Here is a 288,358-nt window from a genome sequence, read left to right as displayed (position 1 = left end):
GTTGGTACTTCTGGATTATTTAGTAATGTATAACTCAACTTTTTAAATTTCTTGTCTTCATTTATACCCTGGGCTTTTTCTGAGCAGGAACACACAGGAATGCAGTTCTGGCTGGCTTGGTATCAGGGGGTTTGGCCTAATATGCAAATGAGTCCCTGCTGTGCTTTTTCTACAAAAAAAGCTGTTTATACCCCACCTTTCTCCCTAATGGAAATTCAAAGCAGTATGTTTTCTCCTCTGCTCCATTTTATCATCCCAACAACCCTATGAGAAGATGTGCAAGTGGCCTGAAACTCAACCAGGGTTGGCAACCTCCAGGAGGGGCTTGGAGATCTCCTGCTTTTACAACTGATCTCCAGCTGTTAGAGATCAGCTCCCTGGAGAAAATGGCTGCATTGGAGGGTGGACTCTGTGGCTTTGTACAATGCTGAGGCCCTTCTTCCCAAACATCGCTCTCTCTTGGATCCACCTCCAAAGCAGGCCCATAGCTAACCAGGGGCCCATGGGGCCTGGCCCCCTTACAGGTTTTGGGAACCCCTCCCCATGGTCACCCCCTTCTATGTGATTTAAATTGTGCCACTGCCCCTCCCATGCCATTTAAAGGACCCGCCAATCAGCTGATCAGCAGACTTTTTAAAATCATGTGGAGGGATAGCCCCCAGCCTCTCCACCTTTCTGCACTAAGTCTGACACTCTAACCACGACACCTCACTGATTCTCAACTAGGCTTTTGTGAGTTGTGTGTTTGTGGGTGCCTACAGAAATAGGCATCCTAATTTCTCCAGATTCACTGCAAAATCAGCCTGGTCCACGTTCCTGAGTCCAAAACCCAAATTGCTGCTGCACATAATTTTTTCTACCCTAATAAACAAGCATGTATTTTCACAATCATCTTTCAGGAATACAGAAATATCATTGTGACATATTGTAACAGTGTGGCCGCACAGCTGTTCATGAAATACTTTCACACACAGGAGAAAATCTTAGCGTTTGAACAATGAAAGGGGAGAAAGTCCGGGTTTTGTTTGTTTGGTAGTTTTTCTAGATTTGTGAAGGCTATTTTACTGCAATTTTGCCTGTCAAAATCTGTGTAATTTACTTAATCAGTAGCGCGTGAGCCAGAAAAACCCAAAGGTGGGGAGGGAGGAGAGGAACAATCTAGGCCTGGCTCCTGTGCAGATATGAACAAGTAACTTATTGAAAGAAAACCAGATATTTTGTTTTCTGTCTCCTCTCAATATTTTCTGTGCATGAAGCAGAGCCAAGACAGACCTTTTGGAATTACATGGTAGAAAACAGAGTTGTAACTGAGAAATAGCTGTGGTTTGTAGCATCTGGAATACTTTTTGGTTTTCTGGAAGTAAATGTAATAATCACTTGTGAACACAGCTCATTTGGATAATGAGTAAATATCAAATACAGAAGAAGAAATTCATGGAAGCGATCATGAGTAAAATGACGTAAAATTATCAATACGATGTAAAAGAGTAGCATGCGGGAGTCCTAAATTCAAATAACGCACCCTTGTCATTAAACTCACTGGGTTATTGGGATATTTGGTTAATATACCAGACTTTTGCCCAGTGATGGAAGCATGACACTGAATGCAGTAAATAACTCTCCCAAGAAGTATATTGCAAAAAAGGTAAACTTACATTTATTTAAGGAGATCAGTTCACATTCAGGTTGCAGCTGAAAGGAGAGAGAGAAGCCTAATCTAAATAATATTTTTCCTGTCACAAATGGCTTGCTAATCCAGCATCACGTGTATGGGAGTATGAGTGCATTGTTTCTACAGGAGAGACCTGCACAGACATGTGTCTCCATGGATGGCCATGTGAAGTGAGGGGACAAAGAGAGGAGGGGTTAGAAAACAACTCCCAAGGTAAGACAAAGAGAGGCATCCCATTCAAGGAGATACCTGTACACACTTAGAGTGATGTAGCTTCCGCAAATGTCCAGACATGCTGAGTCTGATGTGGGTGACCTTGGGCCAGTCATCTTCTCTCAGTCTAATTTACTTAATAAGGTCCCTGCAAGAATAAAATTAGCAAGTAGGGTTCAATTCTGGTTTGGGGAAATCCTGGATATTTGGGGATGGGGCCTGGGGAGGGAGCTTAGTGGGCATGTGATGCCATAGAGCTTGTCCTCTTGCTGAACTGATCTCTTTAACATGGGAGGTCAGTTGTAATTCCAGGAGAGCTCCAGGTCCTACCTTGAGGCTGGTATCCCTATGAGTGTACCCTGCTTTGAGCTCCTTGGAAGAGATAAGTAGAAGCAGCTTTTGGACACCTGTTAATTCCTCATATCCAGTATAAGGTTTCAGTTTACACTGCAAAATTTATAGGGGCTAACAGAGCTTTCAAAAATGTAGGAAAGTACAGATACCCCCCAAAAGTTAAAATCAATGCTCTCTCTAAACTGTGGGGTTTTGTGAGCAAAATTCTACTTTGTGAGCTACTGGCATTAAAGTTGTGAGTGAGTGATTTGGCTACTGCATAAATTAACTTGCTCTGGGGCCATCCTGCCTAAGCTAAGACAAAAAACTGTGAGCTAGCTTACACTAACTCAGCTTAGAGGGAACACTGGTTAAAATGGCTTCTTTCTGGTTGACATTGGGATCATTTGCCTGACTGCAGCTGTTTAACTGAATCCAAAAATAGGCAAAGCAGTCATAAGTGTACCGGTCTACAGCGATTACTTCATAAGGCATCCAGTAACTGATGCAGAATGAAAATCTTTCAGCTGAAATATTACTATGGAAACAGAATTGCCTAGTATGACATATTTGTCACAGGAAAGGAGTTAAAGGGCAGCACATGATTAAAATTATGATTATGAAATGCATAAGAGGACAGAAATTGGCAAATCAAATATGGGATAGCCAGTAAAGGTGACCTACATCCTAGTTAAGCTAGAATGGATAGATATAAAAGTAGTGAACTGAAGGTAACTGCTTAATGAGTTGACATTCCAGACTTAAAAATCCAAGTCACACTCACCTATGGAGCTGGGGGTGAGTGTGCTTTTGATAGGAACAAACCAGCTTGAAGGTAACCAGCGAAGAACAAACAAGACGAATGGTGCAATCCTAAACACAGTTAAATCCTTCTGTTTAACTCAAGGGGCTTTAGGATGGTATAATTGCTTAGTTTGGTGCTGTTAATGGCTGGCTGATACAGATGCTTGGGGAAATCTGGGCATGTCTGCCCATGTGATTTTGCATGAGAGCCAAGCTTGACTCGACATGTCTGCCCATGTGATTTTGCATTTGTGTATATTATATGTTGTTTTGTACTATCTCTCCACTCTGAGAGTCAAGCTTGAATTTCCCATTTGTATTTTAGTAGAGTCCAGTATCACCATTTGTATTTGGTGTTCTACATTCTCTTCTACCACTCTGTTAATTAGAATTACTCATCTGTTAAGTGCTCAGATCACAGGTAGATATCTCAGTAATGATACATAAATGTTCAGTTTATATCAGGGATTATATACTTATAAGTAGGTATGCTTTAAATTGAGACTTTAATCTTCCCCCACTGGCCATAAAAATGATTAGTTCTGATTTGCAGGTAACAACATTGGCTTAAATGATGTAACTGTCTGGAAATCATGATGATTCTGCTGAGAAAATTCCTTTCCAGCACCCTTGGAAAAACTGAAGCTAGTTATGTGAGCGTGATAGTTTATTTACTTCATTTATACACCTTTCAAAATAAGAACATACTTAAGAGAAGCCATGTTGAACCAGGCCAATGGCCCATCTGGTCCAACACTCTGTGCCACACTGTGGCCAAAAACCAGGTGCCATCAGGAGGTTCACCAGTGGAGCCAGAATTTCAGAAGCCCTCCCATTGCTGCCCTCCAAGCACCTAGAATATAGAGCATCATTGCCCCAAACATCATGTTCCATCTATACCTCGTAGCTAATAGCCACTGATGGACTTCTGCTCCATGTTTATCTAATCCCCTCTTGAAGCTGTTTGTGCTTGTAGCCATCACCACTTCCTATGGCAGTGAATTCTATATGTTAATTACTTTTGGGGTGAGTATTTTTCATTGTTCTCTTCGGTCAGGGTAAGAGTGTGTGGCTGGCTCAAGGTCTCTCAGCAAGCTTCCTTGGAAGAGTTGGGATTCAGTACTGAGTCTCTTAGATCCTAGTATGACATTCTAACCACTACACTGGTGATGTAATAATTTTTTAAAAAAATTAAAAACCTTTATAAGCCAACAAGTAAAAATATAATACAAACAAAATACAATATAAAAAAGACATATAAATAAAATCTATAAGTAAACAAGGTACATAGCAATCCACATCAATACAATAGAAAATCAGTCTATTTCTTAGGTAACTGACATTTGACTGAGTTGTTTGAATGTGGTCAAAAAAGCAAACTATTTTTCAATCAATTTTTTTTAATAGGAATCTCTTTTTGCAAAATTTGACAAGCCAACTTATTAGAAACAGTGATATCCCACACTTTAGCAGATCATTGCTCCATGGAGATTTATGTGTTTTCCAGTTTTGAGCTATATTTTGCAGCTAATAATAATAGAGAAATTAATTCTCCTTTCTGAGGAATATCATGTGCTTACCAAACATTTAATAGAACTGATTCAGGAGTTGAAGGAATTTTTAACTGTGTGATTTCTTCTGTTAATAAAACCTTTTCTCAGAAAGTCAAGATTAAAGGGCAACTCCTTCAGCAGTGTATAAATGTTCCAGCACTATTACATCCCTTCCAAGAGAATGAAGTTGCTTTATAACCAGAATGTAACAGTTTTAATGGAATAATATACCACCTGGAATAAAGCTTAACATTTTGTAACTTTAATATTAAGTGCAGGGGTACTAAATAGCGGTGATGACCAAATTTTAACCAATGATTATTGGTGAGAGCTAGGATGCAGTCTTTATTCTAAGCTTTCTGTTGTGAGATTTCTTTCTCCCAGATCTAACAGCAACAACAATTCTGAACGTATTTGTTGTATGAATTCACAGTGATTCAAGAAGAAAATCATTTGTCACTAGAAGACATTCCAAGGGTTGCTACTGAGACAGCAACTGTGATATTCAATATGAAACAGAATTACTGCTCTAGCCATTGTCTCCCCAGAGCAATCTATAAATCTTAGGAGGGCTAATGGTAGAATATTCAAGATTTGCTTGTTTTAAGTCATCCTTTCTCCAACAGTCAAAAGCAGACAATTGCCTTACATGGCTCACCAGCTCCTCCCAAATTTCTTCCCCCGTCTCTCTAAAAAGACACACACAGCAAATAGGAATCAAACTTATCAACAAGGAGTTGTCTGATGACCATTAGCCACAATGGCTTCATTGAATATATGGAGTCAGGGTACTGGACCACCTCTGCCCATATTAACCAGTCCACCAGTTATGACCATCCCTTTAGAAGCCTTGCTCTCTGTCTCTGCCTGCAGAGGTGAGGTGGTTGGTGATCCGGCAGGGCTTTCTCAGTGGTGGCAACTTGCCTTCAGAATACCCTGCTCTGTAAAGCCCATCTGGCACCTACCTTACTTTCCACTAGGCACCAAGCAAAAACTGTTTTCATGTAGTCTTTTAGGGAAATTTTTTTGTATCTTTTAGCCAATTTCTGGTCCACTTCAGACCCAAGAGCAGTTTTATCTATATAATTGTAGGCTGTGTATCTGTAGTACCCCGATGGCAGGGGACTGCTGTACTCAAGAGTCTATGAGGAGGTACTTGACACCACAAGTCCAGTCATTGTTTCTTTAAGCAGTGCTTTTGTCATAGCAACTCCCCTGAAGGTGTGGTCCCACTCACCCACCTCAGGATTACACTATTCCACCAGCCACACCACTCCCATCTTGCTTCAGTTTTCTTCTTCTCCTGCCACCCTGATCCCATTTCTCCTTCTTTCCTTTTTATATACCCAGCTTCACATCTGGTCCTTCAATTAAGCCTTGCCCTCCTTCTCTTATCCCTGCCTTGCCTCACGACATCCAGGCCTAGAGAGCCGCTGCAAAGTCTGCCCCATTGCCAAGGCTACTGCAGCTCTCTGCCCTTGTCCTCACCCTATTCCACCAAGGTGAGTGCTTAGTCCAAGGGACGGCCTTTCAGAAAGTTTGTTTCTGGGTAACCTGCTACACTGTTAATACTTTGAATGTTGTTACATGGGTTTGTGCTTATGCTAAATTCTGATAAGGAATACATGAGATAACAGTTTTGCATTAATATTTCAAATACATTTCAAACCTGGACACCCTTCCCAAGTTGTACATATGTTGTGCCACACTATTCAGATATTTCCAGCTGAAGTAGTTTATCTGGGTCAATTTCATTACAGTCACTGGCCAGAGTTTGGGTCTGGCAAAACAGAGACTACTATGACTACTACATCCACTGACCAAGGAGCTAATATTCTGAATGGAATTCTTGCCTGTTTCAAAATCAGAATGTATATGTGTCCCAAAGTACCTTGGTGAACATATGAAGCTGCCTTATACTGAATCAGATCCTCGGTCCATCAAAGTCAGTACTGTCTTCTCAGACTGGCAGCGGCTCTCCAGGGTCTCAAGCTGAGGTTTTTCACACCTATTTTGCCTGGATCCTTTTTTGGAGATGCCAGGGATTGAACCTGGGACCTTCTGCTTCCCAAGCAGATGCTCTACCACTGAGCCACCGTCCCTCCCCCATGGTGAATGAATAAAAGAGCCTCACTAATACTTCACTCCAGAGATATTTTTAACATATGTCTAATTCTTAGGGGACAAAATAGAAACTTTACCACAAAGTAAATTGTTTATCATTATCAGCCAAAAGATATAACATGAAAATCATGTGAACGGTGAGGTAAAGTTTCAATTACAGCTGTACCACAAGGCCAGTCTCTGGAGACAGCTAATACCCTCACAATGACCTGACAATTCTGCAAGAAAAAAAAAGTTGAAAAAAATTAGAATGTTAGAAAAATAAAGTAACTTGGCAAAACAGGAAAAAGAGAGCTTCCATTATGCAGAATTGTCATTGGAACTATTTTTTCTTCTTTCTCAGGCCCACAGTATTCAAAAGATGGGTGTGGTAAATTCTGATGGACCTTTTTTGATTCAGTTAGCCACAATTGGATAAGGCAGGGGAATTTTACTTATCTTTCAGCCAGAGGTTGTAGTCTGACTATTTTTGTTTATTTTCTGTCTCTGACTGCATTAGATCATTTTTGTTGTGAAATCCCTTTGATAGCAACCACTTACCTTTACAGATGGGAGTTGAATTTGGGAATAAAATGTTGTTCTACTAGAAATGTTATGGGAGGGTTTTCCCAGTGTTAAGACTAGGAAATGTTCCCCAAAATTGGCTCAACAACTTCCATTAATGTTGAACTTTCCAATGTTGACTGATATAAGGAATAGGATTCTTTCAGGACCTCTAGATGGTACTCTTTAACAAATTTCCAAGTTACTGAATTATTGCAACCTTTTTTTACAATTCCAAGATCAGCTGTAAAAAGGAAGAATGGCATTCACACTATGGGATAGAGCACCTGCGCCGATCCCCGAATCGGTACCTAAAAAGCCCGAGATTTTTTCACGCTCGGCACCAACGGGCATGCGCAGGCATCCCAGTGCACATGCTCGCCGGCGCCAGCATGAGGATCCCGCCAGTTCCTTCCTGACCGCTGGAAGCCCCTACTGGAGGGAGACCGTCAGCAGTGGGGAAGGAGGGCAGGTAGTGTGAATGCACAGATGACCACTTGAAGATCTACAGTTACAGGTAAGCAGCCTGTCTATCTTCTTCGTGGTCTCTGTGCTTCACACTCATGGGAGATTAGCAAGCAAGACATACCTGGAGTCGGGAAGACGGTCAACCAGAAGAAACAGCTTGCAGCACGGCAGCTCCCAGACGAGTTGAGCATGCACGTCCAGCGCGTAGTGCTTCATAAAGGCATGCGGAGAGGACCAGGTGGCAGCCTTGCAAACATCCATCAGGGAAACACCTTTCAGGAATGCCACCGACATTGCCATCGCTCTTGTAGAGTGTCCGCGAATAGACCCAGGTAACGGCTTCTTAGCCAACAAATAACACAGTTCAATAGCCTCAGTGAGCCATTTCGAAAGCCGCTGAGATGAGATCCTGGAACCTAATTTAGGAGCAGCATAAGAAACAAAAAGCTGCTGGTCCTTACGAAAACTCTTGGAGTGACTTAAATAAAACAATAAAGCACGCTTCACATCTAGAGCATGCAACCTATGTTCCTTATCCGAGGAAGGTGTAGGATGAAAAGTGGGCAACCAAACTTCTAAGTTGAGGTGGAACTGAGAAACCATCTTGGGGAGAAAAGAAATATTAGGAGCTAACGACACCCCAGCCTCCTGAAAAACTAGATATGGGTAGTCACAACGCATAGCCGTGAGCTCCCCTGCACGGCGTGCTGATGTGATGGCTACCAAAAAAGCAGTCTTCCAAGATAGAAGCTGTAAGGAACATGTGGCCATCGGCTCAAAAGGACATCGAGTCAGCCTGTCCAACACTAAAGTCAAATCCCACAACTGTGGGGGTGATCTTGATGGAGGATGAAGCCTAAGCAAACCCTTCAAAAACCTCTTAGAATGAGGGTGCGCAAAAAACAGAGAGCCCCTCAACTGGTTCATGGAACACAGAAATTGCTGCCAAATAAACCCTGATGGAAGAAAAAACAAGGCCAGCATCCACCAGAGATAACAAAAACTCAAAAATCACTGACAATCCCACCCTTTGGGGTGAAACTGAGGGATCAACTAAGAACTGCAGAAACCTCCGCCACTTCCTATCATAGGAAGCGTGGGTAGAAAGTTTCCTGCTGTTCAAGAAAACATGTTGGACTCTGCTAGAGAACCCACAGGGTCGATGAACCATGCTGTCAGCTTCAGGTGGGGCACGTTGTGATGGAGTACATGACAGTCCTGAGCTGACAGAAGGTCTGGTTCCGCCGGAAACTGATAGAAGATCCCCCTCGCCAGTTGGAGCAGGATCGGGAACCAGTTCTGGCGAGGCCAACAGGGAGTCACCAGGATACAGCATGGTCTCTCTCTTGCGATCTTGTTGACCACCCTCGTCAGTAGTGGCAGAGGTGGGAACAGATAAAGGAACCGACCTTCCCACGGGAACAGCAGACCGCCTCCCAACGACTCTGGATCTGAGCCCCCTCTAGAGCAAAACAGAGGACACTTCCGGTTTTCAGCTGTGGCAAAGACATCCACCTGAGGATACCCCCAGAGCGGAAACACGGGTTGAAGGAAGCACCACTGTAACTCCCATTCATGTGGGGAAGCCGCACCCCTGCTGAGGGAGTCTGCTTGGAAGTTGAGGACCCCTGGGAGATGCGCTGCCTTCACAAAGATGTCGTGGTCCAGGCACTCTGACCACAGATCCATCACCAGCGCACAAAGCCTTCGAGAGACTGTCCCTCCCTTTCTGTTGATGTAACACAGGGCAGTGGTATTGTCTGTTAGCAGAGCAACAATCTTCCCTGCCACCATGGGGCAGAAAGATGGAAGAGCAAACAGAATTTCCAGCAGTTCCAAGTAATTTATGTGGCAGTGAGTCAATTTCAAAGGCCAAGGACCCACACACACACAGATCGTCCATGTGGGCCCCCCAACCCCATAAAGACGCATCTGTTGTGATAGTTACAGTTGGTGCAGGTAGATGGAAGGGAGCTCCCTGACAAATGTTGTCCTTTGACTTCCACCACTGCAGTGTTTGAAGTGTCACAGGTGGAATTACAAACCTCTTTCGAGGTGAGTCCCTTAACGGGCAAAACTGATGAAGAAACCAAAGCTGTAGGCCTCTCATCCTCAGCTTCGCAAAGAACAGCACGCTTGTAGTCACTGCGCCATGCCCCACTTTTGACTCTGCAGAAGTTCGACAAGGTTGATAATGTCCATCGCTCTCTGCTGAGGCAGAAACGCATGATGAAGGTTCATATCCAGCAAAGCCCCTATGAACTGAACTGTCCTTGATGGAGAAAGGTGTGATTTCTCCAAATTGACCTGCAGACCTGAGGTGTCGAGAAGACGAAGAGTGATGGCAATGTGGGATGACAAACTCTCTTTTGACTCCACCACAAGGAGCCAGTCGTCGATGTATGGAAAGACGACTATCCCTTGAAGCCAGAGATGGGCAGCCACAACGCTCATCATCTTCATGAACACCCGAGGTGCAGTGGACAGACCGAACTGAAGAGCCTTGAACTGGAAGTGCTGAGAACCTACTGCAAACCGAAGGAAACGTCTGAACGCAGGATTGATGCTGACGTGGAAGTATGCATCTTTGAGGTCCCGCGTTGCCATCCAATCCCCTTGGTTGATGAGGGGCAGAATCGTTTGCAAAGTGGACATTCTGAACTTCTGGTACAAAATAAATTTGTTCAGATTCCGAAGATCCATGATTGGTCTTAGACCCCCGTCCCGCTTGGGAACCAGGAAGTAAAAGTAGAAGCCTCCCGACCTGGCCTCCATCGGGACCCTCTCTATGGCCTCACCCATCGGTACCGACGGGCCCAATGCCATCTTTTGAGGACGAAGTGCTGACTCAACCAAAGCTGCCAAAAGCCTCACCGCTCGATTCTTATGAGTTTGCTTGGAGAAACTCAGACAGTGTGTGCAAGAATCGACGCGATGTCCCTCGCCCAGACAGAGGAGACAGAGGGAATGGCCATCAGGGGGAGGGGGGCAATCTTCTTCCCACAGGAGCGGCACCTCTTAAAAAAACCCCAACATCTTTCCGTAGTCGCCCAGGAAAAAACCCCACCCAGGAAAGTCTCTGAGGGAGAAAACACAGGGGAAAAACCGAGCACCGAAGGGCAAGTCCAACAAACTTTTTTTTTAAAAAAACAACACTAAACTAACTTACTAACTACACTAAGAAAATAACAAACAGGTTATATACAGCAGGAAAAAAACAATCTAAGATTACTTTACCGACTGGGGACACAAAAGGAGATCCTCTCAGCGCAGCGGTCAGAAAGGAACTGGTGGGATCCTCGCGCTGGTGCCAGCGAGCATGCGTGTTGGTGCCGAGCGCGAAAAAATCCCGGGCTTTTTAGGTACTGATTCAGGGATCAGCGCAGGCGCTCTATCCCATGAGTGTGAAGCACAGAGACCACGAAGAAGATCTGGGGCTTTTCTTAACTTTGTAGAAAGACCCGACTTGTCTGTTAATGGCTCTAACCTCTGGCCTTAAGTATCCACAGATGGGGCTGTGTTAAGAATTACAAACATTGAAATTTCTTCTAAAGAAGATGTCTGAACCCCAGTTAAAGTATATAACTTAAATTGGATTGTGCTACAAACCAAAAATCTGCAAAAAAGTTTCAGGTGAGCAAGGAATGAAATCCTTCTAATGCAATTTATTTTATTTCAACCATTATGGTGTAGAGTGGTAGACTAGGAGCTGGGAAACCTGGATTCAAATCCCATTCAATCATGACACTTGCTGGTTTAATGTGGCTATAGCACTCAACCTGACCTGCCTGACAGGGTTTTTGTGAAGATAAAATGCAGGAAAGGAGAACTCTTTAAGCCACTCTGGGACCCAAGGGGGAGAAAGATGTAATAGAAATGATGTAAACTGATATACTCAGGATATATTTTTTTAAAACCCCAATAAATAAATTGCTGTAAGGACATCTGGCACTCTTCCCAAAATGGTTGGTGCAGTCAAATGTATCAACTTTCCAGTGTCCCTGGATGTATGGAGCTGAAGATCATACAATTGTGCGCCAAGCTAAAATAATTTTCTTCCACTTGCACCCTGCCAATGTCATTAAGGTTGCTGCATTCAAGCCACTGGATATTCAGTACAACTGTTATGTAGAATCCAAGTATTGATCCAATGAAAAATCAGCAATGCACATAAATCTAGAAGATCAGAAATAGATATATTTTTCTTGGGGGTGGGGGAAGTATGAAATACAGAGGAGAAAATGACAACTTAGTTCTTCAATGCTTGTCTTTCGATGCAACTATATTTCTCATAGATGTCCAGTTTGTAGCAATGTGTACTTCGAAATAAAATTTTCCACTTGCTCTCCTTGTAGCACTTTCAAAGCTCTCCAATAAATACTGCCACAGTTCTCAGGTTTGCCTTGGGAACTCAGCTCTTCTCTGATGTAGGCCAACCACAGATCTTCAAAGGGAAAAAGAAAGTGTGGTAATAAATGTGGTAATAAATGTTAAAGGAGATGCCCTTATGTGCAAAAAACCTAATAGGGTACAGTTCTGTGCAAAGTTCTAAATTGCACTAGGGAGCGCTAGTGCACAAACTTCTAGCTGGTAATGCAGGGATTTTTACTTCAGCCCACAAGTGAGCTTTTTTTTGCTCTTCCATCCATTGGAAACAATGGCGGATGGGAGTACCTCTTTCTGGGGCTCACAGAATTGGACCCCCTGGTCCAACCTTTTGGAAACTTTTTTTAGGAGAGGCACCAGCAGTTATGCTGCAAATCTGGTGCCTCTACCTAAAAAAAAAGGCTCCCAGAGCCCCGGATACCCCCCAATAGATTCTCATTTACAGACTATGTGCCCATTGACTATAATGGTCCCCATAGGCTATAATGACGCTAGGAAAAAATAAAAAAAAATTTGCACGCCCTTATTATACTTTTCAGTATGATTTGAAAGCTGCCTTGAGTCACAGGGGAAAGTGGGATATAACTATTTGAATAAATAAGTAATTTGGGCACTTTGACAACATTTAAGCAACTTCCTGTTTGTTTGGTTAGGCAGGGTTCTGACAGTGATTGTTCCACCTCTGTTATACCTGACTTGTAATGCTAGTTGTCATATTTCACACACACACACACAACAGTCCTCAAGTGCTGGTATGTTTTTTAAGGCTCAGTGCAGAGCAAAGGGGCAAGGCCAGGTCTACCATTATAGTGGAAATGGGCAGGTAGACCCCTGGAGGCCTCCATAGAGAATAGCATTTTCTGTAATGAAATTTGACTTGATTCTGGTTTCTCTTCTAATGTTTAAAAAAGAAAATGACAACAGAACACCACTGGTGGTCATCTGCAGCTCACAATTCAAGCTAGTTCAGGGCATTATTAATGACCTGGATAGTGACACTTCCCTCACACAGGCACTGGGGGACTGACCTTTTCTTGCTTACAGACAACCTGCTAACCTAAAATAACTTCTTACTTGCAATGATAATCTATTTAACAATAACATGGACTCTGATACCAAGGCCTGCGACAAACCAAGATGCCAATTTTGCTGTCATATAGATCCTAGCAACACCATCAGTGGATCCAGCAACATCAGCCAAACCATCTCAGGTTCATACTCCTGCTCATCCTCTAATGTGATTTATGCCATCACGTGTCAGCAATGCCCTTCCACCCTCTATACTGGACAAACAGGCCAGTCCCTTTGGTAAAGAATTAATGGACATAAGTCTGACATTCGAAACCACAACATTAAAAAATCATTTTAGCCTTCCAGGACATTAAGTTGTTGAGCTAAAAGTCACAGTTATCTTACAAAGAAACTGCAAAGGGAGATTAGAAAGAGAGACTGCTGAATTGCAACTGTTAATGAAGCTTAAGACAATGCATCCACCTGGACCAAACTGAGACCTAGGTTTCCTGTCTCATTACCAATGCTGGTTTCTAGATAACAAGTTTTATTACATTTAACAGGGAAAATTAGGAAATTGGGGGAGGATCAGGGATAGGATACAGAAAATAAAAGAATAGATTACAGTTATTACTACATCAAGAAAAACAAAAGAAAAAATATAATTCATTATACCTGCAAATACTCAAAATTAATACATAGATATTACCTTTAAAATCTACAAATATTTTATGATTTTTTGATTTAACTGTAAAATCTTCCTGTTTTACCAACTATTTAGTGGCAGATTCTTATCTATCATATCTGTGATCATACAAAACCAAATCTATGTATCTTTAATCTTCATAAAGCAACAGAAGGAAGAAAAAAAAGAAGAGAAAGAAAGGTTCAAATTCTGGTCTTCAGTACTAGCTTATTAACCAAGAGGTTTCAATATGTAGCAACAGCAGCTGCATCTCTATCTAATTTACAAAGGAATCTCAAGGCTAAACAAAAATAAAACAAGCTTCTCATTAACCATGAAAGGCTTTTGCATTACATGGGTACAGTTATGATACTCATGTCTTATTAGCAACTGCTGGTTTCTCCATGCCTACTCCCTCTCTGCATATCACATCTAATCCAATCACATCTGCTACTGTCATTTGGCATCTGAAATCACTCCACTTTCCAATATATAGGACAGATGGATTCACATTCTAGCTATACCTGAAGAAGGGACCAGCGACTCACGAAAGCTCATCCCCTATCACAAATTTTGTTAGTCTTTAAGGTGCTACCTGGAAGACTCCACTCTTCCTCTTCTACTCCTGATTCCTGTATGCTTCTCCAACAAATATGTTACCCTAAATCATACTTTCTTCATCATCAACTCCCTGCCAAAATGCTTTCATTATATTTATAGTGAAAAACAAGAGGCAACATTCATTTTTTTTTAATTCCTTAAAGTTAAGAGGAAACTAGTCATTCTGCATTGGTCTTTCCTTGTTAGAAGAAACAAACACAAACAGCAGACTGACACAATGTCTTGACTGAAACATGGACAGTTATCCTTCAGAAAGATGAAAGAAGCTGCTCTCCTCCCCTCCTTTCCTGAAGGGAGTTTGTTGCTGTTAACTATCTCACATCCCTCCGTCAGGATCTCTCATTTTGAGATCCTAAACTAACCAAACACTATCACCAAATCTCACTTATTTGCGAGGGGGATCAGAGCACAAATTTATAATGTGCTCCTCATAATACTGAATTGTATTGTAATGTATGTTGAAACAGCATCAACAGAAGGATGCAGTGGTCAGCAGTGTGCAGCCTTTGGGCTAAATTCACAAACCAATAGCTACCAGCACACTAACAATTGAGAAATACCTTGTCCTTCCACTTTTGCACACTGATTCATGTACCTAGATAAGAGATGGCTGCCACAGTCTCACAGCCAACCCCACATTAGGCCTCAGGCTTAAGTAGGGATGCTGCGTAATCACACAAGACAATTTCATCTGACAGTTTGCTTGATGGATTGCCTACCAATCTACCTGGCTAACCTCTGTTCCATATACAATAATGCATTTTTAAAACGTGGTTGGGCCAACACAAAGCAGGCCCTCAAAGAACTTCACAACAGAATGTCTAAGCATTTTAAACTTAGTATCTCTAGCCAAGATTCAGAGAAGGGGGGAGAAGGGAGGTCAACTACTGATTAAACCCCACTGGGGAAAAAAGGCTTACCAGGTTCCATGGCACCAAACTCTCCCAAAGCACGTTCATAATATTCTCGGATATTGACCATTTTACAAGATTCCTTCAAAAAGGAAAAAAAGGGCAAGAAAAACTTAGGATTCAGCTACTGAATGCCGAGTGCCAGGTAACTACACTTGCCCTATGCCTCAAGGATAATACCTGCTGCAACATATATAAGCAACATCTAAAAAAAGCATGATCCCCTTCTCCCCTCCCCCCCTTTAAGGACTATTGGTTATCTAATGCAAATCTAGGCAAGTGTATGGTTAGAAGATTTGTATCTTGCCTCTCCAGAATCTGGTGGAGGCAGCTAACATTAACCTCCCACACACACTATTTTACATCAAAACATCTAACAATTAAAATGGCACTAATAGAAAACTTTAAAGCAGCAGTATAGAGACAGGCAATAAACCAAGCAGAACAAAAGTGAGGAGAAAACAGCAAAGGGATAAAACTCAATTGAAAGCCTGGGGTTATATCTGGACATTGGCTGGGTATTACATTATCGATGCAATGCAGCAATAATACAACTGGAATGGCATGCCTGCACAGGAGAATCTAGTTGCAAATAACTGCTATAGAGCATGAGTAGTGCAAAAACTAATGTCTGGATACAACCCAAATGGGAAAAAAAGGATTTCTGGCTTAGTGGCTAAAGAACAGTAAGACAGGCAGCCAGGTGAGTGTCAAGATGGTCTACTCTCTAGTTGCTGTCTCTTTCACTTCTGTGCACAGAAGCCCCCAGGAGTAATGCAGGAGATGAGGACCTTAACAGCAAGCTGGACTTATACAATGACAGAATCCCACTGACTTAATGGTCTTAGGTGGGTGTCATTTAGCTGACAATTGTACCATCAATCAATGAAGACCTTGTTAGGTCTAGTGACAGCCCTATGTCACTTCTGTCCACAGAATCAGCTACATAAGGGCAAAATACAGAGAAAAGGCCAAGATCTTACCAATAAGTAATGAGGAGTTTCCAGCCTGCAGCCACATCAGTCTTCTGTCTCCATCTTCCTTCCCCCATCTTGAAGCCCTCCAAGCCTCTAAAACCCTTCTGTGCTTTCTCCCTTGCCAATTTCCTCTCCCAGTTTCCATATCTGCTATCTTCATAATGCCCAGTGGAGTTCCCCCACATCTACCCAACTCTCTACAAAGTCTGCATGTGCCTCTAATGATATTAACACACAACCTAAAATAAGTCAGCCCTGAGATAGGCTTAAACACTTACTTGCTCCTTTTCTATCTGAATCATCTTCTTGAAGAACTCGAGTGAAAACGGCCGGCTTTCATGCAAGCTAAAACAGAAAGCAGGCATGTGAATTAATGTAGCTTAATGATGAAGCATTTGTGTGCATGTGTTATTAATTCTGTTTCAGTGTGTGTGTTATTAATTCAGGTGTTTGTTCCAAAAATGAAGTTCACTCACCTGGTAAACACTTTTCTGGCTTTTTTATAGCCACCTGTCCTATAGGCCCATTCAAGGTACTTTTCTTTCATCGTTACAGAGTCGGCTGGGAGCGTGGCAAGTAAGGATTTCTGCCAAGGTAAATGCAAACTTTTATTCTGAAAAATCAGTCATGGCTTTTATTACACAAATGTGCTAAGTCTGTAACAAATAAGTTATCTACACAGAGAATACAACTTTTAAAAAATGTCCTCCAATGACATCTTGCTATCACCTTTTTCTAAAACAGGGACCTGACAAGTAGATGGACATTTTTCTACCTGGTACAAGAAGGGAAAAGGTTCTTGGACTTTTTGTCCTGCTCTTACTCCTCTGCAAAAGTATTGTGTCACACTGTATGCTACCTTCTACCTGGAGAGAGCAGGATGGAGAGAGGAGGTGGAGTCAGGCTTGCTGAAGTCATGGACAAGCCCATGATGCACTCTCCTCTTACACTGATTAGAAACATTCATTTGGCCTGCATGCACGAAAGGGTGCTCCAGAGTTCAAGATAAGGAGCACATACAAAATAAGGAAGAAGCAGGAGATAAACAGAATGCGTATTTAAATCTAAGGCTCCAAGGAACCTAAGTTCACTCCCACAAAACCTTCGACCAGACCCTGCAGTGCAGTTACAGTTCATCTGCTACTGTCACCACCCACAAGGGAAACTACCATGAAGGAGGGATGGGAAGAAATCCAAAAACACACTAAAAATAGAGCAGCATAAATGTACTAATGAATCTCCCAACTCACACACAACCAGTTACAAAAATACATATAAGAGCTGGGTTTTATGCCCTGCTGTTCTCTACCCTAAGGAGTCTCAACGTGCCTCACAATTGTCTTCCTTTCCTCTCCCCATAACAGGCACTTTGTGAGGCAGGTGGGGCTGAGAGAGTTCTGAGAGAACTGTGACTGTTCCAAGATCACCCCAGCAGGGTTCACATGGAGAAGTGGGGAATCAAATCTGTTTCTTCAGATTAAAGTCTGCTGCTCTTAACCACTACACCATGCTGACTCTCAACACAAAAATATATAAAACCATTAAGTGATAAACAACACATCACAAATTACAAAACCAGAATCTTTATCCTTTGTAAGGATACAGGATATTGTTGCTGCTAAATCACTAAGAACTAAACAGGAGACGAGTCAACTTGCCTTTGTTTCAAAGGCTTATTTAAAGCAAATTTGGACACACCATCTTCATACCATCCGCAATAATAATTTCTACAGTTAATATTCCATTTGTACCATATAAGCAGGAGTCCTCATTTCATTTATGTGCTTATTTCAAAATTGAACACTCAAAATCGTAAATGAAACGGGCCGGCCAGCCTCCCACTTAGTTCTCAGCAATTCAGCATTATCAAGGCACGCAGAGGGTATTCACTGTATTTGCAAAGGATAAACATGATTCTCTAGTACAAGCTACATGCATTAAGTTTTATCTTAACTATCTACCAGTACTTTGAGGATTGTACTTGTGAATCAATACATATGTAGCTGAAGACTCTGTCTATTAATATCATTGAGGGGGTGGAGATTGCTGTGCCTCGTTATCCCCCACACCTTTATCTCCTTCTCTTGCACATGCCTTTTGCTGTGACCTGAAAACCTTCCCCTGTGTTTCTTCCTTCTCTTCCTTAAGCCCTCCCCCTTCCAAATTCAAAATCTTCAGCAAGAAAATTTCCCTCTATTATCAGCTCTGTTTGTCTACAGGTCAGACAACACACATCCTCTATATTGCACCATCTAGCTCGGGATCATGCTTTCATCTATTTCCTAAATTGCTAAACCCAGCAATATGATTTTTTTTTGCCATTCAATATTTTTAATATATGATTTCTATGCACAATATTCCAAAGGAATATCCATGTTAGCCTGTCGCAGTGAAAACTTGTGGCATCTTAAAGAACAAGTTTTATTCCAGCACAAGGTTTTGTGGACTAGAGTTTAACGTAAGAGAGAACATAAGAGAAGCCATGTTGGATCAGGCCAATGGCCCATCCAGTCCAACACTCTGTGTCACACAGTGGCCAAATAAAAACCCCAAGTGCCATCAGGAGGTTCACAAGTGGGGCTAGAAGCCCTTCCATCCCCCCCCCCCCAAGTTTACTTATTCAGTGCACTTGGCTCTCATTCACAAAACCTTATGCTGGAATAAAAATGTGCTGTTCTTTATGGAGCCACAAAGCTCTTGCTGATGCACAATACCTGATAGAGAGCTTCAGTTTCAGCCTTGCTATTCACTGTCTCATTCCATTCAACCCATAAAATCCATATTGGCAAACTGTCCTGTGGAGGAGGAAAACCAACAAAAGACATAAGAAGTTGGAGGAGGGGGGAGAATTGAATTAAGAACCAAACGTTTAAAGAAGATAGAATATGAAGGCCTAATAGCTTTGCATCTAAACTTAAAACATAAATATTACCAAACAGACAAAACCCCCCATGTATTTATTACACATTAGATTTAAAAACAAATGTAGGCCTAAATAATAGCCTCAAATCAGAATGAAATTATACAATTATTTCAAACATAGACCATTTTTTTGCCCTGACCAAACATGTTTCAGCTAATTGGCCTTCTTCAGTGGTCAAACAATGGGTGTGTTCACACTACATAAATAATGTGTTTTGCAACTGGATTACTGCTATTCTTACACAGTGGAAATCCAATTGCAAAATGCATTTAGTGTAGTGTGAATGCAGCCAATGTTGTTACATAATGGCCCCACACATTACAATAATAGCACAGTTATTTCTTAAACTTAGACCAAGTTAAAATTGTGTTATAAACAATAGAACCATAGAATCACAGAGCTTGAAGGGGGCATACAGGCCATCTAGTCCAAACCCCTGCTCAATGCAGGATCAGCCTAGCACATCCCTGCCAAGTGTTTGTCCGGCTGCTGCTTAAAGACTGCCAGTGAGGGGGAGCTCACCACCTCCCTAGGTAGCTGATTCCATCATTGAACAACTCTTACTGTAAAAAAGTTTTTCCTAATATCCAGCTGGTATCTTCCTGCCCTTAATTTAAATTCATTGTTGCGAGTCCTATCCTCTGCTGCCAACAGGAACACCTCCCTGTCCTCCTGTAAGTGACAGCCCTTCAAATACTTTAATCTTGCCCCCTTCAATCCCCTTTTCTCCAGATTGAACATTCCCAAGTCCCTCAGCGTTTCTTCATAGGGCTTGGCCTCCTATGACTTAAAGTAGAGATATGTCTCCTGCGACTTAAGACAGAGATACAATTCAAAGGCCTCGTTTTAAATAACCTGCTGCCCTGGTCAGGTACACATGTCTTGGATGGAAATTCAGTTATGTACCTTCCTCTCCTGGTCCAAATTTTTTTTAGATGCAGTCTGCAGCCAATAGTAATGTAATTGTGTGGGGAGGAAAACCAAACACAGACACACAGGAGACCAAAAAGGGGAGGGAGAGCAGGCGCAAGTGGCTGGCTGCATCCTGCACAACTGCCAAGTGGTCTGCACAGTCTGAGTGCACAGAGGAAGTGTCTGTGCACATGTCTCCTTCCCTACAATCAACAAGCCAATGCCACTAATCAAGGAGATGCAACCAAATAAATCAAAACCACTCTGTGAAAAATATTATTACAAAATGTAATTCATACAAGGGAAAAAAGTGCATTTCAGCAACCTCATCATTTTATATACCACATGTGCATATTTATGCACACATATACAACAATGTGCAAGTAGTCCAGATCATAAATAAGTCCAAAAAGAGCAGAGTAAAGCCCATTTTGGATGGCCAGGTCCTTCCTCCAGGGAGTGTCTTACAAAACTTGTGGTATATGTGTAGAAAATATTCACTATGTTCAAATACTTCACAAATTCATGCACAAAATTGGAACGCTGCTGTTTCCATCTGGCAGCAAGTTATTACACATATACTGCAAGTTTTGTAAGACACTCCCTGGAGGAAGGACCTGGCCATCCGAAACCGGCTTTACTCTACTAGTGGTCCACTGGAGCTCTTTTTGGACTTATTGATGATCTGGACTACTTGCACACTGTTGTATATATGTGCATAATACACACATGCAGTATGTAAAATGATGAGGTTGCTGAAATGCATTTTCCTTGTATGAATTACATTTTGTAACCATTTTTTAGAGTGGTTTTTATTTATTTGGTAGCAACTTCATTCCTCTGTGTAGCCTATTGTGAATCTTCAACTAATACCTGCAGGCACTACCTCAGCACATTTGCATGGTACAGATGACGCAGCAATTATGTGGAGGGCAGGGACAGTGCACGGCCTCTCTTCCCACATTATCAAGTCTACAGATTGTTGTAGGTCACAACATACACATATACGCCATGAACAGTACTGGAGTCTTCTGAATTACCATATGCAAAGCAACTATGGGCCAACTGCGTGGCTGATTTTCAAGCTAACGGGAAGCCCAGAGCAGGGCTGAAGAATAGGCTATAATGGACAATTAATGAGCCTCCCTGCTCTTGAAGGGAGTCAAGCAAGTCCGGGAACCCTTTGTCCCACCGAATATACAAATCTTGTAAGAAACAGCAGGAATCTGGAGGGACTCCAAGCCTACACAACTCCAAGCAAGGAACAGTGTTACTATCATACCTGTGGATTAGCATCTCACTCCTTAAGGATTAAGAGCAGGAGTGGAAGGCGCATAATGGCAGTAGCATTGAAATGTGTCCCCACAATCAACTGCTACTAACCTTAGGCATGGCAAATTTTAAAAGCTGCCCTCCAAGCTTTCGCCCCCTACATGCACACTGAGGTTTCTGACCAACACCTGTTCGAATGCCTCAGTTTCAAGAGGCCAGTCACTCACCTTATCTTTAACTGCCCGAAAAGATTCCTGGAAACAAGAGGCCAGACCATCACTGTTCAGCTTGATCAGCAGCTGCAGTCTCATCTCCCACATTTCTACCAACTGACTGAATCGCTTGGTGGCCACTGCCGCCACTTCTTCGGCCTTCTCTTGGAGGTCAAACTCCAATAAGAGCTGAAGCTGAAGAGGAGTAATTTGAAGATCAGCATTTAGAAGCAGACTTTCAAGGTCCAGCTCTGGCCTTCCTGTTTGATGTGAGGTAGTAGCTTTTGAAGCTGCATAACACAAGGCAGCCCCCTCAAAACTAGCAGTATCCTTACCCATTGTTTATACAATGAAGCTGGCAGCAACTGTGACTCATGAGCTTGACTGAAGACACCTAACATCCTTTCCAGCCTCTACAATGACAGAGAGAAGAAATGTAATTTTTACTTCTGTGTAAACCAGATGCCATGAAAACAAAATGGAACTCTTGAGAACTAAAAAAAGACAGACAATCTCTCAGTGGCAGAGGAAAACTCCTGTAAATCACCAGTGTGCCTTTAAAAGGGGGACTGTACCTACAAGAGCACTATAAATTGCAGAATTTAACTCGTATTTTAAAGTTCAGGTCATCCATCCAGTTCCTGCAAGGTCCCAAGCATGTTCTAGATTTCAGGATTTTAGAGCAAACCCCTCATAGGGATGGAACTGACAAAAGGTTCTAGGCACTTCCACAGAAGATGCTCAAGGCAGTTTTAAAAGTCTACTGGCATCACCATTTTGAACCACACTAAAGCTGTTCACAAATGCTTGCAAATCCTGTTTGTAAAAATACCTGCCCATCGCTATGCATTAAGAGCCTTGATTTATTTATTTATTATTTATTTAATTCTATTTATATCCCTCCCTACCCACTGAGGCGGGCTCAGGGCAGCTTACAACATGAAATTCTAACAATAAGGTTAATAAATATTAAAATACATTAAATAATTTACAGCAGTTAAAACAAGAAAACGATCTAACAGTGTGCTATCCTACAACCTTCCTTTGCAGTTTTTAGGTACCAGTCAGTTATATGCCAACCGGAAGAGGACTGTCTTACAGGCCCTGCGGAACTGCCCAAGGTTCCGCAGGGCCCTCACCTCTTCCGGTAGCTGGTTCCACCAGCAGGGGGCTGTAATCGAAAAGGCCCTATCCCTGGTTGACTTCAGACGGGCCTCCTTTGGCCCAGGGATTACTAGCAGATTTTGAGAACCAGATCTAAGCACTCTCTGGGGAACATGTGGGGAGAGACGGTCCCTAAGGTAGGCAGATCCTAGGCCATATAGGGCTTTAAAGGTGATAACCAGCACCTTGTACCAAACCCGGTATATTATTGGCAGCCAGTGCAGTCCCCGGAGCCCTGGCTGAATGTGCTCCCACCTGGGGAGCCCTAATAACAGCCAGGCGGCATTCTGCACTAGCTGCAACTTCCAGGTTCAGCACAGGGGCAGCCCCATGTAGAGGGCATTACAGTAGTCCAACCTTGAGGTGACCGTTGCATGGATTACTGTTGCCAGATCGTCATGTTCCAGGAAAGGGGCCAACTGCCTTGCCCGCCTGAGATGAAAGAATGCGGACTTAGCAGTGGCTGCTATTTGGGCCTCCATTGCCAGGGCAGGTTCCAATAGTACCCCCAAGCTCTTGACCCTGTGTGCCATTGTCAGTGGCACACCGTCAAAGGCTGGTAGGGAAATTTCCCTTCCCGGACCACGTCGACCCAAGCAAAGGACCTCTGTCTTCGCTGGGTTTAGTTTCAATCTACTCAGCCTGAGCCATCTAGCCATGGCTTGTAACGCCAGGTCCAGATTTTCTGGGACAGTCAGGCCAGCCGTCCATGAGTAGATAGAGCTGGGTGTCATCAGCATATTGGTGACAACCCAACCCATACCTCCGGGCAATCTGGGCAAGGGGGCGCATGTAGATGTTGAACAACATCGGGGAAAGCACCGCCGCCTGAGGCACCCCGCAATCAAGCATGTGCCTCCGGGGCAGTTCACCCCCAATCGCCACCCTTTGTTCTCGACCATCGAGGAAAGAGGAAAGCCATTGTAAGGCCAGCCCCTGAATCCCCGCGTCGGCGAGACAGCAAGTCAGCAACCGATGGTCGACCGTATCAAACGCCGCTGATAGGTCTAACAGCATCAGTACCGCCGAGCTGCCTCGGTCCAGATGCCGCTGAAGGTCATCCACCAGAGCAACCAGCACTGTCTCCGTCCTGTGGCCCGGGCGAAAGCCAGACTGATGGGGGTCGAGATGGAAGTATCCTCCAGAAAACTCTGTAACTGCAACGCCACTGCCCTTTCAATAATTTTACCCCAAAAGGGTAAATTTGAGACCGGACGATAGTGTGCCAATTCTGCCGGATCTAGCGTTGATTTTTTCAGGAGAGGTGCTGGAAAATGCCCTTCCATCAGGGATCTATTCATGATATCCCGTACAGGATATCTGAGCTCCCTCTGGCAAGCTTTAATAAGCCAGGAGGGGCAAGGGTCCAGATCACAAGTTGTAGGGCGTGCAGACAAGAGGATCCTGTCAACTTCCTCCAGGCTGAGAATATTGAAACAGTCCAGAACACGATCCGAAGACAGGCACGGGGCCTCGGGTTCGCATACTGTCTCCAATGTGGCGGGGAGGTCATGGCGGAGCGACGCGATCTTATCTGCAAAGAAATTTGCAAAAGCCTCACAGCCGATCTCCAATTCCTTAGAATTTGGTCTGCCTTGTGGCAGCGTTGTAAGAGTCCAAATTGTATTGAACAATTGTGCCGGGGGCAGAGTTGCAGACGCAATCTTAGCCACAAAGTATGTTTTCTTTGTGGCTTTGACTGCCATCTCATAGGACTTCATAAACTCTCTATAAGATGTTCTAGTCGCTTCGTCTCGAGTACACCGCCATTGCCTCTCTAGTCATCTGAGTCCTCGCTTTAAATGCCGCAACTCCTGGTTATACCAAGGTGCCGGCTTTGGATGAGGGCACAGAGGACGCCTAGGTGCAATCTTGTTGATGGCTCTGGAGAGTCTGTCATTCCAAGACTCCACCAGGTCATCCAAGGAATCGCCAGGAGGCCAGGGATCCCGTAGAGCCATCTGGAACCGTTCCGGATCCATCTGGCTCCGCGGGCGAGCTAAAATACGCTTGCCGCCTAAATGGGCTTGGGGTGGGACATCCACACAAGCCTTGAGAGCATAGTGGTCCGACCATGGCACTGCTTCAGCAGTAATATCCTCCACTAAAACTCCCGCCACGAAGACAAAGTCTAACATGTGCCCCGCCTGGTGAGTGGGCGTTGTAACAATTTGGAAGAGTCCTAGAGTCGCCATGGATGACCTGACTGGAGGTCCATCACCTGACTGGAGGTCACGTCATCGGCATGGGCATTGAAGTCACCCAGGATCAAAAGCCTTAGGTACTCCAATGCCCAGCCTGTTGCGGCCTCCATCAGGGATGGTAAGGCGCCAGCCGGTGCGTTAGGCGGTCGGTACACCAGCCAGATCGCCAACCCCTCCCCAACGTCCCACGCCAGACCGGCACATTCAATGCTCTTGATTTCTAGGGCCGGGAGAGCCCAGAAGGAGTAAGCCTCTCGTATTAATAGAGCCACCCCTCCCCTCGCCCGCTAGTTCATGACTGGTGAAAAACCGAGTATCCTGGGGGGGGGGCACCTGAGAGACAGCTACAGTCTCCCCATTGCGCACCCAGGTCTCGGTCACGCATGCCAGGTCCATATCCTGCTCAAGCAGGAACTCCCGAAGGGTAGAGGTCTTATTATTTATGGACCTGGCATTGCATAACACCAGTGACGGAGGTAAGTAATTTAACCTGGCCCCACTACCTGCCACCGTCAGGATGAGACACAGGCTGGAAGGGGGTCAAGCACTGTCATGACTCAACCTCCTTCCCTTATAATTCTGCCTGTTCCCACCGTCATACCTTCCCCTCCCCAGGAGTACTGGAATCCCCAGGCCAGTCATCTCCTGCCGGTGTCCACCAGAACTTCAGAATGGTGAAATAGCCGAACCTACTCCCTCCTCAGCCCTCCCTTCTCTAGCCAATCTATCAATTCCCAATTTAAGCTGACCTGCCAATAGTATCTAATAGTTATTTAATTGAAAAACCCCACCCCAAGCCTACCCATTACGTAATTCATTTGCTAAAAATAATTGACTCCATTGGCTCCTTAATTATAAAACCCTCCCAATCAATTACTCTTCCCCAATTAATTTGCCACAAATAGAGTTTCCTCAACTTAGCCAATTAATGAAACAGTAATCTAATTTAAATAACCAATAAATTATCATCAGCAATCCAATTCTGTTAATATTGGCAGTTAAGATCAACTAGAGTTAAAAGGAGTTAAAAGGGGTTTAAAAGAACTAAATAAAGCGCTGCAGTATTTAAAGTGTCGGTGTCCGTAAAGTGCAAATGTTCTTATTCTTGGGGCGATAACCGCAAAGTGCAAGTGTTCTTGTTCCAGGGGCGTGGTCATACCCAGGGGTACAATAATGCTGTCGTGGTGTCTGGCGAGCCTGAAGCAACCCACCACACAACCTAGGGGACCCAGGGGGTGCCAGCCTCCCTATGCCCCTCCAGTCACGCAGCCGAGCCTCTCAGGGACCCAGAAAATCACTGGCATCATACATTAGCCTGCAGATGTCTCAGCCCTGCCAGGCGATCTTCCGGCCACACCCCACTGCTCGCCGCTGATCTTTTCCGGCCTGTTCCGGCTCCCCAGTTCTTAGTCCACAGTGCGGTTGTCCCCAGCGTATCCAGCTCACCCCACCAATCACAGCAACGCGGGGGGGGGGGAGGGAGGGATAGGAGCCGTCGTCCCATCGGTAGCCCCAAGCTACCCCAGGTACTTCACCCCGTTAATATTGGCAGTTAAGATCAACTAGAGTTAAAGGATGTCATATCGTGCTGCTTTTCATCAGTGACTGTCAAAGGAAGCAGCCGTTTTACAAGTCCAGCTAGGGCATTATGAGCCAATCTGATCTTCCAAAATAACTTTTTAAAAAATGAAGTAACTGGAATGATGAAGGGCAGACTAAAGATGTGCACTAATAGGATTATAAATTTTTACAAGAATGGAGAATCATCCATCAAAATAATCTGATTGAAAGAATCGTGAAGATATGGTGCAAAGGACCCTCTTCTGTTTGCAGTGGAGCTCACCAGTAGAAATTGATAGAAGCTTAGCTGTAAAACATAACATTAAAGGCAGCAAGTGCTTTCAGGCTTGCAAGGTGCATTTTTGCCTTAACTGAGGAGTTTCCAACAACATTTCTCCAAAAGTAGTTTAGAGAAGCCAGTAACAGAATAACATATTTATTATTCTAAAGGTAAGAAATTTACCTTCTGCCTTAATTCTTCACAATTGGTCTTCCGGTTCAATCTCTCCAAGCAAAAAGTGATGTAACATTTCCACATGTCCTCTGGGAGAGTTAAAGAAATAAAAATTGACAGTTACGATCTTCAGTGAGAGTAACAATGAGAATAGTAACCACCCGCCCTTCCAAGGTCAGCAAAAGAAGATCCCAAGTATTAACTAATCTACATGAAATCAACCCTCTTTTTAAAAACAAGACACAGTTTCAGAGGGTAGTCATGTTGGTCTGCAGTAGAACAGCCAGATTTGAATCCAGTAGCACTTTAGAGAGACCAACAAGATTTTGAGGGGTATAACCTTTCAAGAGTCAAATTTCCCTTCATCAGGTACAAAGTTGGAATGGAGATCTCTGAGTTTTTAGATCCCAGCCAGAAGGCGGGAGAGGAAGAAGAAATTCAGGATGCAAAGGTACAATGCTCATTGTAATCAATTTGATTAGAGAAGAAGGGAAATGGCAGGGGCACAGAAAATTAGCATCTGTAGTGAGATAAAAAATCTTATGTCCAAGGCTTTTTTTTTCTGGAAAAAGAAGTGCTGGAAGGGAAATGGAGGAGAAACACACAGGTGCCCCTCATTAATTTCTCTGCTTTGGTGGAGAGGGTGGGATGTAAAAAGAATAATTAAATTAAATTAATTAACTTTTAAACATTTTTTGTGAATTTTGTTTCCACAGAGAGGTTCCGGAACTCCGTTCCACTGAGTTCTCCCAAGAAAAAAGTCCTGCTTATGTCCAGTCTTCCACAACATTTCATTGCTGACCCAAAAGTTGCAGTCCTCAAACAAAGAAGCTCCAAGGGGAGATTTGAGATTGCTGAATTTGAATTCATCCACAAGTTCAGAACAATGGTTCCCTAGGGCTGAATAGGGACATAAGCTGCTGCCCAGTAATGCGTTTATTTCTTGCTGCTATAGTAAGTTATTTCATTAGATGCCCACTGCCATTGCTTGCATTGTTTGTATGTTGTCGCTGCTGGTTTTATTGAATGCAATTATATAATAAAACTACCAATATAACAGTTTTATTTGCCAGGAAAACACATGGCTAAGGCAATATATAAGTAATAAAATAAATAGGACTAACAAATAACAAAGGCACCATCATCTACTACCACCTACCAACCCATAGCCCATTTCCCACAGAGGAGATGTGGCAGGGTTACATCACCTGACTGATTAAAATATTTATACCCTACCCTGTCCCCATAGCTCAAGGTGGCTTACAATTCCAAATTTATGAAGTACAATAAAACCTCAGTTCATCCCACAATGTGTGCAGCTTACTCTTCATTCAAAAGTCTGAGCAAATAACTTCTACTGATGGTGCTCCTCCCCCCACTTCCTCAGGAAGCCCATTCTACAGGATGAACATTCCTGCTCAAAAAGGAATGGGCTCTAGTCCATGCCAGGCAGAGGGAAACCACCAAAAGGTAGCAGTCTATAAAACAGGGAAAGCCAGCTGTTCAAAGGCAGGGGGGGGGGACCCATGTCATGAAGGGCTTTAAAAGTCATAACCAGCACCTTGAATTGAACTCAGAAACTGATATCCAGGCTGCTGTTTTATAATATGAGAGATGCATTCCTGTCAGCTAGCTCCCAACAACAATTGAGCTGCTGTATTCTAAACTAGCTGCCATTTCTGGGCTGCCTTCAAGGACAGCCCAATATAGACTCCATTACAGTAATCAACCACAAAGTTATGAAAGGGGGACTGTACCAAAAAGCTGATACAAAAGCGTGTCATAGAATGCTTCCTAACAAACACAAAAACCTATCCCTATATGCTTGGATGATGACTATGCTAAAACCTTTCCCTTTTAATCATTCAATTATGTGAGCCCTTCCCCACAGTCTCAAGTGGTCCTGTCGAAACACAGGCATGCCACCTCACCTGGTGTTTGCAAGAACTAGACTTTGGTACAGAACAAGCCTCCATTTTCCCCTTGAGACCACTGGCTGAAATGAACATTATTCTCAGTATTGTTTTTGCAAGAGAGAGAATTGCTACTTATTACCATGTGGATGTCAGATAACAGACGTAAGATGATGAGAGGGAGAAAGTCAAAACCAATGCCAGTAGAAAATGCTGCCCTTTAATCAAGCCCACTGCTTTGTAAAGAGCTCCAGCAACTTGATGACTGCATGCACCTCCAAAACCTCTATTCTAAAAGAACAGCATGAATCAACACTTAATACATCTCTGTGCAATTTCTCACCTGTGGGAAGGGACGTCACTGCCTCCTCGAACACCCTGCAGCATCGTTCTTCTTTGCGGGCCACTTCAAGTGCCTTTGACTGTTTAGATGGATGTTCTTTCGACGGCAGGGAGACCAGCTCCAGCTCCCGCCGCGCCATGTAATCCCACATAAGAGGATCGTTAGTGTACTCTGCCTGCAATCTTAAAAACCGAAAACGTGATGTCATGCCTTTATCTGCACCTTCTCTCACTATGAGGCTCTGGAGTGAAGAGTTAGTTTGTTAAAACAACAAACAAAGCAATTGTAAGCACAGATGCTTTTTTTTGCTCATTCTGACATTCTGCTGATGCTGTCTGGAGGGGGCGGGATTAAAGGAGCTGTCAAAATGCAGTGGTCTGCCAGACAACCCTTTTGTAGGAAAAGTAACAGAAGGTTCATATTCTACAGGTTCAGGGTGCTACAGAGGAGACTTAAAAAACTAGGGTGTTTACTCTATGCAATGTGTCTTTAGGCCACTGGATCTCATTGCAAATAGAATAATATTAAAGGGGCGGGGGGGAGAGAAGAAAGCTATCTTTTCTGAACAATAGCTCCAAACACAGAATTTTTTCAAAAACCACAAGCCATGGCATTGCAGGGGGAGGTCCAAGGAAGACAACTAAAAGTAACCAGCCTATGCCTAAATAGGAGCAGTGCACCTAATCTTGTCATTTTGTGATCCTATGATCTGACATATTTCCCTTCCCCCAATGCAGAGAAAGTGCCAGAGATAGACCCAGAAATATATAGTGGCAAGGGATATGTTTTTTTAACCAGCCCATAAGGCAGCTTGCAAAAGCAATCAAGAAAAAAATTAAAACATGTCAAAACAATAACTCATCATGATAAGAACAAAGTCTGAGTTCAGTAGTGTCCATAAAATGCATAGTTTGGCTCATTGTCAGGTTGATGGTATAGTGAAAATCGTTGGATGCATGGTGGAATATGTCCAGGTCTTCTTACCATATGTCCAGACAATGAAGACGCCATCAGTGTATCAATGATTTAAGAGAGGTGTGAGTAGATAGGAGTCTAGGAAGCACTGGTCCAAGTCAGCCGTGAAGATGTTAGCATACTGTGGGGCCATACGGGTGCCCATGGCTGTACCAAGGATCTGAAGGAACAAGTTATCACCAAATCTGAAGTGGTTATGGGTGAGAACAAAATGGCAGAGTTTGGTAGCAAACCAAAAGCTGACTTCCTAAACTCCCATCAACTTGGCAATGAACCAATCTATGCAGGAAATATTTTCTGGACACTACTGTAAAAACACATGATGGACACATAGACACTACCTTATACTGGAAACCTACTGACCAACAAACATATCTACATGCCTCCAGCTACCATCCTAAACATACCAAACAATTGATTGTACAAAGCCAGGCTCTACTCTACAGTCACATCTGTTCCAAGCCTACAGACAGAAATTCTCACCTGAGGGACCTACAGCAAACCTATCTAGAACTACAATATCCACCTGAAGAAGTCAAGAAACAAATTGACAAAGCCAGAATAGTATCCAGAGAAAAACTGTTGTAAGACAGGCCCAAAAGAGACAATAACAGAACACCACTAGTGGTCACATACAACTCTCAACTCAAATGCTCTCAAATTCAATACATCATCAGCAACTTATAGCCTCTACTAGATAACAGTTATCTTTCACAAGTATTGGGGGGAGGAGCAAATGTTTTCTTTCACACAGACAGACCTCCAATCTTTAACAACTTTTCACCCACAATAATATATTTGTTCTAAACATGGACATCAGTACCGGAGCTTGTAATTAATCCAAATGCCAACTTTGCTGCCGCATACACTCAGACAACATAATCACTGGACCTAACAACATCAAGTACACCATTTCAAGCTCATTCACTTGCTCATCTTCTAACATCGTATATGCCATTAAATGCCAACAATGCCCTTCCATTATCTACATACCAACAGTCAAACCCTATGCAAAAGGATAAATGGAGACAAATCAGACATCGAGAATCACAAAACTGAGAAACCTGTAGGAGAACACTTCAGCTTTTCAGGATATTTAATGGAGGACCTCAAAGTAGCTGTTTTATTGTAAAGGAACTTCAGGAATGGACTAGAAGTGGAGACTACTGAGTTACAAGTCATTATAACAATGACAATGGAACCTCCAGGGCTTAACAGAGATATTGATTTCTTATCTCACTATACATGCTAACATCATTCAGTTCTCACATCTGTTTGCAAATTCCTTTATTATGCTAAATATGCTAATTTGCCACTATACACAGGCCTTGCTAAATGCCTTCATCCAGTCTTAGCTACATTTACTGCCCAGTTACTTATACATCTTGACTAGGGATGGGCACAAACCTGTCTGGTTTGTGGTTCAAGCTGAGGTCCATGCAATCTCACCTGAACAACCCTCCACATGGTTTTTGGAGGTCTGGGCATCTCGGGGTGAGGCATGTTGGTGGTGTCCATGAAACACCTGCTGCCACTGATCAATTATGATCATCAAAGCAATTTCTGCAACCCTGGAAACACCAACAGTAGCCCTTCAAAGCTTGACAGGCAGCACTGGCTGCCAATAAGAGAGTTCCCATCCTGCTTTATGGAAGCAGAATGATATACACCCCTTGCTGACATGCAGCCATTCTTTTTCATTGACAGCAGGTACAATAAGAGTTAGTTTGAGGTAAAACGGGAAGGGAACTGGAAGTTATTCCTCCTGTGAACAGTGGGGTTGGAGGCGTTTAGGGTTACTCAGGGCTCTGAGGCACCTGTCCTGCTCACACTGAGCAAAGGGGCTTAGCTGCTGGTTCTCTTGCAAAACACCCCCCTCCCTCTAGCTTACAGAGGGGCCATTTGACACACTCCTCCTGCGGCTGTGATTTCCTCAGAGAGCAACTTTCCCAGGGGCACCTGCTTTGGGAGGGCTGTAACTTAGCACCCCTAAATCCAATCCTCACCAAACATGAAGGGCAGGTAGAGGAAAGTCAGCTGGAGACTTGCTGAGAGTTTGGTATCCCTAGCCCACAGAAGGGTCATTCTACTGCATCACAAACTTCACAGAATGAACTGGTTTGGTAAATGGGAAGGTCTGTGAAGGTTTGTGGTTCCTGGTTCATGCCCATCTCTAATATTGACTCTACTTGGCCCTTCCTGGCCACGACCTTCTCACCCGCTACCAATGGTTGGTGATTTCTGTTTCAATATATCTGAAGAAGTGTGCATGCACATGAAAGTTTATACCCAAAATAAAATTTTGTTGGTCTTAAACGAGCTGCTGGACTCAAACTTTGTTCTGCTGCTTCAGACCAACACAGCTGCCCACCTGGATCTGATATGAATCATGATAAGTACTCTGTTAACTGAAAACACTGCTCCACCCCACACAAAAAGCCCATTTTTTCCCACTCATTAGGTTATTTTACTAGACCTCAGCAAAGCATGGGCCCAAGACATTTCTCAGGTGAGAACGTTTCAAAGAGGTGACACCACTGAGAAAGCCCCATTCAAAAGGCACATCAACCTGCCTAGCATCAATGACTAGCTGTAGCACCTTTAGTGTGTACACTGGAACACTTAACTGGTTTTGGCAAACAGAGCAAAGTGTTGTTTTTTAAAAAAACTGACTTTGCTGATCAGTGAATGAAAATACCCCTGTTGAGTAACTAAAGCAGAAACTCATACATTCCCAAGTTTTCAAAGCCACTTGCTGGAGAAGACTACCAAATGCAATAGACCAACCAGCCACACAGATCAGCCAGCCACACCCACACTCAGAGCTTTCTGACAGAAACAAGTTACTTGAAAAAAATGCATGACCATAGTCAATGAGACAGATTTACATAATACAATTTAGCTGTATTCAAAGTAGAACTCTAGACCTAAAAATGGAACTAATGTCTGCTGCAAATCCTTACAAAGAACAAACCACAGAAGCTTCACTGGCTGTACCACACTCCCTACTGCTGCCTACTTACTTGTCCAAAATTTCTTTTTGGAGCTCCTGTGTGAAATCAAAAAGTTTTGCAATAGACAGCAGCTTCAACTGAAACTCTGCACCTAGAATGGAGAGAGAGAGAGGTTAAAAATGGGTTTCCTGAGCTGCGTTGGAACCCTAATTCTTTCCAAATATTAAATAAACGAGAGGAATAGGGTCATCTGAGCAGTTCGTGAACCAAGCTGAGCTAGCATGGAACATCAGTTTAGGCCAACAATGAACTGTTATTTGCTTGCCTTCTCAAGACCTTATTTTTCATCACATGCAGCTCAAAATGGATCAGAAATCTGAGCCATCCAACCTGGTATGTTAACAATAAGCACACCTGCACAGCACACTGAAATGAATGGCAGTCATCTTCAAGGCTACCCAAGGTGGCTGAATACATGCCAACAGACATACTGCAAGGTTGCTAGTTCTTTAAAAAACCAAAGTCAGAGGTAGGAGAAGAAAAGGAAACATCTAATTACCTTTGATTTTCTGGATGGCCTCTCTCCAGATTATTCGAGCCATTTCACCTTTAAGTATCTCCTCAGAATAACTGAACTCACCCTAAAATTTTAGACAGTGTGATTTTACAATTAACAATTTCATATTCAGAGAAGACAGAAACATGTATAGAATACAATCGAGCCTTTTTTCCTCCATAGTACTGATGAAATCCAAAACTCTATACAGCTCCAGTTAACATACAGGGTTCCACATGAAGAAGAATGCTCCATATATAGAGCTTTGCACACACAATAATGAACAAGATGGTGTAGCTCCTTCTTCCATAAAGCACAACAGAGCACAGGCACCATTACTTATTGGAGAAGAAGCAAACTATAATGCAGGAGTGGCCAAACTTGCTTAACATAAGAGTCACATAAGAACATCAGATGTGGGAGGGGAGAGGACAGAGGGGAGAGGGGGAAGGAGAGGAAAGAAGGAAGGAAAATCGATGGGGAGGGGGAGGGGAAAAGAAAGCAACTTTAACTTTAAATGCATCCTCCAAGCTACTGGTTGGCTTGGCTTGGCAAATTGATTTAAAAAGAGAGGTGCCTTCTCCAAGCCGGCCAACAAGGTGGTGGGGGCTTCAAGAGCCACAGAATATGTGTGAAAGAGCCACATGTGGCTCCCAAGCTGCAGTTTGGCTACCCCTGCTATAATGCAAAGGTAGCAGTCAAAGAAAAAAGCACACATCACTGACTAGCTTTAGACCCTAGAGAATAGCTGCCAATCAGAGCAGACAGTATTGATGGCTAGATGGCCATCTGACAGCAATGAAGATCCTGTGAATTTAGGGGGAGGTGTTTGTGAGTTTCTTGCATTGTGCAGGGGGTTGGACTATATGACCCTAGAGGTCCCTTCCAACTCTATGATTCCATGATCTTGGGAGACCAATGGTCTGATTCAATATAAAGTGGCTTATACGTTTCTTGGAAACACTTATTTTCTAGTGGAAAATTAACTTTTTTTGGGGGGGGGGATGAAAACGCCAGGACAAAACAAACTGGATATTCACCAAAACCTGAGTCAATGAATGTTCCTAAAACAACCAATTTAATTATTATGATCCTCCCTCAACTGAAATGCATGTTCCAGAAGGAGCGTAAAATGCTTTTATTCAAACCAGCCTTTGGCAGCCAGGGCAGAATTTAGCATCCAATGCCCACAAGGGCTTAGAGCACAGGGGACTCTCAAATCCCACAAAATAAAATACAGAGATGTAGACTCCTAAACATAAATGTCCAGGTAATCTCTGAAAGAATGAATTAAAATTGTTTGATTATTATAGCAGTCCTTAGACCAATCGTACAGAATTAAAATCAGTGCTCCATGATCCAGTTGTCTTGCCTTCATAAACAGTACATCTGCAAGCTTTCCAGGCTCCTGATGCAGGTGAACCCAAAAGCTTTGCTGCATGGGAGAACACAGTGCCAGCATCGCTCCTCCTATCAAGCAGGACTTTCCCTGTGGAGATCACCCTTCAATCCTGCCTTTATTTTAAGGACAAGTAAACAATCAGCAACCCTGATCTGGATAGCCCAGGCTAGCCTGATCTCACCATGTGTCAGAAGCTAAGTAGGGTTGGGCCTGGCTAATATTTGGATGGCAAACCACCTCTGAACATCTCTTGCCTTGAATACCCTATGGGGCGGGTCACCATAATTGTTGAACTGTTAAACTGTTGTTTAACAGCACTTTCCATCACCAAAGAATCAGCAGGGTTTCAAATGATGCCTTTGCCTTAGTTCTTATGTGTGGAAACAGCCTAAGGGAGAACCTGGAAGATGGGGCAGTAATTCTCATCTCTTAATCCACAACATCAAATGCCACATCTCAACCACCTCAGTGGAACTGATTCAACCACATCCACGCATCTTCAACACCATGTTCATCCATGTTTTCTTACCAAGTCCATTTTTGCTTGCTCAAACTCTTTCTTTTCTTTCCTCTGCTTTTCAGCGTGCATCAGTTCCATTCTAAAATACTATAGAGAAAGGAGGAGGAGTAACAATAAGAACAGAGTCTCCAACCATAACACAGACACATTTACCAGGGATATAGCCATGTTAGTCTGTTGCTGTAAAATAGTAGAGTCCAGTAGCACCTTTAAGACTAACAAATGTTATTGTAGCATAAGCTTTCGAGAAACACAGCTCTATTCACCAAATGCATCTGATGAAGAGAGCTGCGCTTCTCAAAAGCTTATGCTACAATAACATTTGTTAGTCTTAAAGGTGCTACTGGACGTTTTACTATTTACTGGAGAACAAGAGAAAACCTACTGATGTTTTCTATGAACACAGAACTCTACAAGCTAAGCAGTATGTATACATAAGAAATACATATACTCATGTATAAGAAATCTTATTCTTATATATAAGAAACATATATAGCTAAACAGTATGTATAAATAAGAAATGTAAATATTTATATATAAAGCAAAACCATGTGCTACCTCTTGATAAAGTTTGGGACACTCTGGATGGAAGCGCAATGCCCGTAAAAATAACTGTCGGGCACTTTCAGATGACAGGCGATCCTCCATTTCCCATTTTGCAGCCATAATCCACAGAGCTGTAACAGAAAGACACTGGCTGTAACTGCATACAGCTGCTGCAAAACTAACAGGAAGTAAGATTTTATTCCATGCAGAAGTATCTATGCTGCATTCAGCTTACTCTATTCCACCCACCGATGCATTAATGTTGATACCATCAATTCACTGCATATGGCAGTTGCAAATCCCTGGATCAACCACCTCTCTTCCATAAAGCTCGAAAGGCATTTGTGTGTCTGAAAATACACAGCCACTGCCACATCCACACCAACCATGACCGGCCAAGACCTTTGAATGAATGATTACCACAGCCGCCAAGAAGGTCAGAGCGCCTGCTCCGGCTGCAACGCCACTGAGGATGTTCTCCGCAGCCGAGAACGAAACGTCTGGAAGAAAAACTTTCTCCAGTAGAACATGGCACTTGAGCCCGAAAGATTCTACAAACCCTAATGATGTTACCAGCCGTGAAAACCTAAAATCTTTGATTACCACATTATTTTCACACAAGTAACTGCTATGCATATAAACTTTAAAATTGTGTGTGTGTGTGTGTGTGTGCACATAAACACACCAGTCTCAGGGCAGTTTCGAAGCCATACTAGATACATCATAATAAATATGGTGGAGGCAAAATCTGGATTGTACTTGCTCACAAACAACAAAAGCCCATTTAATTAAGAACTGGATGAGAGAACATGGAATGCATAAAACAGTTTCAGACTGCGTCAGATCCATGCAGCTCAATAATACAGTGGACTCTTGCCATTCACAAGGGATCACAGCAAACAGCTAAATCCACAGGTACTGGGAGACAGGGAACTTCTGCTGCCAGAACCCAGCATCCATATCATGAGATTCCCAGTAACATTCAACTATGCAATGATTATGATGGCACAGAAAGAATAAGAACATGCTGGGGACTGCATCTCAATATTGGGCCCAGAAGAAGTAAAATCACAAATCATGAATCCACAAGGGGATAGGATCTTCTATACTCATTTTGGGCAGTACCTGCTCTCCAAGGCCCCAGGCACAGAACAGTCTTTCCCAACACTTGGAAGAAACATTCTCAGGAGGGAAGCTAGGCACTCCCCCTTTTCAGCTCAATGCTACTTTCACAGGAACGTACCCAAAGAAAAGATGTCATAACCCACAGTGTTAATTGAGAACTTCTATTGGCTGTTCAATGTGAAACAAGCCTCAAATATGCAGCCTCAGCAATGAATGGAACAGTGAATGGAACAGGCTTGCTCTGGCAGGGAGGGCAAAATATAAAGCGAATAAAATAAACAAACAAACTAGATCACCCTGTTTTGCCAAAGCAATTGGATATGGCCTTAAGAGTTTATACCAGCTCTCTCCATGTATCTTAAGATGCAACTCACTGAACAAAAAACTATTTTTAGGGTACACTGGACACCACAGAGACTCTTTAGCAAAGGAGTGAATAAGGTTTCTAATTGTTGGCATTGTAACTCACAGGATGCATTCCTTAAACACATGCTTTGGGCATGTACAGTCATTAAGTTTTCCTGGAAAGAAGTCATTTTGTATTAGAATGTTTATGGATTTTTGAATATATGTACTTTTAAACTATTTTAATTATCTGCTCACCTCTGGGAGGCTAAATGATGGTCAACAAAAATGCCCTAACTACAGCTAAAAGACTCGTATTGCAACACAGGAAAGATAAAAAAAACCCCTCTGGAAAAAGTGCTATTACTCAGTAGCAGTGAATACCATCACAGATCAATGTACTGAGAACCTCAGAACTCTATCAATATCTGAATGTATGGCATAAACACAACAATTGCGTATGGGCTTATTTTTAGATATTTGGAAACTGTTTATAAAAACTTATTATAGATCTGCCACCATTGTCTCTAATTTATGTATATATATCTTTTTTTTTTAACTTTGTTTAGTTGGATTTTAAGGTCCTCCCCCTTGTACTTTTTTCTGTGTTTTTTTCCCAAGAAAGAAATAAAAAATAAAGAAACAAGCCTCAAACATGTTCCGCTACTAGTTTATCATAACTCCTTGTTTGCAAATTACTGCTGTTAGTTATTGTACCTGGTTTATTTGGATGAAGAGCCAAGAGGGAAGAAAACACTTTGCTCAGCTGTATCTTCTTGTTCTGTTAGGAGACAGAAGGCATCAGTTGCATTGATGCATTGCTAACCTTTCAGCCTGAAACAGACTCACCTGTATTATAGAGGATGGCTATACTGTTGCTTTTTCTATAGCACAGTTAACAGTGGAAAAAATTCCTCCGCCTTGACAATACAAGAGACTTAACTTTTAGCATCCCCCATTCCCAAAGGAGCAGTTGGCAAGAGAAACAACAAAACCCAAATATCACCAAGAGTGCAAATGAGCCTCTTTTGTAAGGCAAACAGTGCTTGCGGTCACCCAGGAAAGCACAATGCTCTTGTCTTTTGATAGATTCTGAAAACATCTAGGACAGTTCACATAGCCATTTTTTCACATGAGAAACTGTTGAGGCTAACTTGCAATCTTACTGGGAGTGAGGAGTAAAGAGGAAGTACCCTCTTGCTACTTTAAAACCACTGTGTGCAAGGGGGAGGGGGGAGTTCCGTTTGTGGTGTGTTGGTTTGTTGTTATTGTTCTGGCATCCCAAGAATGGTCACACTAGTAAGCCTACAGCTAATGCTCGTTTCCCTCTTTTCACAACTGATTCTTCCAGAGGACCACTGTTGCAGAGACTGCAGAATCTGAGGTATTCCAAGCTTCATCCCATACATGAAGGAAAAATAAAAATTAATAGATCAATCCTGCACTTGATGCTGATAGTGATAGAAAGCACCATCAAGTTGTAGCCAACTTATTGTGACCCCATAGGGTTTTCAAGGCAAGAGGCATTCACAGGTGTTTCCCCATTGGCCTGACTCTCCATAGTGACCTTAGCATCCCTTGGTGGTCTCCCATCCATGTACTAACCACAGCTGACCCTGCTTAGCTTCTTAGACCCGAGGCGCTCAGGCTATCCATGACAGGGTGCACTTGGTGTTACCAAGTACAAATAAAGTAACGTAACACTTGGTGTTACCAAGTACAAATAAAACCTTAAGTCAATTTCAGTCATTTTGATCAATTTCTTTACCAACGCCAAAACTGTACCCAGTACTTCCTTGAAAGAAGCTTATCAATTCCAGTCAGTGGTCGATGCAAGTGACAGGTGATACCAGCTCTCTGTACAAGTGATATTTTACAGTGCACAGTGTACAATACAGTGATATTTTACATTCCTCTAACAGACAGCTGATTTTTCTGGAAAAAGCATTTGGGATTTTCCAATGAGAATAAAATATCCTGCAGCAGCAATGTTTCTAGTTTTTTCTCCCATGTTGTGCTGCTGTCCCTTGTAGTGTGTTATATCAATTCATGCAGGCTGAATGGTAAAAGTCATGTTCAAACACTCACCCATTTCTTGCAAAACGCAACATGAGACAGCCACAGCTGAATGTCATCCTATTGGGATGAAGCAAAGGGAAAAAGAAACAGCTGACCAGACAAGTGCTATTTTCTATCTACCATTCATCCAACACACAATAAACCTTCCTATAACAATGGGCAGCAAAAGAAGTCGGAACAACATAGGAACAGAACCAAACATTTTACAATCTGCAGAGGTAGTCTGGACATGAAGGAGCATCACTTAACCACCTTTAGGTGACAGTGGATTCTAGCCCTCTCCTCCAGAAACAGAAGAACAAGCATTTCCTTACATACTTTGTATGCCACTGAAACAATGTATACTCATGTTCTGCAACCATGAAGCATGCAACAGATTCCTTGATAAGATATTTATTTATCTATTGATTGGCGAACTGGACATTATCTTAAATGCTAAATAAGATGTTCTACAATGTTATATATACCATAGTACTTTATGCATAGCAGAATTTTGTTATATATGAAAGTAATCTACTTGATACTACTTCACCCAACAAAGTTCTGTATCACTTAGAATTTTTAAAATAAATTTATCATATATTTTTTAAAAATAAAAAAAATATTACAGCTCTTTTTTTTGTTCTCTCTGCTTGAGTTACTCACAGGATTTTAAAGCAGATATCAAGATAGCAAATAAAAAGATTTTTTTAATTAATTTAATCTGAAATTAAATGAAAATTTAAACCAAGCATGTCAGAAGATCCAATATTAATAGTAGTTAGTGCTGTACTAGGATCTGGAAGACCCCTGTGCAGACCACCACACAGCCATGAAACCTTGCTGGGTGAACTTGGACCAGTTGCTCTTTCTAAGTCTGACTGATCTCACTTGATTTCTCAGCTGGCACCACTCTTCTGTCATCGTTTTGTATGGCAGTACAACTACAAATGTTTACTATGTCTCTTCTTCATGCTAACCCTGCAAATAGACCACACTTATTCACCAAATAACAGGTAAGGAGAGAGATGACAACTCAACATAAAGTCAAGGTGAGCTGAGAACTGAATCCACAAATCCAAACCCAGAAAGTTATGCACTGGACTATGCAGTTGCTGTGCATTCATTTGTGAGCATTTCAGAATACCCAACAGCATCTAAAGTATCCAGCCTGTGACTTTATAACACCAACATTAACAGACCTCATTAAAAACACACTAATTCAAGGGAAATATTTAGGACAATGTCCACACAGAAGCCACTGAGCCTCCAAGACCCCTCTCTTCCAGCAGTGCTATGAGAGGATGTGGCACATTACAGAATCTTGCTGGGCATCCACCCTATTTCCATGGACTACCTGGTGGTGAGAAGCCCCACATCAAGGGCTGCAAAGTCCCACATAAGATGTTGCTTTCAACCTGGCAAGTGGCTTCAACAGAGTCCAGAACAGCTGATTAAAAGGAGCTGATTAGAAGATTGTGTACTGCAATATTTGAAAACAGTGAAGGTTTTGTCTTGTTCTATTTTGAAATGAATGTAAACATTTTAAATGAGGCTATATAGCAGGGTGAACCAGTACTCTTGACAAAGAGACAAAGCAATCATCAAGCTCAAGGTTCCTACACCCCAACTTTGGGAGAAGAGTTTCCAGGTTCAGAGAAGTCAGAAAGCACCTAATAATGGTGGAACACTGCATTATAGTATTGTTTTGGAGTGCTTGGGACTTATTTTTTAAGACTATTTCTCTCTAGGATGGTGAAGTGTTGCTGCATTATGCAATATTCCTATATGTATGCATTAATTTTTAACGTTTATTCTACTTTATAAATGTTGTATTGCTTCTAGAGGATTAGTCTTTTTGTCACAGTCTGTTTTTCCAGCTGGCCTCTTATTGAGGGGTCAGAATTCTTCAGTCTAAGTGCAAGGGGCAGCAGTGACATAGTGATTGGGGCAGGTGTTTGGCCCTGAGCAGCATGGCTGCGGGGGATCTGGCCCTCCAGGCTCAACAAGCCAGCCATCCCCCATCTTTACCATACAAACTTCAATACTGAAATGACCAAAAGCAGTTCCATGCCATCCTGCTGTGGTTATTCTATTTCTAGCAGTGAAATCCCTAATATTTAATATTTTAGATAAATAAGTGGCATACCAGTTTGGATGGCTCAGACCATGCATTTTGTTTTCTTGATCTCATATTACATTAGACATTATACAAAACCATCCATTTCTATTGGATAAAAACAGACTGACCTTCCATTTCGTTGTGGCACGTCTGAAAATGCCATGTATCCGCTGCACGATAGAGTACTCAATTTCATCTTTCTTAAACGAATAGCCAATGCGCTAAGGGGAGGGAAAAGACACAATTATCAGCATTGCAATCTTTTAAAAGTTCTCCGACTGATGCTTCAAATTTTCAGTTACTTGTCTACTTACCGCTCTTCTTTTCTTAATCAGTTCCAACAGATTGATTTCATACTAGGAAGGAAAATATTTAGAAGTAAAGAACAGCAAATTTATCCAAGACTAAGCAGCTAGTATGCCAAGCCCACACATCTATCATTTAGATAAATACAAAAAAATAATGACAATTAAGGGAGGCTGTCTGGAACACAAGACCTGGAAAAAAGCCAAAACGTCAATTAATCCCAGTTACAATTTTAGCTGTTATACACACCCACACACAAACTGCTAAAATAATTTATATGATTTATTGCTATAATCTCTATTTAAGTTTGAGAATGCAGTGCTAGCTAAGCCACATTCTTCCTAAAGATAGAAGTGTAGTGGCAGAATGTTGAGGGCCCATTCTGCCAAAATGTTGCCAAGACTGGCTAATTTCCTTTCCTTCCTTTTATATGAAGGGTACTCCTTCAGCCTGTAACAGAGTAGGCTGTCTTGAGCCTCTATGGAGTCTTGTGAGCAAAAATTCTACTTTGTGAGCTACTGGCATTAAATTTGTGAGCTACTGCATAAATTAGTTTGCTCTGGGGCCATTTTTACTGAGCTAAGACAAAAAATACGTGAGCAGGAGGCTAAAAACCTGTGAGCTAGCTCACACTAACTCAGCTTAGAGGGAACACTGGTCATGAGTATGCACAGTACTGGGATCAAAATGATTTGCTCAAACATCCTGAAGACAGGTGTGATGGACTGCAAGGCTTTTAGCTAAGCAGCAAGGAATCAAAAGAGTTGTTAGGTCACATGACTAAGAACAGTGACATCAGACTGCTTAGAATTCTGAGGAACTGAAAAGAAAAAGAAGCAGTAAGTTGAGAGGGTTGGTCAAAGTGTTAAGACCTAGAGAGCAGATCTGTGAAGAAGCAGCCAGTTTCAGGGGAAACTGTTGCTAGAGACCGAATTCTGCTAATTACCTCTAGAGAGAGTAGTTAAATAAAAGGAGCCTCAAACAGGAAAGCTCCTTGGTGTTAAAAGATTCACACTTCTCAAAGAAAGCTTTTACCTAGTTGAGAAAAGACTAGAAGTCTGGAAAGGCTTGCCAAAGGGCCTGGGTAGAGACAAGCACAGTCTCATAGGTCAGGCGAAACTGAGGTAATTCTCATGGTATATAGAGATTACCTGGAAGTCTAAACTAAGAAAGTCTTAGGAACAACAGGAGATATTAGCAGGAGAAGTGGCATAACTTTGTGTGTTCCCAGAGCCACCAACAAAGTAATTGCATAAGCTATACCAGTATAACATCTGCCTAGAGTAAATTAAAGTGAAGTATCTTGAACTAAAACAAGACTGTCCTGTGTAAATATCCCAACCCTGCCTATGTTTGTGTGAATAAAGATGTATTCTGTTTGCTGTCCAAAACCTGTGGTGCCTGAATTTCTGAGGAGGATTTTTGAATTAAAGACATTAAACCCCCTGAAACAGCGTCAGTCCTAAAAGGGTCTAAGCCACCCTGAAGGAGTGTACGTTACCAACACATTTTAAAATAAAGTTTTGGTTTTATTTGGCAGTGAGCTACCACAAAGATACTTAGTTTTGTATATTACAGCAGCAGTACAGTTGAAGGAAAGGTGGGGGGCGAAAGTGGATGTCACTGTAAAAAGGTAGTCAGTCAGAAAATCAGACAAAGACTGACCAAGTCTTTAGTCAGGAAATGGTTAATGTCATAACAGAATACTACACAGCCAGAATCAGAGTTCAGAATTCTTCATTTTTCAAACTGCACAGCAGTAACTAATCAGTCTTCTTTGAGTTGTGTAATGAAGGATGGGGGAAAAGACAAAAAACAAAAAAGACAAAAAAGGGATAATTAAGATAAACAGCAAGACAGGAGAGCTCTACATAAAAGTTACCTGAATATAACTGATAAAATCCTCCTTATGAAGCGCTCTCCGTTGTATTTTATATTCTAGAGCTGAGGTCTTCTTAATAACTGCCCTACAGGAATGTAAGAAGGTATTGTCCTGTTATGGCTCCAATCCATACTATATAACTTCACTATATCATTTTAGAAAAAAATTGCATTTTAAATATGACAACTGGTGTTGGCTAAACTGACAAACATCTATCCACAGTTTCACAGAGAAAACACATACTGTTTCTAAATTCCAATAATTATCTGTGTATGTATGTGTTTGTGAAGAAATCAGATGACAGCCAATATTTGAAAGTATTCAGTTCTCTCTTTTTCTCTGTTCATTCTTCTACAACAGTGTCCTAAACATGGTGCCCACGAATACAACAGCGCCCACCACTTTGTTTCCTGGCATACCACTGGCTTCTTGCCTAAGCCATCTCTTTGCCAGAACTATCAGCCAATCCTGGCTGTACCCCACTTGAAGCAGATGGTTCATAAAAACCCAGGATGCATCATGCTTATGTCTGCAAGGAGCATACAGTCATCTGATATCTATATTTATGTGCTAAACATTTCTCAGGAGAACAAAACATCATCTTAACTTTATTCAACTCTAATTTAGTCTATCTTTATATTTTTAATGGAATGAAGTACATTAATGGAGGATAAGCCTATCCATAAATATAAGCCATGACTAAATGCCAGTGGCAGGCAGCAGTGCAGCAAAGCCAATGGCTTCATGCTCTGATTTGAGGACTTCCCAGACACACACACTTGGCCACCCTGGAAAAAAGAATGCTAGATTAGATGGATTTTTGGTCTGATTCAGCAGGGCTCTCCTTATGTTTTTATATGCAGAATATACACATCCTTTCTGAATGAGCAAGTTTTTGTTGGGAAATGTGGGGGTGGGGCAGGAGAGAGGCTAATCTATATGTGCCCCCTCACCCAACTTGTGTGGAGTTTTGGGCTAATAAAACCCAGCTATATCTGTTAATGAATGGCCACCCAGACACCACCCCACATAATTTGGCCATGGGTTTGGAGGCTGCAGTGGGGTGATTAAAAAAGAGCCAGCTGAGATTGAATCCAACAAAGACAGAGGTTCTGTGGCAGGGGTGTATGTGTACAAATTTCCCACTCCTGACAGAGCACCATTGACACCACTGCAAACTGTCAAGAGCTGGACGTGATCCAGGGTACCATCTATGGAGTTTCAGGTCACAAATGTTGCCAGACTGGTGTTCTTTCACCTATACCAAGCACAGCAACTAGCTCCTTTTCTGCCACGCATTAACCTAGCCACAATAATCCATGCAATAGTCATTTCCAGGCTAGCTACTGTAACTCACTCTATGCTGGCCTGCCCTTGAGGCTGACCTGGAAACTCCAATTAATCCAGAATGTGGTGGTGTGAGTCCTGACAGGAAAGTCACAGACAGCACACATGCAACCCGTGCTGTGCCAGCCACACTGTCTTTCAGTGGAATACCAAGACAGTTTCAAGATTTTGGTACTAGCCTTTAAAGCCATGAGTGATCAAGGACCTATGTATCTTTGGGATCACCTCCTCTGGTATGCCCCCCCAAAGAGTGTTGCACTCTGCTGAAAACAATCTGCTGGTGATGCCTGGCCCCATAGACATCCAGCTGTCTTCAACCAAAGCCAGGGCGTTTTCAGCCCTAGCTCCAACCTGGTGGAACACTCTGACAAGCAACATCAAGGTCCTGTGGGATTTAATGCAATTCTGCAAGCCAGATATGTTCCACTAGACTTTTGGTTGAGGACAGTGACAGGCTCTATCATGGTTGGCAACCCCCTCTTTTCTTCCATCATCTCTCTTCTTGTGGCCTCCTACCTTACCCATGAGGTGGGAACACAGCCTGAAACTGGTTTGACTAATGGACACCATCTGGGAATTGTTTTTAAGATTATACTGAATGATTTAATAATTTAATAATGTTCATATTGTATTTTATTTATTGTATTTATTGTGAACAAAGGTTTTGGGCAAACCATAAATTTAATTTATAAACAAACAAACTAGGGATGTAACTAACTGTGCTCAAACTGAAGAGCACCAGAAAAGTATATATTCCATATAACATCCCAAACCCTAATCACAATTCATATCTGATCACCTACTTCCTTCCTTTTATCACATGCTGCCCCCATATTTGCAAACATTTCTGTGCATAATCTGTGCAAGCTGTTAATGTGATACCTAAAGCTCACTTTCAAACTACACTTTCATTTAAGCCAATTCCACACTAGACCTTTAATCCTGGTTCAGCCCTGTCCCCAAACTGACATTCTACACTTGAATCATGGAATTATAGAAACCAACTCTATGAGTTTATGATTCTATGAATCTAGTGCAGGAAATCAGTTTGGGGACAGAGCTGAACCAGAATTAAAGGTCTAGTGCAGAACTGGCCTTAATCTTGGAAACAATTTGGTGAATTAATTCAAAACATAATTGATTCAAAACATAATTATAATTGCCGGTTTAATAGAGCAAAGTATTGAGAAGCTGATTTAATAAAAATCCATTTGTAGATCCCTTGATTACAGAGAAATCAAGTAGGCCCTGTAAGTTATTGGAGGACTGGCTACATCAGAGGGGGGTGGCCTAATATGCAAAGGAGTTCCTTCTACAAAAAAGCCCTGGTCAAAAACATTTATGAATCAGAATCAGCATTAATAAATGGAATCAGGAGTAGTTACTTCTAGATTTATTACAGCAATTTGTGGCCTCGCGTATATACGGGTTTTTGCAACGAATTTGTTTTCAGCCAAGTTCTTAGCCCCAGAATCAAATCTAGCCTTTGGTTCCCCTCCCAAGTTCTACGGTTGACTAGAAATTCCTGGAGATTTGGGGGTGCAACCTGTGCACAACCGGGTTTGGTGAAGGAAGGAACCTCAGTGGGGTATAATGCCATGGATTTTATTATCTAAAGCAGCCGTTTTCTCCAGGGGAAGTGATCTCATTAATCTGGAGACCAGCTGTAATTCCACGAAATCTCCAGGTACCGCCTGGAGCTTCGTAACCGTACGACCCGACAGTCAGAATTGTTCTCTCCGCGACTCTTAAGGCAGCCTTTGCCTCACTCACTTGATCTCCTTGCGAGTGAACAACCCGACCCTCTCCAGCTGCTCTAGCTCAGGGATCCGGTCCTCAATGCGCTGCTCAATCCTCTCCGCCATGACGTGGAAAACCTCTGGATCTCTCAGCGAAACTCCTTGCGCAGCAACACACGCACATGCAAGAACATCGCCTTTGCTTCCGGTATCCTGAGCACAAGCCACTGCCTAGACTGGCCGCTCAGTTCCTTCGGCTGCCGCCCAGCGACTCCCTGATGCAACTACGGCATTTCTGGCCAGCCCAAGTGCTTCCACGACCCAGAAAAGCCTAAGTAGGGTGGTGCGATGGACTCTTCAGAGGGCGGTTTGAAGTGCTTAGTATATTTGAATGCTGTCGGGTTTTGTTTTTTTAAACTTAAGCTTCCTGAACTAGCAATCTAGTACACCGTGGAGACAGCGCTGCATAGAAACCATTATCAAGGACAGAATGAGTAGGCACATTGATGAACACGGGTTATTGAGGAAGACTCAGCATGGGTTCTGCAAGGGAAGATCTTGCCTCACTAACCTGTTGCATTTCTTTGAGGGGGTGAACAAACATGTGGACAAAGGAGACCCGATAGATGTTGTTTACCTTGACTTCCAGAAAGCTTTTGATAAAGTTCCTCATCAAAGGCTCCTTAGAAAGCTTGAGAATCATGGAGTAAAAGGACAGGTCCTCTTGTGGATCAAAAACTGGCTGAGTAATAGGAAGCAGAGAGTGAGTATAAATGGGCAGTCTTCGCAGTGGAGGACGGTAAGCAGTGGGGTGCCGCAGGGCTCGGTACTGGGTCCCATGCTTTTTAACTTGTTCATAAATGATTTAGAGTTCGGAGTGAGCAGTGAAGTGGCCAAGTTTGCGGATGACACTAAATTGTTCAGGGTGGTGAGAACCAGAGAGGATTGTGAGGAACTCCAAAGGGATCTGTTGAGGCTGGGTGAGTGGGCGTCAACGTGGCAGATGCGGTTCAATGTGGCCAAGTGCAAAGTAATGCACATTGGGGCTAAGAATCCCAGCTACAAATACAAGTTAATGGGGTGTGAACTGGCAGAGACTGATCAAGAGAGAGATCTTGGGGTCATGATAGATAACTCACTGAAAGTGTCAAGACAGTGTGCGTTTGCAATAAAAAAGGCCAATGCCATGCTGGGAATTATTAGGAAGGGAATTGAAAACAAATCAGCCAGTATCATAATGCCCCTGTATAAATCGATGGTGCGGTCTCATTTGGAGTACTGTGTGCAGTTCTGGTCGCCGCACCTCAAAAAGGATATAAAAAGGATATTATGTTGGAGGGATCCCCCTATACACACAGACTTTAAACTGGTTTGAGACAATAGTCATTTTACCCAGGAGACTGTAGTTCTGCGAGAGAAACTAGGAGACAAGGGTTGCTAAGCTCCAAGTAGTTGCTGAAGATCTCCTGCTATATTTTACAACTGATATCCAGGTGGCAGAGTTCAGTTCACCTGGAGAAAATGGCCACTTTGTAAGGTGGACTCTATGCCATTACACTCCACTAGAAATCCCTTCCCTTCCCAAACTCTGCCTTCCTCAGGCTCCACTCCCAAATCTCCAGGTGTTTCCCCATCTGGAGATGGCAACCCCACAGGAGACGTGGAGAATTCTCAACTTTCCCAGTTGAGAATAATTGCCAGGATTCTTTGATAGTTCTTGACAGTTCAAGCTGTGTAAAACCAAAATTTGCCATGAAGATGACTAGGGGCAGCTAGAGGATTGGGGTGGAGAGATCCCAGGCAAAGTGCTCAGGGTCTCCCTCCTGCAACCACAAGGAGGGCCCTGCTAGGGATCTTTCCCATCCCCCATCCATGTGTCCCCTCCCCCCACCTCTGCTTTTTACAGCCCACTCATGAGCCATCCCATGACCTGGACTTAGTTACTCACATGCCCTTTTCCCAATAGCATTGTGACCACAGGGAACACTGACACCATGTACCACCCAATACACCCCTCCTCTGAAGTGCCAGGTAACACGTGCAGCCTGGATCAAGGGTGTCAGAGAACTTGGAAGTGAGTGGGCAGAGGAAGTTAATTGGTGTGGGAAGGGTTCACAGCAGTGGATCTCACTAGAAGTGCTGGGCCCCACCCTGCCCTATCTCAAGGAATGCTGATACTGGCCCTGCCAAGTCGCTTTAACTGATTTTTATCCCTAGTACCTCTTTTGATGACTCTGTCTTCAGAACCTGTTTTCACTGTCATGGCCCACATCTACAAGTGTAAGAGTGGGGGTGGGATTTAAGCCTGTCCAGAAGGCATATGATCAACCTAAAATATCTAATATCTGAGAGCCAGTTTGGTGTCATGGTTAAGTGTGCGGACTCTTATCTGGGAGAACAGGGTTTAATTCCCCACTCCTCCACTTGCAGCTGCTGGAATGACCTTGGGTCAGCCATAGCAATCGCAGAGCTGTCCTTGAAAGGGCAGTTTCTCGGAGAGCTCTTTCAGCCCCATCTACCTCACAGGATGTCTGTTGTGGGGGCGGGGAGGACATTGTAAGCCGCTCTGAGATTCAGAGTGAAGGACAGGGGATAAATCCAATATAATCTTCTTCTTCTAAATGACCCTTATCTCAGGGGTGTTGCGGCTGGGCTGTCATTGCTTCAGGGTTCAAATTCTATGCATGCTTATTAGATTTGTATCCTAATTTTTGACTTGCATCCCAAATTCCACTCACAACTTTGAAAGATGCCTACAATGAATGGACCTAGGAAAAGAGGTGTGAGAAGGGAACAAATCAGATTGAAAATCTTACAGAAAATACTGAACTCCTAACCCAAACAACCCCCTCTACAAAATAAAATCTAAATAAGCAAAACCCCTTCTACACATGGAGAACATTCTGTCCCCTGAGCATGGGGGAAGAGGAGAGCAGACAGGTCAAATCTGCACTAATGGTATCTCTCCATGCCCCTTTCTTCGAACTCATACCTGTTAAAGCATGGTCAATCTCCCACTTACCTGAAATTGGGCCCCATTTAACATCCGGGACCTTTCTTTTGAGCAGACATGTACAGGTTCAGAAGCACAAGCTTTATTGTTTTGGTTATAAACTACACACGTTGCATGCTGAGTCCTGGATAGGTCAAATAAAGCCCTGGATGCGTGGCAGAATAACATGTTAATATTTTGCAATATGTCCAGCTCATACATGGGTTTACCACTATGACAGAGGAGTGCAGTAGAAGTACCCCTGTGAAGTAAAATTGACTTGTATTGTGAACTTGGCAAAAAATCATAGAATCATAGAGTTGGAAGGGGCCTCTAGGGTCATCTAGTCCAACCCCCTGCACAATGCAGGAAACTCACAAACACCTCCCCCTAAATTCACATGATCTTCATTGCTGTCAGATGGCCATCTAGCCTCTGTTTAAAAACCTCCAAGGAAGGAGAGCCCACCACCTCCCGAGAAAGCCTGTTCCACTGAGGAATCTCTCTAATGGTCAGGAAATTCTTCCTAATGTTGAGCCGGAAACTCTTTTGATTTAATTTCAACCCATTGGTTCTGGTCCTACATTCCGGGGCCACAGAAAACCATTCTACACCATCCTATATATGACAGCCTTTCAAGTACTTGAAGATGGTGATCATATCACCTCTCAGCTGCCTCCTCTCCAAGCTAAACATCCCCAGCTCCTTCAACCTTTCCTCGCAGGGTGAGGAAACTCCTTATTTACCCAGGGGTCTCCAGACCCCTCACCATCTTCGTCGCCCTCCTCTGGACCCGTTCCAGCTTGTCTATATCCTTCTTAAAATGTGGTGCCCAAAACTGAACACAATACTTCAGATGAGGTCTTACCAGAGCAGAGTAAAGCGATACCATCACATCACGTGCTCTGGACACTATACTTCTGTTGATACAGCCCAAAATTGCATTTGCCTTTTTAGCCACCGCATCACACTGTTGACTCATGTTCAACGTATGATCCACTAAGACCCCTAGATCCTTTTTGCACATACTACTGCTAAGACAAGTCTTCCCCACTCTATAATCATGCATTGGATTTTTTCCTACCTAAATGCAGAACTTTACATTTATCCCTGTTAAGATTAATTTTATTGGTTTTAGCCCAGTTTTCCAGCCTGTCAAGGTCATCCTGTATCCTGTTTCTGTCTTCTTCTGTGTTTGCAACCCCTCCCAATTTGGTATCATCTGCAAATTTAATAAGCATTCCCTCTATTCCTTCATCCAAATAACTGATAAAGATGTTGAACAAAACAGGTCCCAGCACAGATCCTTGAGGCACTCCACTTGTCACTCCTCTCCAATAGGATGAGGAACCATTCACAAGCACTTTTTGGGTGCAAACTGTCAACCAGTTACAGATCCACCTAACGGTAACAGGATCCAAACCACATTTTATCAACTTGTCAACTAGTATGTGGAACCTTATCAAAAGCCTTACTGAAATCAAGATAAATGATGTCTACAGCATTCCCCTGATCCAGCAAGGTAGTCACTTTCTAAAAAAAAAGAGATCAGGTTACGGCTGTTTCGCTCCATATTGGCATGGTTCTCAGAAGATGCATTTAAATGTGTGAACAACCAGGCCTCAGATTCAGCAGGAGCTCACAAGAGCACAGCTCCTGGACCTTTCTGAGGGTTCCCCCTCTTCCTCCCCACCTACCTTGTCCATTGAATGGTAGGTGCAGCTGCATAATAATCCCTGGATTAGGAGAGTGGGCAACCAGCCAGCCACCAGGGGCTTTGCCACCCCCCAGCAGCCCTCATCAACCCCTGGAGAAGCTTGCACCACACTTTCTCCAATTCTTATGTGATTTTGAGTGGCAGGTGGCTTGCTGGCCTTTTGACTGGGGTGGGGGGCAGCCCAGAAGAGCCCAGGCGAACCAGGCCTGCTTGATTCATTTTTTTATTCATTGTCTACTGGGAACCCAGAAAACAGCACATGAATAACACCAGTGCTACTTAAAACATGAGGATGCAAAAATCATAAACACTTCTGAAATTATTCTCATTCCATGGAAACACTGTGGGAGATGTTTTTGGCTTCTTGCTTTTATTTCTGATATCAGTTGGAAAGCTATGTCTTCCCATACATGTGCTTGATCACACAACACATAATATACTCCCAACAGATGAAAAGGGGGGGTGGGAAATCTACCAGTAAGAAAAATTATTTTTGTTCATGGCTAAACATGTGTACTCAAAATACTCATTTCTATATATATTTGCTTGACAGTAAAATCCCTTGAACTACGTGGAATTTACTTCTGAGTAAACATGCAAATGATTGGGCTGTACATTAATCTGAACAGGAAGCTGAAGGAGAGCACATGGAGGATTTTATTTATTTTTGCAACCACTCAGCTTGGCCCTTATCTCTGGGCCAGTCATCAGTCTGAGTAACTGGGATACTTTAAGGCAGATAACATCCTGGGCCCATGGAGGCTCTTTCTCTTCTGCAGCAGGACTTTTCAGCTACTCAGATCCACAGGTGCTTTGTCCATGCCACAGCTCAAGTTATGGAATGCCCAGTTTATCAAAAGCAATGAACTTGGTTTGGGAATTACAATTTCTGCATCTCTTATTGTGTGTGTTTGCCAAACCCAGCATCTTGATTTGTGAGGTGAAGCTGGACACAGTGTGATTAGGGTTTTTTCCCCTATGTGCCTACCTTCTGAAAGTAAGAAGGGGGGCGGGGGACCACATTTCGTTTACCCTTTCGGCCAGGTTGAAATACCTACTAACATGCATTTACATGTTAAATTATGCATAGGTTGTGCACAAAAGAGGAACAATCTGTAGCCATGCTGGTCTGTCGGCCATTAGAAGCCCTAGTTAAAGCCTGTCAGAGCCTTACAATATCACTACTGATAGGAACACACAGGCAAAGCTGAAGCCTCTTGGAATGACCTATAGCTGTGAGGCTCAAAGCAGAATGGAAAGAAAGCAAGCTGTCTATAGCTGAACAATGGCATTCCAAAGTGTGCCTAAAAACTCCTTGCTAAAAACACAAACATTGAGTTAGAAAAGCCAACACATGGAAAATATTGGGATAAATTAGCATGTGACATTCTAACTGCAACTCAGTGTTGAAAATAATATCCCATTTCTGGGGGAGAAATGCCTAAAAGGAGTGCACCAATAAACGCCTAACAAAGTGATCCTTAGAATAATTAAGATTATGGTCTGTCAGAAGTATTCAGACGAAAGTAACAGACGCAACACATGGCAGGCACGCAAAACTCGGACCTAACGAGAACACTGGATAGTAGATTCAGAATGAGAATCAAAATGCAGCCTGACATATCCTTTGTTCTCTCCCCACTTTCAGAAAATCTACTTTAAATGCTCCCAGTGTGCCTTTTTCGTAAATTTATAATCTGAACACAGCAGCAAAATAGGAAGGAAAAGATCCAGTACGCATTTTTAAGAGCAGGGTAGCCTGGCTGTGCATTTCTGTACCCAGTTACTCCTATTTAAGCCTATACATTTCTACAGGCTTAGACTGGAGTAACTCTGCACAGGATTGTACTATTAGGGTCAGATAGTGGAATAATCAATGGATGTGGAGAAGTGACCTCCTGTTGTCACACTGCTCCAACCTTTTAATCATATATCTGACAAAAAACAAATTGTCTTGAGCAACTATATCAAGCAGCATAATTTATGTGGGACCTCATGTTACAACTGCTTATAACTCACCTAAGTCTAGTGCTACCTGTTCCCATCAAGAGACAACTAACACAGAAAGGATATTTAATTTCACAAAAATAATCAGCTTAGTAAATATAAAAGTAACTTACGAAATAACATTTTAAATTAAACATAAGTAAATAGCAAAAGGGCCCAATATTATGAAACGGTAACACTGTAAAAGTTAAATTGCAACCCTTTGCTCTTCTTCATAAAATGGAGGGTCAGTACCTCTCGTAATTCCCATATGAAGAATTGTCCCTTACATCTTGGCAATTGGAGTGTGATATACTTCTCAAACTACACACCTGCTGGCATACCAAAGGAACATGCTGTGTGTGACTCAGTGACTAGAGATAACAGTGGCAGTATATTCAGAAATCATACTTCACATGGGGAAAGGAGAGCAGCCCCCGCAATTCTCCCTGACATGAGCAGAAACAATAGGCATAGATTTCCTTTGTCTTGACACTGCAAGTGAATCCTGATCATACCCTCCCCCCCTTGAACAGGCAAGATCTTATTTGCTGCCGAAACATGGTACTGTGCATGAATCTCTCTTGAGTCATAATTGCCTATTATTCATATTTAGAACAAAATGAGCTTCTTAGTTGCTGGATTTGAACACTGGTAGACAGGACATTTTCTGTAAGTGACAGGGGTTGGCACAACTGTAGCTTTCTCCTTAATTAGTCAGATGCGGCCCACATTTTGTTAACCTCTGATGTTCACTGGCTTATCTTCCTATTTCATGAGACAATCTGGAATCTACTAAGGCCTTTTATTCAGTTTCAACAGAGAACTCATTTACAATAGCAATAACGCATTAAAAATTTTCTTATATATCTATATATGTGCATCATGTAAGAAACATGCAGACTATTGTAGTTGCCCCAACATCTTTTACTAAGATCCAAATAGACAGCCGTGTTGGTCTGAAGTAGTAGAACAAAATAGGAGTCAATCGCACCTTTAAGATCAACTTAAAGGTGCAATTGACTCCTTTGATCCTTTACTAAAGCAGCCTATTTATTGTTGTATGTTCTGTTCAACACTCACTTGCCAGCCTGGCCATTGCACTACTTCTAACAGTGCCGTCCTAACAGAAGACCATTCTAAACCCATTAAGCCACTGGGCTTAAGAGGGTGTAACACTACTTAGGATGGCATTATGAGTATGATCTTTGGCTTGGGAGACAATTTCTATTTGCTTTGCCTTTTTAACTCCACTTTTCTGCCCCAAATCTTTAAAATATCTTAAAAACAGATACAAATTGTATATTATAAAGGTGTTCCATGCAATTTGGTTTTAAATTAAGTGAAAGGATGCCATGCTATCTCTTCTGCATCTAGAACAGCAGTAAGTAAAAAAGAGAAGAGGGCTTTCAGCTGGCATTAGAGCCAGGCATGGCTGAAGGAATTACAGATGTTATTCTCCCAAATCATCTTGTTTGGGGTACAAACATATATCTGTGCTCATCACAGATAGGGAGTAAGGATGTATAAGCAAGGATACTGTGCAGGCATTGGAATGAAAAAGAAAAACCCCTAGGATGCTCAGGAAATAGCAGATGGAGAGAAAATCGGGGCATGGAGGGAGAACTGATGAAAAGGACATCACAAATACAGACCTAAGAAAAAAATCACAAAGCAAGGATGTGATATATATGGTTGATAGGAAATGAGACTATTGGTTGGTGGGTGGATGGAAGAAAGGAGTGTTCAGCACACAGTATAATAGCAAATAGAGTATTATTCATTGTTTAATTTACAGAAGCGTGTGTTTGCAGCTCCCACGTGACACAGTGAGCAGATTTTTGCCGAAGTTGGCAGGTGGCATTTTGCCAGATTCCACTCCAAGACAGAAAGAGTGTGAGCCACAGCGGAGCTCATTATCAGCCTTACAGTAGAATTTATTAGTCACACTGAAACATCATTGATAATACATTTCTACACAAGAACGCACATTAAGGAGAGAAGAAATACCTGCATTTCTATCATCCTTCTGACTTGCAGGGCAGCCAATCACAAGGCTGCTAAACACTGCAATCAATATTAAGAGATCCACTGTGGAGTTGCCAAAAACAGGCAGTTGTTAGGCACTCCTCCATTGTGCGTGGATCCAGCAGGGGATTGTTTCCATCTAGTTTACAGCTTCCTCCACTGTGCTTGCACAACAAAGACTCATCCTCACAGAAACCAGCAACATGGTTGTTTTCTGCCTATCCCCACCATGTGCATATGTACTGATGATGTATTTAACTGATTTTGTAAACTGCCTTGAGACATTTACAACATCCATGCACCTTGCACATTAACCCCCCCACATAACTAAATCCAATAACATACAGCTGCGTAAGGCTATCTACATGTGCTACTGGAATGTATAGCTGATTTATTGTCTATTACCTGGGCTACTTCTCAAAAGATTATAATTATTGTTTCAAAATATGTTGCTGCCAGCTTTCAGACACTAGCCTGGAAAGTTATCTGTAAGGTTGATGGGGTTCAATAACACCCCCTCCCCCCCCTCCAATATACTCCATCACTTCCTGCTTTTGAGGCCCAGCATACATAGTATTGGGGGGGTGCGTTAATTAAGGATGCTCAAGTGGCAGAATGGAGCATGCTATTTTAGAGAGCAGGCAAAAAAAAAATTAGTTTTGTGTCTTCCCTTAACACTACTAGTTCCCCACAAGCAGAAAATGAACACTACACATTAAGAGCTAGGCTAGAGCTCTTTCCCCTCATTTGTTTTTCTGCACAGAAAGATTTTACATGAGGCAGCAACAAATCAAGCCTCCCCCCCCCCCATTAGTTGTAACACCTCACTGCCTCTTGTGTAGACCAAGCCTAACACAAGCAACATAATAAGGCTGCATAATGGCCTGTACCACTACAGACTTCAGGTGAGGGACATTATTTCTCGAGCCACAGAACTCACTAACTCCCTGCAAACGGAAAACTAGCAAGCAAGGAAAGCAGGCTGGGGTAGCGCCTTCTTCTTCACTGACGTACTATTTTGGGATTGGCGAGGATAATTTGAAGTATTAAGAATATTCAAAGGCGGTTTTCCCCCTGCTAGATTTCTCAGTGGCACACCACAAGCAGACACCCCCACCCCGGTTCTGCAGTATGGGCAAAACGCTAGTTTGGTGGCTTGTCCGCCTTCGTCTGTTCCCGCGCGCGGACTCCTTTAATTAACGTCGGAGTCGGGGGGGGGGGAATCCCACAATACACAGACTGGCGGTTGGGAGCTGTCAATCTCAGGGAGGCAGGCGGGCTCATTCGCGCTCTCTGAGGGAGCTGGACCCGAGTCGTTGGTCAGACGAAGAATTCTCTCCCATCGTGCACTTCGGCAGCACAAGCATGGGGAGGGAAGAGGAGGAGCAGCGCCGCTTTCCCGCGAATTCAGTTCAAAGGAAGAAGACGAGGGAGGGGGGGCGAGGAAAGCTCCCAGCGGTGAAGCGCGCGGTCCAACCAAACTCTTGCAGAGCCTTCGCTATCGTCATGCCTGGGCGGGCTCTCCCTCGGCCAATGACGCGGCACGGCGCCATCGCGGCCGCCAATAGCCGCTCGGCGGAGGGGGCGGGAGCGGCGGCGGTGCCGTCGGGTTTGGCTGGATAGAGAGGGCGCTTGAGGAGAACGGAGCGGGGAGACTTAGAGGAGTTGAAGCGCGGCGCTTCCACTTCCTCCTTACCTCACCTTGCCTCTGGCCACCTTCCCTCCCCCCGCGTCCCCGTTCGCTGTCGGTCTCCGCTACACTCCCGCCCCGGCGAAGAGGCCCTCATGGCTCCTCAAAAGCACGGCGGCGGCGCGGGGCCCAGCTCGGCTGCTCCCAGCGGAGGGGGAGGCGCCGTCGCTGCCACCGCCACGGCAGGAGGAGGAGGAGGTGGTGCTGGTGCTGCTGGGGGGTTCGGTGGCTCTACCTCAGCCGCCACCCCGGGCGGCAAATCCGGCGGCGCTGCTACTGGCGGAGGCGGTGGAGGCAGTAATTATTCTGGCGGCACCGGTGGCGGGGGCTCCTCGGCGTCCTCAGCGGCGGCTGCCTCGGCTGCGGCCCTCCCGCCGGTGAAAAAGCCGAAGATGGAGCAGATCCAGGCCGACCACGAGCTCTTCCTTCAAGCCTTCGAGAGTGAGCTGGGGGGGGGAGGGGGAAAGTGGGGGTGGGGGGCGGCGGAACAAATTCCTTCCTCCAGTTATACCCCGGGCCGAGGTGGGATGGGCGGAGAGAAGCAGCATTAGGCGCTCGTTATGGGGATGCGGCGAAGAAGGCACCTTTTCAGCCCTGTGTGCGCGATGCGAACCTTTCTGGGGAATTGGCAATTGGTGAGGGGGGCCTCAGGAGGCAGGGCTGTTGCTTCTCTGTCAGAGTTGTCAGCCCGAGGGGACGGGGGCGCAGGGAAATCCGTGCCTTGCTAATTGTTTCGTTAACGAAGTGCTGCCGTGCACTCCCGTGTCGACGCTTTTGAGTGGCACAGAAATTGCATCTCTTGCTAGGATTACGTTTGGGGGCTCCTTTCTCTCGAGCCTGCCGAGACCCTGTAAGATGATACCTTGTTGTTTTGAGTATCTTTTTTGATACCTTTGAGAGTTCATTCATAAAGAGCTAAAGATATTTTCGGAAACCTGATCTTCCTGAACTGTTTTGTCCTTTTCCTGTTGAGCAGTGGATATCCCATAATAATTAAGAGTCTATCCTAAGTGTGCCAAATGAGTTACCAGTATTTATGGAGTGGAAAGGAGCGGATGATGCCTTATTGTGATTACTTAGAAGAAAGTTATGAATTTCACTTTTAAGTTGCATTCTAAAAAGAGAGTGTCTTGATCAAGCATTGGGATGGAGTGCTTGTGAGGAAAACTAAGTTAACAGAAGATGCAAGGTTCCACAGTCCAATTCCAGCATACCTTGATAATAAAAGAGCAACTTAACTACATCATGAAAAGTCAGCAGTGTAGCTGCCTGTACTACAATCAAAGCATATTGTCATGTTCTTTATGATAGAAAAATCTTGTAGGTTGAAATTACAAGTGGTAAGAATTTAATATGGTTTATGGTACTAGATTTGGAAGTTGATGGGGCTGGAAGACAAGGACGTCATCAGTTTAGTGTGTGTTAAGCCTATTTTGTCCAGGTATTTCAGAGACTGTTTTATTGTAGTTAGATTTAAGAGGCTTTTTTAAGGAGTTCTGAGTTGTAACTAGGCAATACCCTGTACAAGCAGTCTTGTACATCTTGAGTAAGTCACTATTAATACCTCCACCCCATCCCAATGTGTTGCTGTTTACTATTAAAGTGTGCATATGTTCTATAGAAACTGTTAAAGTTGTTTACTTACAAATATAATAAAAACAACTTGTATACAAGAATTAGTGCTGTTTCTCTTGGCTATTCAGATCAAGAGGCGGTGACAGAATTAGGTTGGAATTTTAAAATAATGAGCTTCATCTCTTTAAGTTGAATATTATAAACCTAAAGTGCTTACCACAGTTTTATATGCTAAAGGTATTTCTCAATTTATTAAATGTATGGCAGTGTTGTGCTCCATTTTTGAATACCTGGCGATGCTACACAGTAAGCATCATTTAGTAGTAGCAGTTTGTAGGTTACTGTTAAAGGCTTACTTTGCTTAATAGTTGAGGTACTTACTAAACATGGTTGAGAGTGAAAAAAATTGTTTATTCAGAAGTCTGTTGTAGGAAAAGTAGCAAAAGTGTCAAATTGGCTGCTTGTTCTATTTTTTTCTCACAGAACCAACGCAGATATATAGATTTCTACGTACCCGCAATCTTATAGCTGTGAGTAATTTTTTAATCTTTACTTTTAGTTTAAGATTATCCTTAATGGCAGTGTTTGATGGACTTTTCGTTTTCTATTGCAGCCAATATTCTTGCACAGAACTCTGACTTACATGTCCCATAGAAACTCCAGAACAAATATCAAAAGGTAACTTCAATCATTCAAAAGGGCATGTTATTTAACATGCTAAAGTTTTGCCCCCCCTTATCCAAAGATATGACAATAATAGTATGCAACTACCAGTTTATGAGATGAAATGTCACCATTTCTATAACTAGGATCAAAAGTATTGTACTCTTACACCGAGCATGACCTGATTGCTTTATTTATGCAGTCGGGGGAATTGATGTATGTCATGTGTCTTGACTTATTTGTATCGTGTGTACTGCGAAACTAAAGTGGCTATTTGGAAATGTGCCTTATTGACGTTCAGCAATGAAAAGTGTTGACAGCTCTATGATGGCAAAGATGTTAAACACAGCAACACAAACAAAAGATCAGAAATACAAAAAATCAATCCAGCTCAGGTGCATTTCATAACAGTTCCTGATTAACAATGAATAGTGAGTGTCATTTAGTTGTTGTGCCTGAGCTGCTATACCATACAGTCAGTGCTGTTTTACTAATGGCAGGAACTGTCTATACACCATTCATATTGAGCTTAGTTTTAATATAATGATGCAGAAACCAGTTTAAAGGATTGGTGTTTGTAACTCCCGCTGTCCATCATTTAAACATGAAGCCTTTGTCAATCAAGGGATCTGAAAATCAGGCCAAAATGTAAAGCTTTGAAACCTTGCAGCATGTTATAAAATATTTATTTGAGATAAGATTAATTTTGTAACGTCAACTTGAGTGGCATTAGAGGTGTAAAACATTATTTAAGTCGAAGAAATGTAGTGTGCATTTTAGGGACCGGCTCTTGTAAGGCTGGGAAATCTTGTCTGAATTCAGAAGTAATAAAGAACACACAGGAATTTAAAGAGTAAGTTTGAAGAAATGAGCGTTTTTAAGGTGAGGAGTGCTCCATAGATTCTTTAAGTACATAAAGGAGCTGCTGTTCTGACTGTTCTCTGTGATGTAAAGCAAGAATATGTGTTTAACCAGAAGGTTATCTAGGCAAATTTAATTGGAGATTTTCAAGAATCACTTTAGAAACATTAAGTATGTTTGATAGGTTTAGGTGTAACCAAAGCTGTAGCTTTTCATGCAGGCAGATTAATGATGCTTTAAGATTATGGTTATACAGCTCTGATTCTGTGATGTTAGGTTACACCCAAAATCAGTGGTTGTCTAGTAGCCACAGCTGCTATTGGATAGTGGTAGAGAACACTTGCTAGATGTAGATCTTGATTTTTCTGGTATTGGTTGCATTTTGGAAGATACCCATTTAAAATGTGATGTGATCCTTTGGGGTAAATCTTAACCTTTTTGCACACTATTGTTTATGTCTAGCAAAATTGTCTTTATTTTTCTGCTAGTAAAAATCTTCATTGGCATTCTTTTATATTGTTATGTGGCATATATCTTTTCCTGTAGTGCACTGAAAGCACATAAAACTAGATTTCTCTATATTGCAGCTATTGGTTAAATACCATATTTGATTATGGCCTAAATTCTTAACTATAGTACTTAAGCCATGTTTGCAAGTAGTCACTTGCTGAGGTAAGCCTTTGGCACCAAGATACGAGGATGTAAAGCTTTGGGAACTGGAAAAATTGGTTCCTTGTTTTGTTATGTGTTTCCAGTCTGTGTGCTGCAAATGATTAGGGTAGATGTGTGTGAGTAGGCTAGTAAATCTGAGGGCTCTCTGTGTGAGCTAGCAGCTTCACTGAGTGATTTAATTGTGAGTGTTAAACATTTGCTGCTGTTTTTACTGGAGATAAATTGTACTGATTGTGGAATAAATTCTGCTAATGAATCTATATGAACATTTTGTCAAAGTAGCTTAAGCTGAGTTATAGAAATATAAAGTCAGTCAATATAGTTATGTATGAATTTGAATGTAGTTTTTATAGTAATTGTCGCAAGTAGATTATATTGCATGTAGCATGATGTAGGACTAAAAGTGCATAATTTTCATTTTTTTTACTCTACAATATTATACTTTTAGTTAACTCTCAGGGATGTATGTTCTGTGAGTTTAAAAAAATGTAAAACAAAATATTCAAGTTGTAATGCTCTTAGTGTATCATCAGATCTAATAAAAGTCAGATATCTGTCCAGCATATCAGGAGGCTGGATTACTTGTCACTTGGCTTAGATTGAAGTATATTACAAAGAGATTTTGTTGTTTGCAATATGAATAAGCTTATAAATCATAATGCCCAACCTTATCTTTAATTTTACTGACTGAACGTCTGATCAATAGCGCTGAGAAGTTGTGTATCAGCAACAATTCAAATGACAGTAGCACAATGAACTTAACTTCTCTGTTCCATAAACATCCCTGGAAGGCATTGTGTCAAACAATCTGGAATTCTCATGCAGACATGTATATCCCAATAAATTTTCCTTTACAGTCATCTAGAGAAATATAATTAAGTATCTGTAGTATGTAGTTGGATTTTTAAGATTAACAAATATAGATTTTTCAATCATTTACAGGAGGGTTTTTTTTTTAGCTTTTTGTGTTTGTGTGTGCACCTGGTAGTCACAGCTGACTTCTAGTGGCCCCTACTGGGACTTGGACATTCAGAGTGGTGGCTTTTTATTACCTGCCTCTGTGTCCCAGCCCTGGTATTCCTTGGAGGTCTACATCGAAGTACTTGCCATGGTCGGCCCTGCTTAACTTCCAAGAGCTGAGGAGATCAGGCTTGCCTGGGCTGTCCAGGTCAAGGCACTTATACGAATTCTTGATTACTTTTGTTAGGAAACAGACCCAAGCTTTGTATTCAAAACTAAGAATTGTTTTACTTGTATAGACCTGGGATTTTTTAATTTGGCAAAACAGTATTCTTAGAAATATTTATGAAAAAGAATTGTACTGCATAATGAATTTAATTTCTATTTTCATTACAGGAAAACATTTAAAGTAGATGAGATGTTAACGAAGGTGGAAAAAATGAAAGGAGAACATGATTTGCAAAGGTAACCTGCACTTCATCAACATTAATTTATTAACATTAATTTTCTCACTTTTCAGATCCCATGCCCAGCAAACGGCGAATTTCGATTGTATGTACCTAGTGTTAGGGTCCAAGGACCGAATGGGGATTACATTGGTTTACCACTGCCCATATTGTCTGGCTTCTGATACTCTAGCAGAGGTGGTCTCAGACTGGATGTTGAGGATACCCATTTTTTGTACTAGGGAACTTCAGCATCAATACTGAACCTACTTTATCTGGAGCAGTTTAGGATTTTGTAACCCTTATAACTGCCGGAGACATCATAGTAATTACATATGGCAGGCCATATATTGAACTTCCTCTATCAAGGATAGGTAACTGCCTAGCTAAGTTCAGGCTTTTAGGAATGCCTAGCCAGAAAGGTGTAGTGGTTAAGAGTGGTAGACTCTAATCTGTAGAACCAGGTTTGATTCCCCACTCCTCCACATAAAACCTCGTGGGTGACCTTGGGCCAGTCGCAGTTTCTCAGAACTTTTTCAGCCCCATCTGCCTCATAAAGTTCTTGTGGGAAGGGGAAGGGAATGCAGTTCTATGTAGCTTTGAGATTCCTTAAGGTAGAAAAGTGAGGTATAAAAACCTCTTCTAAACTCTACAGTGGTGGAGCTGATTAGGATGGACTAACCCTAGAGACTGATAAATAGGGGGGATCGCTCTGATAGATCTCACTGTGTTTCCCTATTGATGTGTCTGGGGATCCTGACAAAGCTCTCCCCTCACACCTTTTTTAAACATATGGTGTTCAACTACTTTGTTACTGAAGCAGAAAGGATAATGGGAAGAGTAAAAATGGAGGAAGGCTTACAGCCTATTTTGTTGAGGTCTGCTGCTCTGTGATGATGGCAGAGAGTACTCTTGACTTTTACTCAGTTGCTTCATGATTTAATTACAAAGCACTTTCTTTGCATGCTTTCTTACTTAGATGTCGTTTTAATTACGAATAATCTGAAATTTAAACCTGTCTCCTCCATTTGCAAGTATTTGGATGAATTTCATCTTGTGCATCATGAGGATATGGAGTGCTTGGATCAGTTTGGCTAACTACTTGCTTACTAGATATTTGACATTCATGGGTAATTATATCTAGTTGTATAGGTCCAGGAGGTTAAAACCTCTTAGTGCAAAAAGGTGGTGGTTGTCTCTGCTTTGTAAGAGGCAGTGGTAAGGTGACTCTTTAAACCCTATTTGACCAGTGCAACTATCACCCTTTGATGGTTCCTTTTATTCTTGGGCAAAGTATTTGAGCATGTGATGGTAATTCATTTCCATTTCTTCTGGGTAACTGTCTAGATCAGGGGTCCCCTGAGCCTGCAGGCACCTTTGGAATTCTGACATGGTGTGGGGACAATGCTTAATGTCACATAGAATAAATGTCAGATTTTTGAGAGCTGCAAGATATGAACAGCTATTACACACATGTTTTTTATTAAATCTCATTAATGCTTTCTTTGCACAGAAAGATAAAATACATACGTATGCATTTTACAACACGACCATGCTAGAAGGAGACTTTAAAAAAAACCCCACAACAATCTGGGAATGACAGTCCCCATAAGACCAGCATAGGGAAAGGGTAGGGAATTATTTTTTTGCTCCAAAGGGGGAAAGAAACACATGTACCATGTAAGTTGCTGACCACTATTTGCATCATTATGCATCTCTCTTTGCCTTGACACCAAGGTTAGTAAATATAGCTCCTACAAGAGCTATGAAACCAAGGAGGAACCCTGCACCACCCTCTTTAATTCTGTCCCTCCTTCCAGTGGGTCAGCCTAATGGGGGGCACCTGAAAAAGGTGTGAAATGTTATTACAGGCGAACCAAGGGACATCATGATTTCACTGCTTCTGCAGCTTCCTGGAATCTGGCAGGAGACTAGTTAATCTGCTTACTTCTAAAGCCCAGAACAGGAGGGGGATGCAGCAGTTCCCCCCTTGCTCAGCAGGCCTGCAAACCTGTCAGACAGTGGTGCTCAGCCGGCCTCTGGCTATCAGGCCTTCGCCAACCAGCCAAGAGAAAGGCAAGCCTCTTCTGTTAATGTCATAGCTTTCTCAGGTAGGCCACAGGGCCTGCCATTCTGTGAAGGCAGCTTAAGTATCTTGTATGTCCATGTGACATTATTGGAGGAAGTGGTTGGGGGATTTCAGTTGGTTGTTATCAATATACTGAAAGTTCTAGCTGATCTCACTTGGTCTTGACACAGAATCAAGACCTAGGAGTATGATGAGGGCTGGTACTAAGATGGATTTTTATGATTAGGGAGGCAATGGCCTTCCATCCTTTTGTATCTTACATCCCACCAAAGAACCTGGAACTCATTGTGATAGAAACAAAGTCCCACTTTTCTGAGAAGAACTGTTACATTCTGTTACATTTAACATTTACAGTAAGTTTTAAACCATGAGGAAGGTTACTACCATGGTGCTGGAAGGTCACAGATGGGTCCTGCAGTGAGGGAGAAAGAATTTTTTGTAGATGTTATGGAAACTGAGTCCCTCATTTAGGACCCCCCCCCCCATGGCTGGCCCCTTCCATCCTCTTTTATGAAGTGGGCAGAAATTGCACTTGTATTGAGCTTTTGGGAATAAAATTCTGTTCTATTTAGCTTCACACTGAGGATTCAAAATGGCTTACAAGGAAACACAAAAATATAGTTTAACCAGATAAAGATAAATACAACAGAGCTCCTAGATTGGCCATGGATGCACTGGCCTGGTTCACCCAGAGCAACTGGCCATGGCCAAGCTTAAATACACATAACAGAGAAGGAAAGAAGCTCATTTCAGATCTCACTTAGCTGGTATACATATTCCCAAGATTCCCTCCCCTGCTAAAATGAAGTTAAGCCACTTCTGTGCACTTATGTATTTTACTGTGTTCTTAGAGGCTAGCTGTATATTTGCTTCATTTATACCTAGTTTTTCTGCTTTTCCATAATTTTGTTATGGGGCAGAAATAGTGGGGCATTTTAAAATATATTCAAGAGTTTCAAAAACAATGGATTGGCAGACTAAGTGGTAAACTACATTTTGCAAAGTGGCTCTTTCCTGCATCTCTCACCTTGTAGCAGCCCCTCAGATACTCTGAAAAGTAGATCCTGGGAATTATGGGGCTGTTGGGAATGGAATCCTCCTGATGTGACTCAGAGAACTGATGGTCAAGGGGAATATCTGCAGAAATTGTATGTTCCCTTGACACATGTCTTTTGTGATAGAAAGGGTCTTCTGATTGTGCTAAGCAGTGTACATTTGAACAGTGTCTGCAGACATTGGCATATAATAGGATTAAATTTTTTTCAGTGGTACTCATAGTTCATATTGTACATTGGTATAACATAAGGCTGAGAATAGCTTTTCTTGCAATAGATTCTTTGCTTTAGAATAGTACAGCAGTTGTCTTAAAATAGTAATTTTTAAAGACCCAGGTATCAGGTGCAATGAATTTAAATTGACTAAAATAGGGTTCCTACCTGATTTGCTTTTCCTATATTTGCATACTTTGTAAGAAGTAGAAAAGAAAGACAGCTAAAAAGCTTTAAATCACAACAGCCTGCAACAGTAAGATGAGCCACTGCAACAGAAAGAGACATGTTATTCTAGGGAAGGGCTGGCACTGATGCACAGTGCAAAGTTGGTCAGAGGTGCTGAGTGTCATAAGAATTTGCCTTATATCAAATTGTACCATTGCTGCATCTAGCTCACTGTGATAGCAGCTGTCCAGGCTCTCAGGCCTAGCTGTCTTTCTCAAGATCTGTATCCAATACCATTTAACCAAAAGTGGCAGAAATTGAACCTGGAACCTTCTGCACACAAGGTATCCCAATAAGTGTCACCTCCAGCATGATCTATACTTCTGGTTTGTCAGTTTGGAACAGATAACTTTTTCCTAGCTGTAAACCTGCTTCTGTAAGGGAGTACAGCCCCATCTGCAACATACTGTGACTCCTTTTACATTAATTGTATAATTAGCCAGCATCATCATGCTCTCTCATAAAGGTGAAGGTCGTAAGAAAAGTTAGGTGCAGAGTGAAGGTAAATCCATGATGTTTTAAAAAATCAGTTTTATGTTTTAAAAAACAAAAAAACAAAAAACCTGAAAAAAGTTCTAAGCTTTCAATCCTGAGCATTGCTTCCACTTGTGCCTGCTTAACTCTTATTGTAGAGGTTGTCCTCCAGTGCAAAGAATTTCTGGTAGGCACTATTTAGCCCAAAGAAAAACTAGCTTTGCATGATGAGAAGAGCCCACCAGAGAAGCGTACTCCATAGCAGAGGACTTCCTCCAAAATGGACAAAAGAGGAACAGAAGTGGAAACAAAGCTTAGGATCTAAGGCAGAGTTCCATTAATTTTGCAAATGCCCCTTGTCTCCCAGATTCTGAGCGGCAAGGCTGCATAAGTAGAAGTTTGGGATTGCCTCCTGGATAGTATAATGCCTGTATGTAATTGTAAATCACTTGGCTTGACTAATCTCCTGTTCAGGAAATGAAATGCAGAGAGAGACTCTGATTTACATCATTCATTAAAGCTGTTAGCATTATGTTTCTTTAAACGTGTTATTTGGATGTGTAATTTGGAGTTGGATCAAAATGGTTAATCAGATGTTAAAATGCCACTCTTGTGAATGACGACTCCATGCACCAATAGACATTTCAAATGTACAGGTCTCACAGTGCATGAGGCAAGTTCAAGTTTGGTGAGTCTCTTAGGAAAAGCAGCCTTAACCTTGTACAATAGCCAATGTATAAAATTCTGTGCTCCCAGTCAGCCTTGGGCTGTAACAGAACAAGGAGGTGCTGATCGGTTGTAACATTGTCTGGCTGTCTTTAACGTGAGCTTGTAAGTATTACTGCTTGTTTTCTTTTTATCATGGTGTTTTGCTAGCAGAAAGATATAAAGCATTTGTAAGTGTTCTGTTTGCAGATGTGTGTAGAGTAAATATCTGAAGAGTTATAAACAATATCTGTGTTCAAAACAGTAAATTCAAGTTTGTCTCCTTAATTTAGTTTGACTGCTCATCTGCATCTCACCTTTACTGGTTTCTTCCATAAAAATGGTATGTATTTCACTGTTTCATCTTTTGTCAATGAATGGCAATAAAAGGGGGGAAAGCAATCAGGTGTACATTAAAACATATAATCGCCAAAGAGAAAAATCATACAGAATCTATCAATTCCTTCTTCTTTAGCTACTGTAATAGTCTTAGCTCCTGGCAGTGCAATGATGTTGTACAAATTCAGAGCTAATTCCATAAATTCATAAATTAGTCATGAGGTTTTAAAGTAATTAAATTATATCATGAAATGTGAAATGTTTTCCTTGTACATGTTAATTGCATCGATCTTAATGAGAAATTGTTCCTTGTAGAGCCATTGGTTTGTGATGTTTCTGTTACACTAAAGTTAAGGCTACTGAGGAAACTACACATTATTTTATTTATTTATTCGATTTATATCCTGCCCTACCCCACCAAGGTGGGCTCAGGGCGGCTTACAATTCCATGCAGGAAATTGGTAGTGAGTTAGTGCCTAACAATCCTTTATCTTTGGAAACTGCAATTTTTCATCCTTGGAGCTAGTTTTTATTATGCTCAGTATAAGATATTTAAATATTTTTGTGGACTATAGTATTCCCCTGGACCTAGGGCTCATTGTTTAGTCCTCTATTTGGTTGGTTATGTTGGACTCTTTGGCTGTGCACTGTGCCTCTATAAAATCTTTCCTTTATGGTTAAGCTGTAATACCTTGTAGTTTCAGAGTTTTATAGTATTCTAGATTTTAAGTGATGGAGTTGTTCAAATAAGTTTTCCATTTATACATAATTGAGTTATCTGCCATTTAATTAAATTCCTTGGGGTTAACAACCAATCACTGGTCAATAAATTTGTCTTATTTTGTTAACCTTCTAAAAGTAAACATATTTAAATGCTAGTGCTGCTACCCCAATAATCCTTATGGGGAAATATACAGGCAGAAATATTTAGGAATAAGCTGTTCATCTGTTGTGTATTGTAAAATAGGCAGTGAGCTCACAGTTGAGGGGTGTATTTGTGAGAAACTCCTGAGCTGACAAGGAAGTGATAGAAAGAAAGGAAAGGAAGTTAAGTGCAATTTATTAATTTAAAAGATTTGAGCCCTCCCATTCAACCTAAAGGAGAGCCAGTTTGGTGTAGTGGTTAAGTGTGCGGACTCTTATCTGGGAGAACCGGGTTTGATTCCCCACTCCTCCACTTGCACCTGCTGAAATGGCCTTGGGTCAGCCATAGCTCTGGCAGAGGTTGTCCTTGAAAGGGCAGCTGCTGTGAGAGCCCTCTCCAGCCCCACCCACCTCACAGGATGTCTGTTGTGGGGGAGGAAGATAAAGGAGATTGTGAGCTGCTCTGAGACTCTTCGGAGTGGAGGGCGGGATATAAATCCAATATCTTCTTCTTCTTCTTTCCTTAAACTCTGGGTGATAAACTCTAGGGCAGAAGTGGCCAAACTTGCTTAACGTAAGAGCCATATTAGAATAAACATCAGATGTTTCAGAGCCTCAAAACATGAATGTCAGATGTTTCAGAGCCACAAGATGGAAGGAATGAAAATAGATAGAGAGGTGGAAAGAAAGCAACTTTAAGTGCATTCTCCAAGCTGCTGACTGACTTGGCTTGGAGAAGTGATTTAAAGAGAGAACTGCCTTCCCAACCTGGCTGATTGTGGGGTTTTTTTTTTCGGGGGGTGGGGGGCTTGAAGAACCACACAATATGTGTGAAAGAGCCACATGTGGCTCCCACGCCAGTGTGGCCACCCCTGGTCTAGGGCAACTGGTGTTAACAAAGAGGAGCAAGCAGGTGGCAGACTGCCCAAGTGCAGTAAAATTTTTCTATTTATTGGTATGAATAATTGTATAGGACCATTAGTCCTGGTTAGAGATGTAAAATTTACAAACATTTTGAAGCTCGGAAAAACCCCCAGGTTTTTCCCGTTGTTTTAAAAAAAAAACAATTTTTAAAAACCCAAAAGTAACAATGATTCATATTTCCTCTCCGCAGTATTAATAAAAATAAAAAACTCATTCTCATAAAAATTGGGAGAGGGAAAGTGTATAGAAGGGAATGGAGGACTAAATGTCAATGAATGGGCATGACCTAGGACTTGCTTGTCCTCAGTGCACAGAAATTAGAATAATCTGATACCAAACATATTTTTTTAGAAATGATTTGAAAAATATTTGAACACCTTGTCTTAAAATACTTTATTCATCATGTTAAAATAAAACGTTCCATAATATTTTTTTTTCTTTTCTGTTCTTTTTCCCCCCAATATTTTTTTGGGGGAAAAGGCTTCAGGAAAAAAACAGGGTTTTCTCCTAAACTTTTCTGTTTTTTTTCTGGGCCTTTGCATCTCTAGTCCTGGTAGATACCATAGCAGTGAGCATTGTTTTCCTGCTATACACAGAGTATAGTGCATGCTTTTTCAAAATTTAATTTTCATCCTTTTTAGATAAGCCATTGCAAAACTCAGAAAATGAACAAAATTCTGTAAATCTGGAAGTACTACTTGTAAAAGTTTGCCACAAGAAACGGAAGGTAAGCTTTAGGGGTTTTCTAATATCTTCATAAAGCATAGGCTATATAACATAATCTAAATTGGGGTCATGGCATCCAACCCCATCACACCTTGGCAAATAGAAGGGGAAGACATGGAAGTAGTGACAGACTTCACATTTCTGGGATCCAAGATCACTGCAGATGGTGACTGTAGCCATGAAATTAAAAGACGTTTGTTCCTTTGGAGGACAGCTATGGTGAACCTGGGCAGTATAATAAAAAGCAGAGACATCACCCTGCCAACAAAAGTCCATATAGTCAAAGTGATGGTATTCCCAGTAGTCTTGTATGGCCGTGAGAGCTGGACCATAAGGAAGGCTGAGCGCAGAAGAATAGATGCTTTTGAGCTGTGGCGCTGGAGAAGAATCTTGAGAGTCCCTTGGACTGCAAGAAGATTGAATCAGTCAGTCCTAAGGGAAATCAACCCAGACTGTTCCCTGGAAGGTCTGAAGCTTAAATACTTTGGCCACCAAATGAGAAGGGAACACTCGCTGGAGAAGATCCTGATGCTGGGAAAGACAGAAGGCAAAAGAAGAAGGGGACGGCAAAAGATGAGATGGCTAGACAGCATTACTGATGTAACAAACACGAATTTGAGCAGACTTTGAAGGATGGTGGAAGACAGGAAGGCCTGGTGTGACTTTGTCCATGGGGTCGCAAAGAGTCGGACTCGACTGTGCAACTGAACAAAAAATTGAGGTTGCCAGATAGTTTGTGAGCCACCAGTAGCTTGCTGGTTTGCCAAAAGTAGCTTGCACAAGACACTACTTCCTCATCAGCTGTTGAGCACTGAAGGAAGGCTAATGGGACAGGAGGTTACCAGCACCAAATAGCTGATGGAGCTAGAGTGCACCCAACAAGCTCACGAGTCCAAGTGTGCCTGACCTCATCAGCTATTTGGCACTGTTGGAGGGAGCAGCATGTCAGTGGGGTGGGAGGGAGTGCAGAGGGAGAGTGGACCTGCCACCCCAGGAAAATAGTTCATACTCCTATTGGGGAAAGCAACTCTTGCCAACAAAAAGATTGGCTTTGTTTGAGTAATTTGTGTGTGGCAGCATTGTAGGCTATGGACAAATTGCTCATAAAACTGTAATATGTTCTGATGATTTGCTTTATGCGTTTTCTGGGTATTTATACTTTATTACTGTTGTGTTAAGTTTCTGAAGAGTCAAGCTTTCCATCTTAATCTCCTATTTAAAACTATATTGTTGCTTTAAAGTAACCATATAAATTTGGAAACGAAATTAGTTACAATTTGCCTGGACTTTTTGCCTTGAACCCTGTTAAACGCCTAATCTATGAAATGTTACTATCAGTTCACCATCCTTCAGTAATCATGTTGGATTAAATATTAAACAGTTGCCTGTTTAGGAAAATTTGCTTTCTGGTAAAATACATGATTCAGGATTAATCCTTTCAATCATATTCTATTAATCCTTTCAATCATATTCATTGTCTTTTCAGACTGAAAGTAGGAAAGTTGGTTTTATTTCTTTTAGTATATGCTTTAGTATTTGACATCTTTGGAACTCTTGAAGGCAGATATTTGCCTATGTATGACTTATGTCCAGTAGGTTTAGAAGATTCATCTGAACTACTTACGTTGGCATTCTGTTATGCTCAGATGGTCTTGTGTTTAGGCATAGTCAGATGAACAATTTTCTAACGCTTTGGTTATAGTAATGTCAAGTTCAGAAATGATTCTCAACTTCTGAAAGTGTTGTACTTTTTTCCAGAATCACTGAAATGTTTTTAATTGAATTTTATTTGTCTACAGGATGTTAGTTGTCCCATAAGGCAAGTACCTACTGGTAAAAAGCAGGTACCTTTGAATCCAGACCTCAACCAAATGAAATCAGGCAGTTTGCCATCACTTGCAGTTGCCAGCAATGAGTTTGAACCCAGTAACAGCCATATGGTGAAATCGTATTCATTGCTATTCAGAGTAACTCGTCCAGGAAGGAGAGAATTTAATGGAATGATTAATGGTGAGACTAATGAAAACATTGGTAAGTATGCATGAAGTCTGTTTGGAACTTCTTGTTCATTAAATCATCCTGGCTAAGGAAACTGCTGTTTTTATATGTTTATAGAAGGCATCAGATTGAATCTTGTAGTAATTAACATTCTTAGTACTCAGTACGTTTATTACAATCACAGATCAGAAAATACATTGAGATATTACATATGAATTAACTACAAAACACAGCCAACCAATTAGTTCAGGGGGAAAAATTAGCCAAATAAGACTAAAATGGATTTAAAATTTTCTAAGAAACACTAATCTTCTGCCGAGTTAGGATAGCCATGGCACAAAATCTTGCTACCATAGCAGTGATTTCATTAGAGCTATCTGCTAAAAGTAAAGTAGAATAAAATTGGTTAGGCCTGCCTAGATAGGCAGTGATTATTGGAGTGATATATTTAAGCTAAATCTCATGATACAATTGACAAAATAGAAGAACGTGCTCAATTGTCCAGATTTACAAGGGCAAATGCAGTTTGTAATTAACATTTATAAGGTGCTATATAGTGATGGAGCTAAAAATGCTTGGTCTGCATTTTCTGTTGTAAAGGAAAAGACAATAAGGAAAGGAAAGATGCTGAAGGATAAGAAATCTTAGCTTGGATCCAGCCAAATGCTTTCATAGGCAGAAGGATATCTGTACATGGAGTGCAACTTCCTTCTCTTCCCTTCTTGCTGGCCAAAATTGGAGACATTTGGGTCTACAGTAGGAATCTGAAGTTAGAAAGTCATCCTTTGTTTATGGAAATCCTCCTGTTAATGAAAATGTTTGGCTGGATCCAAGCCCTTTAATATCCTGCTATTTCTCTCAAGTTTTGCTATTACAGATGTCTTTTGAAACTTATATTAAGGCAATTGGAATTGACTGGTTCATAGTAGACATAAATAATCGTTGATATATTTCTGTGTCGGCTAGAATCTTGCTGTTGTACAAGATACCCTGATGACTAGCAAAATTGGTAAATGATGTGCTTCGTATTGTTCCCTTTGAAACAGCTCTTGAATATAGCCCTAAAATGACTGATATTTTGGCGTTGGCTACATAGTCAATAAGAGCCCCGTGGCGCAGAGTGGTAAAGCTGCAGTACTGCAGTCAGAGCCCTCTGCTCACAACTTGAGTTCGATCACAGCAGAAGCTGGTTCAGGTAGCCGGCTCCAGGTTGACTCAGCCTTCCATCCTTCTGAGGTCGGTAAAATGAGTACCCAGCTTGCTGGGGGGAAAGCGTAGATAACTGGGGAAGGCAATGGCAAACCACCCCATAAAAAGTGTGCCGTGAAAATGTTTTGAAAGCAACATCACCCCAGAGTCGAAAACAACTGGTGCTTGCACAGGGGACTACCTTTACCTTTTTACATAGTCAATGCACAGGACATGAAGTATTCTTTGATGTAGAGGACAGCACCTCTAGCACAGAGGATGTCATACCATAAAGTGAAATACTAGATTTGGGGAGTTTTATTGATCCATCCCATTGCTTGAATTTCTATTTTTTCATGTGGAATGTTCAGTAGCTGCCATGAACTTGGCTTATTTTACTACTGGCCCTGTTCATGCAGGGCTTATGGGAATTATTGAGAGAAAACATATGCTGTCCCTCTGTATTCCTCAAGAACAGCAAGCATGTTTCATGTTCATTTTGGAGCCACTGCTTACAAAGGAATGTTTTCTTATACACCCCACTACAGGATATTCTGATATACATCCCATTACAGGATATTACAGGATTTAGCACTTGGGAGTTCAAGATTTTTTCCTAAAGCTCCATCTAATGTCTGTATTTAAAGTCAAGCTCTGAAAGGAATGAAATTCCTAATTTCTTTACGTGTCCACTTTCTAAAATGCATGTCATCTTTCTTTTTTTTTGTTTTATACATTCAAGTTTTAAAGATATAAAAAGAAGAGGACAGGGAAAAGACCAGGAATAAAGAAAAAAGAAATATACAACAACTTAATTCTGCTCTAACCATTAATATAAAATACCTATATATATTTTAAAAAATGGTAACGTCAGGAGTAAGCGTAGTAAGCCTTTGACCATTTGGAAATTAATTATTTACACAAACTATTAACCCACATGGGGTTTGGCCCCTCTTTTCTCAATGTTATTAGAACTCTTTATTCTCACCCCACAACCAGAATTCTTATCAATGTCCTCTTTCACTTTCCTATGGCACAAGGCAGGGGTGTACTTTGTCATCTCTCTTATTCGCTATCTCTATAAAACCGCTTTTTGAATCTATCCGTCATGATCCTATCATCCAAGGACTTTCAGTCAACAATTCAAATTAAACCTCTTCACTGATGATATGGCTGTCTTCCTCTCTGATCCTATAAACTCTCTCCGCAATCTTGACTCAACACTGTCATCATTTGGTGCTGTCTCAGGCCTTAAAATTAATGCCACCAAATCAGAACTATATCCTGTCTTTTTTTCCCCTTCTCTAACTTCTATTTTGAATCCTCTCTCCCATATAAGTGGGTTGACAAATCTTGGAAGTACCTAGGGATTAACATCCCTCTTTGTTTTTCAGATCTTAAAGCCCACAATTATTCTGATCTGGTACGCAAGCTTTCTTTCCTTCTTCGTGATCTCAACTCCAAACACTTTTCTTGGTATGAAAGGCTCAGCACCATCAAATCCATGATACTCCCACAATTCATTTTTCTGTTCCGCATGCTCCTCATTTTTAGGACAACTCTGGTTTTTTCCAGGTTGGAATCCTAGCTCTTTTAAGTCCTGGAGAAAACTTCACAAAACTAAATTCTCAGATATACTCCAAGGAGTATTGCTTGACAGAAGCCGTCTTCAGCAGAATTCTAATATCACTATCCCAGGGTTTGAATACCTCCAAGTTAAGCATCTTATCAATTCCCTTTTACCTCGCACTAACTTAAAGAGACCCCTTACTCCCTTTGAATCCCTTTGAATTTCTTCTCAAGGACAAACACTTGCAACGCAAGGGACTCTTATCACAACTCTATTCCATCACCCTTTCTTTGGACTTTGACCACCCAGTCTCATCAAGCTAAGTGGCATAGGGATTTTGATCTTGATTGGTCTCCTGAGGTATGGGACTCCATTTGAAATGCTAGTCCTTATAGATCTAAATGCATAAATGTATAGTTCCACTCATTCAAAGTTTTAGCATGTTGGTATACCACCCCTAAGCAACTTTCCTTTATACATCACGATCTACCACCTTCTTGCTGGAAGCTGTGCGGCTCACCTGGCTCCTACCTTCATTGCTGGTGGGGGTGCTTTTTTAGCTATGATTCCTGGAAGAAGGTAGTTTCTTTTATTCAGAAAATCACTGGCTACGCAGTTCCGTTTACCCCTGAAACTATTCTATTGTTTTATTGGCCAGATGGCAGTATTCCTTCCTACCGGAAGGACCTTTTCTTTTTATTACTAACCGCAGCCAAACTCACCATAGCATGCACTTGGAAATCTGCTCATCCTCCCCTTATACATAATTGGTTCAGAACTATTTGGGATTTTTTTGTTATGGAGAGACTCTCAGATCACATTTACTGCGTACACAACCCCCACTTTGCCTCTAAATTCTATATCACATGGGAACCCTTTCTAGAAATTATTCATAATGACTCTGTTTTAAGTTCGTACAATGCTAATACTAGTAAAATTCTGTATTTTTTTTAGAGCTTAGGCTAATATATTTCTTTGGCAGCCTCATCGTGTTTGTGTATATTTCACAATATAAGCTCTAGTGTTGATGCACAGACAGGCTCAGCTTTGTTTCCTAGCTGGTAATACTCACTTTGGACTGTGTCTTTGTTGCACTTCTGTTTTTATTGTTTAATGTAAAACTGACAAAATTGATAAAATAAAGTATTGTTTTAAAAAAAGGAGTAAGCATAGTTGGAAAGCAGTAAGTGAACTAAAGATCAGTTATAATTTTACATAGAATATCAGTACTTCGGGTAAAGTCCCAAGTTAAAGTATTACAGCTACATTAAGTAGAATTTATTCCAAATTGTCAAACCTGATGTATAAAGGGTTCCATAGAGTCTCTATCTCTAGATTTGATTTTTCCTTCAAAAGAAGAAAGTTTATCCAGTTCAGCTGTTTCACGAATTTTGCCAATTAAGTCTTGTTTTTTTGGAACATCTGGATGTTTCCAACTTCTTGCTAAAAGAATCTTCTTGCAGTAATAGGGATCATTGTAATAATGTGGATCATTAAATGTTTCATGCTCTTCGTACTGTTCTGTAAAAAAATGTTCAATAAAAATAAAATTTGCACAGTCAGTCACCACTAAGCTGTGGAATCTTGTGAGCAAAAATTTTACTTTGGGAGCTACTGGCATTAAAGTTGTGGGCTACTGCATAAATTAGCTTGCTCTGGGACCGTTTTTTCTGAGCTAAGGCAAAAATGTGTGAGCTGGAGGCTAAAAAACCATGAGGTAGCTCACACCAACTGAGCTTAGAGGGAATTCTGGTCATTGGTCTCCCCCAGCTTCATGGTGCACCATATTCTTGCCAGTGTTAGTGCATTGATCTTTAATTAGCTAGTCAGCACAATACAAGGATCTAATTGTCCAGGTATTCTGTGCTTCATATATCACTAGCCTTCCTTGAGGGCAGGATCATGTATAGGAAGAGGGCAGACAATTAGAAAATAGTGCAGATAACATGGGCTGGAGAGCTGTGGGGCTAGATGAGGAGCTTCCTCATTGAGCACTAAAATCCGGAAGACTAGCATTGCAGAGTAACTGCCCTATAGTGCTGATTGCTGAACAGGAAGTTGCTTGCTTGTTTCCAGATCTGAGCAGTGTAGTGTGTGTGAGACGTACTCTCCCTGTTCTGTATAATCAAGAGATTGATGTTATAGTGTGCACCCTGACCCTAATTTCTTATACTCCCATTACAGGATATTCTAAACTATTAGTGATGTGTGCCATTCACAATTTAAAAAGTTGAGAAGAGAACTCTAATGAGGATTGGAGGAAATGCTTTTCTTTCAATCCTGCTTTGTTTTCCTGCTCCTAGGATTTTCTACTTCAAAGACTAGTGTACCTGGATCTCGGGGTTGGAGTGGAATTATTGGAATTGAGGGATGTAGACCTTGTCGCACATGTCCCTCAATTCCAAACTTTCCACTCCCAAATACTGAACTGTTGGTGGCTTGGTCAAGTTTATGCTTCTCTCTCTTTGCTCAGCTGCCTCTGGTATTTTGTACTACCTGAAGACAATAAGCCAGCTCAAAGATTATTTGGTAAATGTATAAGCTGTATTTTTTCCATACCTTAGTAGCCCCTTGAGTATGCAAGAACTTTGTCTAGGCCAAGGTAACCCCATTTTGCTGCTATACTAATAGGCATGTGACCATCAAGCTTAGTAGAAAGCTGTAATTGTCCTTGTAAGGTGAAGCCTCCTGTTACAAATTGACTGGGCTGGTCTGTTGATTCACTTGTTCAGGGCACTAAACAGTTTTCAGCCTGCTTTTTAAAGAAGTTTGTATGTCTAGTTAGGATTAAACTCACATACGAGATGGCGGAGAACTGAAAAGGGATCACTGGAAATAGTGCAGGTAAGGGAAATATAGCTCAAAGGCAGAAGAAAGAAAGGATGAAGTGGAGAATATGTAATGATCCGAGAAGTAGGAGTCAGATGGAAGGGTAAGACAGCTTAATGGGAGCCAAGAATTGTGTGGGGAGGGTAGGTTTTTAAAGGTTTTTATTGTATTTTATTGTTTTATTATATGTTGTACTCTGCCCTGAGCCCTATGGGGAATGGGCAGAATAGAAAAAGGTTAAATTTATATTGATTTAAACTAATTGGGCAATTCTTTGGCTTCAGTAATGGGGAGTGGGTGGGGGTATCACTTGATTAGAAGGCCCTGGACCAGCCTCATTTCCCCCCTAAATCTCCCGTGGACTGGAGAATGCTGATCTACTTCGTGGTCTCTGTGCAGTCCCACACATGGGTTATCCGTCCGGATCGAACCCAACCTCGGAGAATTCAAAGCAATCTTAAGCGTTAATTTTGGCGCTCACTCCCTCTCGTTCTGGGGAGGAGGCATCCACAGCGCATGCCAAGAACAGGAGAGAGGCGCTCCACCCACCCAGTTTCTTCTTTACCACCGTCCGGGTTACACCTACCTCACTGCGTCTCCGTTTTTTCTCTGCAATCTTCACCTCGCTACTTGCGTCTTCATCGTTCTTCATTTCAAATTTTCATCTTCACCTCTCTGGTATTGTAAAAAAAACCCCTTTATTTATCTTTCCTTATCTTTCTCTTTCCCCTCCCCAACCTCTTCCCGGGCGGATGGAAAGGAAGGACAACAAAATCATTTTTAAAAAGTGCACTCAGTGTGGGGCTAAGATTCCGTCTACAGACGGACACTCCTTGTGCCTTTTCTGTTTGGGGTTGACCCATAGAACCGACACCTGCCTCCACTGTTGTCAGTTTGGGAAGCAGGCTAAAAAGAATTGCGTGGCTAGGCTCAAAAGCCACATTCTTGAGTCCTCTCTACGGCCTGTGATGTCTCAAGCCTCGGGATCTCAAATTTCGCCGTCATCCCTAACCACGCAAAGGGAAATGGCTCAACCGGCAGCTTCCGTGGCATCAGCTCCCAGCAAGCATAAGTCTGGGAAGCACTCCAAGAAGTCTGACGATTCCAAAAAGAAACATCATATGGAAAACTTCCACAAAACCATCGGATTCAACAACCCATCGATTGAAGTCGAGGACAGATCATCGATCTTCGGCTCCTAGGTCTCCCACTATGACCTCGACATCGTACCCGACTGCTCCCGCTACAACTTCGATGTCAACGGTACCGACTCCACCCGAGCATACTGATACAAGGCTTGAAGAGATCATATTCTTTCAAGGTCACCTTCGATCCACGAATCCTTACCAGAAAAGATCCTCGACACCGAGTCGCCTGAATTACCATGTCTTTGAGTCAAGTACTGTAGGTCACCATCTTCGGAGTTGCATTTGTATCAGTACCGTGAGGAACCACTTCACCCTTGGTGCCGTGAGATGGATTATCAGTACAGGGAACATCAACCGTGAAGATTCCTACCGTCCTCGGTACCGTGAGGAGATCTCCTGTACTAGATCCTTCGGAAGCCCTCACTGTCCAAGACATTATCCCTTAGTATCTAAGCCATTATCACCAACCAGGTCCACTTCAGTCTGTTCAATATTTTCAAAACAACAACCTGAACAGCCTTCCTTGACAACTAAGTCTGTGATACCTGCCAAGCCTACTTATTCGGCTCCCACCGATGTTGCCATTGATGCTCCTGAAGAATCTGAAGCCGAGCACTCAGACTCTTCCCAATGAATGACTTCTGCACCTCATCCTCCAGCCTCGGATATTACCAAACCAACCAACCTTTCACCATCGGAGGGATCCAAGGCTTACCTGAACTTACTTTCTAACATGGCTGCCACCCTAAATATCAAACTCACCGCTGACCTACCCAGAGTGTCAGACGTGGTTCATGACTTGGTGCATGCAGACTTGCCGGCGGGCTCTTTTCTCCCTATGCTCCCGGTTCATCTAGAAGTTTTAAAAGAGGCATGGGACAAACCAGCATCATTCCCACCTACATCCAAGAGGATTGAGTCTCTCTATAAAATTCATGCACCAGATTCAAAATTTCTGTTCAACCATCCAGCGCCCAACTCTATGATCGTTCACTCATCATCAAAGTCTAAGCAGACGCGCACCCGGTTCCACCTGAAAAAGAAGGAAAAAAATTGGATACTTTAGAGAGAAAGATCTACTATCTTTCCACTGCTACTTCAAAAATTCACAACTATCTGGCGTATTTTTCAGCATACACATTTAATTTGACCTCCCAACTTAATACTTTAGTTCCGTCCTTACCAGACTTAGCACAGAAACAGACATCGCACATCCTTCAGGAGCTCTCTCGTGTCAGTAAACAGCAAATTAATTCAGTGCGTCATGCAGTGGCGTGTTCATCTAGAACCATGGCCACGTCCATCGCCCTACGCCTCCATGCCTGGCTCCGTTCTTCTACTTTACAGCCTGACATCAAGTTCAAAATTGAAGACCTACCTTTTGATGGTCAAGGACTCTTCAACGCCACTACAGACGACATTTTAACCAGAGTCCATGACAGCAGGAAAAGGGCTAAGAGGTTGGGAGCTAACCAGCAACAGTCTCAGCCAAATTGACAGAGTTTGGAAACCCTCATTTTATAAGCGGCCCCGCTCTCCTAAACAATCTGATTTCTGGAAACGCAGGGCACCTCCAGCCGAACAGCCATTCCATCAGAAGGCCCGTCCACAAACCACAAAGAAGACATCCCCAGCATCAAAACAGTCTCTTTGGCTCTCTCATACCACATCTCTGCCCACCACAACATTTTACAGACATCACCAGATATCTTGCTCAGATCACCAGACTAAGTCCCTTTTACCCCATGTGGGAATCGATAACATCAGATTCTTGGGTCCTGGCGATCATCCACAGGGGCTACATTATAGAGTTCGATTCGTCCCTGAAGCTCCACAGATTCATAACTACCCCTCCCTCCCTTCCTCTCCAAAAAGAAATCACCTTGCTGGACAAGGCGGCTATAGAAGCAGTTCCATTGCAGTTCCATCACACAGAGTTCTACTCCCGGTACTTTCTGGTCTAAAAGAGGGACGGGGGGGTCAACGTCCTATACTAGACCTGTGCAAACGCAACCAGCATATTCGTTACAAGAAATTCCGCATGATTACCCTGCAATCCATTTTATCACTAATTCCAGAGCAGGCCTGGATGGCGTCAATAGATCTTCAAGACACTTACTTCCACCTCACCATCAATCATCATCACAGGAGATTTCTCAGGTTTGCCATCGGGGATCAACATTACCAGTTTCGTTCCCTTCTGTTCGGTCTTTCGACAGCGCCGAGGGTCTTCACAAAATGTATGGCGGTGGTGGCAGCCTTGCTCCGACAACAGAAGATCTACGTCTACCCATACATAGACGATTGCCTTGTTGTGGCTCAGTCCAAGGAACAACTCCAAACGGACGTCTCTACCATCCTGGCTCTCCTAGCCTCGTTAGGCCTGCAAGTCAATCTAGCAAAATCCAACCTGACCCCTGCGCAGAACATTCAGTTCATAGGAGCATGCCTTTCGACTCTAACACACAGAGCTTACCTTCCGATGGACAGAGTGCACCATATCAGTCCCTTGTCAGTACCATCATTATGCACTGTACTCAAACAGCCTTCATCTTCCAACGTATGCTGGGTCTCATGGCAGCAACCACTTCCGTTCTGTGCTTTGCACGGCTCCACATGTGCCCTCTTCAACTGTGGTTTGTCGACATTTCACCCACAGCGACAACACCAAATGACCCTACTTACTGTTCCATCGCACATCCTACCATCTCTACAATGGTGGACACTGGAACGCCATCTCTTGACTGGAATGCCATTTATACAGCCAACCCCGTCTGCCATTGTCACGACTGATGCTTCGAAGTGGGGATGGGGAGCCCACTTGGGAACGTTGACAGTTCAGGGTCAGTGGACAAATTACAAAAGATCCCTCCACATCAACTGCCTAGAACTCTTGGCAGTTCACAAAGCTCTGAGATCTTTTCTACCATCTCTTCACGGCCAACACATTCAGATCACTTCAGACAATATTGCCACTGTCTTCTACATCAATCGTCAAGGGGGCACTGCTGCCGTCCGCCTCTGCAAGCGAGTCATGTCCCTATGGCATTGGAGCATTGCACACGACATATTTCTGACAGTTGTGCACCTACCTGGAGTTCAGAATGTGAAGGTGGATGCACTAAGCCGACACCTAGTCAATGATCACGAATGGACCCTCAATTGCCAATACCTTCAGTCAGTCTTCAAAATTTTTGGAGTCCCAGAGATAGATGTCTTTGCCTCACCTCACAACACCCAGTGTCCGCGCTTCTACACTCGAGGTCCAAGAGATGCATTCCTTCACTGGTGGTCGGGACCTCTGCATTAATTATTTCCACCAATTCCTCTCATCACATGGTCACTCCAGAAAATCAAGCTAGATCAGACCAATTGTATCTTGATCACTCCATGGTGGCCTCGTCAACCCTGGTTCACCACTCTTCTTCTCCTTTCGGACAACACATTCCTCCAATTTCCCAGAGTAGGCAATTTACTCTACCAACAAGAAGGCAAGGTCCTGCACCACAACCTTGGTCTTCTAAAACTGACTGCCTGGAAGATCAGTTTTTGAATTTTCCTTAGGAGGTTCGCCATGTCATGCTTAATGCCAGAAAACCCTCCACTAGGAAATCGTACTCTCTGAAATGGAAACGTTTTTTGACCTATGCTTCCAATCATAATTTCCATCCTGAACTTTCCACTATAGCCCAGATTTTAACATATACGTTGTCTCTTTCTAAGGCGGGACTAACTTATTCTTCTTTAAAAGTGCATCTAGCAGCCATCTCAGCCTTTCATCCTCACATTGAGGGATGCACTGTTTTCTCCCACTCTGCAACTAAAGCCTTTATGAAGGGAATCCTGCGCATCCAACCTCTAATTCGTCAGTTACAGCCCACTTGGAGTTTATCTCTCGTCCTGAGCCAACTCTTAAAACCACCTTTCGAGCCTATGGCGTCTATCCCTCTGCACCTTCTGTCATGGAAGACGGCATTGCTGGTGGCACTTACATTGGGTAGAAGGGTCAGTGACATTTGTGCTTTCAGGGCAGATCCTCCATACACTATCTTCCATCATGATAGAGTAATATTACGCCCTGACCCATCCTTTCTACCTAAAGTCGTTTCACCGTTTCATTTAGGAAAACCTTCTATTCTGCCTTCATTTTTCCAACATCCTAGTGATGAAGGTCAATGGGCCCTTCACAATTTGGATGTGCGTAGGGCTCTTGTCTTTTACATTGAAAGAACACGTTCTTTCCTCACTGACACTAGACTTTTCGTAGCCTATGGAACCCGCAACCAGGGTCGCAAAATCTCAGCCCAAAGATTTTCCAAATGGGTAGTTCCAAGGGCTTCCCAATAGAAGACATCTGCGCTGTGGCAGTTTGGTCTTCTCCATCTACATTTGCCACACACTACGCCTTAGACATCTGTGCTCGGCGTGACGTGTCCTTCGGACAGGCTGTATTACGTTCCATTTTTGACTGACATCCCCAGTCTTCTATTCTGTAAGTACATTCCTTATTTTCTCATATGCCTACTTAACCTCAGTCGTCTTATTACAGATCCAGCACCCGCCTCCGGGCAAAATAGCTTGCCAGTCACCCATGTGTGGGACTGCACAGAGACCACGAAGAAGATGGACAGGTTTCTTACCTGTAACTGATGATCTTCGAGTGGTCATCTGTGCAGTCACACACGCCCGCCCAGCCTTCCCCGCTGCTGGATTGTCTTAACTTCTCTACTTACTAGATTTCTCTATACAGCGGCTAGAAGAAACTGGGTGGGTGGAGCACCTCTCTCCCGTTCTAGGCATGTGCGGTGGATGCCTCCTCCCCAGAACGAGAGGAAGTGTGCGCCAAAATTAACGCTTAAGATTGCTTTGAATTCTCCGAGGTCAGGTTCGATCCAGACGGATAACCCATGTGTGTGACTGCACAGATGACCACTCGAAGATCATCAGTAACAGGTAAGAAACCTGTCCTTATCCTCTGTGGTTGCAGGTTTGTTTAACTTCTATTATTATTTGGCATATATTTTGTTTAACCTACACTAAAGCAGTATTTTTAGGCCAGTCTGATCATGGAGAGTTTAGATTTGTCAGAAAGTAGGGCACTACTTAAAATCAAACAGTCCGGTTGTCCTGTCTGTCCAGCTACAAAATTAAGGCAGTAGAAAATGTAAATGTTCCAACTATATTCATGTCATCAAACCAAAATGGCATGGGAGGAGTTTAACTTCCCCACTTGATCATGCAGTCTTTAAAAATAGCAGCTCCATTAAATCAAGTTCAGCATCTTTCATGCTAAACAAGCATGCCAGTAAATATGTATATTTCTACCGTGTAACTAGAATTTTTATGTGTTAAATGTAGATGTAAATGAGGAGCTTCCAGCTAGAAGAAAACGCAATTCTTCCAATCGTGAAGATGGGGAAAAGACTTTTGTAGCACAAATGACTGTGTTTGATAAAAACAGGTAACTGTTTTTTAAGATTCTCCCATGACATGTCAAGAATATTTCTGAATTTCATTTTTATTGTTCTCCTCCATACTAATTCGGACTTCCTGTTTTGGGCAGTTCTCTATCCCAGAGTATAACTGAAAATATTTTAAATAACTGACTCTTACAATAAGTGACTGAGGCATACTTGCCACCTCACCTCCATTTAAAATACAAGTTACTCTGCATACAAGATGACTAGTGCTTTCCTCCCTACAAATTAGTGCCCAGAAATTGGTACCACAAGATCTTTCAGAAACACAGGTAGGGATACTGTAAGTTTGACTTGGCACAAGTGGCTACTGCAGTCTTATTCTTGTGTTTCCACTTCTGAAAGAGGTTTAGCACAAGCAGAAATTTTGTGCTGGATCCAGTCCACTGATATATAATAATGAATACAAATGTTGTCTGTTGGAACTTGAATGTCCAGAATAGGTAGGCATTTGAGCTGTCATGTGTCCTGTTCCAGTGTGTGGGGGGTGTCTTCTTTACTTTTGTACATTATTACCTTGTTGCTTTCTGAAACATACCATTTTCAACATTACATTTTATTTAATTAAATAATGAATATTTAAACAATTACTTCTGTCTTTAGGAAGCAGAATCAATAATCTAATGCTAATATTGCTGCAAATTATATCTATCTGTTTTTTACATAGTAGGATGAATTGAGAACAGACCTGGATGCTAGCATCAGTCTGTGGGATGGTAGAGGGGAGACTAGTAGACGAGCAGCAGGAGTGATAGCTAAAAAATGATGAAAGTTCGGCAGAAGACTAGAAACATTTGAGAACAGCAACTTTACATTAATAAGGACCCTGTCTTATAGCAACCAATCACTTCTTTTGCAAGCCATTATTTTGCCTTGGGAGATTACCTGAGCAAGGAGAAGATGAGATTGTTTAGATTTAACTTTTTTCCTCACTGCTAGATGCCATGTGGGGAATTTCATGAGAGCAAGCACTTGGCTTCTCAATACTGATAGCAGAATGAAGAGTTTCTCTTCTCTGGCACTGTGGATCCCCCTCCTGACTAGGAGAGATGATCAAGAGTACAGCTGAATGATTAAAAGACTGAAATTAGAATATCTTCTTGGAATCTTTATAAAACTGTTTGGGTTGAAATAGGCCTTGCAGCAATCAGGATAGAACTGAATAACTCACTTTAACTATTGCCCTTGTATTAGATAAGGCTCTGAAATCTTCCTGTGACAAAGCTGATTCTGAGTTCAGTTGATCATTATCCCATTCTAATTTGTGATTCAGTTTATTGTCAGTTGGGATAACGTCAGAGTTTGTATCTCCTAACAGTTTGCAATTGGTCTCCATCAACTGACTCCTGTTGTTGCTGCATGGCAAAATCTTTTCTGTTAAATTCCATATCAGTTTGCCCACTCCCTCATCAATAATGGCTGCTACTTATTGTATAATGGACTTAGTTGTAGGCTGAAGCTTTATTACATTTGGTGCTGTTGATGCAAAAAACGTAGAGATGGCATTTATGCCTTTTAACAGCAGATTGCATTGGACTGTCTAGTAAATGAAGAATGGCATCGGTGGTATTCACCATGGAGTGGGAGGTGAATACAACAGTGCAGGGCTCTCAAGCACTGTTTCTGAAGTGTAAGAGAAATGCTTCTGTATTCCTTGATAAGGAAGGTTTTTTATCTGATTGTGTCATGAATTTCATGCATGCTACATTTGTCATGAGGCATAGTACTATAAAAAGTTCAGAGCCTCTTCACTGGGAACTTGAATTTGGGCATGATAGTGAGAGAGATTTATTGTCAGCTTTAAATGGCTTAGGCAAGGTTGTAGTTAATAAGGGGATCTTTACTATATAAATCATAAGATGAATGCCTCCTGTGTGAATGCTGTTCAGTACAACCATAGCTTTAAAATAAATTAGGTTACTGCTATCCTGAACTAGAGTGAAACATTTCTTGAAGTAGACAGCCAGCCAGCCCATATCCCTACTTTTGCTTATACCCCTCTCAACACCACTTCTGTCAGTCTCTCTCTTTCTCCCACTTCTTTTCTTACTTATGGCTTTCTCTTCTCTCTCTCCCATCATTCTGACTCATTCTTTTTTTCTCTTTCTCCCTCCATCACCCCAAAAACTCTATCTTCCCCTTTCCCCCCCCCCCTTTGCTTTTTCTCTGGCCATGCTGAGATAAGCCATGTGCAGGCCTGCAGTACTCACAGGGGGGAATTCCCTTCCCTCGCTTTCTTGTGGGCCAGCACCCAGCTTGACTCTCAGGCCTGCATTTCTGCTGCTGGCAGGCCAGGCACAATATTGCGCTGCCTGCCGGTGGCAGCATGCCAAGCAAGGCTCCTGGGTTGCATCAGTGGCATGCCCAGTGTGGTTGCCAGTGGGCCCAGCATGGCTCTTGGGCTGTTTTGCCACTGCTGCTGGGCCCAGCATAGCTGCTAGGAAGTAAGTGTGTTCTCTGTGGTTGTGGAGAGAACACTTTTTAATTTGGGGTCTGTGGAGAAACGCCATCTTAGAGTGTTGGTGCTTCATCCAAAAAGGCAGGGATCAGTAAATTCCTCAGCAGGCTTTGTAGCCTCCCTCCAACCCCCCCTCCCTTGCAGAGCCAAACCAACAACTCTAGGGGGAAAGTCTCCTAGAGAGGCAGGAAGTGCTTTTGTTCTTTGCATGTGTGTTAGCAGGAAGAGAAGGGCAGTTGGAAGCCAGCGCTCGAGCGAGCATGTGGTGAGCAATGGAGGCTCCTGCCTGGGAGGCCCCAGGCAGGCAGACTAAGTGAGTAATTCACAAGACAGGGCAAGTTTAGATCAGGGCCAGCAGGACGCGTTTATAATCAACTTTTCTTTGTTATACTGGTTGCTGTGCTGTGCTGGGCTGTGCTGTGCTAATTTTGTAGATGCAACTGTTTTTGTTTTGTTTTTCTTCCCCTATTGTTTTCTCTTTTAAATAAATGTTTTTTCTGTTTAAATACTGGCAGTCAATCTCTGTACCACATAGATCCCCAGACCGCTTTAGACCACGCTGGGTTGAGAAGGGGGCCCCGGGGAAGGGGGAAGGCATGCAGTTGGATAAGGTGCCAATCCTCCAGGGGTGCCCCAAAGAAGCGCTGAGGTCTCTGTAAAACCCAAGTGCAGGGTGGCAGAGGACCTTGAGGCCTGGCCTCACAGCTGGAGAGGGGGATTGGGAGTCCTGTTCCTCTCAATCTGAACCCCGGGACTGAGCAGGTGGTGGCAGCGAGCCCAAGGGGCAGGAGGAGAAATAGCTCCCTCCAGGAGTTGGCGACTCCATAGGGAGCTGACGGGACCAGGTCTGAAGGTAGAATCGGGCCGGTTCCGCCACACTTGGCGGCAGCGGTGGGATAAGAACAAACAGAGAACTTGATTGGCCAGGCATTTTTGCTTTTTTGATGCGTGCAAGCACCCAGAGGAAGCAACAGAGGTTTTGTTTTATTTTCGGGTCAACTGGAGTAGGGAAAGTTTAGCTAGTTAGGATGGAGCGTGCTAAGATGCGGGAAATCCTGAAGATGACAAAGCCACAGCTCCAGGAAGAGTGTGCAAAGCACAAGCTGGAGTGTGACAACCTGACTGTAGCAGATATGCAAGTCCTCCTGTTGGAGCATCATCAGCATGCAGGGGCACCTGCAAAAGTGCCCCCTACCCAGTCAGAAGCAATCTTGCGGCTACAGTTGGAACTGGAGAGAATGCGTATCGAGGCGGACCGAGACCGCAGACGGGAGGAACGAGAGAGAGAGGAAAGACAAGCAGAGATCCGCAGAGAGGAGGAACGAGAGAGAGAGGAAAGACAAGCAGAGAGGGAGCTGAGACAAGCTGAGCTCCGCAGACAGGAGGAAAAAGAGAAAGCTGAGATCCGTAGACGGGAGGAAAGAGAGAAAGCTGAGATCCGCAGACGGGAGCGGGAAGAGCAACGTCGCCATGAGCTTGAGGTGCTACATATGGAAGCTGAACTAAGCAAAGAGATCCAAGTCACCCCAAGGACTTTGCAGTGTACCAAGAGGGAGAAGACCCCTCCATATACCTCTCCAACTTTGAGAGGGCAGCCAAACAGTGGGGGATTGCAGAGGAGGACTATATGTCTTACCTCTGTAGCAACCTGACTGGAGAGCTTTCAGCCATCTATCACAGCATGCCTATGGAAGATGGGGGGATAACTTTTGCGGCCTATAAAGCCACTGTATTTAAAAGGTTTAAACGGGGGCCAGACCACTCCCGAAAGCAGTACAGGGGTTTGGCTCCACAAGAAGGTAAATCCTATGCTGAATGTGGGGTAATGAAGGAACAGACAGTTCCAGTGTTATTGGGCCGGGATTTGTTGTTTGGCCAGTACTCTATCAATGCTGTAACCCGCAGCCAAACCCTCAGAGGAAAGTGGGAGGAGGAAGGCAACTTTAAGGAAGCCGCCTCACCACCAACCAGGGAGGGGGAAATAGCCCAGGTTACTGAGGATGAAGAGAGGGCAGTCACCCAGGAGGGGGAGGACCAGCCTATCTCAAGTCCTGGAGTAGGGTGTTCCCAAGGGGAAGAGGGGTGTAGCTTTCCCCAAGTGCAGCAAGAGGCTGTGGATGTTCCTAGCGAGGAAGGGAACCTGTCTAGCGTAAAGGATGTGCAAGCTGAAGAGACCAAGGTGGAGAGTGGAGATTTCACAGGAGGTTCTGAGAGCAGCAAGGCTAATGTGGGCTCAGAGGAGCACATAGCTGAAGGCTTGGGGGAACGGGAGCGGTTCCAGAAGGGGGTCCGGAGCGGCCCTAGGTTGGAACCGGTTCACCAAGTAGCTGTGGATCAGGAAGTGGGATCGTCCGAGACGCTCTCAAAACAGGTCGTCTTGAAGCAGGGCAGACAGGAATCCTGGGAAGCTGTGGGACCTTCCAGGCAAGAGGGGGGTCAGTTGGGTAGTGCTGAAAAACCAACCGAGGGGACTGAGAACCCAAGCCAAACCCTCAGGGGAAGGTGGGGGGAGGAAGGCAACTTTAGGGAAGCCACCTCACCACCAACCAGGGAGGGGGAGGACCAGTCTGTCTCAAACCCTGCAGGAGGGTGTGCCCAATGGGAAGAGGGGTGCCAATTTCCGCAAGGGCAGCAGGTTGCTGTGGAGCCTTCCAGGAAGGAAGGAGCTCAGTTGGCTGACACTGAAAAACCAACTGAGGGGGCGGAGAACCCAGATCAAACTTTGGCTGAGTGTTCTGGAAACAGTGGGACTAGGGGTGGCTTGAAGGAACAGATGATAGGAAGTCTGGGGCAGCCAGAAATGTTCCTGTCTGAGGTTCAAAGTGACCCTAGGCTGGAAACACTGTGTGAGGTGGAAAGGGACCAGAAAGTGGAGTTCTCAGAAGCTGAGACAGGGGATAGGGTGATGGATGTCCTGCCACTTCATACTGGTGAACGGAAAGTGGAATGGGAGGGACCCCATATGATTGTGGATGATCTGGACGATGCTACCTGTGTGGGGGCTATGGAGAAAATGGGAAGGGCAGTTAAAGTGGTGCAGGTGAATATACCACAGCCATTCTCTGAGAGGTCCATGGTGTTGCATATAGGTAGGAAGGAAGGAGACAAAAAGAAGCTGGGACAGCCATTGTTTGGAGCACCAGAGGTAGTTTTCTGGGAGGACAGAGTGGACAGAGGGAACATTCCACCAATGAGGGATAAAGAAGAGGCAACTGTGTGGGAACTGGGCAGTTTCCAACCTCATATGTGGGGCCAGGAATTTCCTCCTGTGATGGACCACTCACCCCAGCAACAGCAGCAACGAAGGGAGAGCACCAAACTCCAGAGGTGGTCCTGGGAGATGGAGGAGTACATCTTAAAGACTGGACATTCCTTCTGAATGCAGCAATGCGACTTGTTGTCCAGAAAGGACATGGGCACCTAGGGTGCTGGACTTTGTGTATTATTGGAGAAATACCTGAATGTTTGTGTAATATTTTGGTTAATGGGTTTCTCCTTGTTTGATTGGATTCTGCTACGGGGTCACCTCTGTAGGAGGCAACCCCTCCGGCTCAGAATTTAAGGAGGGGGACGTGTGGAGAAACGCCATCTTAGAGTGTTGGTGCTTCATCCAAAAAGGCAGGGATCAGTAAATTCCTCAGCAGGCTTTGTAGCCTCCCTCCAACCCCCCCTCCCTTGCAGAGCCAAACCAACAACTCTAGGGGGAAAGTCTCCTAGAGAGGCAGGAAGTGCTTTTGTTCTTTGCATGTGTGTTAGCAGGAAGAGAAGGGCAGTTGGAAGCCAGCGCTCGAGCGAGCATGTGGTGAGCAATGGAGGCTCCTGCCTGGGAGGCCCCAGGCAGGCAGACTAAGTAATTCACAAGACAGGGCAAGTTTAGATCAGGGCCAGCAGGACGCGTTTATAATCAACTTTTCTTTGTTATACTGGTTGCTGTGCTGGGCTGTGCTGTGCTGTGCTAATTTTGTAGATGCAACTGTTTTTGTTTTGTTTTTCTTCCCCTATTGTTTTCTCTTTTAAATAAATGTTTTTTCTGTTTAAATACTGGCAGTCAATCTCTGTACCACATAGATCCCCAGACCGCTTTAGACCACGCTGGGTTGAGAAGGGGGCCCCGGGGAAGGGGGAAGGCATGCAGTTGGATAAGGTGCCAATCCTCCAGGGGTGCCCCAAAGAAGCGCTGAGGTCTCTGTAAAACCCAAGTGCAGGGTGGCAGAGGACCTTGAGGCCTGGCCTCACAGCTGGAGAGGGGGATTGGGAGTCCTGTTCCTCTCAATCTGAACCCCGGGACTGAGCAGGTGGTGGCAGCGAGCCCAAGGGGCAGGAGGAGAAATAGCTCCCTCCAGGAGTTGGCGACTCCATAGGGAGCTGACGGGACCGGGTCTGAAGGTAGAATCGGGCCGGTTCCGCCACAGGGTCAATTTAAACTTCCCTGTTTTGTTTTGTTTTTTACTTTCAGATTTTTCTGCACACCCAGGAAGGTCCCCCAAGTGTGACAAAAAATCTCTTTAGCCTCCCCATGGCCCAAGCCACAGATTAGATCGGGGTGGCCAAACTTGCATATTAAAATAGCATGCAAGCGTTTTTGATGTTACCTGTCAAGAGTGTAGATACACACGTTTTTGAATAAAGAAAGTGTTTTGACCAGGTGTCCCCAAGCTTTTTGAGCCTGTGGGCATTTTTGGAATTTTAAGGGGGGAAAGTTGAGCACCACTACAAAATGGTTGCTGCAAAAAGTGAAGCCAAACAGAATTTCCCTCCTCCCCTTATAAAAGTATCATAGAAGGGGCATGAAATGGAAAGAGAGCCTGAGGGTGGAGGGAAAAAGAGAAGGGAGAATAAAAAAGAACTAAAGATTAACGAAGGAGTGGAACTAAGGAAATAAGTCCTCCTGATCTTCTAGTGGCTGCTATTGCAGCTATGTAAAACCCTTTCCTTTCAATGAGGACAGTAGGGATGTGCATGAGCCTAAAAGGGGCAGTTTGGGGTGGCACACAAACCAAACTCCAAACTGAATCAACCCAAGCTGGCCCCACCAGAGCTGGTCTGGCAAGTTCAGTTCCCGTTTTCTTCCAGCCATAGCTCACCATGGCCAGGAGAAAGGGGGCGGGAACCCCCCAGAAGGGACTCCTCTTCCACCTTTCTCTCATCTATGACTTGCCCAGGCCAGGAGAAAGCCTGCAAAAGGATGTCCTTTCTCCCAGCCATGGTGCCATGACTGGGAGAAAGGGGCTAGGGATCACCCAGAAAAGGTTCAGTGGCTGGCAGCCTTATTTAACCATTTGGTTTTGCTCCGTGCCACTTTGAAAAACTGTGAGGGGGAGCAAAACTAAAAGTTAAATGGCTGCAAGCATACCTGTTCAGCTGTTAAGTTTAAATGGTTGGCCCTGACCAGCAGAATCGAACTGACCAAAATTCCGCTAAATGTTTGTGGAAGGTGTGTTCCCCAAATATCAGTTCCCAGGTTCTGAACAGCCCGAATTTTGACTAATGAGCTGATTCAGGCCTATATCTAGAGGATAGCCAGTTATAAGTCCTGCCTACTTTTTGAAAAGCTTAGTAGGTACAAGGTGAGATACTGGCGGACACCAAGTTGGGGGACTCTGATTTAGAGAAACAATCTCATACAATCACAGTAGAGCTAGCAACAAATTTGGATATTATGTTACATTTATGGTGTCATATGAAAACATACTGACTATAATTACAACATAGATTTAAGCAGATTTGTTTAAATATGTCTACATATGCACAAGTATAACTATCCAATTCTGTCAGTTGTCTTACATAAAAACTTTCAGACTACACATTTTGAGTGACTTAAATTTTTATCTTAAAGCATGTCACTCATTCCAAAAGAGAATATTTCATGCAATTGGTTTGTTTAAAACACCTCCAGATTTCCAGTTTAAAAATGGTATGAGAGTCAGGACTCTTTTCCCACTTTTTCTCTACCATTCACATCTCTGATCTTGGAATGTGTACCTGGGAAAGCAATACAGTTCCTTGCTGATTAATAACTTATAGTTGGAGACTGGTTGACCGAGGGGTGGGAGCTTCCAGAACTCACCTTTGAAAAATGAGGCATGGTTTTAAAAAAATAATTATTAGAAATTCAAAGAGGGCTGTGTGTGCTCGAAGCACTTGTGTAACACATAAAGGATGCACAAAGGGCTTCAGTGGAGAAAAAAAGAGCCTGAAAAGACACAAGGTTCATGTGGCCTGGGTCACAACTGAGGTATATATGAAGAATAATTTACAATGCCATATATAAAACCAAGATACATATGTGACAGCTCCTGTAAGTCAGCTGAGGAGATCTACACAGCATCTTAAGATTTTGGGGAACTGGGCTCTTTAAAATAAAACTTCCCTGTCAGTTTTGAGATATAGTTGGAGTATGAAATCTTTGGGGTTTGCTGCTGTGGTGAACATGGAAATCAGAGCCAGGAGCTATAAAAAACAAAGATTATTTATATGTAGTTTGTTTTTAAATAACAGTTCATCAGCACAGATGTCTAGATAGTCACATAAAAAGCCTGGCTGAGGTACTTAAGCTAGTTATGGCTGCAGGTTGTGATCTGAATTCTGTTTAACACTTTTGGTTACAAACAGGCTTTCACTGCTGGTCTACCAGGTTGGATCCTTTTATGCACATGCAGGATTCCACCCATGATAGCCTACCCTTTTTTAAGAATCAGGCTAAATGGTAACAGGTCTATTCATCACCAGAGACAGACCTCACCACTGACTACTGTGTCCTGTCCCAGAGGTAGAGTTAAACCACTCCATCACACTACCTGGCAGAGCTAACCTTTAAACTTTCTGCTCTTTTGCTGAGGCAGACCCAGACTGCTGCTGTGCTTTCCTCACACATTCCATCCTCTCGCTAAAAGGTGATTGGATGCTGAAGCAGCCCTCCCGTAGGCTAAGTCTCAAAATGGTAGTTGGCAGTTTTACTTCTCTGGGCAGGACAGCCTCCTGTCTGTCAAAACATGGCCATTGAATATCAGTATGTATCTTTTTTTCCCGTGTAACAGACGACTTCAGCTTCTTGATGGAGAATATGAAGTTGCTATGCAAGAAATGGAAGAGTGTCCTATTAGTAAGAAAAGAGCAACATGGGAGACGATACTTGATGGAAAGGTATGAGGCGTGTTGCTTTTCTAGAAAGTCATCTTTAAAAGTATATAAAATAAACTTTTTTATCGTTGTTGTTTCTAAACCACCCTCCCCCAAAGAGCTCAGGGTGGTGTACATAATATGCTTCCAGTCTTTAAAATATGTAGCACCTGTAAAGTAGTGGTTCAGCCTTTCAATCTTTGCAGTAGAAGAGACAGGGCACTGGATTTGGTCTGTGGAAGGTTCTGATACATGTGTTATGTGTTATTTCCCTTCATTCCCTTGCCACTCAGCAGTCCATTCTGGCACTAGGATAGTTGATTCTGGGGGTTGCGGGATCCATATAGCCACAGAATTGGGAGGCTGAAGGTAACAAAATTACCCTTGCCTTCTTCCTCTTGCAGTTGAGAGGAAGAGTGATTTCAGCCCGTTATCCTCCATGTAGCCAATGATCCTCATTCTGTTTGTGTAAATCCTACAGCCCCAGGAATCAACTGTCCTGGGAGCAGGAAGGGCTGATAAGGTGTTGAAAAATCCAAGATCCTTGTGCCCATGTATCACGGAATCTCAGGGGTTCTTTTCCTTCCCTTTTTTAGGAGGGAGATAAAAGTGATAGCATTCTGATAAACTGTTGGGAATATCTACCTAGAGTTACTGGACTCTGTAATTTGGTGAACATTAAACAGACAAGCGGTCCCCTACCCTGTTTTACGTAACTAATTTGATACAGAATTGAAAAGAATCAATTTACCTGGAATGTTCTAAAAGAAATTTACAAGGAGAGATGTACAAGTGCAGTAATCTCTACTGGGCAGAGGTTGGGAATCCATTTGCACCCTCACACACACATGCAACCTCATTGTGCATTTATGGTATCCCCTTGTGGTACATACATTCTTGCATGTACTCTTTCATGTGTACCCTCTATAATTTTTCAGCCTCACTGGTAGGGGTTAGTTAGTCTGGGTAGTCAGTCATAGAGAGTGATGACTTCCTCATGTTCTTGCTTTAGAAAGTATGTCCTTCGATGTCTCCCCTCCCATGTTGGCATGAACGGAAGGAGGAAGGAAGGCTATGGAAGACTGGTATTCTAGTGAAATATGAATCTTCATGACATCCCTCTTTTGCAGTTTGAGAATACCAGAACAGAAAGGATGGAGGGACTTATTATTATTATTATTATTATTATTATTATTATTATTATTATTATTATTATTATTATTATTATTATATTGCCCAATCCCAGCTGAAGCTAAGATCAGCAGTCCAGTTCCTCATACATATGTCCAAAGTTATTCTCTTTCCTTGGCACTGAGTAGCTCACCAAGAGGATTCCAACATAAGGGTGTAACAAAAGAGGAAGTGTGTCATACTACATGTCATTGCAGCATCATAGCCATCTTGCTGCCCCCTCATGTGATTTGCTGTAAATATGATAAAAAGTCATATTTTATAACTTCTAATTGAAGACTTTGCTATATTTGACTTGGCACTTAAATGTCTCTTGAAATGCCTTCTGTGAAAATCTCATGAAGTAATATGCTTTTATTTCAGAGGCTGCCTCCGTTTGAAACATTTTCTCAGGGACCAACGCTCCAGTTTACTCTTCGATGGGCAGGGGATGCAAGTGATAAACCCACAGCTCCTATTGCCAAGCCCCTTGCAACACGAAATTCTGAAAGTCTCCCTCAAGAAAACAAGCCCAGTTCCGTTAAACCTGCTCAGACAATAGGTAAGTGAATACTTAAAGTTGGTAAATGTCAGTTATGCAAACACCCACTTGCTTATCTCAGGTGCCTTCCTTGTTGCAGTTCTTAACTGTTCTAATATGTCTTGCAGACAAACTGATACAATGCATGCTGATTTTATGGCATTTGCTCAGATTTGAGGGAAGATTATACTATGTTGAAATGTAGTAAGCTGATCAATGATCTATGTTTGACTGGGGAAAGGTGATCCTGTTGTGTCAAAATACAGAACATTCTTGCTTACCTCCTGGAAGGCTTGTCTGTGGGAGTTCCTATCATTCCAGAGCTGGCCCATCTTCCCCTCTTTCAGTTTTGTTTCTCAGCCCAATTCAAAGTGGTGGGGATGACCTTTAAAGCACTTGGTGGCTAGATATAGTAGAAGTATTTCTGTATGCAACTCCTTGCATTCTGCAAACAGTAAATAAAGCCCTAATCTGCTTTCTAATGGTAGAGAAGCCTCTTAAATTGTGACACTCTAGAGGTCTTTGTGTAGAGTTTTTTGCATAGTGTGTGTTGGCTGTCTTCTACAACTGTTGCCAGCAGCTTAACATACCGTTATTTTTAAATGTTATTCCTAACTGTTGTTTAATTCACTATCTTGTAGATCTGATAGTTGTTGATGTGTTTTGCTGTCTTTTTTCTGTTTTATATTGGTTTAAGCTGTTGAGAAAGTGATTCAGATTGTATAAATAGACATGGTGAAGTCCTTAGAGCAGTAGAATGCAGAACAGGAGTTGAGGTGTATTCAAATGCCTTTGTTACTTTGAAGTTGATAGTATGTAAGAACACTTCACTACTTAGGTTTATGTTTTGTTTTTGTGTCTATCATCTAATTTGATGAATTGTGTCCATATTCAGATAATTAAAATTCAAGATGATTAGCATTTAGCTGCCAAAGTATTATATTAGGTTACCTAAGTACTATAGTGAGCGGAATGCATTCGTTTTTCTAACAGAGTTGCCAGATTGTGGTTTATTTATTTATTTTTAAATTGGTTGGGAAACACCCTACAGTTAGTACTGTATAGTTCTGCAAGCATGGTCATTTACAGTAATTATAAGAGTTTCCATTTTAGTTTTCAACAATCCATATGTGAACATTTAAGGTTTTTTATGAAATGAACATTTAAGGTTTTTTAAATAAAAAGGTGCTTAGGTGAATTTTTAGCCTGAAGAATCCTAAATTATCAAGCTGTTCTCTAAGCCTTGCCCCCTGCTCTTACCAATAGCCCTAAAGGCTAGTGGTGTCCATTTGGGAGTACAGGCATTTGTATTGTGAGGGAAGCCACTATTCACAATTTGTGCATTCTCTCTTTGACTGATCAGCCATATATTCACATATTCAGAAGCCTGTTGAAACAAAGGAAGGATAATTCTCATTAGTGGTGCAGATTTTTGAAAGTTTTCAAGCGTTGCCTTTTGGTTTTGAACTTTTTCTTGACACTTTCTCTTTTTCTCCTCAGCAACCTGTTAACACTTCCTACAACACTTCCTATAACAGATTGGGAGTCAAGATTCAAACTGTGAAAGTATTAGTATTTTAAAATGTTTCACCAGTTTCAAGCAATGCTAGAAAACTTGCCTTAAAAAGAATTTGGTTCTGTTTTGAGAATAATTTGCATAGGAATGATTGAAATAGTGTGTGTTTTTCAGGGACCTAGTATAAATGTAGGACTTCAGTGATGTGCTATCACACATTTAGAAGACAGTAACAGTGAACATAAGAGAAGCCATGTTGGATCAAGCCAATGGCCCATCAAGTCCAACAATCTGTGTCACACAGTGGCCAAAAAAATCAGGCACCATCAGGAGGTCCGTCAGTGGGGCCAGGACACTAGAAGCCCTCCAGTGAGGAATGCATTATCAGAAACTCCTGAAAACAGGATAGAATTGGGGGCTTGCTTACTGCACTATCATACTGGTTAGTTTAACTACATTTCAGTTTATAGGATGATGTACTTTAGAAATGCATGCTGTCTCATTGTATAGCGTGCTTGTTGTACATAGACTACAAGGACAGAGTCCTATACTGTAAAAGTTGTTGCAGTTAGAACTGCAAGACAATATTACCAACTTCTTAACCCAGCATAGGGTCGTCAAATTACTTCTGTACAATCGCAAGCAAACTTGTCAGCTAGGCTTTAACTTTGGTTAAGTAATGGTAAAGAGGAACTCTTGGTTAACCTGAAACATAAGGCCATTGTCAGTATTTGCTTTAAGCTGATTGGAGGGAGGGAATTTCATGACCCGCACCAAATGTCAAGAATAGTTAAGAGCTCAGGAGCACTAATTCTGCCTAACAATACATGTCAAAATGTACAAGCTAACAATTGTTCTTAGAATTGATGGAGTTTTAGAGGACGGACATCCATTTAACTTGCCTGTCATTCCATATTGGCCACTGTAGCGTAGCTTGGTGTACACTTTAATGATATATGGCTCAGTAGAAATGGATGTATTTTTTTTGGTGGGGGGGAGTATATTTTAGATATGTTTGCCTGCTTAAGAGCTGCAGAAACCTTTTTGTTAGCTGATGGTTGAATTAGCCCAATACGGTCACAATCACTGCCTCTTGATTTCGTGGCATTAGCTTCAAAACTAGAGGAAGGAGAATTCAAAATACTACACAAAAAGTAGAAATGACTTTCTCCCTCAGAGGTTGTCGGACATCTCTGTGGGTTATTCCTACTGTTCCTTCAGGGAGGCAGGAACACTTTTTTCACCTTCCTGTTGGCGCCTTCGGAATAACCCCGCCCTCAGTTTTGTTCCTGCCTCTACAGGGAGCAGAAGCACAAGGCTAGGCTCAGCCTTTTTTCTCTGTTTCTTTTTCTAAATTTCCTTCCATATCTCTCTTTTCCACATCTATTTGCCCCTCCTTTCCTTCTGCCTTTTACTGGCCAAGACTTCTGAGGAAACTTACCCGGGTCGTTCAGAATGGCCTGCAGTAGGGACGGTTTCCTATCTGACAAGGAGGGAGAGTCGCGCGCCGCGCTTCTAGCAGCGCCGACTCACGCCAAAGGTGCCGACTTGCCTTCGCGGCTTGTTCGCGCCCTTCCCGACGCTGCTAGTGCCAAGAAACGGCGCGTAATGCAGGCCCAGGCTACGCTCCTGGAGGCGGCAGAAAGCAGCGGCGGCCATTTTGGAAGTGCGGAGCATCGCTCTCACACCTTCCACCCCCCAATAGCAGGCACTCCGGAGGATCGGAACTACCTGCACACGCACATCGACGGCTTCCAGGCTGGGGGTAACGTACAAATGGGCAACCCTCTGAACCCAGAGGCTATGCTATTTATTAGAAGAGCCATGCAGGAAGAAATGGGCTCCTTTTGCGCCCGCATGGGGCTTCTCCCTCAGGGTCCAACCCTTTCTTCAGAGCTTCCCCATTCCTTCTCCTGGCCCACCAAGGCAGCGCGGAAGGCCCCAGTGCAGTCTTCCCAGTCCCTATCCTTTGAGCCTGAGTCTATGGCATCTGGCTCTGACCAGGAAGACAGGGAAGAGGGGGAATGTTTCTCTGAGGAGGAACAGGAGGAGGTCAAAATTCCTGAGCAGGCTAGTCGTTTCTTCCGTCAGGAAGATTACCAGTTTCTACTGGCCAAAACGCTGTCGGCTTTAGAAATTCAGGAGGGGCCCATAGACGAGGAAGCTAAGGGGGCTAAGTCTAAGAAGTTTAAGTCTAGAACCAGCGGAAATTCTGAGTTCTTGCCCAGGGGGGAAACGTCTGAACAAGTCTTCCCTTTTCCAGAATACTTTGAAAAACAGGTTAGAACAGAATGGGAAAAACCAGCTTCTCTTAAGCAGTTTCCTCACTTAGTGAAGAAGTTATATGCCCTGCCTGCTTATACCAACGAGTTGTTACAAGCTCCAACTGTGGACGGACCAGTAGCAGCTTTACAGTCCTCGGGACTGGTTTCAGAGGATGGCCAGGGTTCTCTTAGAGATCCCCTGGACAAAAAAGCTGAGGCGACCTTGAAAAGGTTGTATGAATCTGTGGCCATGATAGTCAAGGCGTCCTCTGCGGCCTCCCTGGTTTCCAGGGCATCCATCATCTGGGTACACAAGTTAATCCAGATGTTACCAGAGGATAGCAGACGCATGTTAGAAGGTGCCTCACGCATCCTTAAGGCAGCGTCATTTACAGCTGATGCCATGTTAGATATTCTAACATTTGCTTCCAAGATCATGGCCTCTACCACTGTGACTAGATGCCTTCTGTGGCTTAGGGCCTGGCAGGCTGACTTCCTCTCTAAGTCCACGGTGGCAGCTTATCCTTTTCAGGGGGACCGTCTCTTCGGGGACGTTTTGGACAAGATCCTAGTAGAGACTAGGGATAAAAAGAAGGCCATGCCCAAATCCATTAGGAGGAATGAAAAGAGGGGCCCTCAGTCCTTTCGGACCCAACATTCTTTGGCCAGATATCGCTCTGAATCCAAAAAGTTTAATTGGGAAACACCAAAGAGCTCCTTCAAAAGAGGTTCATTCGGCTCCAAATTCAATCGCAATAACTTCTCCAAGATGGACAAGCCTGACAGAGAGGCCAAGTCCAAGCAGGCATGACTACAGTCACTTACCGGTGGGAGCTCGACTACTCCACTTTGCAGAGACCTGGGAGGCCTCCCAGGCAGACCAATGGTCTTTAGAAATCGTGCAAGGGGGTATTCAATAGAGTTCCATCGCATTCCACCAGACAGATTTGTCAGGTCTCCTACCCCCAAACAGACACACAAGCTTCTCATCACCACAAAAGCGATTCAACATCTCATCGACATCCGAGCAGTCGAGCCGGTCCCAGGGTTGGAGAGGGGGAAGGGAGTGTATTCCATCCTTTTCACCATACCCAAGAAAAATGGGGACTGGAGGGCCATCTTGGATCTCAAGTTTCTAAATCGCTACGTCAAAGTACGTCACTTCAGGATGGAAACTTTGAGATTCATTATGGACTCTCTCTTGACAGGGGAGTACCTCACTTCCATAGACCCGACCGAAGCTTATCTGCACATACCTATCCACCCTTCCCATCGTCGATTCCTAAGGTTCGTGGTACTGAATCAACACTACCAATACAGGGCCTTACCTTTTGGTCTGTCAACAGCGCCCAGAGTTTTCTCCAAGATGTTAATACATCCGATAGCCCAGCTGAGGAAGCAGGGGATCCACATTCACCCCTATCTGGACGACCTCTTCGTCAGATCCAGCAGCAAAGAGAAATCTCTTCAGGGTACATCCCTGGCAATTCAGTGCCTTCAGTCACACGGGTTCCTGGTGAACACAGAAAAGAGTTCACTTCACCCGACACAGAGACTGGAACATCTAGGTGCAGTGATCGACTCCACCTGCAATTCGCTGTTTCTGCCTCTGTCCAAGGCCAGGTCCATCAGGGATTTGGCTACCAAGGTCATCCAGAGCAAATCAGCACCACTGATGTTGCTTGCCAAACTAATGGGACTTTTGATATCGACCATAGACATGGTTCAATGGGCCAGATTCCACTCCAGACCTCTTCAATTGTTCCTACGGCCATTTCAGCTTCAGATAATGGAGAGAAGGGTCTTAAATCTGTTAATTCCTTTAAAGGTCAAGAGGAGTCTGCTATGGTGGACGGATCTGTCTCACCTGCGCCAGGGCAAATTGTTCCATCCTCCTTCTTTCCTAGAGCTGTTCACGGACGCCAGGCTGGGGGGCCTCTCTTCAGGACAAACCAGTCCAAGGCAGGTGGTCCCACACCGAGAGTCAACTCCCCATCAATCTTCTGGAAATCAGAGCCATACGCCTAGCTCTGGTGGCCTTCAAGACCCAAGTGTTCCAGAAGCATGTCCTTGTCAGAACGGACAACATCACAGCCAAGGCGTATCTGAACAACCAGGGGGGTTCCAGATCCTCGCAATTGCACCGGGAAGCATCAAGGATTCTGACATGGGCAGAAAAGAATCTGGCCTCTCTCAGGGCGGAACACATCAGAGGCCAGGACAACATACAGGCAGACTGGTTAAGCAGACAGGAAATCTGCGAGGGCGAGTGGGCCCTCAGCTCAGACATATTCGATCTCATCTGCCAGCGTTGGGGTCAACCAGAGGTGGATCTGTTCGCTTCAGATACAGTCTCCCAGTTACCAAGGTACTTCACAAGGTTCTTCCATCCAGAGGCCGAACAGACAGATGCCCTGTCAGCCACCTGGCCTCCAGGTCTCTTGTATGCGTTTCCTCCGGTCCCTCTCATTTCTCGAGTTCTGCGGAGGGTGAGTGTGCTTCAGGCGGAAATCATCATGGTAGCTCCCTATTGGCCACGACGTCCGTGGTTCTCAATGTTGACAGAGCTATCAATAGACCTCCCGATGTCGCTACCAGTTTCTCCCGACATGCTCCATCAGGGTCCGGTGTGGCACCCCGACCCGGAGTGGTTTCATCTGACCGCGTGGAGATTGAGCGGGAGACGTTCAGAAGTCTAGGTTACTCACCGGAGGTGACGGATACTATGCTAGCGTCAAGAAGACCCTCCACAGTCCGCATATACAACACTACCTTGAAGGCCTTTGTCCGGGGGTGTCGTAGAAAAAAGGTTTCCTCGCTTAATCCCTCAGTGGCGGAGATACTAGCATTCCTACAGGAGGGACTAGATGCCAAGTTAAAACCAGCTACGTTAAGAAGGCAGATAGCTGCCCTGTCCACGGTTTTACCGGTCGTGGGAGGATACAGACTATCTCAACATCCTCACATTCAGTTGTTTTTGCAGGGGGCAAACTTGAAGTCTCCTCCGACGGTCCATCGCTTTCCATCTTGGCGGCTCCATACCGTTTTATTAGCGCTTACTAAGAAACCATTTGAACCTCTTCGAGAAGTGGGCTTAAAATGGGTACGAATGAAAACTCTCTTTTTAGTAGCCATTACATCGGCTCGTCGGGTTTCGGAACTGGGGGCCCTCTCAGTGAAAGCGGGTCTTTGCGTGTTTCACAAAGAAAAGGTGGTTTTGCGCACGGACCCCTCTTTCATGCCCAAGGCTGCTTCTAGGTTCGACCGATCACAAGAAATCTATTTACCCACCTTTTGTCCAGATCCCAAACACCCAAAGGAGGTAGTCTGGCATACTCTAGATGTGCGCAGAGCCTTGAAGACTTTCATTCTAAGATCGGAGTCAATTAGAAAGTCTGACTATATGTTCATTAACACTTCTCCTCCTAGAGCTGGAGACAAGATGTCTAATTCTTCAATTAGTACAGTTTTGAAGGCCTGCATTAGTGAAGCTTATAGGGCATCAGGGTTACAGGTGCCTGGAGCAATCACGGCACACTCGCTTAGGAGTGCCTCCACAAACGCAGCACTGCTGAATAGGGCGTCAGTCGAAGAGGTGGGTAGAGCTGCTACTTGGTCCTCTCTGTCTACATTCATAAGGCATTATAAGATACATTCCATGGCATCAGCAGATGCAGCATTTGGAAGAAAGGTATTGCAACATGTCCTGGGGGAGGTCAGCGATGAAGACCCACCCGATTAAAAGGGGACTGCTCTGGTAGGTCCCACAGAGATGTCTGACAACCTCTGAGGGAGAACGGCCCATTGGACTTACCGTGAGGGGTCCTTCTCCTCAGAGGTTCGGAGGACATCTCGCCACGCCCAGGTTCATTTCATCGCTTAGGTTTCTTTCTGTAGCCTATCTCCCTTGTACTGTGTTTCTTTCAGTATTATTGGAGTTCACGTTTACAGTTTGCATTTTAGTATGCGTTGTTAGTATGTTTATAGTCCTTCTAGTTAGAGGGAAGACAATAGTGCTTTCGGAGTCCCACAACTGAGGGCGGGGTTATTCCGAAGGCGCCAACAGGAAGGTGAAAAAAGTGTTCCTGCCTCCCTGAAGGAACAGTAGGAATAACCCACAGAGATGTCCTCCGAACCTCTGAGGAGAAGGACCCCTCACGGTAAGTCCAATGGGCCGTTTTTTTTCAAATTATGACATGGTACTTCTGAAGATTGCCACTTCATGAGATTTCAGGGTGTGAGCAGTTGTGTGCACTGCAGCTTGAATACATAAGAAAAGTGCTGAATAGGTTTTTAAGGAGAAAGTGGAATACCATGGTTTAGTATGCAAAATGAAACTACTTGGTTTCCTTAAGCCAAGGTAGACAACCAGTACCCTAATGGTTCAGTTATGTAGTAGCCTCCTATACCATGCCAGCAGAAGAGCACTTGAAGTTCTCTGGTTTTTCCGGTCCTAGGCAAATAATAGTAGCTAACAGCACCTAAAGCACTGGTCAGCACTGGTCCACAATGTCCTGCAAGTCTGTAGCATCTCTCTGTAATGAAAGCAAAAGCAACAGGGTCAAGTCCTGCTTTCACATGCCTGTGGAGAATCTTTTTTAAACTTGTAGCAGTTGCTCATACCAATGTAACGTTGCGTGGAGGGCAGTTGTGCAGTGTCCCACATGCCAAGCCTTAGAAGCAGCTTTAAAGGATTGATTTGTCTAAGGATAAAATTTTCACATTTGGGAAAGTGGTAGATTTGTACATACAAAATAAGGAAAACAAGGTTGTGGAAGGGAAACAAGTCCTGCAGGTGGTTATCAGTGGAATCTAAAAAAACAGTCCTCACAAACAAGCCGGCTTTGGGGACGCTAATCCTTTCTGCCTTGTATATTGTTTCCTTAATCTGTGATCTTTTTCATCAGCAAGCAGTTGCACTAGTATGGAGTAGTTAGATGGAAGTCCCTTTCATTCCCAGGAAGGCTGAGTGGGGGAATGAAATTGATATGAAAATGACATGCATTCAGCCACAATAACACAAGCGTTCATCCCTGACCTTTAGTCTCACTCATTATAACACAATACTTGAAATATCAGTTTGTCTTCGTCTTTGGGTTTTAGTGATTGCTTATTTTTCTATCTGTTAGGTGGATCTTGATAACTACAGTATATTGTCATGGGAATTTAGAGAGAAGAAATTACAGTGAAGAAGTCTTATAAGGATGTGTGTTTGTGTTCAACCTTAAGTTAACCATCTTATATACCGACCAGAATCTAGTGTTGTGTAGTAGATTGTATGTTGGGCTTGAAATGGGTAGGCCTGGGTTCAATTATCCACTCAGTCATAAAGCTTGATGGATAATCCTGGGCAAGTTGCAATGTTTTATAAGGACTGAATGATAATGAGCTCATTGTATGACTGCTAGGATTCAAACATGATAAAATACCTACATTTGAGGCCTGTGTGTGTGTTCCTAGTATTAACATAATTGATATTTGAATATTTATTTGGAAACAAATCTAGTGAGTATGTCCAATATAATAGACTGAAGCTCATGTGAAATGCTTGATCATCTATGACATGTTGTCTTAATTAGGGCACAATCTTGTGTTCTGAAGCACCATGTATAATGAGACCACTCAGTTGCATTTTACTAGACTAGTGTATTTATAACAGAAGGTTGGGAACTCTGCCTGCAAAACACTACAAAAGAATCGTGTACTGATTGCATGGAACAGCAGTACAGTTATTGACCTCCATATTCTCTTTCAGCTGTGAAGGAATCCCTGCCATCAGATCTGCAAACAAGAAAAGAAAGAGATGTTTCAAATGAGCCGCGGCAGAAACTGAGAATATTTTATCAGGTATCAATAATGTAATGTATGTGTTTGTTATAGTTTATTTAATCCCAATTTTTGTGAACAAGTTTTTCATACTGTATGGAAATCAGGAAGGCCTTGGTCATTTATCTGCATCATTTCGTGTTTGAGGTATGTCCAGCTATCCCACAGATTATAATGTTGGTGATGCCTATAGAATCTTTAAAAATTAGTAATATTTTTGCACACTGGAAGGTTTCACTTTGGCTTCTTTAAATTGTACTTCCTTGAGTGTCAGTGCTTGTCACACTGTGACACCCATGTGATATTTTATGAGACTTCCATAGGTGCTTGAAAAATCCATTGGGAATAAAGGTCCACTAATTAAATACAAGTAAACATATTTTGTGTGTTAACACAAACTTTTCTTTGCCCCAGTTCCTTTACAACAACAACACAAGGCAGCAGACTGAGGCTAGAGATGACTTGCATTGCCCGTGGTGTACACTGAACTGCCGCAAGCTTTACAGCTTACTCAAACATCTCAAGCTTTGTCATAGCAGGTTTATTTTCAATTATGTTGTAAGTATTCTTTCTTGATATTTCTCAGTGTAAAACTTTCCATTTCTCTGTTTGCATTATATGATTTCTGTACTGAGGCAGAAAGTCAATTTTAAACATATTTGGTATTCCTGAAGCAGGCTAGCAATACATAGCTGCAATATCTAATCAGAGTGCCTGCATCACCTTTTATGCTCCCAGTTGTATTGAAGTGATAGTGTGAAATGGTTTCATTGTGTTGCAAAAGGATGAGATTAGAAAAATCCTGACTCTTTGGAACACTGTTTAAAAAGTTTCTTATGCAGTTAATTCTGCTGCAACTCTGATATCCTGAAGTTTTTGTCTAGAATAAGAGGAAATTACCAAGCAGGGTAGAGATTCAGCAATTAGTGTTTCTGGGAGAGAACAGGTGGAGGAAGAACAAGTGTCTGATTGCCATGAAGTTGCTTATATTGTGCAAAATATTTATTTATTACAGTATCATCCAAAAGGTGCTAGGATAGATGTCTCTATCAATGAGTGCTATGATGGCTCCTACGCAGGAAATCCTCAGGATATACATCGTCAACCTGGGTTTGCCTTCAGTCGTAATGGGCCAGTCAAGCGAACTCCCATTACGCATATTCTTGTGTGCCGGTAGGTGGGAAGCTTGGTTTTGCTCTGAAATCATATGTAATTCTGCATTCACAAGATCATCCATTTTGTTCCATCTTTGACCTATCACTTGCACATTTCCCAGTCCAGCTGTAAAATGTTGAAGGATCTCCCTGTTGCCTTTTTTGGGTGGTGATCTCCCTGTTGCCTTTGTTGGGTGGGAGTGGGTTGGTGGATCCCTTTATATGTGTAATTTTGATGGATCTACTATTGGAAGCCGCCCTGAGCCACTTGTGGGAAGGGCGGGATATAAATCTTAAATAAATAAATAAATAAATAAATAAAATAAATGTATGTGCATGAATCTGTAACTTGGATTATGGAAAAAACTTGGTTTGCAGATTTCAGTTCACAGCTCAGTTTTAAATGCTCATTCTCTTGCGTTTTCTGTCACAGCTACTGTATAAATGAAATATTTCTCCTTATTGTGGCTGTTAAGGGTGGTACACCTAATTTCACTTCACACGCGTATGTGCTTATAAAATGAAGCAAATGGAGGTGGGCGTTCTGGCTGCTCTAACTTTTTGGTTTGCTGGAATTTGCTTGAGGCAGGTGAGAATCCCAGCCACTATCCAAGTTCTTTTGGGGTGGAACACTATAGTTCCATTGCCAAACTTGTCTGGTTAGAGTTCCAGAATACCTACTAGTTTCAAAACTGAAATGTATGTGATTTTGTTAATGTATTTCTGTGCGTAAGTTGCTGCTTGGATAGCAACTGGCCTGTGATTGGCCTGGATGTAAAAGCATGGTCTTCTGGTATCATTCAGCTCCTGTGCTTTAGATTCCTGCAGTATAGTTATTTATACTTATCAGACAGTTATTCATGTTTCTTAGACCAAAGCGTACAAAAGCCAGCATGTCAGAATTTCTTGAATCTGAAGATGGAGAAGTAGAACAGCAAAGAACATACAGCAGTGGACACAATCGGTTGTACTTCCACAGTGATACGTGCTTACCTCTCCGTCCACAAGAAATGGAAGTTGATAGTGAAGATGAAAAGGACCCTGAGTGGCTAAGGGAAAAAACTATCACGGTAGTTATTTGTGTCTCATTTTGAGTATGGTCCCACATGTGTATGTGTTGGGCACATGATCTGTGTGAATGAGCCACTTTCCAGACCAGACCCAGGATTCATATAAAATAGCCAGGCATAGGAAAGCAACCTCTCTTCTGCTGTCCCTCATGAGGCTACTAGGTCTCTCTGCTATCCCTCACTAGTTGAGTATGGCAAAAGAATGGTCACAAACCCAAGGATTGTGGGGGTTGAAACAGTGGCCAACAAAATGGACACTTAAGAAACATGGCAGCACTCTGCCGTATTGCAGGACAGGCCACTGAACACATGCAGGTTGTCTTAATCAGCAAGCTGAGGGATAGTGAAACAGCAGTATGTAGTTACTATAGTAGAGCACAGTTATGAGAATGTGCTGCAACTTGTTATTGTGCTAGAAAGCTTTCAAGGAATGCTCTTTCTTTTGAGGTTCCATCTTTACTATTAGATGCAGTCTCTCTATTTATCTTTCTAAACTTCTAAAGCAAATTAAAAAGCTTACGAGTATAGCTGAAGATTCACCACTTAGCCACTAGTGCCTTATGTTAAGCTCATTGAAGTGCTCATTCCAGTGATACTTCCCTCCTGGTGGTCTCCCACACAGAGTAGGAGAGGGAGCAGGCCCCTGCCTCATGCTGCTAACTGCTCTCCATACCGCAGGAAAAGTGAACTGGTGCTGCTTGGGGGATGTGAGCCCAATACCTTCTTCCAGTTTTCCTGCCCTTTCTAAAAAAGTTTAAACTGTACTTTTCCTTTCTTCCAATAAAAATGGTAAATAATAGTATGTGGGTTCAGCAAATAGATTTCCCTTTAGACTAGCTATGGTGTCCTGAGTATATGGTTCACCACAGAGAAACAGTTATGACTGTAACAAGCACTGGTGGGAAAATGTATTTATTTTGTTTTAAAAATTTAAATGATTGTCTCGCTGCAGCAAATTGAAGAGTTTTCTGATGTTAATGAAGGAGAAAAAGAAGTGATGAAATTATGGAATCTACATGTTATGAAGCACGGGTATGTTAAAAAGCTTTAAGTTACATTTCAATCTCACTTATTAGTTAAAAAATATAAATATGGCTACTGAGTTGGATTCCAAGCTGCCCGTTCAGACAGAACAAGTCCCTTCTGTGAGCAGAACACATAATGATCCAATCTATACAGTTGAAATGTGCTAATTTAAATGTTTTCATAGTTCTGATTGTGTAACATTTAAAACAAAAATATGGATTTGAGAAGCGAGTATTATGCAGCAGCTAATCTAAACAGAATGCTGAGAGAAACTTATATCTGTGAGCATAAATCCATAGTGATTTATTTTACTTTTTTATGTGACAGGTTTATTGCTGACAATCAAATGAATCATGCCTGTATGCTGTTTGTTGAAAATTATGGACACACAATAATTAAGAAGAACTTATGTCGAAACTTCATGCTTCATCTAGTCAGCATGCATGACTTTAATCTTATCAGCATAATGTCAATAGACAAAGCTGTTACTAAGCTTCGAGAAATGCAACAGAAGTTAGAAAAAGGAGAGTCTGCTGCTACCACAATTGAAGAGCTTTGTGAAGAACAAACTGTGACAACTAATGGCTGCAGTGAAATTAACATTAGGGAGAAAACTTCAGAAATGGATAGTACCTTGTTCATGACAAAACAGAATAGAAAACAGAAAATCTGAAGGGAGGAGTGAAGGCCATTCAATGGACATGTATTGAAATGACATTGTAAGAACCATGAACTCTAAGGAATAAAATAGTTTCCCAATGGGCACTGCTGGAAACAAAGGGTTTCAACATGGATAGTGTTAATATGGTTCCTATTGAGTTAATTATGCAAGTACTACATGTATATCAGTTCTAGTGATGTAATGACAATACTCAAAGTTTGAGCATGAAGAGCAATACAATTTTTGGGAATTTTAATTATGAACTGTACTGAATTTACATAACTTGAGTATATGTAAACCAGTTTTTATATAAAGATTTTTGCATCTGTACTCGGCTGTCTTTCCTACCATGGAGTTAAAAAAAATGGGGAAGGAGTTTGGGACAGTTTATGCTTTTGTACTTAAATTCTACAGGTTATCTTTTTATGGGAAATAATTCACCATTCAAAGTTTAACTTGGATCTCTTTTCTTTCTTTTTTTTTGGTTCTTATTGATGGGTGTCAAACTACAGCTTGCAGATTTAATAACACATTTTTAAACATTAAAATACAACAGCACTTCTTCATCTCACACCTCTTTGGGAAAAAACCTTTGCCTTTTCTCATTACAGACATGGGAAATACCATTTGAATAGCCAGTAGACTAGGTTTGTAGGTAACTCTGATCACTCAGTGTAATAGATCAAATCTTCTATCTACTTCTGCAGAACTGTCTAGTGTCTAGGACTTTGTTGTGGCATGTGATGACAAGCACCTAGAGGCTACAGCAGGCAGTTCTTGGATCTGTGCTATTTTGCCTATGTACAGACTGCAAGATCAGAGTGTGGAGTTGATCTGAAATAGCTGGATGCTACTTTTGAGGGGAAAATGCACTGTAAAATTGGACCAGAAAATGTGTTGCACTTCTTATGCAAGTATTCTGTGATGTATTGCATTCAATACAGATGCTAACAAAATAGTTTTTGTGCAATTTTGCACTGCTGTTAACACATTTTATGCATATGTTTACAGATTTTTTTCTTTTTTTCCAATGGAAAGTAGTTTCACTACTGGTATAGTATCAGCACCAAGGGTTTATTCCAGCAAGCACTGTGGTTGAGTGACATCACCTCATTTTTTTATTAAATAGTTCATTTTTCATATTCTTTATTTATAAAGGATCAATTATGTAAATACAGGTATTTCTAATTTTTTTATTTCATTCCACCTCCATAAGAAGGCAGTTCCCTATTTTTTTTGTTCATTTGGGTTTTGTTTTGTTCTTTTCCAGTTTGGGGTCTGAGGGGAAGGCTTTCTAATGTGGGTTTCCCCCCCAGAAATTTATAAAAACTGTAAATACTGACTTTGGTCCCTAAAGGTGTGTTTAACTGTGAGACTATTTAACTAATGGTGTGGATGTGATTCGTCATCCAGTATTAAGTTCTTAGTCACTGATTTGTGTCAATAGGAAAGAGGGAAACTGCAGCTTTCATTAGACTTCTTGATTTGCCTGCTCTGAGTTGTAGCAAACCCTAATTACACCTCTGAATAGCCGATAAAGCATTTCTCCTGGGCTTTAATTTGCTAATGCTGTGCACATATGTAAAGAATATATTTTAGGAGAGACGGTAGTTCTAGAACTATTGCTGATGTCACTTCTTAAGCAGTCGCGCTATTAATGCTTAAAAGGAGGCTAGCATTGTTTGCACAAAAAGTTGGTGACTCCCCAAAAAATTAGTAATGAAATTACTTCTGTCCGGTAAACTTTGTATGTCATGTCAATTTATAATAAAAGCTGAGAATCCCTTTGTTTCTATTTATAATAAAGATGGATTTTCTATATGTACCCTTAATGAGACTTTGAAGAAATCATGTAAACTGGGTGAACATTTGAATGGTACAGTAGATATAAAGAAACAATGTTTAATGGACCTTTTTGTTTTTACATTAAATGTTTTATTTGAAATTGGATTTTGTACATAAAGTTCAATAATATAAAATGTGCAACAGTGTTGTCTAATTATTCATGAGTAGCCAGAAAAGTATTTTGTGTAGAAAAGAACTCTTCATGTTTGGAACCAAGCACACACATTCTCTAAACATGCAGTAGTATTGAAAGATGAACAGACAGGGAGCAGCATTGTGTGTTGTCATCTGTAGTCTGAACTGAAATGGACAATCTGTGAATGCAAATGTCGTGTGTGTTATTATTAAATACTTCCTTTGCTTTTGCTAACCAATGGGGAACATGATTATGTCATGTAGATCTTGTGCATTTAAATCAGTGTTAGGATCGCTTTAGGCATGCACAGGGCTTTTTTTGAACAGGAATGCAGTTCTGGCTGGCTTGCCACTAGGGGATGTGGCCTAATATGCAAATGAGTTCCAGCTGGGCTTTTTCAACAAAAAAAAGCCCTGGGCATGCATAAATTTAATTGATAATTGTACAGTAAGCCAAAAGAGAGATCCTGGATTTTGCAATAGGAGCTATAAGATTTGAACATAGGTGGTTTCCAGCAGCAAAAATATGAATCACATTGTTGTAAATTGTGGTCCCATTACTTAAGTAAAAATGTTTTTTTTAACTAAATTATGAAATTGTTAACATGAGTGCTATAGGATAATCGAAATAAAGGATTCTGGGATTTTATTCCCGATAAACATGAGTTCTACAGTCAAACTGCAATGGATCATTCTGCAGCTTTATTATTGTTTTGTTTATTCACTAGAATTAATTGCCTTGCCCATCAGTGGCAGGGAGCAAATAGATTAAAATGTAAACCAAACTTGCCCAAAAATGTGGTATGAAAACCCGAAGGTTTCACCACCACTGAAGAGTGCTGCTTTGGTATCACTGTGTATTTTTATGAAAGCTACCTAAGGCCAAAGATGCCCCCCCCCCAATGTCTTGGTACTTCAACATTTACTCCTTGAAAATGTGCTAAAGATACAGCTGAAAATTGTTAGTCATCAAATACTATTTTCTGCTGGTAATTACTGAGTAAAATGGTTATGCTGCTGAAATACATACAGTAATTTAACTGTACACTGACTGACATCAAGGATCTGTTTTATAAAACACTGGGTAAATGCAGCCATCCCTTTTGTTGTCTCTAAGGATGATGCACCCAAAGCAGTGAACCTTCAAAGGGGAATCAGTGCAGTGCTTACCACAAAAAAACAAATTGGCTCCATAAATTATTTTCACCCTCTCCCTGAGGACACCTGTAATCAATGCAGTTTCTTTACAAATAAAATTTAAAGAAATCACCACTTGCAGTTTGGGATATTAGAAAATTGTCTCAGTATGGTGGATTTCCTGTCAAGTTTTTAACTGTCACTTTGGCATTAGATGTGTTCCAACAAAACAGTAATTCTGTAATAACGTTAGCGCAGCACCACGCAGAAACCAATGGCATTTTAAAATAGCCTGGACTTGGTGAAGAAAAACTACTTAAACTTTGCCTTACGGAAAGATCTGATGAACCCATTTTCAGGGAGCAAGGACTCATTGTTAGGAAAATCACCTAAAACAAAAGTATTTAGAGTAAGAGTGGCATGTGTGTCTTAAAACTCAGGCTGGTGATCTGGGAATTCTTATCCTGGGGGTGTGGTTCAAAATCCTGACCTATGTATATGTGCTCCTTCAGGGGTAGGATCTATTAATTACAGGCTTGCAGGACTTTTTGAAATTATGGTTCCTTTATTTGGATTAATTTAAGCAGAGTGTTAAAGCTGCAGTCCTAAGGTCTGCTCACGACCTGAGTTCGATCCCCAGCGATAGCTGGTTTTCAGGTAGCCAGCTCAAGGTTGACTCAGCCTTCCATCCTTCCAAGGTCGGTAAAATGAGTACCCAGCTTGCTGGGGGGAAAGTGTAGATGACTGGGGAAGGCAATGGCAAACCACCCCGTAAAAAGTCTGCCATGAAAACGTCGTGGAAGCAACATCACCATCACCCCAGAGTTGGAAACGACTGGTACTTGCACAGGGGACTTTTCCTATTTGGATTACATTTCTTTTATAAGAGGTAAGTAACTTTTATCCCAAGTATGGGGGAGGGGGAGCATCTGCCTATGAAGACATTGGTGTGCTGTTAAAATGGGGGAGAGGGGGAGGGATTGTAGTTGGCCAGATACAAGCCAAGCCTTAGTGGAACTCACTATATATCCTGTTTCAAATACAACATTTTGTTGCAGGAAGCTGCCAGTATTGCCACAGTTTGAGTTTTTTCCAGTGATCTTTCTAGCACTTTCCCAGAATTTAATCCGTGGGACATTGCTAGAAACTTAGACCAAAAACTGGCATGTCATCTTACAGGAAGAAAAGTATTTCCTTAATTTGTAACTGCCTACCTGAAAAAGTTACAGGAGTTTCCCTCAGGAAAACAGCATTGGAACAGGGTTCAAATCCACCTCAGTCATTAAAGTTACTGGGTAACACAGTCAATTAATCACCTAACCTACCTCCCAGGTTTGTTGTGAGGCTAAAAAAAAGAATGAGAGGAATGAGAAACTAGGCCATGGAAGGAAACATCAGTCCAATTATATTTCAGAATACTTTTATTAAACAGGTGAAGTTCAAACTTACATTTAAAAGTCATGGTACAAAGTACTTTGAGGTAAATGAATATGTTTCATAAAACATACTTGGGAGCTCAAGTTCACATCCCAGCACTATTCAGTAACACTGTACATTTTCAAAGGAACAAATATTCTAGCAATCATTACGTACAAAAATAACTCAAGAGGTAAACTCTTTGACGTATTATACTTAAGTGAGACCTGCATAAGAGCAGATCCTTAAATTAACACAAGCCTTTTTCCTTTCCACACTACAGCCCCACCCCCACGCCACTTTTCAAAATATCCGCTTCAGCCACAGCTAAAAAAATGCTCAGGGTCAAAGCTTGGTGTGCTAATCAGCAAAGTCTTTATCAAGAACTCCTGAATGACAGCTACTCACTTCCATGTACGTCTGAAAAATACATTTTAAAGTGAAGATCTCATTTTACTACTGTCTGAGTAATGGTTTGCTTTACAAATGGCTCTAGCCCATATGCTGTACAGTGGGATTTAATAGGTGCAAGCTCTTCCGCTATATGTGTTATACCTGGCTGGTTGGCCAAATTCTTTGGGGGGTAGGGCATACTCGCAGATATATGAATATGTATATACTCAAGTGGAACAAGAGGTCTATGAGGCTACGATTCACTCACCCATCAACAGTGCAGAGAACATATATTTCAGGGCTAAGTATTAACTGTGCCCTACACATATTCAGTCTCACATAGAGTCTCTGTTTCAAGTACACAGCCATGTCGATGGAGAAATCCCCAAGCCATTCTTTTGATTACCTGTAACACCTCAGTCTATATGTAAAAAGAACAGAAAGGGAAAACCAGTGATTGTCAGTGAAAGGGAATTTTTTTTTTCTGCTTGTCTCTATTTTAAAGCGGCGGGGAGGATAGGTTGCACCTGGCTCAGGAAAATTTATTTAGAAACAAAAACAATCACCTTGCTTTTTACCCAATAGTTTAAGCCAACGGGGAAAAAAAGTTTATTTCTTATACCCCTCTGAATGCAAATATACTTTGCCTCCACAAGGCATTAGAAAATAGGATTGCATCCAGGGCAGCAAGCTAAGCTTTTTGCCCTGAGAACAAGTGCCACCAAGAACCCCTGGTGGTTTGCTGCAAGGATGAAGCCTGGTGCCCAAACAGTCCACCACCAAGAGGTCTTTTTTAAAAGGGACACTTTTTAAGCCCTTGCAAGCTGGTCCAAGGGCCCCTGGAACTCCCATGCCAGCACGAGAGCTCTTAATACCAAGGCAGTCAAGCAGTTGCTGCTAAGGGGTTTCTGATGGTTTGTATCAACAAACTTTATTTCCCCCCTAAAGGATGGGTGGTATGGCAGCCCAGGCCATTACAGCCAAAGTTGCTGCCTGAAAAGCAATATTAATTAGGACCCTTTTCAGAGAAGAACTGCAAACAAACCTGGGAACCACATAGGCTTCTAAACACACAGAATATCATTACTGTGATGTAGCATCACATAGACTGAGCTGCCTTAGTCACAGAAAAATAAATACCCTAAAAATTAAGCATTTCAATAGCTTAAACGGGGGGAGGCTTGAAACTTCGGCCTAGCATACATAAGCTACGCATGTGCTACAAAGCAGTTGTTCCCCAGGCAATACCATTACCCAGACCCTGTATTAATCCTGTGCAAGCTAGTGGATATTAGTATTTTGCTATGGATGCATATACATGTACCCTTTTCTATATGGTACCTCCTTGATTGCAGGAACAATCTCCCACACCCCAGTGACCACTTATCCTAAGCTACTCCAGAGTTGTTCTTTGAATTCCTCAGTCAGTAAGGAAAAACGTGACAAGTTATTCTGTATGAGAACACTTTTTCACTGTGGGTTCTCCTCAAGGATGTTCAGAACTGACAAAGGACCTTCTTACCCAAAGGGATATTGCTAAACAACACAGCAGTTCTGCTGAACTGCGTGATGTCATCCTGGTAAGGGCACTTGATGTGGGGCTTCCTGGAGTAATTCTGAAGTTTAAAAAATTGCATGAATGCACCATTTATTCCAAAGCTTGACCTAAGTGCTAACAATCCAGTGGCAGGTAACTGGCTGCTGCACAATTACTGAAAATGTAATTCTCCTACACATACAATACTGTTAAATAAAAGCCTTCAACTAAGGCACATAGTTAAGGAGCGGAGGCAGAGGTACTGTACATCTGAAGAATCTCAGCTTAAGATGTTGTTGTTTTGCTGTAGTAAAGCAACGGTACCACCCACCAGATGAAGTGTTCCAACGGGCAAAATGCATCAACGTCAGATTTCAAAGAAGCAACATTTTTGAAGCATGATCAAGCTATTGTTTACAGTTGCAGTACCTTCCTCTGAGCAAGACAGCACATGTATGAGTTTGGTCCACTAACCCTGAGCCAAAAATAAAAGCCGCATTAGGCAAAGTCCAACCTGTACAGTAAGCGCAATGATGCATAGATAGGAACACAGTGATAGGATCCACTCTGGGTCTCTCACCCCACCCCACAAAAAAATAATCTAAACACTTAAATAGATATCAGTCTTGAAAATCTACTTAGTTTTCCAGATTTACTCCAAAATGTTTCACCTCTATATTAAGTGAATCCAGTAACGAGGATAGAGTTCAAGTAATTCAATCACATAGGACCGGTTTTTGTTATGGGGCTCATTCCTATACAGACTCTATCTCAGTGTACTAAAAACACACACAGTTTAGGAGTCTGCTTTAGCAAACCACTGTGTCACTGAGCAATTACAGAGGGACACAATTTAATCATTGCTTCAGAGGCTAGAACACCAGCACTTTCCACCCTGGGTAGGAGAACGAACATCCAAAATACAGAGAACCGCAGCACTGATCAAGTACCCAGTCAAAGACCACTTCCCTGTTGTTAGAACTAATTGTAACTCTAAGTTTGAAGTTCCCTCCTTCATTATTGTTGGAAGGGCCCAGATTCACAGCTTCCATGTCAAACGTCACAGCTGATCCTGAAGTAACTGCGGGCAATTGGTTTGTCATCTCTTTGCCATTCACAAATACAGCACCTGAAACAGGTAATGTAAGGAAATTAGTATTTCACATACATAAACAGATGTACAAGTGGAGACAAACAGAGTTAGCGTAGCTCCACTTGCACAAGATCTTATGTAACAACTAGTATGCTTCCTCCCATATATTATGTGTGTTATGTACCATCAAGGCACTTCTGACTTATGGTGACCCTATGAATTTATGACCTCCAAAATGTCCTTATCATAACAGCCTTGCTTAATTTAACCCTTGAAAGCAGAAGGCCATGGCTTCTTTGATTAAGTCAATCCATCATGTGTTGTGTCTTTCACTTTTCCTGCTGCCTTCAGCTTTCCCTAGGATTACTGTCTTTTCCAGTGAGTCTTATCTATATATTAGAGTGCCCAGAAACTGGTTGCACAGCATCTTGGGCAAGCAGAAAAGTGGAGAGAGAATAAGTTGTGACTTTGTGCAAGAGTTGTAGCACATGTGGAAATTTTACCCAGCATCCAACACAAAGACAGTCTTGCAAACAGATCTGCACCATTTACTACTTAGCAGCCTGTCTATTCACACATATCTATGCTATATATCAACAGCAGCGGAGGAAAACAGCTTTCTGCTTCCCCCATCTTTATTAAAACTCCCCTGCCTGGTCACCTGCAGGAACTTCTAATCACCACAAATGACCACAGGAATGACTGTCTACAAGCATAACTTTAAAACATTCCCTCTAGTCAACAAAACACTGGTTCTGTCTTTCTAGAACATGTGATTGTTAGGTTGAATTATAAGCCACACACAATAAAGGCAGACTTTAGGAAGTCTGAGATACTCTGCCACCCTTATCCAAGTTGCTTGTTAGCAAGAGAATCCTCGAGCAACTCACCATTAGTGCTAACGCACACAGCTTTGTCCCGCTGCAAAGAATCGCAGCCATTTTGCTGCTCCACACAAACTCCTATGCTGTCTTTTTTGTCCACTGGGCCAACTGTTTCAATTCTGCAGGAAAAAAACCCACAAGAGTTTGCTATGCTCTGAAACTTTATGAACATATGAAGCTGCCTTATACTTAATCAGACCCTTGGTCCATCAAAGTCAGTATTGTCTACTCAGACTGACAGCAGCTCTCCAGGGTCTCAAGCTGAGGTTTTTCACGCCTACTTGCCTGGACTATTTTTAGTTGGAGATACCAGGGATTGAACCTGGGACCTTTTGCTTACCAAGCAGATATTCTACCACTAAGTCACCATCCCTCTCCTCAACAAGGTATGTGACATCAACAATGTAAGTGATATCCTGTTCCCTTCCAGTATTATTGTTAACATGGCCCTAGCTAATAGCAACAGTGCCTGTGTATTCTGGGCATCTGTTCTTCTGTTGTAAACTATAGAAGAAACCTAATTTCTGAACCTATGGTTTGTCTAAATGGTTCATTTTTTTGTGATGCTGGCAACTGGAACCACCACCCATTTCATGAAATCCTCACACACGCTGAATTTACCAGCTGACTTGAAGTTTTGAGAATCACTCAGTGTTCACACCCCCTTAAGATACAAGCAGTGGGAAAAGCCTGCCCCCGCCATGAGACCTCAGGTGAAGATTCAATACCTTCATGATGACCTTATGTAATGGCACATTGGTATTCTGTCCTTTCAAGGCAATCTGAGAATGCTGAACAATTGCATACATAAAAAGGCAACAAAAACACACACACACACACTTTAATAAGTCCAAGTTAAACTATTTACCATTGGTAAATTGTACTGCCACTAATCACTGGCATTTCTTTAAATGTCTAGAACTCACAGCTTCAGAGAAGGCTTCTTTTCAAATTAAAAAAAAAGGCTCTTGAGATTTTAACTGCAGCAGCATTCATCCTGGTCCAATCAAAAGCTAACACCTGTCCTCATTTATCTAGTTTGTCTGAACTGCTTGCACATGAAAACATCAGAGGTGTTTCAAGCTGCTCATGGGCAATTTTACAAAGTGATTCAAGAAGGTGAACAGACTCCTTGCCCATGTCAATGATGAACTCTGAAAAAGGTGCGACACACAGCATATAAAATGGCAAGCTGCATTTTAATGGGCAATACTGCCTTGTGTCCTTCGATGTTCCTTCTCAAACAGTTGTATGAAACCCTCTTGAGAGCATGGCTCCTTGTGTAACTCTGGTAGGTCCAGTCTCCCAATTTAGCCTCCAGCAGTTATGAAACCTGAGATCCTCGTATTTTGAGGTTTTTTAAAATCAAAATAAAATGACATTTCTGTCCCTCATGACTGCAAATAATGGGCTGCAAAATTCTACAACACTTCAACAAAAAGACTTGGACTGGATTTCAATATGACATATTTCATTTAGGTGTCCTGGGGAACTTCTCTATTTCTTATCTCCATATATCTTTTCTGTCATGTCCCCATTGTCCCATTCTGTCAAAACCCTAAGGTCTATGATAGGCCATCTAGCATTTGATTATTCCTGCAAGCAGAAGTGGTATGGTTAAGTACATACAGACCATCTTTGTTGGTAAAAGAGGTCCTCCGTCAGTGTTGTTGCTATTGTCAAGGGAAACCTTTTGATTCTTGCATCATTTTGAAGCATCACTGGTGTAAAATATTGAGACAGATTCCTGTGGCCTTGTGTTGCTGTTGTAACATGCAAACCACATGGAGCAAAGGTATTTTGCCTTTAAGCTCCATGTTTGATTGCTTTTGCAAACTAGAAAGAAGGTAGCTTCCTGCAACACCTGGAATGATTCGCTCTTGCATCCATGAGGACTTAAACTATAGAAGCTCTTAACTCTTGGCCTTTTGGGGGGGTCTCAGACAGGGGCCTGACCGCAGCACTTATTGTTGCAAAACCTTCTGAAGTCTGTTTCCTTCATTTGGAATACATTGTTTTGGAACCAGGAAAGACTCAATATTTACTGAGCAGCAGCACCAAGCATGTTTTGTGCTAGGCATGATACAGGAAGCAAAAGAGACATTACTCTTCCTCAGACAGTGTATGCTTTTACAACAAGAGTTATGGCTGGAGCGATGCAAAAGGCTAAGCTCAGATTTGGGCCATGGGGGAGTTGGTGGGCATAAGTCACAGTGACAAAGCAAGTAGAGGACATGTAGCTCAGACCTCCTCGAGGTAAGAAACTGCATGCCCCAAAAAGTTACTGTCTTTTCTTCCTGGTCAGCATACTACAGTATACAGTCTGTCCATTTATTTTAGATGGGGCTTACACTATGACATAATTTTCTATTAAAACAAACTGGTTATAAGATGTTTGTCAAAACTATGAAAAAATCTGAGTACAGTCTTTCCAGAACAGGAAATAAAACAGTTTTGCTTGCATCTGAAAAAATAGGCAGGCTGGGGAATAACGAGTTAATTCTTCCATGATATTTCGACTAAAATTCAAAATTGGAACCATGTTGCACTCCTAATACTCTAACCAAAGCTTTCCGGTCCCCTGGGAAAAGTCACAGATAGCTGAAGTCAAGCGTTTGGGGGTGGGGGAGTTTAAATCTTGCACATCTGGAAGTAATCCACATGTGGGCTGTCTGTAGAAAGTGAACCAGAGATTTACAATCTCCAGCTGCCTTGGTTTTTAGTTTTAAATCAAATCTTGTCAGCTCATACAATTTTAAAAATATCATTTTGAGCATAATCAACTTGTATACCCAAGGGCTCAAGAGTCTCTCTCTGGTTGGAGGATTTGTAAGAAACCATGTATAAAACCCTTACTTAGTAGCTTATTGAAACCAACTCAGTACTGCATTGCTGTTTTAAAGAACTAAGAATCTCCTTGTTGGATGAGAGCAAGATCCATCCCCCACCCAGTATTCTGTTTCCTCAAGTTGCCTGCAAGACACCCCTGGAAGCTCCCAAGGAGGGCATGAAAAAGACAGTTAGCCCCTTTTTGCCCCAAGATCTAATGGTATACTGTTACTACTCTTCATGGAGGTTCTTTTTAATTATAACAGTTAACTTTTGCACTGAACCAGTGACTACTTGCAAGCATGAGGGCTAAAATAAATGTCCTTCAAGAGCATCTTTATTTAGAAAATGTATGTGGCACTTCTCTAGAAAACCTGGACATACTGACTCATTTTAGTGCAGAAGGAAGATCCCCTAAAGCAGGGATATCAAACATTCAGCCCGTGGGGTGAATCAGGCCCTTGGAAGGCTTCTATTAGGCCCCCGGCTGTCATCTGTCTCCTCCTTGCTCTCTCTTGCTTCCTTCTGCTTTGCCATAGGTTCTCTCAGTTGCACAGCAGAGCTACTGAACCAAGTCTCTCTTCCTTCTATTGGCTGAGGACCCTCACACTCCTAGTACCCTGGGGAAGGAAAGAAAGAGCCAGAGCTTCCTTTGCCCAGTTCCTTCAATCATACAGGAGAGATACAAAGAAAGCACCTTTAAGACCAATGAGTGCTAATGTTTTAAGCATATTTTATTTTACGTTTTTTTTTAATTAACTGTTTGTCTGTGTCCTTTATAAAATTTATCTCTCTGCTACCCGGCATTACATTTTATGACACAATGGCCTGGCCTGGCAAGGGCTCATTTATGTCCGATCTGGGCCTCATAACAAATGAGTTCAACACCCCTGCCCTAAAGGTTTCTCAGTCTTGTGATTCCAATTTGTGTCCATTTAGCCTTTGGCCTAGGGTTTGTCCAGGGCATAAGACTGAGAATCTGTTGGGGAACACTTCACCCTACCAAGACATTCAGTGGGTGACCTCAAAGTAGTTGCTTTATTGCAAAGGAACTTCAGGAACAAAATGGAAAGGGGAAATCGCTGAATTACAAATTATTACAACACTTGGAATATATACCGCACCCCCTGAATTTAACAAGGATATTTGTTTTTTATCTCATTACATATGCTAATTCATTCAGTCCTCATGTATTCTCACCAAGAAGGGCTATACATCCCCTGTATTTTAATGTTTTTCTTGTTTGGAATAGTGATTGTATAACCCTGCTCCCCAAGAAAAGGATTCTGTTAGTTAACCATATGCTTGAGAGAAGCAGAATGCATGTAACAACAGAGTCTCAGTTTACTACTCTTAAAAATCAAGAATATAATTAAGTACATAATGTAATTAGGAATGGTATTTAAATGTACTTCTCTGTTCTTGGAACAAGAAAAACACTCTATACAGCCAATGCCCCACTTCAAAGGAAAAGATGCTGTAAGGTTTATCTCCATGAACGGAGCCTAATTAAAAACTCTCACCATTAAGGGATACATCAGTCTCCAATTCTGACAGATTGATGCTTTGCTATTCCTTCACCCCCACCCCGTTGAACCTGAACAGATAATCATAAACCAAGCTTGTTATTCATTTAATTTGTTTAAAACATCTTTACTATTTTGCATGCTAATTTACTGCCCCTCTATATGTACAATTGCTATTTCTAATTCCATTTCATTGTTTGGCAAAGTGTGCTTGCACACAAAAGCTCACCTTGAATAAAACCAGGCATTTATTAAACATCAATATTCTGACTTTTCCAGTGCCTATGTTGGTTCAGGGTAGCTTACAAAAACCAGCAAAGCCACTTACAAAGACACTGAAGCTACAGATATGAAAACCAAACAGTTATAGTCTGTCATGATGCCCTCCATAGAACTGAAAAACAGCATCCATACATATTCAAGGGCTATTCATGTAGTTAAGTGAGGGGGAGGGGGTTCCTTTGGTCAAGATGTAAGAAGAGGAAGTAACTGGCCAAAGAAGTCTGTCTAACAGTAACAATATCCACAAGGAAGAGGGGCACCCTTGTAAAACCAAGTAAGGGTTCCCATTCCTCATGTGCAAATGCAAGCTGTAAATCCAGCAGTGTGTGCACTGAGTCTATATCACAGAGTGTTATGACTCTGGCATTCAAAACACATTTGGGACTGGGCTGCGGTGTCAGATTTACTGCTTTGAGTTATTGAAACACCTAAGAAATCAGATGACATCTTCTTCATGGAAAGGAAAGTCAGATGGATTATCAAGCTACAAAATCTGGCACCTGGAGGGTTAAGTGAGGAGCTTCCTCTCATACCCCTGCTGTAGAAAGGGCCAAACTAATTGGATTCAGATGCTGGGGCTCTTTCCATAGTACAAAGGTCCTTCTTTAAGGACTTGCAGATGGTAAACATAATTCTTTTTAGGAGGCAGGTCTAGCTTCACATATGGCTTGCCTAAACCCTAGTTTGCATGCAAGCCAAAACTGGAAACCATGTGAATTCCAGCTCTGGCTTGCAAACAGCTATGATGAATATAAACCAGTTCACCCACTCCAGATGCAACACTAAACTATGGTTTGCTCACATGAAAAAAGGAAGCCCATCAGCTTAAGGTTCATTCATATATGAAATCTTCAGATGGCCTGCAGGGCTTTAACAGGGCTTAATGAGATGTTACTTACCAGTCATGTTCCCTCTAAACTGAGTTAGTGTGAGCAGCTCACAGTTTTTTTAAAGCTCTGGCTCATACATATTTGTCTTAGCTCAAGAAAAATGGCACCACAGTAAACTTATTTATGCAGTAGCTCTCAACTTTCATTACAGTAGCTCACAAAGTAGAATTTTTGCTCACAAGCCTCCACAGCTTAGAGAGAGCATTATCAGATATTTATTTCCATGTCCTGAAAAGGTTCAACTGCCTATTTCCAAGCATTAAGCCTCTATTAAAGGGTCACATTTCCAACCATTAAGCCTCTATTAAAGGGTCACTTTCCCCCCATGCCAGTTTGAATATTCCTGTTCCCATCATTCCCCGGATCTCCACAACATGCAACTTCTGGGTTATAGGAGACCCTGAGGAAGGACATGGGGACTAATCTGTAGTGGGGCTAGGGAATCAGTGAAAATGAAGGTGATAAGATCACCATCTTCAAATACTTGAAAGGCTGTCATATAGAGGACGGTGTGTGGAGTTGAGTTTTGTTGCCCTAGAAAGGGGTGGTCAAACTTGCTTAACGTAAGAGCCACACAGAATAAATGTCAGATGTCTGAGAGCTGCAAGACATGAACATCAGATGTCTGAGAGCCACAAGACATGAGCATCAGATGTTTGAAAGCCGCAAGATAGGGAGGGAGAGAGGGAGGAAATCAAATAGATGTGGGAGGGAGGTGGAGGTGGAAAGAAAGCAACTTTAACTTTAAATGCATTCTCCAAACTTCCAGCTGGTTTGGTTCGGAGAAGTGATTTAAAGAGACAAATGCCTTCACCAACCCAGCCAACAGGGCAGTGGGGGCTTCAAGAGCCACACAATAGGTGTGAAAAAGCCACATGTGGCTCCTGAACCACAGTTTGGCCACCCCTGCTCTAGAAGGTCAGACCACCACCAACCGATGGAAATTAAATCAAAAGAGTTTCTGGTTAAACTTCAGGAAGACCCTCCTGAACGTTAGAACAGTTCCTCAGTGGAACAGGCTTCCTTGGGAGGTGGTGGGCTCTCCTTTGGAGGTTTTCAAACAGAGGCTAGATAGCCATCTGACAGCAATGCTGATTCTGTGAACTTAGGCAGAGCATGAGAGAAAGGGCATGAAGGGTTACATCAGCGCTTAGTTCTCATGGCCCTTTCTTATACACCCAGGGAAATGCTGATCATCACTTTGGGGTCAGGAAGCAATTTTTTTTGTGTGAGGGGGAGGTATTGTGCAGGGGGCTGGACTAGGATACCCTTGAGGTCCCTTCTAACTCTATGAAAATATGGTCTGTAACAAACATTAGGTGAGTGACTTTACTTTTTAAAAGTTCCTTGAATGCCTTAGAAAACACTAACATAGCATCAGTTTGCATACAAAATTCCATTAGATAAGCCAGGGCTTGTGATAAATTATGGTTTTTTTGTAACTGTTAAGACAGTAGAGCTCAAATCACCAAGTATTGTTTCTTCTGAGAAAGAGACAGGCTCACTGTGCACTTGGATCCTTTCACAAATATCGGCTTTCCCAACTTTGGATGGTCATTTCCCCCCCATTGTCATTCAGAGAAGCCAGTAAATCCTTAAGGGATCATGGGGAGAACAACTTGGTAAGTGAGGAAGGAAGGAAGAAGAAGGGGAACATTTTCATTGTTTGAATGGATCCTCTTGGGAAGGATTAGCTTCACTGATAATAGCTTTCATACACAGATACTACATTTGTGTACCAGAAAATACATTCCTTTGGGTGCATGTGCGCTCTTCATCATGTGCAGAAGCAGCAGCCAACAGCATGTATTTCAAAGCAATAACAACCTGCCTCACAAGATCTTAAAACACAAATAATGCTCTCCTTTACTTAGGGGGAAAATCTAGCAGTAACTTTTGAATAATAATAATGAAACAGTCTAATATAAGCTAATCACAAAAAACACAAACCCCCTCCCCTAAGCTAACCAGATCTGAAATAAATATTTTGGAGGGAGGAAGAGACCTGGAGGGAGTAATTAAACTTGTCAGCTTAAAAATATAGGAACCTGCTCGGTCATACTTTATATAGCTGCCTGTTCACAACAGCAGCCAGCTATGTTTCTAGGCCATGAAGGCAGCTGCTCTCCCCTCTTGTATTGCCTAGCATCTATTCAGAGATACAGTGCTTTTGAATAAGGAAGTTTCCTTTGGCTGTCATGGCTATCAGCCAATGACAGAATATTCCCCATGAATTTGCTGGATAGAATGATAGAATATCGCCCATGAATTTGTTTAGCCCTTTGTTTAAAGCAGAGTTGTCAGGTCTGTGTTGGAAAACACCTGGAAACTTTGAGGATGGATACAGGAAAGGGCAAAGTTTGGGGAGGGGCCTCAGCATAGTACAATGTCCTAAAGTCCACCCCTCAAAGCAGCCATTTCTCCAGGGGCATTTACACAATATAGTGTATATGCAATCTACATTTATCAAAATACATGCATAGCAATAGTCATCATTAGTAACTTATAAACCACTCCTGATACTAAATTCACAAACACTCAAGGGCCCTGTTCAGACGCACAGTATAACCAGATGTCGCTGCTGTTTCCTTCCGGATTTAAAGTGGCTAATCAGACAGCAACATCTGCCTCCCTGTATTAACTCGTGGTAGCCCCCCCAATCCTTCTTGGAACTGGATTATTTTGTTACCTGCTCCTTTGCGGTGCTTCTTGAGTTCTCCGGTTTCACCTCGTAGTTTTCTCCATGTGGATAGTTATGCTGCGATATTAACCAGCTTCCGGGTGTCTGAAGGCTGTCCCAGAGCAAAACGAGCCTCAGACATCCGGTTTACAGCCACAATTTTTTTTTACTACTTAGCGATATGCGCATAACCACATAACCACGTAATGTTTTCACCTATGCACATGCGCATAATATGCACATGTGCATAATAGTGGAGGGAAAAAGAACTGCATGGTGCCATGTGGACGGCAGAAGAAGGTTTCACCACAGAGTTATTCGAATTGCAGTATGGCAGTCTGATCGATAATATCCGGAACAAAGATATTCAGAAAAGAACCAGGTCAGTTTAACATGGACTCAACACACTGTGTAAACAGGGCCATAATACAAACGTAGCTGGAAAAAGAGTTCTTTTCACTCCCCCACACTGTCTGCTGTATGAAGATAATAAGGTACAGTTCCTCAGAGGCAATTGCCTTCCTGCTGTTCTCCCTTATGTTCAGCAACTTGGGTGGAGTCCTCAAATCTCAATCACAGCTTGTCTCAGAGAGTGAGGGACCACAGCCCAGGATTCCTCATGGTTTCAGACCTTTGTCAGCCGTTTTCTCTCAGTGTTTTATCCTGGAACCTCAGTACAACATTTAACAACTTGGATCAACGCATGTTAATTGCTCTTTCTGTTTCCAGCAGGAAGGTAATTACCTCTGAGGAACTGTACCATTATCTTTATACAACAGACAGTGTGGGGGAGTGAAAAGAACTCTTTTTCCAGCTGTGTCTGTATTATGAGTGTTTGTGAATTTAGTATCAGAAGTGGTTTATAAGTTACTAATGATGACTATTGCTGTGCTACATTTTGATAAATGTAGGTTGCATATACACTATGCAACAATGGGCTTTGGGGAGGGACGGTGGCTCAGTGGCAGAGCATCTGCTTGGTAAGCAGAAGGTCCCAGGTTCATTCCCTGGCATCTCCAAAAAAGGGTCCAGGCAAATAGGTGTGAAAAACCTCAGCTTGAAACCCTGGAGAGCTGCTGCCAGTCTGAGTAGACAATACTGACTTTGATGGACCGAGGGTATGATTCAGTATAAGGCAGCTTCATATGTGTAAAAGTGTTATTAAAGTGTTTGACTTTATTATTCACTCATATTTAAACCTCTTGATATTTACCATTTTCTCCAGGGGAGCTGATGTCCGCCAGCAGGAGATCTCCAGGCCCCACCTGGAGACTGGCAAGTCTAAAAGCCATCTAAGCTAGTGAACATCACCATCTCCAGACAGTGTGATAAATTTTAACTATGTATGGCTTGAAAATATTACTTTCCTTTGCTCTTTCTGATCCTTCTGTTGATTAATGTCCTTGCACAACCATGAGTTCTGCTATTAGGAAAGGGAGTTGAAAGGCCTCTCCATTCCTCCTTTCTCTCTTTTTTGCTGTCAAGTCACAGCCAACTTATGGCAACCCCATAGAGTTTTCAAGGCAAGAGACATTCAGAGGTGATTTGCCACTGCCTGCCTCTGTGTAGTAGCCCCAGTATTCCTTGGTGGTCTCCTATTCAAACACTGACCAGGGCCAACCCTGCTTAGCTTTTGAGATCTGACAAGATTAGGCTAGCTTTGGCTATCCAGGTCAGGGTGCTTTCTCTATACCAGGGGTGGCCAACAGTAGCTCTCCAGATGTTTTTTGCCTGCAACTCCCATCAGCCCCAGCCAGAATGGCCAATGGCTGGGGCTGATGGGAGTTGTAGGCAAAAAACATCTGGAGAGCTACTGTTGGCCACCCCTGCTCTATACCATGCGTAATTTTATAAATCTTTTCTCCAAAAAACCTATGATTCCATAGACTCATGTGGGAAACGATTTTCCTCCCAAGTAAGCAGTCCAGTACTTGGATGAAGCGGCTTTATTCCAAATCAGACCATCAAGGTCAGTGCTATCTACTCAGTGGCTCTCCAGAGTCTTCGGCAGAGGTCTTTCACATCACCTACTACCAGTGATCTCTCTAAGCTGAGTTAGTGTGAGCTAGCTCACAGTTTCTTAGCCTCTGGCTCACACATTTTTGCTCAGAAAGGATGGCCCCAGAGCAAACTAATTTTTGCAGTAGCCAAATTACTTGCTCACAACTTGAATGCCAGTAGCCCACAAAGTAGAATTTTTGCTCACAAGACTCCACAGCTTAAAGGGAGTACTGCCTACTACCCAATCCTTTCAATGCTGGAGATGTCCAGCATTGAACCTAGGACCTTCTGTATGCCAAGCAGATTCTCTGCCACTGACCTACAGCCCCTCTCTGATCATACTGATTGATCTTTGTGTCTTTGGCATTTTATTTTTGAGATGGAGGGAAAAAAACAGCATAGTATTCCAATCAGCTAAAGTGGCATTTTAAAAATGTTTAAACCCACATAGTCTCAACAAAAATACTTCTGAAGCAGTTTGTGGCTTTCTAAAAATAGAAACTAGCAGCATAAAGGTCAATTAAAACGGCAGTAACTTCGTAAAAAGTAGCAATAAAAGAGACAACAAAGAGGCAATACTCTAATTTAGAGCCATCTGTAAGACTTCAGTAAAGCCAGAATAAAACATGTCATGCTAATTTGCAGATTCTTGATCAGATCTAATATGGCATACTTTTCTTCTTGCTGTAATAGCTACTCAAATGTCTCCCCCCCCCCCCAGACAATAGGTCTCTCTTCATTTCCTTCCAAGACAAAAACTGATGCACAAAATTCATTTAGCTTCTCTGCAGCCTCCCTGGCCTCCTTCAGAACTCCTTTCACACCAACTTGGTTCATTTCTTGCTCCTGATATCATGTAATGAATATTTGTTGCTTTCCTTTATGTCTTACACCAGTTGCTCTTCTCATTCCTTCTTTGCTTGCCTCAAACTTCCATTTACTTTCCCACAGGTTCTGCCCTCTTTTATTTTCCTCTCCTGAGCAAGGCACCTGCTTTTTAAAGGAAGACTTCTTTTAAGGGTTTTGTCGTTTAACCACACTAGCACCTCTTGCACTTATTTGTGCCCTTTCTTATATGAAATATACCTTTTAGGCAGGGCTTTAATATTATGGTTTTAAATAATCTTTGAGCACCTAAAGGAATCAGTTCTCTTGACTCTGTTCTTCACTGCGCTATTAACTAATCCCCCAGTTTTTGAGAAAGATTCCTACTTTTGAAATGAAAGGTTACTTTTTTGGGCTTCTAAGCAATTTTCCACCCATGTGTTGAATTTGAGAATATTGTGGTCACTGTTCCCAAGCAGTTTGGTGATACTTGCAGCTTTTAACTTCTCTAAAATACACTGTGCTGCAAAGCCTCGTACAAAGAGCTTCATAACAGTACATGATATGGAAAGACCATATGAAAAGTAAGAGCAAATACAGCCTGTTGCAGCTTTTCGGAAGTCGATTAATCCAGGAGTGCAAAGCTAGAAGTCTATGTAATCTGAGAAGTCCCTTGAGCTGGTAATTACTGCTGGCACCAGGGCATTCCCACCAGGACCCACACCTGGCCAAAACAGCCTCATCTCAAGATGAAGCAGCTCAGAGAATCTGCCAGGATTTCTAATCTCATTGTAATGAATTAGCAAGCCTATTTCTGGAAGGAAACGTACCCCAAGCAGCCTTCTCTCACAGGGGATTTCTGCTACAGGCAGCCGTCACAAGCCTTGCCTGAGCTATAATTAAGTGGGAGGATGCAACTCCTGGATACCAGCAAGCCTGCATCTCTCCCATGGAAGGAAACCAACTGCAATGGGAGTCTTTGGTGAGAGCGCCAGAAGAATGAGCCAGCTTTACAGAGAAATGTCCGGTTAAGGAGGCAGCCAGAACAATTTAGAGTCGCAAGAGCATTGAATGTTCCAAACTGAATTCTTCGACCACAGAAAAAGAGGGCTCTTGCTGCAGATAGGGGCATGTGTAATTTACAAATACAACAAGGCTAGGGTTACAATAGAGCAAAGCTTACTCAGAATCTTGAGACATCCAGCTTTGAATTTTAAGAAAGCCATTTTTCCAGCCTAGGTTTTTTAGCTTAGAGAAGGCTGAGGATAGTAAGAAATATTTTATAGCTGCAGGAAAGATTTTCGGCTCCCCTTCTCTGCCCCTGCAAGCTGTCCAGACACACTTCATCCTTTTCTCTACATTTTATTTATTAATTTAAAATTTTTAAAGACATATCTCCATTCTATCCCTCCTGCTCCAGATCCCTTTCACATCATTCTCTAAGAAAAAAAAAACACAAGGCCAGCAAACAACAACAAAGAACAACCACTGCACACAACCAGATTTTAGAACTGGTCTCAGTCAAAAAAATAAAAATAAAACCTGGCCAGCATCCAAAGTACTGCTTAGGCTCATGTAAGGAACCTGCACTTAGCCCCCAGGGGAATTTTTGAGTTTCTGCTTCTTTGAACAGCTGCCCTCCTGTGCTATTTCACTGGCTCTCCTGGCTTTAAAAGCAATTTGCCATGAGGTCCAAAAGGTTCTTGTTTGACAACCCCCGCAAGGCCCTTTGGACTCATAGGGTGGGAGTTCTTCTGATCCTGACCACTTTAATTTCTGTATAATTTATTTTGTTCCAAGTATCTGGACAAGCATTGCTGTTTTTTCCCCAATGCAGAACCTAGAGCTCTTCATTACAAACATGGAAGGAAAGAAAGGAGATAAAAGACTATGATTTGATTCACATTATTCATAAACAGAGGAGGCTACCAGCCTTTTTAAGAATCTGGAGCTCACACTAGGTACAACCACAGGCAGAAAATACATCAGTTGTCCAAATTCTCTCTTTTTACTTTGAATGTGCTGCCCAGAAATACGTTAGAAGAGCCACCAATTGTAATCAGTCTATGAACACAGGCTTTGCACTGACTTCGCACAGGCCTTGGGATTTACTTTTTCACTCCTTTATTTAACTCAAACCAACTGAAGCTACTTACATTTTTAAAAATCAATACGATAAAAATTCAAAATACAAAACTAACACATAGAAGATCAAATATAAACAGTACACCAAAGCCATCCATGGAAAGAGCCAGTGTTCTACAGTTGTGCTCAGAATGCCAGACTAAGAAGATGTGAGTTTATACTTCCAGGAAACTCTCTGGGCAAACCTGGCCAGTCTCCCTTTTCTTTCAGTGTAACCAATCTCACAGGATTGCTGTGAGGATAAAATGGAAGGGGGAGATCTTTGCATCGAGTGCCTGGTCTCCTCAAAGTTAGGAAGGCATTTGGGGTTTTTTAAGGAATGACAACAGATACTTGGGGAAAATGCAGCATGGTACATACTTACCGGAATGTCAACGTCTGACCACAATAGTAGGTAGGAGCCTTGGAGTACAGCACCCCACCAGGCTGTGAATCATTTCGAAGGGCTATGTTTCTTCGGCTACTCAGGCTATAGCCATCAAAGCCAGGTGCCCATTCTGATAATGCAAGAGCATACAGTAACTGAAATACAAGTGCCTGTCATCCAGATAAGAGGTATATAATGAAATGGTCACATACTGTTAGCACTAGTGTTCCTTCTAAGATGAGTTAGTGTGAGCTAGCTCACAGATTTTTAGCCTTCAGCTCACACATTTTTGTCCTAGTTCTGGAAGGATGACCCCAGAGCACAATAATTTATGAAGTAGCTCACAACTTTAATACCAGTGGCTCACAAAATAGAATTTTTGCTCACAAGACTCTGCAGCTTCGAGGGAACACTGGTTAGCACTACTCACAATGATCTAGCCTGGTGCAGTTGTGTGCCAGTGCATGATAAATAAAATCTAACATGTCTGTTTCCAAAATTATGAGCTACCAGCTCGATCTGCAACCACTTTGGACTTTTCCTTTCCTCAGCTTTAAGAATAGAATTGCTAATAGTGTTTAAAGAACAAAATATTCTACCAAACTTTGTTGAAGTTTGCAGAGCCAGCACAGTACTGTCAACACACTAAGAAACATGTAGGCAGGATTGTCAAAAACTCAATTTAATCCCCATTTAGTCATGGAGCTCACTGGGTGGCCTTTGGTCATCTAACCTTAAACTCTCGCAGGATTATTATAAGATTGAAATGAAGAAAACAATATATACTGCCCTGTATTCTTTGGAAGAAAGATGAGATATGAATTAGATAGATGCTACTGATAATAATGCTGTCTAGAAATATATGAAATAGCTTTTCTTCGGGAATGAACTTTACGTATGGATATTACATTTAATGTTAATGCTTAATACTTAATGCTATACCTCCAACAGTCCAATCATACCATGTTTACTGCAAAAACCAGTCTTACTGATTCCAGGGGACTTACGTTCATGTAAGCATGCATAGGTTCACAGCCTCAGTTACTTATGAAAGCACCAATTCAAAGTATGTTATGTCAAACTAACAGGTTTGTTTTGAACGTTTCTAGATCTATGTTCAAAGGTAGTAGCATTGCTGGCTCTTATCCCAAATGGATTTATTCAGAATTCCTGCCAAGATCTATGGGATTTATAAGAATGGTTAGGACCAGCTATTTCTTTCCAGTAAATGTGTTTTGCAGCGGAACATCAAAATCAAAATGGAACATATATACAATGAGTGACATTAGCATCATATGAATGGATGACATTTAGAAAATGAAAATAAGTGAGACCTACAATCATTGTGAAGATACTTCTTAGATTGCTATGATAGGTTTTGTGTTTGCCACAATATTAAACGGGGACATGAGACTGGAAGGGGGGAGAGAGGCAGGGGTATGATTCTTCTGTACGATGTCATGTTCCAGTCCCTATAAATTTTTGTTACTGAATACAGTATAAACTAATGTACATACCATGAGGCACTAATGTGGTACGACCAATTTGAGAAACACTCCATGGACTCCATTCCTGCCGACCATCTCCTCTAGCACAAACCCGGAACTGATAATCGACATTGGGGTCAATGTGCAGTACTATGAATTCTGTCTCTGAACCGACATACACATCTTCAAAGTGGCTGGTGTTACTCTTGCAATACTGAAGCCTGTAGTCTTGTGGTATGAAGTCATCATCAACCTAAATAGAGTAATTTGTTGGGTTAACAGACTACCTTAAGTTTTTCTTCAATAGATCATCTGTTTAGCTCTCTGAAATGTAGCGTGTCAAGGCAAAACAGTAGCATATTTTCCTAGCAGGTTTGTGCCAACAATAGGTTGGATTCAATGATCCATCAGTGAGACATACTGATTGTGATGATCTTTCCAGTTTTTCCTTTCCCAGCAGTTCTGTCCAACCCTGGAAGAGTTTTGGATTGTCTTTCAGGACATTCAATGTAAAGCACGTTATACTAAACTAGCACTAGTGTTATGGTGGCATGAATGAGCATGGCCAAATCAACTTAACCTTAAGAAGGAACCCAGTTGATGTACTAGATGTAACTGACAGAAGGCGCTTTTAGGAATAGCACTGATTTAGGAACAGCACTAAACTAACTCTCCATCAGTACAGCTAAATCCAAACATACACCCCCAAGCTTTTCACATATTCTGCCAATGACAGCAAAATCCATCTAGAACTAACAGTATGTTTTGCTCCCGACCTTCAGGCTTTTGAACCAGTATTGCGTCAATCTTGTCTACATGCAACTTCATGTTTTCTCCCTTAGCCACCTGACCATAACATTCAGACAATGGCCCAGGACAGAAGTGTCTGCTTACAGAAGTTTAGTTAATGAAATACAAATCTGGGTATTAATGACTAAAAACAATTTAATTCAAAGGCTGGACAATTCATTAATCAAGAGGGGCAACAGGACTGGACCCTGGGGCAGACGGAAGATCCCAGCAGCATTTTCAATGATATCTCTTTGGGACAGAAATGACCAACACTATTAGAGCACCACTTCCTTTACCCCATTTCCTCCTCCAGATCATCTAACAGAACAACATGGTCCACTGTACCAAGCAATAATGAAATCTAAGAAATGCAGCAGAGAGGCACTGCCTCTATCCATCTGCACTCTTGTCTTTGATCCACTGGGTTGCAGCTAATTCTCTGGTGGTAACAGAATTTGCTGTGGAATCAGAGAACAAGCAAACCTTCCTTCCTTTTTTTTTAAATAGTAGAGAATATGGTTGTAGTTTCTGAAATTAATCAGTTTAAGATTTGGGGCATTCTCAATCACCACAAGTTATTTGAGGAAAACAAGTCTGACTATAAATGCTTAGATATAGGGATTGCCTCATGGGATCTGTGTCACAGGGTATCAGATGGTAGATACAGCACTGGTTTAATGACACTTTGATGTCAGAGACATCTCAGAATACTGTCACATGATCATAAAATCAATTTTTAATATAATAAGGAGTGATCTTTTAACTTGGGAGATTCCTGACTCACTATTTCCAACCATTCTGTATTTTTAAGGTCAGAGTCATTCTGGCCAAGGAGACAGAAATGTAGTCTGCATTCCATATCTTAGTTTTTGGATGCAACATACTTTTTGTATTGGTGATCAGCTGCAAGAAGCCAGTGGAAAATGATCCAAATAGCACCTTTCTGTAATCCAAGCGAAAGCTGATAAGCAGCAGATTGGTTTAGAAAACAAGGAACATAAACTTGCACATAGGCATGATAGCCAAACCCTTCTATCAAGTCATATTAGGTTAATGTAATTGCCTGGTATTTTAAGCCTGAGCAGCTCCAAAAGGTTATTTCAAGCATAAATTCAAGGAAGAAAGCACACAAAGTCTTGAAAGCGTTCTTTTGCTCACCTTACACCACCGCACTAGGATACCTCCAGGCTTCTCAATAAGCTCTTCTATCTGAATTGGCGGTCGAGATGCTACTGTTCCATGTTTGAAGATTTCACTTTTCACTATAGTAAGAAGAGTGTCGTCCAGTTGGGCAGATAAACAAGGCACATCTACCAATGTGGGCACTTCTGGCAAACTAAAAAAGAAAAGAAAATACTAGTTAGTGGTGCTACCGGCCCATAAGCAGCTTTTTTCATCCATAAAATGAGAAAACAATTTGGAGATAAGAGCTACAAATCATAGAGAGGTAGCTCTGATATTCAGTTGCAACAAAAATAAACAGGAGCCATGTGTTACTTTAAATGCTAACGAGATCAGTCAGTCAGTCACATTTTATTTGTATCCCACCCTCCCCGACCAAGCGGCTTAGGGCGGCTAACAGCAAAAACTCAATACATACAATATACAATAAATAACAAATAATTGCAGTTAATTAATTAAGATTTTATTCCAGCATACACTTTCACAAATTGGAGCAACCTTTGTCAGACACAAGATGTACAATCTTGATCAGATTTACATAAATCAATGTGTGCACTACATTTTTCCAGCCTCAACTCTTTTTATTCTATTTTATTGAAAGATTCATGTAAACACAAAATATACAACTCCAAATATCTAAAACTTTTTTGGGGGGCAATTTATATAACCATGAAAAACAATGCAAAAATAATAAACACCTGTCACTAGGGTTGCCAGCTCTGGGTTGGGGAATACCAGGAGATTTGAGGGGCCGAGCAGAGTCTGAGGAAGGACCTTAGCAGGTATAATTCCGTAGGGTCCATTCTCCAAAAGAGCCACTTTCTCTAGGAGAACTGATCTTGGTTGTCTGGAGATTAATTATAATAGCAGGAAATTTCCCGGTACTACCTGGAGGCTTGTCACAAACTAATTGTACCAAGAACAATGTACCAGTCCAAAAAGAATATATATTGTAACTACACAACTGCCATCCTTTGAAGAACTGGATACCACAAAGCACCCATTTTTTTAAACATCTGGATCTTTCTGTAAGACAGTAAAGCCAATTAAGATGAACCAGGGCTTTTTTTGTAGCAGGAACTCCATACACCCCTAATGTAGCCAATCCTCCAAGAGCGTACAGTAGGCCCTGTAAGCTCTTGGAGGATTGGCTACATCAGGAGTGTGGCCTAATATGCAAAGAAGTTCCTGCCACAAAAAAGAGCCTTGAGATGAACATCTCCTTTACTAGTTCAAACCAGTGGTATACCTCAGGAGAACTTTTCACCTTCCAAGGTCTAGCATAAATTTGGCTACTTCCTGTGATCAATTTCAAAACAATCACTCAGTATCTTTAAGGGATCATTGGGACATAACTAATCTACAGAGTCTCTGGCATAGATGGAATATCACTGCCTATTTCCTGATTTAACAGTTTTATTATGTCCTTCTAGTACTCGTGGCTTTGCTTTTGTGGCCAATACACATGTAAAAAATCTGCCCCAGGAGATTTACACATGTCAGTAGAAATATTACATATCTTAGCCAACTTCCACGACATTAGATGCCACTTATAAATCATTATCATAATATTTCTGTTGGAAAAAAAGAGGAACCATATCACACACACACACGCATAATTTCCATACTTATCTTCAGTCTCATAACCAAGATCCCTTATCTGTTTAATATGAAAAGTTTTCCTTGCTTTATACTTGGTGCTATGTAACTTAGCGAAAACATGCTTGTTCTGTTCAATCATTATTTTTTTCAAACCTTATGAGTCTCCCCTCAGAGGCGTTCTATTACAAATTATAGGACACAGAACTCTTCATCTTCAAGTACTCTTAAACTGAAATGCAGGAAATTACTAGCATATGAGACATAATTTAAATGATATTACCCTATTACTGCATACCAAAGCCTTTAAAATATCAAGGATATATCTGTTGGAGGAGCCCCATGGTACAGAGTGGTGAGCTGCAGTGTTGCAGTCCAAGCTCTGCTCACGACCCGAGTTCAATCCCAGCAGAAGCTAGGTTCAGGTAGCCAGCTCAAGGTTCACTCAGCCTTCCATCCTTTCAAGGTTGGAAAAATGAGTACCCAGCTTGCTGGGGGGAAAGTGTAGGTGATTGGGGAAGGCAATAACAAACCACCCCATAAAAAGTCTGCCATGAAAACGTCGTGATGCGACATCACCCCACAGTTGGAAATGACTGGTGCTTGCACCTTTATCTTTATCTGTTGGAGTGAGCAACTCAGCATCTCTGGACATTGAGAGAGGGCATTACATCACTCTAAGGGTGTAAAAGTTAGGTGTGTGGAGAAACCCCACCCACTCTGTTTTAAAAGCGTGGGTTATTTTTTTCCTCTGGAAATGGCAGAGAGCCAGTTCAATGGCCTGTTACATTACATCTATACATATACTAACGGCCCTGGTAGGAAAGCCTAAGGAATTTGGTGCTAAGCATCGCCTGAAGAATGCCTTCCAGGAAGGCTCCCAGGACGCACCTGCAACCTGGGTGGAACCAGGTCATGGGGGCAGAGGAAGTGATGTTAAATGGGTGGCGACAGGGGGTTAAGAAAACTTCCATGAAAAGAGAAGTTAATCTCTTTTTCCTTGGAATGCTTGGCTGAGGAGAACGCTGTGCTCTGGTCTGAAAGCAGGCAGACATCTTTTTCTGATCATGTGGCCTCCCAGATAAAGGGATGTAGATAGGAACCTTGTAACTTTTTTAAGATTATTAGTGCCTGCCCTATTTTAACATCAATTAGGTTAATCAAAAAGGGAATTGCATTTATGACCAATTTTCTTTTGAAATCCATTTGCTGATCTAGTGCTGTGCTTAAGGATGCTTGTAAATATTTTCTTGATAAATCATTTTTTACTTTGGAAACTGGTCTCAGTCTCTGTACCCTGTAGATCCCCCACCATCTTGGACACACTAGTTCAAGAGGCGGCCCCCAGTTGGGAGGAAAGTAGTCTGTGTGCACATTACTATTTATCCAGGGGAGCCCCAACACTGTAATTGGTCCTTGTGGTAGCTAAGCTCTGAGTAATGGAGAACACAGAAGCAGGGCCTCAGGTTGGAAAGGGGAGCTAGGAGCCCTGACCCTCCTAGCAGGAAACCCCCTCCAGGAGTTGGTAATGCCAAGAAGGGGTGGGCAGAGCAGGGTCTGCAAGTTAAAGCATGCCTGTTCCATCACAAGGTGTTATCTCCTTGAATGGGAATGTCTCTCTTTGTCTTAACCTGGGAGCTTCCCATCCTCTCTCTTTTGCTTTGTCCTTTCACTCACTTGTCCTTTTATTTGCTTCACGTGGCCTTCCATGGGGGGGAACATCACTCCAAGGGATATATAGGTATTATCTCCTTGAATAAGATGTCTTTCTTTGTCTTTAAGTGGAAGCCACCCTCTGACCCCCCTTCTCTCTCTGTCCTCTCCCACTCTATGCAGCCTTCCATGGAGACACATGTCTCTGAAGGTCTCTCTTATAGATACAATGCCTTCATACTCCCATACACTCAATGTCAGATTAGCTGGTTATTTGTGATAGGGAAAGTACTCTTTAGATTAGGCTTCTTTTCACTGCAACCTGAATGTGAACTGGATCTACTTGAATAAATATAAGTTATCTTTTTTTACAATGTACTTCTTGGGAGATTTATTTATATATTTATTTATAGCAAATTCTGCTATATTAACCAAATATCCCAATAATATCTTTCCCATTTAACCAAGAATCTTAATTGAAACTCTTGAATTTTTCAAGTTCTCTAGCAGTCAAATTCAGGGAGGGGAGATATGCAAGACCTCCTCGCCCCTTAACGCTTCAAGAGCCTGATAAGAATGTCAAAAGAACTTCAAGCTTCAGATATTAGAAATGTTTTGAGATAGCACTTCAGCCTGATTAGGTTTTCTATTTCTCAGTAACCTCTTCTGAAATCCAGGCTTTTCAATTTGTCTGAAATGAGTAGCCAGCTCCACATTAAGAGGGAGCATCTGAAGGTTGACCAGCACAATAAAGACTGGAGCTGTCAGTTTACATGTGAGCAGGCAAAGACTGTAATTTTGACAGAAAAAAATACCAAAGAAACTCTTAATTCAGATCTATTGTCTGAAACATCTGTTTAATTAATTTCAGCCCTATCCTTTCCAAGTGCCCAGGAAGACGGGAACAATTCTGTACGTGTCTCCTTCCTGCACACCACACCAATAAGACCACCTCTAAAGAATCCAAATTCTGTGCCGAGACTCTGTCCATAAGAAAACAGATGTTCCAACCTTTTAAATATAATTAATGCACAATAAGGCTGTAAATTTTAATCTCTGCATATTAAGTTCAGAAAGCAAACTGTGCTTTGTTGTTAACTGATCTGTTGATCATAATACCGTTGATTGATTTTGTTCTAATGAAAAAGGAGGGTTGCTTCTAAGAGACCCATATCCCCACTTGCTGCAGTATTTACCATCCTCCCATGCCAGTCAATATCTCTTACCTATCCAGCTGAATATGCAAAGCCTTTTTGGTAAAGCTGCAGAGTTTGTCACTGTCCTCCCCTGTAGCTCCATGGATGGCATTCTCACCTGAAATGAAAACAGTGTGTAATGGCTTATGTTGGAAAGGACTCCAGAGGGGGTAGCCATATTAGCCTTTTGCAGCAAAACAAACCGGAGTCTACTGGGGCCTTTGAGAAGGACCTCTGCACGCTGAGAGAAATAACCCTCTTTTATACCACTGAAAGAAAAATATGACCTGGTAGCCACAATTAAGACTTGCAGTGTTTGAAGCTGGTTTTTTAAAATGTGCTTATATGAAAAGTGTTTTCCAGCATGTTGCTAGGAAGACACGATTTGTAAGTTTCTTATAATGTGAATCTGTGAAGTTCAAATACAACAGATATAAATCTTGACCATGATAAATATGATGGTCTTGTTGCCTTTGAGAACTCTACTGCAAGGTTTTTGTATTTTTGCCCAGGCCATCCCAAGATGCCTTTTGCCACTAAGGTTGCCAAATGATCAAAACAGAAAAATTAAGTCTGACCTGCTCTTCTGCTTTCTTTCTTTTCTGGTATTTTTAGGCAGGGCTGGATCAAAGCGGGGGCAGAGGGGAGTGCTTGCTCCGGGCACCGACAGAGGGGTATGGAGTGCATTGTATTCTTTGGGACCATAAAACAGAATGGCTCATAAGGGGGTGTCATTTTTTAATTCCCTCCCCCTCAAAAAACATGTAGATCCGGTCCTGTTTTTAGGGGTGTGTGTGTGTATCTGCACCTGGAAATGAACATATGAAGCTGCCTTATACTGAATAAGACCCTCGGTCCATCAAAGTCAGTATTGTCTACTCAGACTGGCAGTGGCTCTCCAGGGTCTCAAGCTGAGGTTTTTCACACCTATTTGCCTGGACTCTTTTTAGTTGGAGATGCTGGGGATTGAACCAAGCAGATGCTCTACCACATCTCTCCCCTTATCATGTCAACCTCTGGTGACTGACCCCTACTGGGAGCTTGGTGGATATTCAGAGAGGTGACTGAAAGTCTGCCTCTGCCCTCTCAACTGGGTATTTCAAAGACAGTCTCCCATCCAAGTAATAACCAGTCCACCCCACTTAACTTCTGAGATCTGATGAGATTGGGCTTGCCTTGGCTATCCATGCAGGACAGAATAGAAACAACGGTGATTTTGTCTTGTGTATCACTGAATAGCACAAAGACGTGAAAGAGCAGGAACTGAGCATGTCTAAAGCAGCAGGCTCAATCCCAAGCATTTCCAATTAAAGGATCTCCACAGTACCAAGAACAGCTCTCACTGGGAGTGGAGATGCTTGGCCAACAACTACACAGTAGAGGTTAACTAAACTCGATGTGTGGTCAACAGTGTTTCCCTGTCTTGGCTCTGTTTCATTGCTTAATGCTTGAAGCGGGAGAGGGTGGCATCACAACTGAGCATTACTGGGGTGGAGAAGGCGTGGAAGAATGGCAGCCACACATCCCATGGACATGTAATTCAGCCCACAGACCCTGAAAAGCTGGACCAGTCGTCCCACCAGTAACCTAGTTCTGTTTATGAGAGCTCTTTATCTCTTTGTGTGTTTTACTCTAAATCACACAGACAAAACCATTCTGCAGATATGTGCTAATCTTCATTTCAAGACTAAACCATCCCTTAAACCTTGAGCATGCTTGTATGTTTGGTACACTGTGAATGAATAATTGCATATTGTTAAAGAAAGGTATGTTTGTATACTTTTTTTTTTAACAGATAGCCTCCTACCTTCCCGGACAAGTTCATCAGCTGTATTGACTCCATGTTCTATTAGCTTCTGGCACTCATCCAAGGGCTTGATGCTGTCCTGTTCTATGGCATCCACTTCCTGCAGCAAGGACACCAGCCTCTCATCTAGCAGTTTCCTCAGGGTCCCTTTTAAATCATTAAAATGCTGCTCAAGCACATCCCTTGTCAGAGCTGCACTCTCTTTGATCTGAAGGAAAACAAAGGAAAAGGCACTACAGACATCAGGCCTTGGGAGGGGTGGTGCTAGAGGGCATGCACTAAAGCCAAATGAACAAATGTCAATGTCAACCCAAAGCATGTTAAAAACGAACACAGCACAGAATGGGGATAAACAGAAAACATACCACCAGCTACCCTATTTTGCTCTCTAACAAAACTGTTCAAAATCTTGACTCCTAAGAGACGTAAACCAATACCAAGTAACTAAAATCAGTATGTTTTGCATATGATTCACTGAACAGTTCTTATAAAAGCAACCAATGAAAAGAAATCTGCAACTGTCATATCACTTTTACAGGTTGCACCCTGGGTAGGCAATTCTTGGCATGATGCACACTCTATATGGTTTGGGACCAACACACTGAAGGACTGCCTAATCCCTTATGAACCTGCTTGACTACTACAGTTGTCTTTGGAGGCCTTGCTTTACGTGCCCCTGCTGTCTAAGATAACACAGGTGGCAACCTAGGAGAGGGCCTTCTCAGTCATGGCACCAAAATTCTAGAACTCTCTCCTTACAAAGACTTGTCTGTCCCCTTTTGATGCCATCTTCTGCCAGCAGGTAAATATTTTTTTTGTTTTGTTTGGCATTGCTTCAGTGATCTCGTCTTCCTAACCAATATTTTAATTGCTGTTTTTAATCTGTTGTAGGTATTTTAACTTTGTTTTTAATTGTTTTGATGAGGTATGTCGTGGGGATTGATTGTAATGGTTTTAAAATGTGTTTATCTTGCATGTTAAAGCTGTTGGCCATGATGGTGGCCCTTGTGAGGGCAGAATGGTGAAATATAAATGTTGTAAATAGAAACTATAAATAATCTAACTACAGGATAGCATGGCAGACAGTTTTTTGTTCAGCATGCACTGGCTGTTCTCCACCTAGGAAAAGCCCTCTGGCTGCTCTACTGGAGCTCAGCTTGCTCCCAGCACATCTAGCCAAGTATGACCTTCATCTCCAGCATCCCCCATTTTGTTTGCTGATGCACAAACATTTTCACAGGATAACAAGGAATAGGGAAGCTGGATCCAAAAAACTGCCTTCACAAGTATGCACTTTTATACCTTCATCAGATATAATCTCATGTAAATGCAGTCCTACCTGCACCTTTTGTCAGTTTGGGGAGGGATGGTGGCTCAGTGGCAGAGCATCTGCTTGGTAAGCAGAGTGTCCCAGGCTCAATCCCCAGCATCTCCAACTAAAAAGGGTCCAGGCATGAAAAACCTCAGCTTGAGACCTTGGAGAGCCACTGCCAGTCTGAGTAGACAATACTGACTTTGATGGACTGAGGGGGTCTGATTCAGTATAAGGCAGCTTCATATGTTCAATACAGTCAGCAGAAGTTCACAACAAAAATATTTTTGGATTAGTAATGTGGCATGTTTCTGGAATGCTCTCAAAACCACTTAGCACAAAAGAACAGAGTTAGAATAACCTGTCTATCTGTTCAAATACACTTTGGTACAGACAGCTAAAATTAACCCAGCTGTTTTCCTGAGTCCGAGGAGATCTCATAATTTAAAAAAACAAAAATTCCTGCAGAAAACGCAGGAAACTCAAATATGTGCAGAATTAGAATGTTCCTGCAGAAGTCATTTATTTTAGTCCCCAACAGTTCAGGGTTGGCTTAAATGCTAACACTGCAGGCAGACGACTCTGTCAGATCTATTTTTTTTTAAAAGAGATTTGGGTATTTTTCAAACTGAAACATAATTCAATATATTTGTAAAATAAAAAAATTAAGTCAACCATAGAAAAAAGTCATTTGGCATTAATTCTAAAAAAGGTTTTGACATCCATCTGGGAGCAGATTTAAGCCAGCCCTCCTGAGTCACAGTACGTTGTCTGGGCAGGACGATCTGTTTGCAAAAAAATCTGTTTCATGTCCATGTGGCCCCAATCTCCAGATTTAGACATTCACAGATGGAGGGCATATGCTGCTTTCACACATACACACACACAGAAAATAATATCACTCTATCTTTTATTACTGCTATTATCATGGAAAAATATCAGGATAATCCAAACTATGAATTTCAGCAACATCTGGGAGTATGACAATCATTCCAAACATTTTGAGTTACAGTGCAGAAATTTTGATAGCAGTCATCAGTGTCAGAAAAAAACATTTAATGGACCTGTGTAGTTGCTACATTCTGGAATAACTTCTCAACCTTGAATAAATCATGTTTTCATACTTTCTCCTTCCGGGCAGAAAGTGAAAGTAGTGCCACACTGACATGAACACAATATCTGACTGTCCTATCTGTCTCCTCTAGGAGATTACGGAGCTTTTGCTTTGGGACAAGAGAGGGTATTGAGTAGACATGGGCACGAACTGAACCATGAGTCACAATTCATGCTCAAAATGGGCTGATTCATGGTCCGTTCCAAACTGGTTTGTTTGATATGTTGTACCTGAACAGGAGAATGATTTTTTCTTGCATGTCATTTATGTTTGGTTCATTTCCCCAGACATCCTGGCATGATTCCCCAGCCCCCTGACACTTCTGGTCAGTTTCACTCCCCTCTGAGCTTCCTGGGAGTGAAACTGACCAGAAGCAACAGGGGGCTGAGGAAAGCTAAGCTGCCGCCTCTACTCAATTTCTTGGTCAAGGAAAGCTGCCCCTGCCCCTTCAAGTCAGTTTCACCCCCCCCCCACCATTAGCTAGCCAAAAACCTAACCGCTGATCAGCCAGGAATGAAACCAAACAGTAGTTGCAGGGCAACTTCCTTTTCTTTCTCCAGCTTGACATACTCCTAGAAAAGCAGTATACTGGGGGCAACTGCTTTTGGGGGCTGTAGCTCATCCCTCCACAAAAAAATCCAACTCACACCCAAATTGGAGAAGAGGAAGAAGAGAGTCTGCTGAAGAGTTTGCCACAAGTTTGGTGTCTCTAGCCCATTGGGGAGCCATTCTACATCTTCCCACACCATACAAATCAACGGACCACAAAACAGTTTGGGAAATTAAAAAAAAACATGAATCAACACGAACCAACAAATTGGGCAATCCAGTGAACCATGAAATTAAATGGATCACCATTGTCCTGGTTTGTGCCCATCATTAGTACTGACCCAATCCACTTGTTAATTTGGCTGCACCATAACAGGTTAAGATTCATCTCCAAATGCAAGCCAGCAGTCACAATGACATTTCTGTTTTACAAGGTTATCAGAAGAAAATCTATTACAGCTAAATATTCTGTTTAATTGTACAGCTATTGTAAGAAGATAGCTTGAAAACTGAGTATAGTTTAGTAAAAACCATAAAATGGCTTCTCTGGTGAGAAATTCCCCACAAGTCAGAGGTAAAAGTGGAAAATCTCTAGCACAGAAAGGCTGTAAAGATGTTAGCCAGATGCAACTTCTGATCTTCACAAGTACTGACACAGGATGCTCTTTGGTTATGAAAAACTAACTTCCTCTTTAAGCTGCATTCACAGAGCTTTGTAGTCCCTGTGCAGTTTAACTTTTCTTCATTTGTTATTTCAGTACATCACAAAAAAGGAAGTGTTTGAGTGCATACATGAAACAGAGGTGGCAGGAAGGGAGAAGCTCCCTCTTTGAATCTTCTAGTTTTGTTACAGGCAGCACCTATAGCCTGCTGTACAAGGCAAAAGAAAGCACAGGATCAAATGCAAGGGGTTTTTGGTTGCATCATCACTACTTACTATAGTGTGTATATTTATTTTTAAAAAGAGAGAGGTGTTGCAGCAGCTCAAGACAGCTTAGGCACCACTGCATATTGCGAAGTCTTGGATAAAGAAATCAAATATGGGTGAAGAGGATACGGCACAAAGGATAAGATGAAAGAGTAGCACATTAAGTCCATTGTACTAGCACAGTATTACAACCTCAACACACAAATATGAATTCTCTGGGAAGTGCTGCATGCAAAAACGAAGCATAGTTTGTCCTTATGGGAATCAGTCTGGAGAATCAGTGGGCTCATCACCTTCTTCACACCTCTAAGAAATGAAACGCTTCTGTGGCTCTCTAAATCAAAATCCCAAAACACTGATATCTAGGGCGGAGAATATGCAAGCACCGGGTGCATTACCAGAATAATAAACCATGGTTTGTTGTAAATCCTGCAAAAGACACCAATACTGAAGCCCACAATCCAAAAAGACCACAGAAGGCAATACATCAATTTCAGCTTACACTGAAGCGGATGCAACTCTTGTGGACAGCAACAGCATCAAGTGGAACAGGGTCACCAACAGCCACTTACTGGTCAGCTACAGCAAGCTTCCAGACCATTAAATAAGAAATTATTACTAAATTATGATTCCGTTGTCTTTCTTTTAGACTATAAAGGATGAATAAAAGCATGACAGACAGGTGAGCTAATAACAAATAGTGGACCAGTAACTTCTGTGAACTTATCTGCAAGGTCTGACAAGGTATACTTGCAAATTCATTAACAAAATCAGTATTTAAAGACAGTTATGTAGCAGGTGGATTTGTCAGCAGACTTATTGGTTTTGAGCAACATTCTGAAGCCTGGGGTCTAGAAAGCTCAAAACCAGTAAGGACTACAATAATGTAATCTGAGTGAGGCAAGAATTCTTCTTTAGGACATAAGACTCATGCATATGACATCAAATCCTTTCAATGTCAGACTCTATACTTTTACTGCAAGCTCTGCAGCCCCAGGATTCCTAGAGTATCCGGGTAACAATGAGGAAACAAGTGGTAAGGTAAATTAGGTTGTTAAAGAGAGCTTGGCTCAAGGTTACCCAAAGATCATTATGGTTGACAAGAAATCCATATTTCTCTAAGAGAAACCCAGCACTCTGTCTCCTGTGCTAACATTAGCTCTCTGTGTTCACAGAATTCACATCTACATTTGATCTCAGAATCACTACATGGCTATTTATGAAAGCCTCCAAAGGAAAACAACAATACTAATGTATTTTCAATTGTCTTGATTGGATGCACAAATACAAAGCCAAGCACCAACTAGATATTTCCAGCTAACTTATCTAGCACAAGCAAAACAGCTTGTATAAGACCAGGTGCCAAGAATCTGAGATATACCAACTAGACATTTCCAGCTAACATTCACCTGGCACTAGCAAAACAGCTAGTAAGACCAGTTGCCAAGAATCTGAGATGGCTCAGCAGTGAACTGCTGTAGTTAGCAGTTCTGCAATAAGGTGGGGCTGGGAACATTAAAACTGACAGATGAAAATGAATATTCCTGGTCATTGTGCATGTGGCTCTATTAACTGAAGGCACAGAATTGCACACCTGCCTCCTAAAAAACAGAGGCAGATTTCCAGTTAAGGAGTATTAATTGTATGTCCCTTCATAGCACATTTCTTCTTATGTAGAAACTACAACCAGATGTGACCATAACATTAAAAAAACTTAGTCCTGTTGTAACTCATCCATCATCCTTATGTATCCCTGAAACCAGACCTTTTAATATCCATCTACTCAACAGAGATGGCAACGGATACCAATTAATCCTGGGCCATCCACATAGTCAACAGTTATATTAGTAACTCAGCATAGATGAGTAGGGGGAAGAACAGCAGAAAACCTTCTGACCCAACATTTTCTCTTCGCTTCCTTAATATTTATCATACAGATGTTTTTATGTACCCATGTCTTGATAACACACTGGGATAAGTTAAACACCCAACCAGTATACTAGGTTGGCTGTATATACTAAAGCAATCCAACTCCAACCTAGGAGTTCATGTGTGTGGTCTCTCAAGGGGCAACACTCTCTCCAATGTTAACTTCTATATGTGCCCCTTTGCCAGCTGGCACATAGTTCTGGGCTGGTTTGCAGAGCTGGATCTAGGGAGGGGCAGAGGGGGGTGCTTGCCCTGGGAGCTGACGGAGGGGTGTGTGTGCCAAATTGGGTACAGAGTCCATTGTATTCTATGGGACCATAAGATAGAATGGCCCAAAAGGGGGCATCATTTTTTTAATTTTGCCCCCCCTCAAAAAATGTGTAGATCCGGTCCTGCTGGTTTGTCAGCAGTACACTGATGACACCCAGCTGTATCTGTTGACAGATGGCTGCCTGAATATTGCCCCATCTATTTTGGTTGAAGGGCTGGAAGTCATAGCTGAGTGGCTGAAGCAGACATGGCTGAAACTGAATCCTCCAAAGAAGGAGGTCCTGGGGCTGGTTGGTGATGGGGCTATGGCACTGGCATGCCAAATCCCAGCTCTCTAAAACCTGAAGGAGTACAGGCGCTGGCAGCCATCTCAAACCCTTTGAAGCCCTCTGAAACTCTTTGTGCTCTGTTCTTGTCACGCTTGGACCTCCCACAACAAGCAAATAAATCCCACTTTTATAAAAGGATGGAAACAAACAACTTTACATATGTGTGTTTTCACGGATCAACTCCATGCCTCTCCCTTGATTCAGTAGGATTTCAAGCACACATTTAAACTGATAAAAGTGCTTACTCATCTTCACAATATCCTAGTGATATAGCTCACTATGTACCCCTTCAGGAAACTAGAACCAAGGCAAGGGACCCCAAAAATCTCCATAACCCACTGCAGTCCTAACCAAAATGTAAAGGACATCAGCCTTCAAAAGCATACAGTTATTCTTTCTACACCTTTAGATATCAGTTAACCAACCTCTATCTTCATACAGATTGAATTGATGGGGAGTTGACTATCACAACAAAATCCAGTAATAAACAGTCAACCCAGAACATAATCTGCAAATATTTACTCAAAAGTAAACCCTGTTTTATTCAGTAGGGATTAACGCCACGTATGTATGTATAGACTGACAGCCCTACTGTTTTGGAAGATAGCACTCACATGAATTTGGCAGCTCCACAGGAGAGGCAGCATATTAGGCCTGATTTACACACACGCTGGAAAAAGAGGAGGGGACTGAGGTGGTCGAAAACTGAGATGAAAGAATAATCTGCCTCAGTTCAGGCTGCAGGTAGAGAATCATGGAGGATTTTGCTGGGCTCTCCTATGTTAAAAGCTCAATACAAATAGAAAAACGGTACTGCAAGCCAAGCGAGGGGGGGGGCTGACTTTCCCTTTTTACGAGAAGGAAAACTAAAAGCTGGACACCTCTCCCCCAGCCCAAAAGGCATCTTTCATTCTATCTCCTTCTGAGAGATGCGTAACCCAGGTGTACCAGGAGACCGGAGAAATGGCACAGTGGAAAGTTTCCCGTCTGGGATTTCTGCTTGCGCAGCAGCTGTTAAAGACCCAGAAGCCCTCCCAGGAAAACGACCAGGGCAAGTCTTAGAAAATCCTACTCCCGAGTCAAGCAGCAAGAATGCCCGAGGCTGAAAGTTCCGCAAGCAACACGTCCCGGGCCAGAAAGAGCGATGCCCGTTTACTCCGAAGGAAAACCCCATTTCATTAAGTGGGGTTGACTATCAAGCAACCGCTCACGGGACTGCGGCTTGAAGCCTGGCCTGAAGGGGCCGGGAAAGAGCACGGCTCCCCCAGCCTCGCTAATGCCTCCGGCCGCCGGTGGGATCCCGGGCCAGCCAGCGCACCCGACTCCCCTACCTGCTGGCGTGCCAGATGGAGCCCCTTCAGGCGCTGCTGCAGCTCCCGGCGATAGGTCCGCGCCGCCTCGATGCTCTCGCGAGCTTCTTGCACGAGCGCCTCCGTGTCGAGCTCCATTCCCCCTCAGCGGCAGCAGGGCACGGCGTCGAGCGACGCCAGGCCACTGCTAGCCGACCTATTATTGGCAGCAGCCTCACACCCGGAAGCGAACAACATCCGGGCACCTGACTCGCCCCAAAAAAGGCGCGGGAGGGAGGCTTCCTCTTTTGTTTTCTTTCCTTCGGCTGTAATCTTACATGCTAAATAATGCAGTGCCAATCTACTTTCAGTGCAGTTTAAAAGTGTATTTTGCCAGTTCACACAGTAAAATCCAGTTTGGAAATGGATTGAAACTGCATTATTTAGCAAAGCTGTAGACAAGTGCACCTTTAAACCAACTGAGTTTTATTCAGAAACAACAGTGGAGAGTGATAAAAGCCCAGTTAACAACACTAACTAACAAACACAGACCCCAATTTGTGATTCTTTTAATCTGCTAAAAACATTTCCATGACTCTACATACCAACTCACTGCTCACTTTCTCTATATTTAGGACTGCTTGCCATTCCATTTTTGTCTGATGAAGTCTGCTTAGAGCATACGAAAGCTTACATTCTGAATAAAACTTAGTTGGTCTTAAAGGTGCAAATTGTCTATTGCTTTGTTCTATTGCTTCAGACCAACATGGCTGCCCACTTGCAGCCTTTCTAAATCCAGATGTTTACCTCTCAATAGGTTGGCTTTAGGAGTTAACGTCATCGTAAATGCAGTCAAAGAACAAGAGTTTTTTAAACAGCCATGTTGTATTCAACATGGTGTGGAAGCTTTGATACAGGCAGGACGGGTGGGGGGAGGAAGGAGAAAAGTTGCTTTAGGCCCAGAGATCTCCAGGCCTCTTCTCTGCACGCATCTGTGTAGAAATTATGTATTCATTTATTCACACTCCCTGCAAGCCAACGTACCTCGCGCATCGTTCTCCTCTCCTCCATTCTATTCACATAACAACCCTGTGAGTTATGTTATGCTGAGAGTGTGGCTGGCCAAGCACACTCAACAAATTTCCATGGCAAAGGGGACGATTAAAATTTGGGTCTCCCAGATCCTAGCCTGACATTTTAACCACTACACCATAGGGTTGGCAGCTTCCTTGTGCGGCATTGGAGATCTCCCACTTTTACAACTGACCTCCAGCTGGCAGAAATCAGCTCCCCTGGAGAAAATGGCTGCTTTGAAGGGTGGACATCTATAGCATTGTCCATGCTGAGGCATACAACATAATGAAGCTGTTTTAACAAATGCAAACAGGAATAACAAGCTAAATGTAAAAGGTCATCACTGTTTAGATTTAATTCTGGGCATAAACAATGAAGCAAATAAATGTCAAAATTCATTTATTTTATTATTTATTTCTGTACGATTATATCCTGCTCCTCCCGAAACAGCTTGGAGTGGCTGATAGTTTGCAAATAGATGTGTAAATGTATAATTCTTAATTGTGAGGTGCTAAGAGTAATTGGCTGAGGCCTTGTACAGTGTGCTTGTACACAAAAGCTTATACCTTGAATAAAACTTTGTTGGTCTTAAAGGTGCCACTGGACTCAAACTTTGTTATGCATAGAATCGGACTGTTAAACTGCAATCCTAGGCATGTTTACTTCAAAATGAGTCCAAGTGAACTCAATTAGACAGATGCAGAATTTGCAATTCATATCACCATAACCTCCAGATTAGACTACTGTAACATACTCCTTATGGGGCTGCCTCTGAAGATCTCTCAGAAGCTTAAATTAGTACAAAATGCGGAAGCAGGACTCCTTTCTGGAGTCACCCACTTGGAACTAACTCCAGCGCTGCATCAACTGCATCAACCTTCACACTCTGCAGTGCTCAAACTGCGTATTTATATCCATCAGGTACATTCTTCAGTCTTGCCATGCCCTGTTTGGGGCCTGGAAATCTGGAATTTCAACAGATCTCTAGACTACAGAAATCAGTTCCCCTGGAGAAAAGGGCTACTTAGGATGGTGAACTCGATTACTTTGTTGAAGTCCCCCACCCCACGCCATCTTCCCCAGGATCTTCTGGAATTATTACCATAGAAGTACAGATAAAGAACCGGAATACAAAAAATAACGCAAAACTGTAACTGTAAATCAGACCACTAAAGAATCAGGGGAAATTACAACGGCAGACCAAGAGCATCTCTCTTTGAACAACTGTGACCTCTAAGGGTTACCGGGAAAAGTTCGAGTCCAGTGGCACCTTTAAGATTAACGAAGTTTTCTTCAGATACACTGAAAGAAAAGTACTTGGTACCCGAAACCTTAAATAAAACTCCGTTAGTCTTAAAGGTGCCACTGAGCTCGAGCTTTTTTCTATTTTTTCAGACCAATACGATTACCCACCCAAAAGCAACCGTTTGGATCACTTTCTCTCTGTCCCTGCCGTGCCCCGCCTACTCCTCTCCGTCGCATTAGGCGGGAAAAATAATCTTGACAGCTGCAAAGCCAGCGAGGGGGGAAATGTAATTACAAGGCCGACGTCCTCGGAAAATGACAAATCAAAGGGAGTAGGGCGAGGGAGGTGCCGCTACTGTTGGGATCAGGAGACCAGCATCTACATGAATAGGAATCTATAATATGAATAAACCTTCATATAGCGGGAGAGGCGGGGGAGAGCTGCGACAATGGGGCTCACGTGACAGGGGATGGGGTAAAGTGCCAGCTTTGGCTGGCCTCCCCTTGTCACGTGAGCCTCCAGGGGAGCACGCTCCGCCCCTCGCCTGCCGTCACGGGGCTCCGAATCCGTCCCGCGCGCGCTTTTCTCTTTCGCCCGATGGTTTCCCCGCGCGCGAGTTTTGTGACAGACTCCGCCGAGTGGTCGAAGGGAAGCACCTGAGGGCTTGCAGAGGCGGGCGGGGAGAGCAGGGCGAATGTCCCTCATGGCGACGACGCCGAGGACCTTCTGCTGGGGCTGACTTATCTCGCCGGCCGTTACAGGGAAGCAGATGGTGGGGAGGGTGGCCATGGCCGCCGCGGCTTCCCCATCCGACAAGGACGGGGACGCTCAGGTGAGAGACGGGGGCTCGGAAGGGGCACGAGGGCTGGCTGCAGCCCAACACTCTTGCATTGGGTGGAGCAGCTTTGCACGAGGCGGGCGGGGGGCTCTGCGGCCAAAGCAGAACTCTCAGAAAACTAAACACGGGTTAGAAGTTCTAAGTTACGATACTTCCTCTTTATTATTTTAACTCACTTTTTATTTTGTTTGAGTATGAAGGAAGCGGAATACATGGCTCCCCCCCCCCCCCATTTTATCCTCACACCGACCCTGTGAAATAGAGTAGGCTGAAAGAGAGAAAGCGGCTGACTTACAGTTACTCAGTGAACTTCATGGCCCAGTGGAATTTTGAACCCGGCTGTTTTTATTGTTAGATCTGTGCATCACAATGCCATTCACACTGTTGTCACACTATTGTTTGTATTGTCACACTGTTGTTTGTTGCCTTAAGACCAAATTCCCTTCTGTCATTTAGTCCCACAATTTTGTGTTTTCCTGTTTTAAAGTAAATAATAAACAGTGGTTGACATGCTCAGTCCTGCTTTATAGCCATGTATTTATAATGGCTCAGATGAGTTGGTAGGACATAGAAAGATGTTTCCATAAATACACTCCTCCTTCAAAGCCTAAGTAAATAAATGACACATCTTTGAAATTAACCTAGTTTTAACTGTCATGCCCTGTTCCTAGGCAGATCCTTCATGTTCTATGCAAAGAGGGAAAAGGTGAGAGCAAGTCTTGGTGTCATTAGCAAATGGCAATTCCCATGCTTCTCTGGAGAAGGCATGAGAGTTGAAACCAATATATATTAGCATAGGTATGCCTGCTATGCTGAGATGTTTTGTAAGAACAGTTTTTAAAAAGCAGTGTGTGTAGGGAAAGTTTCCACAAGTAGGGAATCCTTCAGTAGGGAAAGTTTCCACAAGATGGGCCAAACTGATTAATTTCATTTATTTTAGGCTTATGGAGTTAGTTCTCATTCTCAGTTTCCCTCCTGCAAAACAGCTTAAATTGAGTCGTTGTAGGCTTGTACCAAAAGGAAGACGATAACCCTTTAAAAGGGTTTATACAAAACTTTTTAGAAATCACTGTACATACCTGCAAACTTGTATATAAATTTAAGATGACCATCTAGTTTTCTTGATGACACTACTGTAGGGGGAAAACTAGTCTTTCCTAGGTCCTCCTTGTTTACCAAACAAATAACTTACTAGACTCACAGTGTGGTCCACTCTTTGCAGGCTGCATATTATGTTTCTGCTGTTCTTTTCTGCAAGGCTGATTTAGTAGAACTGGAACCTAACCTTTGTTTACTGGATCTAAGTTTTAAAAGACCATGGTTTGAATGCAAAGGTACTACATAATTGGTGTGACAGCACCTCTGTTGGTGGCGGATGATGTTTGATAGTTCCCCCCTGTTTCCTGGCTCTGAGGAGCAGAATTAGGGGCATGGACTCAGTGGACCCCCTTACTGCAAGATGAGGGCAGGAAAGTCATGTTTTGTGCCCTTTGCTCTACACATGGTGTTTGGGATGCAACCCCATGTCAATAAATGTCAATGGGGCTGGCTGCAAAATACTGTGAGATATGAGTGAACACTGAAGCTGCAAATGGTTTGACAAGATATTGCGTCTTTTTTGTTTGCTTTTAAAAATATTTTGGTTATTCCATTTATCCTTTCTTCATAGGTGACAGGTTCCTTTAATTTCTCAAAGTTATATGATTGTGCTATATCTCAAACAAGCAACATATAAAGGCTTTGTAGATTTGACAGAATTTGGTAGCTTAGTGATGTGGCTTGGAATAACAGCAGTGAGCATACATGATCCTAGAGTGCTTTTAGGTCATACATGATCCTAGAGTGCTTTTAGGTTTGTGGTAGTGTGAGTGGAGCTGGATAGGATGTTGCGATGTTCGGTATTTTATAGGAAATTATTATCTGCTCTCCTTAAAGTAGTAGTAATTCCCATGTTGCTTTCATTTAAATCTAAATACTGTCCTGCAAGATGGAATGGCAAATGTACATGTTGTAAGTTGCCAGTCATGCATTATTATGAAGTAATGTATATTTGGTAATAGTGCCTGGTTTGCTGGTTCATTTTTACTCCCTGTAAAGTTCATTTTCTCAGACTGCAATCCTACACGTAATTGTTTAGGAATAAGAACATAAGCCATGTTGGATCAAGCCAATGGCCCATCTAGTCCAACACTGTGTCACACAGTGGCCAAAAACCCAAGTGTCATCAGGAGGTCCATCAGTAGGGCCAGGATACTAGAAGTCCTCACACTGTTGCCCCTCTGGGGCAAGTGATGCTCTGTATTCACCAAGATTATAGAGCATCACTTGCCCCAGACAGAGAATTCCAACAATACGCTGTGGCTAATAGCCACTGATGGACCTCTGCTCTACATATTTATCCAATCCTCTCTTGAAGATGGCTATGTCTGTAGCTGCCGCCACCTCCTGTGGCAGTGAATTCCACATGTTAATCACCCTTTGGGTGAAGAAGTAGTTTCTTTTATCTGTTCTGTTTATGTAATCTGTTTATCTGTTCTTCCTTTTATCTGCTCAGCAATTTCATTGAGTGCCCATGAGTTCTTGTATTGTAAGAAAGGGAGAAAAGTAGTTCTTTTTCTACCTTCTCTATCCCATGCATAATCTTGTAAACCTCTATCATGTCACCCCTCAGTTGACATTTCTCCAAGCTAAAGAGTCCCAAGCATTTTAACTGTTCTTCGTAGGGAAAGTGTTTCAACCCTTGAATCATTCTAGTTGCCCTTTTCTGCACTTTTCCCATGCTATAATATATTTTTTTGAGGTGCGGTGACCAGAATTGTACACAATACTCCAAATGAGGCCGCACCATCAATTTATACAGGGGCATTATGATACTGGCTGATTTGTTTTCAATTCCCTTCCTAATAATTCACAGCATAGCGTTGCCTTTTTTATTGCAGTCGCACATTGTCTCCACATTTTCAGTGAGTTATCTACCACAATCCCAAGATCTCTCTCTCTTGGTCAGTCTCTGTTAGGTCACACCCCATCAATTTGTATTTATAGTTAGGATTTTTGGCCCCAATGTGCATTACTTTGCCTTTGGCCACGTTGAACCTCATTTGCCATTTTGATGCCCACTCTCCCAGCCTCAACAGATCCCTTTGGAGTGCCTCACAATCCTCTCTGGTTCTCACCACCCTGAACAATTTAGTGTCATCCGCAAACTTAGCCACTTCACTGCTTACTTTCATCTCCAAATCATTAAAGAACAAGTTAAAAAGCATCGGACCTAGTACTGAGCCCTGCGGCATCCCACTACTTACAACCCTCCACTGAGAAAATTGCCCATTTATACTCACTCTGTTTCCTATTAATTAGCCAGTTTTTGATCCACAAAAGGACTTGTCCTTTGAGTAATCTCCATTGAGCAGATATGCATAGGATCAAGCTTCATTGTTAGACGAAGGAGAGAGGAAAATGGAAAAAATACTTAAATAGTACATTGCTACTTAGTTGGAGTTTATGAATTCTTGTAAGAAGGAATTTGTAGAGGTTGCCTTTCTCTTTCCATTACCAGCTGTAGCAAACAGGCTCGAACTAAACAAGACTTTTTGCTGGAGTCGGGTTGGTATTCTCCCAACCTGATTCACTTTTCCTGCAATTAGATGGCAGCTGTGGAAAACTTATTTCCCCAAGTGACACAAGCCCTGATTGATATCCTGACAGGACCACAGCACAAGGGCTACAGCTTTCTGCCTACACTGTTTTCAATAGCTGAAATGGCCCCAGGACAAATAACACTCCATTGCGAAACTGTGGATGCACTGACTACTGCATGTGCAGCCATGGCCCTGCCCCCAAGTCTGTTTTTACTCAAAAATGGCACATGGAGGGGGGGGGAAGGGAGGCTGAAGCTGCTTCTCATTTCTTGCTGTAGTCCCAGTTTGGGCTGCTTGATGTTTAGGGAAATAAAGTTCCCTGCAGGTGATGTTGTCTGTCTGCAAGAAAGATGGCCCAACTCATGTAAAAACATCTTGTATAGTTTGGGCCACAGTTGTCAGAGACACCAATGTTGAATAATGGTGTCTTCTGTTCCAGCACTGCTGGGTACCTCAGTTCTCTTCCCCTACTGTCTAACCTGATATATATTACAGCATATATTCCCTCCCCCCCACCACCACTATAAAGTGTATTGTAGCATCTTAAAGATTACATAGCTAGCCTCATGGACTACATAGCAATGAATCAAGTATAAAAATAGAGGGAAATAATACATCTCTTTTTTAAAATCATGAGCAGGGCTTTTTTTGAGCAGGAATGCACAGGAACACAGTTCCGGCTGGGTTGGCATCAGGAGATGCAAATTAGTTCCTGATGGGCTTTTTCTACAAAAAAAGTTCTGCATAACAAATGTGTGAAATCATCCATGTTCTAAGGAAAGAGATAAGTAAGAAGAAATGCATTTAAAAGTACATTGCTACTGTTCTTTCAGATAATTCTGTTTTTGCTTTATAGCCATGTAAGAAACGAAGAGAAGATGATTCTTCTGTCAAAGCAATTACAAACTATTTTTCACCATTAGCAAAAAATGTTGATAGAGTGTTGTCACCGCCCAAATCCAACAATATAATGGATTACTTTAAAAAAACTTCCTCTTCTAATGAGAAAATTGTTTCACCTGTGGCAGAGAAGGAAAGTAAGACAAGTATATTATCTCTGGAAATCTCATCAAAACCTTTGACAAAACTTAAGAGGAGAGGAAAGAGATGCAATTTAAATAATAAATTAAAAGATATGAGAACACTTGAGCATGATGCAGTGAATGATGACAGAGAAAAATGCAGTCTGAAGAAAGAGGACTTGGAAACTAATTCAGTTAGTCAAAATGCTGCCGAATTGCTTAATCCTAATGTAGAAGGGAGGTTAAATGACTGCAGCAAAAACTCCTCCAACACTGTCAGTAGCAAAGATGAAGAAATAAAACCGAAGATAGAAGAGAAAGTAATAAACAATAACTTTAAAAGATCTAAGAAAAGGAAGCACAAGGTCGGGACAGATGTCCCTGAAAGTATTATTCCTGAAATTCAGCTAAGTGAACAATCTAAGGAAGTTGATGAGATACAACTTGTTCCTACAAGTGAGCCTGATAATAAAAGTATTTTGGGACCTGAGAGTAATACCCATGAGATGCTACAGTTAAATGATAGCACAGTGACTGTATCATTTGAAGACTTTCTGAAAAGCCAAAGAGAAAATAAAGTTGATCAAATTTTAAAAGACCAAACACCTGACAGTTCTGTTGCATTGGTTGAAAGCATCAGCTGCCGAACTGCTCAGCAATTGCCACTTAAGAAAGTAACTGTCCTTGCAGAAATTCATCCTGTTCCTCCAAAATCTCTTTCTTCTAGAAAAATAGCTTCTATCTTTTTAAAACAAAAAACCAAAGCAGCTAAAAGACAAAACAATTTTTCCACTCCCAAAGTGGAGGTTACTGAGCAAATTACCCAGAAAAGAAAATCTAATGTTGTTATAGCAGAGGAAGAGTTAGAGCTAGCTGTGTTGGAAGCTCCTGGTTCAGAGACTGTAAAGTCAAAATGCACTGCAGAAGAAAGATACCAGTTCATGAAAGCTTTTAGACAACCAGAATCAGATACAGTAAAAAATGGAGCTAAGAAAGGATCTGCTAAACAGAAGGAAATGGGAGAAAACTCTTCAAAACTCAAAGAAGAAATAGAAGAAAGTGAGGAGACTAATTACAAAAAAACAGAAAATGAAGTTCCAAAAGATTATGTTGGTAGTGATTCTCATAATACTGGTAGACATTTTGCTGCTAGAGAGAAAAATAACAAGCTCAGTAGGAAACGGATGATATTGGAAACAAAGATGGAAGATTTAAATATTAATGAAAAACAGAACAGTAATGCTAATAGACAAATTAAGGTAACAACTGCAGTAAAGAGCCAGAGCAAATTGCCTCAGAGTAGATTGAGAAGAAGTTCACGGCAAAAGAAAAACGAAGCTTCCGTAAACATTACACCAAAAAAGGGGAACATTTCAGGGGGTGTTACTGAAAATATAGCTGGTGATAGCCCTCTACAGGCTTCTACTCCCAAAGCAAACAATAATTCCTTCAGTAAAAGTGACCTGTATAAGGCTGAGGTGATAACTGAGCCCTTTGATACAAGCCCAATAAGGTAAGATTATCATTTTAGGATTAAAGCCACTTTGGTTTAGTACTGAACTTTTTGTTAATATAAACTTTGAATGTATGTAACTTTAGTGACTGTACAGAATGTTGAGAATCTGTAGAGCAAACCTTTAATAACATTTCAGATTCCAAATCCTTACATTATTTCAGAGCATACTTCAAGTTTCATAAGACTTCCACTATAAGTTCTATAGCATTAGTTTACAGCTACTATATTTCTCTCTGTAACTTATGACCTCATGGTGGTGATGGGGTTTTTGGAGAAGCATGCTTTACATCTTCTTGCACTGGCACATAGGCTGCAGTTCCAACAGCAGCAAGAATCTACCAAATCCAAGTCATGTTGAATCATTTTGGTGTAATGGTTACAAGCATGGACTCTGATCCAAGAGTACTGGGTTTGATTCCCCACACCTCTACATGCAGCTGCTGGTGTGACCTTAGGGCAGTCACAAGTTCTTTCAGAGCTGTACTCTCAAGAGCTGTTCTCTCAGAGCTCTCTCAGCCCCACTTACCTCACAGGGTGTCTGTTGTAGGGAGAGGAAGGAAAGGAGATTGTAAACCACTCTGAGACTCCAAGTGAAGGGTGGGGTATAAATCTAATCTTTTCTCTCTCTTCTCTAGGTTCTGTAAGCATGGCTAAAATCTTAGATTCATGGAATGAATACATTTGTGCATATAGAGCCATAAATGCTGGCTTTGAATACATATTATGAATTATACTACTGTGGTGGTGTCAATGACAGGGCTGTTATTTATTTATTATTAACGAGGGGGGTTTTAGTTGCCACTTACCTAAAGTGTCTGCCAGCAACTTTCAATATTAAAACCATATAAAGGTAAAAACAACATTAAAAGACAAACAACAAATATAAAATATTAACATTAAAATATTAAACTAGTAAAATATATGGATAGCACCATACCACTAATAAAAACAACCCAAACATGTGGATTACCCTCCAAAGGCCAGCCTAAACAATTTGGCCTTGCATGACCTGTAAAAAGTAAATAAGCCCAGCAGGGCACGGGTGTCATCCAGGAGTGCATTTCACAGGGTAGGGGCCACAACTGAGAAGGCCCTCCACTGGTGACATCTAACTGAGCCATCATGGGGCCAGGCATGAACAGTCATGCTTGATGGACAGAAAAGAAGGATGTATTCCTGTCCCCCCACTTCCGCAGGGGAAGAAGTTATTAAGATGAGTGACTATAGACAGGGTTAAAAGAGGGTTCAGACTTTCTTTAGCTTGTTAAAATAGAGCATGAGCTAGCAAATATTTAGCACAACAAAGTCTCATGGAAGAGATTTATGTCTGTGCTTAAAAGTTCAGGGTGCTTAAAGAGCTGGGTTCAGCCCTGATTGTTATTGTAAGCATCACCAAAACCTCGTGAAAGGCTGAGAATGGTAGAGTGATGCATGTGGCCCACTTGAGCAAGTCCACTATTACCTCCACTCCTTCAACTAAAGGAAGCAACTTCCCTGTGGCTTCTTTGTGCTTCTGGTTGCTGCATCTCTGCAGTTGGAAGAGTGGGTGCTATAAAACAAGTAGAGCAATAAGGTACCCAGGTCACCATTTCACCTCTTTGCTCCTTCCTACTTGTATCACTTTTGAGACAGCTAGATTTTAGTCCAATAGCACTTCACAGCCCAAGATTTTGGGGGTATAAGCTTTCATGAGGCAAAGCTCCTTTCATCCTATTTGAGAGAACTGTTGCTTTATTTTTGCCTGTTCCTTCAGTTTTTCATGTGCTAATGGATACTCTTGCTCTTTTCTGATTCTCAACTCCACAGTCGCAGCACATGCTGTCAAAGTAGTTAAAAAATGCACCTCCTTCTTTTAAAGAAGGAAGGATAAATGCCCAGGTGCCTGCATTGAACTTTCACTTACCACCATGAACTAGATTATGTGTTTATTCTCCTTTAAACTCTGTGTTTAACACAATATAAAGAGTTTATTAGAATACTTGTATCATTTCAAAATTCTGTTCTGCATCTGTAAACCTGGTGTATATTAGGAATTAACAAATGTCTTAAATACATCTACTAAAAATAAAATAAATGAGAAGAAATGCTAGCAGTTATTAACCAAGTCATTTACATTCATTGCTCTAGTCAAAATGCTTGTATAAACACTGCAGTTCCTTGGCAACCACATGTTATTTCCATCACCCACTATTATTAACTGTTCATCTTTCAGCTGTAAAAGAATGGTGTTGACATGGTCATGAGAGCCAAGTTTACTGTGTCTTTTAAAAAAAAACATGTATTGTGATTTATTTTACATACAGGATGAAATTCACCAGAATTAGTACCTCTGAAGGATTTTCACAGAGTATTAAGGTATTGCTTGAAACAAAACTGTGCCTTTGAGGGCACATTTTTCAATAATCAGATGGTAGTGTAGGATTAGGGGGGTGAAGAGGGACCCCTGAATAATTAATGAATACCTTATTAATAATAATAATACTAATAATAATGGAAAATATGGTTGTGCCTTCAAAAGAGAATGTCTGATGCAACATTTAAAGTGACTGTTAAGAGGCCCCTCAGAGGAGCTTCTGCTAAACTGCTAAAACCAGACAGGCTAAGGGTGTGAATCCAAGATAACAGGGAGCTTCTTGCTGATAACACAGAGGGACAGAGCAGGGGGAAACTACAAGAAATTACTGGAAGGAAAGCAGGAGGTGGAGCATTTGAATTAGATAAGAGGGGGCTTTTCTGCTTGTTTTGGGGATGAATAAAAATGGTCAGAAGGCTGATGATTTTAACTTAGTCATTTTGAGCTTTTGCTGACAAGTTCTACTTTGATGTCAAAGTAAAATACCTCGCTTCAAACCAAGCAATGTATGGGGCTTCGTTATTTACCTGCTACAGGGGGAAGTGGGGAAAAGCTCTCGCAGCCTCTTAGAATAATACTCAGGATACTTATACAAATGTCCTGTTGGGATGATGCTATTCTTCCCTCTCTTCTCTAAGTACTCCAGAAGTAATACGATGCACATACTTTTCTTTGTCTCACCAACCTACCCTCAGTGCATATCAAATGTAATATCTGAACTAGGAGTGGCCATCTTTTTCATTGCGTTTTAAAGTGTCTTCCCTGTTTACAGAAATGTATAAGAAAATGATAGTTTGGGACTTGCTTTTGAGTTTGTTTCATAGAGGTTCAGAGGAAGGGAAGACTGTCTGAAAGGATCCTTAACATATACCAGACCAAATAACTGAATAAAGCAATTCTGGGGAAATTTCCTTGCCCAGAGGGAAAGTTAATTTGATATCTTTTAAATTTTACTTTCACATGTTACACCACAAACAACTTCTTAAATATACAGTAGTTGCCTGCTAATCACCCTTTGTTGGTTGTTTTTAATTTGATGGTAGATGAATGCTACTTGTAACAGTATATCCAAAGCAAAAAAATTGATTGAGAAAGCAAAGGCTCTACAGCATAACAAGGCAAGGATTACAGAAGAGACATCGAGTGCACCTCTAAGACGCTCTTCTAGACAACGTGCTCTCTCTGAAAAGAAAAGCCTACAAAATGCAGAAGTATGTCCACAAATTCCACCTTAAGTTATGACATTTGTTTTCTTTAGGATCTATTTAAGTAATACTTTTTCTTTAACTTGCTTGCTATATGGAAGTTTGAAATTATGCATGGGGAAATGTTAACTTAACGAGCTTGTATGTAAGCTCTGCTTTCCTTGTTACCCTATATGTTACCCTATATGTCTGAAATTTGGTGAATGCCACTTCCCATGTGTAAATGGAAACAAACTCAAGTGAATTTATAAATGTCTAAGATTCCCATAGGGACTTCCAGTGAGGCTGTAAAATGGACCTATTTAAATGAGCTCATTGGGTGACTTGGAGGTTATACATGTTGTTTCTTGCTTATCTATTTTAATGATGTGTTTACGTGATGGTAATAGATGATTAATTTGGTATTGCATTTATTGTTACCTGCCTTGGGAGAAACGAGGTGTATATATACCAGCATGGGTTTCCACATTCACTTACTTACCAAAGAAGCCTCCAAATATTCACTGATGATGTTGGATGAAGGACCAGAATCATCCATCAGTGAGGTGAATGGGGTGTCTTTCTCAAGCAGAGTTCTATGTTCATTGCATTTGAATGTAAGAGTAATTGTTTTTCAGAGGAGCTTTATGCAAGTGGCTAGGACATCTCTTCTCAAAACCAAAAAAAAAAAAATCAGCAAAAGGCAAATTGGGAGTGCATAGAATTATTTCTAATTTAAGAATAATATTTCTTCTGTTTGTATTCAGGAATCTGTGATTATTTTGGATTCAGGTCCAAGCAGTGTTACTACTGTATCTGAAGTTGTGGAGAAGCAGAAGGTTCTTCAAAATTTGAATGATGTTTTGGGGAAGAAGTCTGGAAATACAAAGGCGACTAAAAAATCAAGTGGTAGCTAATTTTAATCAATTATAGCTATTTAAAGCACTACCTATCCTAGACATGAAAAGTTTAGTGTGTTTTATAGATCTATAAGCATAGGCATACTGCCTGAGTTCAAGAAGAAGTTTTATTCCATTTTCTGTATATAGCAAGATAAATGTTTGTAGCAACTGTTAAAAGCAAGTACAGTTTTGTAACTGTAAATATATTATTTACAAGCATCTGCTGAATAACTAAGACAACAAAGGGCTTTTGGCCTGGATCCCAAACATTCCACATACTTAGTGTTTTTTTTTTAAATAGAAGGCTGCACCTAGGAGATATCAGATAGCCAGAAACTTGATAGTTACTTTTACTAGACTCACAGAGCAATCTTAAGCCAGTCTATTCAAAAATAAGTCCTATGTTAGTGGGATTTACTCCCAAGGAAGTGTTCTTATGACTGCAGCCTTAGTTACAGTACCAATAACTAAATGGTTTGCTTTTACTAAAGTGGTTTGAAATATATTTACTCTTCCCTAGTGTCACATTGTGTCCCACTACTGGCGTGGTCAGTAGAGGAAGAGTTGTTTGGGAGAGGTGTCTTGAAGAAATTTTATATTTATAGGGCAACAACAACAAAAGTCTCCATGTGGGTAGTGAGAAGGGAGACACTGGGGAGGAGAGGCATTACTTCGTGAATGGTAAAAGAACAACCTCCATGTATGCAATATACATAGACTAGAGCAACAGATTGCAAAACAGGAGATCATTGTTGCTGGTCATTGGGAATCCTTTGCTTAAGAACAGAAATTAGTTTTTAAAAATTAGTAATAGAGATAGCACTAGCAGGTGTCTTTTTATGGTAATATTTTAGCAAAGATCTATGGCCATGCTTCTAACAATATAAAAACCATCCTAACCTAGCAATATATTGTTTTCAAGGCAAAGAAAAAGTGTCCTCATTATTCAGGAAAAAGGTTCAGAAGCCTGCAGTTGAAACCATCAGGATCTCTGATGAAAGCAGGTCAGTCTGTTACAGGCTTATGGGAAAATGAAATGGTTTATGGAAGCACTTCTAAACATAAGTTGTGTTCTTCTGCTGTATATTTGCTGCTGTACTTCAACATTGTGATCTAATCCTCAGGTTGATCTTAAATCCTTCTGCACTGACAGAACCAAAAGATATGTGGAGGAATCTAGACTAGTGTAGTGACACGGTTTCACCAAGAAGACCCCTCTGGCACAAGAGGGAGAGTTGAGTGTGTGTGTGTGTGGTGTGGGTAGGTCTAGAGTTGAGTGAGAAACTTGTGCTCGCTCAGACTTCAATTCTGCATTATTTTACCCCAGTGTAATTTCATTTGGGAGAAGAGTTGTGGAAAGTGAAATCACTCCTGTTGAAATAAAGGCCTTCTGAGATTGATTGTTGACTGTAGGAATGGGTATTTCCAGTACGATGGATGGATGGATGGATGGATGGAGATAGATATAGATATAGATAGATAGATAGATAGATAGATAGATAGATAGATAGATAGATAGATAGATAGATAGATAGATAGATAGATAGATAGATAGATAGATAGATAGATAGATAGATAGAGCAAGTTGGCTTGTGTTGGATTCTCTGATTTGGCATTGACTTGGATTCTCTGTGTTAGGCTTTCCATGTTGTCCCATGCTTCTGCCGGGATTCCCTGGATCTGCATTGGTTCTTTGGACTTGTTGGTTGTGTTTGCATAGGGAAGCTTTTGGCCAGTGGTTGCTTTGCTTGCTGTTCTGTACTTGGTTATTAATTGCCCTGGAGAAAACATGGAATTTCCCTCCACATAGGAAACAATGGAGGATGGCTGGGGGCACCTTGTTCAAGGGCCCATAGAATTGGACCTCTTGATCCAATTCATTTGAAGCTTGGGAGTCATTTAGTGGACAGGCACTACCATGTCTGTTGCAATTCTGTTGCTATTTGCTTAAATCGTTCTGAGTACCTGGAAGAGCTATTTCCCAGAAGGAATAATGGAGCCAAAACCCCAGATCCAAATACCAAACCTGATTAACTTGAAATACTGACATTTTTCAGGACCCTGATGACCAGAACCAAAAAATAGTGTACCATGGTATACACCCCTACTTGCCAGTTCAAGCCCATTATGCTTTACTCTGCTCATGCTATTGGCTATCGTAGGGCAGTGGAAGTATCCTTTCTGAATGTTTCTTCATGGAGCTGTTGTTAAGATCTTTTCATGGACTAAGCCTGTGCTGCTTTACACAAGACTCCTATAGTACTGGGACCCTAGATAACTGGGACCCTTCAGTTGTGTGATGGTAAGGCTATGTGATGTTGCAGGTTGGCCCCTGGGAGTCTGTGAAAGGCCTGCTATTAATTCTTCTGTTTGAGCCTGACACTGTGTAACCAGAGTGTGTTGCTTCTGTCAGAAACTTTGTTGCCTATAGATTCAGGTGGGTAGCCCTGTTGGTCTTTGTTGGTAGAACAGTCTTTGTTGGAGAGCCAGTTGGTAGAACAGTCTTTGTTGGAGAGCCAGTTTGGTGTAGTGGTTAAGTGTGCAGACTCTTATCTGGGAGAACCGGGTTTGATTCCCCACTCCTCCAATTGCACCTGCTGGAATGGCCTTGGGTCAGCCATAGCTCTGGCAGAGGTTGTCCTTGAAAGGGCAGCTGCTGTGAGAGCCCTCTCCAACCCCACCCACCTCACAGGGGGTTTGTTGTGGGGGAGGAAAGTAAAGGAGATTGTGAGCAGCTCTGAGACTCTGGGATATAAATCCAATATCTTCTATCTTCTTCTAGAACAAAGTTTGAATTCAGTGGCACCTTTAACACCAACAAAGTTTAATTCTAGATATAAGCTTTTGTATGCCAATAATAATTGTAGCTTGCAAGATGTTCCTTTCAAATTATAGTTTGCTACTTTAGGTCAAGTGAATATTTTTTCAGCCTGAAATAGCAAACATTTTTGATAAAGTAAAATTCATCTGGATTGTGTGCATATGTGGCTCTTGACAACAGTTGAAAAAGTGTCTTTTTAAATGTGATGCTGGTAATAAACTCCAGAAGAGAATATAGTGTTGCTTAAACAGTGGGAAATGTGTCTGATTAATATACTGTGATTTGCAAACTTCCTTGCACATCAGTGTCTTTGGGAATCTTGTGACTTTTAGAGGGTTCTGGGGGCGTTTTGTGCCTCTGTCTGGTGTGAATTTTAAGTACATTCTAGAATTCACTTTGTGGCTTCATACTGCAGAAAAAGATTAATATTTTATTAATTTACTTCATTCATAGCCTTCCATTCTCAATGAGACTCAAAGCAGATCACAACTTCATAAACTGTGATTCAGTCTGTAATCTTCCATTAATCTTCTCTTAGAAAACTTTTGACAAGCTTCTCAGGAATTCTAATATAGCTCCGAGTACAGTTTGAAAATCACTGCAGTAAAGAATATATATGTGTTAATATTGTTATTACTATATTAATAAATGTCTGTCTATGGCTTTGGGTTGTCTTTTCCCTTAGTGAAGATGAATCTGAAAATTCTCAAGATGATGAGCAGTTCAAAGCAAAACGTCAATTTTTGATGAGCGGTTTGCCAGAGTCTCTGAAAAGACAAATTGCAAAGAAAGCAGCAGCTTTGGAAGCATCTTCTGTGACTAATTCTCTTCAAATAGTGGGTCATGTGCAGCAGAAGGATGAGGGTGAGTATTGATTACCTGAGGCATGGGTTTTTCGTTTCCCCTTAAGAAAAAGATTATTGGCACTCTTCTACCGCGAAAGCAAAACAGATACTTCAGCATTATAAATATAGGCAAATAAGCAATTAGCATGTTTAAAATTTTGCTTGGGATTGTAAGGTCAGGGAAATTATTATTTTTCTTTGGAGAACATTGAGGAAGTACGGTAATTAGATTTAAAATAATGTGTGTGGTTTATACAGAGAGATGGAAGGAAAACAGAAAAACCTTTTTCCTCTCTTTTTCTCCTGTCACCTAAATCAACATAAGTTAATGTTGATACTTGTACTTTTTTGAAAGAACAGGAAGATGGAATGTTATAGGACTAATGTTTATCCTTTGCTGGATGTGAATTGCATCAGGAGAGCAATAGAGCCTGAAGAACCATAATGAGACATCTCATTTTAAGTATGGCATGGATAAAAACAGTTTAGAAGTTGAGGTGCAGTATAATTTTTTTAAAACAAAGATTAATTTTTGAGAGAATTTGGGATAACATAGTCATTTTGTATCCAGGTTATATACTAGCTTTTTAGCTAAATGATGAGTCTGTCACATTACTTTGTTTAGGGACCACTTTTGCCGTACTATTTCATTCTGCAAACATCCTGGCAAATTGCTAATATTTGTTGATCACAAGTTTCCTGTATCAGAATCCATTTATATATTTATTGATCCAGCTAACTGAGCTTTTATTCTTTTGTAGATTGCTTGATGTGGAGGTTGACACAACCCTCTTGCCCTCTTTTAACTAATCTAAGAGAGAATGTGGAAGTAACTGACATTGCACAGCGTACTTTCTCACGTGGTGAATTTTCAGTTTTAAAAACTCAGTCTAATAGCACTGATTCTGTAATTATTATGGTTAGTACTTTGGAAATCATTTTTTACTCAGGCAGATTTTTGTGAATATGTTTCATACGTTATTAAACTTTCTTCTAATCAAATCCTGTTTTAAAATTGGTAATTTCCTGGGTTTATTATGTTACTGCACTTTGTTTTTCACTCCTAGAGTAACATTTGTTATTTTTCTAAATGCAGTCATCTGGTTGGCGATTGGTTCTTTCTGAAACACTGAGGAATTGTTTGTTGGAAGAGATAAAGGCTTCTAACCCCCAGTTTCCTGCAAAAAGGTTTTTTGATATACTCCTGAAAAAACAAGAAAATAATAAACAAGGTTAGCAATATATATAATTTGAAATCAGAACATAGATATGAGTAGCAGCCTAAATGCTTACATAACTTACCTGCTTACACAACTTCATCTTGGTTAGATTTAGAAAGGTTTATGTACTTCTGCATGTACAATTTTTTCCTCTCCTGGCAGTAGGCTTTTGCACCTCATTGGTGTTGATCTTGAGGGTCTATACGCCTTTGGATGAATCTCATAAAAAACACAATGGAGTTGACAAATATTGTACAGTGCCTTAGATCATGAGTCTTTGTAAGTAAATAAGACTTGGTGGCTTGACCTGATGTACATTTTGATTTTCTTTGACTAGTAAACAAATGTGAAGCTGAAGCTGGAATCAGTATAAAATCTGACAATCGGCGAGAGAACAAAAGAAAACGAAAAACTGAAGGCCATAAACACAAAAGAAGGAAACAGACAGAAAAAACAGATGTGGAATTGTCTGATACAGCTTCCAAAGAACTTTGTGTAAAACAAGCAGGGATAGAAAACAAAATCCACACAGTGGACTCAGATGAGACTGAAGCTTCTGAAATTATAACAATAGAAGATGGTGATGTGAACACGGAAATAAGCTCTGTTTCTGGTAACTTTGTATGCTTTTGTCCATAATGCTCTAGAAAGTGTTGGATCTAAATGCTTTGAATAGGTTACATTTTATCCAACATGGAAGTAGTCCCATTGTCATAGGATTGGCCCTGCCTAGATTTCCATGGGTTCAAGGAAGAGGGTGATATATTGCAGATTTCCCCTTCTGTGGAAGCCCACCCCTAAATGCAGGAAGGACCCCCCAGGAATAGTTTAAGGAGGAAAATTTGAGGTCTCCTGCAGGGGGAAGTAATTGGCAAAAATCCCTCCCCACTTTGTGCTTATGGAAATCTATTTGGGATCCAAGCAGTAGTCATGAATTATTCATTGTAATCCATATGACAACTCTTGTATGAATTTGGTGAAGATGCAGCCTATTGAGGGAACTACTAATCCACTGAGAACCTTGCTGGAGCACAGTCTAAATGGATCTTCACAAGATTAGTAGAGTGATTTACTTAAACATATACATAGTGACCTTGATTCTGCTGCACAGATGGGTCATGCAAAGGATGGGGAAGAGACCGCTGAACCACTCCTCCTGCACTGTTTTGCATCCTTCATAAGCTGTAGGATCTACCAATCCTCTGAAACTGGTTTTTGGTGTTACACTGTGCTAAAGGAGAAGGGAACGGGATGCATACACACATGACTTTGACAGGATCCATGGTTCAAGCCACTAATAATTTAATTGTACTGATTTGTTACATAATAGAAAACATTTTTTTTAAAAAAAAATCAGCTTGCATAACCAATAGTAGTACCAGTGCTCTGGAGTAGCTTGAAATCAATAGGACTATTTTAGAACGAGAAGTTTGAGCACATGCCTGTTTTGTCAAAAGATTAACTTAAGACAAGATCTACCAATAATGCATTTTACCCTTTGTGTAGATAAAGCTATTTTTTAAAAAAAAATTATTATTAAGATCCAAGTAGGAATGAAGACATTTTCAGCTGCTTGCTGAATGCTGGTTACAGTAAGCACGTATTGACGGTCTTGCACAGTGTTCCCTCTAAGCTGAGTTACCATGAACTAGATTTTTAGCCTCCAGCTCACACATTTTTGTCTTAGCTCAGGAAGGATGACCCCAGAGCCCAATAATTTATGCAGTAGGTCACAGCTTTAATTCCAGTAGCTCAAAACATTAATACCAGTAGCTCACAAAGTAAAATTTTTGCTCACAAGACTCTGTAGCTTAGAGGGAACACTGGTAAAAAAAAAAGCCACAAATTTTGCTCCATAAAATCTATTCAAAATTTACTTGACAGTTTCTCCACCCCATGGTAGACTCTTTTTTATTTGAATACATTTTCAAAAAGTATATTGGCAAATCTTAAAATTGTTTTGTTTGTGTGGGGAGAAATACTGAAATGGACAGTTCCTGTTTTTATGAATGCAGATTATGCCAATGAAGATGTGCTCTGGACAGAGAAATATCAACCACAGAACTCCAGCGAGCTTATAGGCAACACTGCAGCAATTAAAAAACTACACAGGTTGGAAATTATTTACCTTCTTGAATCTTTTAAAGTGCAACAGCTGAATTCTTTCCATGCTTATATAATGATATATAATACTGGTTTACAAAATCTGGCTGAAGTTAGTTCTAGCTAATTTTTTCCTTTAAAAAAAAGAACAAGAAAGAAAAATACTCAAAATCTTGCAGCAAATTTTAAAAGTATATATAAAGTATAAACAAAAATATAGTTTCTATAAACGTTTTCCAGATATCTAAAAATAAGTCCATATGCAGTTGTTGTCTATGTTCCATTATGACAATCTTGCCCTCTTCCCTCCCTCATGCACAGGATTTTCCCTTTGTTTCTTTTTTGTTTCTTGCTGAGCAGCCCCCATATCTATTTTCTTCTTATTTGTTGGTCTGTGACTCTCTTCCACCCTGTCATGTTATTATATATTTTGATGCTGGCCTAGCCCAGGGACTTGAGTGAAGAGACAAAATCACCTGCTGATAGTCTAGTCCTGTAATGGCAAATTAGAGGCTTTTGAAAGTTCAAACATAAACAAAATATTTTATTTAACTTGGAGGGGGAAAAAACAGGTGGAATCAGGGATAGGGTGTATGAGGTGAACCAATAATAAAAACTGGGGTAACTTTGTAATTACACTAAATCCAGCTACTATATTGCCAACAGCTAAGTGTTTTTGCTTTTCAACAAGTTCTTTGAAACTTTGAGGAGACTTTCTTTTCAGTTTATGCTTTAACTCTCAAGCATAAGTTTCTGAGTTTCACTGACATGTCATGTTTAAAAGGCAGGAATATATAACAAAGTTCCAAAAATCCTTCTCTATACATAGACTAGAGATCATTCCTCTTTTGAGAGTTATCTCCCTTTTCACTGGGCAGGGATAACTTCTTTGGGGTAGAAGCTGTGTCCCTTTTTAGCTTGAATGGGGATCTTCCATGATCCTCTCACTCCTCTTGTCTCTTTCCCAGTCCTCAGTCAGTGCTATCTCTTCTTCAGCTGTCAGTTCCCAATTGTCATTATTAACTGACACACTCCACAGAATTCCATTTGAACAGCCTGTCATGCAAAGGTTCTCAGACTCTGTGAGGCATGAACCCTTAATAGTCTGTCACAGCCATGCATTCAAATAATTGATAAAGTTATAGGTCCTGAATCCATTGATTTACAGTATAATAATAGCCAAATGTTATGCTATACCATGGTTGCTGCTGATCAGGGAGAAGAGGATAGAATTTGCACATGAGGAGGGGGAAACCTGAGAGATTGCAACCTGCTCCCAATCTGTTAACCAGGGATGAAGGAACATGGATGCTAGGACTCTACTAAGTTTAAAAAGCAGTCAATCTGACTCAAGAACTTCCAAATGTAAAACTGCCTCTGGTGCATGCTGTTTCCCCGTGTTCAGCCAGGGAAAACTGCAGTCTTAGACTTCTGAAGTTTTATTTCAATGTACATCACAGTGCATGCAGTACTATTTGTTTGTTTTAGGTGGCTGAGTGAATGGAAAAAAAGAGCTGATTTGGAAGAAAACAGAGCTCAAAAGGAAGAAAAAAGTGACAGTCAACAAGGTACTCTGGAAAATACTAATTTTAAAACAATTCAGATTAGTGTTAAATTTTGAATTTTAATATGAGCTGTTTTGAGAGCCCAGAGAAGATTAACCGATGGGATTTCAGTTTTAGGGTAAATAAAATATTAAAGGCTATCACACAGATAAAAGTTCTTCTAGATTTATACATTCTGTGTTTTCTGTTCCAGTTTGTAAAAGCTGGTAAACATACTTTTATTTAATATCTTAGAATCCTTGGACAGCATGGATTTTAAAGATGACAAAGCATACAGCGATGAAGAGACTGAACTGTGCAATACTGTGCTGCTCGTTGGGCCGCCAGGCATTGGGAAGACGGCAGCAGTTTATGCTTGTGCACAAGAGCTTGGTTTCAAGGTTTGGGTTGTGTAGCCACTTGTCTAACTTAATGTCAACTGGCAAAGTAATGTTGGTGTTACGCCTAATCTTCTAACCATATTCCTGCAGATATTTGAAGTTAATGCTTCTTGCCAGCGGAGTGGAAGACAAATTCTTTCTCAGCTGAAGGAAGCTACTCAGTCTCACCAGGTGGACAAGAAAGGTGTAAATGCTCATAAGCCCTGCTTCTTTAACAGTACTAAGTCACCACGTAAGAAATTTCTTTGTTTTATCAGTAGCATAGCGAAAAATTAGCTAGAATGATTTTTAAAAGCTCCAGTTAATAACCAAAGAAGCTATGTGCTGTATAATGCCCACCCTGATTTTTATACAGGAAATCTCAATCAGAGCTTCAGAGAGCTGTGGTTTGAAACAGCAACTCTGCTGAAACTAGGGGTGCTTTGACGGGAGAGTGCCTGAGAAGTCCCATGTACACTGTCATGAGTATCATCAATAAAACTTGAGTTATAAATATCAGAAACAATGACTGACAGCACTATGATCACAGAGTGTTAGAATTATACATCTTGATGTGACAGTGTTATATTGCCATGTTGTAGTGCCAGTCTTGACATAGGGCAGGACAAAGGGTGTTTTTCAAAACAGTGCTGCTGATTGGAAAATAAGGACTGTGCTGGCCTTATTTTCCAAACAGTAGACAATACAACAATTTCAGAATTGCGTTTAAATAAACCACATAATCATTACCCCATGGGGAAGGAAAAAGAGAAAGGAAAGGGCAGGCAAGATGGAAACAATTGCTGTCCTCAACCATAAGCCTGGTGAAACATCTCTGCCTTATATGCCCTGTGGAACTGCATTAGATCCTACAGGACACAGATGTTACTCAGCAGAGAGTTCTGCCAGGTCAGAGCCAGGGCTGAAAAGGCCCTGGCTCTGGCTGAGGACAGCTGGATATTTTTTAGGCCAGGGATCACCAGTTGCTTCTCTCCAGAGCGTAATGTTCTCCGGGGTATCCCAAGAGAAACAGCCCCATAGGTATGTTTCTCATGCTATCCTCTTGATACCAAAACCTTAAACTTGATCCAGTATTCAACCTGGAGCCAGTGCAGCTGGTGGAGCACTGGTTGAATTTGTACTATCCTGATAAGAACCTGCATCACTGCATTCTGGACCAGTTGTCATTTCTAGATCAGTCTCAAGGGTAGCCCTGTGTAGCACAAGTTACAGCAGTCTAGCCTGGAGGCAGTTGTTGCATGGATTATTGTGGCTAGGTCAGGTTGAGAAAAGAAGGGGACCTGTGTAACTGAAAAAATGCCTGTCTAGCAACATTTGTGATCTCAGCCTCCATTGATAAGGAGGCATCCAGAAACTCACCCAGGCTCCTGATGGTCAGCATTAAAAGCACACCATCAAGGGCCAGGAGTTGGTACCCCAGTCCTGGGTCTCTCCTACTCAGCCACAGAATCTTGGATGGATTCAGTCTCAGCTGACTCTGTTTCAGCCATCCAGTTGCTCAGCCAAATTAGCTGGGGGGACATCCAGTTGGCCATCTGTCAACAGATACAGCTGGGTGTCATCAGCATATTGATGGCATTCCAGCTCCAAATTTCACACCTTTGAAATTTAGCCCTTTGAAATACTGCTTGGGGAAGGGAGTGTCAGGGAATCTTCACAAAAAGGATGGAGGGGGAAATTATGGATCCATTTTGGAAGAAGCAAGTCAACAACAGTCCTTACAAGCCAAGAAAGGGGCACTTCTGTCAGTGGAAAATGACAGTGGAAATACTCTCCCTGGGTTACATTCAACTTTTCATGCACATTCGCCTTAAGAATAATCACACACTCAAAGTTTTAACATGGTCCAGGGACAGAGAAACCATGTGGTTCGCTGGGGCTGCCTCCTAATGTACAGCCAATCCCCAAAAGGAGGTCCCCACAGCTGCTGTTTGAAGAGCTGAAGGTCATGAAAGTAAGAAGATAGCCGCCTTCTGCCTTACCACAGCTCTTCAGGCAGGTTGTGACAACAACTTTAGGAACAAATTCCTTAAAAATTATATGAAAGTGTGTAATGCAAACAAATGGGGATAATAATATGAAAGTAGTTGTTTTCTACACTGAAGTGCCCTGTATATTTCAGGAAAATTGTCTCCCAGAAAAGAATGGTCTCCAAAGAAGCTTCCAGTTTCCCCCAGAAGAGCTGGATTAAAGCAAGGCTTGGAACCCAAAACATTAACAAGCTTTTTCAAAACCTCTTCCAAGGAAGGAAAAGTAAAAACCCAAGAAAGCAACAAAGGTAGGCTTCAACATCAGATGTATGTGCTTATTTGAACATGGGGAACAAGATCATAGGGTATATGTGTAAAAGTAGAAGCCACAGTGTGTTGCCAGTCATAAGAAGCGATCATCTATTGCAGTCTTAATTGCTGGGGAAATGTGTGACTGCTCCTTCCTCTCTTCACATGCATTGTTGCTGCTGCCAGTTACCCGTTTGCTGTCATGGGGCCATCACAAGTGTCTCACCGGAAATGGTGGCAGAGATAAATTCCATGTTCCTTTTAACATATAATGGAAGCTACGTGCACTGTTTTTCCATTCTCCCAGTTTTAGACCTACTGGCTCTTAAGTTAAAGGGAGAATATGTTTATTACAGAGCAGGGCTATGAAAGCTGGATGCCTTACTCCCTCTTATAGCATAATTGAGTGAGTAGACCAGAACATGAAAATCATCTTTCCCCCTCCCTACCCCCCGACAAACAGCAACACAAAAAGGCTGTGCAAAGGGCTCTGTTTAGCATAGTGGTTGAGTGCATGGACTCTTATCTGGGAGAACCGGGTTTGATTCCCCGCTCCTCCACTTGCAGCTGCTGGAATTGCCTTGGGTCAGCTATAGCTCTCACAGGAGTTGTCCTTAAAAGGGCAGCTGCTGTAAGAGCTCTCTCAGCCCCACCTGCCTCACAGGGTTTTTGTTGGGGGGGGGGGGTAAAGGAGAAAATTATGAAAATGACATTTGTACATTCTGCTTGGGTGACTCTCTGTTCTGCTGTGAGGATGGGCTTAATCCCCTTAAGGTGATTGTTAATCACCACTGGGGACCAGGTAAGTCATGGAGTAAGAAAATGTGCTTAAGCAAACTATTCATACTCTGCCTAAATATTACTTGCAGATCACTGTAAAATCAGAACTACGAGGAATGGAACTATGAAGCACTTCCAGTGTATATGTAGTCAGATATCACAGATGTCTAAATGGATTTTTGAGAGCTTGATACATTTTGTAGTTCACTGCTGGTTTTGACTGGATCTTTATTTTCTGTTTGTACATGTATGTTCTGTCTATGCAGAAAGAAAGGAAAGCTTATCTGAAGATAAAGCTCAGATGAAATCAGTGAAAAGGGGGACTGGAGAAGAGGAATCAAGTAAAAAATGTGCAACTTCTCTCATCCTCTTTGAAGAGGTACAGAATAATTACAGGTCCTCTGCTCATTGGTTCTGTGCCATTCAGGGAAGCAAGAGTGTGTACAGCTGAACAGCACTCAAAGATAAACAAAAGAAAGCACTCCTAATGCATCCTTGCCATACTTTTGCCCAAATACTTTGTTGCTGTCTTTAAGTATGAAGAACAGATGCAACTTAAGATTCTCTGGTGACCACTGTCAGCCCCAGCTCCCTTTTCTGCTCTGAGAAATAAATAACAGACTGGAGCTTTATTTTCACAGTCAGATTCTGAACTCATTATTTAGCAGTCTGTGCTGAACTTGCGTCGAGACAAAATAGGTTATCAATTCAAAGACCAGATTCAACTCAAACTTGAGGTGGTACACTCAGGGCTCCAACCACAATGAATCATAGTTCACAAACAATAAAGTTTGGCTGGCTACTCAAGTTGGATAGTCTGTGGATCCCATGGAAGGAGCTCCTAGCAGCCTTTACATTAACTCGTGAGGTTGATGAGACGAAAGATAGTGGCTTACCCAATGCTACTCAGCGAGTGTCATAACAGGGTAGGATTTACAGATCATATTTATGGTGATGAGTTCTTTTGGGTCCCTCCCAGGCAGTGCAGAGTGCTGCAAGTTCTTAGTGCACATTAAGGCACTACATAGTAACTTACTATTAAGTTTGCTTCAGATATTTGTATTTCTCGTATTCTTTGTAGCATTTCTGACCAGTGTTCCCTCTAAGCTGAGTTAGTGTTTGCTAGCTCACAGTATTTTAGCCTCCGGCTCACACATTTTTGTCTTAGCTCAGGAAGGATGGCCCCAGAGCAAACGACTTTAATGCCAGTAGTTCACTAAATAGAATTTTTGCTCACAAGACTTGACAGCTTAGAGGGAACATTGTTTATGACTAGTGCTCAGTTGGAGATAACAAACTAGACTCATAATTTGCTGCCTTCTTTGTAGATCAGCATCATAATGTAAATATTCAAACATGCACTGTGGCTTGGTTCTGCTCAAGTCAGCTACCATACACTTATTAATGAGACAGGGGGGAAATTACTCACCTGAAGTAGCCATTGTGGTACTGTTGCTACAATACTGGACTAGGATCTGGGAGATCCAGGTTCAGATCCTCTCTCTGCAACTGATTTTTGTGGGGTGACCTTGGAACAGGCGCACACATTCAGCCCAGCCCATAACTACCTTACAGGGTTGTTGTGAGGATAAAATGCAGGAGAGGAGAACAAAGTGAGTAGATTTGGGTCCCCATTTGGGGAGAAAGGTGGTATATAAATGAAGTAAATAAACAAAGGCAAATTAAAAAAATAAAACCTTTTTGAGTAGTATTTCCTAAGTGAGTTCTTTAACCCAGTGCAGATTATAGGAAATATTTCATACTTTGAATTGTTTTAAATTATTTTCAGAGTAGTAAAACTAAATTTTAATAGATCTGTCTATTAAAAGTGAAAGGTAAATTGAAAATATATCTATCCAAAGTTACTCATCTGCCTCACAAGGTGACTGTTAAGGGGAGAGGAAGGGAAGGCAATTAATTGTAAGCTACTTAATGATTCCTCGGGGTAGCTCTGACCTGGATAGCCCAGGCAAGCCCAACCTTGTCAGATCTCAGAAGCTAAGCAGGGTCGACTCTGGCAAGTATAGTTGGATGAGAAGACCTCCTTGGAATTCCAGGAGGCAGGAGCAGGCTTAACTCAGCCACCCCCCTGAATATCCTCGAGGCCCCCAGTAGGGGTCATTCACCAGAAATCACCATGACTTCCAGGTAATCACACTCACATATGCACATATAAATACAACGATTTTTAAAAAAGGATTCCTCACGGTAGAGAAAAGTGATTTATAAAAACTAACTCTTCTTGACTGACAGGAAAAATCTTGCTGGTCTTTCCTAAATCTTTAATTGCTTGACCTGCTGTAGAACATTTAGGTATCCTTCAATAAAACTCTACATCTAACTAGCCAGGACAAATATTTTAAACTCTGCACAGCAATTGAAAGACTAAACATCTTTCATTTCTCATAGGTGGATATAATATTAGATGAAGATGTTGGATTTCTAAATGCAATAAAGACATTCATGGCCACTACTAAGAGACCTGTAATTCTTACTACTAATGGTGAGTAATAACAATTTCAAAAAAAAAAAAAACTCTTGTGAATATTTTAAAAGCATATTAAATATATACTTTAAAATTTTTCTTTTGGGGCTTAATTAGGCAAATGGTTGATAATTTCAGGAAATGTACAGTGTGACTTGTGTTTCATCACAGGCTATATTGTAGCACTTTGAGGTTCTGGACACTATGGAGTACTTCAGACATTCATATCCTTGTTAATATGAATTCCACAGCATGATTATTTGTAAACAGCCCCTCCTTAACCCATCTTATTTCCTTCTGTTTCTACTGTTTTTAGATTCTCATGAATTCTTATTATTCTACTAGCTTCTTCATTTTCTGCATGCAGCTTGGCCAAGACAGGACATGTTTTCCCACGTTATTTATTTTATTTAACTTTTATTTCTCCATGACCAGACATGATTTTGTTTAGAAGATTCAGGATTTACATTTTCACTAAAGTTCCCAGACCAAGCTACAAAGCATTAAAAAAGTAAGATACTTCCAATTCAGACAAAAATGAAAACTATGCACAGCAAATCCTAATCAGTCACCTAAACATAAGCATCCAGAGCCTGTACAATAGGCAAAGTGAGACTTTCTTGAAGACTGTAAGGCAACTTTCTGTAACCTGTAACCTTGCTTGGAAGTGGCTACCAGTCTGATGTAAAGTGGAACCATCAGCAGATTATCCCTGGCACATCTCAGGAAATTGGTAGGATCATGTGAGGGAAGGCACTCTTAAGCCAGTGATATAAAGAGCTTTGAAATAATCATGAACATCCTGAATTTAGCTTGAAAGCAACTGGAAGCCAGTGTGTCTTGGGAAACTAGTGTAATATGTTCTCTGCAGTTAATCAGGCTGCTGTCTTCTGAACCCACTGTACCTCCCAAATACCCTGAAGGAAATCCCCATCTAAAGTTACTGATCTCCAGTTGAGAGATTATTAGAACGTATCGCAGAGGACAGGATGAAGTTGATCACTGCTGCTTCCTTTAAAAGAAGTCCTGAGTTCAAGAACAGACCCTGGTGTTCAGCTAGATTTTTGGGAGAGGAATGTGAGATAAGCTTTTCCATTACTGTGCCAGATCTTATTGTCAAGCCAGTCTCTGCAAGTTGTTTTTTAATAGATGTTTAAAAGTGTGTGTGTATCTGCAAATGTGTTACAGTTGATGACTGAGTGTTCTAGAACTCCTGTCAAGGAAGAGCTAGGATGTGATGGATCTTCATCATGGTGTCTGTACAGTCCCACACGTGGGTCTTGCTTTCGGCAACGGATCCTTATCTCGGAGACTCCAAAAGCTCGCTTGAGCATTATTTTTGGTGCGCTTTCCAGCTCGCCCTGGGGAGCAGGCACCGACTGCGCATGCCTGGAGTGAGCGGAAGGTGCCCCTCCCACTCAGTTTCTTTCTTATCGCTGCTCGGACAATACCTTCCTTGTTGCGTTCCTCTCCTTAGCTCGTTCTTCTCTTCGTGTTCCCTGTGTTATCGTATTCTTCCCTTTTCTTTTGTCCATATCTGTTAAAAAAAAAAGGAGCTTTATTTCTTTTCTTTTCTTTTCTTTTCTTTTCTTTTCTTTTCTTTTCTTTTCTTTTCTTTTCTTTCCTTTCCTTTCACCTTCCCCCCCTCCCCTGTCCAGAACAGGGACAACTACTTTCAAAAAGAAGGGAAAACTACTTTCAAAAAGTGCCACAGCTATGGGGCTAAAATCCCGTCCACTGACAGTCATTCCCACTGCCTTTTTTGCCTTGGGGAAACCCACAGGGTCAACTCCTGTGCCGACTGCTCCAGTTTTGGCAAACAGGTGCAAAAAAACAGGGCTGCCAGGCTTCAGAGCTTTCTTCTAGAAAAGTCTCTCCGGGCTAAGCCCACTTCCAGCAATTCGCCACCTTCCCCATCTCAAGAGAGAGATTCGGCTGCGTCGGCCACTGTGGCATTGCTAAGAAAGCATAAGCCCGACAAATCTGCTTCCCGCCATTCCGAGTCCAGTCACAAGTCTAAGAAGTTGAGCCATCGCTCAGATTCATCCACTTCGGCTCCCAAAAAACATTGGGAATCTACATCCAAAACGAACAATGCTTCTATTAAGTCGACAGCTCCAGCTTCGATGGCCTCGAGTTCGACTTCCACCTCGACTCCGATGGCCTTGACTTTGACACAACGTACCATCCCAACACTCCTACCTGCAGAACTTGCAGCTCCCACTGATGTCATCACTGAGATGCCCCAACTCACTTGAACCGCAGATGTGATTCTGATCCCATCCAGATCTCCATCGATCCACGGCTCCCTGCCTCTGGATATCCTGGAACCCGACCCCAGGCATCTTTTGGATCCGAATGCATTCCAGGATATAGGGGTTTCTCCTTTGTATAGTGAACCGAGCACGTATCGAGACGTCGGGGTTTCTCCCCTGTATAGAGAGCTTTGTGAGTCATCCACCCAAGTCTCAACACAGCTTTATCGAGAGACATCCACTCAATTCTTGACTCGGGACAACAGGGCCCCTCTCTCCTATGAAAGGGATCTTCCTCACCACTGTCTTGCTCTCCCATCCGCTCAGAACTCCACCGTGACTACCATTATCACTACGACTACTCCTCGGCCTCGAGATCACCTTCGCCTCAGTACCGGAGGGCTTACAGACACTTCTCCAGATCATCTTCACATGAAAGGTTTCAATGCTCTCAGTACCGTAATTACACTGAGTACAGGCACTCTAGGAGTCGACATGCTTCTTCTACATATGTTCCTCGGCTCCAAGCCTTGGCCTCGACTTCTACCTCGACTCCAGCTCCTAGATCTCTGATCCGAGCCCCTTCTTCACCGATCACAACGACACCCTTGGCTCCGATCCAGGCCCCTTGCTCACCGGTTGTAACCATGCCCTCGGCTCCCATAGCTCCACCGAAAGATCCCAACAAATGGCCTTCTCCTTTGACTCCGGATCAGCCTCTACTTCCTCTAGACGACTCTGACTCAGAGTCAGTGAATTCTAGGTCCTCCGGCTCTGACCACCCTAATTCTCCAGCCTCCCCCGGCTCCGACACGCCTCGTCCGGACCGCCTTTCTCCATCTGATGGCTCTAAGGCCTATCTCAACCTAATTTCCAGCATGCATGAGGTTCTCAATGTCACCTTACCTTCTGACACCCTGGCAGTCACTGATGTGGTGCATGACTTAGTACGATCCAACCTGCCTGCTGGATCTTTACTTCCAATGCTCCCTGTCCACCTTGAGGGACTTAAGGAAGCCTGGGACAAGCTGGCCTCCATCGCGCCAACTTCGAGTGGGTTTGACTCTCTTTATAGAGTCCATGCCCCGGATTCGAGTTTCTCTCCTCTCATCCTGCTCCCTATTCGATAATCATACACTCGGCTTCGAAGGCAAAACCCTTTAGACACTCTGCTCCCCTGGACTGGGAAGGGCGTAAACTCAACACCTTAGCGTGGAAGATCTATGGCCTGGCTACCACCAACTTGAAAATTAGCAATTATTTGGCTTACCTTTCAGCTTATGTTTTCAACCTTGCCAACCAGTTCATGCCCCTAATTCCAATTTTACCGGACGATTCTCAAAAGCTGGCTCATCAATTGGTTTCAGAACTCTCCTGAGTCAGTAAACAACAGATCAACACCATTTGGCATGCAGTGTCCTGCTCCTCCAGGATCTTTGCGTCATCAGTAGCGCTTTGACGCCATGCATGGCTTCACTCAACCAACCTCCAGACTGACATCAAACAAAAGATAGATGACCTACCGTTTGATGGTCAAGGGTTGTTCCACGCATCCTTGGACGAGGTCCTCACATCCATAGATGATGGCCGTAAGCATGCTAAGTGCCTAGGTGTCACCCAGCAACAGCAGCCCCAAACTTTCAACTGCACCCGACTCTGGAAACAGCCCTATCTGAAATGCCAACGTTCCCTTAAATAGTCAGAATACTGGCGTCGGAAGGGACCCCAAACCAAACAGCCCTATCAGTCCTACCAGCAAAAGTCATGCTCACAACTAAGCTAGAAGACTACGCCACCCTCTAAGCAATCTCTTTGACTTCCTTCCCCTGCTTTCTCCAGGTCACACAAGGCTTTCCCTGTTCCTCAGGACTTGGCAAAAGATCACCACAGACGCCTGGGTACTTACTATAATTCGGATAGGTTACTCCATAGAGTTCATTCGCCATGGGTCACCACCACTTCCAATATCGGGCCCTCCCATTCAGTCTGTCCACAGCCCTTCGCATTTTCACAAAGTGTATGGCAGTGGTGGCTGCAGCTCTTCGTCTCCAAGATAGCACCATCTTCCCGTACCTGGACGACTGGCTCCTGACTGCTCAGTCACCTCAACAGCTCAAATGAAACATTCTAGTCACACTATCCCTTCTAGAATCCTTAGGTCTGTGTGTGAACCTTGCCAAGTCACAACTCATCCCTACCCAGGACTTACAGTTCATAGGTGTCCGTTTCTGCACGCACCTTCATATGGTTTTCCTCCCTCTTCCGCGCAGTGTACAAATCATAGCGACTACCACTACTATTCTTCAATCTCCAACTCAACCTGTCGTGTTTCAACATCTTCTGGGATATATGGCAGCAACTACATCTGTCATCAGATTCTCCAGGCTTCGGATGAGGCCTCTGCAACTCTGGCTTGTCTGCGCCTTCCATCCTCACAGACAACCTCAAATCACGATTCACACCGCACCCAAGGAGGTCCTACTCTCTCTCCATTGGTGAATCCTTCAGCCCAACTTGCTTCAGGGGATGCCCTTCATCCTGCCTTCCCTACTGCAAATGTCACCACGGATGCCTTGAAGTGGGGTTCGGGAGCCCACTTAGAGGACAAAACTGTCAGGGGTCTGTGGTCTCCTGCAGAGAGAAAATTCCACATCAACTACTTGGAACTAATAGCGATCCACAGGTCCCTTCAATCGTCATGTTCAAATAACATCAGACAACATGGCAGCTGTCTTCTACATAAACAGACGAGGGAACAAGATCTGTTCGACTTTGCCATCTCTCCACTGCCCTGTGGAAATGGTGCATCAAGCACAACATTTACCTCACTGCAATCCATCTACCCAGAGTGGAAAATACTCTAGCAGACTCTATCAGCTGGTTTCAACTGGACGACCACGGATGGTCACTCAGTCCTGCACGTCTTCATTGCATCTTCCGTTGCTTTGGGAGCCCCAGTGTAGATGTCTTTGCCACACAACTCAACACCAAATGCCGTTGCTGCTACGTGAGGGGGAGCAACGATGCATTTCTCCACGTTTGGATGGGAGGTCTCCATTATCTGTTCTCTCCATTTCCACTCATCACACACTCGATCCTCAAGATCGTCCGAGATCAGACAGACTGCATTCTTATCACTCCGTGGTGGCTGAGACAACCGTGGTTCACGAGGCTTCTTCAGCTATCGCGCCACTCCTATCGTCATCTCCCTATGGTACCTGACCTCCTCACTCAACATCAAGGTCAGGTCTGGCACCACAATCCTCAAATTCTACGTCTCACAGCGTGGAGGATCCATCCATAACGCTGCCCCCAGAAGTGCACATGTTATTCTCAATGCTAGGAAGCCTTCCACTAGACATTCTTACCTTCTTAAATGGAAGTGCTTCTCCGCATATGCACAATCTTTTGACATTATTCCTGACATCGCTCCCATCTCCTCTATTCTACAGTACTTATTGTCCCTGCAGGTTTCAGGACTTAGTTACTCTTCACTAAAGGTTCATTTGTCCGCCATCTCATCATTCCATGTTCCTGTTGAGGGTCAGACAGTTTTTTCTCACCGTTTGTCTAAAGCTTTTCTCAGTGGACTTTTACGTCTACATCCCCCAGTTAAACCCATTGTTCCTGCCTGGAGTTTATCTCTGGTCCTAGCTCAGCTTGTTAAACCACCTTTTGAGCCCTTAGCATCTGTTGACTTACGTTTACTTTCCTAGAAGACTGCCCTATTGGTTGCCCTTACCTCAGGCAAACGAGCAAGTGATCTATGTGCCTTCTGCTCTGATCCACCTTATACTGTCTTTCATAGTTCCAAGGTGGTTCTTCAGGCGGACCCCACCTTTCTCCTGAAGGTCGTCTCCCCCTTCCACCTTTCAAGTGCTACCTCCTTACCAGCTTTCTTTCCAGAACCCAAGGACTCAGGTCAAAGGATACTTAATACTCTCAACGTGAAGAGATCCTTCTATCTTGCATGTACACAACCTTTCCGAAAGGACACTAATTTGTTTGTAGCCTATGGCAATCCCCAGAAAGGCTCCAAGATATCCACCCAAAGACTTTCTAAATGGGTGTCTAATGAAATCCGGTTGTGTTACGAGACAGCTAAGCAACCATTACTCTTCAGACTCAAAGCTCATTCTACCAGAGCCGTCTCAACTTCTTCGACATTTCTGCAAGGAGTATCCTTGGAGGACATTTGTGCTGCTGCTACCTGGTCCTCTCCGTCCACGTTCGTCGCTCATTATGCCCTGGATGTTCGTGCTAGACATGATGCCTCCTTCGGCCAGGCAGTCCTCTGCTCAATCTTTCACTAATTCTCCTTCAGGTGAGTGCAAGGTGAGTGCCCATATGTGAACTAACTATTATGTTTGCTTACCAATTGCCAGCACCCACCTCCTGGGTTTGGCTTGTTAATCACCCATGTGTGGGACTTCGCAGAGACCACAATGAAGATAAACAGGTTGCTTACCTGTAACTGATGATCTTCGAGTGGTCATCTGTGCAGTTACACACACACACCCAGCCTTCCCCTCTGCTGGCTCTTTGCTTCTCCTGCATGGATGTCAGTAGCGGCTGAAAGAAACTGAGTGGGAGGGGTGCCTTCTGCTCGCTCCAGGCATGCGGAGTCGGTGCCTGTTCCCCAGGGCGAGCTGGAAACCGCGCCAAAAATAACACTCAAGCGAGCTTTTGGAGTCTCCGAGGTTAGGATCCGTTGCCGAAGGCAAGACCCATGTATGTGACTGCACAGATGACCACTCGAAGATCATCAGTTACAGGTAAGCAACCTGTTTATCTTTAAAACTCTGTTACTTGGACTGAGCAGCCACAATAGTGGTGGTGATATAAGGTTTCTTCACTGTTATTACACTGGTCTGCCTGCATCCCATCTCCCATTTTCTACCTCTATCTTCCTCTATCCCTTTGTTTCACATGCAGTTTCCTTCCTAGGCAAACTCTTTTGCTAATGCTTGTACATTTGTTGCATTTATTTCTGCTGGTGATTCTCTGGGATTAAGCCAAGGTAATCAGGAGTTGATTGGACTGGGAAGCATTGCAGATTGGCTTGTCTTTTCCCCTTGTGCCCCGCCTCCTGGTTTTCTTATATTTTTGAGTTTCTTGTAACTGTGATCTATAATATTGATAAGGGCTGCATTTAAGTTCTGAGAAGAAAAGTTGTTCTTAAAAGCTATAATTGTGAATCTTTTCCTATAGATCCATCATTCAGCTTAATATTTGATGGCTTGTTTGAGGAAATCGCCTTCACTGTTCCTTCTTTGGTAAGTCTTTCAGTTTTGGAATAGAAGATTACTGTTTCTTTAGTACAACAGAAAACAGTGTCCATATTAATTTGTAGACTATTAAAGTTTATATGTAAGTAATTCTGTAGCAACTGCAATTTTTTTGTTGTACAAAGTGCTTTGTAGTCTACTTAATTGCTCTTATGAATCAATCTTAATGTAGGTAAGCTGGATTCATTTTTCTAAATATATGCCATGCTGTTCAGGCAATGTTGGTGCAGTTTGGATCCTGTGGAATGTCTCTCCCTCCCTGGGCAAGCTCTTCCATCAGGTTCCAGTCATGTGAAGGGTGGGTGTGTGATATATTTGCCAGTTCCTCTTCTGGCTGCAGCCCCTGTTGTCTCTAAGGATCCCCCAATCCTCAACAATACAAGGGGCTACAGTGGCAGGCAGAAGGCAGCAGAACTCCATTTGCAGTTCTGCAGGATCTAAGCCAGTGTTTCAAATGTGTTCCTGTAGACAGCCAACATCTGGGCTGGGGTGCTGTGTGTCCATCTCATTTCTGTTGTACCCCGAATGATTGGTCTTGCTACCTTTGCACCAATTCTTCAGTTATGGCAGAGTTTTAAAAATAATGCAGTATGCATCAAGATTAATTTTTAGTCATTCATATGTTTTCTAGAAGTAAGTTGTTGCATATTTGGCTAATATGAATAGTGCTTAAAATATAGTCCAGATATGGACACAGTCTTGAGAATGCTAGCTGATAGTCACTCTTTCTTAACAGGGGATTAGATACAATGTTAATTGACCATTAAGAAAAATATGCTATGCGGCAAGGAAGGAGAATAAGACAAAGTTATTTTCCTTTCCACTCATGCAAGGCAGGGTGATTTTGTCCAGTTCCCTCTTCTTGCTGTAGCTTCTTATGCCACATGACATTGTTCTCAAGATTGTGCCCCATCCTCAGCAGTAGCTTTATATTTTAAAGGGGAAGGGGAAGGCAAGATAGATCCATTTCCACAAATCCACTAGGACATAAGAGAAGCCATGTTGGATCAGACCAATGGCCCATCCAGTCCAACACTCTGTCACACAGTGGCCAAAAACTCCAAGTGTCATCAGGAGGTCCACCAGTGGGGCCAGGACTCTAGAAGGCCTCCCACTGTGCCCCCCAAGCACCAAAAATACAGAGCATCACTGCCCCAGACAGGGAGTTCCATCAGTACACTGTGGCTAATAGCCACTGATGGACCTCTGCTCCATGTGTAAAGAATTCAGTTATATGTATTTATGCTTACCAGGGTGAGGGCAGTCAGTTGAGCTTAACCAGCAGGCATGGAGTTAAGTTATGGGACCAACCCCCTCCCCCCATTCAGTATTGTTAATTTTCTAATCATTTTATTTTAGGTAAATGTTGCTAGCTACCTCCAAGTTCTTTGTTTGGCTGAGAACTTACGAACAGATATAGATGACTTGGCTGCGTTGCTAACTATGAATAACTGTGATATCAGACAAAGTATTCTCCATTTACAATTCTGGGTTAGGAGTGGAGGTGGCTATCTGAAAGAAAAAAATATAGTACTTTATGGTATGTATGACTTTGTAATAGAGAAAAAAACTTACATCCATCTATATATTACTGTGTCAATGTCTTCAATTTTTCAGTTGTGTATTTAGGCAGTGCTGGTTCACAATGTAATCACATTTGATGTACAATTGGAAACTGAAGATTTTGATTTCTAAATGGGTCCCTAGTTGGAGGGTAGATGTGTAGAGAACTGGAAATAAGATGAAACTCTCAGGAATGTGAAATAATGAGGTTTGGTGGAAGTCCTAGTTTTTCACTGGAGCCCTCTAAACTACTCACAACAATTATAAAATACAGCAAATTAAATTAAATGTATTTATGCTTACTGGGGTGAGGGCGGTCAGTTGAGCTTAACCATTAGCAGGCATGCTTCCCCTTGGTCTTTCATATATGACTCCTGTGTCGGCAGGAGGAGTCAGACTAGATAAGTGGTAGTTGAGCTGGCAGAATGAAGCTGCAAAAAGAATAGTTTAGACTTGCAAAAGCAAACAGCAGTTCATAGAGAGAGCAGTTCATAGAGAGAGAGAGAGAAAACTGTATTTGAAGTAGTTGTATTTAAAACTATGCTAGGAAGTGCTTGCTTTAAATAAATGATTGAAATTGCTATGCAGCTATCATAGCTTATCATTTCTGTGTGTTTAACTTAAAACTTTTGCTTAGGAGGAGACAAGAAGGCATGTGGCATGGAACAGATTACTTGCACTAATGATCCTGCTAGTTCTAAGACTACTGAGCTGCCACTCTTAAAAATTCCAAAGTGCGACACTGGCTGCATTGAAAACTTGCTTGGCCTGAAGAACATTTTTCTGCCTTCAGAAGACTTGCTCTCATTTCTTAAGGTATATTTAGAAGAAGACTGCAGATTTATACCCCGCCCTTCTCTCTGAATCAGAGACTCAGAGCGGCTTATAGTCTCCTATATCTTCTTCCCCCACAACAGACACCCTGTGAGGTGGGTGGGGCTGAGAGGGCTCTCACAGCAGCTGCCCTTTCAAGGACAACACCTGCAATAGCTATGGCTAACCCAAGGCCATTCCAGCAGGTGCAAGTGGAGGAGTGGGGAATCAAACCTGGTTCTCCCAGATAAGAGTCCGTGAACTTAACCACTACACCAAACTGGCTCTTTACAGGTACATGTTAGTTACCCAATCATTAAATGGTATGGATTTACAATGACTTTCCAGATTTCAGAAAATGAACCAAAATGTTTATCAAAATGGTCTGTTCTGGTTCAAACAACATTGTTTGTTCAGCACCTCTTTCTCAGTATGCAACATTGTAAGAATTACTAGTGAAATTACAGTAAAAAAGTCTTGTACCTTAAAGATCTTTTCAAGGCATGAATTATTGTAGACGTTAATTAACCATATTAGATACAGAACACAGTTAGTTTCTTTTTCAGGTTAACATACTCTTGATTTTTAGCCTCATACAGGCAAAATGAATTGGGGGGAAACAACTATGATGGTACTTGGAAATACTTTTTAAAAAAACCTCTAAAAATATCCGTTTCTAGGGAATCTTTAAATCCTAAGGTTTCCACTTAAGCTAAAAATACACAATCTTGGATTTAATAACTGTGAGGGTCCATTTTAAGAATTAAGTTATTTCTTGCATGTTTTAAACGTTTTTAGAATTGAATGTGCTATGAATCTATTTAAGAAAAAACGTAAAAATCATTACTTCCATTTTTTGCAGCATGAAATCACATCCAAAGAAGACTGGAATAAGCTAATGCATCTCCTCACAGAATTCCAAGTAAAGGATGTAGACTTTATTTATAGCAATCTTGAGTTAATTTTACCATTACCAGTTACTGTACTTTCAAAACCAGCTCAGATGGGGAATCTTCCACTTCAGACAATCACAGAAAATTTTTCAAATCATGCATCCCTTGATGGTGACTGCTTGGAGGAAGCCAGCCCCATGAAAAAGTCTAAGCAGACCAAGCACCGAAGAAAGATGGCTTTATTGGATGATAGCGACTTATTTGAGAGTGAGATGAACTATTCTGGGTTCATCTCTATGCCATCTGATGCGTCTGGCTCATGCATGGAAGAAGAACAAGGTGGATTGAAACCTGCAACCGATAGCACAATAACATCGAGCAGTGGAATGACAGAAGCAAAAAGCTCAGCTGAAGCATTCCATTGTCTAAATTCATTAGCAGAATTTGTGGAAAATATGTCTGTCTTAGACTATTGCTTAAATACTAAGACTCAAAAATCAAAGCAATCTTGTAAATATGAGGAATTTATTTGGACAGAAGGCAAAATCAAAAACGGGCTCTCCGATGAGTTTAGTGAGGACCGCACAGATTGGTGGAGTTCCAAAACCAGCAGTGAACTGAAAGCAGCTATGGAGGCACTAGCCTTCAAGAAATGCTTTAAGGGTGTTTCAAAGGCCATGCAAAGCTGTTTGAATGCTGGAAAGGAACTTGCACTCTGTATTTCAAAAGAGCAGAGCAATTTACACTTCGGTCAGTTGGCAGCTAATTCCAGGTAAGTTCAAAACCCTTCAAGCATATGTTGGGTGAAGAAGCTATGGAAGAAAGGATGTCTTTTTAGTGTGGCAAGATAGTATCTGACTAGTCTGAAGAGATTCAAGTTGTTTCCCATTTCTTTTGTTTTTGCCTTGTTCAACAGTTTAATATTTGATGCCCCTAGCTTAGATTAAATGTTTGTCAGCACAAAGCATTTCAAATTTGCTATAGATGTACAAATCACAACATACTTCTCAACAATATTAAAATGCTTATTTGTTAACCACCAGTCAAGGCAAAAAAGAGCAATAAGCTTATCAAGTTCTTACAGCAGAAACTGTGGAGAATTTCCATGTGATAATTTTTTTCCACAGAATCCCAAGGGCATAGTACTTATTATGAAATGCAGTTTTGATCTGGAATGCTTGACTGAGGTCTGAGTGGACAAGGATGAAGTGGTGGCTCTCGCTCAGCTGACTCTCCCAGGATACCTGGTCGTTCATCAACCCTGAACAGGAAGATTTAGGGGGGGGGGGGGAGCTCTCATCTGAGATTCTGTCTTCTTCAAATGGCTTCCTGCACCAAACATTGCTGGCATTGAATGTGTAGGTCTGGTATGGGGTGCCAGGTGGGAGTCTTGCTGGTTTACCATCTTCGTAGCTTACCAGCTGACTTCCTTCTAAGGCAGTGGTGGAGTGGGCCTTGCATTTTGATTGCCATGGCATCGTTAGGACTTTCCCAGGTAGCATTAGCCCCCCACACACACACACACGGAGCAGGCCACACACTGGATCTGATCTTTTGTGCAGAAATTGATCTGGATTCAGCAGTTCTTTGCAAAGTGGTTCCAGGGACTGATCATTACCTTGTGAACATGCCTGGTGCATGGGAGTAGGTGAGATAGGCGACCTCCTCAGGCACCACCTTGCCTACAGGGCACCGTTAGGCGCCCCCTCCATCCCCGCTCTGCTGCTCTTGGCTTTCTGAGCTGCAAACCTGGGAAGCTGAGAGCAGCGGGGACAGTGCATGGACGTGTGCTCTCCAATTAGCCTAGCTTCCCTCGCAAGGGAAGCCGAGCTCAGAGAACACCCTCCCCCACAGCTGCTGTGGCCTTAAAGACGAAAAGTAGCCAGGTGGAGAGACTTCTCTGACCTTGGTTGCCCTCATGAGGGAAGCCAATCTCAGAAGAGAATGCCCCCTCCCCCACAACTGCTCTGGCCTTAAAGGCGAGGAGCAGCCGGAAAGGGTGGCTCACCCTCAGCCCCTGCTCAACCTTCTCAGGTCTGCCCATGCCAGCACAGCACAGTTTTGGAGGTGCTCCAATACTGCACTGTCCTGGTGCCAGGAACCCACCCAGCCCTCCTCTCCTGCACCACCGCACCTGCCTTCCCCGCCGGCGGGAGCATCTGAGGCTCTAGCACCGGGACTGCTTGTGAAGATCAGTTTGAGATTTGCTTCCTCCCTGCCAGGGGCAGCAAACTTATCTATGCTTGCCAATAAAGATTCATGGATCCATTTGGATTCCAGAACGCTGCAAGATTTGTCTGGTTCTGCCAGCAGTTCTCTTGATGAACTCAATGATGCATAGAATCTGGGCTTTTGGGAGGCCATTGACTGAGTCAACCCCTGGTGCCCTCTTCTCCATACTACCTTGGCTTGCTAGTATACAGATGAACTAAGGACGGTAAAAAGGGGACTTAGATGGCAAGACCAGTGCTGGTAACAAACTCACGATGAAGCAACGAGAGCACTTTAAAGAGCCCTCTTGAAGGCCTATGAAGTGGCAGTGAAGGCAGCAAAGTGCTCTTACTTTTCTATCTCCATTGCAGCTGCTGCATCGCATCCAGCTAAATTGTTTAGTTATTAGGCAAATGACCACCCTTTCATTGCCTCCAAAAGTAGATGAAAATTTGGCTGTTAATTGTGACCCATTCACAACATTCTTTTCAGATAAAGTCTCATTCCATCACCAAGACATGGCTGCCAGATTTGGAGTCAGTAGGGATCTCAGGGCCCTATATGTACAATTGGGTCCATTTTTTTTACTCATTCAACCCACTCTCCCAGGCGAATGTTGACAGGGTCCTATTGGCTATGTGATGTCACAATGTTTTCTTGGCAGACTTTTTACAGGGTGGTTTGCCACTGCCTTCCCCAGTTATCTACACTTTACCCTCAGCAAGCTGGGTACTCATTTTACCAACCTCGGAAGGATGTAAGGCTGAGTTAATCTTGAGCCGGCTACCTGAACCCAGCTTCTGCTGAGATCGAACTCAGGTCATGAGCAGAGCTTGGACTGCAGTACTGCAGCTCACCACTCTGCGCCGCAGGACTCGTAGGTGAGAGTTGGTTGAAGCTAAATCAATCTAAGAGAGATTATGGGGTTGGGGAAGCCCAGACTACTGGAGTGGCCTCTTCTACTGACCCTTGATGTGGTCCATTTTCCTACAGTTGACTCAGTCAGGAATTTGGGAGTATAGCTCCATCCTTTGCTTTCTATGGACACATGTGTGTCCTCAATGACAAAGACTGCATTTTACCATCTATGCCAGGCCTGCCAACTGACTCCCTATTGGTCTTGGGAGGACATGGCCAACAGTCACCTCAAGAATGAACTACTGTAACATTCTATGCAGGGCTACCTTTGAAGACACTTTAGAAGCTGCAAGTGGTCCAGAATGCAGCTGCCAGAAGTGTCCTAGTTGATGCATATTAACACCTATCTTACAACAGCTGTGCTGGCTCCCAATTAGTGTTTGGTGCCAATTCAAAGTGTTGATACTTACCTTTAAAGCCCTAAATTGTCTGAGACCTTCATAACTTCAGGAGCACCTCTCCCGGCATGATGCTTCCTATCTTCTCCTTCATCCAGGTATTTATTGAAGGTCCCTGTTCCACATACTGTCTGCCTTGTCCCAAAAAAGGGTGAAAGCCTTCTCAGTAGTGACCCTTGCCCTGTGGAACCAGCTGCCTGAAGAGGTGTGCGCCTTGCAGGACCTCCCTAGGTTCTGCAGGGCATGCAAGACAGCTCTTTTTCAGGTGGCCGTTGTGATTGTGATCTACCAGGCAACTGATATACTTCAGCTGTGTCTTCACCATCCACACATCCTACCCTGGGGATAGATTTTTAATTATTTTATATTTTGAATACAATTTATTATATCTTTGTATTGTTTTTATTGGTGTATTTTATATGCTGTTAGCTGCTCTAAGTCCCATTCAGAAGAGAGGGAGTGGGATATAATTTTGATGAATAAATAGCAAATTAATTATTATATAGCTATTGTAACTGTAGACCATTTTTTCCTCTCTGATTTTTTAAACCATCAGAAGTTTTTTAGTGGCATGTTAACATAAGCTTGTTAGAGTGCGATTTCAGAAAAATCCATATTAACATTTCTAGGCGTTTTCTAACTTACATTGTGACCAGTTGAATTACATATTTTGTTGCTTCTGTTTTGTCTCTGAGGCCTACGAATCTCTGCATCAGTTTAATATCCAGCAGGGATTGCGTCTAGTTAAAGTGACTTGAATCGATAGTGAGATTTGGCATTATTTTGGAGGCCTGTTTAATTAGCGCAAGTTTTAAAGGTTGCTGCATTTTGAAATTGTTCATCATACTATATTTGGAATGTGGATACTACCAGCATTGACTTCTAAAGTTACAGAAATCTCCAGTACAGTTTTTCTGTGGGTGGAAGGATGTTTCCTGCGAAGCACAACTTTCTCAGCTCCCAGTGCAGGCCCAAATGCTCCCTGAAAGGTTGCTCTTGGGAACAGCAGCCCCCACCTCTCCCCACAAGTAGCAGAGAGGCAGGCATTGGACACAAATCGTTGATGGTACAATGGATGGGCACACAAAACAAAATTTAAAATCTTCTTTCTCATTAACCTAGAAATGGGATAAGAAACAATATGTATGTCTTCCACAGCATTCATGAAAAAGCCCAGAAGAGGTTGGAAATAATCAAAACTGCCTTTTCCGGTAGAACTTCTTTCAATCTGAGCAAGAGACAAACCAGTATAATAGAATACCTGCCTACTCTGCGCAACATCTGTAAGTCAGAGAAGCAGAAAGAACAGGGCAAAACAAAAAGAAGGTAAGCTTTGCAATATCAGTATGTGTGTGTGTCAGAGAGGCTTAAATTGCATTTAATAGGGAATAGGAAATGGTCCTTTTCATAATCCTGCATTCTAAATTCTTAACAAAAATGATTTTTGTTCTTTAAAAATGTGTTCTTTTTTTGTCAAACAGATTTCTCCATTACCTGGAAGGAATTCACTGTGATTTTCCACGAGAAATTTTGAACAGTCTGGCAGCTGACTTTCCTTAAAGTGATTGATGCCACTAATGCCTTTGTACATACAAAATCATTTTAAATGTATATTCAAAGTTCTGTTTATATTTTGATTCTATTTAAAAACATAAGCCTGTATATATGTACTGTAATAGTGCTAAATTTTCTTATTGTACTGAAATCTACACCAGCAGTAAACTTTATCCTTTCACATTGTGGCTTCAATTTTTAAGGAGCTTATTTCTGTGGCCACTTTCACATTTAGCAGCATGTATTTAAGCCACTCTTCCACTTTCCCCATAAATGTTCTATTTCCTAGAAAATATTACTGAAACGATTGAAATCTCTTGCAATAAAACTGCCAAACTACTTAATTTGATTTTATAACTGTGTTTCTAATAGATTTGTTTCCAATATAGTGAAATATTCTATTGTAAAGCATCAGTTCATTTCTGGGTAAGGTATGCTTTTATATTAACAGCTCTTGGGGGCTGTAGTAGTATTTATATGTACTTCTGAATATTTTATACTGTATTTTATATTTTACCAATGTCAGTGGCATTTCTTTTTATACCTCAATGAAGTAATAAATATCTGAATGAGGCTTTGGTGTAGGGTATCTTTAGATTAAAAAATGTTAAACTGGTGGTATAAATTCATCCATATAAATGTGAAAGCACTTAAGTGGTTTTTTCAACATTTCAGAATATCCAGTAATACTCTATCTGAAAACAAAGATTTCTTGTATGACATCTCTCTAAAGCAGCAGCATGCTTGTGTAACATGTCTTATAGCAAAGGTGTCAAACTCATTTGTTACGAGGGCTGCATCTGACATGAATATCTTTGTTCAGCTGGGCCATGCATGCCATAAAACACGAGATACGGAAGATACAAAATTTATAAAGGTGGTTTCAGAAGTCGAATGGCAACAGCAGAGTTTTTTAAGATTAGATGTGATACGCGAAGGGAAGGTAGGTGTAGAGATACCAGCATTCGTAATGGGACAGGAAACTTAGGTCTTAATTTTGTCCAGGAGGTAAAACTCAAGACAATGCATCTTCCTTTTATATGAACCGAACTGAATTGTTTTAAATAATGTTAATTTTAATGTCTGTATACCTATTGTACTGTATTGTATACCTATATATGTTGTTAGCCACCCTGAGCCTGCTTCGGCGGGGAGGGCGGGATATAAAATTTTATTATTATTATTATTATTCCTGGACTGAAATGAGAGCTAGTTTTCCTGACTCATTACCAGGCCCATAGCTACTGGGGGGGGGGGCTGGGTGGGTCCAGGCCCCTCCCACTAAACCTGTTCCATCTGTATGGCCCCTCCAGTCTGCCTGTCACCCAGTACCACCACTCCAAACATAGAGTCTGAAACTAGGACTGGCTGGGCGTCCTCCAGAGGCTCCGGGGCATGTGAGGGGGGGGGGAGATGACTTATTTCTTCCCCCATGATGAAGAGGACTTCCTTTACCTGGCCAGGCTGGAATTGCTGCTGTGCCCTGCTGCCTGCCTCTCTCTTGCCCACCTGGCTGCCACTGGCAGGGTGAACCATCATCTGCTGATAGTTCTTGGGTCGCCACCTGCCCAAGTCGCCATCCAGGATCGGGGCCCTCTGCAGTTGGGGGGATCCCCTCCCTGGGCCTCTCTAAGACATGCCAGGGCCAGGGGGGCATTCTGGAAAAAGGACAGGGGCGCCATCGAAATTTCTTCCCTCCCCCCATCCTTTTCTCATCTTGGCTTAAGTTTAGGAGGGGGGTGACATGGGGGAACCTTCCAAGCATGTCCTGCTTCTTGAACACCCTGGTGGAATGTTTTTGTTTTTAGAATTTTAATAGATTTTAACCAATTGTAGTTAAATTGTTATATACTGTACAATGTATGCATTAAGTTTTTGTTGTTAGCTGCCCTGAGCCGCTTCGGCGGGGAGGGCGGGATACAAATAAAATGTGGTGATGATGATGATGGAAGATAGCAAGGGAGGCCTGTCTGTGGCTTCCATAAATCATGAGAGAAGCGTCAAGACCCAGAAGGTGGGCTTAGCCTGGCTGAGGTGTGCAGCTCTCAGAGTGCAGCTCTCAGAGTGCATCCTGCAGCAGGGTGCATGCTCCCCTCTTCCTGAGGCCAGCATCTCCTAAGCATGTTGAAGATCCAGCAACTCGGAGCAAGAGGCAAAAGGCCCCCTTCAGCTGTAGAACAGCATCCTGCTTTGGTGTGCCAACTTCAGGCTATGAAATTCCAAGGCCTAGCAGGCATGTGATGCTGCACAGCTTACCCTCCACAGCTGCCAGAGTCTCCAAGGGAAATGATCACTGTGCTTGGACATCAGTTGCACTTCTGGAAGATCTCCAGATCCCACCTGGAGGCTGGCAACTTTACGAGATCCACTGCTGCCACCACCACCTTCTTACTGTGTCAAGATGACCACGTGACTTGGGATTTCCTTCGCTTCCTTCTCCTTTCTCCTTGGCGGGGGGTGGGGAGTGAGGAAAAAACAGCCAATCTGTCTTTTCTCTCATCTCTAATTGTTTGCTTGGAACTGGAGCTCTAACAACCGAGCACAGAGCTATACAAAAATTACTTTGTTTTGGGGAGGGGGTTATTGGTGGGGGGCCTCCCAATCTACAAACGTGTCTCTGGGCCCCACCAAACTTTAAATCGTGGCTACAGCCCTGCTCATTGTGTGCTTATTATCTGGCATCTGAAATCACTCCACTTTCCAAGATATAAGGACCAATCCAAGCATTCCAATTCCTAATTAGGGTCTGTCTGAAAGAAAATAAATCCAGATAGGAACAGAGAAGTCCATTTTTTAAAATGCTTTTCAAAATAAGCCAAAATAATTTTCTTAATGTATACTGTACTTGTCAGAAGAATCCATCCTTCCACCCTGCCTCCCTCCCTCCAAAGAAGTTCTTGCACACAAAAGCTCGCACTTGAAATAAAACGGTCTTAAGTTTAACCAACATGAGCTCAACACCTCTTGGTCAGAGCTCTGAGTCTGTTCCCAACAAAATTCTCTTGAGTTTACCTCTTGAGGCTTTAGTACAGTTTCTGCCCCATCTCCTTCTGATCTCCCCCGCCCCCCATCCAGTGAGGGAGGGCAATAAGCTGCTTATTACCCATTCTGTAAATTTGTGTTGCAATGTTTTAAGATTGCGGTTTAAAAAAAGCAAGAGCCAGATCAACAAAAGGCATGCAACAGCTGAGATGCAATGAAAGCCCAGAATACTCCCTCATGAAGATTAGGTATCCTAGGTGCAGAAACGTATCTTAGATTTAAGAGCTGTATATGGCTACAGCATGCCCACCCTGTCTTTAAAAGCATTTCACACATTCTAAGACAGAAAATACTTCTTTTTTCCACTGGAAAAATTGAAAACAAGGGGCTTCAGGGAAAAGGTCTTCACATCTCTAGAAATGTTGGTACCAACTAGCATAATGAGTTATTGGGTATGATAGGATGTGATCACTACATGAGAGCTCTCACCTACATGTTAGCAATGGTTCTTAATAAGTTGTACCGTTAACCCTCCGTATTTAACAGACTCTAAATGTTTGTATATTTTTGATAAATAAGGCTGTTTACACACCTGGTACAAATACTGAAGCCTACTTTGGCTATTACTGAAACTAGACAAGCCATCATAAGACTGTATGCACTCTTCTCATGTGGGATGGTTGCTACCTCTCCAGGCTGGAGTTATGAATATTCAAATCTCCACTCACTTGTGAGGCTCACTCTCAGCCTAGCCTACTTTTCAAGACTGTTTGAGATGACAGACAGGATAACCCCTCATACAAACACCAGCTCTCTACAGCAAGAGAGATAAAAATGAAATCCAGCCATTCTGCTTAATGTAAACCAAGATATATTCTTAAATTCAAGCAAGTGCAATTAGATTACCCAATACTCCTATACATTTTACATAATTCAGTAGCAATGTAACTATCTTAAATATGAGATTTTTTAAAAACTTTGTGAGCTCAAACATACCACTTCTAAATAAATGTACCGGTACATACAACTGTTATACTACCTGCAATGGCAAACCTTGCTTTCATTTTTCATAGCTGTATAGCCGTACAGTGTGACTAGATTTTTATATTTGTAAACTTTTATAATAGCTTTCTTTTCTATTATGATCATGGCTACACTACTGTGCACTGAGTTGGGACTTCAAACTATAGAAGCCAGCGCTTGGATTCCTGCCATCAAATATCAGCTACACCTTTATTTTCGATCCCCTCCAAATAGTCTCATCACTTCTTTACTTGCGGACCCATTTGTTTCTAAATGGTCCCAATCAATACTAGGAAAATCAGATCTCTAGGTATTGATATAGACTCCTTGGCCAACTCTAACAAAGCCTATGTATTTTGAACAATCCGAAGGAGAATATGGGATACTGACCTGCAACTAATAAACAATGGAGAAGGAAGGACTTGTACCCCCCCCTTTTGGGGTCTTTATTTCCCACAAAAGTCCACAGCTCAGTACTTTTCCAACTTAGTAATCCCTTTGCAACGCAGAGCTCTTATGCTAGCTAAATATATTTCCCTCAGCTGTGGTTACAGGCAGATATAAGGGTATTCCGTATGAGACAAGGCTCTGCAGGTATTGTTATAGAGAACTGGATTCAGTACAACATATCCTCTTACACTGCCTGTTTTTCACTCAGATGTGTATACATTTGATCAGTCCTCTTCCAACTTTTTAAGGTTGAGCCTAATAGAGGTATTGAATTTTTGCTAGCAAACAAATTATTTGAAATCACTGAGCAAGTGGCAGAGTTCTTGGCATATGTCTTGTGGGAGAAAGAAAAAGAGGAATAGATAGGAAGGGGAAGAGTGAATGGGAGAAAGCAGATCCATAAATCATTTAATTATGCTTCCCGATTGTTAAGTTCTTATTGTATTGTTTTAATCTTTGTATTATCTCAGATCATTGTGTTTTATTATTCCTTTTATTCCTCATATTATGTAGAGCCACAAAAAGCTGTATTCATATTGTCTTTTATATTGTCACACCATATTGCATTGTTTTCCTTGGTTTGCCATTAAAAGTTACTGGAAATGGCTACACTACTACTGAAGATGTATGCCTGATGGGATACTGGTAGTGTAGACTCAAGTATAAAAATTAAATGTTATCAAGTACAACTTACTGTAGATGCCATAAACCAAACAAGAGCAGTTGCTCAAGGAAATCTAGAAAGATTTAAGTATTGTTGTTCTGTGTTAAAATCTCATAAAAAGCTACTGCTTGCAGCAATGAATCACAGAGTTCCTCATCTCGCCTTGGCTTGTTTGTAGACAACAGGTTTTGGTAACTTAGCACTCTGTCTCTTGGAAAATTCACACGAGGCTGAGCTACTGTAACAGATTCTAAGAGAAGCTGTTTTACAAGATCTATGCCACTAGTCCGTGATTCTCCCACCATCAACCCAAAGTGTTTTCCTACAAAAATTCGGGCCATGCTTAGCACTTTATGCTGGCCCTCTTGTGCAAGTGTTTTATGTAACAAGGCATACAGCATAGCTTCCACTGTACGAAGATGCAACGTCACTGAAAACAGATTTGCATTCAAAATAGAAAGTCCATTTTTTTCCAAAACATAAAAATCTGCTTCAGGAAGTCTGGATACTACAGAAGAAATCTGAAAAATACAATGCATCAAAAATCATAATGTATATATACATCTGTAACTACATCACTTTTCATTCAGCAGAGGTAGTCACCTACAGAAAGTACATCTTGGAGTGAACTCAAATTTAGCTTTGCCATCTGCATGGTAGAAGAAAATCTGAGTTTTCTGGTTCAAACATCAAGGTACCTATGAGGAATATTTAACTGTGCCTACCAGCCTTTTTCATGGTATCCCAAAGGTTACTAGCCCCTAAAAGCATGCATATTAGGAAAACTCTGGTAGATCTTTCTCCCTCACTTGACAGCGCCCTAAAATCAAGCTATAGATTGATTTGGATTCTGAGCGCTAATAAGTGATTAGACCTCCAATATGCAAAAGCTAAACACCTTCTTAAAAAGCCAAACTGCAAATGGACGTTTTTACAGAACTCCCCCCCCCAAAAAAACACTAACTTTCCACTTTATTTTCCTCCAACTCCTGTATAAATTCCAATGAAAGGACAATCAGATAAAATTAACACATCTAATCCTACTGTTTTAGATACAGTCCATAGACTCAGCTAGTTACCTGCATATGACAAAGAACCATACTGTTCCTGGAATAGATACTTACAAACATAAGCTGCTGTCCATCAAAATGTGACTTACCTCTTCCAGATAAACTGATGGCACATAGGTTCCTTTCATAAACACTGCGCACTCTTGCTGCTGCCAGTCATGAACAGTTAAGTCTCTGTTAACATGAGCCCATGCAATTTTGCATGTGCTGAAAACAACAGATACAATACTACTGGCGCTCTGAAAGAGATTATGGGAAAGGTTCAGCATACATTATTTGGTACGAGTCATGAAACTTCCCAGAATTAGAGGCACAGAACTCAAGGAAACATATCTAGAATTTGGATTAATCTAGGAAGATTATAAACACTAATGTGTGATCTAGATGTATGACTATATGAGAAAACACAGGCTTGTATATCTTAGCATTTAACCTTTGAAGTGAGATGGGGTCTATGCACTGAAAGACTATGCAAGAATGGCCCCACTGGTATGACTAGTCTACTATGGCAAATGTTGCAAGACCTACTTAAACAGGCATTTGCAGGCATCTGGCCCTGCACTCCAATCAAAATCAGGCCTAACTATGATGTTTGTCAGAAAAATATAGATTGGCCTGGACACAGACAGCTTCAGTACTAATTCTGCATGGCCAAAGAAGGTTTTTTCAAACAGCAGCCACTATATGCATAGTGTGCTGCTTTTGAAAAGGCAGAGTTTCAAAAGCAGTTTTTGATACAGCGTTGGAGGTCTAATAATTACATCAAAAATTATATTGTGCATGTCTGTTCTCTTTGAATCCCAGCCATGGTATATAATCTTGCTGGACAGATCAACCTAACAAATAATGCATTAAAAGCCCTGCGACCCAACCCTGTTCATACTGTCTTTGAAGAAAGTCTCGGTAATGCAGTAGGATTTTCTATCATATATGCAAAGAACTGCAGCCTTAATATTTGTTATATGAAAAAAGTATTGTTCTTAAAAGAATACCTTCAATCTCTTGATTTCTATTTCTGGCTTGATATATTTCATTATGGATGAAGCTTTTCTCTCTTTCTTTTCTTTTGCAAGGGGGTTAAGAATAAAGTCACATACTTTAACAACTGTTTTATATTGAAAGAGAGGCACTTGCAGTAAACTCTGTAAATCCTGAAATGGCCCATGCTTATTTCTGTACTCTATTATATTAATGGACTTTCTCCCTCGCAAGAGTTTCACAACAGAAAGTTCTTCCGCAGTTGCAAAATTGAGTTGCTGTAGAACAGCAGATTTCTGTTCAGAGGAAAACAAATCATCTATTGATGGTTCTGGTTCCCTAAAGTTCTCAGGAGCAGATGGAGAATCAGCTGAGTCCTGCCGTGCAACAGATGTTGACTTCTGACACCACAGAAGATACAATGGTTGCAGCCGAGATGAACCTAAAGGCAGCTGGAGAAAACCTTTCCTACCTGGGGGGGAGGGGAGTGGAATCAGATGTCAGTCACATGCAGCTTGTTGCCAGTAACAAACAGTTAATACATCCACTGAATCCCACGTATCACTTCACACAGAAAATTTTCCAAGATCACACAATACAGTTTTACTGTCAGAAGCTAATTTCTAAACTACGGTAATCTCTGAATCTTTAAACTAATCTCTGAATCTTTTGCGGTGTCTGTTCATCTTTAAATTTCCCATATTCTTCCTAACAATAATTTAGCCGATAAACCCTCTTCCCTCACAGTACTCTGGAGATGAAAGAAGCTACACCTACCAAACTTCTCTCTGCTCCTCAAGTTAATAATGGCATGGGCAAAAACATGATTCAGGCTGAGATCTGAGAAAACGTTTTGCACTGTCTTGCCATTTTATTCACCTGAAGTAGGCCTGCTCCACCCATAACCTCCTGCACTGCAACAGCAGGAGACAAAATTATTTTACTCATCCAATCACCTTTCCAGAACAACTTGTCTGCCAAAGAACTCCTGCACTTTTTTTGCTATGAAAGCCCTAAGTACCAAAGAGGATGCCGAGATATCTTCAAGGGCATTTGCTCAGTTTATGCAAAGCATTGGCCAGGCCAGTTGGTTCAGAGGGTTAGGAGGCCTGAGTAAATGTAGCTAAAACTTCCCTGCAGCTGAAAGTGCAGGAGAAAATCAGTGAGGGTAGGCAATATAAGAGAAGCTTATATACCAACACTGATCTTATCAGGGAAGAGCTACTGATAAGGTTCTTTGGAACATTTCCCTCCCTGAGGTCTTCCAGAAGTATGAAAATCCCTGCCCTAGATGAACTGATATAGGAACAAGCAACAGGGTTCTGTAGCTACCTACACCACCTTATTGCTTGTTCAGATCCCAGTTCATCTAAGGTAGTGATTTCTGTACTTATGGAAATCACATCAGTTGCTCTCAGAGCCGCACTAAGAGCCTCAGGCCTACCACCTTGACACGGGACTGTAATAACAACACGGATGATGTGCAGCCAACTCATGGAACCTGCATGCTGGCAAGAAAGGTGGGGCAAGAAAGCCACCTGGTAATGCAGAAGACAGCACGTGTCCTCATATGTTGTTTTTGTTACTACAGACACGTTGGTAGTAGCACACAACACCTTGTCTCTGGAGTAGGCCTCCATCCATCTCCAAGCTGACAACACAACACCCCCTCGTAATTTCTAGGCAAGCCACTTTATATAAGTGGGATACAAGGGCAAAATGAGTTCATGAGTAATACCAGATGTTCCAAGGTTAGCTACCTGGGTAGCGCCTTCTTTGAAAGACATGCTCAACATCAGATTTCTAGGTTATTACTTCAACTAACCACTCGTCAATCTTTTAATACAAGCCCTTTTCTCCGTCTTTTAACAAGGAGGCACCAACTTTGTACACTGTACTACCATAAATACACGACTCTCTGACACTAACAAAAGGGACGGAGGAAAAAAGTCTCCTCGCACCATAACCACAAACACAACGCCACTCTACCTCTCAGCACGAGACCGGCAAGCCCTTTGAAGCTCATCTTCGCCCATTTCTATGCAGCGCAACGCTTTTTGCTGCCTCCCTTGTCCTCGAAGAGAAGGTTCCGACATTCAGAACAAGGAAGAATAGTTCCGGCTTGTAAGAACGAACGAGCTCCCTCCAGTGGTCTTTAGGCGAAAACCGTTCGCGCTTTCAGTTTGATCTCCAGGATCCCTTTCAGTATTGGAAGGTTTCACTCTCGAAAGCTGATATCCTGAAAAACTTGCAGATCTCTAAGGTGCTACTGGACTCGAATCTAAGTCTTTTATTTCTGCTGCTTACAATTAGGGAGGCAAGAGGTAACTCAGACCCTTTTTATTTGCTGTCATCTGCATTTTGAAGCCATTTATTTTCATCTTGCAGGAAAATAGGAATAATAGAAATGCTTGTCCACATCATAACTGAAATAACATGCTTGTTCTAGTATAAGACTAGAAATATTGTTTTTATTTATTGGGTTGGGTGATCTCTATTGTACACTACTAGAATGAATACATTCACATTCAACAGTGCTGGCTTTGGTTTGGGTTGGAGTCTTGAACGAGGCTGGAAGCTGGCATCTTAACCAGGTTTACCTTTGCTGCAGCTTGAAGTGATATATGTGCACGCATAGTGTTTTCTTTCAACACAGACTGTAAGAATTTCACATGCTTTAGACACAGGGATGCTGTTAGTTAAAAAAAACATGGATATGGCTCCTCAGTGATCTCACCTTCCTGACTAACATTTTCAATTCTTTGTTTGTATTTTAGGTCTATTTTGTTTTACTGGTGTATGTTTTTTGTGGGGGAACTGGTTTTAAAATGTGATTTTTATCATGTATGTTTTAATCATGTATTAGCTGCCTTGGTAGTCCTTGTACAGGCAGAAACGGGGAGGGATATACATTCTATAAATAATATAGTAATTCCAGATTAATCCATGCAAAAATAAAAGGATTCAGAAGCATATTACTATTAAGGAAGAGAGCAATTTGAGCAATGCTAATAATGAAGGGGGGCACAGCAGATCTCATTTGGTCTCTCATACTAGATGTGCACTTTTTAAACAATAACATCAATCTACCTCTGTGTGCAGCGTGCACAGAAATTTAATGCACTCTGCTCCAAAGTCCATGGGATGTACTGACAATCATGTCTTCACTTTTAATGGATAGCTTGCAGGTTGCTTTATTTTATTTAAACAGAATATACAACAGCCTCTAAAATGCCATATTACAGAAAGAGAAATTTTATTTCTTCTGCCCTTGCAAAAAAAAAAAATTCCCCTGTATTTGTCTATTTACCTATATCCACACTTCCTTCAATGTGAGGGACAGTAACTGGCATAGCGAGCGTTATGACAGAAAGGGAATTTGAACTCATGGCTCCCTAATCACACCTACATGGAGTCACCTTATATGGAGTCAGGCCTTTGGTCTACTCTGACTGGCAGCAGTCCTGCAGGGTCATAAACACACATGATCTCACAGCCTTATAATGGTCATCAGACCATCTAAGCCAGTATTGTCTACTCAGACTGGCAGCAGCTCAGAAGTCTGTCACATCACTTACCACCTTGTCCTTTTTAAATTGGAGATGCTGGAGATGGAATCTGGGACCTTCTGCATGCAAAACCAGGGTCTACCCCCAACTGGTCTATCAAGGCCAGTCTTTGCCTAACACTCTAACCACGTATAAAAATGTACATGAGAATCCTAAGAGCCAAGCAAATCTCAGGTAGGTAAAAGATCAGTAACAAAAAAAAGAAATTGACATTAGTACATATTGCAATATATTTCATGTATATGTTGAACAGAGAGTACACACACACCAGGTGCATATATCACTGCAAAGACCAGACACTTTCAAATCCGCATAGTCCAGAGCCCAGAATAAGAAGTGAATGGAATCAAAAGGTACCATACCTTATAGATCTGACATCTAGGACTGGTTTAGGTAAGGCTGGATTCCCAAACACACTTATGAGGAAGTAAGTCCCACTGACCTCAGTTGGACTGGCTTCTGAATAAACATGTTTAGGATTAAAGTGTTAGTAGTGCGAACCTATGCAAGTTTTCTAAGAGGTAAGAATTCCAGAGAAGTGGCAGCATTAGTCTGTCACAGCTAAATTAAGCAGCAGCATCTCGAAGGACTAACAACATAAACTTTTTAAATGAGACCATCTGTAGGAACTGAAAGTTATGCTAGAATAAAATCTGGTTGTCTTTAAGGTGCTACTTGACTCCTATTTTAATTCTATTTGGAGGTAAGCCATTGTTGCCTTGGAGACAACAGCAGGCATGGAGGGCTAGGAGGAGAACTTTCCTCAGGCTCTCCCCACCCCTTTCCCACTGAAGGAAAAAAGCAGAACCAGATGCTGCAGGACCTGGAAAGGTACCCCAATGAGAGAGCTCCACCCTCAAAATATTGGGCTGCTGAGAATTAGCCCCTATAGCAGGGGTGGCCAACGGTAGCTCTCCAGATGTTTTTTGCCTACAACTCCCATCAGCCCCAGCCATTGGCCATGCTGGCTGGGGCTGTTGAAAGTTGTAAGCAAAAACATCTGGAGAGCTACTGTTGGCCACCCCTGCAATAGGATGGCAGATTTTCCCATAGCAAGACAGCAACAGACTCATGGGAGGGTACCTTAATGTCCCACCAGTGCTGCCCCTCCCCTCCACCACTGCTAAGGCAGGTGAGACTGCTCAGAGCTTCGGCATACACATCTGGAGGGCTGGAGAGTAGAATGTCTGAAAATCTATCTCCCCTTCCACAACTCAGGACTTTCATCTGCTGCCTGTTGAGGAAAAGCATAGCAAAAAGATTTGTACAGCAACCCGTGCTAGGCAGCTCTGTAAACAACTTTGTTCCCATGTGCTTATAAGCTAGTTTTAAGTAAGTTACCACTGACAGAAACCTCTGGTTGTGAAGTGTGCATGTGTGTATTATATATTGTATATAAATGTACCCCAACAGAAACATTATTGCGTTTTAAACATTATAACAATGAAGAGTGTGTTGGGGCAAAATGCTTTTTGGTTTATATTGTTTTATATTTGTTACATAATTTTTTAAAAATATACATAATTGTGATATGCAACCCCTTTTTCATTTCTGTCCCCCCTTCACATGCTTACTGTTTTCCCAGACACGGTCTTTCAAGGCAACCAAGCTCTGAGCTCCAGGAGCACCTTTCTTAGTTATCGAGGCAGAGGTGGAACTAGCGTGCTCTGCTGCCTTATTATTATTTCCATGCCAACCTCGCCGCAGCACCGCCAGTCAGAAGGCCAGCGTGGCTGCTGCTCTCCATGCAGTCGTCCCTCCCCGGGCTGCAAGGCCGCTGGCCCTTCGCAGCCCCGAGGAAGAGTCTGTCTCGGCGAGCAGCAGCCGAAGACGGTCCAGGGGGCGGGCACGTGGAGGCCGGGGATGCCGCCCTCCTCTCGGGAGCAGCTTCCCTCCGATAGCTAGTGCTATGGCTTCTTCTTCCTCGGCCAGAGGCAAGCGCATGGCTGTGTGATTGAAGGCCGATGACCTGTGATGTTCCATCTGTCTGGAAGTGTGCATGTGTGTATTTGTATCTTTAAGAAATGTTTATTCTTTTAGTGAAAACATCAGGCATCAGAAGAGTGGAAAGACAAGCCCCGCCCCCTCTTCCTCCACATAAGGAAACATTTCTAAAACAAAATAAAAGAAACTGAAAGTTATTTGGATCTCTGTCTCCCTGAAGCCATGGCTACTGCAGCTGATCCTTTTAAAAATCTGCAAGATGAACTGACCTGCTGCCTTTGTCTGGAATATTTTAAGCATCCTGTATCAGTTAAAAAATGCTCCCACAGCTTCTGTAAAGAATGCATCACACAGCACTGCAAGAAGAAAGGGACCAAGGCCTCCTGTCCCACATGCAGGCAGGACTTTTATCCGAATAATCTGATGGAAAATAGATCACTGGCCAATATACTGGAAATTGTCCAGCAGATTAACGAGAGCCCACGAGCATGGGGAAGGGAGCCTGAAAACTGTCAGGAGCTGTTGCAACTCTTCTGCAGAGATGACCAAGAAGCCAGGGCATCCCAGAATCTGAAGCTGTCCGCTGGATGTCTTCTGAGTCAGCTCAAGGTATGTTTCTTCTCCATCAGAACCATGCTTGCAGATGAGAATTTGTCGCTGGGTGGCTTCAGCATCAAGTGATGGCTTGCAAGCGGAACAGAGGGATCAGGGGATCCTTAGTAGAGGTCCAATTTTGAGCAGAAAAGCAGCCAGAACAAAAAAGTGTACAGCATCCTCTTCTCTGGCCATTGCTCTGTTCGCTGATTTTCACTTGAGGATTCTTATATTTTAGTTATTTAGAAATCTTTTGTGCCACCTCTTCAAGGATCAGAGCCAGATTAACAACTAGGCCAAGTAGGCACCGGCCTATGGGCCCCCACACCTTTAGGGGCCCCGGGCCACTCCCCCCCTAGTTTTTCTCCTACTTGCCCTCCCAGCCTGTACACACAGCCAGCAACTGAGCCACTCTTTGCCTGAATTGCCTGGTGTGGCTACTGCTGGCATTGTTGCCAAGTTTGCCTCCCTCTGCCTCTTCCCCACAGCTTTGTCAAAGGGGCTTTTAAGAAGGTGCTTGCAAGCTGTAGCAGGGGCCATGGGCAATGGGGCAGGGGCTCAGATTCTGAGGTAATTTGTGAGGCCCCACCCCGAAATTTTGACTGCCAAAAGGCCTCCACAGGGTTTAATCCTGCCTATGTCCACGGCAATTTACAAAATAAGCTCCCTTCTACAGCAGCACCATTGCCCCTGCCTTGACCCCTGCTGTGGTCACTCTGCTCCCAATGCATACTGGAGGGCTTTTTACAAAAATACATAATAGCTATATAATTAAAATGGTCTATTGTAACAGGTTTCCAGTTTTTAGGTTTCATTTGTCTTCAGGTCTTTCTTGGTTGTGGATTTATAAGTAAAAAGAGAGAGAAAGGTACAGGCTGCACATTTTTCCTTGTAACTTCTCAACAAAAAGGGTAAGACATGTGTTTGAGGAGGCAAGGGAGGCATGGCAAAAACTTCTCAAGGATAGTTTGTCGCCACTGTGGATGCCTCTCCACTTGCAGCAGTGACAAAAAGTACAGGGAGAACAGTTTTGGTGTGAAAGCAGTCCACATTTTGGTAATGGGCTTGCTCCCTGGGCTAGATCCCTGAGCCTCCGTAAAGTGTGCCCATTCCCTCCTGACCACGAATGGGTTCTACCTCAGGTACACGGGTCAAAATGAGAGGCATATAGGTTTCAATTTCAATCAATCACAACATTTGAGAGATGGGAGTATGTATAATGCAAGGAAACAAATTTAGAATGAGTAGTTCAAAAAATTGTACACAAAGATTTTGTAATGTAGAAGCAAAACAAGAATAAGTTTTAAATGTAACTTCTGAAATATAAATGTATAAAAAAGTGAATCTTAAGCAGAAATATCTGCTCTCTCACTGTTACACTGAATAGGTAGAGGTGACAAAAACATATAATACCAAATATGTAGTAAAGATGAAAACAAAAATATAGATGTAAAACAATTAGTTATGGAATTTGAAATAAAAAATATTGTATATAAATGTACCCCAACAGAAACATTACTGCGTTTTAAAAATTATAACAATGAAGAGAGTGTTGGGGCAAAATGCCTTTTGATTTATATTGTTTTATATTTGTTAAATAATTTTAAAAAATATACATAATTGTGATATGCAACCTCTTTTTCATTTCTGTCCCCCTTCACCTGCTCACTGTTTTCCCAGACACGGTCTTTCAAGGCAACCAGGCTCTGAGCTCCAGGAGCACCTTTCTTAGTTATCGAGGCAGAGGTGGAACTAGCGTGCTCTGCTGCCTTATTATTATTTCCCCGCCAACCTCGCCGCAGCACCGCCAGCCAGAAGGCCAGCGTGGCTGCTGCTCTCCATGCAGTCGTCCCTCCCCGGGCTGCAAGGCCGCTGGCCCTTCGCAGCCCCGGAGGAAGAGTCTGTCTCGGCGAGCAGCAGCCGAGGGCGGTCCAGGGGGCGGGCACGTGGAGCCCGGGGATGCCGCCCTCCTCTCGGGAGCAGCCTCCCTCTGACAGCCGGTGCTATGGCTTCTTCTTCCTCGGCCGGAGGCAAGCGCATGGCCGTGTGGTTGAAGGCCGACGACCTGCGATGTTCCATCTGCCTGGAGCTGCTGGTCAGCCCGGCTACGCTGCTCTGCGGCCACAGCTTCTGCCTGGTCTGCCTGCAGCAGTGGGCGGAGGCCAAGGCGCGGGAGGGCCGAGAGCGCAGCTGCCCCAACTGCCAGCGCACCTTCCTCAAGAGGCTGCCCGACCGCAACGTCTTGCTGGAGCTCCTGCTGGAGCAGTACCGGCGCGCCGCCTCCGACGGCGCACTTCCTCGGGCAAGGTCGCCTCCCCCGGCGCGCTTCTCGCAGCAGCCCGCCGCAAGCAGCAAGCGACAGACGCAGGTGTGGGGATGGGCCAAGTGGCGGTTTGTCAGGGCCCGCTTGAGACAGGTCGAGGTTCTAATGCCTGCTTAAAATCATGCATGATGCAAGGAAAAGAGGTGTATTACTATCACTCTCGCGTCAAACGTATTTACACTGAAAATGTAAATACAAAACCTGGATAGTCCAAGCTAGTTATATCTTGCAACAGGGTCTCTATGCAGAGGTAGGCAACAGTGAACCCACCTCTGTACCTGTCTTACCTTGAAAAGCTGGCTTTTCCTAATGGGGTCACCATAAGTTGACTGTGAGGTGACTGCACAAAATAAAATTTAACTCTGCATGCATTATAAAGATGAGTGCTCAAAGAAAAATTATAATGTAGGTAACATCTGGGTTGTTGGGTTGTTGTTGTTTTTTGGCGCTATCCTGGCTTAAGATGAGAAATTTAACTCTTTTTTTTTCTTACTTTAGAGGCCCTAACCTAAGCTATCCAGTTGATCCCTAAATGTGGCTCTGATACTTGGGTGTCTGTAATGGTTATGTTTGGTGCATAACGTTAAAACACCCATCCAAGGACAATTACACTTACAGGAATCCATTGTATATTTTAATGCTCAAAGTGACAATTGGTGCAAATGCAGAGCCCTTGCCCAGATAATATTTCTGAATTACCTCGTCTACTGTGCAGCTTTTAAAGATTTACTTGTTTCTATTATGACCTAATAATTAGGAAATTAGTCTCATTTGAGTGTCAATTGTCGTTGAAACAATTTCCCTGTATCTTTTTCCCTTTGGGGAGAAAAGCTTGGGGGAGGCAATATCATTCTAAACTGATGTTTTCAGGTTAGCCATGTTAGTCTGTAGTATAGTAGAACAATATTCATATCTGGTAGCACATTAAAGACAACAACATTTTCCAGATGGTAAACTTTTGTGAGTCAAAGCTTGCTTCAACAGATATTTGTTGTCTGACAAAGTGAGTTTTTACTCACAAAAACTGGAAAATTTTGTTGATCATTAAGGTGCTACTGGATTCGAATTTTATGCTAAGCAGAGCCACACTTTTCTATGAACATTTAAGTCAATGGGATTTAGGAGGATGTAACTCCATTTATGAGTAAACACCCTCTTTCCCCTTCATTTAACTTAAAGCCACCTACAGCTGCCTCTCATTGGGGCAAAAATGAGGGAGGAGGACCATGAAAGAACTACATGTTTGTTCCCCGGGCTAAATTCTGAGCTTCCCTGCTTTCATGGGCTCATGATACAGCCACAAAATTTCAACTGCCTCCCCCCCCCCCCCCCCCCCGTGTATATAACTTGGGTTTGGAAGCTACACAGGGTTGTCCCTGGTTAGTATTTGGATGGGAAACCACAAGGAATACCAGGGTCTCTATGAAGAGGCAGGCAATGGCCGATCACCTCTGAACAACTCTTTTTAAAGAAAACCCTCACGGTCGCCATAAGTTGGCGGTGATTCAAGATCACTCTCCCCCAATAACTCGGAACCTGTTTGGGCTGTTGCTCATCCCCCAGAGAATACATCACTGCCACTTGATAGTGGAGGTTGGACTATGTTATGCATCAGTGATTATTAGGGGAGTGGGAGAAAGCCAGTCATCTGCATTTTCCTGCCACTCAAACCATGAGGTGTTGCTGTTGGGAAGAAAGCAACACATTGCTTACTACTTACTTTTTCTACCTTACTAGCACCCTTTCTTTCGGTCAGGAGCTGGAGGCAACCTCAGTGACACCATTCCTGAATGGGAGCGTGTCTGCCAGGCTGAAAGGAATCTCTAAATCTTTCTTGTACTAGCTTTGCCCTAGGTGGGACTGCCCATAAAGGAAGTCACATGGGAATTGGCATTAACCATGTCAAAAGCAGCCCAGCTGCATTGCTGTTCCCTTTGAAAGACAAAGATGTGCTGTGGTGACTGCTCTGTTCCGTACTGCTTATGCCTGAGGAGAAGAGCTGGACCTGTCTGTCATCAAATGGCAGGAGGACAAAGAGACAATGACAGCATAGCCAGGAGGATTTGGCCACTTAGCTTCTAGGCTGGAGATAGTCTGACCGATCTTCATTCCCAGCTAGAGTAATTGGCCATTGTTGGTTTAAATATTTCTAATGTTTAAATGGAATATTTCTAATGTTTAAGTACTATCACTTATTGCTCGGATTCTGTAACATTTTTAATATGAGGCAGTTGCTTGAATGACCTGTATACATCTCTGACGAAGTAAAATCCAGTGAAATTGAAAGAAATTCCAAATAAATAAGACTGGTGAATAAAATTTATATATTTCTTCCTTTTTAGAATGAGGTAAAAATAAGCGAAATCCCTTCACAAGTCATCATGTTATGCAATGCAATCCCCAACATGGTGAAGAACAGGACTGAAATGAAGGTTGGTACATAAAACTGGTATGACCAATTTGGTATCTACTGATTTCTGCAATGTAGACTGTAGCTGTTTTACTGTGAAGATGTTCACAGTTCTAGTCCTGTCTCCCCTCTCTCACACACCCACCACTCTGCTGGTGTGGTCAGTCATAGGAAGATTTCATTTTTTTGCATTCAAGCTGCTGTTTGATCTCTCTGGGAAAACTCACATGCTTTATCTTTCTCCTACCCATACATCAATACTTTATACATTCTATAAAGGTTATTTCCTCTGTAGAACCAAGTGGTGAAGTTTGTACATGGGCTATATTATGTTAGCCTGCAAATAGAAGACAAAGGACCTAATTACATACCACAAAATCCTCAGGTCAGATATGTGCTTTGAGTTCACTGCTGGCAGGTGCGTGAGGGCCCAATTTGGATCAGGGCCCAATTTGGATGCAGCAAGGGCAGAGAGGTCTTATCCCCACTACCACAATTTTCTTTTCCTGAAATAATTCTAAATCACACTATGTGTTCTGCAAGAACTGATAGATTACGTGTAAATTTCCCTGACAGAGCAAATAGCAGCTTCAGGGCAGTTTCAGATCAGGAAAATGGTGTGGGAGGGAGGCTGTAGACCCCATCTTCCTGTGAGCAGAGGTTCTTGTCTAAGTTTGACTTCTACATACCTGCAGTACATGTATAATTGTAAGTCCTTATGGTTGACCCAGACTGGACCTGAGGATTTGTAAGGTATTGTTAGGCCTTAACATGGAGGGGTGTAATGAGTTCAGCCTGGTTAAGGCCAGCTAAACAGTGAGGTGAGGCAGTAGATTTGGGGAGGAGGGTAGCAGCTTGTACCACCAACTAAACCTTGTTTCCCTCACTTCACATGCTCAGTAGGGCTTCCTGAACTCTCAGCTTGCCATGGTGTGTTTAAAGACACCTGGAGAATGATGAAGGAAGGAGCATTAGCTGCTCTGAGCCTAGGGTGAGGTGGGGTATGGATAAGAAACAGTTTTAGATCAGGGAGCTGTCTGTGAGGCCAGGCCTTCATAGGTAGGCCTTGTTTGTTTACTATCATCCAAGGCTTGTGCTTACAGTCTCCTAACCTTAAACAACTTCTTACCATGAACAGCAGTCTACATAACAGGCACACAAACTCAGCGACCGGACCCTGCAGCAAACCTAGATGCCAACTCTGCCCCCATGTATTATTATAGCAGTATTACCATCTGAACTTACCAACTGCTTATTCTCCAGTGTGATGTATGCTATTATATATCAGCTATGCAAAAGAATAAATGTATGCAGATCCAACATTAAGAATCACAATATTCAAAAACCAGTGGGAGAAAAATTTAGTTTGCAAATAGAAGACAAAGGATCCAATCACATACCACAAAATCATGCTGGGCTGAAATTTACCAATCTTCAACAAAAGAACTTCAGAGGGAGAGGGAGCTGTCTGTAAGCAGCTAGACTGGAATTCATTATGTTTCATACTGCCTCTTTCTTCCTGTGGCTTAAACAGGGATTTGGGATTTAAATCTCACTGTTGGCCTACCTATGTGTTATGTGTCTTTGTGTCTTCTTCAGGTCTGAATTGAGAGTTCCATGCTGGGAGTTTAATTTGCAAGTGCTTGGGGACCTAATTCAGACTGGGCTCCTGTATGCCTGGGGATTAAGTTCCCAGCATGGAAATCATGATGAACATCTGGTCATCTGAATCTGGGGAGGCCAGAGGAAAACATAGATTCTGTAAATGTTAACTGTCTTAGCAAAACCTACAACTTCCTACCCTGTGGTCAACAGAGCTATGCAATACTGTGAGGATCCCTTGAGTGCATGTGAAGAAGTGGACTCTAGTCTATAAAAGTGCATGCTGGGATAAAAAGTGAATCTTTAAGAAACTGCTAGATTCCTGTCTACTTTTCTCCATGAGGAAGAAACAGCAGATGAAAGCAATAAGCTGATTGTGAGATAGCTGAAGTTGCTTTCTAGGGCCTTTTAGTTTTGAAGTGACAGAAGCCCTCTTAGGGTACTGAGTGTTCACTGGTGGGTCACCAGTGGTGGAATGCAAGAGGAAAAGTTGTGCGGGAATTGTTAAACCACTGGGGCAGGGTGGGGGGGGGAGAGATACAAATTCAAAAATTTCAAGTATTTATTCAGTCTTCCCAACCTCACTAACCTCAATCACTTTCACTTTCCCATAGGATTATGTATCTCGGATTAAAACCTCAGTTACAGAAGACTTCACTTTGATGAAGAAGTACATTAATGAACAGGAGCAAATGGTGCTGAAGGCTCTTGACAAAGAAGATAGAGTGTCTGAACAAAAAACAGATGCAGTGGTTCAGCTGCTGACAGAAAGAGTCAACAAGCTTTCAGAGTTGCAAAGTAATCCTGAAGAAATGCTGAAGGTAAAAAAATCAAAACCCTTTGACTCTGTCCAGATGTATACCACCTGTGGTTTGGCACTACAGAAGTGCCCTTGGAAATGCAACTTCCACGCCTTCTTCTTCCCACTGCGCACAGAAATGGAGATCCTGGGGGACAAAGGATCTCCAAGAACAGCATGAAGGAGGTCTGCCGCAAGAAGCCGGGGGAAATCAGTGAAAATGCCCCACCCCCAGAAATTCTCTGCAGGATCCACGTTTATTGTGATGTGCAAGTCAAATGAAACAACAACCTGTTTGTTCTCGTTCCTTCAACCCACAATTAAAATATTGATTAGGTTAAGTTTTTAAAATGGTATTTGTTATGCTGCTTTGCTCCCGAGTGGGCCCCCAAAGCAAGCTTAGAAGAAAAATATCAGTTAAAACCATTTAAATCTAACAAAACATGTAATCAAACACATAAAGGGATGAGGGAGGAATGAACATGTGAGCCAGGGGACTTTCAAAGTTCATTTTGGTAAACCCCCCTCCCAAAAATCCCAGTTGGTTGAAAGCTGCCTAAGTGAACAGTGCTGTCTGCATGCTTAGCTGGAATTAAGACCAACTGATCCACATGGCTTCTGATTAAACTTGCACAGAATCTGGCCATTCATCAAGAATACTATGCATACTTAGTACTTTATAAACAAACTTGGGATGGTCTACATAGCCTGTTCAAGGCCTGACTTCTAGTCCTATAGATTCACAGGAGCAGTTATCCTATCAACTTCAGTTGAATGACTCTTTGAAAGCTCCCACTCAGAGTTTATGGCATTTTCTGGACTGTAGCTGCCTTCTGGGATCATTGTTGTGGTAGTTCCAGTATATGTTTTCTTCACACACACACTGTGTTCCCTCTGTTCACACTCTCATTGTGGATTGGTTTTCCTTTTCCTTTTTTTTTTCTTGGCACATACACTGAAGTGTTTCAGCAGCCTCTGCACTGAAAGCCTGGACTTCCTTGGTGGTCTCCCATTCAAATATTAACCAGAGCCAATGCTGCTCAGCTTCCAAGATATGATGAGATCAGGCTATCAGGTCAGGGTCATTTATACTAGACTTCTTTAATTTGATCGTGTAATTGCTATTACTGTTCTCTGGAAGGATTTGGACAACCCATGGCAAACTTATGTATAGAGAAGGTTTCCCCCCTATTTATAAAATTTCAGTGTTGCACCCTGAATCTGAATCTTCCTAAATACACCATCATCTGAAATCTTCGTTGGAACTGTTGCTAGCTGTTTGTCCTTTCTTTGATTTTTTTAGAATGTCTCATCAGAACAAGCAGTTTATGTGGGTTCATGTACTGCAGCTGATGAAGTTACACTGGATGTTCGGAAGATTGATAGTATTGCATATGCCGTAAAGAAGCTGAAAAGATCATTGAAAATACCATTGTTGGAGAACTATCCTGAACAGATGCTACAAGGTGGGTAAGGGATGAATATGAGCTTTTTTAAAAGACAGCCATACATTGACAAAGCTATTCAGCTTTATAAATAGTACTAAAGATATAAAGCAGCTTTTGGATTGGGGAAAATACTAAGAATATAAAAACTGCTGGGTGGATCAGAACCAGTTACACATTCTGTCCAACAACAGTGGCCTATCAAATATTTTGAGAAGGGGAAAAAACTGAACATGATAGAGAATTCTCCTGGTTTTGCCCCTATTATACTTACAACACAATTACAAGTAATGAATTTTGCTTCATTTTGTGAATCTTTACAAAGATAAAATTATGTGTTAGCAGGCACATGCGCAATTTGAGTTGGGATACCCAGTGGGCTTCAAGAACATTCAAATCTGTAATCTGATGCATATTCAAGAGTTCATTCTGTTGAGATAGGATTGGAATTCCAAGCCAGGAAATTCATAATTCAACTCTTATCAGCCATTAATTTATTAGATGGCTTTAGCGGTCCACTGTTCCTGAAGCCTTAATTCTCTGCCCACCAACATGATGTAGAGGATGGTGTGTTGGATTTAAACTGGAGAGCCCTGGTTCAAACTCTTGCTTTGGAGGGCCTTGATCCAGCCCTGTCCCCAGTGTAACCTACAGCATGGCTTTTGTAGGAACATAAAATGAGCCTACCATATCTACATGCCATGAGCTCCTTGCTCAGTCAGTGTAAAAAATTGATATCATTAGTAATTATAGTGGGGCTGATCACAATCAATCAGATAATTCCATGCTTAAAGGATTGCAGGATATGTCATCGTCATCCCTGTAAACAGATTGAGCCCGAGTGATCCAAATAGTAAATATGGTTCCTTGGAAAAAGTTACTAAGAATCAAGGTTTGAGTCTCCTATTTATTTTAAATGACAAACAAACTCTGAGTGATGTCTGTCCCTTTGTGCTGCAGTAGATTTATTAAAACTGCCAGCTTGAATCAATAGAGTAACCAATTCAAGCTTTAGTTGGTTAAGAGATCAATATTAATTGGTGGGGCTGTGGACACTCATTTATTTTGTCGGGGTTATTTTGTTCGAGTATGTTCATGTAATGACAAAATAAAACCCTAAAAATGTCCCTGTCTTTAAAGATCCAGGTGGGCAGCCATGTTGGTCTGAAGCAGTAGAACAAAGCAGGAGTCAAGCAGCACCTTTAAGACCAACCGAGTTTTATTCAGAACGTAAAGCTTTTGTGTGCTAAAAGCACACTTCTTCACACACCTTATCCCCTCGTCTGAAGAAGTGTGCTTTTAGCACACGAACGCTTACGTTCTGAATAAAACTTTGTCGGTATTAAAGGTGCTGCTTGACTCCTGCCCTGTCTTTAAACTTTGAGTGAAACCTTTTATTATTAACAAGCATTAAATTGTTTATTCCATTGCCTAATAATTCTTGCAGTATCTCAAAGCAGCACCTATACTGAGGTTGCTGATCTTTATATATACTGGGAAACTACAGCATTTGTTCCACATCTGGCTGTTTTGAGAACATATGAGTAATTGCAGACGTGGGTGATAGTGGTGAATGAGAACTTGGCATTTATATAACATCACTGGATTCAAAGTACTCTACATCAGGGGTGGCCAAGGGTAGCTCTCCAGATGTTTTTACCTACAACTCCCATCAGCTCCAGCTAGCATGGCCAATGGCTGGGGCTGATGGGAGTTGTAGGCAAAAAAACATCTGGAGAGCTACCCTTGACCACCCCTGCTCTACAAAGATTATCTCATTAATCCTTACAATCATGATCACCAGCTGGAAGCCTCAGAATCATAAACTGGTTCCCTGGGAAATATCAGCTTTTTGCTCTGAAATGTGTGGTGAAATAGAGGGGGTAGTAGTGGGACTTCTTGGCAGTCCATTTTGGAGTCTGTTTATGAGACTCTGGTCCATCTCCTCCCACTTCCTTCTTAAAACCAGTTGTTGATCAGGGCCTCACAACAATCCCCTGAAGTAAGTTGGTGTCAAAGCTCCCTCCAAGCTGCAAAGTCTTGGGAGCAAAAATTCTACGTTGTGAGCTACTGCATAATTTTTTTTGTTCTGGGGCCATTTTTCCTGAGCGATAATGAAAATGTTTGAGCCGGAAGCTAAAAAACTTTGAGCTAGCTCATGCTAACTCAGCTTAGAGGGAACACTGGTTGGTGTTATTATCTTCATACTGCAAGGCCTCCAAACAAGAGTTTGAACCAGAGCTCCTTAGTTCAAGTCAATATATTCATATATTGAGAAACTGACTTGCTTAAAGCCACTTAACGTTCTTTTTGGTAGAAGTAAAGTTTGAATGAGAGACTCTCTGAGGGCTGGTGTTGTCTTACTGCCTAACTATGGTTTGACACCACAGGAACAAACTTTGTGAATACATGGTTTCCATCTCTCCCCTCCTGTGTGCTTGGCTTACAAGCTATGGTTTACCAATTCAGATGTAACAACATGTAACTAATGAAATAAAAACATGTGAGGGGAGGAAAGAAAGCACCTATGCATAATGTTCATTCCCATGGCACCAAATCATGGTTCACCATCATGTGTGAATCAGCCCTCAGAAGCTTCCCTGTTTTTGTCTGTCATGAAATCACAAAGTAGCTTTAAGCAAATCTCTTCGTCTTCTATAGCACCAAGTAGTGCTTTGGTGTCTGTTGTTGTGTTGCAGTAATTTTAATCATGATGATCCCAGATCAGTGAAATAGTAATTACATGATATGACCTGTAAAAGGGCTGACAACTCCAGGATGGGAAATTCCTGGAGATTTCAAGTAGAGCCTGAGTAGGTCAGGGGAGGGACTTAGTGGGGTATAAAGTAATAGAGTCCAAAGGTACCATTTTCTAATCTGGAGATCAGTTATAATACTGGGAGATCTCCAGGCCCCACCTAGAAGTTGTCAACCCTACCTATTCAGACAAGTTCCTGGTCTCAATAGTGAACTGAGTTCTTCTTTGCTACAGAGCCTTCTCCAGGAGTCAACTACACCAATGACATCTTGATGGAGCTGGAAGAATGCACAGTTGCCTCCTCCAGCAGCTCTTGTAGGTAGCTTATTATAGAGAGCTAAATCTCTTCTTTGGCTACTGTTGCTCTTGCCTGCTTGGCCCTTGAACAGTAATTGCACTGCAGTCTTTAAATTCAAGCTTCTACATAAGTCTTGAATCTTATGTGCCTACCAGTGGCAGATATGTTTCTTAGCAAATTCCTCGGTTCCTCCTTAGACACAGTACTGAGAGACTAAGATTTAAACTCTCTTACCTTACAGGTACAAACCTCATGAGGAAGCCTAACATAAACCACTAAGCCACAGTGCAAATGTATGATGTGGTTAATAAAAAAACATACACAGCTGCAGTGTCAGGGCTGCAAAATATCCAGGTGGACATTGCATTTATGACAGTTATAATTTTGTGTTGATCATGCCCCAGAACTACTTTCAGAAATATATTTTCATTTTGACATCCTGTCCCAGTCCAAGGCTATGCATAAAACACAGAGAATCTGTGAAAGCAAAACAAACCTTTATCTCTGAAAGGGTGATAACGGAACATGCAACAGCCTTCAAGAAAGAAGGTTGCCAACTAGCCTGAAGAACAATGTTCTATACCTTTAATGTGTAGAAAGTGGCAAGTGAAGCTTTTTATGTCATGGAAGTAAATAACCTGAAATCTGATGAATAACATCCAATTCAACCTATATTAAAGCAGTAGAGTATTTTTTTTCCAAGCCTGTTGACAATCCTATCTGGAAATACAGGCCAGTAAAAAAAAAGGCTTCTGGCATATCACCAAGGGGATGATGAACTGAGCAAGCAAACAGGTGTTGAGCCTGTTTTCCTACTTATCAGTCCATCAGCCAGGACTGCACATGAGAATCTTTACCAAAAGGTTAAATTCCCCTGGTGAATTGCCCAGGATAGGGAGTAAGAGGATGGATTTGTTCCTCCCACCCTGCAAACAACTGACTGGGATTATTTTAATTCTGAATAAGTTTATGCGTGCAGGTGTTTGCTAAATCAAATGTATGCTTACTAGACAGTGGTGCTGGCTCCCAATCCTAGAGATTCAGGTCTGCTTTCTACAATACACTGTACAAAACATACATATTTTGCATACACACTTTTCTCATAAAAAATACAGAGACCTGGAGAGCTGATGCTTCCCCAATGGCCACCTCTCTGTGGACCATTTAAGATATTATCCAGACCCACGGAAGCCACAACTACAATGTAGCTGGGATACCACTGTAATGATTGATCCACCCACAGAAGTGCTTAATAAGCAAGGAAAGGCCTTTACCACTGCCATGATGCACGATCTCTCTTGTTAGGATGTAGATTTTGGGTTAGGGCCTGTGAAACAAGGACCAGCCATGTTTAAATTTAAATGTTACCTCAGTTGTGCAGACCCACTCATAGAAAAGCAGCAGCCTTGCGGCTAGAACAATATTAATAGGAACCCTGAATTTTGCCAAGAGAAGGAGTTCTTTAAACTCACATCCTCTGTTAAATGCCATGAAGAGTCCCCCAGGGAGTGAACGTAGAATCAGAACTGAACATTGCAGTTGTTCTGTGGCAGCACATTCCTATTGTCTCTTAATTTAAGGATCTCTCACTTTCCTTTCAATGGAATAAAATGTATAATGAGATGATTATTTTGTTGATTAGCCCAGCCTCAAGCTACACATGAGAAAACTAGTGGCTGTCCTTCATCAGTGGAATGTGACAGAGACAGGTCAATGCCAATTATTTCAAGTCAGTTTTCTCCGTGTAAGTATCTAGATCAATGTGTACGTAATACAGTAATGTTAAAAAGTATGAACATTCAGAACACAGACTTCAGACAAGACTTTAACAGGGGTGTTGTGTTGGTTCTGTGAGATTTCAATCTTGTGCCCACTGTGCCATCAATTCAGTCAACCTGATCCAGTTGTGCCAGCTGAAAAGTCACACTTTGTTTGAATTTGCTTTGAATCTTACAAATAGAACATATACCACAGGTTCAGTTTTTAAATGTTTCTCTGTGGGTTGATTTATATCTAATAGAGTTTTAGGTATTTATGTATGTAAGCATTCTTAAAACTGGGCGAGGTGTGGTTTGGTACTAAACGATTTCCTAGCCACAGAAATACCTTAATATTCCACATAGCTGCAGGTAGAACAACACATTGGGTTGGAGCTGCTTTATGCTGAAGGAGGCTGGTTGCCCTGTAGAAATGTTCTGCCCTACATAAGAACATAAGAGAAGCCATGTTGGATCAGGCCAATGGCCCACCCAGTCCAACACTCTGTGTCACACAGTGGCCAAAAAACCCAGGCACCGTCAGAAGGTCCATCATTGGGGCCAGGACACTAGAAACCCTCCCACTGTGCCCCCCAAGCACCAAGAATACAGAGCATCACTGCCCCAGACAGAGTTCCAACAATGCCCTGTGGCTAATAGCCACTGGTGGACCCTTATTTGAGTGGAGTGATGGTCCTCAACCCATCAAGTGCTACATAGAATTACTGCCTCAAATGGTATCCCCATGCTGAGCACTCTATTTTTATCAGTTACCCCTTGTCCACACAATTAGCTGTTAGGAACAGTAAAACACACAATATGGTGATGTCACTTCATGGAGTAAGTGATCCAACAACTAACAGAAGTGGGGCCATTATGGGAATATGGGGTTTCTTGCAAGCAACTCTGTGTTCCATGGTACATGCCATTCCAGTGTCCAGTGCAGTAGGTTTGGGATGAATTGTGAATTTTACCACACAAAACCAACCATTAGTGACAGAATAGTGATGAAAATATGGTGTTTCCCTGCCTCTTAAAGACATATTTATCTGGCTAACTGTGAATGATAGTCTTTCTATTAGGCAGCCTCACTACCCAAAGCAGAATAACACACCTTCTGTAACTTGATGTTGTTTTATATTGTTAAAACAATGTAAGCTGATTGTCATTAACTGAACAATGAGAGAAATTATGTCATGTCTTCTGGACAGAGCAATTTGTCCAATGGAGAAGGCAAGTTTCACTTACTTGTAACTGTTGTTCATTGAGTGTTTTCCTGCGCAAGCACACACAGTCATTGTAACATAGAAGAAAGTAGGAGTCCAGTAGCACCTTGAAGACCAACAACGTTTTATTCAGACTGTAAGTTTTCACATGCATGAATACTTCATCAGACAATAGAATGGGATATAGTGAGCAGAGCTACATATAGCTGGTGGGCAGTGGTTAAGAATACAAAGTGGTAAAAAGTTAGAATCCAATGGTAAAAAAGTGAAATTAGCAAACTGAAACAACATTTGTGGTAAAAACAATTTTTATTATTCTACAACATATTATCACTATTTCAATTACTTTCCTCAAATAAGAATCAATATGTTGCATCACCTTTTCCACCTCCCCATCCCCATTTTCAAGACTTCCGCGCTGTTACTTACAATATAACAAACAATAAAGGTAATTTAGCATTTTAAGAAACTGTTTAAAAAGAAGGGGGGAAAAGGAACTTATATTTCTTTATGGTTACTACCTCATTTGATTAAAAATCCCAATATAATACTAAATTAAGTCATATTATCTATCTTATTATAATCCTTTAAGAAAGAACAAGATATATTCTCATACTGGATTGACATGACGTGAAATAATTTGTGATTGATGAAGAAAGAGTGGGATGCAAATATTGAGAGAGAGGTGTAAAATGTGTATGCTAAGAGTGAAGATTTAATGGCTGAATTTGTTTTAAATCCTGTAAATGTCTCTTTTTAAAAACTCTTGGATCAGAACACTTTTGTATGTTTAATCTAGGGGCGGCTGATGTGACATTTGATCTTGAGAGAATCCATAACAACCTGAAACTCACAGAAGATAAAAGGAGAGTGACTGTGTCCCAGTCTTCATGTCAATATGAGCGCACCCCAAAGAGATTCCGCATCAGCCAGGTGATGGGCTCTCCAGGTTTCTCTGAAGGGTGCCATTACTGGGAAGTGAGCACCAAAGACAGTACTGGGTGGGCCATTGGCGTGGCTGTTGGAAAAATTGGCAGTCATGATCAGCTAGGGAGAACTGAGCTATCCTGGTGCATAGAATGGTCAAATAAACTCTCTGCATGGCACAACGGACAAGAAACTCAAATTAGTAAAGAGAAACCTCTCCGGGTTGGCACCTTTCTTGAAATTCCTGAAAACTGCTTATCATTTTATTCTTGCTCTGATAAGGAAACTTGCTTACATAAGTTTAAAATCAAAACAGACAGTCCCATTTACCCAGCTTTTTGGATCTATGGTGTGCAGCCGGGTGGTTTTTTAACTATATGCAATATTAAGAGGAACTAGGGTATAGCTAGAATTCCACAGTCTAGTTGGAGGGCACATGCCAGAGCTACTTTGATGAGGCTAAGCAGGTTTGGGGTCTTACTGATGCCTGGATTACAGATGTTTTAGGAATCCTGTATAAGCTGCCATGAGCACTATGAAGAACGGAAGCTGGATATATGTGCCATATATACATAGTATCTGTGCTACCAATGTATATTGCTTTAATACCATTTTAAACTTTTATTACTCCCACCCCACCCCCAGCATCCTAGGAATCGTAGTTTTGTGAGGGTGCTTTTCTGTTGTAGGTCTAGAGCAGGGGTGGCCAAACTTTCTTAATGTAAGAGGCACACAGAATAAACATCAGAAGTCTTAGAGTCACAAGATATGAATGTCAGGTGTTTGAGAGCTACAAGGAAGGCAGGCAAACAAATGGGAGGAAGGGAGGTAGAGGTAGAAAGAAAGCAACTTTAACTTGAAATGCATTCTCCAAGCTGCCAGGTAACTTAGCTTGGAGAAGTGATTTGAAGAGAGAAATGCCTTCTCCAAGCTGGCTGATGGGGCAGTGGGGACTTTGAGAGCCACACAATATGTTTGAAAGAGCCACATGTGGCTCCTGAGCTGCAGTTTGGCACCCCTGCTCCAGAGTGTATCTTCCCTTCCCTCCTTAACAATTCCCAAGAAAAGTGACCAAACATTAAAGCAACTCAGCTGTGTAGTGTAAATGTAGTCAAAGTTTACACTATTACTGTTTGGAGCATATAGGCTTCGAAATATATAGCTGAAGGCAGAACTTCAGGGATCGGCAATGTCTCAGTATGAGAACATCCTTGTTGCATGCAAAAGGTCCCAATCCTAAGATCTACAGATAAAAGTATAAGTAGTGGGTGAAAAATCTCTGAGACCCTGGAGAGCTACTGCCAGTCTTAGAAGACAATACTGACCTTGATGGACAAAGAGTTTAGTTCAGTATCAGGTAGCTTCATGTATTCACTGGACAGTATAAGAATTTATCTTCTCTGAATACATTATGCAGTCTAGTTCTAAATGCTTTTGCTTCTTCATCCCAGTAACAATTTCATTACTGGTTAGCATATCATAATTCATTTTGTAATAATGCACCTTCAAACATCAACATTCTTGAAGGTGGGCAAAAACTGGTGACCCTATCACTACAGTTGCTCAAACCACTACTCCTGATTTCTAAAATAAAACCTGGTAAAGTAGAACAGCAAATAAGCTTAAATTCATTCATCTCTTGAAGTAGAGAACTCCTTTCCAAAATGCACAGAAATCCAGCATCTGATACAAAATTATCAAATGCTCCCTCTGCCTAGCAACAGACACTCACATAACTCAAAAAGGAAGTAGGGATCTGCCTATGAGAGGCAGGCCCTAATGTTCATCAGAAAAGAATCCAGAAGCAAATAAACCAGTTTCCAAAATGCTGCCAGAAAATGCTCTAGGCTGAAGCAATTTGAACAACAGACCTCCCCTCCCCCACAAAAATTAACGCACAATCTCTAATAGTGTTACACCTTTGTAAGCCAACTGGCTTGCTTAAGATGGCCCTGTTCTTTTGGGTCCTCTCAAAATACATTTATTTCCATGTTGCTGGTTGCTGAGTTTTACCTCTGAGAGGTTTTATAAAATAACTATGTCTCTAATTATACAGTTTTCCCATTCCTAGAGTCATTCAGTATTAATTTTTAAAAATAAAAAAATCTGTAAGACTGAAAGTAACACGACCTTTGCTATAGTCCTGTGTTCAGTATTATAAACTACAGATACAGGAACATAACATATGTGAAGGTTTCATAGAAGAGTTATATGGGTGATAAAGTGCAGAATGTGAGTAAAAAATTAATAAATGAAGGAAATTGTTTTTTTAAAAATATAATTTGGAGCTACTTTTTCCGACCTTAAGATATTTCCAAGGAAATGTATGAACAAAATGATGGAACATAGTAATACAAAATGTCTTCCATAACACTTTCTGTCAATAAAAAATTTATTTTTATTAGACAAGGCTTTTTGTGTTTGTACTGGCACTTTTTCCAACTGAAGTGGGTCTCTGTCAGATCTTCAGCAGGGAATTCCACAAGGATTTAAGATTGTTAAAAAGCAGACTATGCAAGAAGACCACCAGTTTATCTTTGACTGAATTATGAGTGATGTTATGGAACCTCAGAGAGGTCCAAAGCATTCTGCCTGTATGTTTCTACATGAATCCCCAAGTAGCATGATTTTCATAACTATGGCTGTATTTTATTGAACTGCCACAGTTGTACAACCTGAGTAGGGATGCTAACATCCAGGTGAGAACTGGGAATTAATCTCAAGACTACAAAAATCAGTTCCTCTGGAGAAAATGAATGTTTTGGAGGGTGGACTCCATGGCATTATACCCCACTAAGGTCCCTGTACTCCCCAAGCTCCACCCCTAAATCTCTAGGAGTTTCCTAACCTGGATCTGGCAACCCTACCACCCCATCCCCCACTGGTGTCTGGGGGAACCTGGAAACCATAAACCTGTGGAAATTGCAGAGATAGCCCTCAGATTACAGTGTCTTAACACAAACTGGCCTCCACATAACCATTGCCTGCTGGTAGCATTGTCAGGTCTGGATTGGGAAATTCTTGAAGGTTTTGGAGATGGGGAGGGTGGAGAACAGAGGGACTTCAGCAAGTATATAATGCCACTGTCCACATTCCAAAGCAGCCATTTTCTCCGGAGGAACTGATCTCTATTCTCTGGATATCAGTTGTAATTCTGGGAAATCTCCAGGTCCTACCTGGAGGTTGGTGACCATGCCAGTCCAGTCACGTCTGGCACTGGCCCGTGTAGTTTAAGATGTAGTGTAAAAGGGGCTATTGCCAACAGGTATGCACTGCACTACCATGATTTACCAAAAACTAATGCTATTCAAAATGTAAATTGTTGCTTGGTTTGGCTAAAATAATAATTTTAAAAACTTATTTCTTTTAATAGGATCCTTTTTGGATAAATGGAACAATGCAGGGTATTGGGCCCAAGTGCCTCCAACTTTAGACCACTGTCCCAAGTAGAAACGGGACCTCTTCAAATCCTAATCTTAGAATAGTGTCATCATAAGACATATTCCTGGAGAATGTTCTTAGAACACTCACTGAAAATAGTTTCATAGCTAACTTTTACTTCAGGCTAACATTTGAAAATCAAGTTGCAAAACTGTAAATAATAACAGTAAATTGTATTCACTTTAGTAATCTATATTAGCATAGGGGTGGTCAAACTGCAGCTCGGGAGCCACATGTGGCTCTTTCACACACATTGTGTGGCTCTCCAAACCGGCTTGGAGAAGGCATTTATCTATTTAAATGGGGAGGGTGGAGGCTGATAGCTTAGTGAATGCATTTAACGTTGCTTTTTTTCCACCTCTCTCCTGTGAATGCACCCTTAGTCTTCACAGAACTATAATTTAATTTCTGGTCACCCTGTTAAAATGTGGCATAAAAATTTGTTCAGCACCAAGAAATTGTTATTGTCTTCCTTTGCTTAATGCTTTCCCAGGCAATGCCCTTCATTCTGTTCGTGCTTCATTGTTATGAAGTCCCTACTACTAGATAACATCAATCTTACCTTAGTATTTGACCATCTAAAATGGGGCTGAATTGTTCCACTCCCCAAAACTGGTGTCTGAAGGATCCCAGGATGATTTATGCTTCTGCACTTTGCCCTGCAGGCTTCAAAATAAAGTCACTATGTGAATACCTGTCATTCTGAATGGCCGCAGGAATCTGTGAAGTCACAATGCTGAAAAGGGTCTGTAATACAGTAGTAAAGATTCATAAAATATCCCTGAAGTTGCAGCAGCAGAAAATCTTGCTAAATCGCCACACACACATACCCCTTCCTCTCAACCCCACCCCTCAACAAAGCGTGGAAACCTTCCTCCCCATTCATTTGCGCGCACGCAGTGTGCTTTTTACCACCCTGTGTAAACAGAAAGATCCCAAATAAAACCGGCAAGCGCCTATTCTAGCTCTGAGTAGCTAACGCACTACACTATCACCCCCGTTCTCCAATGTCTATGTTTCCCATCGTATTTCTTCGCATTGGGTAATACCCCCAGGGCTTGAATCAGCAGCTCACAGGAGTGCAGCTCCTGAACCTCCAGCCAGGGTCTGCATGCAGTTTTCTCCTTGTTGCACACAGATCCCAGGGCATATACAAATGATATATGCTACTGAGCGCCTGTACCTTTTTTTCTACAAAATGACCCCTGCCCCATACTGGCAATTGGCAACACATCTTTTCTACACCCTTCAGTTCCCACTGCTGATTTCATAGGTACTTCTAATATCCGTTCCTAAACCGCAGAGACCAACACCAAGGCCCAATTGGAGGAGCACGTGACTACAGGAACAGCACAGGCTAGAGCGGCACCTCATAACAGCCAATGGCGGCGTTACCGACTGGTAACCGGAAGCCGATGCAGCGCGCCGCTCTAGTCTTGTCAGGCCGGAGAAAGAGGGAGGGGAAGGTTGCGAGCCACAGCCGGCTGTTGGAGGGAAGCGCGAGCGGGTCTGTCTCAGCAGGCCGAGGCTTCCCCCTCCTTTGCCGTCCTGATGTGAGAGCGGGGCCCGGCTTGAAGGGCCCAGGAGAAGAAGAAGGAGCGGAGAGATGAAGAAAGACGTGAGGATTCTCCTGGTGGGAGAACGTGAGTGAGGGGAGGGGGAAGGTCAAGGGGGGAGAGAAGGTGGGTCAGTTGCTGCCTGGGTGGGGGACGGAGGGAAAAGGGAGAGGGCGCCAAAGGGGCGGGGATAATGTGCGGACTGGGGTGTCCGCTTTCCTTAGGGCTGCGGGAGGCGCTGCTGGGGTTGGGCCGTGGACAAGATGCCTTGGAAGGAGCCAAGATATGAAGGGTTGGAGCGCAAGTGGGTGTGGAGAGAGTGGTGGGGTGGCCGGGGAGAAAGGGAGCAGGGGGCGATGGAAAGGGTGTGATGGGAGGAAAAGGAAGGGGGTGTGGGGTGTCAGGGTGTGAGAATAGCACCCAAGTCGAAGCAGGGGACAACGTTCGTTCTGTGATAGAACTGGTGCTGAGAAGGGAAGAAATAGTGTGGACTGTATCTTTAAAAATGATGCATGCCACTTTGAGGACTTCACAGTGCTTTTCCCCACACTGTCTCGCCTGCTAGTGAAGACCCTCTTCCCAAGCCCTGCTCTCTGTGCAGTGGTGAGGAGGGTGGCAACCCAGCGGTGGGCCTTTTCCTCCTCTTTGAAAATGCCCTCCCTTTGAGGCCCACCTGGTGTCCTCATTATTTATGTACCAGGTCAAAACATTTCTTCCTGTGCGGCTTTCTCCTTTGTTTTATAGCTTTTCTTTTTTTACAGTTTGCTTCTAACTCATCTGAGAATGCGTTCCATGGCCTATGGCTTTATAGCTTGTTTTAATGGTAGTTTTATGTAGGTTTATTTTTAATGACTTCATGGTATATTTGAGCTGCTTTGAGCAACCCTCTGGAGAAATTAGTGTATGTGTACATTTTCCAAATAAACAAGTAAATACAACTGACACAGTGCATAAATATAAGTTGGGGAAGGCTGCTGAGGAAACAAGGGAAGGGAGGAGTGACTTAAAGCTGCATGGGATAGGAAAAGCAAGGTAGGGGTTTCAAGTTATTTTTCACAGTAGGCCATTGGAGGGCTAATTTGCTATCATTTCTTCAAACTGTGTGTGTGGATAGTGGACTAACACCCTGCAGTTTTCCCTGAGTGTTGAAAAAGGATGAAAAAGTTTGTGTGTAAGTGTTCCAACCATTGCCTTATTCTTGTGGCCAGATCAAGCCACCCAACTTTAGTCACAGCAAGGTGTTTAGTTCCTCACATCATATAGTCCAAATTTCTAGTTACTCTGCTAAAGATTAGATGGCTTCCTATGGGAGATGCTGCTGTCTCAAGTTTGAATGCACAGGATCAAAATGTTCGCTTTTGTATAGTCTGTTAGTAGAAACAGCCTTCATCAGCTGCCTTGTAGATATAAGGTAGAATTTGTTTTAAAGCAGGTTTCACAGTCATGTGCATAGAAAAAGGTATTGTCTGCCAAGTTAATAATCTCATAAAACGTTCACATGAACAGTTCTCAAATGCAGTCTTTCTGTTTGGTTTTTTTTACAAGCTTTACTGCCTCTAATGAAACACACATCAAGAAAAGAGGAGGCATCTTAGATCTCAGTTCAAGTCCTTAATACTCACGCCTTTATGATAAGATCATAATTGCCATACTTTGTATGCATATTTTAGTTGCCTCTCAAATGGTCTTGGCATGGAATTCAGGTTTCTTGTTCTCTTATTTAAATATCAAGGTGTCTTGCTAGTAAACTGAGGCCTTAGTTGTGCACTTGTTCATTAAAATGTGAATAACAGATTGTCTTGTTTAAAGAAACTGCAACATGATGCTGCTTTTTCTAATGTAATTTTCCCCCTGACTAGTATACTTTAAAACATGCTTTTTTGCACATTTGTGAAGAATATTGGGGGAGCTGAGCAATATAGTCCAGTACTAGATGGTTTAGTTAAGGAGGTCAGGATTTGTGTATGAGCTTTGAAATTTGATAGGCAAAGCTATTCTAAATTAGCCTTTCAGTTGAGTCAATGAAATATGTTCAGGAATAGAGAAGTGACTTAGTGGAAGAGCATGTGTTGCATGTTGAAAGTCCCATGTTCAACATTTAGCATTTGAATTATCAGGGTAAGGTTACAGGAAGACCCCTGTGTGAGAACGTGGAAAGCTGCTGCTTGTCAGAGCAGCCAGTTCTGAGCTCAATAGACTGACTCTGTGTGAAGCAGCTTCAACTTCTGTCATTGCATGCAATGGGCAAAGCAAACATGTTCAGGAGGGCGTTTTTATAATGGAAAAGGACTGGTCTACTGATTATTGTAGGTGTCATCTTGCTTTTATTGCATTGTCTTCTGCCTTTGTAATTCCACTTTCTGCATTGTTCATTGTATACCTTGCCTTTAATTTTTTTACCCAGTCTTGTGGCATTGTTCACTGGGTGTTTTATGCCATATGATTGCTTTCTTTTTTTTGCTCTGTAATCCATTTTGAGTCTCAGCAAGAAAGGTGGACTATAAGCAAAGTAAGCAAATAAACAAATGTAACCATTCCTTGGAATATTTGAGATCTGGTAATAAAGATTATACATGAAATTGACCTTGTAGGCATTTCTTTTTGGTATTTTATTTTTCCTTCTCCCCCACTCCCACCAGTAACTAAATGTTAAGTGAATTGTTAATTCAGTTGTGTTTTGTACTACAAAGTACCTTAATTTTAAACTTACGTTTTCTTGCTTGTAGTGTACAATGGTATGATTTGGTACTGCAGGCTTTGAATCTTAACAGAAGGTTTAGATCAAGAACTACATTTGTTAAAGATGCTTATAATGGTTGTGAGTTCTGCTGGATTAGAACAGTACACTTAGTGTTCTATCTCATGATTTGTTTTGTTGCTTGCCTGTGACCTTGGGGAAAATGACTTCCAGGACCAGGCACAGACACCCTTTGTAGCCAAATGCAGTAGAGTTTTTCTTGAGCCGGGATTCTGCTGTCCATTACAAGCATTTGACATTCAGTGGAGGCTTGTTAAAAGCTTGTTAAAACCTGCCTCGCATACAGCTGCTCCCTATGCCATTCTCTTGACTGGGATCCCAAACTGCAAATCTTGTGCCGAGTGCATGCTCACTAGCTAAGCTTGAAGCTCTCTGGGAGCAGGATAGCTATCTTGTATTTGACTCCCTATCTAAGAGTGTGCACTGTATAGTAAAGAAAGACTATTTGCTGATAAGTTGTGGGGGTTTGGGAACAGTACGTATGTAAAGGTCAGCACTGGCTTGTATTTGGATGGGAGACCTCCAAGGAATACCAGAGTTATGATGCAGAGGCAGGCAATGGCAAACCAGCTCTGGAATCCTTTGCCTTAAAAGCCTTACGGCATTTCTGTAAATCAACGGAGATTTGGCACTTTCCACCACCACTGTATGTGAAAATTTATCTTGCCCAATGTGCTAGCTCTCAGACCTTCACTGCTTGTCTTTAGAATCTCTGAAGGCAGCCTCTCTGAATACTCAATTCTCCATTACTTTCTGCTGGGCTGCGGTGTAATGTATTGAACTGGAATACCTAAAAGTAGGTGGCATAAGTCTTTAGTGCATCAGCTGCTTATAAAAGGTGTATAGCGTATCTCATAGTTCCTACCCACAGAAACAGTGTCATGCATACTATGTATTATGGAAAGCCAATCCTTGTACTTTGAATATATTAAGAAGGTATTGCAGAGTGGTAAAGCAGCAGTACTGTGGTCTGAACTCTCTGCTCATGACCTGAGTTTGATTCCGGCGGAAGCTGGATTCAGGTAGCCGGCCCAAGGTTGACTCGGCTTTCCATCCTTCCGAGGTTGGTAAAATGAGTACCCAGCTTGCTGGGGGGGAGGGGGAGTGTAGATGATTGGGGAAGGCAATGGCAAACCACCCCGTAAAAAGTCTGCCATGAAGACATTGTGATAGCAATGTCACACCAGAGTCGGAAACGACTGGTGCTTGTACAGGGGACCTTTCCTTTCCCAACACTTACGTGATATGGAACGTTTTAAAAATCCAGGACTGTGTTCAAACAAAAGCTTTGAGACTTGGAAACAGTATTGTGGAAACATAATTGATCATAATACGCCTTTACTTCTGTGTTCTGCTGTGTTTACTGTCTGTACCAGTTTTGCAGGCTTCTGTAGCATGTCAAAATGTACATTGGCAAAGGCAAAACAGGCTCCCAGAATGATTAGTTGTGTGTATTTGAGTTGTGTGTAATTCTCTGTAGTCACAAGTAAAAGAAAGTTAGGGCAGAGCTCAACAAATTCAAGGTACCAGTCCATGTAGAAATTTCATTGTGTTTAGCTTTTTCATCAGTCATTTATTTTAAGTGTTTCTTGGTGATTCTCAGTAGAAATAGAGATTAGATTTTGATTCAGGTGGGTAGCTGTGTCTGTCTGAAGCAAGAGAACAAAAATTGAGTCCAGTGGCACCTTTAAGACCAACAGAGTTTAATTCTGGGTACACACACACAAAGGCTTATACCCCAAATTAAACTTTATTGGTCTTAAAGGTGCCACCGAACTCAACCTTTGTTCTAGAACAGATTTAGATGAGGGATAGAGGTTTGTTTTTTGTTGTGATGACAGGGTTGCCCCATTTTTATTTATACATTACAGCACATCTGTTATAATGTGGTAGCAGTAATGATGAAATAAGGTAATTAAAATATAAAACCCTGAAGACTGAAAAATAAATCTGGCTCCTGAGTTTTTGGGATGGTTCCTAAAGCCTAGCAAGGAATCATTCTGAAATAGTGTAATTTGATTCAGTGGAAATTCTCAATGAACTTGCCTTTTAGAGTGTTCTGAGATTTTGCAAGTTTCTGTGAGAGGGCTGTGGCAAACAGTTATGTGACATGATTATGCTATGATTTTTTTAAAAAAATCCCTTGTAACCGCTGGCTTAATTTTAACTAATTTATGAGGGGTTAGATGCCACTGCAAATATTCTCTTTGGCAGCAAGATTCACCGAAAAATTTAAGCCACTGTTTAACTCTGACATCCAGAACTTAGATTTGTTTTATCTCCAGTACATTCCTTTACATTTTTTCTTCCTGCTTACTGTCTAAATTGTACTTGGACTTATTACCGTTTTACTGGACCTGTAAAATGGAGCTGTTTGCAGGCTTTGGCTGAGGCTGTGGGTGTCTAATAAAACACTCAGCCACCCCTGCTGAAGCTAAAGTTACCATTTATTTATTTTATTCTATTTATATCCCGCCCTACCCCACCGAGGCGGGCTCAGGGCGGCTTTCAACACAAAAGCTAACAACTCAATTTAAAATACATTAATAATATATTGATAATTATAATTATACAATAAAATACATAAAATACATATAAAATACATAAAAACATGTAAAACTCACTTCAGTGTGTACTATGCTACCTTCTTTAAATCAATTATTCAATATTCCAGTATTAAAAATCTGATGTTCGAGATTTGAATATTCAGGCATTTCGATAACAATTAATTATATGCCAACCATCTTACACGGCCCAGACTAGAAGATCCTAGAGGCCTAACGGTGCCAACCGAAAACTATTTACATGGACTGACAATGTTCTGTTTTAAATTTATGCTGGTTTTAATTGTTTTAAGTGTTTGGAACTTATTTGATATGTTTTAGATTCTGCTCTGATGATATGCCCTGAGCCCACTTGCATGGTTTTAATTGTTTTAAGTGTTTGTAACTTATTTGATATGTTCTAGATTCTGCTCTGATATGCCCTGAGCCCACTTACAAGGAGGGCAAAATATAAATAAATAAATCTTAGAAAATATATTTCTTTAGCAGTTAAGAGAGATATAAAATTTTGGAAAAAATTAGCAACTGCTTAAGAAATATATTGCATTTTTTGTAAAAAAAACCAAACTTTAATATTCAAAGGGCTCTTTTTATTATTTAAAGATGAAGGTGATAATTTTTGTGCATTAGAATTAAAGATTTATAATCAGAAATCCCCCAGTCTTTCCACATTTTAAATTACCTCCTTTCACTATTTGGCTAAAATTATTGGATCTTATTGCTGATGATAAATGTGAAATTCCAGATGCCAATTTATGTCTAACCTTGGTTGAGGCACGACCTAAGGTGTTAATAACATAGTAGTGATCTTTAGCATTGTGGAGATTTTTGCTGTCCTTACTCAGCCAGAACCATACTTTAAGTGGTATATTTGCAAAGGATTGCTCTATGAGAAGCAATGCTTAGTTTTTACCTTTCATTCATTTAGTTAACCATTCATTTCTAGCTGAAGGATAGTAGTTTCGGAGTTAGGAATACCTAAACCTCCTCTTGGCATATTATCTTGGGCATTCTTTGTATTAACTTTGCATTTCTTACAGCTTCGAATTAAATATATTAAACATTTTTGCATAGTTTTAAACTCCCATCCCTGTATAATTATAACACTGTTCCAGAACAGGAAATTCAATTGGGTATAATTGACAATTTAATTAATTTTTACCTAATAAGTCTAACTTTGTGGGCTATGGCAAACTTTGTGAGCAGGGGTGATGTGTTTTTAATGTTTCATAATTCTCTCAAAATTTAGATGATACATACTTTTACTTCTTTTTGGGGGGAGAAGCAAATTCCCAAATATTTGACAGCATCCATTTGTTTAATTTTACACGCAAAAGAGCTTGCTATGTAGCTCATTTTTAATATTGAAAAATAAGGCTTCAGGTTTTGCAATGTTATACCCAGAGACATTTAAAGAATTCTTTACTATGTCTTCTGATGCCAAACTTGAGTCTTTAGCATTAGTAAGCTATAGCACAATGTTGTCTGAATATAAATTTAATTTAAAACAATAACTTTACTGTTATTCCCTCTGAGATGTTTGTCAAATCATTGCTGCAAAAAGTTCTAAATATATGGCACGCTATAAACCCAGCACCCCTGCTTTACTTCTCTCATTCAAATATCTGACTATAGAACTCTTTATTAACACTCAGTCTACTTGTAGAAGTTGAGTACTTTTTTGCCCATCTTATTAAGTGTTTGCCAAAACTGAATGTGTTCAACTATTTAATGAAGAAACTAGTTCTGTAAGATGAAGGGCCTTTTTAGCATCTAAATGCAAAATGGCACCTGAGATGTGATTTTACCATATTCAGTTAGATACAACTTTAGATGTTTGAAGTTACTTGTCTATGCGGTATAATACCACATTGATCAATATAATTTGCTATTATGTTCTTAAGCCTGGTGGAAAAAAATGTAGTAAATGTTTTACAGTCATAGCTTAGCGGTGTTATGAATCTATAGGATGTTGTTAACATAGTACTTCCAAAAACAGGTATCAGCTTTCCTCCTCTGCATATTGTGGCAATTTCCCAACTATTCTTATTTTGTTCATTGTGCTTATCAAGAGTTCACTTATCGTTTTGACATACTTTCTGTAATCTTTCTGTCATGTAATCTGTAATCTGAAATCTGGTAATTAAAGATCCGCCAATGCGGTCCAAAGATCTATACCGCAGTATAATTGTATCTACTAGACTGGTTTTTAATTTAATGTTTTAATGTTTTATTGTTCTATAATGTAATTCTAATGTTTTATTTATTATGGTGTGTTTTTATGGATTGCTGTTAGCCGCCCTGAGCCTGCCAAGGTGGGGGAGGGCGGGATATAAATGAAATTAATAAATAAATAATAAATAAATAAATCATTTAACCTGGAGATTTATATTTAAAGGATTTATTGGTTTGTGAATTTTCTGTATTGTAATACACTTTTCACTCTTGCCTGTTGACTACAGTTAATTTAGGTAAATTAACCATGGAATTCTCTTCTTAAAGGGAAACAGTTTTCTAATTTGCCTAAGTCTTACCAATAATGAATAAACTGGACTTCTACAATATATAATTAAAACAAAGACAGGATAACTTGGCTGATGGATGGCAGCCAATGATAGAAGTGAGTGAAGAGCAAAAATCTGTTCAGCAAAATAGGATGAGGTGTGTGTTGTTTTATGCAATCAGTAGAAGTGTGGTGCTGTTGGAATTAGAATATGGAGTGCTGTTTGTGTTTGGTATTGCCTGGCCCAGTTAGGGATACATTAAACTGAAGCTGGGAAGAGATTGTAGCTCCCTTAGGCAACATTAATCTTTGTGATGATCTCCCCTCCACCTCCATGCAATATGGATGGCATAATTATTTCTAGCAGCAAAACACAACCCTTAAGGTTGGAACATTCAGATTTCCTATTTTAGGAATGGTGGTTTTGCGTAGTGCTGCAACATCCATTATTCCCAATTGATAGATAATTTTTTTAAGAGTGTATGTAAATAGCACCTTGATAGTATTGGGTGTATTTTTTCCAGCACATTTGATCTGAATACCATATAGTATCTGTGTTCAGCCAATTCTTGTCTTGCATCTGTCTGACTTGCAAATGTGGGCAGTTGTGGTGGGGCACTGTGGATGGCTTGATCTGCACTGCAACACTGCTGCTTGTTCAAAGCTTATTTCCATGCTGTCTACTTAATACTGAAGTAAGAGTCCAGGAAGCTTTCTTGGCTGATGAGAGGCAGGTAGACATACTTTAGATCAGTGGTTCCCAACCTTTTTGGCACCAGGGACTGGTTTCATGGAAGACAATTTTTTCATGGACCAGGCGGGGGTGGAGCTAGGGGTTTTGCTGCCCCAGGCCACCCTCCTGCCATGCCCCCATCCCTGCCTCTCCATGGGAGGCTTTAAATGGGGGGGGGGGACTGGGGAGGCAGCCTTGGAGTGAGGCCGCTCTTTCCCAAGCCCAGCTGGGAAGCCAGGCTTGGAGGAGAGCACACGCCAACATGCTTTCCCATCGCTCTCAGCTTCCTGGGTCTGTGACCTGGGAAGTGAAGATTGCCATGCCTGTGTGATCCGGTTGCTAACAGGCCACGAACCAGTACCAGTCCGGGGATTGGGGACCCCTGCTTTAGATGACTGTCACCTGTGCTCAGGAGGGAACTCTCTAGTCCTTAAATGCATCCTGCCTCCATGGGTTGCGTTCATTTTATTTTCAGAGGTCTCTTTTTTGTATGTAGGTCTCGAAGATGATGTCCTCATTTGGATGTTGAAGTGAGCAAGAGACAGAGAGGGAAGCAGTCATAAAATCTGAATAAATATTTGCAGAGGCACTCCAGAATGCTTTTTTAAAGCTGCATAATGTGACAAGCTTACCTGCTTTGCGCCAAAACAGAGAAAGTAGGTTAAATGCTGCACTGTATCTTGTGTAGGGTAGAACTGGCATCTGCTAAGCTGTTGTCTCAGGTAGTTAAATAGAGTCAAATTAGTAAATGCTTGGTCCAATTTAATAACTCGAGCTCTATGTGCTTTAGGCAAAAGCTTTCCAGAGTAACACAGCCATAAAAGATCACCTGGCTTAAATTGCAACATATCTCAAGAGTTCCTTGACTTTCTTGGCAGTCTGTGTCATGGAAGCTAAGTGATGATTTATTGAAAAGCTTACAGCTGTGCTTAATTGAAATTCTTGTAAGCTGGCCTGAAGGCCTCCTGAGGCCATAAAGTAGGATATAAATAATAAGGTTCCTGATATGATGCTCTGAACTAAACCGAAAGATGTTATATTGATTGCATAGATGAAGCTGATAGAATTATTAGTTGAAACTTAAAAGGCAGTATCAGTTAATGGCGATCTGCTGCAATTCCTTGCCCAGAATTCACGTGGGAGGGAAGTTGTGTCTTGACTTGCACACCGCTGCTTAGCATGCACTTTTCTCTCATACAAGGGTGCTTCTGTCAGTAAAATAGAATGTTCTGTCCCCATATTGCAGCTCACTAATCTCATTAAAATGCTGCTCCTGGGGGACAGAATAGTTTTTTTGTTTGTTTTTTTTGCCATCAAGTTGCAGCCAACTTATGTCACTACCCAGAGGGTTTCAAGGCAAGAAACATTAAGGAATGGTTTGCCATTGCCTGCCTTCACACAGTGACCCTGGTATTCCTTGGAGGTTTCCCATCCAACTACTTGGCAGGGCCAACCATGCTTGGCTTCCAAGCTCTGACAAGATTGGACAAGCTTCATCAGGACCAGGTCACAAACAGCATGAGAGGCAAATCAGGTCTGCAGCAGTTTTCCATTAGTGGAAAATTTTATGTGAATCCAACCCTAACTATACACAGTACTCTTAAAAGCATTCCGTAACTCCAAAGGCCTGGAGAGCTGCTGTTGCATAGTGATTAGCGTGGCAGGCTAGGACAACTGTGTTTGAATGCTCCCTTGGCTGTGGGAAGGTTGCTTAGTGACTTCAGGCCAGTAAGTCTTGTTGTGAGGATAAAGTGGAGGAGGGGAGCATGATGTGATATGCCTCTTTGGAGCTCCACAAGAGACCAAAGTGGGATATAAATAAAAATGTTACCTGAAAAAGTGTTGGTCCGTGATGCTTGTTGTGGGGGGGATTCCTTCCTCCCCTAACTGGGACCAGTGAAACTGATGAGCTCTGCTGCTGCTGGGGGCGAGCCCAGCTTGACTCCCAAGTTATGTCATGGCCGCCAAGCTTAGCATGACTGCCAATGTGGGGTCCAGCGGTGATCCCCAGCTATGCAGCCACCAACACTTAGCAAAGCATGTTTTTTTTTTTTTGAGGGCTGCACAACCATCAACATCGGGCCTAGCAGGGCTCTTGTGCTGTTTGGTGGCTGCTGCCATGCCCTGCAGGACTTCTGGGCTATGTAGTGGCTGGTGCTAGGGGCGGCACAGCTCCCAGGCTGCTTCTTCACCAGCACTGGGACCAGCATGGCCCCCAGCCTCTCCTCCAGCCACCTCTGGGCCCAGCACAGCCCCTGGGCTGCTTCACTGCTGCCTCTGCTGGGTCCTTCACTGCTGCCATGGCCCTGGGGATGCTTCACAGCACAGAAGGTCGGTAAAGAGCATTCTTTATGCATACGTAGAAAGTGCTGTTTTACTTTTGGGGGGATTTAAAACACTCTATGTATTGTTTTTTAGATTTGAGGTTTTTCTGCAAATTTAGGGAGTCACCCAAGTTTGCAGAAAAATCTGTTTAGTGCAAGTGGGGCCACAATCTGCAAGTTTAGATATCCTCAGATAGGGAACAAACTTGGGAAATAGATATATAGATAATGTTAGAGGCGTACTTCAATATATCCTTAGAACAGTATTCAAAGAATTTAAATTATAAAGTATCCCACAGAGTTGCTGTGTGTAACCTGCCCCACTTCTTTACATATTGCCTGTAGCTAGAATTATGAGTATTTTGTACTAACAGCATCAACATTCTGCACCAAATATAGTTAGATTATTAATTATATTTGTGTAGTTATTTCATTTAGCAGGGATGGCCAAACTGCAGCTCGGGAGCCCCATGTGGCTCTTTCACACATATTGTGTGGCTTTTGAAATCCTCACTGCCCCATCAGCCAGCTTGAAGAAGGCATTTGTCTCTTTAAATCACTTCTGTGAGCCAAGCCAGCTGCTTTCTTTTTGCCTCTCCCCCATCTGTTTTCCTCCCTTCCTCCAGCTCTCAAACATCTGATGTGTATTCTGTGTGGCTCTTATGTTAGGCAAACTTGACTATCCCTGGTATATAGCGTCTCTTGGTACCCTCAACCATTAAAGATTCAGGAAGCTGAATTCTGCACTTAGATTGTGTTCTGTATTCTTTCTGTGCTTGTGAAGAATCATATCATACATAAATGGTTTGTCTTTAACCCTCTTATTTCTTTTCCAGTCCTGCATTGATAGCCTCTTTGCCTTGAAATACAGATTGTGACATGAGCAGCATACTCCACACTTGTACTTCACCTTGATTCTTTAACTTCTGTTAAACTTGTTTATCATCCCTCAAAATATTATTTTTCATTGCTTAGCAATATACTCTGTTTTCCTGTAGAATTGTGTAAAATTGAAGCAAGGATCAGTAATTATCCCCATGCTTTAGGGCTTCAAAACTATAGTAGATGGTAAAACTATTCTAATCTGTCTGTTGTTGCTACAGCCCAGTAATGAACATAACTTATTGAATTTATTTTTCTTATCTAGAGAGTTGGGATTGCATGCTTGTTCATATAATCTGGGCAGTATCATGGAGCATTCTTGGATTCTACAAGCAGACATGTTTACATTACAAATATACTGCTAGTCAGTGACATGTAGAACCTAATTTCACCCACATGAAAAGTCTATGCCAAAATCCTACAACTTGTAGATAGCGTTATATGTGTAAGTATAGAAATCCTTCACTCATTTGTTTTTTCTAAATTTCACAGCCAGAGTTGGGAAGACATCACTTATTATGTCTCTTGTCAGTGAAGAGTTTCCAGAAGAGGTAGGATATCTGGATAATATTTCTGTTATGGAAAAAAAATTCTATTTAAAAGCTCCACAGAAACAGTACAGAGGCCTTGAGTATCCCCAAATGAGGACAAAACCACAAAAGGATAAACTAGCAATACTTCACTGAATAATTAGTTTTAAAACTGTACATGTTTTGTTTTGAAACATTCATCCTACTCTTGAGAAAAAATGACTAAGTTTTTCTGGAAGCGGATTAATTGAATCATGTTTGTGTGGAGAATGAGGCATAGTAGATTTCTTTGTCATATTTTCTTCATGGTCCTGTAATGTAAAGATGGTCACGGTCAGGGCTTTTTTAAAATAATAATACTAATTTTTAATTTATATCCTGCCCTCCCCGCTGAAGCAAGCTCAGGGCGGCTTACATGGCATTGAGCAGGAATGCACAGGAACACAGTTCCGGCTGGCTTGGTGCCAGGGTGTGTGGCCTGATATGCAAATGAGCTTCTGCTGGGCTTTTTCTACCAAAAAGCCTTGTGCAAAACAATGGTGACGTCAGGGGATATGGCCTAATATACAAATGAGTTCCTGCTGGGCTTTTTCTACAAAAAATGCCCTGGTCATGGCTATCATAAAATTAGTAGGAGTATAAAATATTCATAAAAAGTAGTTCTTAGGACTCAGGCAAAACTTTTTTATGCTACTAGTTGGCATTTCTATCTCTAGGGTACATGGCTACCATTGTAAAAATTTCAGGCCTCTTAATCTGTGTCTTAGCATTCAACACTTTGGGCAACAGGCTATTTTGGCATTGTTATGATTCCCATTAGGGTGAGGTCTGCCAGCATATATTTTGACCTTCCTGTTTATAGGCTTAATCAAGGAGATATAGAGAAGGAATACTTTGAAATGATTTAATGCTACCCCATTCATAGTGGAAGTCTGCAAAAATTATGAGGTGACTGCAATTTTAGGGTCTTAAACTAGTGAGACGTACATTACAAATACAAAGATAGACATTGTTGCATACTAATGTGTGAAGATTTTGAATGTTCGCAATAGTATGTAAAATCAAAGTAGCAAGTTTTGAAAGAACCCAAAACATTTTGAAGTATCAGCTTTCTGTCAAGCCTCATAATGGCATAAATGCAATGTCTAATGTTTATTGGATTACAAGCCCTGTTGGTATTTTTGACTGTTCAACTATTTCCCCTTTTTGTAAACCAAGGTTCCTGCACGAGCAGAAGAAATCACAATCCCAGCTGATGTTACTCCAGAAAGAGTGCCAACCCATATAGTGGATTATTCAGGTAATTAATGATTTTTCGAATTAAGCTCTGCAATCCTCTTTTCCTGTGAGATCTCTCTATAGTTTAGCTATAAAAGAGAGGATATGTGGATGTGTATTTACAAGGAAAAACAAAAAAAGGCTAAAATCAAGAAAAACCCACTCCTTGCCCATTATACTAGGTTGCAGTCCAGGAGATAACCTTTCCCTACTGCTACGTTTCACACCCCTTTCACTGATAGGATGAAATTCTTTCTACTTCCCTGTCTTGATCCCTATATAGACTGTTCCTTTTCCAGTCATGCCCATGTAATTTAACATGTTTCCAAAAAGGGAATATGTGTGTTTTCAACCACTGGTTAGAAAACCTGTTCTACATGGCTGGTGCTCTTTGTCAGCTCCTCTTTGTGAGCTCTTTGTCACCTCCCATGGCAGTTGAAGATGGGGGTTCTCAGGAGAGGAGCTATTGGAACCTTTGCCAGTTATAGTGCTATGCCAGTATTCCACCTGCTTGCAAGTAGAGGACAACAGCCATGGATTTGTGAATCTGGTGGACTACTACCAGGTGAAGAATTAAACTAGCCTCTTGTCACATTTTGGGAGGCACACAATTGTTTCTTTTTAAACAAAAGAGTAGATAGCATAGTCTGGGGAGGTGGGGGATAGAAAGTTTAGGAGACCCGGTCTCTGTGTGTGTGGGAGGGGAAAACAACTATTTTTTTTTTAGTAATCTAAGAGACATTTGTCTTTCATTGCTGATTCTGCTTACCTTATTACTTTACCTTTTTACTTCATACAGAAAGTTGCTTTGTAAACAGAAGTTGAGTCTGCATTTGACAGAATGCATTTTTTAAGCTGAAAGCTTTTATTTAAATTGGCACATCCTGGTAAGCATAACCGGTGGAATTGCTATCCCAGTGTGACTAAACATTTTTAAAATTCACCTATTTCATACAGAATCTGAGCAAAGTGATGAACAGCTCCATCATGAAATATCGCAAGTGAGTGGAATATTCATCTTCTCTGGAAGACTTGAGTTTGAGTTCCATTGGAAAGCTTGTTGAATTTCTTCCTGTGTAAGGAAAGTTGCATTCCTTGTGGTGGATGTGTGGTGTTAACTGAACGGGTTTACTTTTCTTCATGATGTGGAATTAACTGTGTGCAGGAGTGTGAAAGGAGTATGGCCTGTGAAATAGTGAATTTATGACCTAATGCTTTGTACTGATACATAGCTTGATTTGGACACAAAATAATCAAGGTTTCTGGCAAAGCCCATAGACTGTATAATGTTCTCCTATGATATTTGAGATTATATTAATAGCTAATATGCCCCAGTCTGTGCTTCATCAAATAATTATTTGCAGGTAGCCTCAGAGTAACCTTTCAGGGTTTTAAATAGATTTCCCAACCATCCAACTTCTACAAGCTAGGACAATGCATGGGAGAGGCTTTAGCAAAACTTGTCTTCCCTTTTTGACAAGTTGAACGTATTGAGAATAATTTATTTAATTTTTATTTACTTCATACCCTCTTTTTGATGTTGGCAATGAAATAACAAGGCATGAAACCTCTATGTTGTGTGAAAAGTATCCTTATAGTGAGATTTCATTTTTGTGCTTTAAGGCCATGTTCTGAGAAGCCTTTCTTCTTGATGGGCTTGTTTGCCATGCTTGCACCCATCCTCCATGTCCCCCTTTTTTGGACACGGTGATCTTGAACTCTCCCTGGTTTGGGATGCTTTTCATTAAACTTGTCCTTTCTCTCAAAGACAACTCAATTGAAAGTTTCCTGATCTGGGAAACCTTCAGTTAAACTCCACAGTGACATTGAAATGCAGGCACAAGAAAAATAAGATTTTGTTTCCTCCCCACAAACTGTGATTCTAAATTGGGTTTACAGAGTTCAGAATGTTGGTTACTTTCCCAATCAGGAAGCTTTTTTAATTGTAGAGAATTTCAACAAGTTCTCTGCAAGCACAGCAAATGAGTCATGTTCGTGCATTTCACAAGCAGAAGTTTCTTGTGATGTTTAATGTGTTACCTGAAATACATGATTATAGGTATGGGAGAGGGGGGATTACACGATCATGGTTCTAGCCTAGTCTAAGATACACCAAGGTATCTACAACCCCACATGTACCTCTGGAGTTAGATAGTGTGAATTTATCTACTGAATAGTATCAAATCTGATTGGCAGACAATTAATGATTTTTCATAATATATGTTAATATTCATCTAGCTAAACCTTCAATCATAATCTAATTGCTTCTTCTATGTTTTAGGCAAATGTAATTTGCATAGTATATGCAGTTAACAACAAGAATTCAATTGATAAGGTAGGAGAAAAGCACTTTTTATTCTAGCTGATGTTCAAAATTTTGTATCCTTAGATGTCACGCTTTCAGAGATTTGGACATGTTTCTGTAAAACTAATCTCAATACTAAGAGGCGGTTTATTGTTCCACCTTTCTCCTGGTCCTGTCCTACTGGGGGCATGAAACTCATTACGCAATTGTATTTCTGCCGCAGTAGTCTTTCTCTGAACTACAGTTAATGAATTAATCCAGGATGGGAGAGAAGAGCTAATTTTTGTACCATTTGCAGTTGACTGAGAAGATACTCCATATCAGAAGAATAAGTGTTCTACCTTCAGAACTGCTAAAGAGAAAATACAATTCCACTGAAGAACATGCTTTCACGGCACCATCTCTTGGTGGTGTGTAGTGTTCAAAAATAACAGAACTCCACCAAAACACACCTGTCAGAAGAGCTGCACATCTTACACCAGAGGTGTCAAACATGCAGCTCAGAGGCCGAACCCCCGGAGGGCTCCTATCAGGCCCCCAAGCAGCTGGCTGTCATCTGCTTGCTTCTCCCTCTCTCTTGCTCCCTTCTCCATCACAGCTTGCTTTGCCAGGCTTGCTCAATCATGCAGGAGCTTCAGAGCAAAAGCTCTATTTTCTCCATTGGCTGAGGCTCCTCCCTTGGGGAGGAAGGGGGGGGAGGCAGAGCTTGCTTTGCCGGGCACTCTCAATTACACAGCAGAGCTGAGCAAAGCCTCTCTTCCTTCTGTTGGCTGAGGCTCCTCCCTTTCCTGGTCCCCTGAGGAAGGAATGAAAGAGCCAGAGCTTCCTTCGCCCAGTTCCCTGGATCCTATAGGAGAAATACAAAAAAAGCACCTTTAAGACCAACAAGTGCTAATGTTTTAAGCAGGTTTTAGTTTAAAAAAAATTAATTGTGTTTGTCTGTGTCCTTTGTAAAGTTTATAGCGCTGCTACCTAATATTAAACAGGAACACACAGTCCGGTCCAGTATGGTCCGGCCCAACAAAGTCTCATTTATGTCAGATCTGGTCCTCATAATAAATGAGTTTGACACCCCTGCCTGACACAACACATTAATAACAAGCATGTATTTATTCAAGAAAGGATCCTGCAGAAAGGCTCGTTGCTGTAGTTTCCATGTCTCATATTTCATCTTGTTGCAAAGAGATTTGACATCTTTCAGTCCCTTGCCACAGGAAATCTATCCTAACTTCTGTATGCTCTCTGCATGCCTTTGAAAATGTTGTCCTTGCTCATATCCCCTGCAGCATCAGTACGAGCTCCTCAAGTGTGATTTGAATGTCCATTTAGATCAGAGAGAAGGTGGTGCTGTGAAAGCATGCTGTTCAGTGGAATGGAAAGAATAGCTTGAGTAAACTTTTATTTATTAGTACTAACTTTTTGCTTTAGGTGACGAGCCGATGGATACCTTTAATCAATGAAAGAACGGACAAGGATAGCAGGTACTTATAAAACACTTTACACGGATTAAATAGTGAAGTGACACAAAACTGAAGCGGCTATGCTGGCTTTACTTAACCAATAACATATCATGTAAATTAATGCCTGAATTCCATCGCTGCTTAGATTATTGCAAAAATGTCCCAACTCATGAAAGATGATTTATCTGCCCCATGTGGAATGTGTACATTATCTTTTACTATTGGTGCAGTATTTTATTTTTGTGAACTTTGTACATTTTTATACTCTATGGTGAGTGGCAGTTCTCTGGTAGATGTTAACTGAGCTGAGGAAAATTGTTTGATCATGTGGCTGCTTCTGAATTATTTAAGTCCCAATAGTTTCATTTTAGTGTGTGTGAGACCAATTTCACACTTGACTTTTAATCCTTGGTTAGCCCTGTCCCCAGACTGACATTCTACACTAGAATTAGAGAAACCAACTCTGACTATATGATTCTATGATTTTAGTGTAGAATGTCAACTTGGGGACAGGGCTAAACCAGGATTAAAGGTTAAGTGCAAAATTGGTCTAAGTGTGTAGTTGGAGAAAGCGGAAGTTACAGTTGAGTTTCCAGGATGGACTGACTGCAAACTCATCTTCCACTTGGCTTAAATTGGACCTAATCTTGCGTGAGGTCTTTCCTTGCTTGTCTGCTCCTTTTGAATTGTCAGAAGCTACTTCATTTTCCTAAACTGAGAGTTAAACTAGTTTCAAGTGACTTATAGATGATTTGGAATCTTTCCAATATGCCTTGTCACGTTGGATCCTTCTTAGTAAATTTGCATTGTTCTATAGTTGCATTGTTCTGCAGTTCAAAGTTAATTTACATTTCAGAACACAAAATTGTAGCTCATTGTTTCCATGCCAGCTAGGGTAGTTTGATAACATTAAGTAGTGTTCTAGAATCAGTGATTCTTTACAACAGTCATAATTTTAAATGGTTAAATAGTTTGCTAGCTGTAAATATTATGTTAGAAGACTAAGTAAAAGGTAAACGCTTGATTTTACACACTTTTATGCTGGAGGAAGTCTGTTGATTTCAGGCACTTGCTCCTTTCTGAAGAATTTGAGTCTAAGCTAGCTAGTACGGCAGTGTGTGTGTAGATTTGTCTTTCACTGTGAAAACTTTCGTCAATTTATTTTCAGACTGCCTCTTATACTGGTCGGGAATAAATCGGATCTGGTGGAATACAGTAGTATGGAAACCATCCTTCCTATCATGAACCAGTACACAGAGATAGAAACTTGTGTAGAGGTAGAACAACTTTTTTTTTCTTTTTAGTATAATTTTATTAGAGTTTAATAAATATTTTGCAATTTCACTACACAGACATGTTACAATTGTGTTTACATTCAGCATTCATATAAAAGAACACTAAATAGTTTTACATAATCTAAAATATACTGTGTGTTATCAATGTTAAGTTTTTTCTTGAAATTTATACTGGTTTAATGATTACCATATTGACTTCAATATAGCAGTGATGGATGTAACAAGTTGCTTTACCTAGGTATTTTAACTAAATCTATGTGCACCAACTTTTGTCTGTTGCATTATATTGTCAGCTTTCAAAATTGCTCACAGCTTCACTTTCCCCCACAGTGTTCAGCCAAGAACCTGAAGAATATTTCCGAGCTGTTCTACTATGCACAGAAAGCTGTTCTGCATCCTACAGGGCCCCTATATTGTCCAGAAGAAAAAGAGGTATTTTGATAATGCTTGTTCTATAAAATCAGCCTTGCAGATAACTCCCCAACGACAGTGCGTAAACCACCACAGTAATTCTTCTGACTAGAAGGAACTCTCTTATTGTGTGTAGACCATATTTCCCAGCCTTTAATACAAAGAAACCTGTAACAGTTTGGAATTATTTTTCTGGCCTAGGGGGTCGGCTCACAAATGAAAGTTCATGATGAATTTTGGCCACTTCATGATTCACAAAGCCATGTTCATTAAGAGCAGTCACAAACTTCCACAAATTTTAAGGCAGTTCTTAGCAGTTCATAAAGAGCAGAAAATGGGTTTAAATGGCTTGGGGGGCATTTAAACCCTTGCTTCCTGCAAAAAGTGGCAGAGTCACAGACTGATATGAGCTGGTTCAGTTTGCATGCCTACTTCCTGATTTGTGGCTTGGCCATGAACTGAACTGCAAAAATGCAATCCGTGCCCATTCCTATTGAAAAGATTCCCCCCCCCCCCAAAAAAAAAAAATTCTGTCACTTTTATCACATAGCAAAACATCTTAATTTGATTTGATGCTTTAAAATTCAGTGAAATCTGGCAAACTTCTCTGAGTAACTCTAGCCAACAACAAACTTCTCTGAGTAACTCTAGCCAACAACAAACCATTTTATTGCTTCATTTTCTATATTCCATCACTCTCTAGGTACAGGGCATGGTTGATCAAGGAGGTTTCCAAGAAAACCCTTCAAATTTATCATCTTCGTAGAGTCCAAGACTTGATTCTTTAACTAGAAGACACTAAGCCTGATAGTTTTAGAGAACTGAAATGTTGATACTCATTTCCTTCTTCTAAGACAAGGGTGTCAAATGTCTGGCCCACTGGCATAATCCATCCCCCAGAAGGCCCCAGTTAGGCCTTCCAGAAACTGGGCATCACCTGCTTCTTTCTCCCTCACCTGCTTCCTTCGGTCACTATTTTTTATTTCTTCCCTGTGATGAGGCAGCTGAGCAAAGCAGCCTCTCACTCTTTCCCTCTTTCCCCTTCCCTCTACTCTGGGGAGGGAGGGAAAGAGGGAGAGTTTCGTTTGCCCAATTCCATGGGTCGATTGCATGAGAGAGATAACAAAGAAAGCACTTTTAAGACCAACAACGTTTTATTCAAGGTATAAGTGTTCTGCTTTGCTACAAGGAGAGAGAGAGATAGTGTGTTTTGTTGGCAGGTTATGCCATGGCTCTCCTTGGTGCAACTGCATTTGCCTCCCCCATTTCACCTTATTAATACCCTCATGATCCAGAAGAGGAATAACAACAACCAGGATTAGGCAAAGAACATGTCCAAACCATGTTCACCCAGAATATTTCCTTTGATTTTTCTTTCACATTTCACATCTTCCTTTGATTGGGGATTTTGAATTTAGACTTTCCAGACAGTAGGCTGATACTGACCACTATACATGGCTGTCTCTCTGTTTTTGCACTGTCACATAGGAGTCATAGTAATTTTTCTGGGGAAGACTATAGTTTTGTAGACAAAAACATAGCCCTCAGTCTGTGTCATGTTGCCTTAACATGTTCTTGACCAGTACATGAAGCAGTTTATATACAAAAGCTCACAAAGCCCACCCATTTCATGTTTTCCTCTGGGTCTTAGGTGCAAAGCATTGACCATGAGATTTCTGTAATGAATGTCAATAAATCAAAACTAGGTTTGCAACATACAAATGTTCACATGAACAACACCTGAACAGGCATACTCAAGATTGCTACAGCACAGGCATTGTCCCCAGTTTTTGATGCAATAATTCAGAGCAAGAGGTATCAGTTATCAGAGACTATTAAATAAAATATTGAAAGCATGCCAATGTTTTAATTATGTTTTATTTTAAGTAAAAAAATATTTAATTGTGTTTGTCTGTGCCCTTTGTAAAGTTTATATCTCCACTACTTGGCATTATATTTTATGACACACACCCCCCCCCCAGCCTGACAAGGTCTCATTTGTATCAGATCCAGTCCTCATAACAAATGAGTTTGACACCCTTGTTAAGACATCAGACGGTTGTAATCAGTATAGATGGTTTAAGGGATGAGTATGTTACTGAGATAATGTTCCTAATGAACGTTTTGCAGTCAAATGTTCGTGTTTGTTTGTCATAGAATGAAAATGGATTGCCATATTTGCAATTAAGGAAGGATTTAGCACTAGCTTTAGTTATCTCAGTACAAGAAGCTAGATAGGGTAATGGTATTTATCATGCCGATATGGCTCATCTCATGAAACTAATATGGACCCCCTCTCCAGAAAAGAAGAAGATGATATTGGATTTATATCCCGCCCTCCACTCCGAAGAGTCTCAGAGCAGCTCACAATCTCCTTTACCTTCCTCCCCCACAACAGACACCCTGTGAGGTGGGTGGGGCTGGAGAGGGCTCTCACAGCAGCTGCCCTTTCAAGGACAACCTCTGCCAGAGCTATGGCTGACCCAAGGCCATTCCAGCAGGTGCAAGTGGAGGAGTGGGGAATCAAACCCGGTTCTCCCAGATAAGAGTCCGCACACTTAACCACTGCACCAAACTGGCTCTCTACAAAAAAAGCCCCACAAAATTTAAAATGGTATATTAATCTTTTTGCTATGTCTGTCTTATGGATGCTGTTAGAATATGCCAGTTTTGTGGCCTTAATTCGTGGTGGTAAATTCTTGAACTATGCTGCTATTCTTTTTAACTATTAATTTATTTTTTGGTGTTGAAACCATAGTGGTGCACAAGTGTGTTTATGTCCCATAATACCTGAATTGAGGGCCTAGTCTGAACTGCAGTTTCTCAGTTAATCCCTTAAGATTTTGCACTGTTGTTAAAGCCTGTTCTCACTCCTGATGCAGACAGAGCCTTGGTCAAAGATAAGGGCTAAGTGCTTCCATTCTTCAGTGCTTTTTACACAGAAGGCTTGAGTCAGAAAACTATCTGCAGGCGCAGCAAAGCCTTGGTAGCATGTTTCTATTTATAGCCTTCTCCGTACTCAAGGTTCAGAATGAGTAACAATAGAAAAAAGAATGCCAGCAAAAGAAATACAGTCCCACAGCAGCATAAATTTGCATTAGCACAGGGGTGTCAAATGTGCAGCCCAACAGCCGGATCAGACCCCCAGAGGGCTCCTATCAGGCCCGCGAGCAGCTCACAGTCACCTGCTTCCTTCTCTCTCTTGCTTCCTTCTGCATCACAGCTTGCTTTGCTAGGCTTGCTCAATCACACAGGACTTACCAAGCAAAGCCTCTATTTTCTCCATTGGCTGACCCGCACATGAAGCAGCTTATGTACAAAAGTTCACAATGCCCAGCCATTTCATGTTTCCCCCTGGGTCTTAGGCTCAAAGCATTGATCATGAGATTTCTGTAATGAATGTCAATAAATCAAAAGTAGGTTTGCAACTTACACACACACAAATTGTGTTTGTGTCCTTTATAAAGTTTGTATCTCTGTTGCCTGGTATTACATTTTATGACACACATGGCCCAACCTGACAAGGTCTCAGTTATAGAATACAATCCGAGAGAGGTCACTATAATGGATAACACAACAAAAAATACAAGCTAGTGACCAATTTATTAAGAAATATATAGAAACCAGTCCAAATGTCCAAAACATGTACATTCAAGTCCCAAAGTAGTGTGGTGACAAGCCAATCGATTAAGTACTTTGGGACTTGAATGTACTTTGGGACTTGAATGTACATGTTTTGGACATTTGGACTGGTTTCTATATAATATTAAATTGGTCACTAGCTTGTATTTTTTGTTGTGTTAAAGTCTCAATTATGTCAGATCCGGCCTTCTTAGCAAATGAGTTTGACACCCCTGCATTGGTGTATCAGGCCTAAAATTACTGTTCTTAAAACCTGCCCCTCCCAGCCTTTGTTAAAATACATGTGTTTACATATCTGAAAAGTAGAATTTTTTTGGAGTTGTGTGATTAATTTCTTAGCGTGGTGTGTGTGTGAAAGAACTGTAGAACTAATAGCAGCATGGCCAAGGACGTCTGTTAGATTTCTATGGATTCCATTATGTGATGGGAAATTAGGATTCCATATTAAAGCAAAAATACCAACTTGGATTCCACATAGGGATTTCTGTCAGCCGGAGCTTGACTTTCTCACCTACTTCCTCTTGCTTTAGCCCAGAATGTCCCCTGAAATGTTGCTTCTGAGCACCAGGCGACCCCCCAGCAACAGCATTTGGGGCTGCAATGGAAGGGGAAATGCTAGAAAGTCATATTTTTATGACAGAAATCTTCTATCAACAGAAACATGCTGTGGGATCTAACCCACTAAGATACCAGAAGATAATAATTCCAGCTCACTGTTTCTCAATCTGTAGATGAAACCTGCCTGTATAAAAGCTTTAACCCGGATCTTCAGAATTTCAGATCAGGATAATGATGGCACCCTTAATGATGCAGAACTCAACTTCTTTCAGGTAAGTTTCTGCTATTTCCTAGTTCAGCATTCTAACAACTATACCTAGTTGGCTTGGGCTGCTTCTGTCACCTCTGCCTAGGCATGGCAGGACATGACTGTTCTTAATGTTGTGCAGAGATGAGAAGGTTTAGGAAAAAAACAAATTCTCTCCCTACTGCCCGAGGACTTTTTTTCAGTATAAAAACTTGACAATTTTAGAGACACCAAGAAAATTCTAAAAAAAAATTTAATTAGTTAAATGCTTTTAAAGAAACTTAGTAATTAAAATACATAGCATGAGTCTCAGGACTTTCCCCTAGTTTTTACAGTGGAAATTTTGGGGAGTGTTAAATATTTTTTTCCCTTTTAGAATAAATGAAATTCTTTTAAAGACAGTTTTCCTTAGTCGACATGTATAGCATGGAGAAGTCTGAGAACTTTTCCAGTTTTTCCTTAGGGTAAAAGGGAGATTTCTGGGAGCACTGAAGGGGCCCTATGAAATATCCTTTTCTTTCAGAATAAGTAGAATATGCTAAGGGGGCCGGAGTTTGCAGTTCTCTCTCTTGCTTTGGTACTATATACATCTGCAATTTTGCTTGTAGAAAACTAAGGGTATTTATATTTTAGAATTTCATCAGTATGCCATTAATACAGTTTTCTGTGCCCACTGTGTTGCTTGAAGCAGCAAACTGTTATAGATTTGATAGGAAAGTAAGTATTGCATGGTGTCTCATTTTTTTCCCAGAATTCTTTTTTTTTGCCTTGAGGAAAACCCCCAGATTTTCTTCATGGCTTCACATTTGCAGAAATTTTACATTCCTAGTATTGTGCATGTGGTTATGTTCCCTTCCTCTTAAGGAGAGTTAGAGTAAATAACAGTCAGCTATGCATGCTCACTGTTCAAATGCTTGTCTGCTTTCTGTGAAGGCACCAACCCTCTGTGCTCTTGATGGTGGAGCTCCCAGCATATCTGCTGGGAGCTCACATGTGTTGTCTGTGAGGCCCACCTGGAAACTAGAGGCAGTTTGCTCCCAATTATAAGACTGACTTGGAATAAATCATCTAATTTCCAAATACATCATGCTTTTTCGGCAGGATATTTTCTGTCTGGCAGTCTAACATGAGAACATGGGCTGTAATAAAAATGTTCCAGGGGCCATGACCACGCTAATGTATCTATACTGCCAAGTCTTGACTTGAAATATTTTGAATATCCATTTTCAGAGAATCTGTTTTAACACACCATTAGCACCTCAGGCTTTGGAAGATGTCAAGAATGTAGTCCGGAAAAATCTTAGTGATGGAGTTGCAGATAATGGATTAACATTAAAAGGTAGATGCCCCATGCCTTCAGATTAAAATACAAATGTGGGTTGAGTGTGTTGATACCTGAGAGATATGAATGTAGGGGTTTTTTGGGTTTCAGAACCAGCAAGAAGTGACAGGTGTGACTGCATGGTTTTGTGTTTGTCTGTACAGGTAAAGGGCTTCTTTACAATTGGTTGGTTTGCTTTCTCAGTGGGCATATGAGAAAATGAAATGAAGATGGCAAAAAGCCTAAAGTACTTTCCGCTCTCCTCAGTTGTCATGTGACAATATCTATTGCACTGTTTACATTTACAGTATAGGCTAAAGAGAGGGAATTTTGTCGTTCCAGGGAAAGGAAGCCAGCTTCTGGCATTGTGGCCACTACTGTTACGACCCAGAACGCTCCTGTCTGTGCACAGCATTGCTTACAGGAATGGGTCTCTTGAATAATTCTTGTAGGAGATTTCATTCTGTCTGCTTGTTCGGAGTATCTGTGTTTTATATCTAAAAACTACTAAATGTCCATTGTGTGTATATCCAGAACTAGCAATTGAAGAGCTTTGTCTTTTCAGGCTTTCTTTTTCTACACACACTTTTTATTCAGCGAGGGAGACATGAAACAACTTGGACAGTGTTGCGGCGTTTTGGATATGATGATGACCTAGAGCTCACTCCAGAGTATTTGTTTCCTGTGTATGTATCAGTGGGGTGTGTGTTGAATTCTAAATCCAAAAAAAGAACCCCCAAATCTTGTTTATATTGTATGACTGTGAAAGGTAGCTGAAGCTCTTCTAAGTCAGACCCAAGGACATTGAGTCCAGTATTGTTTCCAGCAGTGGCCTAAATAGATATTTCTATTCTTCATAGTAATTAATGTGTAGTCTGGATTCTTGGAAACTGTTATGTCATGGAATAAAACAGTAATTAATAATAATCATAGTGTAGCGTTGTGTGTAAAATAACCAGGAGAGCCTTAGATTGTCTAGTGGCTACAAGTTCTAGCTCTAAGCATTGTGTGCCATTAAGTGGCAAGCTAGACTTGTTTTTAGGTACTGAGAGAGCTATGAAAGAGCTGCAACTGGCCAAAGGTCAGTCTTTATGTGGAGGAGTGGGGTATTGGAGTCCGCCACTCTTATCCACTGCACCAAACTGGCGCTCTATGGAATAAAACAATTAGCTTCTTATGGGAGTGGTGGGCAGTTTAAGTCATTAAAGTGGCAATTGCATGAATGTAGTTTAAGGTTACATAATGTTTTTCTTTTGAGAAATCATTCTATACTTATGTTCCATAATGCATGCTGCTCTACTCAGCAAATAACGGTTAGTGGATGATGAATTATGAAAAGGTAGTGAATAAAATAAAATATGGGGGTTCTGGATAAATGTTAATAGATTTTCTGTCTAACTAGGTTAAAAATACCTTCTGACTGCACAACAGAATTGAATCACCATGCATATCTATTTCTTCAAAGTATTTTTGATAAGCATGATTTGGTAAGTTTATACTCTGAATTAGGAGCTACTTTCATCAGCAGTATTCTACCCAAGTAATGTGTAGTACATAATTAGTGCAGGGGAGAGAAGGTGACCTGTCAGGATTTTTTAAAAGATCTTTTGTATCTGAAATTTTTAACATATTTTGAGGTATAGCCTGTTTCAGGAACTTCCCAAGTCAGGTATTTTATTTATTATCTTCGATTTCTAACCTGTGTGCTCAGGGCGCGTAACAAATTATTATATAACCAATTGTTTTCTTATCCTAAAGGTTCATAGTCTCTAAATCAATAGAAGCAGGAGTTCAGGAAGTTTGAGTGCTGTTTGTAAATAAATCATAAAATAAAGTTAAACTGTTTAGTAATTAACATTTCATTTTTGTATGTTTATGCACTTAACAGTCCTCTATCTGAAATGAAATTCATCTTTATGGACATGTACAAATGGCCGCACCATCTCTCTGTTACTCTCATTTTGGTTTCAGGACCGAGATTGTGCTTTGTCTCCCGAGGAGCTCAAAGATTTGTTCAAAGTTTTTCCTTACATACCATGGGGACCTGATGTCAACAACACCGTTTGTACAAATGAAATGGGCTGGATAACATATCAGGGATTTCTGTCTCAATGGACGTAAGTGTGACACATAGATTCTTATATTGCAATACTCCCAGAGCCAGTCTGCTTCTTGAGAGGACTGTAGGATTGGGGGGAGGGGACAGAATGCAGTAGTCTTTGAACTTGAAAGGTTCAGGGACACATTTTGCAGTTAACAGAATCAACTGGTAAATCTGTTTTTTTCCCTGACTGTGCCTTCCTAGAATACTTGGCTGAATGCTTCCTTTCTAAACTCTCATCATAGAGAGAACCAGCATGCTGTGAGTCATCTCTTGCCTTTCTCTGTCATGCTATTTTTTCTGTCAGTGGGAAGCATTCAGATATGCAGCTCCAGATCTGCAAATTGGAAAGATTCAGCCAAGGGTCAGCTTTGATTTCATTACAGTTAAAACCCAGTGTTCTTGATGATCATTCTTTCCTTAATGTTAGGAGTCGGCTTGATAAAATGTACAGCACATATTTGATCCAGCAGGCAGTATGTCCAAAAAACAGCAGAGGGGAGATTGTATTGCTTTGCAGCTCTGAGATGCCCTACTCTGGCCTTCCATTCTGCTTGTCTTTTGGACATCTTTATAGATGTAAAAATTTGAAAGTGATATGTGAAGGGCTCAAATCTTTCACCTGTATTAATTTCTCTTTAGGTAAATGTAATGTCTTCTCCCCCCCCCCCCCGGCACTTCTTTCAGTTGTTCAGTGCCTTATAACAGAAACCTGGGATTCAGTGGAATTTTATAACTTATGAAACATTTCTCCCCTTCCCTTCTAGATTAACTACATATTTGGATGTACAGCGCTGCCTTGAGTACTTGGGCTATTTAGGATATTCAATATTAACTGAACAAGAATCTCAGGCATCAGCAATTACAGGTAACAAGCTATAGCATGCAGAATATTTTTGGAAGGATGTTAATTTCTCTCCAGGAGAAAAGCAAGATGGTTGGGGAGGGGCATATTTCAAATCAACAAATGATGTGGCATCTTAGCATTTTTCCATCTTCTGTTCTGCAATTAATGGCAGGTGGGGTGCACTAATATAGTTGTCACATCTTGTGGATTTTATGGGTGTTTGTGTTTAGGGAAACACAAATTAGTGACACCCATGCCCTTCTTTGGACTTACAGTTCAGGCTTTAGGGAAGGGTGGTTGAGAAAGACAAAAAGGTCTGTGGAAAGGCTTGGGATTATGGGTTGGGTATCCAAGAAGGTGTAGGATGTCCAGATTAAAAAAAAGGCTCCTTGAGCCTTTAAGAGTGGCATAGAAGAGAGATCACTTCTGCACTGTGAACTGTCAGTGTTAAATGAGGAATAAGAGTAAAGAAATAGTGGGTGGGTACTGAATTTTGCATATGACTTCAATTTAGCTGCTAGTTGTCCAACTACAGATTTCCAGTTTAAGGTACATTGGCCTTCATTCTGCAACCTTTTCCCCTCTTTGCAGTTTGGAAAGCCACTAGCTAAGAGTACAGAAAAGGAGTGTAATTTTTGCTGATCCCTCCCCTTGTGGTATTTTTGGGGCAGCATTTCAGAGGAGGCAAGAGACAGGGAGATTGTGCTGCAAGAATGCACATTTCTTTTATCCTTGGAAATTTTCAGTGATTTAAAGCATGGCTCTTCTGTGTGCTAATGTGTGTGAAATCTATTTTGTTAAGTGACTAGAGACAAAAAGATTGACCTACAGAAAAAACAGACTCAGAGGAATGTTTTCAGGTGTAATCTAATCGGGATGAAAGGCTGTGGGAAGAGCGGGGTCCTCCAAGCACTACTTGGAAGAAACCTAATGGTAAGAATACGCCTTATCCATAAAGAATCTTATCCACAAATACCTACCATAACACCAGTACTACACTGCTGTTGGGAAGCAGGTTTTGCAGCACCTGACTGCTGCTTCCACTGCAACAGTCTTGCAAATAGATGTTCTGCTTCCTCTCTTCAACTTCCCTTCTGTCTGCTTGCTCCTTCTATGCTGCCAAAGCAAATGGGGTGCCATCGCAGCTGCCTGTCCCAGCCCCAGAACAGTTTGGACACATAGCTGCAGCATCTCCATAGCACTTCTTCCCTATGTTAGAAGTGCTACATTGTAGAGGGTGCTTGGAGTCCTTTATGACCAGGAAAAACAGATTTCTTCTCACCCTCTCCACCCGATCTCTGTGTTCCATCTTGCCCATGGAATAAGCACAACACAGCTAGGGTGGCTGTGTGTGCTGAATACCAGCATTTAAGGATCAGAAGAAAGATCCACTGTGAGCATTTGTTAATTTTGCGGACACCCCGCTTTCCTCTCCAGTGGCAACCCAAAGCTGCTTTATATTCTCTCCGCTTCCCCATTTGATCCTCACAACAATCCTGTAAGGTAGGCCATGCTGAGAATGTGTCTGGCCCAAGGTCTCCCACGAGCCTTCCATGGCAGATTGGAGAATTTAATCTGGGTTGCCCACATGTTAGTCCAGTGCCCTAACTACTACACCACATTGGCTAGAGCAATGTATTAATCTTTGTTCTCTAGGCTGCTGATAAATGTGATAATCTTTGCTTCCATCTGTTTTCCTGTAAATAGAATACTGTTTGTATTGTGTACTGTTATTCCCCCCCCCCCTTTCATATGACCTTTGGCTGAAAGATTTCTGATTTTGTTTTAAACCTGATGCATTATGGTCAGGTTGGTTTGTCAAATCTAATTCATGGAAGGGAACTACCTGCTCTATAAAATGTGGATTTTTGTGTTCTTTCAGAGACAGAAGCAACTACGTCCAGACCACAAATCTTATTATGCAATTAATACGGTCTACGTATATGGCCAAGAAAAATATTTACTGGTAAGGCTATATCAATATATATTAACATATAGGGGCTGTTCAGACACACAGTATAATCAGTTGCTGCTGCTGCTGTTTCATACCGGAGTAAAAGTGACTGATCAGACAGCAACATCTGCCTCCCAGTATTAACTCGTAGTAGGGCCCCCCCCCATCCTTCTCAGAACCGAAGTATTTTGTTACCTGCTCCTTTGCGGTGTTTTTTTAGTTCTCCGGTTTCACCTCATAGTTTCGTCGTCTGGATAGTTCTTGACCAACTTCCAGATGTCTAAAGCCTGTCCCGGAGCAAAAGGAGCTTCAGACATCCGGTTTATGGCCGCCAGTTTTTTTACTACTTAGTGATATGCACATAACCACAATGTTTTAACCTATATGCATGTGTGCATGAAGTGGAGAAAAAAGAACTGCATGGTGCTGTCGTGTGGACGGCAGAAGACGGTTTCACCGCGGAGTGATTTGAATTGCAGTATGGCAGTCTGATCGATAATATCCGGAATAAAGATATTTGGAACAGAACAGGGTCAGTTTAACACGGACTCAACACACTGTGTGAACAGGGCCATAGTTTGGTAATTTGAAACCTGATTAGGTTAGAGCATATAGCGCTTAATGGTGGTAAGTCATCTGTCCTGTTGTACCAAATGAGTTGCTGCTGGTGAATCCTCAGCATAGATGGATGGTGAGTAGAGTCATGCAGCACATCTGCTGTCACTACTTCTCCATCACTGTAACTGCTGGGCCATTGCTATGTGTCTCCCCCTTGCAGCTAAGTGGTTGGGCTGCCATGCTCCATGCTTAGCCATCATTCCTTCCTTCCTGCCACAGTGACTGGAGATCACATTTACTTTAAAAAAAAATATCATCTCATAGCTTTAGACTGTTGTCCTCAAGTTGCAGCCAATTTATGCAAGCCCCATAGGGTTTTCAAGGCAAGAGACATTCAGAGGTGGATTGCCATTGCCTGCCTCTTAGCGACTCTGGACTTCCTTGGTGGCTTTCAATCCAAGTATTAACCATTTCCTGTTGACCCTGCTTAGCTTCCATAATCTGATATTAGGCTAGCTTGGGCTATCAAATTATGCACGCATCCCTCACATCCAAATTATGCATACAATCCCAATAAAAATCAAGTGATGGTAACAGGATTTAGATTATTAAAATTCAGCAGGTAAAACTATCAATGTATGAAATGAACATACAATTTTAAAAGCCCATAAAAATGAACATCTTAACTACATACCAACAGCTAGCTAATTCAATTCTCAAAGCAAAAAACACATTGCCAGATGCCTGGGTAAACCATTTGCACACAGCACTGGAAACTTGAAAAAGGTACCAAGTGGATGGGCAAGGATTCCACAAATGAAGTGGCACTACAGAGAAAGGTCCTGTATCTTGCATTGTTACCAGCCAACCTGCCTCACTTCTGTAAATGGAGGTTTATTGTTTTATTTCTGTACATTTATAGTCCACCCTTTCACATGAAGGGCTCAAGACTGATTCCAACAAGCTAAAACATTAAGACCAACAGTAAAACATCAGAATAGTTAAAACAATTAAGCCAATATATTAAAATTATTTAAGACTGCATAGATGTTATGAGCACATGAGGCGTAATTATCATGGGCAGCCTAAGTTGCCCAAAGATGTCAACAGTATTGGCCCCAATTGAAGTGACAATCATTTCTAGGAGGCCAGTTAGATGGTATAATAGGATGAGAACGTCCGTTTGTCTCAATCATAGACCTGGCGGAACAGCTCCGTTTTACAGGCCCTCTGGAATGGTAACAAATTCGGAAGGGCCCAAATCTCTATAGGAAGCTGATTCCACCAGGTCGGGGCCAGGGTCGAAAAAGCCCTGGCCCTGGTTGAGGCAAGCCAGACGTCCTTTGGGCCAGGGATGGTCAGATGTTGGCCGGCCAATTGTATTGGCCTTCAGAGCTCATATAGGGAGAGATGGTCCCGCAGGTATGCCGGTCCCAGGCCGTGGAAAGTTTTAAACATCAATACTAAAACCTTGAAGCGAATCCGGTACTCATTTGGTAGCCAGTGCAGACTGCGCAGCATCGGCCAACTGCTCACCCGTAAAGGCAATTCAGTTAGCAGTCGTGCTTCTGCATTCTGCACCAGCTGGAGTTTCTGAATCAGTCTCAAGGGCAAGCCTGCATAGAGCGAGTAGTCCAGCCTGAAAGTGACTGTTGCATGGATCACTGTAGCTAAGTCCCGAGGAGCCAGATAGGGTGCTAGTTGTTTGACCTGCCAAAGTTGGTGAAAAGCAGATCATTCAACAGCTTGTGACCTGGGCTTCCATAGAGAAGGTGGCATCCAGTATCACACCCAGGCTCCTCACCTTCTGAGCTGGCACAACAGGTGCGCCGTCCAGGGTGGGAAGCCAGATGCCCAATCTTGACCCCCCACAACTCATGTACAGGACCTCCGTCTTAGTTGGATTAAGCTTCAGCCGGCTCAGTTGTAGCCAACCAGCCACTGCTTCCAGTGCCCTGATCAGATGGTCTGGGGCAGAGTCTGACAGAATGTCCATCAGCAGATAGAGCTGGGTGTCATCTGCATACTGATGACAGCCCAGCCCATAACCTCTGGCAATCTGGGCAAGGGGGCCTATATAGATGTTAAGCATCATTGGCGAGAGAATAGCTCCCTGTGGTACACCACATTCTAGTGGATAACGCCTGAAGGTCTGCTCGCCAATCACCACCCTTTGTCCCCAACCATGGAGGAAGGAGGAAAACCACTGTAAGGCTATCCCCTGAACTCCAATGTCAGCAAGGTGGTGGGTCATTAGATCACAATCGACCGTGTCAAACACTGTTGAAAGATCTAAAAGAAGATGAAGAAGATATTGGATTTATATCCTGCCCTCCACTCCGAATCTCAGAGTGGCTCACAATCTCTTTGATCTTCCTCTCCCACAACAGACACCCTGTGAGGTGGGTGGGGCTGAGAGGACTCTCACAGCAGCTGCCCTTTCAAGGACAACCTCTGCCAGAGCTATGGCTGACCCAAGGCCATTCCAGCAGGTGCAAGTGGAGGAGTGGGGAATCAAACCCGGTTCTCCCAGATAAGAGTACACACACTTAACCTCTACACCAAATTGGCTCTGTTTGGTGTAGCAATAGCAGTGCTGATCCACCTTGATCCAGGTGCCTTCTAACGTCATCTGTGAGGGCAACCAGAGCAGTCTCCATCCTATGACTAGGACAGAAGCCAGAATGGAAGAGGTCAAAGATGGAAAAGATGGATGTATCTTCCAGGAAAGCTTGGAACTGCTTTCGCAGTTATCTTGCCCAAAAATGGTAAATTTGAGACTGGTTGATAATTTACAAGGACTATCGGGTCCAAAGATGGCTTCTTCAAAAGCGGCCGAACCACTGCCTCCTTAAACTTGGCTGGGAATACCCCTGATGACAGGGATAGATTAACAATCTCAGCCAGGGAACCCTGAATGTCGTCTCCACCTGCTTTAACAAGCCAAGATGAACATGGGTCCAGAGGGCAAGTGGTAGGCTTCACTGCAGCCACGATCCCGTCCACATCCTCCTGGGAGGGACAGCTGAAGTGGTCCAACACAGGACCTAAGGACGGACAACAGGCTTGCAGTTCCTGCACTGTATCAATTGTGACTGGGAGATTATGGCGGAGAGTTGAGATCTTATCTGCAAAGTAAGTCACAAAAGTCTCACCGCCGATGTTCAGTTCCCTTACCTTCTATTTGCCTGTCGGCACCATAGTCAATGATTGAATTGTTCTAAACAATTGAGCTGGGTGCGATTTTGCAGATGCAATGGAGGCCGTGTAGAACTCTCTCTTAGCAGACTTCACTGCCTTCTCATAGACCTTCATAAATTCTATAAGAAGTTCTAGACTCTTCGTCATAAGATCTCCACCACACTCGCTCCAGCCGTCTAAGCTGCCGCTTCATCCTCTGCAGCTCCAGGATATACCATGGAGCTGCTTTGGTGTGGCAGCAAAGAGGGCGCCGGGGTGCGATATCATCGATGGCTGCAGAGAGTCGGGAATGCCAGTCCTCCACTAACTCATCCAGCGACCCGCCAGTGGGGATTGGATCCCGCAGAGCCTCCCGAAGCTGCTCCGGGTCCAGTTGGCTTCGTGGGTGAGCATAAATCTGCTCACTGCCTACGCAGAAAGAGGGCTGCAGGTCCAGTCGGACTTTCAGGGCGTAATGGTCTGACCATGGAACTGTATCAACAGCTATCAGATCTGGTGTTATCCCAGCCCCAAAGACCATATGGAGCGTGCGGCTGGCCTGGTGGGTGGGAGCCAAAACAACCTGGCTGAATCCTAGTGCCTCCATGGATGACACCAGGTCCTGGACCTGCAGAGATGCTGCATCGTCAACATGGACATTGAAATCCCCCAGGATTAAGAGCCTGGGGAAGTCCAGTGCCCCAGGTCGATACAACATCCAGCAGAGCAGGCAGGCTCTCTGGGGGTGCGGTAGGCGCCCGGTACACCACCCAGATAGCCAGACTCTCCTTGGCTTCCCATAGCAGACCGGCACATTCAGTGCCCGCGATGTTTGGGGCAGGGAGTGCCCTGAAAGAAAAGGACTCACGAATCAGCACTGCAACCCCCCCCTCCCACCCGGTGGACCGCGATTGGTGAAGGACTGAGAACCCGGGTGGGGTAAGTTATTATTATGATGATGTCATGAATAGTGACACAAAGGTAAAATCACATCACAACAACCCAGAGAACCGTGACAACGGCAGCCTTCTCATTTCTCATGTAGCATTTGTGTATCTGCAAAATTGGTAGAATAAGATTGTTAGCTGTCATTGATAACATACATAGATACAGAGAAAGAATGAGAGGCCAAACATGTTCTTGTATGAAGTGGAGGGGGCTGTGGTGGTATCCTACAGTATTATCGAAGATACAAACACAAGAACTACATCCTTCTAATTTACCTGGGTAATTTAGGCACCATTGATATAAAAATCAGACTCAACATCACCCTCTGCCTCATTCATGGGGCAGGAATGTATACCATAAATGTGTCTGTCTGTATCAGTTTGGCTCTCACTTTTCTAGCGATGGGTAGAACCCCAATAAACTTTGGTTTTGAGCATCTCAGCACATCTTTTATATCTTTATAAATATACACAGAGATCAGGCCACATGTGAAAACAAGTTTATTCATATTTGTTGAAATTCTCTTCCTTTTTAGTTGCATAATGTGTGCGAATCCGACTTCTTATGTGATGCTGACACCGTATGTGATGCTGTATGCCTAGTGTATGATGTCAGCAATCCCAAGTCCTTTGAATACTGTGCCAGGATTTTTAAGGTTTGTATCTGATGCACCTTATCCTGTAATGGCAATACAAATCTGAAAAATAGTTATCCTTGGAGCTGGTCTAGTCACATGTTAGATTTTGGAAAAATCTAGAAAGGTAATGCACACCATCTGTCTATCTAATGCATTTGATTCAAGGTTGTGTTTTTAGGGAGTCCTATCACTTCTTGCTCTCGAACATATCTAAAAGCTATGTCCAGATTTGTGAATTATTCTGGGAATGTGTTTCTCAGTTCTGTACTTTTAAAAGAGGAGTATTAAAGCTGCTGCAGATACAATGACATTCCTGCACCAAAATTACTTTGTTCTAGAAGTTTACAAGGTTCTTCTCTGTTGATTGTCTGGTATGATTTTCATAAATGTAATGTGGATGTGCATGCTCTAGGAAGCTAAAGTTTGATGCAGTTTAGTGCATATTTATGCAATGTGAGTTATGTGCAGGGTCTTCCTATGCCAAAGTACAGTTGCAGATATAAGTCCTTTGAAGCAGCAAATTGCTCTGCCAAACAACTTCTTGCAACATCAGATGTTTCATAACATTTTTGTTCAACTTCCAAATAAAAAGTTTACAACAAAATTGACATAACTCAACCCAGTACCAAAACCTGATACCTGCTAAAACACACACCTTAAGTGTGGTGCATGGAACTTCATTTGTTTAAACCTACTGAGTGACACACTAATTATTTGTCACTTGCATGTACAGGGTTTTAGGTATAATTTGTTGATAAATCTAAAACGTTGAGGCTGATGCTCTTTTAAAATGTCATAAGATATTTTTATTTATTTTTTATTTATTTAGGATTTATATCCCGCCCTTCCCACAAGTGGGAAGATTTATATCCCGCCCTTCCCACAAGTTTAACAATGCACTCCTAAGAACAGTTTCTTGCATGTGCCCCACTGAATTTAGTTGAAATTGCTTTCAGTTAAACATGCTTAGGGTAGGATTGTAAGCCTCTGAATGTGTTTGTGTGGCAAAAGTTAACGGTGCTGATCCCGGAGCTGCTTAGGCTTGTTAACAGTTTTTGTTTTGTTGTTTACTTTGACCAGCAGATCCCAACTCCTGTCATAAAGGATGAGTTGCAGAAGCAGTTTGCAGTTTTGCTGTTAGTGGGACTGGAGTGTAAAGTCCCCTTGGGATTATGTGCATAGTTTAACAGTTTTGTATAACCAGAGTATAATTTTTTTTCTAGGCTTGTAGATCTCTCTCTTTAACATTTCACTTTTACCAACTTTAAATCTGTAGCAACACTTCATGGACAGCCGAATACCGTGTTTAGTGATAGCTGCTAAATCAGATCTGCATGAAGTTAGGCAACAGTATGGCATTTCTCCAGCGGACTTCTGCAAAAAACATAAAATGCCTCCACCACAAGCCTTTACTTGTAACACTGTTGATGCGCCCAATAAGGACATCTTTGTTAAGTTGACAACAATGGCCATGTATCCGTAAGTATTCAAAGCACTTTAATGTTCCTGCTGCATGGACCACGACAGTTTGCATGCTGTTCTCACCATAAGGATGGAACTCTGTGCCTCACTGAAACCGTGTTTAGCAACAGAGGGAGATGTTAGTGATGCAACTAAAGGAATACGTTTTTCAGTAAATTGGCTGAGAGAAATACAGAACTTCAGGAAAAACTCCTTATCTGCCAGCTGTTGTTGCTAATGCACTTTTGATAAATGTTTGGATCAGTTATGAAATGAGATATTTCTTAAAGACATGGAGTTCTATTCTCTCCACGTATGCATGCACTGCCTTGCTCATTGTCATTATTCATTAACGAAGAGTTGTGAGCATGCCCCAAGAAGACTGGACCCTTGTTTCCTGGGGTGGGGTGGGGTGAGTATTTTTTAAAGTTTGGGGTAAACATTACTGTCTGTTTTTGAGGTCAGTGACTGGTACCAGTGGTGTATTTGCACAGATGGACAAGAGGTTACTTTCTGAGCTATACTTTTTGGCTCTCATGGTGCTGACTGGTTGTTGGTATTAGGTTACAGGTATTTCCCAGTTACATGTGTGTCTCTTAATAGACCCTGCACATGAGTAGAGATCTAAAGATTCATACAGCTAGTTCCACACACTCCAGCCATTGCATGGATATTTCTCACACTGCTGTGCTTCCTACTCTGTGGCAAACTGCCTCAAATTTAGTGGGCTTTCCAAAAGCAGTCTGACGTGTTGGTCATTTAAGGCAAAATTCTTACTGGGCATGTTGAGCTTGTTAGGGGTGTCTAAAGTAACTCTTTAGCTCCCAGCCATATGCCAGTTATGTTCTATCCTAGTTAAGAGGTTGAAGCAGCACATTTGTTCTATAGAGATTTTAAAAACCACTCTTGGAAGGAATTAAGAGATTGGATTTATACCCCGCCCTTCACTGCCCAAAGGAGTCTCAGAGTAGCTTACAGTCATCTTTCCATTTCCCTCCCCACAACAGACATCCTGCAATGTAGGTGGGGCTGAGAGAGCTCTCCCAGAACTGCTCTCAAGCAGAACAGAGCAGAGAGAGTTATGACTGACCCAACATCACTCCAGCAGTTGCTTGTGGAGGAGTGAAACCTAGTTCTTCCAGATAAGAGTCTGCGCACTTAATCACTACACCAAGCATTTACGCGCTAGGGGTGCTACCTGTTCTTACTATTAGGATGGACCCACTTTCAACCCAGGAAGCCACAAAAAGGGCCCTGTGAAAATTCAGTTTTCCTTTTTGATGGAACCTTTAGCAAGGTAGAAGCAAAGAAATCAGTCTCCAGCCTTTCATCTTCTCTTTCCTCCTCCTTGAATTCCCTTGTATTGTGGGTGAAATCGCTGAGATTTCTGGCCTGTAAACTAGAGTACATTGGCATTAGTATTCTTTGTCATTCCATTAAGTAGTGTGACAAATGCTCTCCTTACAGTTTTCATAGCAGTACTAAGATCCATGACATGCCTGAGTTGTTCAATTTACTTGGTTACAAAAATCAGTTTTAACAGATCACCTGAGCTTTCAAGGATTCTTTCAGTGTTCTCACTTACCAAAAACCAGTGTAAAGCAATATTTAGCATTTATGGCATGTTTTAAAGGCTTCAACCCACTTCATATCTCAATACATTGATGTGTGGGAAATGGAATAACTTCTGAATATTTCAGGGTATAGGTGTCTTAAAACACACTGATCTGCAGACGGAAAGTCATGCTTTGCTATGGTGTTTTATAACTCTTCGTTGTAGCAGCATCACTGTGTGCTAAATAAGTTTGCTTGCTCACAGTGCACTTTTTATTTTATACATTTAAGATATCCTGTGTTTCATGCTTCTCCCATGTGGGGTGGATCCAGCCAGTTTTTTCACTCCTCCCTTCTGCAGCCCCCATCCCACATGACTGTTGTCCATGCAAGTCCTGTGATCCCACCAACCTAGCCTTTTGGCTACTCAAAGTGTATCCCTCCCTTCCCTTTTTGCTAGTGGAAAAGCTGATTGGATCACATGCTTGTTTTCAGCAGAAGGGCCATTTTGCTGGTGAGGGAACAAATGTTGCTGATTCCGCTCTCCCTCTGCAGCAGCTCCACCCTCTTATCAAGCTCAACATCCTACTGCAGCATTTGGGGGGACATGGTAGGCTCTTGTAGGAATGGGAAATGGTAAAGTTCCATTCTGTGAATGGAGATCTGCTCACAATACTTTAGATGCCACCATATATGTCTTAGTGTATGATGGTTGCTGTTTCTCACTCTGTTGCCAAGCAAGTCCTGTGTGCATCCATGTGCACTTGGAAGCTCAGAACCCACCCATATTACCTACATTAAGCAACCTCTAAAATGACGACTTTGCTATAGTGCCAAATCTGATGTTGTCTGGAGCCCAAAGATCATATTCCAAAACAGAAGTCAGTTTCTATGTATTCTGTCCTCCAGCTACAGCCTCTTCTACTACATCCATTTCAATTCCCGAGGGCCACCTGGTACTTGAGCAGATTTTTCGGGTGGGGTGCAGAGGGGACTGAAGGAGCAGATAGGAAAGCCCCATTGCTGGTGGAGTCCTACTTATCCTGCTTTAGATCCATCCCGTTCTCAGTGGATTTCACTTCAGTGGAGTACTTGTGCTTTACTGTTAAGGTTTTGCAAACAGGGATTCCTTTTTGAAGCCAGCTAGATGTCCTGAGAAGCTTCCAAGCAAACCGAGAACTGTCCCATCCCCCAAGAGTGGTCCCATCCATCCCCTCCTTTGTCCTTAGCATCTGGTTTGTCTTTAGCATCTGGGATGTTGCTTCTGACTTATGGGCTTCCTACTGCTTGTTCTCTTGAATGAACTTAATCCTGTCTTCCATGAATATCCCAAATGCTTCCCCCAACACACACCTTTTTAAGTCAGTTATGAAAACAGAGTGTTTCCATTCTACGTTAGAGAATAGGGGTAAACCTGAATGTGTAACTATCTTTTGGTGTTGGCTATTCAGTGGGCATAAAGCCATTTTGTGTTGGCAGTCCAGGTTGAAAAACAGACATCTGAGTTCAAATTCTAAACTAATGAGACTGTCTTCTCCATGTGTTTGATCAATCTGTGTTCAAATATTTTAGACTATGCGTACAGTAGTATATCTGACTTGCTTACCTTCCCGTGCTCCTTCCCTGATTCTGAAGCATGTGAATGTTGGTTGGGATGGAAGAGGTAAGGGTAGCTGTCACTTAAACCAAAGTTGTTCAGCTTGAGTAGTAGGAGAATGAAACTTATTTCATCCTTTCCATGAACTGAAGGAATGGCCTCTTGCTCTGCAAGTCCATATTTCATTCAGCTTCTCTTAAGCAGGAAAAAAGGGTTAACTGTTGGCTTTCTCTTGTGGGGATGGAGGTATTGCTAATGCAATGCACTTTCCTAAAATCTCTCCTTCTAGAAATCTGCACAGCTTTAGACTACCCTTGCCTTCCTTTCCCCTCCCAAATATGCCCACTTGATTCCCGCCCTTCTTGGTTTTGGCTCAGCCCTAGCGTCTGCCTAAGATCTCAACTCCTGTCCTTCTGTGTGTTTTCGCAGCCATGCCCGGTTACGCTGTATGTGCACCTGCAACAGGTGTACGTTTTGCATCTGTCAGAACCTCCTCAACTCAGACTTGCTGCAATCTGTAAAGAACAAAATCTTCACTGCAGTTCTTAACAGGTCTTTGATTTTATTTACTAGGTACCAGGCGTGCTTTACAAATATTTTGTTAAACGGTTAAACTTTGTAATTGATAAACAGACCTCTTCATTCCATATCCATAGAACGGGCAAATACTAACTACATCTTAAAGCACTTTGCTTCATAATTAATTGTTATGGGCACATCAACCCAAACTGTGCTTGCCACTCAGTTTTCAGCAATTTTGCAACAGTAGCAATGCAGAGGAGCCCAGGCTGCTAACACCAGCCGGCAATATCCAGAGATTTGTCATTTTGATGTAGACGTTAGAAATACATTTCATGTACAATTTAAAGGCACATTAGTTACTAGAGGAGCACTGTACAGCTGTGGTCAGTATCAAGTTTTTTTGGAGGGTCCACCTTGAGAAGCAAATAAGAGATGGTGCCTCCACTCTACCACCCTTAGAAGTGGATCAGCAGCAAGTGCTGTTGCCACTGAAACCATTCATTCTCCATACTGCTTTTTGCCATCCTTTTTTGCCACTGAAATTAGTCACCATTCCTACAAAAGCCAGACTTGCCCCTGGGTTCTCCAGATGCTGACCTCTGCTTTGCAGTCTACTTCTACTTGGCTTTATAAAACATTTTTGGTGTGAGTGGAAGTTGCTTCCCGTGTTCAGAGTACATATATGCTTTGTCCATGTTAATGGATATGGTGTGATGAGATCTGCAATGTTAACAATAGACTCCTCTCTAACAAAATAACTTATTTCATACATCTAAGAATGTACAGTGGTCAATATCATCTGGGGAACTTTCTGGGGAAAGTTGTAAACCTAATTCTATAAAGATTTTTCAGTATTGAAAACTGTGCTGCATCTTATTTGCACTGCAGCATGTCTGTTAAAACCTTTTCATTGGCGTGCACAGAGAAGGATTTAGCACAGCTCTTTATGTTAAATGCATACTTCACCTCTAATTAGTTTGTATTATCTGTTTGACCCATCAAAGGAATGGGAATTATCATTTTTTTTCTCATGTGGAGCTTCTGACGTTTGTTGGCCTATTATAGTGGCCTGTGGTAACTGTAAGCAAGCATTTTAGAAAATGAAGTTTAGAATGTATTTGGTGCAGAATTTGTGTCTGTGAATAGGGAGGGACAAGGAGGACAGTCTTAACAGTGCATTTTAATTAATTAACTGTATAATAAGTGAAGAAAGTTAAAACGTCTGTTGTGGTGGGGATCCCCCCTCCCACATAGCTATGCAGCTTGCTGGTTTCATTACTATTAACTCTTTTTGCAAAAATTTAAGTAGGAAGTGAGTCACATAAATTCTTATGCTACAGGTTCATTTCAAAATTTTCTGGGATAATTTATGCCATAGTTTAGGCACTCACTAACAAGCCTCCACTGCTCAGAACAGGGCCATGGCGCTGATCTTTCACTAGGAAGAGAAGGATTACATAGTGATACACATCTTTCCAATTAATGGGTTGTATCTGAAAGGTAATCTTCCAGGAAGGAGGTGTGATTTTTTTTTTTTTGCTGCTTTCCCTCTTTCATTGTAGGCACACAGTTAAGACCTCCTGCTGTTTCTGAGGGTCCTGTCTGACCCAGGAGCAGCATTTCAGGAAGCTCAGTGGGCCAGGAAGGGGAGGGATTTGGGTTCTCCTAGAGTCTTAACCTTGAACATGGAGTCAGTACTTGGCCCTCCACCTGCAGTGAAAGAGTTGTATGTTTTCCCGTGAGGCAAAGCTGACAGAAGCTCTGTCTTCTGTAGGAGCCAGGATATTGTGCTCCCTTTCTTTTACCCCTGTAAAACTGCTTTCAGCCCATGTGAAAACTCTCAGGTATGATAATGTTAGGATTAAGCCCTGGCAGCAATGCAGAATTTTCTTTGTATTGAAGAGAGTAGCGGGGGAGTCCATGGCAGCATGTTGCTTTGGCTTTGTCTTCTCTGTGACCATGAAAATTTGGTCAATGAACAAACTTTTGGGTTCTGAATACTTGTACTAGCCCTGTCAGTTGCAGTATTTAATTTGGTCTGAGTTCATTGGAACATACCTTAGCCAGTTTCTGCATCAGGGAATTGAGGGTCTTCAGAGACTACCTGCCCAGTTTAAGAGAGGCCTTTTCCCCAAGGTTGCTGCCCTTCTCAAGAAAATACATTCACAGGTAATCCCAGTATTCCCCCTTCCTCATAATGGGATGTAGTCACTTAGCTATGTTCTAAGACACACTGTTCCTCAAAAGGTGGCAGTCACTGATGGTTTTTCTACATGTGTCTAGTTGTGATATCACTTCAGGCTCCTCATTCATTGGTATGCAGCATCTTGCATGAATGCCATCAAAGAATAAAAACCCCCAACATCAGTCAGCTCCCGTTTCAATTTCCAACATCCTAACTTTGCCTCCTGTGGCAAAAGCCAGTTGCATTCTGAGTTTGTTCTTCACTTGAAACCTTCCCAATTGCAAACATTTCACTGTATTGCATGCTTTAAACTTGATTTGCCTTGCTGTTGTGGGCAATTATGGGCTTTTTACAAGGAGCAGTATGATATGTGACGATCCTGCTAAGGACTAGGGAGCCACTGAGAGCTCTTGGTTTCCATACTTAACAATCTAAACATAGCTCTTAATCAAGTAAGACTATATTTTTAAAAGTGTTTATACATTCCACATATAATCTTCTAGCATCTCATTGCTAGCGAAAAGGCATGAACTGTTCAGCATGAGAGGATTTTTTAGGAGAAGATTGTCTTTGCTCATAGTAAAGCACTTGATCTCAGTGTCAAGCCGTTAAAGGGTTTCTGGTTGAGACAAATCTTCCTTTGTCTCAGACCCTGGAGAGATGCAGCTATTCAAATAGACAGAACTAAGCTAATGGTTCTATATAGGGCAGCTTAAAATGTTCTTACAAATTTCTTAGCTTGCGCCAAAGACCTTTTGCAAGAACTTTCAAACAAATGCACTCATAATGCTTTGGGTCGTCTGTCTGTCATTACAGAGAATTTTAAAAAAAAATATATAGAAGTGTTTCCCCTTGTGAGATGCAAGATTATTGGTCTGAAGTGCCCGGGATTCCTTCCTTTTGAGACTTGAAAGAGGCTGGTTTTAATACTGTACATGACATACCTTAAAACCAGTTGAGCCATGTGGGATTATTTTGTGTTTTAATTTGTTTTTTTCCTTTAGGTGTCCATTTTCATTTGTCTGGCTGGCACTTACTCTCTTCTTCCTGCATTCATGTTCCTCTTGTTAAAAGCAGTATTTCTGTGTGAGCTGTTCTAATTCATCTTGTGTGTGTTTTCATCCCATCAGCTTGGCAATTTCTTTTTGATCATCTGCATGTCCTGTGGATGATGAAGGCTGATTTTTTTTACCCTATCGCCTGTGCTTCATTGGCTTGAAATCATTACCTTTTTTCCTCTTGTGGTTAGCAGCATTTTACTTTGGCTTGAAGCCCTTAATAGTTGTATCTCCATACGAAAGTGGGGATTTTCTGATAGGGAGACTTTCAGAAAATGCAAGGTTAGCAGGCTTGAAGTGTTTCTCCGTTGTCTTGAGTTTCATGGGAATGAGCTGCAATGCAAAAGTGCACGAGAGGTATAAACAAATTATGTGAGATCAAGATCTCAGCATTTTATGCTAAGAGTTATTCTGAGTACATGGATGTTCAGAGTATTCATTCTCAGATTGTCAGCCAAATAATTTTACAAAGGCATCAGCCTGTCACATTGCAGACATATTACGTTACTTTCTGTTCAGCCTTATAAATACGAGGAAAGTAATACTATTTTGGCTTTTCTTTTTGATGCTATGGGAGAAAGAGAATTAATTATTTCTGAGCCTCATCCAGAGATACTGTCCTGGGATAGGCTTAGCGTTGGAGTATATACAATTGCTTAATACACTGTGCATTAAGTGGTTGAGCCTGTTATTGTGTTTGCCAGGCTCCTGTTAATGTTGCCTTCATCAGTGAGTTTTCTTTGTGGCTACTGAAACCACTCCACATTATTGTGTAAGCCTTACTTTGTCTTGGGGTTCAGAAGAAAATATTTGATCCTGTGAAGTTGTCATTCTTTGGTTTATCTGTCCCTGGAAAGGATCAGAAATGAACTCTTAACTCAGACAGGTTCATAATTACACTGTTTCACCATGATTCACCCCAGTGCACTGGAGAATCACAGTCAAAATACCTGTGAGACAGAACTAATTATAATGTTATTTATATTACACATAAACCTCACCTTTCTTCCATCCTGGACTTCAAGGTGGCATGCATAAGGCTTCCCAGGAGATTGCCATTCTTAAGTACTGACTAGACCCCCTTAGCTTCAGCCAGGTGTCTGGGTCACGTGTACTCTGACCAAATGCTGGACACATCATTTCCACTCCTGTTTGAGAAGCAATCTAACCCCTTAATGCTCAAACGGGTTTTTTAAATTGCATTGATTTCAAAAGACAGTCTATGAAACAGATACAAGAACTCTAGTTGGGCAAGAAGAATACTGTATACAAATGCAGTTTCCCTTCTCCTTGAAAGTTTTAGAAGGTAGGAAGTTTTTGAAGGGGGGGAATAGGGCTTATCTCTGCTTCACAACCATGCCATTGATTAACTTTTAGTCAAAACACACTAATCTGTTATCAAAATCTATTAAATATGTTACTGTTTGGGGGAAAAATGGAAGCTATGCTGGAATTCTGCTGAGCATTTGTTCAACTGAATGGCTGTCTAACATACTATTATGTGTGCAGCTGATACATTTGTTTAGTGGCAATTTAATTATTTGTTTGCTATTTTAAAATCTGGCCCACAAATAGCATGCAGATATTTTGGAGGCTTGCTGCTTTGCCTGCAGATACTAACAGCTTGAGGCGGATAAAGCATAGCGCAGCTCCACCTGGCCACTGGGCATCTTGATTTTGGGGGATCCTGCCTCTTGTTGGCTAAGACCATCAAGCTCCCATGCAAAGCTGAGTTGTGCATAGTTGCCATTTCAGTTAGCCCTTCACAGGCTGTCATGAAGAACATGCCACTGAGTGGCAAATAGGGTTGTGCACACACAAAAAAACCCTTTTTTCAGATTTGGGTTCATCAGACATGAAAAATAACAGTATTTTCTGATATTCCCAAATCACAATATTGATATTATATTGGGATTTGGGCAAATAATTGGGAAACCCAAATTTATTTGGCATTTAAAAATTGCTGCCCTTCTCAAGAAATTTGAAAAATGATTTTCCTTCACTCTCCAGAATCATACTGTCAAGGTGGCATAGCTCCACAAATGAAGAGAAGGCAATTAAATGCCTTCCCTTCACTTGTGGAGGTATGCCACCGAGGCTCTGCAATTCCACAGTTGAAGGGAAGGCATTTTAAAATTACGGTAAATGCCTTTCCTTCACTTGTGGAGGTGTGCCATTGAGGTGGTGCGACTCCAGAGAATGTGGGAGGGGGGGGAGACTTCCACATTGCAGCTTGGAGAAGGCATTCCCTTCACTTGTGGAGTCTTGCCCCCTCAGTGGCATGCCTCCACAAGTGAAGGGAATTCGTTTTCCAAGCCGCACTGCAAAGGAGAAGTGTTATGACTCAGTGATATAGCTGGCCCAAATAAAAGCTGAGTAATATCAGCTTTTATTTAGACCAGCTATATTGTCTAGAAGAGCCCTGTGGTGCAGAGTGTTAAAGCTGCAGTACTGCAGTCCTAAGCTCTGCTCACAACCTGAGTTTGATCCCGGCGGAAGCTGGGTTCAGGTAGCCGGCTCCAGGTTGACTCAGCCTTCCATCCTTCCGAGGTCAGTAAAATGAGTACCCAGCTTGCTGGGGGGGGGCAAAGTGTAGATGACTGGGGAAGGCAATGGCAAACCACCCCGTAAAAAATCTGCTGTGAAAACGTCTTGAAAGCAACGTCACCCCAGAGTCGGAAACGACTGGTGCTTGCACAGGGGACTACCTGTACCTTTTTTATATTGTCTAATCTGCATTTGACACAATAGCTGAAAAATACCAATAAGGTATTTTTCAGGTATTTATTCAGTTTTGTTTATACCAAACACACACCCCTAGTCCCAACCAATTTATGACAAACCCTTCCACGTGGCATTCAAGGCATGAGATAAGCAGAGGTGGATCGCCATTGCCTTCCTCTGCATAGCAACCCCAGTCTTCCTTAGCAGTTTTCTGTCCAAGTTCTGACCTGGGCCAGTGTTGTGGCCCCTGAAGTAACAGATAATGAATCCACTAAGTAGAATTAAGACTGCATTTTTCTCTTGAAAAACAGTGTTCTTTACTGTAAGCGTTCAAAAGATACCTTCTCAACTCTGTACTTTAGTAAATGCTTGTATGCCTGCTGTTTTCCCCCCTTTTTTAAAAAGCACAATTTATCTTATTACTGTTGACTGGACAAAATTTACATACTATGTTAGAAGTAGACAAATTAGATAAGCTTTGCCAACTAAGGCTTTTTTTTACTATGTCATTGATATATAGTAATTACGAATCATGCATAGTAATGTATTCACTTCAGAGTTATTTGATAAATCACCTTGGAAATTAATAGATGTTTTGAAGATTAGAATAAATAAAATGTAAGAATCTAATTCAGCACTAATACAGTACCAGTATGATCTGAGAGTGAGTTATAACCTGCTTAGTTGTACAGTAAATACCCCTGAAAGTCTTTGCTTGCTTATCTAGTGTAGATTACGGTAGTCACTTTCAGTCATCACAAGTGGAGAATTAAAACAAAATCTAGCTGCCTTACTTTTAATTTTAACACAATTGTGGGGTTTTTTAGAAAGGGAACACAGCCTAATCCTATTTGCATGATTCCACTGGCAGATCTTGTCTGCAGCACTGGTATATATTTGGCTCTTTTAAATTCCCATCTTTGGCATGTCTGTGCTAGCACTACAACCTTGTTAATGACCCAGTTCCAGAAAAATATAAAGCTATACTGGAGAATAACTTTTCTAAGAGATTAATAGTATAGTAACAGATTGCTGAGACTTAACCCTCTGTGCATGTATAGATATGGGCACACTAGTAAAGACAAATGGAAGGTCAGAAATTCTGGAGTCTTAAGAATGAATTGTTATGGATGCTTTTAATATTGATTCATGTATTGAGAATGCTCAAATTCACATCCCAAGTATGTTCCAGGTAGCATTTTTCTAATTAAATCTGTAAAATGCAAGTGTTTAAATACATCTTGGATCATATGAATTATTCTGCAAGACAGTTTATTGTTTCATTTAATTTCACAATAGGTACCTTTTTTAGAAAAGCTCTTTTCTTGATGTACCTGAAATAATGGGAAAAACTGAAGCCATTCTCATTGCAGCCAACATTCTACAGTTAAGTGGGTCTGCAGTGTACAGATTTAGCTCTAGCAAGACAACACAAAAGGGTGCACTCTTGTGTCACCTGGAATGGGGTCCCCCCCCTTTTTTGCTGGGGTTGGCTTTATATTGTATTTCCTCTCCATTCATGATCAGTTTTATGTGCTACTTTATTAACAGACACATAAAAGCAAAAGGTGTTAGTTTAAAAAAAAAAAGATTAGTAGCGAAATGTCAGTCTTGGTGTGTAACTTGCTGTTTTGAGCCCTGCTGTGAACCTGCCAACTGTGTGCATGTAAAAAGGTTGAGAGCCCGTGTAGATGAGTTGGGTGCCATCCTGTTATCAGACGAGGAGAGCAGTATTGTTCACCAGGTGCACGCTGTCAGCTCTGTAGAAGATTCCATCTTCATGGAGTCATCCCTTGATCCACAGTTCCTTAAAGACAGGTAAAGCAAGCCTGACTAATCCCCCCCACACCTGTGCTTTGCTCTTTAGATATTGGAAAGACTAACCCGCACTAGAAACAGATGCACTTGTTTGTGATGTTTCAAGACCAGAACCTCCTAGGCCAAAGATCTGGAGATTGATTGCTTTGTTGATTGATTGGCAGCTATTATTGTTGCATGGGAAAAACAAACTGCACAGCTCTTAGAAAGTATTGTTGCCCAAGTGCGTAGAAAAATATTTAATCTGATTTAGTGTCTTGTGGTGAGGTATGTTAACAATGGCACAGTCTCAGTTGTTTTTTTTAATGAAGGAGCATGATAGTTTAACCTACATCACATTTTGATATTGGTATTTTTGAAGTATATTTGATATGGTGCGTTTGCACGGAATCACTGTTCAGTCTAACTTCTCCCATTATTTTTAATTTGGGTTTTTCAAAATGCCCAGGCCAGAAATTTCATTTCACTTCCCCCTATTCTATAGGGTTTTCCTAACCAGTTCTGTAGCACTCAGTTTTGAGAATCCGTGTGCCTTGAATTAAGGTCATGGCAGTAATCTTTGGTTGAAAAATTTGTCTGCTACGTTATGGTAAGCTGCCATTACTATGAGGGCTAACTGAGCATGCTCACAAACTATTGTGGGGGGAGGGGCTTGGGTCATTAATTCATTGCCTCATCTTTTGTCTTATTGTGACTTTTTTCACTCACCATATTCCTGCTTCTCTGCTGCATTTTGTATTTTTTTCTGTTAATGTCATTGTCTGTTCTAACATTTAGCCTACATCACAACTTTGTAGCATAGTGATGTGAACGATTTATTAGACATTATTCTTGGGGTCAAGTCTCCCATGGTACAGAACAGTTGCTGTTGCATCTGGTTCCAGATGCCTTTTCTTCCAGAGCCTGGCTGTCTAGGGGCACCAGCAGGGTGCTGTTCTTTCCCAGCCCGTAGTCATGCAGTCAGTGTGTGAAATCAATAGATAATTCTGATTTTTTAGTTGCATGCCAGATGAGCTCCCCCTCACATTCAGGCAGAACCAATTTAAGTATGAAGACAGGTGCATGAAGAGTTCCAAAAGCCACTTAACCATCATCTAGGTGTTTTGCATGGCTGGTGTTAACATGGCTTGGGCAAATGGCAGGCCTTTGAAATATTACACAGATTTAATCGTTTGCCTCTATGGCAAAAGAACATTCCTGAGGTGGGCCATGGGGAATCAGTGGACAAGGACAGTAGACTAAGGAAAATGCAAGGAAGATGTTTACAGATGTCATCTTTGTTCTGGCTGTTGGAAAAATATTAGTCACTTGTCTGTTCTTTCCTTCAAAACAGCTCACTTGTTTGTATAAAAATATGGCAATACTTGAAAAATGTTAAGCTCTGGAAACCTCAAGTTTTAACAGGTGTTTTCTTTCTGTAGTTTCAACATGCTAGCTTCAATTCTGATGACACTAAAAGCCACAAAGCAACATAGAACCTAATGGTCCAGGAAAAAATTCTGTGCCGTTCTATTGCCACTGTAGCCAAATTATTTCTCTCACTGTAGCCAAATTATTATCTCTCAAGCATAACCAACCTACAGTGTTTTTTCCGGACTTCTTAATCTGACTTATTGAAAGAGGTGTAGTGTAGTGTAGTATCAGTTACTAGATCAATCTTGCAAAGAAGTCCACAAACGTTACTTAATGCTGTGCTCATATGTACGTATCCAGTTTGAAACCCTCTTCTGTCCAATTTACAAAAGCCTTCCCTGTCTATTTCCTGATAGCCACTTGCCAATGGTGAGTAAGGATTACTATCTGCAAGTCTTTATTTTATTCACAGTTGCATTTAAAGTCATGCAAAGGTGACTTGGCGAAGATGTTCACAGTATCTTCAGATGTAACTTCATAACGCAAGGTTGATCATGAACCAAAAAATATATTTGAAGGCAAAGTTACTTGAAGATCACGTCAGTTGGCATAATAACTGAACTATGATTCAACAGTGCTCTGGATATATAGGGCAACAGTATCAGTTCCTAAAGCTTCACCAGAAATACAGGTCTTCTCACTGTGTTTATATAACTGGCTTAGAACTGACAAGTGTAGTATCTTTCCAAAAGCAAACTCACATGTCGTGATCTGGGTTTTTTGTTCTGGCGTTGCCATTACAAAATCAATCTAATTTTGTTTTTAATCTTTTTCAAATTGTAGGCATGTGACACAAGCAGACCTCAAGAGCTCTACCTTTTGGCTTCGTGCAAGTTTCGGTGCTACAGTTTTTGCAGTTTTGGGCTTCGCCATGTACAGAGCATTATTAAAGCAGCGATGATCCAGGAGGACGCACACTTGGGAGGGAGGGGATCCCTAAAAGTGGAGGGGGGGGAGAAATACTTTTATGTACATTCTAAATCTGCTAGAAATATTTATATATGCGAGTTACTTTATTCTTTGTAATTCATGGATAAGATGATTTTAAATGATAGCTCTAACTTGCAGTATTGCATAGGTCATGGAAAGGGAGGTTTTGCATTACAGAGGCTAACAAAAACAAGAGCTAAACTTGGAAGGCCAAAAGGGAATGATTGTAAATATAATTTGTATATATTTAAGGCAGTGAGACAAAATTATTAGATATACCATTCTTAGCTGTTTTGAATGGAGCAAGGGTTTATTTTCACCAAAGTTCAAGTTCAGGGTCACCATGTACTTATTTATTTCACAGGCATCTGAAGTCCTCTTTCTGGACGACAGGATCTAGAGAGGGATTACTTCTTTTTCTTTCTTTGTTGCAAACTTATCCATGATCTGATTTCAGTGAAGTGTCTTACTGTAGCAGACTTGACTTATAGATTGATGATTCTGTATCCTATCTTGTACAGCTAAATGTGCCATAGGGCAAAGAGGATGGGGTGGGTGGAAGGGATGGGACATTCCCTTGAATTTAACAAAAAACAAAACTTGTCAAGCTACTTGTCAACAATGGATGCTGTGAGCCCTCTGTGGTGATCATTTTCCACTCTCTTGTGTTTTTATAGCCTTTTCAAATCCTGTGGGCCATGACTTTGTATATTATACCTGTTTATAATTCACAAAAGTGTGTGTTTTCATCCCCTCACTTCTACAAGTCATTCTCATAAAAGCTGTGTAAAATTGAAACAGTACACAGCGCTTTACTCTACTGGTGGTAGATTAGCTGCATGGTTTGCACTGCATTGTATACCAGGCTGGGATTACCTATAGATGGCATTTTTTAAAAAGAGGAAAAAAGAGGGAGAGGAGGATCAAGTAGCCCTTACAAATGGAATTTCCTCCTGTCTAACTTATTTTTTTTCCCATCACTGGCCTTTTCAAGTATTTAATAAATAATTGTACCGTGCTCTGTTCTGAATGCTTATTCTTGAGCTTTGAAACAGTATATATCCAGCATTCACAGGAGTGACTATTTTTCATATGTGTAAAATATTTCCAAGTCGGGGGAGTCTTGTGCACCAAAACATGGGTTGTCATTCTTGTTATCCAGTGCCAGCCCTGTAATGTTCAACGAGATATGGAGGTGGGGGTCACTAACATTTCCAAAAATCTGAGACCATATTCATCTTTACTTGGGGAGAGATCTTTACTCAGCCATGAGGAGTGCTGAGTTCCTTTAGACTAGCCATCTTTTCCCAGCCTATATTTGACCTCACAATCAGAGCTGTTGTATAAGAAAGGTGGATCAGATTCACATACTAATTTACAATTTCATTTCATCAAATAATAATTCTCTCACAGCATCCATTGAGAGCCAGTTTGGACTCTTATCTGGGAGAACCAGGTTTGATTCCCCACTCCTCCACGTGCACCTGCTGGAATGGCCGTGGGTCAGCCATAGCTCTGGCAGAGGTTGTCCTTGAAAGGATCAGCTGCTGTGAGAGCCCTCAGCCCCACCCACCTCATAGGGTGACTGTTGTGGAGGAGGAAGATAAAGGAGATAGTGAGCCGCTCTGAGACTCTGAAATTCAGAGTGGAGGGTGGGATATAAATCCAATATCATCATCATCATCTTGTTCAGTCAATATTATGAATGATCATTTTGCAATTGACATCGAACAACGCTCTCTGCAGCAGCACTTCATAAATACTTGTAGTCGCTTAACATTCGAGCATTTCAGTGCAGATAGTCTGAATAGGCAATTTGCAGTTGTGGAATTCGCTGCCTATAAATTATGTAGTTCCATCATTGCAAAAGAATGAAACTGGCAGTGGCCGGCCAGATCTTTAACTTTTCCACAGCACCGTGAAAAAGTGGACCTGCTTGGCCTTGAAGAAAGCATGGCAAATTTGCCACAACTCCTGCTGTTGCCCTGTCTTAGTTCAAAACTGACACAAGATGGTATTGGGAGACCTCTTTCAGGTCTCATTCTCCAGTACTTAGTGTGCAAGTCAGATGGCTAGCCAATTAAGTGCACTTTTCTTCTTTGTCTTTGGCTGGGTTATGTTTTCTTGCATACCATGTGTTAGGTGCTGTGAAACTTTTAAAGAAACTGTTCTTCAGAAAGCAGGTATTCAATCAGTGGGGGTGTGAGCTGAGCCTGGATTTGGAGGCCATTACTCTAATTAACAGGAAGATCCTGATTATACCGTTACTTAGAGTAGCTGAATTTATAAGAGGCATATTTTCTCTTTAAGTCGCTCTTGATTTTTTTGTCCTCATGGGTACAAAACCACTCTACAAGATTGGCCACCAAAATATTGGTTCTTGGGCAAAGCACACACAAAACCCCTTATGCTTGCAAACCAAGAAAAAGTAATGGTGCCACGACAATGTGAATTAAAGCTTCAGGTTAACGTTAATCAACATTCTTTGTGCCTGCTGTGAGTGCCTATGTGTGAATAGTGGAGCCTTTTAGAGGGACAGATTTACATTTTTATATAAATGAGAGGGAAATGCTTAGTAAATGAGTCTGGATGACCCAAGGAACTAAGTGAATCCTAGTGCTGAGAAGCAAAATGATAAAAAGGCCTGGACTATGAAGGAAATAGATGCAGCAGAGTAAGTTTATAAAGTTTAATACTCTGACTGGTAAAGTTGTGTTTATGTCCTATTCCTACTGACCAGAGATTTTCTTTTTACCAGAAAACGCTTACAGTCTAGCTTAGAATTTTTAAAGGATAAAACTTTATGCTTTCTATACATTGTATGTCTCCTGCAGTAATCAGTGCTTAACTGGATAGCACATTTTAAAATTTTGGTATATATTTGAGAAAGGCTTCCAACTTGGTTTGCAGTCTCTGCTTTTGAAGCTGCTATCTTATGTGGCGCAGGATGGTATTGATGCTGGTATCTTACAAGATGGTAGGTTATTGAACAGGGGTGGCCAAACTGTGGCTCTTTTACACACATTGTGTGGCACTTGAAGCCCCCACCACCCTGTTGGTTGGTTTGGAGAAGGTAGATTACTTCTCTCAATCAAGCCAGCTGGAGGCTTGGGGAATGTGTTCAAAGTTAAAGTTGTTTTCTTTCCACTTCTCCCTACTCCATCTATTTGCCTACCTGCCTGCTGTCAAACATCTGATGTTCATGTCTTGTGGCTCTCAAACTTCTGACATTTATTCTATGTTGTTCTTATGTTAAGCAAGTTTGGCCACCCCTGCTATTGAAGCTGGTATCTTACAAGGCACAAGGAAGTTTGCATGGTGCCTTAAAGAGCAACCTTTATTCACAACTAGAAGGCCTCAAGAATTCCTAGAATTTGTTACCAGTTGCACTCTTATTTAATATTGGACTTTGCAAGGCCATTATGAGAATTTAACCTTCAATTTACCTTTTTTCCTGGGGAGAGGCAACTCTTCATCTTGGGCAAGGAAAAAGTGGAGACACCAAGAGTTGAACCTGAACCCTGCATGTAAGGCAGATGCTGTTCCACTGATCCGCAGCTTGCCTGTATGTATAGTGAGGGGTGGGGGGAAACCTACTTGCTGATATGTGACCAATGTTAGTCTTTTTAAAAATAATCAGAAGTGACTCCTGAATTTTTAAAAATTTATTTGATGCATCTGTTCTGTGGAACCAGAAAAAGGATAGATTGAAATATGGGACAGATCTAGAGTTGCTGAACTGAAAGCCCCATTTTTCTAGCTAGGTTTCAGGTCAAAATTCTAAAACTTTTCTATATCCAGGCTGGCTGGCATGTACTTTGGAACACGTTAGAAGAAGATGATGATACTGGATTTATATCCTGCCCTATACCCTGAATCTCAGAGTGGTCACAATCTCCTTTACCTTCCCGCCCCCCCCCCCCACACACACACACAACAGACACCCTGTGAGGTAGGTGGGGCTGAGTGTTTTTATAGCAGCTGCCCTTTCAAGGACAACTGTGAAAGCTACGGCTGACCCAAGGCCATTCCAGCAGGCACAAGTGGAAGAGTAGGGAATCAAACCCAGTTCTCCCAGATAAGAGTCCATGCACAACCACTACACCAAACTGGCTCTCAGTGCAGAGTGGACACTTGCTGAGCATCTGTGAAAGGTGATCAACTTTGCAACATTTTTCACTCTTGTGCAGTAGTAGCCAGTTGCCACCAGAGTGCAGAGTTGCTTCACAAAGCTCTAGATCAGGGTGGCCAAACTTGCTTAACCTAAGAGCCACATAGAATAAACGCCAGATGTTTGAGAGCCGCAAGGAAAGAAGAGAAATAAATGGGAGGGAGAGGTGAAAAGAAATCAGCTTTAAATGCATTCTCCAAGCTGCCGGCTGGCTTGGTTTGGAGAAGTGATTTAAAGAAAAATGCCTTCTTGGAGCCAGCTGATGGGGTGGTGGGGGCTTTGAAAACCACACAATATGTGTGAAAGAGCCATGTGTGGCTCCTGAATTTGGACACTCTCTAACTGTTCAGAACTTTAGACTTCTTTCATCTGGTTCATGGAGATTTAAGTTTTTATGATGTATTTTTTAATTTCTTGCAACTGCTTTTTTTTTTTTGCTGTTTTCTTCTTCAGCAGCAAGGTATCTGAGAAGCATGACAAACTTTATTGAAAACTGTTGTTGCTTTTTGAGGGTTGGGCAGTTTTGCTACCAGCAGGGGGGGAAGGGATTGATTATTTTGTCATTTGCCAGCTTGGAGTGGGGGAGAATTTCCCATATGCAATGGAAAGAAAATCTATCAGGTTTGATCAGGGAATTAAAATGACTCAACAGTCGTTCATCTTCTGCAGTCGCCACTTCTGTTGGGAGGATGCAGTCTAGACCACAAGGTAGCACAAGCTGAAAAGAAGCACATTGCAGAAAGACCAGATGAGTTTATGTGACCTCTAACAAGTGAGCCAGACCATGTGTGTATGTATAACTCACCTTTCTGAAACTGAAAGGACTTGTGCTTCAGTTTGGCTAGATTATGCCTCATTTTTTAAAAATTGGATTAGTACTGACAAGTGACAAAAGAGAGCCATTGTGGTGTAGTGGTTAAGAGTGTTGGATTAATATCTAGGACACATAGGTTCAAATTCCCACTCGTACCATGGAAGCTTGGTGGGTGACCTTGGGCCAGTCACACACTGTCAGCCAAACCTATCTCACAGGGTTGTTGTGAGGATAAAATGAAGGAGAGGAGAAGAATGCAAGCCGCTTTGGTTCTCCATTAGGGAGAAAGGTGGGGTACAAATGAAGTAAATGGTCCTTTTTGAATGGTGGTAAGGTTTTTTTGGGGGGTGGGGGGGTTGCAAGGAAATATCGAGTTTGGTGGATTCTCCCATCCCCCCCACCTTGCTTGATTTATATTGCAACTTGATGTAATGAACAGTGCCTTACAATGAACCTCCTGGTTTCTGTACCTCCTCCCATTTTAACAAAAGAAACTGTTCTAATAGAATATCTGGAAACACAATATTCCTTACTGTTTGTCACATTTATAATTTACAGCTCCTCCTATATTGTAAATAGCTCCTGATGGGAGGTGGTGCTATTAAAACTCCTCTGCTTCATAGGCCCTCCCTCTTTTCAGCTGCCCATGCAAATCTGACCAATCAGTGGGCTGAGCTGTATTAAACCAATGTCACACTGCATTGGATTATTGGTGGTTTTTTTTAGTTGCACTGCATCAGTTTTGTTCCAGGTCTTCATGATTGCTATTTCAATTAATGAGACAACTCATAGGAGGGGGAGAAAATTAATTTTCAGACTGAATTAAACTAGACACTGCAAAGAAAGATTCTGCTCAATAACAATATGCCCTTCACAAAGGGAAAGGAAGGCTGACAAATTAATCTTTTTGTGGGACTTGGACTGCTCTCTGAAGAGTAGGAGCAGAGAAAGTAGATCATGAACAATGACAACAAAAAGAGACCCAGGCAGCCATGTTGGTCTATTACAGAAAATCCAGATAGCACCTATGGCGGAATACCTTTATTTACTACCTGGACTCAGAATGCCTAGAGAATAATAAAAAGGAAAGGTTATGCAAGGACTGCCACATGGTAACTTTGTTTTTCTCTGTCTTATGCAACCCTTTTCTGTTCCGAGTCATATCTGAATAACTGCTGGTTTTTATATTTTCAGATGTTCTATATTACTCTTTCTTTATCTTAGTGGGCCTTGGTGCAACTGGTGAACTACCTGCCCTTGTCTGACTTAAGTCCCCATAACAGCCTGAGTTGTATAGTGGTTAGAGAGAATCTAGTCTGTCAAGATGACTTCAGAATGGTTGTGATCAGGGCTTTTTAAATGGGGAATGTGGTGGAACAGAGTTCCGCAACCTCTTTATGGAAACAAAGTTATTAAAAAATGTTTAGAAGTTCATGAGGCGCACCCATGTGTTTCTCTCTCATTTCCCTTTTGAGAGTTCCAGCACCTCTTTTTCCAGAAACGAAGCCCTGGTCACAATGTTTTAATGTCCATGAACTAAATTTTGCTACTGTTTGTGATCCTGTTTCGGGTCCTTAAAGGATGATAATCCGCACAGTGGGCTGGAAAAGCAGCTATAAGCAGAGCTAACGTGGACTTTTTGCTCAGGAATCGGGGGGGGGGGGGGGGAATAACATGTACTGTTAGCAGAGTCATTTGATGCCCCTTATAAATAGGCATTACTATTGCATGCTGCCACTGGTCAGGAATTATCCCTGTTCTATCAACTGCTATAAACAAGGTTTATAAACCATTACAGGAGAGGAGATCATGAACAAGCACTAACTTAAAAGATCAGGTGTCTTGCCAGCCTTTAGACTATCAACAATTTCACTTCCTCCAGTGATCCAGGATTCCATATAGGCAGACCCACAAGCTTCTCAGGATCATCTGTCAAAACTGTATTGGAGTCAATTAACAAAGTTTCAAAGTGGTGTTCCCAAACCTATGGATAAATTTCTGTTAGTCACAGCTGATTTATAGCAACTCAATAGGGTTTTCAAGGTAAGGGGTGCTCAAAAATGACTTGTCATTGCTGGCATCTGCAGAGTGTGTGGACTCTTATCTGGGAGAATGGGGTTTGATTCCCCACTCCTCCACTTGCACCTGCTGGAATGGCCTTGGGTCAGCCATAGCTCTGGCAGAGGTTGTCCTTGAAAGGGCAGCTGCTGTGAGAGCCCTCTTAGCCCCACCCACCTCACAGGGTGTCTGTTGTGGGGAAGGAAGATAAAGGAGATTGTGAGCCACTCTGAGATTCAGAATGGAGAGCAGAATATAAATCCAATATCATCACAACCCTGGTATTCCTTGGTTGTCTCCTATCCAAAAAATAGCCAAAGTTCACTCTGATTAGCTTCCAAAACCTGATTAGATTGGGCTAGCCTGGGCTATCCATGTTATTAATGGAAGTGCGCAATAGCATGGGCCAGCTTATCAATGTATATGCCCGTTTTTAATTCTAAGTACAGCACTGTGATATTGTTCAGCTTTTAAATAGAGGGAAAGGGAAGCATGAGAGTTAATACGTTTAACATTTTGGTAGACTCTTGACCTCTGGGTTTTCTGGGCCTGTCACTCAAACCATCCAGTTTGCAAAACCTGGTCTTGTGCTGTAAAGAGGTTGTATTCTCAGGGGAACTGATAAAACTTTTTGGCACATGTCTTTGGGCTAGAAGCAGTGATAACACTATTTTTCATTTCCTTTGTTATGGGGTCATTAAGCCAGACTCCTTGCTGACTAGATTTCACTTCCTCCAGTGATCCGGGATTCCAAATAGGCAGAAGGCAATGGCAAACCACCCCGTAAAAAGTCTGCCGTGAAAGCAACGTCACCCCAAAGTCGGAAACAATTGGTGCTTGCATAGGGGACCTTTCCTTCCTTAGATAGAGCCCCGTGGCACAGAGTGTTAAAGCTGCAGTACTGCAGTTCTAAGCTCCGCTCACGACCTGAGTTCGGTCTCCGACGGAAGCTGGGTTTTCAGGTAGCCGACTCGAGGTTGACTCAGCCTTCCATCCATCTGAGGTCGGTAAAATGAGTACCCAGCTTGCTGGGAGGAAAGTGTAGATGACTGGGGAAGGCAATGGCAAACCACCCCGTAAAAAGGCTGCCATGAAAACATGAAAGCAACGTCACCCCAGAGTCCAAAACAACTGGTGCTTGCACAGGGGAGCTTTCCTTCCCTTTCATTTTCCTTGCTGACTAGATTCCATTTTTTCCCCTTGCAGTTTGTCTCCTCAAACAATAGGAAAGAGAAAGTGAGGCTTGTTGAAGATGGGGGAAAATCTGTAGTTAACTGTAGCAGTAAATGATCACTCTCAAATAGTTACCCAATTTGAAAGGCAGGTGTTTTCCCCTACCACAACAGATTATTTTAACATATAATCAATGAGGCTACAGCCTCTGGATGAAATGTATGTAAAATCCCCCTATGAGTCACACTGGGTATTACCGTTCATAATAGTTAAACTCAAATATGGATGCAAATTTAATTAAGAGCCAACTAACTTGATTGTCTAGTCCTTTGGTGATCAATTTCCTTACATAGGGGGTGGGGAATGTACCATTTAGAATTAATCAGAGCCCCATTGGAGCTACCATTTAAGTCACCAGTCAGAAAGATAGGGATACTAGAAAACTGCAGCTCCATATTTACACACAATTGCTCCAGTTGCAACCCCATAAAACTGTAAGAGTTTTTACAATAGCCTCTTCTATTAAAGACTAGTAGATTGAGGGAGTAAGTACACATAAATCAGAATTAAATTAATTTCAGTTTATTGAGACGATATAGCTTAAATAAAAATTGTCTTTTTTCAAGCAAGTTTTACCTCTGTTTTCTGGAGTCAAAAATACGGTAACTGCTGGGAGAAGGGGAGTGAGGGCAGCTTGTTTAAAAAAACTAGTGTTTTCTATATCAGTGTGCACTTTAAAATATCTAATTGTTAGCAGAAACACAGAAGCAAAGAGCAACAATTTGGTCCTGATGAAACTACTGGGAGTTGTGTAGAGAAATCTCAAGTAGGTGCACAATTATGAGATTTTTAAGAGCTCCTTGGTGGAGAAAGCAAAAGAAGAGAAATGGTTTGATGACAAAATGCTATCTCTTGATCCTGCATCTCTCACCACTGCCACCCCAGCACACTGCTGTAGTAAAGATGAATGCTTCTTCATGGCATCTTCTTTTATTATTTATATCTTAGATTTATAACCCACCCACACCCTACATAGCAGGCTCTGGGCAGGTAACAACAATAAATTAGATTTAAAACCTTTAACAAACATTTAAAACAACCGATTAACAGTAATCAGTAATCAATAAGATGGCACATTAAGAGAGCACAAATAGTGCCTCATATACTGGCAGTAAGAGAGGGGAAAACAAGGAATATGGAGAGAGAAGGGAAGGCGTAAAACAGCTTGATTTTAAATCTTCACTGTCCTCAACAATAGTCCTGGTGGAACATCTCCATCTTACAGGTCCTGTGGAATTGCATCAAATCCTGCAAGGCCCACACCTTGCTCAATACACAGTTCCATCAGGCTGTGACTGAAAAACCCTAGCTCTGATCAGGGCTGGATCTAGGGGGGGCAGAGGGGGTACTAGCTCCGGGTGCCACGGGGGCGTGCTAACTTGGGTACCCCCCAGTGGGGGAGAAAGAGTAGCTGCTTTTACCGCCTATCCGCAAGGTGGAGAGGTGCCAAAAGCAGCACCACAGCTCCTCTCTTAAACACCCTGCCAGAATGTTTAAAGGGGGGAGGGAGGAAAACTACTTGCCTTTGCTGTCTCCCCACAAGATGGGGAGGTGGCAAAGGCAAGCCCCACGGCTTCCCTCCCCACTGGGGTGTTTAAAGGTGGTGGGGGGGGAGACAGATATCTGCCTCTCATTTTTTGAGTGGGGGCACCATTTTTTTTTTTTTTTTTTGATTTTGCCTCCAGTCAAAAAATATGTAGATCTGGCCCTGGCTTTGTTTAAGGACAGCCTAGTACTCTTGGGGTCAGGGATCACTAGCAGATTGTTGGCAGTTGAGCACAATGCTCTTTGGGGAGAGGTGGTCCCATAGGTACACTAGCCCCAGGGTCAGCTTCAAGGATAGCCCTGTGTAGAGCGAGTTATACCCGGGCAGGTGAAAGGAGCAGCGCAGCGGTGATGTGTGCAGTGCTCAGAGGCTGCCTTCCCTTCGGAAGGCTGTATGTTAACCCTTAGAAAGATGTTACTTAGGTATGCTTATGGCCTTCCTAACTAAAGCTGTGTCCTACAAGTGTGAGACCAGCTCATTCCCCAGCATTGCCATGTGCATTACAAAAAGAGCCAGGGGTCAAACAGTGGCTCAGCTTGCCCATTTATTCCTCTGGACTCACAAGCAAACATCTTTTAAAAGTTGCAAAACCATTTTAGAGATTTGGAGTGGGGTGGGAAAGTGTCAGGAGGTTCAGTGACACCACAGACACTGACCAACATAGTTTCAGGTGGGTGGCCATGTTGGTCTGCTAGGTTTGAGCCCAGGAATACCTGAAAGACCAACAAGAGTTGTCAGATGCCAATAAAGGTGTCCTTTCTTCCTCCTTCACTCTGTACCATGTACTATGCTGAAAAGCTGCCCTGCTGCGCTTCCAGCTTCCAGATCAGAGGAGAGTACTTTTGTTGAGCAAGCAGCAAGATCCACTGTGCCATTCTAAAGTGGTTACATCTGTCTTCACTGCTACAGAATGTCCCAAATTTGCTGTGCTATTCATTGCACATCACAACCTGCCTTTGCTTTGAATGTCTGTTCTGTAGCACCCTACTGGCTTCAGACAGAAGAAACTTCCAATTGATATCTCATGCACCAGAATGTTTCAAGTGCTTCCCCCCGCCCCCGCCCCCGAGACAGTCTGCTCTAGACCGCCTTTTTAAAAAATACTGGTTGTTTGTTTTGTTTTCAGCTTTAATACAAGTTTCAAATCAATGTTGTTAAGGTTAGGAAATAAAAATCTAACAATTTAGGAAATGAACTTTGCAAATAGAAAATGTAGTGGCACAATCTTTTGTTGTTGGTGGTCATTATTTCTATTTGTGATTGCCTTGTTTGTAACACAGTTGTTGAGATCTGTAGTTAGCTTTTAAAATATACATATTTATTTATTTATTACTTTGCATTTATATCCCGCCCTCTCCGCAAGCGGACTCAGTGTGGTGAAGTCACAGCTGACTTATGGCAACACTTGCAAAGGGCTTTCAAGACGAGGGAGAAGCAGAGGTGGTTTGCCATTGGTGGTCTCCCTTCCTAGTACTGACCCTGCTTAGCTTCCAAGAT

General features: G+C 41.9%; 7 protein-coding genes across 10 annotated transcripts; 4 read left to right on the top strand and 3 right to left on the bottom strand.

The window, feature by feature from the left end:
• Nucleotides 1–11,887: 11,887 nt before the first annotated feature.
• UTP6 (UTP6 small subunit processome component) lies at nucleotides 11,888–47,432 on the bottom strand. The gene is made up of 19 exons (XM_060253526.1): nucleotides 47,170–47,432; nucleotides 44,050–44,134; nucleotides 42,176–42,217; nucleotides 41,990–42,082; nucleotides 39,770–39,817; nucleotides 38,399–38,462; nucleotides 36,224–36,342; nucleotides 35,675–35,752; nucleotides 33,747–33,828; nucleotides 33,257–33,338; nucleotides 29,259–29,440; nucleotides 27,012–27,091; nucleotides 21,956–22,033; nucleotides 21,636–21,815; nucleotides 19,016–19,096; nucleotides 16,778–16,887; nucleotides 16,580–16,646; nucleotides 15,334–15,406; nucleotides 11,888–12,154 (listed from the first exon to the last, which is right to left on the bottom strand). The coding sequence occupies exons 1-19, from the start codon at nucleotides 47,259–47,261 to the stop codon at nucleotides 12,000–12,002; spliced, it is 1,791 nt and encodes a 596-aa protein (XP_060109509.1). The 5' UTR covers nucleotides 47,262–47,432; the 3' UTR covers nucleotides 11,888–11,999.
• A 10,007-nt stretch (nucleotides 47,433–57,439) lies between these two features.
• Nucleotides 57,440–111,337, top strand: SUZ12 (SUZ12 polycomb repressive complex 2 subunit). The gene is made up of 16 exons (XM_060253198.1): nucleotides 57,440–57,989; nucleotides 59,607–59,653; nucleotides 59,737–59,801; nucleotides 62,676–62,744; nucleotides 67,783–67,832; nucleotides 70,258–70,343; nucleotides 72,142–72,373; nucleotides 84,434–84,536; nucleotides 94,048–94,153; nucleotides 95,684–95,861; nucleotides 105,376–105,467; nucleotides 105,861–106,004; nucleotides 106,462–106,619; nucleotides 107,472–107,670; nucleotides 108,623–108,702; nucleotides 109,024–111,337. Exons 1-16 carry the CDS (start codon nucleotides 57,644–57,646, stop codon nucleotides 109,367–109,369), a joined length of 2,301 nt encoding a protein of 766 aa, XP_060109181.1. The 5' UTR covers nucleotides 57,440–57,643; the 3' UTR covers nucleotides 109,370–111,337.
• Nucleotides 111,338–113,877: 2,540 nt separating this feature from the next.
• Nucleotides 113,878–148,997, bottom strand: CRLF3 (cytokine receptor like factor 3). The gene is made up of 8 exons (XM_060253197.1): nucleotides 148,821–148,997; nucleotides 141,059–141,266; nucleotides 139,282–139,369; nucleotides 134,780–134,957; nucleotides 132,860–133,082; nucleotides 131,340–131,472; nucleotides 117,804–117,916; nucleotides 113,878–116,949 (listed from the first exon to the last, which is right to left on the bottom strand). The coding sequence occupies exons 1-8, from the start codon at nucleotides 148,935–148,937 to the stop codon at nucleotides 116,693–116,695; spliced, it is 1,317 nt and encodes a 438-aa protein (XP_060109180.1). The 5' UTR covers nucleotides 148,938–148,997; the 3' UTR covers nucleotides 113,878–116,692.
• A 2,600-nt stretch (nucleotides 148,998–151,597) lies between these two features.
• ATAD5 (ATPase family AAA domain containing 5) lies at nucleotides 151,598–193,498 on the top strand. Its single transcript, XM_060251990.1, has 23 exons — nucleotides 151,598–151,930; nucleotides 156,434–158,112; nucleotides 160,419–160,470; nucleotides 161,512–161,679; nucleotides 162,420–162,561; nucleotides 163,477–163,558; nucleotides 166,061–166,239; nucleotides 166,982–167,139; nucleotides 167,317–167,452; nucleotides 167,778–168,053; nucleotides 169,456–169,552; nucleotides 171,032–171,111; nucleotides 171,343–171,488; nucleotides 171,579–171,720; nucleotides 173,611–173,766; nucleotides 174,814–174,926; nucleotides 176,957–177,050; nucleotides 184,499–184,563; nucleotides 185,935–186,115; nucleotides 186,776–186,954; nucleotides 187,814–188,616; nucleotides 192,530–192,697; nucleotides 192,853–193,498. The coding sequence occupies exons 1-23, from the start codon at nucleotides 151,868–151,870 to the stop codon at nucleotides 192,929–192,931; spliced, it is 5,238 nt and encodes a 1,745-aa protein (XP_060107973.1). The 5' UTR covers nucleotides 151,598–151,867; the 3' UTR covers nucleotides 192,932–193,498.
• Nucleotides 193,499–196,761: 3,263 nt separating this feature from the next.
• On the bottom strand, nucleotides 196,762–202,222 carry TEFM (transcription elongation factor, mitochondrial). Its single transcript, XM_060252944.1, has 4 exons — nucleotides 202,082–202,222; nucleotides 200,107–200,564; nucleotides 199,204–199,353; nucleotides 196,762–198,565 (listed from the first exon to the last, which is right to left on the bottom strand). Exons 1-4 carry the CDS (start codon nucleotides 202,116–202,118, stop codon nucleotides 198,128–198,130), a joined length of 1,083 nt encoding a protein of 360 aa, XP_060108927.1. The 5' UTR covers nucleotides 202,119–202,222; the 3' UTR covers nucleotides 196,762–198,127.
• Nucleotides 202,223–205,759: 3,537 nt separating this feature from the next.
• On the top strand, nucleotides 205,760–222,370 carry RNF135 (ring finger protein 135). The gene is made up of 7 exons (XM_060253087.1): nucleotides 205,760–206,214; nucleotides 210,865–210,954; nucleotides 213,149–213,355; nucleotides 214,637–214,799; nucleotides 217,771–217,851; nucleotides 219,477–219,578; nucleotides 221,617–222,370. The coding sequence occupies exons 1-7, from the start codon at nucleotides 205,828–205,830 to the stop codon at nucleotides 222,141–222,143; spliced, it is 1,557 nt and encodes a 518-aa protein (XP_060109070.1). The 5' UTR covers nucleotides 205,760–205,827; the 3' UTR covers nucleotides 222,144–222,370.
• A 4,247-nt stretch (nucleotides 222,371–226,617) lies between these two features.
• RHOT1 (ras homolog family member T1) lies at nucleotides 226,618–277,938 on the top strand. Of its 4 annotated transcripts, XM_060252117.1 has the most exons (21): nucleotides 226,618–226,828; nucleotides 238,998–239,056; nucleotides 240,254–240,335; nucleotides 241,271–241,314; nucleotides 242,595–242,648; nucleotides 244,047–244,099; nucleotides 245,247–245,355; nucleotides 245,704–245,805; nucleotides 250,158–250,256; nucleotides 251,462–251,570; nucleotides 252,118–252,238; nucleotides 252,955–253,039; nucleotides 253,524–253,669; nucleotides 254,421–254,521; nucleotides 255,303–255,433; nucleotides 256,383–256,466; nucleotides 261,676–261,795; nucleotides 263,054–263,256; nucleotides 266,819–266,941; nucleotides 274,553–274,696; nucleotides 276,893–277,938. In XM_060252117.1, the coding sequence occupies exons 1-21, from the start codon at nucleotides 226,792–226,794 to the stop codon at nucleotides 277,008–277,010; spliced, it is 2,124 nt and encodes a 707-aa protein (XP_060108100.1). In that variant the 5' UTR covers nucleotides 226,618–226,791; the 3' UTR covers nucleotides 277,011–277,938. The 4 variants fall into 4 exon arrangements, with proteins under 4 accessions (XP_060108100.1, XP_060108101.1, XP_060108102.1 ...); XM_060252118.1 differs by lacking the exon at nucleotides 274,553–274,696; XM_060252120.1 differs by lacking the exon at nucleotides 238,998–239,056 and having other exon boundaries at nucleotides 226,766–226,828.
• The last annotated feature ends 10,420 nt before the right edge of the window (nucleotides 277,939–288,358 follow it).

The sequence above is a fragment of the Heteronotia binoei genome, chromosome 13, assembly GCF_032191835.1.
Source record: "Heteronotia binoei isolate CCM8104 ecotype False Entrance Well chromosome 13, APGP_CSIRO_Hbin_v1, whole genome shotgun sequence".
Taxonomy (NCBI): Eukaryota; Metazoa; Chordata; class Lepidosauria; order Squamata; family Gekkonidae; genus Heteronotia; species Heteronotia binoei.
Note: the sequence above shows the minus strand (reverse complement) of the source record. Positions and strands in the feature narration are given on the sequence as shown.

Bases quoted from the DNA above. Each gene is read 5' to 3' on its own strand.
- UTP6 (XM_060253526.1), bottom strand. From the start codon at position 47,261: ATGGCGGAGAGGATTGAGCAGCGCATTGAGGACCGGATCCCTGAGCTA. The intron at 42,218-44,049 runs GTAACTTTTATG...TTTCCTTCCTAG, and splicing joins ATTTTATCAGTTATATTCAG to TATGAAATCAATCTGTTGGA. The intron at 15,407-16,579 runs GTAAGTGTTTAA...TCCTTTTTGAAG, and splicing joins TTCAGATAGAAAAGGAGCAA to GAATCTTGTAAAATGGTCAA.
- SUZ12 (XM_060253198.1), top strand. From the start codon at position 57,644: ATGGCTCCTCAAAAGCACGGCGGCGGCGCGGGGCCCAGCTCGGCTGCT. The intron at 70,344-72,141 runs GTAAGCTTTAGG...ATTTGTCTACAG, and splicing joins TTTGCCACAAGAAACGGAAG to GATGTTAGTTGTCCCATAAG. The intron at 84,537-94,047 runs GTAACTGTTTTT...CCCGTGTAACAG, and splicing joins ACTGTGTTTGATAAAAACAG to ACGACTTCAGCTTCTTGATG.
- CRLF3 (XM_060253197.1), bottom strand. From the start codon at position 148,937: ATGGAGCTCGACACGGAGGCGCTCGTGCAAGAAGCTCGCGAGAGCATC. The intron at 134,958-139,281 runs GTAAGAGATATT...TTTCTTTTTTAG, and splicing joins TTGCATATTCAGCTGGATAG to TTTGCCAGAAGTGCCCACAT. The intron at 116,950-117,803 runs GTGAGTTGCTCG...TACCTGTTTCAG, and splicing joins TGTGTGCGTTAGCACTAATG to GTGCTGTATTTGTGAATGGC.
- ATAD5 (XM_060251990.1), top strand. From the start codon at position 151,868: ATGGTGGGGAGGGTGGCCATGGCCGCCGCGGCTTCCCCATCCGACAAG. The intron at 158,113-160,418 runs GTAAGATTATCA...TTTTACATACAG, and splicing joins TTTGATACAAGCCCAATAAG to GATGAAATTCACCAGAATTA. The intron at 177,051-184,498 runs GTGAGTAATAAC...CTTTTCCTATAG, and splicing joins TGTAATTCTTACTACTAATG to ATCCATCATTCAGCTTAATA.
- TEFM (XM_060252944.1), bottom strand. From the start codon at position 202,118: ATGAGCTTCAAAGGGCTTGCCGGTCTCGTGCTGAGAG. The intron at 200,565-202,081 runs GTAGAGTGGCGT...CCTCCCCCCCAG, and splicing joins TGCCGGTCTCGTGCTGAGAG to GTAGGAAAGGTTTTCTCCAG. The intron at 199,354-200,106 runs GTATTCTTTTAA...AATCTCTTTCAG, and splicing joins TAGAAATCAAGAGATTGAAG to AGCGCCAGTAGTATTGTATC.
- RNF135 (XM_060253087.1), top strand. From the start codon at position 205,828: ATGGCTACTGCAGCTGATCCTTTTAAAAATCTGCAAGATGAACTGACC. The intron at 213,356-214,636 runs GTAAAAAAATCA...TGATTTTTTTAG, and splicing joins ATCCTGAAGAAATGCTGAAG to AATGTCTCATCAGAACAAGC. The intron at 219,579-221,616 runs GTAAGTATCTAG...TGTTTAATCTAG, and splicing joins TTCAAGTCAGTTTTCTCCGT to GGGCGGCTGATGTGACATTT.
- RHOT1 (XM_060252117.1), top strand. From the start codon at position 226,792: ATGAAGAAAGACGTGAGGATTCTCCTGGTGGGAGAAC. The intron at 245,356-245,703 runs GTAGAACAACTT...TTTCCCCCACAG, and splicing joins AGATAGAAACTTGTGTAGAG to TGTTCAGCCAAGAACCTGAA. The intron at 253,670-254,420 runs GTAAGTGTGACA...CTTCCCTTCTAG, and splicing joins GGATTTCTGTCTCAATGGAC to ATTAACTACATATTTGGATG.